Below are 242,641 nucleotides of genomic sequence, written 5' to 3' on the forward strand. Positions count from 1 at the left end.
AAGAACCAAGATGCCCTTCAACGGACAAATGGATAAGGAAGATGTGGTCCATATACACTATGGAGTATTATGCCTCCATCAGAAAGGATGAATACCCAACTTTTGTAGCAACATGGATGGGACTGGAAGAGATTATGCTGAGTGAAATAAGTCAAGCAGAGAGAGTCAAGTATCATATGGTTTCACTTATTTGTGGAGCATAACAAATAACATGGAGGACATAGGGAGATGGAGAGAAGAATGGAGTTGGGGGAAATTGGAGGGGGAGATGAACCATGAGAGACTGTGGACTCTGAAAAACAATCTGAGGGTTCTGGAGGGACAGGAGGTGGGAGGTTGGGTGAGCCTAGTGATGGGCATTATGGAGGGCACATATTGCATGGAGCACTGGGTGTGGTGCATAAACAATAAATTCTGGAACACTGAAAAGAAATTTAAAAAGTAATAAAAATAAAAAAAATAAAATATACTTCTTAGCTTGTTTTTAAAGGAGAAAAAAAATAAAAGTGAATGGGTTAAGTTTGGTATATCTGTATAGGGGAATATTATTCAGACATAAAAAGAAATGAGCTATCATGCTGTGAAAAACATGTAGGAGTATTGAAGACATATTTCCAAGTAAAAAAGCCATCTGAAAAGGCTACATACTATTTTGTTTCCAACTGTGTGATATTCTGGAAAAGGCAAAACTATAGAGACAGTATAAAGATCAGTGGTTGTCAGGTTTTTGGAGGGAGCAGTGAGGGATGAATAAAAGAAAGATTGGGGATTTTTAGGACAGTGAAACTATTCTGTGTGATACTGTAATGATAGACAAATGACACTATGTATTTCTCAAATCTCATAGAGCATTATAATACAAAGCATGAAGCTTAATGTTTGAAAATCTGTGAAATCATTTATGAAGTCAGGACAATACCAGGAGGGAACACAGATAATGAAAGGAGAATCTTAGTGTATTACAAAATTATGAAACTTCAGCGAAGGAGGTAAGGGGAATAGGAGGTAGAAATGAATGAAATTTGTAAGACTAAAAGCAAAGGAACTGCTCATAAGCACTGTGCTCTGGTTGATGAAGTTGGTTTCTATGGGAGTATGGGTTAAGAATTCTGATACTGCTGTACATGTACCCTGGAACTGACCAATTCTGTAAATGGATGGTGGAAGGTGAGAGCCAGGTTTCTTGCTGTTGGAGTGGGAATTTACAAATACGTAGAATTAAAAGGAGGCTAGAATGATGAATGCGGTAATAGATTAGAGTTGGAGACATTAGTAAGAACTCATATTTAGCTTAATATAGATAAAGATGCTACATATAGACATATTCATACATACATATATATGCATCTGTTAGTATACAAACATATTTCTTTGTCTTGTCAACTGAAAGGGCCTTAAAGGAATGACACCCTTGTGACAAGAAACACAGCTAGCATTGAGATCTTGTTTTCTAGTACCATTTCCTAATGAAAAGAATTTAATACTGTTCCAGGGCAGGTATAACCAAGATGAACCTGAAGCATCTTGTAATGCCACAAAGTAGGGAAGTGCTCTACACACACACACACACACACACACACACACAATGGGGGTATTTCAAAGGGGTGTAGGAGCCAATCGAGAGCTCCATTGGAAAATTTGAGCTGGAAAATTTGAGTAAATAAAGTAGTATTGGATTATAACCCAGTGTATGATATAAGTGTGGTAAATTGATAAAAATAAATAATTCAATAAATAACTTCCTATTCCTTAAGTGTGGGCTGCTCATAGTATAACTCCTTCCTAAAAGTATGGAAGTTGGGGTATGGAGAGCATGACTTTGCAGTGGAGAAACCTGATAAACACTACTTCAGCCAAGTGATCAAGGTCACAATGAATATTCATCAATCATAAGGATAGTACATATTCTTGATATAATGTGGTGAAAATGGTATTACCTCTGTGACCTGCCTCTCCCAAGTCCATAACCCCAGTGTAGTCATTAAAAAATCATCAAATTCCAATAGAGGGACACCCTATAATATACCTAGGAAGTGCTCTTCAAAACTGTAAGGTCATCAGAAACAAGAGAAGTGTGAGAAACTATCAGAGCTGACAGGAACCTAAAGAGAATGACAAATAAGTGTAATCTGGGATCCTGAAAAGAAAGACAATTAGATAAAAGCCATTTCTAAATCAATTATGGATTTCAATTAATAATGCCTCAATATTGGTTCCTTTATTGTAATGAATGTACCATATGATTGTAAAATGTTAGTATTAGGACCAACTGGGTGCAGAGGGGTATATGAGAACTCTGTACTATCTTGTCAATTTTTCTATAAATAGAAAACTTTTAAAAAATAAGGTCTAAAAATATTAAAAACATGACACAAGAACTTTGGAGATATAGCAAAGCTTGTCCCCAGAAAATAATTATAGCTACAAATGTTATCTGAAATATGGTCTCCCTATATGGGGAGGCAAAAATTATTATCACCAGTGATGGGAAAGCAAGACTGAGAAGTCTGTACAAACAAACCTTGTTGAATCTTATTTTTCTAGTTGCTTCTTCACAATTAGCTATCCTAGCTAAAGCCACTTTGCCTTGTCATGTTTCCATAATTTGCTACTCTTTGTCCAACTTAGCATTGTAAGTACTTGGCTTAAGCGGTTTCTTTTGGTCTTCACTTTTCTTGTGAAGGCTTCAATGCACATGTAAAAATAATTAAAATGTGTATGTTTTTCCCCTATTAACCTGTCTTAAGTCAGTTTAATTCTTAGAACCAGCTGGAGACTGTAAGAGGGTAGAAGAGAAATTTTTCCTCTTCAGAATACAGTTTTCATAATTTTACTACCTATGTATGTACCAGGAACTTACAATTGGGCTAGTTTTATATATTTAAAAATTTATGCAGTTATTAAGGAGGACACATATTGCATGGAGCACTGGGTATGGTGCATAGACAATGAATCTTGGAACACTAAAAAAAATAAAATAAAATTACAATATTAAAAAAATTTATGTTTTCATACTGTGCCTGGCCTTTTGAATTTTTAATTAAAAATCATGTTTGGTATTTATTCTTTTCACATAGATGTAGTAGTTATTCATTTGCTTTCATTCTGGACTGCCAGGGTCTGTCTAGGGAGTATCTGCTCAGATCATTTGGTATTTAACTGACCCCTTCCCCCAAATCTCTTATACCTTCTCCATCGCCCTTTCTTTTGTTAAAGTAGGCTTGAATTTTTGCTTTTTTTCCCCTTTTCTGAAACCCATGCACCTTTATTGAGACCCAGAACATGTTGCTCTGTCTATACTAAAACGGGCATTCACCTGTGAAAAAACTGTGGTAGTTGCAGACACCTGCCACATTCTAAACACTGAATAATGTCCTAAGGTTTTTCTCCTCAAAATTTGGTCAGCTGAACAGCAGCTTCTGTATTAGCTGGGAGGTTATCAGAGATTCAAAACCAAGTACCCCACTCCAGATTTACTGAATTAGATTCTGTTTTCCCTTTTCCCTCTTGGAACTTGAAGATTTAATTTTCTTTTTACTACCTTTGGTATTTATGTTAAAAAACATACTAACTAATGTTTCTGGATGTTATAGCAGGTTAGTTCAGTGTGACATAATCCTGCAAATTAAGAATCTATTCAGTTACAAATAAGTTTTCCTTTTCTGCATCTTTATGATAATGCACTATAAGTCTTAAATTACCACTGAATTTGACAAATTAGAACATACAGGGCCTGAGTTGCTTAAAAAGGAGTCAAGAGATGGTTTGGTATATCTCATGAAAAGAGTGATTGTTTGATATACTTTGTTATAATTAAATTAGGCTAAGGTGACAGTTATGTAGATGGAACAAAGGAAATGAATGAAATAGTTTTGCAATGTAAGGATAAGCTCATAGTCTCTCTACTCTCATTCTGTATTTGCACATTTTAACACTGGTTGTATTAAAGGTGAAAGAATGACTTTCAACTCTAGGTTAGAACCTTAGCATAAAACTCTTCTTGCAATATGATTTGATATAATATGATCTTAAAAGGAGTGTTTCTTGTTCTTACATCACCTGAATAAGAGTTCTTAACATTTCCATAGAAAACACGTGTTTTAATGAATCTCCAAGGTCCTCATCACTGCTGCAGCCCAAGGAATGTCTGTCTTGTGGGATATATTTCAAATTTGTCCCGAGGAATGTTTAGTTCCCTTATAATTTTGAGGAGTCTGAATATAAGAATTGGAACCCATTTTAGTAATGGTTGGGTTTTAAATTATCCCAAGTATAAAACCCATATTAGGGATTTCCCAAATATTTTTCTTGACCTCTGCTCTTTTTCTCTTTACCCTCTCTCTGATTGAGTTGATATAATGTCATGGCTTTAACCTTTACAGAAATAATTCTCCAAATCTTTTTTTTTTCATATTCTGGTCTTTTGTCTTGAACTTTATTTAGCCTTCGTTAGGCTGTATACTTCTACTTGGATGTCCAGTTGGCAACTCAAGACCACCATGTTCAAAACTGAATGTATACACTTACAAGTATTTGTACTCTTCTTGAGTTCTCTGTGTTTATAGTAACACCATAGTTTATCCAAACACCTATGCGAGTATCTTTGGGAATTTCTTGTCTATTTCTATCCCCTTTGTGGGAAGACCTGAACACATAGTTAGTATAATGGACAAAAACCAGACAATGTCTACCTGGACCTTAAGCTAAATGTGAAATTGGGTCCACAGGGACACTCTTCACCACTTTTCCACAGAAATGTGTTGAGAAAGTTTTTACAACTCAGAGCTATGGCTTCCAGAAGGGTTGTAAATCAGTCTGTACTGATGAGCTAGTTTCTGCTGAAGTAGCTACGTTAGGGGACACTGTACTCGGTCTTGGCCAGGGGGGCTCTAGAGTTTTGTGGTGGGGGAATTCTTCCACACAGGAAGTTGATGAAATCTCTACCAATAGTTCTGAGATTTTTAACCCAAGCCAATGCATCCCTATTGCATAGCTGAGAGCCAATCTGAATTCCAATGTCAAAATTTCACTGATGGGTCTCCATGCTTCTTTGTAGAGACTGGTGATGGCGGTGGCTGTGTTGGAAGGGGACCCAGAGAGAAAGTCCTGGCTGCTGACACATTCAGTCTTTGTAGAGCTGGGCCATGGTGGTGACTGAGTTTCTGAAGATGTGTTACAGCTTCTGCTGCTTGTGCTCTGGCAGCGTGGTGGCAGCCACCTCCTCCTGCATTTTGGCTCCTACTTGGAGAACCAGTGCTTGGGCCTCTGCTCCTCGTTCAGGGCCTCACCTTCCTTCTTGTGCTCCTCCATCCCCTGTGACCTCTGGCGGCTTAGACAATACAGCTGCGGCCATATGCTCCTCATGTGGGGCCCCCTCCACAGGAGTGCTGTCATTGAGCAACCTGGTCATGACTCCTTGTAGCCACCCAGGCCTCCAGCACACCACAGCCCCACACATCTGGGGATGATCCCCACCCCAGGGCTTCCCCACCTCATGGGCCCTGCTAAAGGTCACCTTGGACCTATGGACCTTCACCACCCTCACCTCCCCAGCGGAGCCATCTACCACACCCGCCATGGTGCTCCTGACCACCAGGCCCACCTGGAAGACTCAAGGTATTGTTTCTTTTTTATTACACTTTTTTGTCTTTGGTTTTTAGAAATTTGACTATTTTGTGTTTTGGTGTGGATTTCTTTGGGTGGAATCCTGTTTTAATCTGTACATTTGTGTCTTTTGCCAAATTTGGGAAATTTTGAAACTTCCCGCAAATTAAACACTCTTTTAGCACAGTTTCTCTTATCTTTCCAGGACTGTGGTGACATGAATATTGGAATTTTTTTTGTTACAGTGCTAGAGGCCTCTTAGACTCTCTTCAGTTTTTTCCCAGTTACTTTTTTGTATGCTCTTCAGATTGTGTAATCTTTCTTGTTCTACCTTCTAGTTCATTGATTCTGGTCCATTTTGTTGTTGAGTCTATTCATAAAGTTACTAATTGAAGCTAAAATTTCCCTTTTGTTCTTCTTTGTTTCTCTTATTTCTTTGCTGACATTTTCTGTTTCTTAGCTGAGACTTTGCATTTTTTAATTTGTTTCAAGTGTGTTCATAATGTTTATTGAAACATCTTTATCATGACTTTCAGGTAAGTCTCACATCTCTGACCTCTCAATGTTGGCATCTGTAGTTGTCTTTTTTCATTTAGTATATAGTCTTCTTGGTTCTTGGTATGACAAATGACTTTTGATTGAAACCTGCCCATTTTCATATTATATTATGAGACTCTGGATCTTATTTTAATCTTCCTTTTAGTCTGTGTTTTTTTGTTTTGTTTCATTTTGTTTTGTTTTCCCCTAACACTGCCCCAGTGGGGGAAGGGAGGGATTATCTTATTACTGCAGGTTGAATTAGAAATTTATGTTCCCCTCTCAGCCTTTGTTGACATTCAAAGGAGGAAACCCCTCAATACTACTGAATGGAAATGGGAATTCTGGCTCCCCACATATTCTTCATGGATGTTGTGGTGAGGGTGGTCTCACTGATGCTGGGTAATTAGAATTCCTGACTTTCCACTAGGCCTCCTCTGACTGCTTCCATGCATGCACACACGTGTGTGTGTGTGTGTGTGTGTGTGTGTGTGTGTGTGTGTTTTGTTGATACAATTTAACATAACCTCATGAGGGTAGACAGGTTCCCACTCCATCTTTGCCACCATGAGTGTAAGTGGAGCTAGTTATTTTCTTTTTTAATTATTATTTTAATTTTTTAGGTTGTCCCTATCCTGGTCTTTTGTCTAGAGAGAGGTAGCTTTTGTCTGGTTTTTATCAATTTGTCAATTTAATTTTTAAAAATATATGTGCTTATTGAAACTTTCTGTTGCTGGCTTCTCCAAATTTGGGATGTAGGATGCAAAAAGTAATCCAGGGAACTGACCGTGAGTCCTCAGTTCTGTTACAAGTGTATCTCTTCCTCTCTACCTTTAAGAAATGTCTTATGTTGTTTTATATATGTAATGTCCAGGGTTTTTATTTGTGATAAGAGGAAGAATAAGAGAAAATATACCATCTCCACCCTCCCAGGAGCAAGAGTCCCATTTGGTTCTTTTCAAATCTTCTGCCTGTTAAAAATATTTTATTTTATAATTTGTTTTAAGAATATTTGTCATTGCTTATTGAAACAGTTTTATGTTTACTACATTAAAATTCTTGTCAAATAATTCTAACATCTGGATTATATATAGAGAGAAAAATATAGAGTGAGAGAATTTTTTCACTAATGAAATTTTTCTGTTCCTGGATCCTAGTAGGATTCCGCAATGCATTTAATTGTTATTTCTCCTTAGTCTTTCCTGATCTCTATTTTCTCAGTCTTTGCCTTTTTTTAAATGACTATAATGATTTTGAAGAGTATAGGTAGATATGTTGAATAATGCCCTTATTTGGGTTTGTACGCTGCTTTTTGATTATTAGATTGGGTTGTACATTTTGGAAAGGATAACAGAGTGAGGCGCCTGTCATGGTCTGTTGGATATCAATATGACTTATCACTGGTGATGTTAACTTTTGTCAATTGCTTAAGGTGGTGTCTGTCAGGGAGAAAAATACACTGTTTTCTGCCTTTCCATACTCAGTCCTTGGGAATCAAGTCATTAAGTCTAGGGGAGAGGAATTAAGCTCTATGTCCTTGAGAGGAGTTATTCTTGAAATTCTTCTCAAAGAACATTTGTTCTTTCTCTCCCATAATAATATAAATCCATGGATATTGAATTTATTTTTTGGGCATCATACTTAGTCAAAAAGCTAAACTCAGGGGTCCATCGACAGATGACTGGATAAAGAAGATGCAATACACATACATACAATGGAATATTACTCAACCATCAGAAAGAATGAAATCTTCCATTTGCAACAACATGGATGGAACTAGAGGGTATTAGGCTCAGTCAGTCAGAGAAAGACAAACACCATATGATTTCACTCATGTGTGGAATTAAAAAAAACAAAACAGATGAACATAGGGGATGGGAAGGAAAAATAAAATAAGAGGGAGGCAAACCATGAGAAAGAGTGAACTCTAGGAAACAAACAAGGTTGCTGGAGAGGAGGGGAGTGAAGGGATGGGGTAACTGGGTGATGGGCCTTAAGGAGGGCACATGATGTAATGAGAACTGGGTGTTGTATGCAACTGATGAATCACTAAATTCTACCCATGAAACTAATAATATACTATATGTTAACTAAATTAAATTTAAATAAAGAATTTTTAAAAACCACAAATATTCACCAAAGCAAAAAAAAAAGCTAAATTCAGAGGTTACATATTATATGATTTCATTTCTTGTTCTCTAAAGGCATCAACTGTAGAGATGGAGAACAGGTTGGTGGTTGCTGGAAGATAGATGCTGGGGAGAGGGATTGGTGTGACTCTAAAGGGGTAGAATAAAGTGATGGAACTTCTGTATCCTAATTGTGATGGTCATTACATGAATCTATACAAGGGATCAGATTGAGTTGATCTACGCGCAGTCACACACACACACCAGAAACGCTCAGTACATGTAAAACCACTGAAAACTGAATAGTCTGCAGTCCTAAAGTCTAGTTATTGTACTGAAGTCAGTTTCCTGGTTTTGCTTTTATACTACAGTTGTTGAAGATGTCACTGTGATAGGAATCTGGATGGATTTCAAGGGAATCCGTATATTATTTTTACAATTACCTGTGAATCTATACTCATTTAAGAAAAATTTAGATGCCTTCTCACAAGCACAAGTAGAAATTAATATATATGCTGAAATTCTAAGGTAATATTTTCTTGAAATGGAAGCCTACTAATACTTATTTTTCTTATAGATTTACTTTTTAAATGTTGAAAGCAAAGACATATTGAGTCAGAACAGTTTCATGGGATAATGGATTCTTAGTCTATCAAATAACTTCTCATTAAACAATTATCTGCAAACACAATTAAAAGTATCCTTTCACTATATGCCTATAAAATATGCATAAACAATGATTATTTGAAGGTTCTCAAAATATTAAAAAGAGTATAATAAATAAACTTTACTGTTCAGTTCACAAATTCTGGCTAACACAAATATGTTACCTAGAAAGATAATTAGTGACATTTTTTAGATTCTATTTATCTGCATCTTTATAAGGGACAGCGGAGGGTCCTTTCTTGTAAAACCTGGGTAATATATAATCCCTGATGGGAAATTAACATTTACTGTCACAATTAGGGTGTAAACTCAGACATCAATTTCTTCCCTGTAGAATATATCATGATAGGAAGATCTTAGGGGAGACCTATACCTAGATTTCTAATGAGGTCCAAAAGAATTAAAAGCCTTATGCAAAAGCCTTGTTCTCTATGACATGGTACGTCTGATGTCAGCTGTGTGGTTTCCCTTCGAACTCTTAGTAAATTTACAACCAGAAGTTTGATCAACTCCTCAGACTGACTCCTGGAACATTCAGTCTGGGAGATCTATACTATTGCTCTTTTGCCTATAAATGAAGAAGATCCTGTGACTGTATCTGCTCAGTTTTGATATTATAAAAGCCAGTTCCTACAGGACAGTGGAGGTGAAACTCACAAAGACTCCGCAGTGAGTTCTCACAATGGAAGAAAAGTGAGTTATGCAAGTTTCTATTTTTCTCTCACTCTGTTGCTGAAAAATGGTGAAAAGTATTTATTTTTAATAAAAAGAAAGTCACATATGCAACTCTGACCTTACTGCCTGCATTATTCTCAGCACACCCTTCTTGTGTTGGGATCATCCTCAGTTTGGTAGCAGGAGACGTACAGCAGCTCCAAGTGACATGGTCAGAAAATAGGCACATTGGAGGAAGAAAAGTTTTGTTTTTTTTCCCTAAAAATATTTTTTTGCTGAAATATACTATACATATGGAAAAGTTTACATGTCATAATCAGTATACAGCTTGATATAGTTCCACAAATGTTACTAATTTAATCAACATTCAAATTATGTTTCATGCCCTCCTACAAAACAAAGGAAACTCATCTACTTTGCTTTGTTCATTATCTTTCCAGGTAGGATGGAACAAAGGAGGTGAATGTGTAGAAGCACCCAGTGTCTAGTTAACTACAAATCTTAGGCTACCAAGGGTCTCCTCAATAAGTGTTATCAGTAATTGACTTCATGGATTCTTGTAGTAAAGGATTTGGAAACCCTCTGAGACACTTCCTTCTAGGAAGCAAAACATCTGGATGGTTGCTACCCTAGCAGATTTTTCTCTTTTTTTGATAGTCATCACAGGGGAACTGATGTATCTGGTAGGGTAATGGAAACATGAGTAGGAATTAAGAAGTGAAGGATAGGATGAGTGGGAAGCAGAGATGGGGACAGCTCCCCACTACCAAAGCTCACCAACAGGTAGCCTTTATCCTCGGCTGCTCCATCCCTGTATCTTCTAGTAAAGATGGGAGCAGTTGTTTGTCACATGCTGCTCATGCAACAAGACAGAGTGGTTTTAATGTTTAAGGGTGTGTGTGCCAGTCCACTCTGACCCTTTGGAGTGAAGGAGGACTTATTTGCTGGTCTGAGTCTTCTTCTCATAATTAAGAATGTGTAAGGAGAGGGAGAGAGCTGGGGTTTCTATTAATGGGACTTTCTTCTGTCCTCACAGATTTCCAAAGAGGACAATATTGGTTAGAAATGACTCCTCAGTGACTGAATTTCTTCTTGCTGGATTAACAGACCGCCCAGAGCTCCAGCAACCCCTCTTTTTCCTGTTTCTGATGATCTACATTGTCACCGTGGTGGGCAACCTCGGCTTGATCATTCTCATCGGTCTCAACTCTCACCTCCACACCCCCATGTACTACTTCCTCTTCAACCTATCCTGCATTGATCTCTGTTACTCTTCTGTTTTCACCCCCAAGATGCTGATGAACTTTGTATCAAGGGAGAACATCATCTCCTATGTCGGGTGCATGACGCAGCTGTTTTTCTTTCTCTTTTTTGTCATCTCGGAATGCTACATGTTGACCTCAATGGCCTATGACCGCTATGTGGCCATCTGTCATCCATTGCTATATAGGGTCACCATGTCCCATCAGGTCTGTTGCTTGCTAACTGTTGCTGCATACATGATGGGATTTGCTGGAGCCTCTGCCCACACGGGCTGCATGCTTAGACTGACCTTCTGCCATGTCAATATCATCAACCACTACCTGTGTGACATTCTTCCTCTTCTCCAACTCTCTTGCACCAGCACCTATGTCAATGAGGTGGTAGTTCTGATAGTCGTGGGAATTAATATCACAGTACCCAGTTTTACCATCCTGATTTCTTATGTCTTTATCCTCACTAGCATTCTTCATATCAGATCTGCTCAAGGCCGATCAAAAGCCTTCAGTACCTGTAGCTCTCACATCATTGCTCTTTCTCTTTTTTTTGGGTCAGCGGCATTCATGTATCTTAAATATTCTTCTCCTGGATCTATGGACCTGGGAAAAATTTCTTCAGTTTTCTACACTAATGTGGTACCCATGCTCAATCCTCTGATCTACAGTTTGAGGAACAAGGATATCAAGGTTACACTGCAGAATGCCCTGATTAAAATATGGAGAAAAAACATGCTGTAATTACAAGGTATAATGTAAAGGAATTTGATTTTTAAAAATTTTTGTTAGTATTTTTCAGGAAGAGGTTTTGATTATTATGAATATTTCTGCAGATTGTGTTATCTGTGTTTTAATAGATTCATCTTATCATTTCCCTTATGTCATTTCCCTATGTTACCTCATTTTTTGCTTCCATATTCCTGTACCTGATAATAGTTTACTAAATAACTAATAACATCTTTATAAAAAGAACAAATATACAGATTCTTTTTTTTTTTTCCATACAGTTTCTGTCTCTGGGCTATTCCTAACCTGGACAAGTATGATAAAATTCCTAAGTACCAGAAAGTTGAAATTACAGCTTGCTCACCTAAATCCAGAAGTGTGAATTTAGAAACATTCTTTTTCTTTTCCATATTGTCGTTGCTATAGGCAACAGGCTTCAATGAGATGTGTTGATTACAAACATGTATATAGCTTAAAGTATAATCAAATCCTTTCGGTCTTTTCATTTTGTTCTATTTTCTTACTAACTTTTCTTTTTATTATTCTGTTCTTTCTTGTTTCCTTTGAAAATGGTCAAATATGTATTACATAGCACCTGTGTTTGGGAACCTCAGTCAGCCCAGTTCATTTAGTACTGAAGTGAATACATATGACTCCACCTTTTTTTTTTTTTGCCAAAAATAGTATTAACATAGTATGACTACAGAAATAATACATATGTATCTCAGGATCCAAATATAGGGGATGACTGGTATATCAGATATTTTGAAAAAGAGCCTAAAGTTCTCACTGAAGTCTGTTATTTATCACTTAAAAGAAAACAAGGCATATTGGGAGAAACATGTTAGACATTATTTTACCTTTTTAATGATGTTTATAATGAAAAAAGGGTATATACTAATGATAATAAACTATTCCTAGCAACATTTTGTGAGCTTACTTAAATCTGTGTCTTAGTCCATTTGGACTGTTATAACAAAATACTACAGAATTGGTGGCTAATCAACAATGAAAATTTATTTCTCACAGTTCTGGAGGCTGTAAGTCCAAGATCAGGATGCCAGTACGAATGGCTGAGGGCACTCTTTTAAGTCACACACCTCTCATTATATCCTCACATAGGATTTTTTTTTTATTTTTTATTTTATTTTATTTTTATTTTATTTTTTTATTTTTTAAAGATTTTATTTATTTATTTGACAGACAGAAATCACAAGTAGGCAGAGAGGCAGGCAGAGAGAGAGGAGGAAGTGGGCTCCCTGCTGAGCAGAGAGCCCAATGCGGGGCTCGATTCCAGGACCTTGACATCATGACCTGAGCTGAAGGCAGAGGCTTTAACCCACTGAGCCACCCAGGCACCCCTGGAGTTGTTTTTATAAGGCACAAATCACCCTCATGAGAACTCCACTGTCATGACCTAAGCATCTTCAAAAGGCCCCACATCCTGATATGTTTGCAGGTTAGGATTTCAACATTTGAAATTTTTCAGTATTATCTTCTTGGTGAGCACTTTGTCTCGCCAAGAAGATAATAAGGATTTAAAGTAGATACTGTTTCCTATAATTTTCCTGTTTCTCAATGTTTTTCTCATTTGTATATTTAGAATGTCAGATATATTGGGAGGACAAGAAATACTTGTTGAATTGGATTACCATGTTTGAATAACAACAATAATGTTTATTGCTAAATCAATAAATTATATTAATAAATATATAATAATATGTTAATTAATAAAATTAATATAATATAATAACAATAATAAATCAGAAAGAACTTCGGAGTATAATTTGTTTGTGGGAGTGGACTGTGGCAGTCATAGGGAGGTGCTACTCAACTCTTCAAGAGAACCAGCTGTGGGAAGCATTGTTGACTGATAGTCTATAGCTTATACTCCTTTGGATTCACTGTTGTGTCCATGCTCACTCTGAGATGTCCCCAGCCAATGGCTTAGTGTGATGGGTCATAGAGGAGATGGCCAATAGCTGTGTAACATAGGTGTCTTCTGATAGGCATTCTTTGCTTAGGTACTTCCAGTCATCCTAACAGAGACATTCTGGAAATGCACTGTAGTCTGAGATTTTCCTACCATGTCTTTCCTTCTCTCTCTTCTTTCTTAGGTGTCAGAGTTGCAAACCAGTTTGAAGACCTTTATCACTGACTCCCTCTCCCTCCCATTTTATCCTTCACAGCTGTTTGTCACAACAAATACTTTGGAGGTCTAATTATTTCTTGGCATCTGCTCCTTGGGGACCTCTAGATGACACAGAAGGTTTACACTAACTGATTTTAACACTTAAATTTAGGCTTTGATAATGAAGACAGATCGGTTTTGTTATAAAGATAGATAAATAAGTCATGGTACAGCACAGGAGGTTCAGAAAGAGATCCTTACTTATACAGTCAATTGATTAGGCAATTTGACCAGGCAACAGAGTAAATCCATAGGGATAGGAAAATATTTTAAGCAATTGATTCTGGAAATTCTGTTCTTGAGAAAAAAATTAAGTGATCTCTACCTCACACCATATACAATGATTGATTTTAAATGGATCAGACTATACATGTAAAATTTAAACATAAATCTTCTAGAAGAAAACATAAGAAAGTATGTTGGTGTAGACATAGATTTCTTAGACATATTCTAGAAAGCACTAAACTCAAAAGAAAAAAAAAACAAAGACAAAATAAACTTCATTAATATTAGAGCATCGGTTTACCAAAAAAATTCATAGGCAAGCCACAGATTTGAAGAATATTTGCAATACCTGTATCTGAGTCTCTGATAAAGGTGTCGTAACCATTACATATAACAAGTTAAAAATTAAAAGATACCTCAATAATAAAAGACCATTTTGTAAATGGGCAAATGATTTGAAAGCTCAAAAGTCCCAAAAAAAGCACACGAATGACCAATAAACACATGGAAAGGTGTTTAACTTTCTGCACTTCCTTAGATGCATAGTCAGTAGCTGGACAACACTCCCTGGAGAGTTGTACTGTCCTCCATTGCTTCATTGCATGGTCTCTGCCCCTTGAGAGGCTCAAGCACTTATTGGGCCTCCTCATTGGTCTCCCTCCATGTTGGACCCAGCACTGGGGGATCCTCTACTTCAGACATCCAAACACTTTTAAACCCTGCATTTCCCCAAGCACGAATCCTATAGTGCTTCTCCTCTGAGATTCTAGAACTTGATCATGCTTCCTCTTTCCATGCGTTCTACCAGTTATGAGTGTGGTAGCTATTTTATGTAGTTTAATAATCTTTATATTTTTCAATATTTTTGTCTTTCCACCTTGCAATATCTGAATAAATCAATTACTTGTTTTAAATATACTCCATAAGAAGCACATATTATACTATTTGTTTTTCTGACTGTCCCTTGCCTGTTACGGGTAGCACATTTTATGTGATTTTGATGGATTGGTTTGCTCACTTTAGGAGACATTATCTTGCCTATCAGCACATTAGTCACTGAAATCATTTGACTTCTCTTTTCTACCATAACTTTTTTTTTTTTTTAACTTTTCTTTTCTCCCTAGAGTTACTGAGTTGGTAAGACTAAATATAGGGATTTTGATGGTTCTCTTTTTGTTACACGGGGAGAACCCACCTGAGATTAAAACTGATTAGAACCAAGCAGAACAAAAAGAGGAAAGAGAGACATACACGTGAATGACTTAGTCCTATACAGCTATACAGGGAACCATGTACATCCTCAGCTTAGCAGCTTTACACACTTTTGTGGTATAGGCTGGCTTATCTAGACAGATTCAGCTTGAATTTATGTCACTTAATTTAAAGGATTCTTAATGTACCCTCTACAAAATATTCCACATATACCACACAATTCTGCATAGTGTAATGGTAAAAGAAATCAGTTCTGCATTCATAGACACTTAAATATAATATAAATATAAATGTTGCTCTGGCACTTGCTGTCTTGACCATGGAGCAATCAATTAACCCCCCCTGTCTGATTTAGAGGGTGGGCATGAGGGGGACATGAGGGAAAGTGAATAGAGAATCTAGGACTGTGACCAGCTAACAATAACTAAGAGGGGTACAAATCTCAGTTTCCTTGTCTATCACTCTAGTTATATTGAGAAATCATTGGGTCAAGACCTGTACCTCATTTTGTGTGTGTTCACTCTGTCTTACAGTCTAGATGCTCAAAAATTGTTCATTAAATGTAATGAGTCAGGAAAATCTCTAAAGAGAGTCTATTTATGGAGTTTTAGCCCTCCTACTTTGGGTAGAATAGGACTCTCAGGACCTGGGACATTACATTCCAGACTCCAGGTTCCTGTGGACTTAGTATGCTTCTAGATTTCATGTTAGAATTACAGTGGAGGACTCTGGTTAAAGACGGAAGACTAAGATAAGCAACTTGTTTCTATTTCTTCTTGAAACTCACTAACATGACAAAAGAGGGATTAAAAATGGCACTAACTCATCTACTTTACTCTTATAACAATATAACAGTAGGAATTAGGAATAGAGAGCAAGAAGAGACTGTGCATGTTTGTACAGTGATGGTACAGAGTAGAAAAAGTTACAAATTCCACCTTAGTAGGAGTCCTGGTTAGAAAACTATTAGAGTAATCTAAATTGGAGATGAAGAGAGAATATAGAAGCTGTGTAAGAGGGAAAGCCAAATCTTTCAAGGAGTTGGATTCTCTGGGAATTGGAGACTGGATGAAGATGGCCAGTGAGAGGAAGTTGTTTAAGTTTAGGTTGTAGATTAGTTGCCTGGATGATGTCAACAATGTGCCGACTTTAGTTTTGAACACTTTGAGCCAAAGGCACGTAAGATAGAACTTTTTGAGAGGCATTTATGGAAGTCCACCTGCATGTAGCTATGGATCTACATATGGATCTGCATTTCTCAAAAGGAGTAATTTTACCACCCAAGGGATGCATACCAGTGTCTGGAGAACATTTTGATTGTCACATGTGGTGGTGGGGGATACTACTGGAATCTAATGGGTAGAGGCCAGGGATGCTTTCTTCTTAGGATACACAGGACAGCACCACAATAAAGAATTATCTAGTCCAAAATGTCAATAGTTCCAAGGTTGAAAAATCTTGATATAATGAATATGGATTGGAAATAGGGGAGGTGTACCAACACTTAGGCTCTTTTTATGTGCCAGGTATGTTTCTGATACTTTATATGGTTTAACTCCTTTAATCCCCACAACAACCCTGTGAGATTTCTCCTTTAAAACTCATTTTATATTTGTACATAGGTATTGAATAGATATGAAAATATACATACACGGGCCAGAGAAGTTATATCACTGTCTTCAGTCTCACAATTAAGGATTTTCAAGTCCAGGTTTGACTTGAGGGCCCACTCTCTCTCTCTCTCTTTTTAAGTTTTTATTTATTTATTTACTGTTATTTTTTTCTTTTCAAATTTTTATTTAAACTTTATTGATTTCAGAAGTAGAATTCAGTGATTCATCACATGCATACAACACCCTGAGCTCATCATATCAAAGTGCCCTTCTTAATACCCATCACCCATCAAGCCGAGCTCCAACACTCCCACTATTTTTTTTTAAGATTTTATTTATTTATTTGAGAGAGAGAGAGAGTGAGAGAGAGTATGAAAGGGGAGAAGGTCAGAGGGACATGCAGACTCCCCGCTGAGCAGGGAGCCCAATATGGGACTCGAGCCCAAGACTCCAGGATCATGACCTGAGCCGTAGGCAGTCGCTTAACCAACTGAGCCATCCAGGCATCTGTAACACTCCCACTCTTTAACCACTTTGCTAAAACATCCCTTTATAGACGTGAAATCCACAAGCATGGACAATGCTAAAGCTATGATTTAATGTTTTACAAACGCAATCCCAGAGACTTCAGGAAAGTACTAGAAATGGCAAGTGACTGTGCCCCAGACTTTCCTCTTAGAACTGTGCATAGAATACAGGGGGTGAGGAAGGAAGTGACAAAGGGAGGCACTCATTCCTCTGCACTGGGGATTAGGAATTCCTATTGTGAAATTATAAACTGAGCAAAACATTGAGTCTCAAAGGATCCAGTGGTGGGCCTGTGACACAGGATATGAATATGGGTTCAATAATTTCTACCCTCAGTGGACTCATTTAACTTGGAAGGAAATAATGAGGGAGAGAATAATTTTCTGTGCTACTAATCAATTTTCTCAGAACTACAGGTCATGGAATAGATTCCCATTGGAGTCAACTGATTGTTTTGGAGCTCATATAAGGTTCTTTTCCTCCTTACAAGTGAAGAGGACTTCTGGACAAATTCTCAAGTAGAGATCATGGCCTGTTCTCCAGAATACCACTTTTAGCATGTCAAAGACTAAGGGCTGTGCTGATGTACATTATCTCCTCTCTTGACAGAAACTTTGACACCCCAGGACTGTAGAGTAGAAGTGGCTTTAAGGTCTAACAGAGTGAGGCCTCCATGAAAGGAAAATGAGGGTAACACCACCAATTTATTAATTTATTATTCTTGTCATCTGTAATCTTGAATGGAAACTGGGGAGAAGGGAGGAAATGACATGCAGAGACATTGGGGGCCTTGAGATCAGTATTCTTTCTGCACAAACTACATGAGTGGGAGTAAAGGAGAAAATGAGGAATCATTAGGAATAATCAGAAGAAGTCTTGCTTCTTAGATTCCTTGCATGACAACCCTGTGCTTGTAAACCAGCAGATCCATCTCTCCCTCTGGAGACAAAGAGTGATGGTCCATTGTTAATGGTACCTTCTACCTCTATTCCTGCAGATCATACCTGTGAAGTGAATGGCTGTGGAAAATGACTCCTCTGTGACTGAGTTTATCCTTATGGGATTAACAGAACGACCTGAACTCCAGCTACCTCTGTTTTTTCTGTTTTTGGTGAACTCTGTGGTCACTGTGGTGGGCAATTTGAGCTTAATTAATTTAATTTACTTGAATTCTCACCTTCATACCCCCATGTACTTTTTCCTCTTCAATCTGTCCTTTATTGATCTCTGTTATTCCTTTGTCTTCACCCCCAAAATGCTGATAAGCTTTATTTCAGAGAAGAACATCATCTCCTTTACAGAATGCATGACTCAGCTATTTTTCTTCCGCTTTTTTGTCAACTCTGAGTGCTATGTGTTGACAGCCATGGCCTATGATCGCTTTGTGGCCATCTGTAAACCCCTGCTGTACACAGTTACCATGTCTCCTCAGGTCTGTTCTCTGCTGATATCTGGTTCATATGTGATGGGGTTTGCTGGTGCCATGGTCCACATGGGGTGCATGGTTAGGCTGATCTTTTGTGATTCTAATATCATCAACCATTACATGTGTGACATCTTCCCCCTCCTCCAGCTCTCCTGCAGCAACACCTATGCCAGTGAGCTTGTGATTTCTGTTATTGTGGGCACAGTTGTCATTATATTTAGTCTCATTATCTGTATTTCTTATATTTTGATTCTTTCCAATATCATTCACATCTCTGCATCTCAGAGTTTGTCCAAAGCCTTTAGCACCTGTGGCTCCTACCTAGTAACTGTTGGTCTGTTCTATGGATTTGGGTTGCTCACTTATGTCAAACCACCGTCCACTGGGTCTGTGGGCCAAGGGAAATTTTTCTCAGTGTTTTACACAAATGTGGTGCCTATGCTCAACCCTTTCATTTATAGTCTCAGGAACAAAGATATCAAACTTGCTCTGAGGAAAACCCTGAAGAGATTTTCAGACTGAGAAGAACCATCTATCCCTCCTTTGTTGTGTCTTTTTCTCCACTTTCTGCTCTTCCTTATCCTCTTCTTCCTATTCTTTTTCCTTTTCCTTACCTTTCTAAAGTCTTTCTGGCAGGATTTTTACTTTAATTTCTTTCTTCTCTTCTTACTTGGTTTAACATGTGGACCTATTCTTGGACATGAGGGTCATCCTCCATTCCAAGATGAATCCAAACTGATCTTTATTCCCCATATGAGTTGAAGACATTAGGATAACCTCCCCTATCTAAGGATAATACTACCTATTATTTTTTCTCTTGTCTCTCTCATCCAAGGTAAGACATCGAGTAGCATGCTGTCTTACCAGTTCATTTCTTTCTTTCTTTCTTTCTTTCTTTCTTTCTTTCTTTCTTTCTCCTTTCTTTCTTTCTTTCTTTCTTTCTTTCTTTCTTTCTTTCTTTCTTTCTTTTTCTTTCTTTCTTTCTTTCTTTCTTTTTCGCTTTCTCTGAAACAATTACACAGCGCACTTTCCTGTTTTGAGGGTTTTATTACTTATAATTGTATTAAAACAGAGAAGGTATGACAAAAATTGTGGACACAGTATGGTGGTAAAAAAAAAACTGCAGAAAATTTTAGGGTTCTTTTAATAATGGTTCTTGTTCTTGATTTTTAGTTCCATATAGGTAAAAGAAGTGAATACTCTGTTAAACCTAGCTTCTTTCTTTTATTCTTGAGAATGCTTGGGAATGAATGAGACACACTATTTTGCTCACCTTTTTCAATCCCCACTAATAATGAATACCACTCAGTAGTGGTGAACTGATATTTTGTCATAAGTAGAATTGAAATTGCTACCACTTGTCTATGTATCCATGGATTGTGATTGTGATTAAAAAATCACACAAAAATATTCTTGACTACAGAACAGAGTGTCATGAGCAATGTCAAGATTCTTTGTTTGCCTGTGTTAACAGGGATTCCCTTTTGCAAAGGAAGATCTGTACCTGCTTTCAAAAGACAAACAAAAATATATGGAAAAACCTTGTCCTGTTGGGGTTTATTCTTTCACTATATAATTTGACTCCTCCCTTTGGTCAAATAAAATCTGTAGCCCATACATATACCACATTCTTTACAAATTATATTAAAAGATAAGTCTCTTTAACTTGTTCTTTGGAGGAGGAAATAATTATGCAACTTGCTCAAGATCACCCAGCCAATGATGCAGAGCCCAACATTTTAATTCATGTTCATCTCACAAAGAAATGGAAGAGATGAAAGGAGAATTGTGAATGAATAAGAGAATTTCTGGAGAGTTTTACCAGAACAAGTTTGAAAATGGTAATTTCCTGGGAATAATATCTTTAGCCAAGATGCCTGTCCAAAAGAGATTATCTACCGGCTTTGATGCCCAACTAGAAAAATGCACCTGTCCCTGGAAAAGTTTGATTTTAAAGTAGGGGTAAGCAGGGTGAGTTACCAAGAGATGTTTCCTCACAATCTTTTTTTTTTTTTTTTTTTTTGGTGATCATTTCCTGGAATAGTAAGGCTGAGGAGTTTGGGAAATGTCACACTCTTCAGAATATTATGTACACTTTAACAAGCTTTTTAGATATTATGCTCTCAGTTGGAAAAAAGCAATGAAAAAGAGTTCTTTATAATTAATACAATGGTAAACAGAACTCTACAAAATTTTATTTTGTGTGTTACACAGAGAATAAACTGTCTATATCATCCATTACTACTTTTAATTGATAAAAGGATATTTCAAGGCAAGTTTTTCAGAATGGACCAGCTGTATCTACTAACTTTATCACATTGCTGTATCTTATATTTTTTTAAATTAACATATAATGTATTATTTGCTTCAGGGGTACAAGTCTGTGAATCATAAGTCTTACACAATTCACAGCGCTCACTCACCATAGCACATACCCTCTCCAATGTCCATAGCTCAGCCACCCTATCCCTCTCCCTGACCCCCCAACAACCCTCAGTTTGTTTCTTGAGATTAAGAGTCTCTTATGGCTTGTCTCCCTCCCTGGCCCCAACTTGTTTCATTTTTCCCCCACAACCCCCTGCCCTGCCTTTAAATTCCTCATATCAGAGAGATCATATGATAATTGTCTTTTTTGATTGTATCTTACATTTTTAAAATTTATTTATTTATTTATTTATTTTTATTTATTTATTTTTTAATTTTTTATTTATTTTCAGCGTAACAGTATTCATTGTTTTTTCACCACACCCAGTGCTCCATGCAATCTGTGCCCTCCCTAATACCCACCACCTGGTTCCCCCAACCTCCCACCCCCCGCCCCTTCAAAACCCTCAGGTTGTTTTTCAGAGTCCGTAGTCTCTCATGGTTCACCTCCCCTTCCAATTTCCCTCAACTCCCTTCTCCTCTCCATCTACCCTTGTCCTCTATATTATTTGTTATGCTCCACAAATAAGTGAAACCATATGATACTTGACTCTCTCTGTTTGACTTATTTCACTCAGCATAATCCCTTCCAGTCCTGTCCATGTTGCTACAAAAGTTGGGTATTCATCCTTTCTGATGGAGGCATAATACTCCATAGTGTATATGGACCACATCTTCCTTATCCATTCATCCATTGAAGGGCATCTTGGTTCTTTCCACAGTTTGGTGACCGTGGCCATGGCTGCTATAAACATTGGGGTACAGATGGCCCTAGTTTTCACTACATCTGTATCTTTGGGGTAAATACCCAGTAGTGCAATTGCAGGGCCTTAGGGAAGCTCTATTTTTAATTTCCTGAGGAATCTCCACACTGTTCTCCAAAGTGGCTGCACCAACTTGCATTCCCACCAACAGTGTAAGAGAGTTTCCCTTTCTCCACATCCTCTCCAACACATGTTGTTTCCTGTCTTGCTAATTTTGGCCATTCTAACTGGTGTGAGGTGGTATCTCAATGTGGTTTTAATTTGAATCTCCCTGATGGCTAGTGATGATGAACATTTTTTCATGTGTCTTATAGCCATTTGTATGTCTTCATTGGAGAAGTGTCTGTTCATATCTTCTGCCCATTTTTTAATATGATTATCTGTTTTGTGTGTGTTGAGTTTGAGGAGTTCTTTATAGGTCCTGGATACCAACCTTTTGTCTGTACTGTCATTTGCAAATATCTTCTCCCATTCCGTGGGTTGCCTCTTTGTTTTGTTGACTGTTTCTTTTGCTGTGCAGAAGCTTTTGATCTTGATGAAGCCCAAAAGTTCATTTTTGCTTTTGTTTCCTTCACCTTTGGAGACATATCTTGAAAGAAGTTGCTGTGGCTGATATCAAAGTGGTTACTGCCTATGTTCTCCTCGAGGATTCTGATGGATTCCTGTCTCACGTTGAGCTCTTTTATCCATTTCGAGTTTATCTTTGTGTACGGTGTAAGAGAATGGTCAAGTTTCATTCTTCTACATATAGCTGTCCAGTTTCCCCAACTAACACCAAGGAAGTAGAGACAATCATCAGAAGTTATTATCAGGGGAGACAAGATGGCGGGGAAGTAGGAGGAGGCGCCTTTTCAACCTGTACCCTAAAGTGAGCTGATTACCTACCAAAGAACTCCGATCACCCATGAAATCAGCCTGAGATCAGAATTATACACGTCTGGATCTCTACGGGGGCCAGAAGATGCCAGTGGGCAGGTAAAGTGGAGTGGGAACGTCGGACTGATATCGGAAGATAAACAAAAGGGGGAGGGAGCCACCAGAGGCGACCGATTGGAAAATAATACCCCAATACGAGAGTGCCCTGCATCTGGGGACCAGCATTAACTTGGAGTCTTGTTGAAAGCACTCAAAAGAGCAAAGGATCGCGCGGGGAAATTGTGGGAATTGGGGCGGCTAGGGACAGGGGCTTAAGTCCCCAGACCCAGGACAGCCTCCCCTGGCGCTGCGCCAGAGAGTGTGGCGGAGAAACCTGGTCTTTGTCCCTGAGCCGCCAGTGCGCCCAAGAACGGGTGGAGTCCGGCTCCCGTGAAGGGCTGGGAGCCACACCAGACGGCAGAACGCGTGTGTGCCTCACCCTCCCCTGAGAGAGGTGCATGAACGCCCAGCCTGGTGTTCTCGGACCCACGCGGTGATAGAGCTGATAGAGCCAATAGAGCTGGAGACGCCGCGCCCCAAACCCTCCCCTGGGAGAGGTGCGCGCAAGCCTGGCGCTCTTAGCCCCAGCCAGCGGGAAAATCTCAGTGTGCGATCGCTGCTTGGAACCTCTTTGGCGGTCTGGAGCTGCCCAGACAGCCACAGCTGCCTCAGTTTTGCGTACAAGCAGGAGATCCTGCGTCCCCAGGGACTGCGACTCAGAACCTGCTCTGCTAGCGGCCCAGCGGCTGCAGCACCTGCAGGGGAGCAGACTGAGGCTTCTCTCTGAGAGGGAGGTTGGGGTGCAGTTTTCTTTCCTCTAAACCTCCAAAAACCATCAAAAACTGTCAAGGCGAGAGAAAAGAAGTGAACAAACATAAAAACCTCCAGAGAACAAAAACCTGAAAAAACTGTTTTTCTCAGAGCCCACCCCCTTGAGGGAGTCGAGAGGACTTAACTCAGGGAACATCATTGACTGAAAACCCACGTGGCAGCCCCCTCCCCCAGAAAACAAATCAGGAAAGGAAAAAAAAAAAAAAGACTACAAGAGAACAACCACCACTACTTCATAGACACAACTTTTATTTTTAATTCTTTCCCACTATTCTGGTTCATTTTTTTTTCTTTTTTTATATAGATAATTTTTTAACCTATTTACCATCACAGTGAGATGTCCAGTACATCAAATTCCATAATAAACTTCTAACCTGAATTTTTTGATACATACACATGTGTTTTTCTTTTGCTTTTCTATTTTTTTAATTTTTTAAAAAATTTTTAGTTTAGTTTAGTCCAGTTTATTCCTTTTTTATTTTTATTTTCTAATACTCATATAGAGTTAAACTTCAAGGTAACCCCCTTTCTCCAAGCAATGCTACCCCTATAGGTGAACCAATTTTTAATCCCCCTTTTTCTTAGGAAAGTTGAGTCCTTTAACAAAGATATCAAGATACATCCAGGAAGAATCAAAATAACCTTCCTCGCCCACACCGAGAATCTATAACCATGCTCCCATCTTTTTCTTCTGCCAGTGTCTCTGTGTATTTATGTTTGTCCTGATAGTATATAAATCTTATACTTGGGGTTCTTCTTGACAAGGCTCCTCCTTTTTTTGCTGATATATATATATATATTTTCTCTCCTCATATACTTTTATCAGTCTTTTTGTTTGTCTGTTTTTGTTTGTATACGTCATAAATCTTACCCTGGGGCCCATTTGGGCTGAACCTTCTCTTTTATCTTCCCTTTTTTTCCTGTCCCTCTCTCTCCCTCTTTTTTCTTTTTCTTTTCTTTTTTCTCTCGTTTGGGTGGGGAATCCTGAGTGCTCAGAAGCGTTCCAGGGTGCACCTTGAGTGCACCACGGTCGATACATCCAGCTACATCTGTCCAGTCATCTCTCACCAAAATGACTAGGAGGAGGAATCCCCAACAGAAGAAAAATACAGAGGATGGGCCTTCTGCAACAGAGCTAACGGCTATCACCATAGACAATATGTCAGAAAGAGAATTCAGGCTAACAATTATCCAGGCAATAGCTAGGTTGGAGAAAGCCATGGATGACCAAATGGAATTGATCAGGGCAGAATTGAAAGCGACCAGGGAGGATGTTCATAATGTTAGGGCAGAGCTGAAGGCCACCAGGGATGAGGTTCACAACGCTCTCAATGAGTTCCAATCTAATCTAAATTCTCTAAAAGCTAGGGTAACTGAGACAGAAGATAGAATTAGTGATCTGGAGGACAAACAGATAGAGAGAAAGGATCAGGAGGAAGCCTGGAACAAACAGCTTAGAAGCCACGAAAACAGAATCAGGGAAATAAATGATGCCATGAAACGTTCCAACGTCAGAATTATTGGAATCCCTGATGGGGAGGAGAAAGAAAGAAGTCTAGAAGATATAGTGGAACAAGTTCTTCATGAAAATTTCCCCAATCTTGCGAATGGAACAAGTGTTCATGTACTAGAAGTAGAAAGGTCCCCCCCCAAGATTATAAATTCAAAAAAAACATCCAGGCACCTCATAGTAAAATTGAGAAATCATAATTGTAGATACAATCTCTTGAAAGCCGCTAGGACAAAGAAGCTACTTACATACAGAGGAAAGCCCATCAGAATAACGTCAGACCTGTCCACAGAGACCTGGCAAGCCAGAAAGGGCTGGCAAGATATATTCAGGGCACTAAATGAGAAGAACATGCAGCCAAGAATACTTTATCCAGCAAGACTGACATTCAAAATGGATGGAGAGATAAAGAGTTTCCAAGACCGGCAAGGCTTGAAAGACTATGCAACCACCAAGCCGACACTGCAGGAAATATTAAGGGGGGTTCTATAAAAGAGGAAAAATCCTAAGAATAGCATTGAACAGAAATATAGAGACAATCGACAGAAAGAAAGACTTCAAAGATAACACAATGTCAATAAATACGTTCTCTCAATAATCACTCTCAATGTGAATGGCCTAAATGCACCCATAAAATGACACAGGGTTGCAGATTGGATAAAACGACAGGACCCATCCATATGTTGTCTACAAGAGACCCATTTTGAACCTAAAGATACACCCAGACTGAAAGTGATGGGATGGAGAAGCATCTTTCACGCAATGGGCCTCAAAAGAAGGCCGGGGTAGTGATTCTCATATCAGATAAATTAGATTTTAAACTAAAGACAGTAGTCAGAGATACAGAAGGACACTACATCATTCTTAAAGGGACTATCCACCAAGATGATCTAACAATTGTAAATATCTATGCCCCCAATATGGGAGCAGCCAATTACATAAGAAAACTATTAATCAAGATAAAGAGTCATATTGATATGAATACATTAATAGTAGGAGATCTTAACACACCTCTCTCAGAAATAGACAGATCATCGAAGCAGAAAATCAATAAAGAAATAAGAGCATTGAATGACACATTGGACCAGATGGACCTCATAGATATATACAGAACATTCCACCCTAAAACAACAGAATACTCATTCTTCTCAAGTGCACATGGAACCTTCTCCAGAATAGACCACATACTGGGTCACAAATCAGGGCTCAACCGATACCAAAAGACTGAGATTATTCCCTGCATATTCTCAGATCACAATGCTTTGAAACTGGAGCTCAATCACAAGGAAAAGTTCAGAAGGAACTCAAATACCTGGAAGCTAAAGACCACCTTGCTTAAGAATGCTTGGATCAACCAGGAGATCAAAGAAGAACTTAAACAATTTATTGAAACCAATGAGAATGAAGACACTTCACTCCAAAACCTATGGGATATAGCAAAGGCGGTCCTAAGGGGGAAATTCATAGCCATCCAAGCCTCCCTCAAAAAAATTGAAAAATCCAGAATACACCAGCTGTCTCTACACCTTAAAGAACTAGAGAATCAACAACAAATCAAACCAACTCCACATGTAAGAAGGGAAATAATCAAGATTAGAGCAGAGATCAACGAGGTAGAAACCAGAGATACAGTAGAACGTATCAACGAAACTAGAAGCTGTTTTTTTGAAAGAATCAATAAGATCGATAAACCATTGGCCACACTAATCCAAAAGAAAAGAGAGAAAGCCCAAATTAATAAAATTATGAATGAAAAGGGAGAGATCACAACTAACACCAAGGAAGTAGAAACAATCATCAGAAGCTATTATCAACAGTTATATGCCAATAAGCTAAGCAACCTAGATGAAATGGATGCATTTCTGGAAAACTAAAAACTCCCAAAATTGAACCAGGAAGAAATTGACAACCTGAATAGACCGATATCTAGTAACGAGATTGAAGCAGTGATCAAAACCTCCCAAAAAACAAGAGCCCAGGACCTGATGGATTCCCTGGGGAATTCTACCAAACTTTCAAAGAAGAAATAATACCTATTCTCCTGAAGCTATTTCAAAAAATTGAAGCAGAAGGAAAACTTCCAGACTCTTTTTATGAAGCCAGCATTACCCTGATTCCCAAACCAGGCAAAGACCCTACCAAAAAGGAGAATTTCAGACCAATATCACTGATGAATACGGATGCTAAGATTCTCAACAAGATCCTAGCAAACAGGATCCAACAGCACATTAAAAAGATTATCCACCATGACCAGGTGGGATTCATCCCTGGGTTACAAGGATGGTTCAACATTCGCAAATCAATCCATGTGATAGAACAAATCAATAAGAGAAGAGAGAAGAACCACATGATCCTCTCAATTGATGCAGAAAAAGCTTTTGACAAAATCCAGCATCCGTTCCTGATTAAAACGCTTCGAAGTATAGGGATAGAGGGAACATTCCTGAACTTCATCAAATCTATCTATGAAAAACCCACAGCAAATATCATCCTCAATGGGAAAAAGCTTGCAGCCTTCCCATTGAGATCAGGAACACGACAAGGATGCCCACTCTCAGCACTCTTGTTCAACATGGTATTAGAAGTCCTAGCAACAGCAATCAGACAACAAAGAGAAATAAAAGGTATCCAAATTGGCAAGGAAGAAGTCAAACTCTCTCTCTTCGCAGATGACATGATTCTTTATATGGAAAACCCGAAAGACTCCACCCCCAAACTACTAGAACTCATACAGCAATTCAGTAATGTAGCAGGATACAAAGTCAATGTCCAGAAATCAGTGGCTTTCTTATACACTAACAATGAAAATACAGAAAGGCAAATTAGAGAATCGATTCCATTTACTATAGCACCAAAAACCGTAAGATACCTCGGAATAAACCTAACCAAAGAGGTTAAAGATCTGTACTCGAGGAACTACAGAACACTCCTAAAAGAAATTGAAGAAGACACAAAAAGATGGAAGACCATTCCATGCTCTTGGATCAGAAGAATAAACATCGTTAAAATGTCTATACTGCCCAGAGCAATCTATACTTTTAATGCCATTCCGATCAAAATTCCACCAGTATTTTTCAAAGAGCTGGAGCAAATAATCCTAAAATTTGTATGGAAGCAGAAGAGACCCCGAATTGCTAAGGAAATGTTGAAAAACAAAAATAAAACTGGTGGCATCACGTTACCTGATTTCAAGCTTTACTACAAAGCTGTGATCACCAAGACAGCATGGTACTGGCATAAAAACAGACACATGGACCAGTGGAACAGAGTAGAGAGCCCAGATATGGACCCTCAACTCTATGGTCAAATAATCTTTGACAAAACAGGAAAAAATATCCAGTGGAAAAAAGACAGTCTCTTCAATAAATGGTTCTGGGAAAACTGGACAGCCATATGTAGAAGAATGAAACTCGACCATTCTCTTACACCGTACACAAAGATAAACTCGAAATGGATAAAAGACCTCAACGTGAGACAGGAATCCATCAGAATCCTCGAGGAGAACATAGGGAGTAACCTCTTCGATATCAGCCACAGCAACTTCTTTCAAGATATGTCTCCAAAGGCAAAGGAAACAAAGGCAAAGATGAACTTTTGGGACTTCATCAAGATCAAAAGCTTCTGCATAACAAAAGAAACAGTCATCAAAACAAAGAGGCAACCCACGGAATGGGAGAAGATATTTGCAAATGACAGTACAGATAAAGGTTGATATCCAGGACCTATAAAGAACTCCTCAAACTCAACACACACAAAACAGATAATCATATTAAAAAATGGGCAGAAGATATGAACAGACACTTCTCCAATGAAGACATACAAATGGCTACCAGACACATGAAAAAATGTTCCTCATCACTAGCCATCAGGGAGATTCAAATCAAAACCACATTGAGATACCACCTTACACCAGTTAGAATGGCCAAAATTAGCAAGACAGGAATCAACGTGTGTTGGAGAGGATGTGGAGAAAGGGGAACCCTATTACATTGTTGGTGGGAATGCAAACTGGTGCAGCCACTTTGGAGAACAGTGTGGAGATTCCTCAGGAAATTAAAAATAGAGCTTCCCTATGACCCTGCAATTGCTCTGCTGGGTATTTACCCCAAAGATACAGATGTAGTGAAAACTAGGGCCATCTGTACCCCAATGTTTATAGCAGCAATGGCCACGGTCGCCAAACTGTGGAAAGAACCAAGATGCCCTTCAACGGATGAATGGATAAGGAAGATGTGGTCCATATACACTATGGAGTATTATGCCTCCATCAGAAAGGACAAATACCCAACTTTTGTAGCAACATGGACGGGACTGGAAGAGATTATGCTGAGTGAAATAAGTCAAACAGAGAAAGTAAAGTATCATATGGTTTCACTTATTTGTGGAGCATAACAAATAATATAGAGGACAAGGGTAGATGGAGAGGAGAAGGGAGTTGAGGGAAATTGGAAGGGGAGGTGAACTATGAGAGACTATGGACTCTGAAAAACAACCTGAGGGTTTTGAAGGGGCGGGGTGTTAGGGTGGGGGAACCAGGTGGTGGGCATTAGGGAGGGCACAGATTGCATGGAGCACTGGGTGTGGTGAAAAAACAATGAATACTGTTATGCTGAAAATAAATAAAAAATTTAATTTAAAAAAAAAAGGAGTTATTATCAACAGTTATATGCCAAGAAGCTAAGCAACCTAGATGAAATGGATGCATTTCTGGAAAACTATAAACTTCCAAAATTGAACCAGGAAGAAATTGACAACCTGAATAGACCGATATCTAGTAACAAGATTGAAGCAGTGATCAAAAGCCTCCCAAAAAACAGGAGCCCAGGACCTGACGGATTCCCTGGGGAATTTTACCAAACTTTCAAAGAAGAAATAACACCAATTCTCTTGAAGCTGTTTCAAAAAATTGAAGCAGAAGGAAAACTTCCAGACTCTTTTTATGAAGCCAGCATTACCCTGATTCCCAAACAGGCAAAGACCCTACCAAAAAGGAGAATTTCAGACCAATATCACTGATGAATACGGATGCTAAGATTCTCAACAAGATCCTAGCAAACAGGATCCAACAGCACATTAAAAAGATTATCCACCATGACCAGGTGGGATTCATCCCTGGGTTACAAGGATGGTTCAACATTCGCAAATCAATCCATGTGATAGAACAAATCAATAAGAGAAGAGAGAAGAACCACATGATCCTCTCAATTGATGCAGAAAAGCTTTTGACAAAATCCAGCATCCGTTCCTGATTAAAACGCTTCGAAGTATAGGGATAGAGGGAACATTCCTGAACTTCATAACATCTATCTATGAAAGACTCGCAGCAAATATCATCCTCAATGGGAAAAAGCTTGCAGCCTTCCCATTGAGATCAGGAACACGACAAGGATGCCCACTCTCAGCACTCTTGTTCAACATAGTATTAGAAGTCCTAGCAACAGCAATCAGACAACAAAGAGAAATAAAAGGTATCCAAATTGGCAAGGAAGAAGTCAAACTCTCTCTCTTCGCAGATGACATGATTCTTTATATGGAAAACCCGAAAGACTCCACCCCCAAACTACTAGAACTCATACAGCAATTCAGTAATGTAGCAGGATACAAAGTCAATATACAGAAATCAGTGACTTTCTTATATACTAACAATGAAAATACAGAAAGGGAAATTAGAGAATCGATTCCATTTACTATAGCACCAAGAACCATAAGATACCTCAGAATAAACATAACCAAAGAGGTTAAGGATCTGTACTCAAGGAACTACAGAACACTCATGAAAGAAATTGAAGAAGACACAAAAAGATGGAAGACCATTCCATGCTCTTGGATCGGAAGAATAAACATCATTAAAATGTCTATACTGCCCAGAGCAATCTATACTTTTAGTGCCATTCCAATCAAAATTCCACCAGTATTTTTCAAAGAGCTGGAGCAAATAATCCTAAAATTTGTATGGAATCAGAAGAGACCCCGAATTGCTAAGGAAATGTTGAAAAAGAAAAATAAAACTGGCGGCATCACGTTACCTGATTTCAAGCTTTACTACAAAGCTGTGATCACCAAGATAGCATGGTACTGGCATAAAAACAGACACATGGACCAGTGGAACAGAGAAGAGAGCCCAGATATGGACCCTCAACTCTATGGTCAAATAATCTTCGACAAAACAGGAAAAAATATCCAGTGGAAAAAAGACAGTCTCTTCAATAAATGGTGCTGGGAAAACTGGACAGCCATATGTAGAAGAATGAAACTCGACCATTCTCTTACACCGTACACAAAGATAAACTCGAAATGGATAAAAGACCTCAACGTGAGACAGGAATCCATCAGAATCCTCGAGGAGAACATAGGCAGTAACCACTTTGATATCAGCCACAGCAACTTCTTTCAAGATATGTCTCCAAAGGTGAAGGAAACAAAAGCAAAAATGAACTTTTGGGCTTCATCAAGATCAAAAGCTTCTGCACAGCAAAAGAAACAGTCAACAAAACAAAGAGGCAACCCACGGAATGGGAGAAGATATTTGCAAATGACAGTACAGACAAAAGGTTGATATCCAGGATCTATAAAGAACTCCTCAAACTCAACACACACAAAACAGACAATCATATTAAAAAATGGGCTGAAGATATGAACAGACACTTCTCCAATGAAGACATACAAATGGCTATAAGACACATGAAAAAATGTTCATCATCACTAGCCATCAGGGAGATTCAAATCAAAACCACATTGAGATACCACCTCACACCAGTTAGAATGGCCAAAATTAGCAAGACAGGAAACAATGTGTGTTGGAGAGGATGTGGAGAAAGGGAAACCCTCTTACACTGTTGGTGGGAATGCAAGTTGGTGCAGCCACTTTGGAGAACAGTGTGGAGATTCCTCAGGAAATTAAAAATAGAGCTTCCCTAAGGCCCTGCAATTGCACTACTGGGTATTTACCCCAAAGATACAGATGTAGTGAAAACTAGGGCCATCTGTACCCCAATGTTTATAGCAGCAATGGCCACGGTCACCAAACTGTGGAAAGAACCAAGATGCCCTTCAATGGATGAATGGATAAGGAAGATGTGGTCCATATACACTATGGAGTATTATGCCTCCATCAGAAAGGACGAATACCCAACTTTTGTAGCAACATGGACAGGACTGGAAGGGATTATGCTGAGTGAAATAAGTCAAACAGAGAGAGTCAAGTATCATATGGTTTCACTTATTTGTGGAGCATAACAAATAATATAGAGGACAAGGGTAGATGGAGAGGAGAAGGGAGTTGAGGGAAATTGGAAGGGGAGGTGAACCATGAGAGACTACGGACTCTGAAAAACAACCTGAGGGTTTTGAAGGGGCGGGGGGTGGGAAGTTGGGGGAACCAGGTGGTGGGTATTAGGGAGGGCACAGATTGCATGGAGCACTGGGTGTGGTGAAAAAACAATGAATACTGTTACGCTGAAAATAAATAAAAAATTTAATTTAAGAAAATGTCAAAACTTAGGGGCGCCTGGGTGGCTTAGTGGGTTAAAGCCTCTGCCTTCGGCTCAGGTCATGATCCCAGGGTCCTAGGATCGAGCCCCGCATTGGGCTCTCTGCTCACCAGGAAGCCTGCTTCCTCCCCTCTCTCTCTGCCTGCCTCTCTGCCTACTTGTGATCTCTGTCTGTCAAATAAATAAATAAAATCTTTTAAAAAATATGTCAAAACTCAATGAACTTGTGGATATTATAACCATTTCTGTTGAAATAAGAAAGATTATAAGGGAGTACTATGAACAGTTATCTGCCAACAAATTGGATAACATAGAGAAATGCATAAATTCCTGGAAATTCAAAGCCTACCATGACTAAATCATGAAGAAATAGAAAATCTGAATAGACTTATGACTAGTAAGGACATTGAATCAATAACTAAAAATATCCCAGTAAAGAAAAGGCCTTGACCTCATTACTTCACTGGTCAATTCTACCAAACATTTAAGGAATGATTAACATCAGTTTTTCTCAAGCTTTTTCATAAATATATAAGTATGGAACAGTTCCTAACTCAGTCTTTGAAGCTATGATTACCCCAATACCAAAGGCAAACAGAGACACTACAAGAATTGACATCTATAGACCAATTCCGTTAATGAATATTAATGCAAATATCCTCAACAAAATGCTAGCATATGAAATACAGCAGCATGTTTAATGGATTATAAAAAGAGATTATTTCTGGAATGCAAGGGTAGCTCAACATATGAAACTGATCGAAATAACATACCACATAAATAAAATAAAGGAAACACACACACACACACACACACACACACACAGAATCATGCCAATTGATTAAGAAAAAGAGTTGGACCCAATTCAACATCCTTTCATGATAAAAATTTCAACAGGATAAGACTAGAAGGAAACTATCTCAACAGAATAAAAGCTGTGCTTGAAATCTGGGAGCTCTTTCTCTAAGTTCAGGGTCAGGGGAAGAACACTCACTCTCACAGCCTCTATTCAACACAGCACTAGAATTTCTAGTCAGGACATTAGGCAAGAATTAGAAATAAATAAATTTCTAACTTGGAAAGGAAGAAGAAAAAACACCTCTCTTCTCAAGGGTTAGGATCTTATATGTAGAATATTCTAAAGAGTCAACAAAAATTAGGACCACAAAGGAACTTAGGAAAGTAGCAGGATACAAAGTCAACACAGAAAGATCAGACGCCTTTATATACACTAAAAATGAACAATCCCTAAGGGAAATTAAGAAAAAACAGTTCCATTTATAGCAGCATCAAATAGAATCAAATACTTAACCAAGGAGATAAAAGACTTGTAAAATGAAAGTGAAAAAACATTGCTGAAAGAAAATACAGTACACATAAATAAATGGAAGCATACTCTATGATCATGGATTGGATGACTTAACTATTGTTAAGATATTGATACTACCCAGAGTGATCTACAGATTCAATACAATCCAAATCAAAATTCCAATAATTTCTTTTTTTGCAGAAATAGAAAAACCTATCCTAAAATTCATATGGAAAGTCAAGGACCCTGAACAGTCAAAACAATCTTAAAAAGGAGTAAAACAGGAAGACTCATATTTCCTGGTTGCAAAACTTATAAAAGCTGCATTAATCAAAGGAGTGTGGTATTGCAGAAAGATAAACAGAGAGACCAATGGAAAACATGAGAAAACCACAATTAATTCTTGCATAAAATGGAAGATTTTTTTGGATATGACACCATAACAAAGGCAACAGAAGGAAAGATACAGATAAGTGGAATTATGTCAAATAAAAATCTTCTTCAGAGCAAAAGAAAAAATCAGCAAAATGAAAGGACAACGTATGGAATGGAAGAAATACTTGTAAACCATATATCTGCTAAAAAGTTATATCCAAAATAAGCAAGGAAAACCTAAAACTCAGTAATAATAATAACACCACAAAAGAAATGACTCTATGAAAAAGTGGGCAAAGGACCAGAATGCACATTTCTCCAAAGAAAGCACCTATGCGGCCAACAAGTATGTGAAAAGATGCTCAATATCATGAATCACCAGGGAAATGCAGATGCAAACCACAGGGAGATACCACCACATGTCTGATAGAATGGCTATTATCAAAAAGGTAATAGATAACAGGCATTGGTGAGTTTGCAGAAAAAAGAAATCCTTGCGCAGTGTTGGTCAAACTGTACAAGTTTCCTTTGTGTAAGAAGAATTAGTTCTGGAGATCTAATGTACACCAATGTCACTACAGTTAACAATACTTTATTGCATGCTTTAAATTTGCTAAGAGAGCAGATCTGAAATGTTCACACTATAAAATAAAGGGTGATCTTGGTGAAGGGTAATAAGGAGGACCAGGATTGCACGGAGCACTGGGTGTTACACGCAAACAATGAATCATGGAACCCTACATCAAAAACTAATGATGTGGGCACCTGAGTGGCTCAGTCGTAAAGCATCTGCCTTCGGCTCAGGTCATGATCCCAGAGTCCTGGGATTGAGGCCCACATCGGGCTCCCTGCTCTGCAGGAGGCCTGCTTCTCCCTCTCCCACTCTTCCTGCTTGTGTTCCCTCCCTCTCTGTGTCTCTTTCTGTCAAATAAATAAATAAGTAATCCTTAAAAACAAAACAAAAATAATGATATACTGTATGGTGACTAACAACACAATAAGAAAAAAGAAAAAAATAAAGGTAACTATGTAAGGTGATAGATACTTTAACTTGATTGTGATGATTATTTGACAACGTTTACAAATATAAAAATCAAGTCATGTATCTTAAATACATAAAATCTGTGGTGCCTGGATGGCTCCGTCAGTTAAGCAGCTGCCTTCAGCTCAAGTCATGATCTCAGGCTTCTGAGATCAAGCCCTGTGTCTGGCTCTGTGCTCAGTGGGGAGTCTGCTTCTCTCTCTCCTTCTACTGCTCCCCTGCTTGTGCTTTCTTTCTCACATATTCTCTCTGTCAAATAAATATATATATATATATGAAGCAGGCTTCCTGCCTAGCAGGGAGCCTGATGCGGGGCTTGATCCCAGAACCCTGGGATCATGCCCTGAGCCAAAGGCAGATGCTTGATGACTGAGCCATACGCACACACTATTATTTTAAAATTACACCCTGTAAAGATGGAAAAGAAAAAAAAGAACTTTGACTCAATTTCTTTTTTAGTTATACTGAGATTGAATCAAGATTTACTTTCATGACAAAATTTCAGTTGCCCCAGATAATGGAGATTGATTGAAACTTCTTGAACTAGGGAATGACAGATTTGAGCTTTCAGAGCTCATTCTAGCAGCAGTTTAGATGGTAAAAAAAGAGGGCATTTGTGGAAACGCTAGAAAATAATTAGGAGCCACTACAGTTCAGAAGTAGAGTTAAAACCTAAAAACTGCCTCAATTTGTGTGGTGGTTGAGGAAAGGGGTGGAGGTCATTGTGGTGGTAGACTCTATTGCTTAGCATGTGGGATATGTGGAAATATTCTGAAGGTTTGCAACCAGAGAACCACATCATTTTCGAAAATATTTATGGACTTCCTAATATGTACATTATGTACACTTAAGAAATAAATTGGATAAAAATCATGCTTATTTTTAAAGAACTTACAATTTATTGGAGCACACAAAAATTAAAGGGGAAAATGTCCAGTGAATGGGGTGGTAGAGAATCTCTTGGAATTTATGAGAACCTGTATAAAGATAGCTAACATTAGTTGACTGTTTATCATGGGACAGACACTGTTCTAGCCATTTTACTTACCATCATCATAACAATCAAATGAAAGTGGTACTATTTTTACCATTCCTATTTTACAATGATAAATCAGAGAAAAAAAGAAATTAAGTAATTTGCCTGGGGTTTTATAAGTAATAGTGAAGGTAGGATTCATACACACACTCTCTAACTCTGTAGCTCCTATTATTGTGTGTGTGTGTGTGTGTGTGTGTGTGCGCGTGTGTGTGTGTGTGTATGATGAGAAGAAATAGATGATCTCTTACGGAAATATTACTTAAAACACAGGAGAATGGTCAGGTACACATTTCCAATAGATGCTTAGGAGTAAAAACTTCAGAAGGAATATATGACATGGCACATTGTTTTAGAGATATCTCAGGAAAGAGACAATTGATATGAGATGCTCCCTTTTGAAAAAGGAGGTTCCTTCAGATAAAGTAATAAAGAATCCTGGAGGCAGAACCCTGGCAGAAAATTTTCCATTTAGTATATGCAAAGAAAGAGGGAAATAAACAATATAGTAGAATTCCTTTCAGAGATGAAGATGACAGGGAGATGGGAGTTCATTTTTGGCTCCACCTTGGGAGATGGACAGTCCCTAGAGAGATGGAAAACTTTGAGTAAATTTGGAGTCCCTAAAGAACTAAAGACAGATGCATGGTCTAGGGTGTAAATACAATCCTCTTATTTCCTTTTCCACAGTGAATCTAATCCCAAGGGGAAGAGACTGAGCAAGCTTCTGCTCTGTTTATAAGCAGGTGCATTGTATCATTAAACTCACATTCAGTCATCTGTATTTTATCAAGTGGCAAATGAGATAAAGACTAATTTCCTCTGCTTCTTGAGAGAACTCAAAGTCATAATCAGAAATTACGACCTGCAGTTTAGAAAGGTTTCTGGGGCATACCTGAAATTAAGAGCATGTTAACATCCTTTTAGAACAAAGGGACCAAAGCCTCAGAACCAGAAATTGCCCTTCCAGGACTTCAGGGGTGAAGACAATGATAAGGGAGTACTTAGATATTGTAGCCTAAGGAGGGTGAGTTCTTGAATTTCATTTATGAATGTCCCTCTTGTTGTGAGATAGAAATCTAGAGATCAAAGTTATGCAGCTTTCTTTTTCATTTTGTACAGTTCTGAGATTCAGGTGAAGAAGAATCTGTTCAAGGGGAGATGTGGGGATGTTCAGAGAGTTAGGGGGTGCAGGGGTACAATATCTTTGTCAGTAGGTTCCCTCTCCATGGATGGAACTCTCAATCTTCTGGATTTATGGCTTTTATTCTGGGACATGGAACCTGTCCTAGACTAGTTCCTTAATTTTGGATGGGAAACAATGTTCTTAGTCCCTACCCCCCAAGTCTAATGTGCATTGGAAAACAGTAGCAGGTTAGAGGATCTTTGCCTGCATTTTTAGTTGATGGGAGGCTAAAGCGAAGGAAGAGCTGGTGAGTCTAGAGAAGGACAATTGTGCCTTGATCTATCCTGTGTCTCCCTTCTCCTTTCATTTTTCCAGTGGTCATGTTTGTCTATGGTAGGACTAGACTTCCCTTTCTAGGCTTGATTGTGTAGTATTGGTTCTGTTTAGCTTATAAACCTCTAATAAAGGGGAGAGTTAGTATTTCCCAGTATCATGATACAGGTAAAGTCAGATTTTCTGGGTCCAGATTTGGTGAGTCTCAGATATTCCCAGTATATATTCCCTTTTGTAGGTCAAAATACTGTGGGAAGAGCTGGCTTTTTTTCTTTAATGGAATCCTGTTTCTCTATACTCACAGATCCCCTTGGAGAAGAATGGCTCCTACAAACTCGTCTTTTGTGACTGAATTCATCCTGGTGGGGCTAACAGACCTACCATATCTCAAGCTCCCCCTCTTCTGCTTGTTTCTACTCATGTATATGGTTACTGTGTTGGGAAATTTGGGCTTGATAACTCTAATCCTGCTGAATTCACACCTGCACACACCCATGTACTTTTTCCTCTTCAATTTGTCCTTCACAGACCTCTGTTATTCTTCTGTGTTTACACCCAAAATGCTGATTAACTTTACATCAAGGAGGAATATTATCTCCTACAGGGGATGCATGACCCAGCTTTACTTTTTCTGCTTTTTTGCTATTTCTGAATGTTACGTGCTGACATCAATGGCCTATGATCGCTATGTGGCCATCTGTAACCCACTCTTATATAATGTTGCTATGTCCCCCAAAGTGTGTTCCATCCTTATTCTTGGTTCATATTTGATGGCATTTTCGGGTGCCACGGCTCACATAGGATGCATGCTGAGACTGACCTTCTGTGATGAAAACACCATCAACCATTATTTTTGTGACATCCTCCCTCTGCTCCAGCTCTCCTGCACCAGCACCTATGCCAATGAGCTGGTGGTTTTCATTGTGGTGGGCATAGATATCATTGTGCCCAGTGTCACCATCTTTGTCTCTTATGGTTTCATCCTATCCAGCATCATGTGCATCAGCTCCACTGAGGGCAGGTCCAAAGCCTTCAGCACCTGCAGCTCCCACATAATTGCTGTTTCTCTCTATTTTGGATCTGGTGCATTTGTGTATCTTAAACCATCTTCTGTTGGGTCGATGGGTGAGGGAAAAATCTCTTCTGTCTTTTATACCAATGTGGTTCCCTTGATGAACCCCTTCATTTATAGCTTGAGGAACAAAGACGTTAAACTTGCTCTGAGAAAAACCAAGAGTAGGAGAATGTTTTGATCAGAATCTCTGTCTGTGGGTATAGTTATAGGATTGGTATATTTGATTTATTTTGTCAGAATAGTTTAGGTAGGCGTGTTCATATCCTGTATCTTTGTTACCATCGTGATGGAAATTTGATTTTTCTGTCAGTTTGTTTCCAATATTTTTTGGTGGGTACAGTGACAAGGTAGGGCTCCCCAATTCCCTTCTCTACTTCAGAGGTTCTGGGATGGAAACTGTGTAGAGGTGTGGGAATTCTCAGTGTGTTAGGGCATGTACTCCCCACCAGCTGGGAGCCTCTTTCTTCTTGTTCTGTCTAGGGCTATTGGTCCAGTAGACTCTTATTCTTTGAGAGCCATATAGCCCATAAAGTTCACCAACATGTTTCTATAGCCAAATTCATTACCATACTAGAATATGAACTTGACTAAGTGGTCATTGAGGACAACCCCAGCCCCAGCATCAAAGGTGGAAGATTGGGTTTCATTTTTAAAGTTGCAGGTGACTACCTGATCCTCAGTGAAACCCAGGAAGCTCTTGAGGGGGTCCTCTGATGCCTGCTTCACTGGCTTCTTGATGTCATAGTAGTTAACAGGTTTCTCCAGGCGGCAGCTCAGATCCACAACTGACACTCTGTGGGTGGGGACATGGAAGGCCATGCCAGTGAGCTTCTGTATTCAGCTCAGGGATGAAGACACTGATCTTCTTGGCACCAGCTTCATGTAAGGCACAGTCTTCTGCATTGGACTCCACAGCATACTCAGCAACAGTATCAACCCATTTGATGTAGGTGGGATCTTGGTGCTGGAAGCTGAAGGTGGGCTTTGCATTGATGACAAGTTACCTGTTATTTGCCTTGACTGTGCCTTTGAGTTTGCCATGGATGGAATCATACCGGAACATGTGGGTCATGTAGTTGAAGTCAATGAAGGTGTCCTTGACAACAACAGCATTCACTTTGTCACAGTTAAAAGCAGCCCTGGTGCCCAGGTGCCCAATACCACCAAATATACTTACTCCAACCTTTACCATCTTGTCTTTGGGTTGGTGCTGTCACTGCACCAGAAGATGTGGCTGTGTGTCAGACAGGGAGGAGCAGAGAGCCCAGTTTGTTTCCAATTTTTGGATAGAAGATCTTCCTTCCTCATCATTTTCACAGTGTCTTCTCCTTTTTACCTCTTTAACCACTTACAAATAACATTAATGAATAAATTTATCTCTGTTTTTTACATTGTCATTATGGAATTTGTTTTTTCCTCTTGGAAAGAATAAACAGTTCTGTAAATGATCATGTAAAGGAACAGTATGGTGATCTTGTACCTACGGAGGGTTTCTTATACCGTGCTATTGGATTCAGAATCAGGTGTCTGTACTCCTGTCTATATACTTCTCTGGCCTATAATGTGTCTCCTTGAAATGTCATTGTTTCACAGATACAGCAGGTTCCAGAACATCCATAAAATATAATCTACTTTCTAGCTAAATGTTACATGTTAAGCACCTTTTGGCAGAGGTTTCATATTTACCATAGGACACATGAGTGATTCTCATATATCTATTTATTGCATAGACATGATACTGAAGCTGAGAAAAGTTAATGAATTACATCATACAGCTTATTAAGGAAACATCTAGATAAAGTGTAGCCTCCTGATTTTAAGTCTACTGCTCTTTCAAATATACTTTTTGTCTACTTCATTTTATTATTTTTATTTTTAGCTTATTTCAATAATCCTAGAATATGAGAACATTTTTTATTTTGAAAGTTGACTGTGCTTTGTTGGCTTACACATGACTATCCCTCAGGATAATGGTTGCTTTAGGAAAATAGTGTGATAGTTCTTTTTCTTGTCCAAGAGAAGTCCTATTAGGCTAGTTGAGAGATGATTGACTGAAACAAGGAGCTTTTTGCAAATTAATTAAAAATATTTTGGAATGTTTTCAAGTACTAGTAATTCAGAGACAAGGGCATGGGAGAGAAAGGAACCCAGCAAGAAACATTAGGCCAGGACCCAAAAACCACATGGACAATAAACAAGAAATCTGTCTGTAGGAAAGGACTATGGGGTTTAAAACCACCTTTCATCTGACTTTGTCTCCTGCTCTCCAGAGTACTGCAGTTCTCCCCAACCCCGCCCTGTGTCCATACAGCTGTGATAAAATTTACAATGCACAATGATCCTACATTAGGGAGTGAAGGCCAAAACGCCAGATTGGTCTCCACATTTATAAGGAACCAGGAACCCAGAGGACAGGAGCTTAAATAGTGTTTGGTATTCAAAATTCAAGTCAAGATGAAGGGATTTAGAAAGCAAATGATGGAGAAAAGACATCTCTTTTTGTGACTCTTCCTTTCTAGAAGGCTCTAGAAATATTATGGAGACCACAGGATTTCTCTGGGTAGGATAAAAGCACAAGTCATTTGCTATTTAAACCAGGTGATGGGTATTAAGGAGGGCCCGTGTTGTGATGAGCACTGGGTGTTATATGCAAACAATGAACCATTGCACACTGAATCAAAATTTAATGATGTACTATATGGTGGTTACATGAATACAATAAAAAAAAATAAACAGGTAAAGTAGCAGGGCTGGAGGACCTGGAAACAACTAAATCACTCCTGTTTTTTGACTGACTTCCATGTGCCACTCCTCTATGGATTTTAAGTTATAAAACCCCTGAAATAGTAGCTGGGAGAGCAATGACAATGTGAAAGAAACATTTGGTGGATGAGCCAAATTGTGACAGTTTCCTTTCTTCAGTAGGATGTTGGATTATTTTTCTTCTGACAAAACACAAAAAGATGACTACTCTTAAAGTCCTTAATCCTAAATTATATTCCTGAAACCAATATTAAACTATTTGTTAACTAACTAGAATATAAATAAAAGCTTGAAACGAAGAAAAAAAGTTTAATCCTTAATTATGACTTAAATATTTAGTTTTTTACATTTTTAAATTTTCTTACTTTTAAATTTTCTTTTATTTTTTCAGTGTTCCAAGATTCACTAAATATTCCTAAGATAACTTTAATAATACTTACTATTTTACCACTTTTCTGATTTCCACTCAAGATTTAGCTATTGTGAAATTTAGCATAACTGGTTTGTTGTCTTGCTTGTGTTTTAGATGCTTGACTTATGTATTAATTATTTTAAAAATTGATTTTTAATTGAAGTATAGTTGACATACAATATTCTATTAGTTTCACATGTACAACATAGTGATCTGACATTTATATACACAACCAAATGCTCACCATGAAAAATGTAGTTATGATCTGTCATCACAGAGTTACTGACTTATTCTTTTAAATGACCTGCCACATCACATCCCCAGACCTCCATATCAACATGCGTGATTTTCATTTGACAAGTTCTATTTATACAAAATAGTTGACTTTTGTTGTAATTTTTAATTTTGTTTTTCTTTTACTTAGTGTCTGTTTTTTTTTAAACTTAATTTTATCTTTTCAGTGTTCCAAGATTCATTGTTTATGCACCACACCCAGTGCTCCATGTAATACATGCCCTCCTTAACACCCACCCCCAGGCTCTGTTTGGATGAAATTGTATTCCTTATTGAAAAAGGTGTGTCATTATGTAAATAATGTTTGTGCTATTCAGGGACCCTTATAGACATCTCAAAGGTACATCCAATTTGTTATTTATTTTATCACTAATTAAGGTTCCTAAAAGTATATGCTAACCCTGGTCACTAATCTTTCATTTGAGAAGCCTTAAAATTCAAATGCAATCTGCTTCAATTTCAGAAAAAAACATTCAGAAATGATAATTTTTTTATTGCAGAAAGAATAAGCTTTTGAATTTAATTTAAGCACTGTATATGTTTGGGACTTTTTTCAAAAGGAGGATAACCAAGTCAGGTGTGTTATACACATAACATAGAATATCCCCTATGGTTTTTGCTTTTTTGTGTTATGTGAATGGCCATAAAAGAAGTTAGGAGAGGAAGTATGAATCTATTGAAATTGTCCCAGCTAGGAGTCAAGCAGGGAAATCATGGGATTGGTCTGTACCTGTCCTAGGATAGAGCTGTCTCTGAATCAGTGTGAAAGCTTGGACTTTCTGGTCAATAATTATTTAAAAAAAAAAAATCCTCCTACTTCAGGACCGGAAGCAAAGGTGATTACATTCTGAATTTGTTTCATGTAAACTTTCTGTAAGTGAGCTGCTGGTGTTACTCAGACCGTAAGGGCCTATTTAGCCAGAGTGGCCCCACCTCGGTTGAACAGCCATTTTGTTGTTTATGCAGTAAAACTTATATTGACCCTGCCTCCTCCCCCCCAGGGGAACTTAGTTAAAAACGATTCCGGGAAACCAGTCCTGGTAACAAAACCCAAATACAAAGGTGGGTCAGGTCAGGTAGAGATAACAGAGCCCGGATGCAGGGCTGAGTCGGGCCAGGTGGAGACATCCAATCAGTGGGGTGGGCATCCTGTCTCCCTAGCTACCAAGGAGTATGGGCCCCGACTTTTGGGCGCCAATTCTGACCAAGGTGATAGGCTAGTTCAAATAGCTACTATGGGGTAAATTGTAGTTCAATTGGCCACCTATGTGGGACCTAGCATGACTGTGCAGCTTTCTCTGGGTGTTAAAATTTCATTGGCCTCCTGTGTGTGGCCAGGTGCAACCACATGGGCTTTGCTCTATAAAAGTTAGTCTGTAAGGCAGGGAGGGGTCGCCTCTTTGCAAGAGACGTCCCTGGCCAGTCAGTTTGATCCTCGATGCTTGGTGTGAAATAAAGCTTTGCTTGAGTTTCTCTTTGTATCAGTCTCGCTCCTTTGACCATGGACCCAACAAGACCAGGTTTGGAATGCGCATGATTAGGGTTCACTGAGGAGGTTCGGGTGTCATGAAAAGCAGAAGTACAAGAAGTTCTGAGTTCCATGTCCTTTTAATTGCTGAACCCCTAAATTTATTGAGCCTCCTTCTCCACTTCTCCTGACACTGCCTTCTTCAACACACACACACACACACACACACACACACACACACACACAATCTTTAAGTCTTTTATTTTATGAGATTACTGCCCAACATTGATTGCATGATATGGAACCCACTCCTGAGAAGAGGAGCTGACCAGGATGTACTTACTGAATTGAAGAAAAGAAGTGGTTATTGTTTTAATCATTTGCTTTCTCAGTGTAACACACATACACATGCACAGACATATGTACACACACACACATACAGCGTTTTGCACCTCTGAGTACCTAGCAATGTGCAGCATTGGGGTATATGTCACAAATATAAATAAGACATAGTAGGAGAATGATATAAATGTAGGTTTTCATAATACAACAGAGTAGATAGATTCTAATATCAATTCTGTATGATCAAAATTACTTTTTAAAATTGATTTTGTGAATTGATATACATGTTGGGAGACACACATGGTATTTTTCCCTGAGTCTGGCATGAGTTGGTTTTTCTTTGTGCACTGGGGACATGTCATTGTGTTATCAGCTGACCACCAGGTGAAGTAGTCGGTTTATCTGCAGGGCTCAGTTGTATAAAACATGTACCTTTAAACATGAAAATCATATCCAGTGTGAAGTTTTACTTTCTGAGGGAAAGACTCTTGTCTTTCTCAGGAAGTAGAATGGCTGGGGGCATCAAAAAGGCTGGGGAGCCTCTGTCTCTGATATAAAGTTAAATTAGCCCACTCAAATATTAATATAGAGATGTGCAAGGTGTTACAATTGCTCTTAATGTGTTTTAGTTTTTCTGCTCTGTCACATCTGTCAGTTCTTATATTTCAAGGGAAAATAAAGTGAGATAAAGAGGAGAGAGAAGCTTAGTTTCATTTCATTGTTGATGAAACTGATGCTCAGATGTGTTCATGGTTTGTCACAGATTACAGCTTGTAACTGGTAAAGCTGAGGCTAGGACTTGGTGTTTTGATTCTTCATATACCATCTTATTATTTTTACTATTATTATTAATGTACTATATTTTTAAATATCCGTGAAACATGAAAATGGTTTCAGTGAATAAAAAGTCTCAGAACACAAATGAAAGCAACATGCTAATCTAAGCAAATTGTTGAGAGAGTATCTTTCCCACTTTATATTCGGAAGCTCTATGGCCTAATTTAGAATGTGTGAGTATATTCTTATTTTATATTGGCCTCCACAATATGTGGAAACACATCAGGGTAGACTATAATGATCATTTCCACATTATCCTCATCCTTCTTCTGGCTGGACATGGAGCAACATGGGGACCCACTTAAGATATGAAGCTGTGAACAAAAGCTGGGGCATGATTGATTGTGGTGAAGAATTGGAGGACTAGGGGCACACAGAGGGCTCTGGGACCCGGAATACTCTGTTTATAGGTCCGCAGGTTCATTGTAAGTTGTTCAGCTTATAATAATGGTTGAAGTGTATATTTTGTAGACTTTGATGTATGTATGTATGCTAACTATCATGGTAAATTATGGCTGAAAAACTTGGATTCTACCTGGATTTAAATTAAATATTAAAGTAATCAATAAGCCAAGACTCAGAAGAAAGGCTCAGGTGAAGGAACAGCCTTCCAAGTACAGAATAGAATGACTCACACAGAAGAAACCGGATCTAGAGTAGTGTGGAATAATGTAAACCAGTTTGGGGCAGAGACAGTGCTTTTACTACACTCAGTGAAGACCTTCCACCAGCTTCTGCAGGGGGAGCCAAGTCCGTAGAGAACCCCATTGTATAGGTCCGTTATAGGCTGTATGTCATTAGTTTTAGGTTAATGCAAAGAGGAGATGGTTCTCCTACATATTATGTAATTTCACTTTCTTAAGCCCTTCTATATTCTTGATAAAATCTTAAAGAACTTCTTTAGGCATAATTTTAACAATGGTGTGATAATTATACTTTGAGAATATAGAAAAGATGGACATATTTAGGCATAGAGAAAGTACTGCTTCAATCGCCAGAGTTAGTATAAAGCATAATGACTGAAACAGACCCAGATACCAAACGCATAATTCAAGTTGACAGGTAACTCGGCAGTTAGTAAATTTGTGTTGAGTCCAGAATATTGGGTTACAGGGTTTTATATCTCACCTGCCTAGATAAGCACTGTTCCTGGAAATTGCTATAGACTGAGTCTGAAGGTGGAAGTCAGGTCAGCCCAGTTAAGTAAACTGGAGAGTGGATAAGCAGTTGACCCTGGGTGTCTCTCTCTGTGTGTGTGTCTACTCATTATGCAGTTATTCTGGGTTTTATCTTTGTATAAATTGGTCACAGTGTTGAGAAGTTGACATGATTTGGAAATGTCCCCCCCCCCTTTTTTTTAATAGGTTTTCTGGTTCTTTCTAACTCTCTTCTCCTACTGGGGTTGCTGAAATGCAGATATTGATTCACTTGGTAGCATCCCATAAGTCTTTGAGGATTTCTTCAGTATTTTTTGTCTTTTTCATCTTGCCCTTCTGTCAGAATAACTTACAGTGATTTTTTTTACATTTTATAAACATATACAATTTTTATTTAATAAGTATACATCGATTAAGCTTGAGGAAAACCAAACATTTTAAGAAGATTGTATAAGATAATGTATCTGGTACCTAGGAATAAATCTAACCAAAGAGGTAAAGAATCTATACTCAGAAAACTATAAAGTACTCATGAAAGAAATTGAGGAAGACACAAAGAAATGGAAAAATATTCCATGCTCATGGATTGGAAGAACAAATATTGTGAAAATGTCTATTTTACCTAAAGCAATCTACACATTTAATGCAATCCCTATCAAAATCCCATCCATTTTTTTTAAAGAAATAGAACAAATAATCCTAAAATTTATATGGAACCAGAAAAGACCTCGAATAGCCAAAGGAATATTGAAAAAGAAAGCCAAAGTCGGTGGTATCACAATTCCAGACTTCAAGCTCTATTACAAAGCTGTCATCATCAAGACAGTATGGTACTGGCACAAAAACAGACATATAGACCAATGGAACAGAATAGAGAGCCCAGAAATAGACCCTCAACTCTATGGTCAACTAATCTTCGACAAAGCAGGAAAGAATATCCAATGGAAAAAAGACAGCCTCTTCAACAAATGGTGCTGGGAAAATTGGACAGCCACATGCAGAAAAATGAAATTGGACTATTTCCTTACACCACACACGAAAATAGACTCAAAGTGGATGAAGGACCTCAATGTGCGAAAGGAATCTATCAAAATCCTTGAGGACAATGCAGACAGCAACCTCTTTGACCTCCACCGCAGCAACTTCTTCCTAGGAACATCGCCAAAGGCAACAGAAGCAAGGGCAAAAATGAACTATTGGGATTTCATCAAGATCAAAAGCTTTTGCACAGCAAAGGAAACAGTTAACAAAACCAAAAGACAACTGACAGAATGGGAGAAGATATTTGCAAACGACATATCAGATAAAGGGCTCGTATCCAAAATCTATAAAGAGCTTATCAAACTCAATACCCAAAGAACAAATAATCCAGTCAAGAAATGGGCAGAGGACATGAACAGACATTTCTGCAAGGAAGACATCCAGATGGCCAACAGACACATGAAAAAATGCTCCACATCACTCGGCATCAGGGAAATACAAATCAAAACCACAATGAGATACCACCTCACACCAGTCAGAATGGCGAAAATTAACAAGTCAAGAAATGACAGATGCTGGCGAGGATGCGGAGAGAGGGGAACCCTCCTACACTGTTGGTGGGAATGCAAGCTGGTGCAACCACTCTGGAAAACAGTGTGGAGGTTCCTCAAAAAACTGAAAATAGAGCTACCCTACGACCCAGCAATTGCACTCCTGGGTATATATCCTAAAGATACAAACGTGGTGCTCCGAAGGGGCACGTGCACCCGAATGTTTATAGCAGCAATGTCCACAATAGCCAAACTGTGGAAAGCGCCTAGATGTCCATCAACAGATGAATGGATAAAGAAGATGTGGTATATATACACAATGGAATACTATGCAGCCATCAAAAGACATGAAATCTTGCCATTTGCGACGACGTGGATGGAACTAGAGGGTATCATGTTTAGCGAAATAAGTCAATCGGAGAAATATAACTATCATATGATCTCTTTGATATGAGGAAGTGGAGATGCAAGGTGGGGAGGTTTGGGGGGAGGTAGGAAAAGAAAAAATGAAAAGATGGGATTGGGAGGGAGACAAACCATAAAAGACTCAATCTCAAGAAACAGACTGAGGGTTGCGGGGGGGAAGGGGGATGGGAGAGGGTGGTGGGGAAATGGACATTGGGGAGGGTATGTGCTATGATGAGTGCTGTGAAATGTGTAAACCAGACGATTCACAGACCTGTACCCCTGGGGATAAAAATACATTATATGTTTATTAAAATAAAAAAAATTAAATCATTAAAAAAAAAAAAATAAAAAATAAAAAAAAAAAAAAAAAAAAGATAATGTATCTGGGTTACTTAAAACATGCTTCGTGTAAGTCATCACTGAACCATAGCTGTGGCACTTTCTCTCTTTATTATCATCATCCAGAACTTCAAGAAAGGTATCATCAAACTATTTTCTCCTATACACCTGGTATTCCTAGATTCATTATCAGTAATAGTTCCCAAATTAGCTGTGTACTATTTCCATCTGACTTTCACAAATTATCCAGATTTTTTTTAAACTTTATTTTTTCAGTGTTCCAAGATTCATTATTTATGCATCACACCCAGTACTCCATGCAATATGTGCCCTCCATAATACCCACCACCAGGCTCATCCAACCACCCAACCCCTCCCCTCCAAAACCCTCAGATTGTTTCTCAGAGTCCACAGTCTCTCATTGCCCTCTCCTCTCCCGATTTCCCCCCAAATCCCTTCTCCTCTCCTTGTCCCAGTGTCCTCCATGTTATTCCTTATGCTCCACAAGTAAGTGAAACCATATGATAATTGACTCTCTATGCTTGACTTACTTCACTCAGCATAATCTCTTCCAGTCCCATCCATGTTGATACAAAAGTTGGGTATTCATCCTTTCTGATGGAGGCATAATACTCCATTGCCTATATGGACCATATCTTCTTTATACAGTGATCTTTAATAAAATTCATGATCCTGTCTTTTGTTCAATCTCCTTTGCTCTTGGGCTCCTCTGCTGAATTTTTTAGTTCAGATATTGTATTCCTCAGCTCCATGATTTCTGTTTAATGCTTTTAAGTTTTCTGTCTCTGTGTTGAAATTTTCTCTTGGTTTGTGTATTGTTCTCTGACTCCAGTGAGCATCTTAGGACAGTCATTTTAATTCTCTGTCAGGTAAATCAGATATTTTCATACCATCAGTGTCAGTTTGTGGAGATTGCTCTTATTCCTTTTTGGAAAGTATTTCAACTTGTCTTCATTTTCATTGATTCTCTACACTGGTGTCTGCACATTAGACAAAACACTCATCTGTCCTGACATTCATGGACTAGAGAAGGTACCATCAACAAGCCTGGCCAGAGACTTTGGAGGCCTCTCAATTTTGAGCAGTCTAACCTTACTCTTTCTTTGTTATTAGTAGCAGTGCCCCCAACTTCACCCCATGCTCCCCCTCCACCCCTGTCTTCATCCATTGTGTGCTGGATTGTGTCTGTGTTCTAAAACAAGCAGGACTGAAACCAATTCCTCAGGCAGCTCACAGATAAGTTGTATTGCTTGCTGGATACATAGTGCACATTTTTTTCCTCACCAGAGAGAAGCTGCAAAAAAGAGCTTTTCAATCACTTCCTCTATGCTGAGCCAGGGGAAGGAGTTCTGGTGGCTTCCAGCCCATACCACCATCTCTTTTCTCTCTCCCCAGCAGCTGAAGTATGCTGTGTCCTATATCTCCTCTACTTTCTCACACAGACTATCTAGAAGTCAGTCTTCTAGGCACATGTATTAAAAGTTGGGGCATTGGAAATATGTTGCAATAATTTCCCTCCCCAGGAAGAAGCCAGGAACTGGCTTCAAATTGTTCCAATTTAAAGGTGCTTTGCAAGTATAACTGTTAAAAAAAAATGGATATCTAAAATTTCCCTAAAATGTTAAGGAATATGTCTAGATTCTTTGTTTAACTGGGAACAGGACTATTTAACCACTGTCTGGATTTCTTAGAACGGGAATATACGTATGTGAAACATTTTTGAATCACGGTGTCCATGGAGAGTAGGAAGTTCTAGAACATCCTTTTCTGCCGTGTTGCTGACCTGGAAATGGGAATTGATTTTTGGCTTCTCTTGGGGGATGTCTGATCCCTCCAGTGGACTGTAACCTTGAGTAAAAGGAACTAGAGACCCATTGTAGTCCTCTGTGAAAATACAATCCCCTCAAGACCCTATTACCCCAGAAACCATTGCCTGCGTAAGAAACTGAGCAAGCTTCTGCCCTGTTTATAACTGAGGACATTATGTCATTGCCCTCACCTTAAGTCTTCTGTAATTTACCAAGTGCAAAATGATCATAATAAAGACTGTTTATTTTGGTCTGCTGCTTAAGAGAACTCACAATCAGAAATTATTGTCTGTGGTTCAGAAGGATTTCCAGGGCTCATCAGAAATTAAGTGTGGACTGTGTCCTCATAGAATTGAAGGGAGCAAGCCACAGAGATTAAATCTGCCCTTTCAGGACCACAGGGGTAATACTGGTAAGGAAGGACCAAGGTGTTCTTGCCTAAGGAGGGTGAGTTTCTGAATTCCATTTATGCTCATGTCTTTTGTTTTATTTTTTAAAAGATTTTATTTATTTATTTGAGTGAAGCAGTGTTTGAGAGAGCAGGAGCAGAGGGAGGGGGAGAAACAGACTCCTTGCTGAGCAGGGAGCTGGTCGTGGGGTTTCTTTCCAGAACCCTGGAATCATGACCTGAGCTGAAGGCAGAGGCTCAACTGACTGAGCCACCCAGGTGCCCCTATTCATGTCTTTCTTTTATGATGGAAGCCCAGGGATCAAAATGTCATTCTTTCCAGTTCTTTGCAGTCCTCAGACTCACATGAAATTGGTAGAAGGTCCTGTTTAGGGGAGAGTGATGGAGAAAGGAAGGTTTAGAAACATTATTAGGTTTCAAGGATGGAATTTATTGGCCAGTTCCATTGATGGAACTCTCACTCTTCTACATTCATTGTTTTTACTCTGTACGTGGGGCAGGAACTTGAACTCTCCTAGACTCTGGTCCTTTATTTTTGGATTCAAACAGTGTTGTTCATTCCCACCACATGAAGTCCAATCCCCCTGAAAGCCAGCACCCGTTTGGTGGGGTTGCTGCCTCCATTCGACTGGTTAGGGGAGGGGTTATGTGTTCAAAGAAGTGAAATGAGAGAAGGCAGTTCCCTTCTGGTCCAATCTTCTCCCTAATCTTTGGTTTTGACAGCAGTCCTGTTGGCATATGGAAGCATTGGCCTTCATTTTATAGGCCAAGTTTTAATGCTCTTTGTTTAACAGCTTATAGAGCCTCTAATAAGAAAATGTCCATGTCACTAGATTCATGATAATGACAAAGCAGATTCTGTGGGTCCAGTTTGGGGTAGTCTCAAATATTCCCAGTACAAACCCAACTTCTGTTGAGAGGAGATATGGTGGGAAATGTTGAATTGTTCTCTGTGCAACTTTTTTCTCCTGTGTTCACAGATCCCTTTAGAGAAGAATGCCTCCTGAAAATGCTTCCTTTGTGACTGAATTCATTCTGATGGGGCTAACAGACTTACCAGATCTCCAGCTCCCCCTGTTCTTCCTGTTTCTACTCATGTATGTGGTCACTGTGTTGGGAAATTTGGGCTTGGTAACTCTCATCCTGCTGAACTCACACCTGCACACTCCCATGTACTTTTTCCTCTTCAATTTGTCCTTCATAGACCTCTGTTATTCTTCTGTGTTTACACCCAAAATGTTGATTAACTTCACATCAGAGAGGAATATTATCTCCTACAGGGGTTGCATGACCCAGCTTTTCTTTTTCTGTGGTTTTGGTATTTCTGAATGTTACATGCTGACATCAATGGCGTATGATCGCTATGTGGCCATCTGTAACCCACTCTTGTATAATGTTGCCATGTCCCCTAAAGTGTGTTTCAGCCTTATGCTTGGTTCATATCTGATGGCATTTTCTGGTGCCATGGCTAACACAGGATGTGTGCTGAGACTGAATTTCTGTGATGCAGCCATTATTAACCATTATTTGTGTGACATGCTCCCTTTGCTCCAACTCTCATGCACCAGGACTTATATCAGTGAGCTGGTGGTTTTTATTTCAGTGGGCATTGATATCATTGTGCCCAGTGTCACCATCTTTGTCTCTTATGGTTGCATCCTGTCCAGCATCCTGCGCATCAGCTCTACTGAGGGCAGGTCCAAAGCCTTCAGCACCTGCAGTTCCCACATATTTGCTGTTTCTCTCTATTTTGGATCTGGTGCATTTGTGTATCTTAAACCATCTTCTGTTGGGTCGATGGGTGAGGGAAAAATCTCTTCTGTCTTTTATACCAATGTGGTTCCCTTGATGAACCCCTTCATTTATAGCTTGAGGAACAAAGACGTTAAACTTGCTCTGAGTAAAACCAAGAGTAGGAGAATGTTTTGATCAGAATCTCTGTCTGTGGGTATAGTTATAGGATTGGTATATTTGATTTATTTTGTCAGAATAGTTTAGGTAGGCGTGTTCATATCCTGTATCTTTGTTACCATCATGATGGAAATTTGATTTTTCTGTCAGTTTGTTTCCAATATTTTTTGGTGGGTACAGTGACAAGGTAGGGCTCCCCAATTCCCTTCTCTACTTCAGAGGTTCTGGGATGGAAACTGTGTAGAGGTGTGGGAATTCTCAGTGTGTTAGGGCATGTACTCCCCACCAGCTGGGAGCCTCTTTCTTCTTGTTCTTTCTAGGGCTACTGGTCCAGTAGACTCTTATTCCTTGAGAGCCATATAGCCCATAAAGTTCACCAACATGTTTCTATAGCCAAATTCATTACCATACTAGAATATGAACTTGACTAAGTGGTCATTGAGGACAACCCCAGCCCCAGCATCAAAGGTGGAAGATTGGGTTTCATTTTTAAAGTTGCAGGTGACTACTTGATCCTCAGTGAAGCACAGGATGCCCTTGAGGGGGTCCTCTGATGCCTGCTTCACTGGATTCTTGATGTTATAGTACTAGGCAGCTTTCTTCAGGCGGCAGCTCAGATCCACAACTGACACTTTGTGGGTGGGGACATGGAAGGCCATGCCAGTGCACTTCCTATTCAGCTCAGGGATGACCTTGCCTACAACCTTGGTGGCATCAGTATAGAAGCAGGAATGATGTTCTGGGAAGCCCCTCAGCCATCATGCCACAGTTTTCCAGCTGGGCCTAGCATGGTTCTTGGTGGAAGTTATGGCATGGACCATGGTCATGAGTCCCTCCATGATGCCAACGTTGTCATGGATGACCTTGGCCGGAGAGGCCAACCAGCTGGTTCTGCAGGAGGCATTGCTGACAATCTTGAGAAAGTTTTCATACTTCTCATTGTTCACACCCATCCCAAACTTCAGGGCATCAGTAGAATGGGCAGAGATGCTGATCTTCTTGGCCCCAGCTTCAAGTAAGGCACAGCCTTCTGCATTGGACTCCACAGCATACTCAGCAGCAGCATCACCCTGTTTCAGTTGGTGGGATCTCAGTCCTGGAAGAGGTAGGTGGGCTTTGCATTGATGAGAAGTTACCTGTTATTTGCCTTGACTGTGCCTTTGAGTTTGCCATGGATGGATTCATACGGGAACATGTAGGTCATGTATTTGAGGTCAATGAAGTTGTCCTTGACGGCAACAGCATCCACTTTATTACAGTTAAAAACAGCCCTGGTGCCCAGGTGCCCAATACCACCAAATATACTTACTCCAACCTTTACCATCTTGTCTTTGGGATGGTGCTGTCACTGCACCAGAAGATGTGGCTATGTGTCTGACAGGGAGGAGCATGGAGCCCAGTTTGTTTCCAATTTCTTTTTTTTAAATTTAATTTTATTTATCCATTTGAGAGAGAGAGATAGTGAGAGAGAGCATGAGAGGGGAGAAGGTCAGAGGGAGAAGTAGGTGCCCCGTGGAGCTGGCAGTCCGATGCGGGACTCAATCCCTGGAATCCAAGATCATGACCTGAGCCGAAGGCAGTTGCTTAACCAGCTGAGCCACCCAGGTGTTCCTGTTTCCAATTTCTTGATAGAAGATCTTCCTTCCTCATCATTTTCACAGTGTCTTCTCCTTTTTACCTCTTTAACCACTTACAAATAACATTAATGAATAAATTTATCTCTGTTTTTTACATTGTCATTATGGAATTTTTTTCTCCTGGAAAGGATAAACAGTTCTGTAAATGATCATGTAAAGGAACAGTATGGTGATCTTGTACCCATGGGGGTTTCTTATACTGTGCTATTGGAATCAGAATCAGATATCTGTACTCCTGTCTATATACCTCCCTGGCCTTCAGTGTGTCTCCTTGAAATGTCATTGTTTCACAGATACAGCAGGTTCCAGAACATCCATAAAACATAATCCACTTTCCAGTTAAATGCTACATGTTAAGCACCTTTTGGCAGAAGTTTCATATTTACCATAGGACACATGAGTGATCCTCAATATGTATTTCTTGCGTAGACATGATACTGAAGCTGAGAAAAGTTAATGAATTACATCATACAGCTTACTAAGGAAATGTCTAGATAAAGTGTAGCCTCCTGATTTTAAGTCTACTGCTCTTTTAAATACACTTTTTGTCTACTTCATTTTATTATTTTTATTTTTAGCTTATTTCAATAATCCTAGAATATGAGAACATTTTTTATTTTGAAAGTTGACTGTGCTTTGTTGGCTTACACATGACTATCCCTCAGGATAATGGTTGCTTTAGGAAAATAGTGTGATAGTTCTTTTTCTTGTCCAAGAGAAGTCCTATTAGGCTAGTTGAGAGATGATTGACTGAAACAGGGAGCTTTTTGCAAATTAACTAAAAAATATTTTAGAGTGTTTTCAAGTACTAGTAATTCAGAGACAAGGGCATGGGAGAGAAAGGAACCCAGCAGCAGACATTAGGCCAGGACCCAAAAACCACATGGACAATAAAAAAATCTCTCTGTAGGAAAAGACTATGAGGTTTAAAACCATCTTTCATCTGACTTTGTCTTCTGCTCTCCAGAGTACTGCAGTTCTCCCCATGCCCACCCCGTGTCTATATAGCTGTGATAAAACTTACAATGCACAATGATCCTACATTAGGGAGTGAAGGCCAAAACGCCAGATTGGTCTCCACATTTATGAGGAAGCAGGAACACAGAGACAGGAGCTTAAATAGTGTTTGGTATTCAAAATTCAAGTCAAGATGAAGGGACTTAGAAAGCAAATGATGGAGAAAAGACATCTCTTTTTGTGACTCTTCCTTTCTAGAAGGCTCTAGAAATATTATGGAGACCACAGGATTTCTCTGGGTAGGATAAAAGCACAAGTCATTTGCTATTTAAACCAGGTGATGGGTATTAAGGAGGGCCCGTGTTGTGATGAGCACTGGGTGTTATATGCAAACAATGAACCATTGCACACTGCATCAAAATCCAATTATGTACTATATTGTGGTTACTGTTATACCCAAGTTTTCACATCTGAGAGACCACCAAGGAGCCAACACCGATGTAGTCACATGAGGGTTTATTTGACAAACTTAAGCTTGGGCCCAAGTATACCCAACATAGCGGAGTAGGGACTTGGACCCCAAACCAAATTACAGTCAGAGTTTTTAAAGGCAGAGTAGGGGTGGTCTCAGCGGTGGGTGAGGACAAAGGGATTATTCAGAAGGGCTATCAGGGTAAAGAAGACTGTCCGGATATTGGAGGCCTGGTTATTATCAAGCCAAGGTCGTTTTTCCCTCTAATGAGGCACTAACATGAAGACAGTTGGGAGTTTCCTGGTGGAATGTCACATTCCTGCTATCAAGTGTCCTTGTTAGTGAGATTTAGCACTGGGACATTTGTAAACCGAGGGAGACTCCTGTCTTGCAGGATTGTGATTTCTGCAAGTTAACTATTTGTTCACACATACTACCGAGGGGAGGGGAGCAGGTGGAGAGGGGGTGCAAGGTGCCAGCTTTTGCTTTGTCAAGATGGCTGTACTTATGTCAGGGCTAGACTCGAGGTGGGTACAGCCTTGTTTTTCTTGGCCTCCACATTTCCCCCTCTCAGAGGAACCTAAGGAAGGACCCAATCATGGGTCCAGGCTGGTCTCAGCAACAAGTTGCAGTGGTTGGTATTGCTGTCTGTGTACCATGAGTTGAATTGCACCGACTCTGTCTTTGACAAGAGTAACTAATCTATTGATAATGCAGGGCCCAAAGGTAATGAGGAGAAGGGGAATAATGAGGGTTACTTATTACTCCCTGCACTGGTTTAAGAAGAGGGCATAGTATAAGTAACATTAGGGGGGTACGTGAGAGTGGCGCAATCTCAGCTTTAGGGGATTGTCCAGCTGGCTCTTCCATTCTGGAACAAAGTCTTTGAGAACGGTGTGTGGGTCAGCTCGCCGGACGTGGGTGTAGTGGACCCAGGGTGTAATCCCATTGACCTTGAGAGCGGTGGGAGTGGTCAGGATCACGATGTAGGGTCCCTTCCAGTGAGGCTCCAAGTTTTCCACTTGGCGACAGTGCCTCCAAACCAAGTCCCCGGGTTGGTAAGGATGTGGTTCCAGCTCCATCTCTGTCTCAGTGTGAGCAGTTAGGATCCCTGCGTGGGCTAGACAGACTGTAATGCCAGCGGTGACTGGAGTACAGACTGATCATAGTTAAGGAGGAGGACCTGATACCCCATCACTCTGGTGTTTGTCATCCACCGGTCTGGTGGAGTCTGGAGAAGGGCCTGGATAGCGTGAGTGGTGGTCAAGATGAGATTTTGACCCAAAGTCAGTTTACTTGCATCCTTGACCAGGAAGGCCGTGGCAGTAATTATGTGGAGGCAGGGGGGAACCCAGCTACTGGATCTAGTTTCTTGCTAAGATAGGCTACTGGCCTTTGCCAAGGCCTCAGAGTCTGAGTCAAAACTCCTTTAGCCACCCCTGCCTTTTTATCCACATACAAGTGGAAGGGCTTGGTAACATCTGGGATGGCCAATGCTGGGGTGCTCAGTAAGGCTGTTTATAATTCCTGAAATGCTCCTTATATCTGGTGCTGACTGGCAAAAGCAAGACCGTTTAAACAAGCCATCATGCAACTTCTCTGACGTTTACCTCAAGTTGTCTAGCTTAGGTAAACAAACACTTAAAGACAATCAAACCTAGAATTTAACATCTATAAAGGTGTGTTATTGAAATATAATTTTTGTCTCTAGAATAACTCTCATTTCCAGAGATAGCCAAATCAGGACTAATTTATTTGAAAAACAAGTCCAGTTTTAACAAACTTGGCCTAATTGTTTATATAAGCTCAGCAAGAACAGTGAGTGTGATCATATAGGTCTTTTAGAATCTGCTTTGCTGGAACTTATAAGGAACCTCTAGGTTGAACTTTTAGTAGCCTCTCTGGGCAAGAAGCCAAGCCACATACTTGCCATCAAACATGCCTGCAATACCTGTCAGATTTGGGTGAATTACTCTTCCTGAGGTGCCCAAAGTATCCTGAGGTTCCTGAACCTGCCAGGAAGTGACATTCTTTACTGACCTGGTGAGGTTGCTGGGAACTCTGTAAGCAAGGTATCAGGCCAACAGTTCCAAAGGGCTTTACCGCTCCAAGTTTTATAAAGTCAACCTTAGTTCCTTTAAGCTGTCTGGTCATATCTGAGTCTTTTCAAATATGACATTCCACTCAAAGCCTTGGTAAAATAACCAGTGTTTCCAATGGTGTCCTGTTACAAGGAGAACAGATTCTTATTGAACTTATGCAAATGACTGATTGCGAAGGAAGAAAGAATACTTGCTGAGACCTTTTGGTTTCAGAGGATTCAGATAGAGAGAAAAGTTGAATGCCTTGATTTGTTTACAAATGAGTACTTTAACATCTCTGTAAGTTACAGATAACTTAAGAAAAAGTTTCCCTAGTCTGGGAGAGCAAACATTACAGAACCAGTAATGTTTTAAAATAAGACAAAACATTAAGGGACACAACATTACAATCTTTCAGTTTTTCTAGTCCCATGTTACTAATTCTCGTTTACTCCAAATGCAGCTTTTACTTCTGTAAATTCTTACCCATTTCAGTTCCAGGATTTTAACATATCAAAGACATATTTGTCCTGAAAGTCTCCCATATGAATTTTCTTTAAGGTGCAATTAATCTTACAAGAGAATTAAAACAATTACAAATGACAAAAACTCAGAATAGATATGGTTAAATTACCAGGTGATGACCCTATCAAAACATTAAAACTATAGGAAACGTATAGAACCTCTAGAGTAGTTACAGCATTTACCCAAATGTAACCCAAGGTTTATCATTGGTTTAGCAGTACTTACTGAATAACTTAGTATACCAAGGAAAAGCCTTATGAGTCAAAGAGATCTCATTTACAATTTAAATCTTGTCGACAATTGCTAAAACCTTAGAAAGTTTTAAAACACATGCCTAAATATAATTAGGGATATTAAACACCTGATAAAACAAAACAGAGAATCTGGGTTTTCTGGGCAGGCAAAGAGAAAACCATAACAGATCAATTAACCTAAGAAAACTTTGCCCTTTTAAACAGAGAGAGAACCAGCTCTTTTAAATACCAGTGCCTTTCTTTTTTTTTTTTTTTTTTTTTTTTTTTTATTCTTAAGCATGCAGTCTTAAGATAGTGGGTTTACTGGGTTTCCCTCCCATTGTGAATGATGTCGCAGACAAAGGGAGTGGGTTCTTTCAGATGCTGTCCTGCTCGTGTCCCTTGTGGGAACTTAGGAGCGTCTTAGCTAAGATCTGTCCATATAAGCCCCGGACCAGGCTACTCCGTGGAGTAGATGACCATTATGCCATATGACGCCCCGTGAGACTCAGGGTGCAGCCTACTCAGACTCTGTAGCCGAAGCGGTGGAGCCATACAGACAGATTCACACAGTCAGGCACTCTTCAGATTCAAACAGGTTGGACAACCCCATTCTGGGTATCCCTGGCTAATGGGAGGTGATCAGTCTCCCCTCCCACTCTTTATGAATGGGTCTGGCTCAGACAGTGGCCCCAGGGCTTTCCTGGTTCAACGGGTGAATTGAGGAAAATCCGAGGTGACCGAGGAAACCCAAGCAGCACATGGAGAGATGGGAGAACACAGCTTCATTAATGCCAGCGGGCTTAGTGGGATCGTTCCCAAAAACTGAGTACCCGACAGGGTTAAGAGTGAGTTTCTATGGTTATAGGCAATGGGGGATGGTAATGGGGTGTTTTTGCAGTCTCTCAAGCCCGGCCGCTTTCCCAATCTCTCAAGACCAAATGGCCCTTTCACTTGGAAGTATAATCTATGTGGAGGTATATCAGGAGAATGCTGAATCACCTTGGGGGCTGTTTTTCTTTTTTTCTTATTCAAACAGGATCAGGGATCTGGTCTTTTTCTCCTTTTTTTTTTCCTTAGTCCATCCTGACCATACCTAAAATTCCTTTTCTGAAGATTTCTCTTCACAAACCTTCTACAACTTTCCTTTGCATTTAGGTTTTGTCCCAAGCCATTTTCTTCCAAACAACTATTTTATTTAGGACAAAATTACCTTCTTTTACCTTCAGCAAAATGTATTCCCATTCCTTATATCTTTCTTACATATCTCCTACTTTCCTACATACAGAGTTCCTTCCTTTATTTCCATCAGTCTTACAGTTAGCGGAATTTTGTATTTTAGAAACACCTTAACCTCTACTCAGTTATTAACCAATTGTGAATGGTTATAACAGAATTCTTTAGATTCCAATTTATGAATCAGTTAAGCACAAAAACATGTTTACCAACAGATCTAAATATTCTTATTTTCTTTGTTGTAAGAAGTCAAAAGCACAAACCTATGTTCAATACTCAATGTTTTAGCACTTTATTCTATCTGGAAAAGACCTAGATGTCCAACAAATTTAATTTTATTTGTTATCCAAGCAAAACTTTAAACTTTCAGGTTACCAAAGACTTTGAAAGCTATCTCAGCAATTACCCATTAAAAACTTTGAGTCAGACAATTAACCATCAGTTTGGTCATCTCTTTGCTAACAGATTTTAACAAATAACACGAGCTTATTTGACCTTCAGTAAACTTTGATTGAAGTTTCATGTTTACTGCTAATAACTTAAAGGGCATGTATATCTTAATTGAACCAACAAACTTAACTTAGTTCAAATACTGATTTACATTCCATCTGGGCCCACTCCACTTGGAATGTTTACCTGAGACATGGGTAGGAAGGTCTGGAGTGGGGGGTGTTAGGTCCAGGGGGTGCTCTTCTTGCTCCTTGACAGTGAACAGAGAAGGAGCCATGGTGCAGGAAGCACCGAGGATGGTCTAGAGGCCAGTCATGCAGGCCACATGCATGTTGGTGCAGAATACGAGAAGGGGGAGATAGAAGAAACAAAGTGCTGCCAGGAGACAGAGAAAGGATTCCCGGTTTTAGAGCTCATCAACTCCAATAGAGGAGCAGATGCCATGTTTTCCCACCAGCAAGGGGGGAGGAATTAAGCAATCCATGTTGGGCCAGAGAAGACAGGAATTTCCCCGAAATAAAGGGAGTTTTGGTAGCTGCTTGGGAATATTTCTTACAGTCTCTGTCTCGAGTTAGACTAACCCCAGTTGGCTCCAGTTATAGCCATTAACATGGGAAATGAGTGAGGGAGAAGCCCCTACATCTATTAGGAGGAACAAAGAGATGAAAGTCAGAGTCCCCTTACTCTCTGCTTGCCCTATTTCTTCAAACACAACAAACAACAGGACAGGCAACAAAAAGACAAGACAAAGACAACCACAGACCCAGCAGCCCTCCCGGGGCCATCCAACATTAAAGGATGGCCATTCAGACATGCAGAAAGTCCAAAACTTTCCCTTGGGTATGTCTGTGCTCAGGTTATGAGCTCTTTCCCTAACGTCTGAGAAGTGGTCAATCATCAGAGACAGAGGGGTCATCTGTGTCGGTCCCATCACGTCCTCAGTCCACAACAAGACAAATACACTTACAACAATGAACAAGAACACACTCACAAAGACAAACGATCTGGCGTGGCCTCGAAGACAATTGGAAGGAAGTTAAGCCCCGACCACAACAGCAGCCAAGCCCCAGACAGGGCCCGACTGCAACAACAGTTGAGCCTCCAGGCAGGGCCTGACTGCAGCAGCAGCCGAGCCTCCAGGCAGGAGCAAAGGGACGTCTCCCAAGAACCCCCAGTCGACGGCCTGCCACGTGTCCACTTGAGCCAATGTGGACTCCCGTACTCAGATTTGGAATTCCTACAGGTAAAAATGCAGATTGGAGCTCCCTGAAGGTATGTGTGCAAATATAAAAAAAAAAAAAAAATGAGTGCACTCACCAGCCAGCTTAAGACCCTCTGGGTTGGGGACCTAAGAGTCTCCCAGATCTCGCTGGGGCCTCCAAATGTTATGCCCAAGTTTTCACATCTGAGAGACCACCAAAGAGCCAACACCGATGTAGTCACATGAGGGTTTATTTGACAAGCTTAAGCTTGGGCCCAAGTATACCCGACATAGCGGAGTAGGGACTTGGACCCCAAACCAAATTACAGTCAGAGTTTTTAAAGGCAGAGTAGGGGTGGACTCGGCGGTGGGTGAGGACATAGGGGATATTCAGAAGGGCTATCAGGGTAAAGAAGACTGTCAGGATATTGGAGGCCTGGTTATTATCAAGCCAAGGTCGTTTTTTCTTCTAATGAGGCACTAACATGAAGACAGTTGGGAGTTTCCTGTCACATTCCTGCTATCAAGTGTCCTTGTTAGTGAGATTTAGCACTGGGACATTTGTAAACCGAGGGAGACTCCTGTCTTGCAGGATTGTGATTTCTGCAAGGTAACAATTTGTTCACACATACTACCGAGGGGAGGGGAGCGGGTGGAGAGGGGGTGCAAGGTGCCAGCTTTTGCTTTGTCAAGATGGCTGTACTTATGTCAGGGCTAGACTCGAGGTGGGTACAGCCTTGTTTTTCTTGGCTTCCACCGTTACATGAATACAATTAAAAAAAAAATAAACAGGTAAACTAGCAGGGCTGGAGGACCTGGAAACAGCTAAATCACTCCTGTTTTTTGACTTCTGTGTGCGACTCCTCTACAGATTTTAAATTACAAAAACCCTGAAATAGCAGCTGGGAGAGCAATGACAACATGAAAGAAACATTTGGTGGATAAGCCAAATTGCGACAGTTTCCTTTCTTCAGTGGGATGTTGGATTATTTTTCTTTTGACAAAACGCAAAAAGATGACTACTCTAAAAGTCCTTAATCCTAAATTATATTCCTGAAACCAATATTAAACTATTTGTTAACTAACTAGAATATAAGTAAAAGCTTGAAACAAAGAAAAAAGTTTAATCCTTAATTATGATTTAAATATTTCCTTTTTTACTTTTTATTTTATTATTTAAAAATTTTCTTTTTTCAGTGATCCAAGATTCATTAAATATGTCTAAGATAACTTTAATAATACTTAGTATTTTACCACTTTTCTGATTTCCACTCAAGATTTAGCTATTGTGAAATTTAGCATAACTGGTTTGTTGTCTTGTTTGTGTTTTAGATGCTCGACTTTATTTATTTTAAAAATTAATTTTAATTGAAGTATAGTTGACATACAATATTCTTTTTTAAAAAAATTTTTAAATTGTTTTATAAACATATAATATATTATTAGCCCCAGGGGTACAGGTCTGTGAATCGCCAGGTTTACAAACTTCACAGCACTCACCATAGCACATACCCTCCCCAATGTCCATAAACCCACCACCTTCTCCCGACCCCCCGACCCCCATTAACCCTCAGTTTGTTTTGTGAGATTAAGAGTCTCTCATGGGGGCGCCTGGGTGGCTTAGTTGGTTAAGCGATTGCCTTCAGCTCAGGTCACGATCCTAGAGTCCTGGGATCGAGTCCCACATCAGGCTCCTTGCTTGACAGGGAGTCTGCTTCTCCCACTGACCTCTCTCCTCTCATGCTCTCTCTCTCTCTCTCTCTCATTCTTTCTCTCTCAAAAATAAATAAATAAAATCTTAAAAAAAAAAAAAGAGTCTCTCATGGTTTATCTCCCTCCCTATCCCATCTTGTTTCATTTATTCTTTACCTACCCCCCAAACCTCCCACGTTGCATCTCCACTTTCTCATATATTCTATTAGTTTCACATGTACAACATAGTGATCTGACATTTATATACACAACAAAATGCTCACCATGAAAAATGTAGTTACGATCTGTCATCACAGAGTTTTTGACTTATTCTTTTAAATGACCTGCCACATCATATCCCCAGACCTCCATATCAACATGCGTGATTTTCAGTTGTATTTATACAAAATAATTGACTTTTGTTGTAATTTTTAATTTTGTTTTCTTTTACTTAGTGTCTGTTTTTTTAAACTTAATTTTATCTTTTCAGTGTTCCAAGATTCATTATTTATGCACCACACCCAGTGCTCCATGTAGTACATGTCCTCCTTAACACCCACCCCCAGGCTCTGTTTGGATGAAATTGTATTCCTTATTGAAAAAGGTGTGTCAGTATGTAAAAAATGTTTGTGCTATTCAGGGACCCTTATAAACATCTCAAAGGTACATGCACTTTGTTATTTATTTTATCACTATTTAAGGTACCTAAAAGTATATGTTAACCCTGGTCACTAATCTTTCATTTGAGAAGCCTTAAAATTCAAGTTCAATCTGCTTCAATTTCAGAAAAAACTTCCAGAAATGATATATTTTTTTTATTGCAGAAAGAATAAGCTTTTGAACTTAATTCCATGTTTTCACGTTATTTGGGGAAAAGTTCATTAAAATGGTTACAAAGTTATAAAGACAGTTTATAAAGGTAAGATTTATAAAGTTTTCAAAAAAGTAACTCAACTGACAGCTTTCTGGTTAGTAATTTAAGCACTGTATATGTTTGGGACTTTTTTCAAAAGGAGAACCAAGTCAGGTGTGTAATACACGCAACATAGAATACCCACTATGGTTTTTGCTTTTTTTGTATTATGTGAATGGCCATAAAAGAAGTTAGGAGAGGAAGTATGAATCTATTGAAATTGTCCCAGCTAGGAGTCAAGCAGGGAAATCATGGGATTCGTCTGTACCTGTCCTAGGACAGAGCTGTCTCTGAATCAGTGTGAAAGCTTGGACTTTCTGGTCAATTAAAAAAAAAAAAAAAGATCCTCCTACTTCAGGACCGGAAGCAAAGGTGATTACATTCTGAATTTGTTTCATGTAAACTCCTTTTCATTGCTGAACTCCTAAATTTTTTGAACCTCATTCTCCACTCCTCCGTCTGACACTGCCTCCTTCAACACACACACACACACACACACACACACACACACACACACAATCTTTAAGTGTTTTATTTTATGAGATTACTGCCCAAAATTGATTGCATGATATGGAACCCACTCCTGAGAAGAGGAGCTGACCAGGATGTACTTACTGAATTGAGGAAGGGAAGTGGTTATTGCTTTAATCATTTGCTTGTTCAGTGTAACACACATACACATGCACACACATATGTACACACATACACACACACACACACACACACACACAGCATTTTGCATCTCTGAGTACCTAGCAATGTGCAGCTTTGGGGTGTATGTCACAAATATAAATAAGGCATAGTAAGAGAATGATATAAATGTAGGTTTTCATAATACAACAGAGTAGATAGATTCTAATTTCAACTCTATATGATGAAAATTACTTCTGAAATTGATTTTGTTGGATTGGTGTCCATGTTGGGAGGCACACATGCTATATTCCCCTGAGTCTGGCATAAGTTGGTTTTTCTTTTTGCATTGGGGGCATGTCATTGTGTTGTCAGCTGATCACCAGGTGAAGTAGTCGGTTTATCTGCAAGGCTTAGTTATATAAAATATGTATATTTATTTTTTTAAGATTATTTATTTACTTATTTGAATAGAGATCACAAGTAGGCAGAGAGGCAGGCAGAGAGAGAGGGGGAAGCAGGCTCCCCACTGAGCAGAGAGCCTGATGTGGGGCTTGATCCCAGGACTCTGGGATCATGACCTGAGCCAAAGGCAGGGGCTTTAGCCCACTGAGCCACTGAGGTGCCCCTAAAATATGTACCTTTAAACATGAAAATCATATCCAGTGTGAAGTTTTACTTTCTGAGGGAAAGACTCTCATCTTCCTCAGTGAGTAGAATGTGGGGGCATCAAAGGGGCTAGGGAGCCTCTGTCTCTGACATAAAGTTAAATTAGCCCACTCAAATATTAATATAGAGATGTGCAGGGTGTTACAATTGCTCTTAATGTGTTTTAGTTATTCTGCTCTGTCACGTCTGTCAGTTCTTATATTTCAAGGGAAAATAAAGTGAGATAAAGAGGAGAGAGAAGCTTAGTTTCATTTCCTTATTGATGAAACTGATGCTCAGATGTTTTCATGGTTTGTCACAGATTACAGCTTGTAACTGGTGGAGCTGAGGCTAGGACTTGGTGTTTTGATTCTACATATAACAGCTTACTATTTTTATTATTATTGTTAATGTACTATATTTTTAAATATCCGTGAAACATGAAGATGGTTTCCATGATTAAAAAGTCTCAGAACACAAATGAAAGCAACATGCTAATCTAAGCAAATTGTCGAGAGAGTATCTTTCCCACTTCATATTTGGAAGCTCTGTTGCCTAATTTAGAATGTGTGAGTATATTCTTATTTTATATTGGCCTTCACAATATGTGGAAACACATCAGGGTAGACTATAATGATCATTTCCATGTTCTCTTCATCCTCCTTCTGGCTGGACATGGAACACCATGAGGGCCCACTTAAGAGATGAAGCTGTGAACAAAAGCTGGGGCATGATTGTATCAGTATTGTGGTGGAGAATGGGAGGACTAGGGGCACACAGAGGGCTCTGGGACCCGGAATACTCTGTTTATAGGTCTGCAGGTTCATTGTAAGCTGTTCAGTTTATAATAATGGTCGAAGTGTATATTTTGTAGAATTTGATGTACATATGTATGCTAACTATCATGATAAATTTGGCTGAAAAACTTGGATTCTACCTGGATTTAAATTAAATATTTAAGGAATCAATAATCCAAGACTCAGAAGAAAGGCTCAGGTGAAGGGAACAGCCTTCCAAGTACAGAATAGAATGGCTCACACAGAAGAAACCAGAACTAGAGTAGTGTGGAGTAATGTAAACCAGCCTAGGGAAGAGACAGTGCTCTTACTACACTCAATAAAGAACTTTCACCAGGTTCTGCAGGAGGAAATAAGTCCATAGAGAACCCCATTGTATAGGTCTGTTATAGGTTGTATGTCATTATTTTTAGGTTAAGGTAAAGAGGAGATGGTTCTCCTACATATTATGTAATTTCATTTTCTTAACCCTTTCTATATTCTTGATAAAGTCTTAAAGAACTTCTTTAGGCATACTTTTTTTTTAAATTTCTTTTCAGTGTAACAGTATTCATTTTTTTTTTCAGTGTAACAGTATTCATTGTTTTTGCACCACACCCAGTGCTCCATGCAATACGTGCCCTCCCCAATACCCACCACCTGATTCCCCCAACCTCCCAACCCCCACCCCTTCAAAACCCTCAGGTTGTTTTTCAGTGTCCATAGTCTCTCATGGTTCACCTCCCCTTCCAATTTCTCTCAACTCCCTTCTCCTCTCCATCTCCCCATGTCCACCATGTTATTTGTTGTGCTCCACAAATAAGTGAAACCATATGATACTTGACTCTCTCTGACTTATTTCACTCAGCATAATCTCTTCCAGTCCCGTCCATGTTGCTACAAAAGTTGGGTATTCATCCTTTCTGATGGAGGCATAATACTCCATAGTGTATATGGACCACATCTTCCTTATCCATTCGTCCGTTGAAGGGCATCTTGGTTCTTTCCACAGTTTGGCGACCGTGGCCATGACTGCTATGAACATTGGGGTACAGATGGCCCTTCTTTTCACTACATCTGTATCTTTGGGGTAAATACCCAGTAATGCAATTGCAGGGTCATAGGGAAGCTCTCTTTTTAATTTCTTGAGGAATCTCCACACTGTTCTCCAAAGTGGCTGCACCAACTTGCATTCCCACCAACAGTGTAAGAGGGTTCCCCTTTCTCCACATCCTCTCCAGCACATGTTGTTTCCTGTTTTGCTAATTTTGGCCATTCTAACTTGTGTAAGGTGGTATCTCGATGTGGTTTTAATTTTAATCTCCCTAATGGCTAGTGATGAGGAACATTTTTTCATGTGTCTGATAGCCATTTGTATGTCTTCATTGGAGAAGTGTCTGTTCATATCTTCTGCCCATGTTTTGATATGATTATCAGTTTTGTGTGTGTTGAGTTTGAGAAGTTCTTTATAGATCCTGGATATCAACCTTTTGTCTGTACTGTCATTTGCAAATATCTTCTCCCATTCCGTGGGTTGCCTCTTTGTTTTGTTGACTGTTTCCTTCGCTGTGCAGAAGCTTTTGATCTTGATGAAGTCCCAAAAGTTCATTTTCGCTTTTGTTTCCTCCGCCTTTGGAGACATATCTTGAAAGAGGTTGCTGTGGCTGATATCAAAGTGGTTACTGCCTATGTTCTCCTCGAGGATTCTGATGGATTCCTGTCTCATGTTGAGGTCTTTTATCCACTTTGAGTTTATCTTTGTATACGGTGTAAGAGAATGGTCAAGTTTCCTTCTTCTACATGTAGCTGTCCAATTTTCCCAGCACCATTTATTGAAGAGACTGTCTTTTTTCCACTGGATGTTTTTTCCTGTTTTGTCGAAGATTATTTGACCATAGAGTTGAGGGTCCATATCTGGACTCTCTAATCTGTTCCACTGGTCGATGTTTCTGTTTTTATCTCAGTACCATGCTGTCTTGGTGATCACAGCTTTGTAGTAAAGCTTGAAATCAGGTAACATGATGCCGCCAGTTTTACTTTTGTTTTTCAACATTTCCTTAGCAATTCGGGGTCTCTTCTGATTCCATACAAATTTTAGTATTATTTGCTCTAGCTCTTTGAAAAATACTGGTGGAATTTTGATCAGAATGGCATTAAAGGTATAGATTGCTCTAGGCAGTATAGACATTTTGACAATGTTTATTCTTCTGATCCAAGAGCATGGAATGGTCTTCCATCTTTTTGTGTCTTCAGTTTCTTTCATGAGTGTTCTGTAGTTCCTCAAGTACAGATCCTTAACCTCTTTGGTTAGGTTTATTCTGAGGTATCTTATGGTTCTTGGTGCTATAGTAAATGGAATTGATTCTCTAATTTCCCTTTTTGTATTTTCATTGTTAGTGTATAGGAAAGCCACTGATTTCTGTATATTGACTTTGTATCCTGCCATGTTACTGAATTACTGTATGAGTTCTAGTAGTTTGGGGGTGGAGTCTTTTGGTTTTCCATATAAAGAATGTCATCTGCGAAGAAAGAGAGTTTAACTTCTTCATTGCCAATTGGGATACCTTTTATTTCTCTTTGTAGTCTGATTGCTGTTGCTAGGACTTCTAATACTATGTTGAACAAGAGTGGTGAGAGTGGGCATCCTTGTCGTGTTCCTGATCTCAACGGGAAGGCTGCAAGCTTTTTCCCACTGAGGATGATATTTGCTGTGGGTCTTTCGTAGATAGATTTGATGAAGTTCAGGAACGTTCCCTCTATCCCTATACTTTGAAGCGTTTTAATCAGGAACGGATGCTGGATTTTGTCAAATGCTTTTTCTGCATCAATTGAGAAGACCATGTGGCCTTCTCTCTTCTCTTATTGATTTGTTCTATCACATTGATTGATTTGCAAATGTTGAACCATCCTTGTAACCCAGGGATGAATCCCACCTGGTCATGGTGGATAATCTTTTTAATGTGCTGTTGGATCCTGTTTGCTAGGATCTTGTTGAGAATTTTAGCATCAATATTCATCAGGGATATTGGTCTGAAATTCTCCTTTTTGGTGGGGTCTTTGCCTGGATTGGGAATCAGGGTAATGCTGGCTTCATAAAAAGAGTCTGGAAGTTTTCCTTCCGCTTCAATTTTTTGAAACAGCTTCAAGAGAATTGGTGTTATTTCTTCTTTGAAAGTTTGGTAGAATTCTCCAGGGAATCTGTCAGGTCCTGGGCTCTTGTTTTTTGGGAGGTTTTTGATCACTGCTTCAATCTCATTACTAGATATCGGTCTATTCAGGTTGTCAATTTCTTCCTGGTTCAATTTTGGGAGTTTATAGTTTTCCAGGAATGCATCCATTTCATCTAGGTTGCTTAGCTTATTGGCATATAACTGTTGATAATAACTTCTGATGATTGTTTCTACTTCCTTGGTGTTAGTTGTGATCTCTCCCTTTTCATTCATAATTTTATTAATTTGGGCTTTCTCTCTTTTCTTTTGGATTAGTGTGGCCAAATTGTTTATCAATCTTATTGATTCTTTCAAAAAACCAGCTTCTAGTTTCATTGATACGTTCTACTGTATCTCTAGTTTCTACCTCATTGATCTCTGCTCTAATCCCTCCTTTTGTGTGGAGTTGGTTTGATTTGTTGTTGATTCTCTAGTTCTTTAAGGTGTAGAGACAGCTGGTGTATTCTGGATTTTTCAACTTTTTTTGAGGGAGGCTTGGATGGCTATATATTTCCCCCTTGGGACTGCCTTTGCTGTATCCCATAGGTTTTGGATCAAGGTGTCTTCATTCTCATTGGTTTCCATGAATTGTTTAAGTTCTTCTTTGATCTCCTGGTTGATCCAAGCATTCTTAAGCAAGGTGGTCTTTAGCTTCCAGGTGTTTGAGTTCCTTCTGAACTTTTCCCTGTGATTGAGCTCCAGTTTCAAAGCATTGTGATCTGAGAATATACAGGGAATAATCTCAGTCTTTTGGTATTGGTTTTTATTGACATCGTCTTACCTTTGAAGTCTTTCTTTCTGTAGATTGTCTCTATATTTCTGTTCAATGCTATTCTTAGGATTTTTCCTCTTTTATAGAACCCCCCTTAATATTTCCTGGAGTGTCAGCTTGGTGGTCGCTACTCTTTTAAGCATTGCCGGTCTTGGAAACTCTTTATCTCTCCATCTATTTTGAATGTCAGTCTTGCTGGATAAAGTGTTCTTTGCATGTTCTTCTCATTTAGTACCCTGAATATGTCTTGCCAGCCCTTTCTGGCTTTCCAGGTTTCTGTGGACAGATCTGACGTTATTCTGATGGGCTTTCCTCTGTATGTAAGGAGCCTCTTTGTCCTAGCGGCTTTCAAGAGATTGTATCTACAATTATGATTTCTCAATTTTACTATAATATGCCTTGATTTTTTTTGGAACCTATAATCTTGAGGGGAGACCGTTCTGCCTCTAGTACATGAACGCTCGTTCCATTCGCGAGATTGGGAAAATTTTCATGAAGAATTTGTTCCACTATATCTTCTAGAATTCTTTCTTTCTCCTCCCCTTCAGGGATTCCAATAATTCTGACGTTGGAACGTTTCATGGCATCATTTATTTCCCTGATTCTGTTTTCGTGGCTTCTAAGCTGTTTGTTCCAGGCTTCCTCCTGATCCTTTCTCTCTATCTGTTTGTCCTCCAGATCACTAATTCTATCTTCTGTCTCAGTTACCCTAGCTTTTAGAGAATTTAGATTATATTGGAACTCATTGAGAGCATTGTGAACATCATCCCTGGTGGCTTTCAGTTCTGCCCTAACATTGTGAACATCATCCCTGGTGGCTTTCAGTTCTGCCCTAACATTGTGAACATCATCCCTGATGGCTTTCAGTTCTTCCCTAATCAACTCCGTTTGGTCATCCATGGCTTTCTCCAACCTAGCTGTTGCCTGGATAATTGTTAACCTGAATTCTCTTTCTGACATATTGTCTATGTTGATAGCCATTAGCTATGTTGGAGAAGGCCCATCCTCTGTATTTTTCTTCTGTTGGGCATTCCTCCTCCTAGTCATTTTGGTGAGAGATGGCTGAACGGATGTAGCTGGATATACCTACCATGGTGCAGTCAAGGTGCATCCTGGAATGCTTCTGAGCAATCAGGATTCCTCACCCAAATGAGAGAAAAGAAAATAAAAAGAAAAAGAGAGAGAGAGACAGGAAAAAAGGGGAAGATGAAAGAGAAGACTCAGCCCAAATGGGCCCCAAGTAAGATTTATGAAGTATACAAACCAAACCAGACAAACAAAAAGACTGATAAAGGCATATGACAAGAGAAATATATATATATATATATATATATATAATAAAAGCAAAAAAAAAAAAAAAAGAAGAACCCGTCAAAAAGAACCCCAAGTATAAGATTTATATACTATCAGGATAAATACAACTACTCAGAAACACTGGAGGAAGAAAAAGATAGGAGAGTGGTTATACATTCTCAGTGTGGGCGAGGAAGGTTATTTTGGTTCTTCCTGAATGTATCTTGATATCTTTGTTAAAAGACTCAACTTTCCTAAGATAAAGGGGGATTAAAAATTGGTTTACCTATAGGGGTAGCATTGGTTGGGGAAAGGGGATTACCTTGACGTTTAACTTTATATGAGTATTAAAAAATAAAAATTAAAAAAAGAATAAACTAAAGTAAACTAAAATTGAAAAAAAATTTAAAAATAGAAAAGCAAAAGAAAAACACAGGTATATGTATCAAAAAGTTCAGGTTAAAAGGTTATTATGGAATTTGATGTACTGGACATCTCACTGTGAGGGTAAGTAGGTTAAAAAACTATCTGTAAGGGGCACCTGGGTGGCTCGGTGGGTTAAAGCCTCTGCCTTTGGCTCAGGTCATGATCTCAGGGTCCTGGGATCGAGCCCCACATCGGGCTCTCTGCTCAGCGGGGAGCCTGCTTCCTCCTCTCTCTCTCTGCCTTCCTCTCTGCCTACTTGTGATCTCTGTCTGTCAAATAAATAAAAAAATCTAAAAAATAATGTTAAAAAAAAAACTATCTGTAAAAAAAAAAAAAAAAAAAAAAAAAAAAGAGCCAGAATAGTGAGAACGAATCAGAAACAAAAGTATCTATGGGGGCGCCTGGGTGGCTCAGTGGGTTAAGCTGCTGCCTTCGGCTCAGGTCATGATCTCAGGGTCCTGGGATCGAGCCCCACATCGGGCTCTCTGCTCAGCAGGGAGCCTGCTTCCTCCTCTCTCTCTGCCTGCCTCTCTGTCTACTTGTGATCTCTCTCTGTCAAATAAATAAATAAAATCTTTAAAAAAAAAAAAAAAAAGTATCTATGAAGTAGTGGTGGTTGTTCTCTTGTTGTCTTTTTTTTTTTCCTTTTTTTTTTTTTCTTGGTTGGTTTTCTGGGGGAGGGGCCTTCCGTGTGGGTTTTCAGACAGTGTTCCCTGAGTTAAGTCCTCCTGCCCCCCTCAAGGGGGTGGGCTCTGAGGAAACAGGTTTTTCAACCTTTTGTTCTCTGGAGGTTTTTATGTTTGTTCCTTTCTTTTCTCTCGCCTTGACAGCTTTTGATGGTTTTTGGAGATTTAGAGGAAAGCAAACTGCACCCCGACCTCCCTCTCAGAGAGAAGCCTCAGTCTGTTCCCCTCTGGGTCTCCAGAGCACATTAAGTTCCCCCTCGGCCACTGGCAGAGCAGGTTCTGAGTCGCGGTCCCTGGGGACACAGGAACCCCTGCTTGTACCCAAAACCAGCGGCAGCTGTCTGGGCAGCTCCAGACTGCCAGAGAGGCTCCAAGCAGTGATTGCACGCTGAGATTTTCCCACTGGCCTGGGCTGGGAGTGCCTGCTCTTTCCGGGTCTGAGAGCACCTCCCTGGTGCCTGCGTGCACCTCTCTCAGGGGAGGGTATGGGGCGCACACGTCTCAGGCTCTGATAGTATGGCGCATATCTGCTGATATCTGCTGGCTGGTGAGGGTCCCAGTCCCTCACGGACCCCACGCGTTCTCAGGCATGCTGGCAGCTCAGGGACCAAGACCTGGTTTCTCTGCCACACTCTCTCTGGCTTAGCGCCAGGGGTGGCTGTCCTGGGTCCGGGGACTTAAGCCCCTGTCCCTAACCGCCCTGATTTCCCCCTGCGATCCTTTGCTCTTTTTGAGTGCTTTCAACCAGACTCCAAGTTAATGATGGTCCCCAGATGCAGGGCACTCTCGTATTGGGGTATTACTTTCCAATCGGTCGCCTCTGGTGTCTCCCTCCCCCTTTTGTTTCTCTTCTGATATCAGTCTGACATTCCCACTCCGTTTTACCTGCCCACTGGCGTCTTCTGCCCCCGTAGAGATCCAGATGTGTATAATTCTGATCTCAGGCTGATTTCATGGGTGAGCGGAGTTCTTTAGTAGGTAATCAGCTCACTTTAGGGTACAGGTTGAAACAGCGCCTCCTCCTACTTCCCCGCCATCTCGTCTACCCTCCCTAGGCATACTTTTGACAATGGTGTGATGATTATAATTTGAGAATGTAGAAAAGATGGACATATTAAGGCAGAGAAAAAGTACTGCTTCAATCGCCAGTTAGTATAAAGCATAATGATTAAAACAGACCCAGATACCAAACGCATAATTCAAGTTGAGAGGTGACTCAGCAGTCAGTAAATTTGCGTTGAGTCCAGAATATTGGGTTAGAGGGTTTTATATCTCACCTGCCTAGATAAGCATTGTTCCTTGAAACTGGTGTAGACCAGAGTCTGAAGGTGAAAGTCATGTTGGCTCATTTAACTAAACTGGAGAGTGGATAACCAGTTGACCCTGGGTGTGTGCATGTGTGTGCGTGTGTGTGTATGTGTGTACTCATTCTGCAATTATTCTGGGTTTTAACTTTGTATAAATTGGTCACAGTGTTGAAAGTTGATGTGATTTGGAAATTTTTCAGCCTTTTGCTCTTTGAGTAGGTTTTCTGGTTCTTTCTAACTCTCTTCTCCTGCTGGGGTTGCTGAAATGCAGATATTGATTCACTTGGTAGTATCCAATAAGTCTTTCAGGATTTCTTCAGTATTTTTTGTTCTTTTTCATTTTGCCCTTCTGTCAGAATAATTTACAGTGATTTTTTTTACATTTTATAAACATACAATTTTTATTTAATAAGTATACATCGATTAAACTTGAGGATAACCAAGAATTTGAGAAGATTGTATGAGATAATGTATCTGGGTTACTTAAAACATGCTTCGTGTAAGTCATCACTGAACCATAGCTGTGGCACTTTCTCTCTTTATTATCATCATCCAGAACTTCAAGAAAGGTATCATCAAACTATTTTCACCAATACACCTGGTATTCTTAGATTCATCATCAGTATAGTTCCCAAATTAGCTCTGTACTATTTCCATCTGATTTTCACAAATTATCCAGATTTTTTTAACTTTATCTTTTCAGTGTTCCAAGATTCATTATTTATGTATCACACCCAGTGCCCCATGCAATACGTGCCCTCCTTAATACCCACCACCAGGCTCATCCAACCCCCCAACCCCTCCCCTCCAAAACCCTCAGTTTCTTTCTCAGAGTCCACAGTCTCTCATTGTTCTTCTCCTCCCCCTATTTCCCCCAACTCCCGTCTCCTTTCTTTGTCCCAGTGTGCTCCGTGTTATTCCTTATGCTCCACAAGTAAGTGAAACCATATGATAATTGACTCTCTCTGCTTGACTTACTTCACTCAGCATAATCTCTTCCAGTCCCGTCCATGTTGATACAAAAGTTGGGTATTCATCCTTTCTGATGGAGGCATAATACTCCATTGCATATATGGACCATATCTTCATTCTACAGAGATGTTTAATCAAATTCCCGATCCTTTCTTTTGTTCAATCTCCTTTGCTCTTGAGCCCCTCTGCTGAATTTTTTAGTTCAGATATTGTATTCCTCAGCTCCATGGTTTCTGTTTAATACTTTTATGTTTTCTGTCTCTGTGTTGAAATTTTCTCTTGGTTTGTGTATTGTTCTCTGACTCCAGTGAGCATCTTAGGACAGTCATTTTAATTCTCTGTCAGGTAAATCAGATATTTTCATTTCGTTAATGTCAGTTTGTGGAGGTTGCTCTTATTCCTTTTTGGAAAGTTTTCAACTTGTCTTCATTTTCATTGATTCTCTACATTGGTGTCTGCACATTAGACAAAACACCCATCTGTCCTGACACTCATGGACTGGACTTGGACTAGAGAAGGTACCACCAACAAGCCTGGCCAGAGATTTTGGAGACCTCTCAATCTTGAGCAGTCTAACCCTCTTTCTTTGGTATTAGTTGCAGTGCCCCCCCACTTCTCCCCATGATCCCCCTCCACCCCTGTCTTCATCCATTGTGTGCTGGACTGTGTCTGTGTTCTAAAACAAGCAGGACTGAAACCAATTCCTCAGGCAGCTCACAGGTAAGTTGTATTGCTTGCTGGATGCATAGTGCACATTTTTTTTTCCTCACCAGAAAGAAGCTGCAAAAAAGAGCTTTTCAATCACTTCCTCTATGCTGAGCCAGGGAAGGAGCTCTGGTGGCTTCCAGCCCACACCACCATCTCTTTGTCTCTCTCCCTGGGCAACTGAAGTTTGCTGTGTCCTATATCCCCTCTGCTTTCTTTCTTTCTTTTTTTTTTTTTTTAAGATTTCATTTATTTACTTGACAGACAGAGATCACAAGTAGGCAGAGAGGCAGGCAGAGAGAGAGGAGAAAGCAGGCTCCCTGCTGAGCAGAGAGCCTGATGCGGGGCTTGATCCCAGGACCCTGGGATCATGACCCGAGCCGAAGGCAGAGGCTTAACCCACTGAGCCACCCAGGCACCCCTCCCCTCTGCTTTCTGAGAGAGACTATCTAGAAACCAGTCTTCTAGGCACATGTTTTAAAAGTTGGGGCATTGGACAGATGGTGCAATTCTTTCCCTCCCCAGGGAGAAGCCAGGAACTGGCTTCAAATTGTTCCACTTTGAAGGTGCTGTGCAAGCATCACTTTTATAAAAGAAAGGATATCTAGAATTTCCCTAAAATGTTAGGGAATGTGTCTAGATTAGTTGTTTAACTAGATTAGTTGTTTAATTAGATTAGTCCTGGCAACAGGACTATTTAACCACTGTCTGGATTTCTTAGAACAGGAATATATGTATGTGAAACATTTTTGAATCAGGGTGTTCATGGAGAGTAGGAAGTTCTTCTGCCATCTTGCTGACCTGGAAATGGGAATTTATTTTGGCTCCTCTCGGGGGATGTCTGATCCCTCCAGTGGACTGTAACCTTGAGTAAAATTGTGAGCTCCAAAGGAACTAGAGACCCATTGTGGTCCTCTGTGAAAATATAATCCCCTCAAGACCCTATTACCCCAGAAACCATTCCCTGTGGAAGAGACTGAACAAGCTTCTGCCCTGTTTATAACTGAGGACATTATATCATTGCCTCACCTTAAGTCTTCTGTGATTTACCAAGTGCAAAATGATCATAATAAAGGCTGTTTATTTTGGTCTGCTGCTTAAGAGAACTCATAATCAGAAATTATTGTCTGTGGTTCAGAAGGATTTCCAGGGCTCATCAGAAATTAAGTGTGGCCTGTGTCCTCATAGAATCGAAGGGAGCAAAGCTACAGAGATTGCCCTTTCAGGACCACAGGGGTAATACTGGTAAGGAAGGACCAAGGTGTTCTTGCCTAAGGAGTGTTAGTTTCTGAATTCCATTTATGCTCATGTCTTTCATTTTATTTTTTAAAAGATTTTATTTATTTATTTATTTGAGAGAAGCAGTTTGTGAGAGAGCAGGAGCAGAGGGAGAGGGAGAAGCAAACTCCTTGCTGAGCAGGGAGCTGGTCGTGGGGTTTCTTTCCAGAACCCTGGAATCATGACCTGAGCTGAAGGCAGAGGCTCAACTGACTGAGCCACCCAGGTGCCCCTATTCATGTCTTTCTTTTATGATGGAAGCCCAGGGATCAAAATGTCATTCTTTCCAGTTCTTTGCAGTCCTCAGACTCACATGAAATTGGTAGAAGGTCTTGTTTAGGGGAGAGTGATGGAGAAAGGAAGGTTTAGAAACATTATTAGGTTTCAAGGATGGAATTTATTGGCCAGTTCCATTGATGGAACTCTCACTCTTCTACATTCATTGTTTTTACTCTGTACGTGGGGCAGGAACTTGAACTCTCCTAGACTCTGGTCCTTTATTTTTGGATTCAAACAGTGTTGTTCATTCCCACCACATGAAGTCCAATCCCCCTGAAAGCCAGCACCCGTTTGGTGGGGTTGCTGCCTCCATTCGACTGGTTAGGGGAGGGGTTATGTGTTCAAAGAAGTGAAATGAGAGAAGGCAGTTCCCTTCTGGTCCAATCTTCTCCCTAATCTTTGGTTTTGACAGCAGTCCTGTTGGCATATGGAAGCATTGGCCTTCATTTTATAGGCCAAGTTTTAATGCTCTTTGTTTAACAGCTTATAGAGCCTCTAATAAGAAAATGTCCATGTCACTAGATTCATGATAATGACAAAGCAGATTCTGTGGGTCCAGTTTGGGGTAGTCTCAAATATTCCCAGTACAAACCCAACTTCTGTTGAGAGGAGATATGGTGGGAAATGTTGAATTGTTCTCTGTGCAACTTTTTTCTCCTGTGTTCACAGATCCCTTTAGAGAAGAATGCCTCCTGAAAATGCTTCCTTTGTGACTGAATTCATTCTGATGGGGCTAACAGACTTACCAGATCTCCAGCTCCCCCTGTTCTTCCTGTTTCTACTCATGTATGTGGTCACTGTGTTGGGAAATTTGGGCTTGGTAACTCTCATCCTGCTGAACTCACACCTGCACACTCCCATGTACTTTTTCCTCTTCAATTTGTCCTTCATAGACCTCTGTTATTCTTCTGTGTTTACACCCAAAATGCTGAGTAACTTCACATCAAAGAAGAATATTATCTCCTACAGGGGTTGCATGACCCAGCTTTACTTTTTCTGTGGTTTTGGTATTTCTGAAGCTTATGTGCTGACATCAATGGCATATGATCGCTATGTGGCCATCTGTAACCCACTTTTATATAATGTTGCCATGTCCCCTAAAGTGTGCTCCTTCCTTATGCTTGGTTCATACTTGGTGTCATTTTTGGATGCCACGGCTCACACAGGATGTATGCTGAGACTGACCTTCTGTGACGCAAACACCATCAACCATTATTTGTGTGACATCCTCCCTCTACTCCAGCTCTCCTGCACCAGCACCTATGTGAATGAGCTGGTGGTTTTCATTGTGGTGGGTATGAATATCATCGTGCCCAGTGTCACCATCTTTGTCTCTTATGGTTTCATCCTGTCCAGCATCCTGCGCATCAGTTCCACTGAGGGCAGGTCCAAAGCCTTCAGCACGTGCAGTTCCCACATAATTGCTGTTTCTCTCTTCTTTGGATCAGGTGCATTTATGTATCTTAAGCCATCTTCTGCTGGGTCTATGGATGAGGGGAAAATCTCCTCTGTCTTTTATACAAATGCAGTTCCCATGATGAACCCTTTCATTTACAGCTTGAGAAACAAGGACATTAAACTTGCTGTGAGAAAAACTCTGAGTAGAAGAGTGAATTAATCAGAAACAGTGTCTATCTGTGAGTTAGTTTTGCCCGATGGGATTCTGTGTTTAAAATAAAATTCCTTTCGTGGCAATCTTCCTAGCATTTTCTCCTAATATGGTCAAGGAAGTTCGAGTCTCACAATTTATTTTTAAAGTAGGTCTTCCTCTTTTCCTCACCAATACTATAGTATCTTCTCTACCTTTTTGTTTGTTTAGTAATAGCATTAAGTAATAAACGTGTTGTCTTTTCTCTCCACCCATTTTTATTATCAACTTGTTTTTTCCTCTGGAACATGAAATGCTCTTTAAAGTATTAAATTAGAAGGGTGACATTTTATTATTGTGGGTGTTTTTTATCTGCCGCTTGGTATTAGAATATGTATCAGAAGGATGACATTTTATTGTTGTGGATGTTTTTGTCTGCTGCTTGATATTAAAATATGTATCAAGGTAATAGTATATGTATATGGGTGGTCCGTTAAGCATCTGCCTTTAGCTCAGGTCATGATCTTGGGGTCCTGGGATTGAGTCCCACATTGGGCTCCCTGCCTAGCAACCCCTTCTTTTGCTCTCTCATCCTCTCTCTCTTTCTCTCAAACAAATAAATAAAATTTAAAAAAAGAATACATATCAGATTATCTGTTTCTAATCCCATTTTTCCATCCTCCAATTGGTGAGAGTATGTCTCCTTTCAATGCCAGGAGTTGAAGAGTCCATAATGATAATCAAGATTAATCCATTTTGCATATGTAGACATCACATATGAAGAGTCTTTTTTTGCAGATTTTTCTCTTTCACCCCTTTACAGTCAAACCAACATATAACTGATCATCAAAATATATTTATTGTATTGCTGGGAAAGTGAAGCTCAGAGTAGTAAATTTACCTAATGTCACACAGGTTTTTTTTTTTTTTAATTTTATTTATTTATTTGACAGACAGAGACCACAAGTAGGCAGAGAGGCAGAGAGAGAGAGGGGAAGCAGGCTCCCTGCTGAGCAGAGAGCCTGATGCGGGGCTCGATCCCAGGACCCTGAGATCATGACCTGAGCCAAAGGCAGAGGCTTAACCCACTGAGACACCCAGGCGCCCCGTCACACAGGTTTTTAAAGTAAGAGTTTAGTCTAAATTCTTAGCCTTCTGATTTTATTTCTACTACTCTTTGTAGTCTATTTTGCTTTATTTTATTTTATTTTTTTTGCTTCAAGTTTTTACTTAAATTCCAGCTAGTTAACATATGGTGTATTATTAGTTTCAGGGATATCACTTATATCCAACACCCAGTGCTCATCACAGCCAGTTCCCTCCTTAATCTCCATCTCCCATTTAACTTATCTCCCTGCCCACTTCCCCTCCAGCACCCTGTTTGTAGTCTTTAGTCCAGAATCTGTTTCACGGCTTGCCCTCTTTTTCCCCCCCATAGTCATTTGTTTTGTTTCTTAAGTTTCACATATAAGTAAAATCATATGGTATTTGCTTTATTCTGACTGACTTATGTCACTTAGCATAATACTCTCTAGCTTCATGCACATCTTTGTAAATGGCAATATTTCATTCTTTTTTATGCATATATATATGTATATACATGTATATACATATATACATATATACATGTATATACATATATACATATGTATATATTCTTTTTTATGGCATATATACATGTATATACATATATACATATGTATATATTCTTTTTTATGGCATATATATGCCATAAAAAAGAATGAAATATATATATATGTATATACATATATATATATATACACATGTGTATATATCTCACATCTTCTTTATCATTTCATCATTCAGTGGCTATCTGGGCTCTTTTCATAATCTGGCTCTTATTGAAAATGCTGCTGTAAATCGGAGTGCATGTATACCTCAAATCAATATTTTTGTATCCTTTGGGTAAATACCTACTAATGCAATTGCTGGATCATAGGTTAGTTCTATTTTTATCCCTTTGGGGAACCTCCATACTGTTTTCCACAGTGGCTGCACCAGTTTGCATTCCCACCAACAGTGTAAGAGGGTTCCCTCTATCCTCATCCTCATCAACATCTGTTGTTTCCTGTGTGGTTGATTTTATCTATTCTGACAGGTGTGAGATGATATCTCATTGCAGTTATGATTTGTATTTCCGTAATGATGTGTGATGTTCAGCATCTTTTCATGTGTCTGTTGGCCAACTGTGTGTCATGTTTGAAAAAATACCTATTCATGTCTTCTGCCCATTTTTTAACTGGGTTATTTGTTTGGGTATTGAGTTTGATAAGTTCTTGATATATTTTGGATACTAACTCTTTATCAGATAAGGTCATTTGCAAATATCTTCTCAAGCTTCAGAATGGTTGCCTCTAATTTGTTGATTGTTTCCTTCATTGTGCAGAAGCTTTTTATGTCGATGAAGTCCTAAAAGTTCATTTTTGCTTTTATATCCCTTGCCTCTGGAGACATGTATAGTAATGTCAAAGAGGTTACTACCTGAGTCCTTCTCTAGGATTTTGATGGTTTCCTGTCTTACATGTAGATCTTACATCCATTTTAAATTTATTTTTTGGTACGGTACAAGAAAGTGATCCAGTTTCATTCTTTTACATGTTGCTGTCTTGTTTTCCAAATACCATTTGTTGAAGAGACTGTCTTTTTTCCATATGATATTCTTTCCTACTTTGTCAAAGATTAGTTGGCCATATTGTTGTAGGTCCATATCTGGGTTTTCTATTCTGTCCCATTGATCTATGTGTCTGTTTTTGTACCACAACGGTACTGCCTTGACCACTACAGCTTTGTAATGTATCTTGAAGTACAGACTTGTGACGCCTTGCACTGTACTTTCCATTTTCAAGATTGCTTTTTCTATCCAGGGTCTTTGTGGTTCCATACAAATTTTAGGATTGTTTGTTCTAGCTCAGTGTAAGATGCTGGTGGTATTTTGAGAGAGATTGCATTAGAAGTGTAGTTTGCTTTGGGTCATACATTTAACATATTTGTTCTTCCAATCCACAAGCATGGAATGTTTTTCCATTTGTTTTTGTCATCTTGTATTTCTTTCATCAGTGTTTCATAGTTTTCAGCATGCAGATCTTTTTACCTCTTTGGTGTGGTTTATTCCTAGGTATCTATGGTTTATGGTGCAATTGTAAATGGGATTGATTCCTTGATTTCGCTTTCTGCTGCTTCATTATTGGCAGATAGAAATGCAACAGATTTCTCTATATTGATTTTGTATCCTTCATCTTTAACTGAATTTTTGTGTCAGTTCCTGCAAATTTTTGGTGGATTCTTTGGGTTTTCTATGTGGCGTACTATGTTGTCTACAAATAGTGAAAGTTTGACTTCTTCCTTCTAGATTTTGGTGCCTTTTATTTCTTTTTGTTGTCTGATTGCTGAGGCTAGGACCTTTAGTTCTGTGTTAAATATTAATGGTGAGAATAGGGATCCCTGTCCTTTCCTGACTGTAAAGGAAATTCTCTGTTTTCCCCCCATTGAGGATGGTATTATTTGTGGAGTTTCATAGACGGCTTTTAATCTTTTGAGGTATGTTCTCTCTACCCTAATTGGTTGTGGGTTGGTTTTTTTTTTAAAGATTTTATTTATTTATTTCACAGAGAGAGAGAGAGAGAGAGAGATCACAAGTAGGCAGAGAGGCAGGCAGAGAGAGGGGGGGAAGCACACTCCCTGCTAAACAGAGATCCTGATGCGGGGCTCGATGGTAGGACTCTGAGATCATGACCTGAGCCGAAGGCAGAGGCTTAACCCACTGAGCCACCCAGGTGCCCCTGGTTGAGGGTTTTTATAAGGAATGGATTTTGTACTCTGTCAAGTGCTTTTTCTGCCTTTATTAAGAGGATTATATGGTTCTTATCCTTTCTTTTATAAATGTGGTGTATCATGCTGGTTGTTTTGCAAATATTGAACTACCCCTGCAGCCCAGGAATACATCTCACTTGATTATGATGAATGATTCTTTTAATGTACTGTTAGATTCTATTTGCTAATATTTTTTGAGAATTTTTGCATCCATGTTCATCAGGGATATTGGCCTGGAGTTCTCTTTTTTAGTGGGTTGTTGTCTGGTTTTGGATTCAGGGCAATGCTAACCTCATAGAGGAGTTTGTAAGTTTTCCTTGCATTTGTATTTTTTTGAATAGTTTGTGAAAAATAGGTATTAACTTTTCTTTAATGTTTGGTAGAATTTCCCTTCGTAGCCACCTGGGCCTGAACTTTTGTTTTTTAGGAGATTTTTTATTATTAATTCAATTTCTCTGTTGGCTATTCATCTGTTCTTGTTTTCTATTTCATCGTGTTTCAGTATTCATAGCTTTTATATTTCTAGGAATTTATCCATTTCTTCCAGATTGCCCAATTTGTTGGCATATAATTTTTAATAATATTCTCTTGCAATTCTTTGTTCTCTAGTGTTGTTTCGATTGCACCTGTATAATTCATGACTTTATTTGTTTTGGTCCTTTCTCTCTCTCTCTTTTTTTTTAATAAATCTAGCTAAGGGGTTATCAATTTTATTTATTTTTTCAAAGTACCAACTCCTCGTTTCATCGATCTGTTCTATTTTTATTGTTGTTGTTTGCTTATTCGTTTCCATATCATTTATTTATGCTCTAGCCTTTATTATTTCTCTCCTCCTACTGGCATTAGGCTTCTTTTATTGTTCTGTGTCTAACTCCTTTAATTGTAAGGTTAGGTTTCATATTTGAGACTTTTATTGCTTTTTGAGGTAGACCTGCATTGCTATATACTTCCCTCTTATGACTACTTTCACTGCCTCCCAAAGGTTTTGGACCATTGTGTTTTCATTTTCATTTGTTTCCATAGTTTTTTAATTTCTTCTTTAATTTTCTGTTTGATTCATTCATTCATTCTTCAGTAGTATGCTGTTCAACCTCCATGTATTTGTGGTCTTTCCAATATTTTTCTTGTGGTTGACTTCAAGTTTCATAGTGTTGTAATCACAGAATATGCATGCTATATTCTCGGTCTTTTTGTATTTGCTGAGGCCCAATTTGTGACTCAGTATGTGGCCTATTCTGGAGAATGTCCCATGCGCCCTTCAAAGGAATGTGTATTCTGCTGCTTTAGGATGAAATATTCTGAATATATCAATTAAGTCCATCCGGTCTAATGTGTCCTTCAAAGCCCTTGTTTCCTTTTATATTTTCTGCTTAGATGATCTGTCCATTAGTGTAAGGGTAGTGCTAAAGTCCCCTATTATTGTGTTATTATCAATGAGTTCCTTTATGTTTGTTATTAATTGTTTGATATATTTGGGTGCTCAGATATTGGGGCATAAATCTTTACAATTGTAAGATCATTGTTGGATAGTTCCCTTTCTTATGATTTAATCCTCTTCTTCATCCTGTGTTATAGTCTTTGGTTTAAAATCTAGTTTGTCCTTTATAGATCTTGGATATCAGCCCTTTATTTGTAGTGTCATTTGCAAATATCTTTTCCCATTCCATGAGTTGCCTCTTTGTTTTGTTGACTGTTTCCTTTGCTGTGTAGAAGCTTTTTATCTTGATGAAGTTCCAAAACTTCTCAAACTCAAAACCCAAAAAACAAACAATCAAGTCAAAAAATGGGCAGAAGACATGAACAGACACTTCTCCAAAGAAGACATACAAGTGGCTAACAGACACATGAAAAAATGTTCATCATTATTAGCCAACAGGGCAATTCAAATCGAAACTGCACTGAGATTCCACCTTACACTACTTAGAATGGCAAAAACTGACAAGGCAAGAAACAATGAATTTTGGAGAGGTTGTGGAGAAAGGGGAACCTTCTTATACCGTTGCTGGAAATGCAAGTTGATACAGTCACTTTGGGAAAACAATGTGGAGGTTCCTGAAAAAGTTAAATATAGAGCTACCCTGTGTCCCAGCAATTGCACTACTGAGCATTTACTCCAAACATACAGACGTAATGAAAAGAAGGGTCACATGAACCCCAATGTTCATAGCAGCAATGTCCACAATAGCCAAACTGTGAAAAGAGCCAAGATGTCCTTCAACAGATGAGTGGATAAAGATGTGGTCCATATATACAATGCAATATTACTCAGCCATCAGAAAGGATGAATACCCACCATTTACATCAACATGGATGGGACTGGAGGAGATTATACTAAGTGAAATAAGTCAGTGAGAGACAGTCAATTATCATATGGTTTCACCTATTTGTGGAACATAAGGAATAGCATGGAGGACATTAGGAGAAGGAAGGGAAACATGAAGGGGGGGGGAATCAGAGGAGGAGAAGAACCATGAGACTATATATGGACTCCAGGAAACAAACTGAGAGTTTTACAGGGGAGAGGTGTTGTGGGATGGGTTAGCCTCGTGATGGGTATTAAGGAGGGCATGTATTGAACAGAGCACTGGGTGTTATATACAAACAATGAATCATGGAACACTACATCAAAAACTAATGATGCACTGTATGTTGACTAACATCACACAATAAAAAAAATAAAATTTAGTTTGTCTGATTAATCATTGCTACTTGGCTTTTTTTTTGATGTCCATATTCATGGAAATATCTCTTTATTCCCTTATGTTATGCGTGTGGGTGTTTTTAGGTCTAAAATGAGACTCTAAAATGAAGTAGCAAATAGATGGGTCTTGTTTTTATATCCATGACACCTACGTCTTTTGATTGGAACATTTAGTCCATTTACATTCTGAGTAATTATTGATAGATATGAATTTAGTGCCCTTTTATTACTTGTTTTTTCATTGTTTCTGGAGATATCGTCTGTTCCTTTCCAATTTTTCTCACCTTTGTTCTTTCTTTCCAACTCAAAGATTCCTCTTTAACGTTTCTTGCATTGCTGGTTTAGATCATGAACTCCTTTAGTTTTGTTTGTCTGGGAAACCCTTTATCTCTTCTATTCTGAATGATAGCCCTGCTGGGTATAGAATTTTTGGCTGCTTTTCTTTTTTTTCCCTCATTCAGCACGTGGAATAAACCTTGCTATTTTCTTCTTGTTGTCATGTTTCTGTGGTGACATACACTGCTAAACTCATTGGTCTTCCCTTCCCTTCTTCTTTTGTCTTGCTGCTTTTAGGATTTTTTTCTTTATTACTATATTTTGTAACTTTAGTTACAGTATATTTTGGTTTTGGCCTCCTTTTGTTGATTTTTCTCTCTCTCTTTTTTAAAATTTCATTTCAGTGTTCCAGAATTCATTGTTTATGCACCACACCCAGTGCTCCATGCAATACATGCCCTCCATAATACCCACCACCAGGCTCACCCCCCCCACCCCTCCAAACCCTCAGATTGTTTTTCACAGTCCACAGTCTCTCATGGTTTGTCTCCCCCTCCAACTCACTTCTCCTCTCCATCTCCCCATGTCCTCTGTGTTATTCCTTCTGCTTCACAAATAAGCAAAACCATATGATAATTGACTCTCTCTGCTTGACTTATTTCACTCAGCATAATCTCTTCCAGTCCTGTCCATGTTGATACAAAAGTTGGGTTTTCATCCTTTCTGATGGAGGCATAATACTCCATAGTATATATGGACCATATCTTCTTTATCCATTTGTCTGTTGAAGGGTATCTTGGTTCTTTCCACAGTTTGGTGACTGTGGCCATTGCTGCTATGAACATTGGGGTACAGATGGTTCTTATTTTCACTACATCAGTATCTTTGGGGTAAATACCCAATAGTGCAATTGCAGGGAATTGGAAAGCTCTATTTTTAATTTCTTAAGGAATCTCCATTCTGTTTTCCTTTTGTTGATTTTGATGAGAATTCTCTGTGCCTCCTGAATTTAGATACATATTTCTTTCCCAGATGGGATGTTTCCAGATCTAATTTCCTCAAATAAACCTTCTGCCCCCTTTACCCTCTTTACCCCTTTACCCTTTTTCTTCTTCTGGTACTTCTATGACATGAATGTTATTATGCTGTATGGATTCACTAAGTCTGCATTCATGATCCATTATTTTCTTTCCCTCTTCTTTTCAGCTTCATTATTTTCCATAATTTCTCTTCCATATAACTTTTTGGTTCCTCTGACTCATCCATCCTTGTGCTCATTGCATTCAGTCAGTTTTGAATCTCTGTTATTGTATTTTCATTTCAGTCTGACTAGTTTTTAGATCTTTATCTTTGGAATAAGGGATTCCCTGGTGTCTTCTATGGTTTTCTCAAACAAAGCTAGTGTACTCATAATTGTTGTTTTAAATTCTGGATCAGGCATATTACTTATATCTGTTTTGATTAGATCTCTGGCCGTGACCTTTATTTGTCCTTTCTTTTGGGATGAATTCCCCCATCTTGGCAGTTTGACTAGGTCTCTGTCTTCTCTGTGTTAGGAAAGCCTGTTATGTTTCCTATTCCTGAGAATGATTGGTTTATGAAGAGAATGTTATCTACTATTCAGGGCCTGGCATTCAGGAAGTGTCTCTGTTGTATGTTTTGTGCACTCTGCTGCTGTGTTTTGGCTGTTCTTTCCTTCAGGTCAGTCCTTTGCAGAGTTTCTCCTTCCCTGTAGTGGGGAGTTTTTGAACCTTTGCTAGTGTATGGTGAGTTTTGACTAGAATTGCCTGTGTTTTTGCTTGATGGGATATTGAAGTGAAGGAAGAGAGGATGCGTCTAGAGAAGGTCAATTTTGTTTTGGTCCATCTTGCTCCTCCCTTCTCCTTTCGTTTTTCCAGCAGTCATGTTTGTATATGGTAGGACTGGACTTCCCTTTCTAGGCTAAATTTTGTAGTATTTGCTCTGTTTAACTTATACACCTCTAATAAAGGGAAGAGTTAGTGTTTCTCAGTATCATGAGAGAGGTAAAGGCAGATTTTTCTGGGTTCAGATTTGGTTAGTCTCAGCCCTCAAATATTCCTCTTTTATAGGTCGAAATGCTGTGGGAAGAGCTGGCTTTTTCTCTAATGTAATCCTGTTTTCCTATACCTACAGATCCCCTTGGAGAAGAATTGTTCCTACAAACTCGTCTTTTGTGACTGAATTCATCCTGGTGGGGCTAACAGACCTACCATATCTGCAGCTCCCCCCTGTTCTGCTACATTCTACTCATGTATATGGTTACTGTGTTGGGAAATTTGGGCGTGATAATTCTAATCAGGCTGAACTGACACCTGCACACACCCATGTACTTTTTCCTCTTCAATTTGTCCTTCAAAGACAAATTCTTTTATCCTTCTGTGTTTACACCCAAAATGCTGACAAACTTCACATCAAAGAATATTATCTCCTACAGGGGATGCATGACCCAGTTTTACTCTTTCTTTCTTTCTTCTTTCTTTCTTTCTTTCTTTCTTTCTTCCTTCCTTCCTTCCTTCCTTCCTTCCTTCCTTTTTCTATTTCTGAAGCTTAAGTACTGACATCAATGGTCTATGATCGCTATGTGGCCATCTGTACCCATTTTGTACAATGTTACCATGTCCCCCAAAGTGTGCTTCATCCTTATGCTTGGTTCATACTTGGTATCATTTTTGGATGCCATTGGTCACACAGGATACATGCTGAGACTGACCTTCTGTGATGCAAACACCATCAACCATTATTAGTGTGACATGCTCTCTCTGCTCCAGCTCTCCTGCACAAGCACTTATGTCAATGAGCTGGTGGCTTTCATTGTGGTGGGTATGAATATCATTGTGCCCATCTTTGTCTCTTAAGGCTTCATCCTGTCCAGCATCCTGTGCATCAGTTCCACTGAGGGCAGGTCCAAAGCCTTCAGCATGTGCAGTTCCCACATAATTGCTGTTTCTCTGTTCTTTGGATCAGGTGCATTTATGTATCTTAAACCATCTTCTGCTGGGTCTATGGATGAGGGAAAAACCTCTGTCTTTTTCACCAAAACAGTTCCTTGACGAACCCTTTCATTTACAGCTGGAGAAACAAAGATGTTAAAGTTGCTCTGAGAAAAACCCAGAGTAGGAGAGTGTTTTGATCGGAGTAGTTTTAGGACTGCTATATTCTGTTTCTTTCATCAGAATAGTTTTAGATGGGAGTGTTCATGTCCTATATCTTTCTTACCATAGTGAAGGAAATTTGAGTCATTTGTCAGTTTGTTTTCAGTTTTTTTTTTTTTAACTTGGTAAAATATACTTTACTGATGTTGTATGACAAGTTAGGGCTCTCCAAGCCCCTTCTTTATAGGGGTAAAGGATGGAAACTATATAGAGCTAGGGTATTCTCAGCATGTATGTGGATGTGTTGGGACAAGGACTCCCCAGCAGCTGAGGGCCCTGCTCTTCCTCTTGTTATCTCTGGGACTGGTCATCCATGGGGCTCTTACTCCTTGGAGGCCATGTGGCCCAAAAAATCCACCACCAGCCCAATTCATGTCATACCAGAAAATGAGCTTCACACGGTGATCATTGAATGTAGTGCCAGGGTCAACATGGAAAGTGGAAGAGTGAGCATCACTGTTAAAGCCCCAGGAGACAACCTGGTCCTCAGTGGAGCCCAGGATGTCTTTGAAGGGGCCCTCCCATGCCTGCTTCATCACCTTCTTGATGTCATCATATTAGGCAGCTTTCTCTCGATGGCAGATCAGATCCACAACTGACAATTTAGGGGTGGAAACATGGAAGGCCATGCAGAAAGTTTCCTATTCAGCTCCGAGATGACCTTGCCCAAAGCGTTGCAGTACCAGTAAAAGGAGGGATGATGTGGGAAGCCCCTTGGCCATCACACCACAGCTTCACAGAAATGGTTATGCACAGTTTCTTTTTTTTTATTTTAATAAACATATAATGTATTTTTATCCCCAGGGGTACAGGTCTGTGAATCGCTAGGTTTACACATTTCACAGCACTCATCATAGCACATACCCTCCCCAATGTCCATATCCCCACCACCCTCTCCCGTCCCCCCTCCCCCAGCAACCCTCAGTCTGTTTTTTGAGATTGAGTTTTTTTATGGTTTGTCTCCCTCCCAATCCCATCTTTTCATTTTTTCTTTTCCTAGCTCCTCCCAACCCCCCCACATTGCATCTCCACTTCCTCATATCAAAGAGATCATATGATAGTTGTCTTTCTCCGATTGACTTATTTCGCTAAGCATAATACCCTCTAGTTCCATTCACATCGTCGCAAATGGCAAGATTTCATTTCTTTTGATGGCTTATGCACAGTTTCTTGATGGCAGGATGGCAGGGACTATGGTCATGAGTCCCTCCACAATGCCATTGTCATGGATGACCTTGGCCAGAGAGGCCAAGGAGTTGGTGGTATAGGAGGCATTGTTGACAATCTTGAAGGAATTGTCATACTTCTCACGGTTTGCACCCATCACAAACATGGGGGCATCAGCAGAAGGGGCAGAGATAATGACGCTCTTAAACCCACTTTCACTTAAGCTCCAGTATTCTCCATGGTGGCAAAGGCCCCAGTGGACTGCACAGCATACTTAGCATCAGCATCACCCCATTTGGTGTTGGTGAGCTCTCACTCCTGGAAAATCAAAATGGGCTTTGCTTTGATGCCAGGATTCCTATTCTCAATCATGACTGTACCTTTGAGTTGCCATGGGTGGAATCATGCTGGAACGTGTAGATTATGTACTTGAGGTCAAATGAAGGGATCTTTAATGATGACAGCATCCACTTAGTCGAGTTAAAAGCAGCCCTGGTGACCAGGTGCCCAATGTGGCCAAATCCACTTATTCTAACCTTCATCATTGAGTTTGGGGATAGTACTGTCACTGCACCGGAAGATGTGACTGTGTGTCAGACAGGGAGGAGGAAAGTCCAATTTTTTTTTATTAAATTTTTTATTTATTTTCAGCATAACAGTATTCATTGTTTTTTCACCACACCCAGTGCTCCATGCAATCTGTGCCCTCCCTAATAACCACCACCTGGTTCCCCCAACCTCCCACCCCTGCCCCTTCAAAACCCTCAGGTTGTTTTTCAGAGTCCATAGTCTCTCATGGTTCACCTCCCCTTCCAATTTCCCTCAACTCCCTTCTCCTCTCCATCTACCCTTGTCCTCTATATTATTTGTTATGCTCCACAAATAAGTGAAACCATATGATACTTGACTCTCTCTGTTTGACTTATTTCACTCAGCATAATCAGAAAGGACAGGACTGGAAAGTCCAATTTTTTAATGATAGATCTTCCTTCCTCATAATTTTCATGACGCCTTCTCCTTTTTACCACTTTAACCATTGAGAAATGAGATTAATCAATAAATTTATCTTTGTTTTTCACATTGTCATTGTGGAATTGGTTTTTTTCTCTTGGAAAGGATAAAGAGTTCTGTAAATTATCATGTAAAGTAACAGTATGGTGATCTTGTACCTATGGGGGGTTTCTTATACTGTGCTATTGGATTCAGGAATCTGATAATCTGTACTCCTGTCTGTACACTTCCTTTGCCTATGTGTCTTCTTGAAATGTCACTGTTTCACAGATATGGCAGGTTTCAGAACATCCATAATCCACTTTCCAGATAAATGCTACATGTTAAGTGTCTCTTGACAATGTTTCATATTTACCATAGGACACACAAGTGATTCTCAATATACATTTATTGCATAGACATGATACTGAAACTGAGAAAAATGAATGAATTATGTCATACAGCTTATTAAGGAAACATCTAGATAAAGTGTAGCTTCCTGATTTTAAGTCTACTGCTCTTTCAAATATACTTTTTGTATACTTCATTTTATTATTTTTATTTTTAGTTTATTTCAATAATCCTAAAATATGAGAACATTTTTTTATTTTGAAAGTTGACTGTGCTTTGTTGGCTTACACATGAATATCCCTCAGGGTAATGGTTGTTTTAGGAAAATAGTGTGATAGTTCTTTTTCTTTTAAATAGTAGTCCTATTAGGCTAGAATGTTGAGAGATGATTGATTGAAACAGGGAGCTTTTTGCAAATTAATTTTAAAAAATATTTTAGAATGTCTGAATCTAGTAATTCAGAGACAAGGACCTGGGAGAGAAAGGAACCCAGCACCAAACATTAGGCCAGGACCCCAAAACCACATGGACAATAAACAAGAAATCTCTCTATAGGAAAGGACTATGAGGTTTAAAACCATCTTTCATCTGACTTTGTCTCCTGTTCTTTAGAGTACTGCAGTTCCACACTGCCCCCCATGTCCATACAACTGTGATGAAACTTAAAATGCACAATGATCCTACATTAGGGAATAAAGGCCAAAAGGCCAGATTGGTCTCCACATTTATGAGGAACCAGGAACACAGAGGATAGGAGCTTAAATAGTGTTTGGTATCAAAATTCAAGTCAAGATGAAGGGATTTAGAAAGCAAATGATGGAGAAAAGACATCTCTTTTTGTGACTCTTTCTTTCTAGAAGGCTCTAGAAATATCATGGAGACCGCAGGATTTCTCTGGGTAGGATAAAAGCACAAGTCATTTGATGTTTACACCAGGTGATGGGTATTAAGGAGGGCCCATGTTGTGATGAGCACTGGGTGTTATATGCAAATAATGAACCATTGAACACTGCATCAAAATCTAATGATGTACTATATGATGGCTAACTGAACATCATAAAAAACACAGGTAAAGTAGCAAGGCTGGAGGACCTGGGAACAGCTACATCACTCCTGTGTTTGTTGGCTCCCATGTGCTGATTTCATATGGGTTTTAAGTTACAAAAACCATGAAATAGCAGCTGAGAGAGCAATGACAAGTTGAAAGAAACATTTGGTGGGTAAACCAAATTGTGACAATTCTTTTTTGGAATAGGATGTTGGATTTTTTTTTTTTTTTAGGAAAAAATTACTGGCTACTTTAAAAACCCCTAATCCTAAATTTTGCATCTGAAACCAATATTATACCATGTGTTAACCAACTAGAATTTAAATAAAAACTTGAAACCAATTTTAAAAACCCTTAATCCTTAATCAAGTTATGATTTAAATATTTCTAAGGAAACTTCAAAAATAGTTAATATTCTACCAGTTTTCAAATTTTCACTCAAGATTTAGGTATTATGACTGTTGGGAATGAAAGTTGGTGCAGTCACTTTGGAGAACAGTGTGGAGATTCCTTAAGAAATTAAAAATAGAGCTTCCCTATGACCCTGCAATTGCACTACGGGGTATTTACCCCAAAGATACAGATGTAGTGAAAAAAAGGGCCATCTGTACCTCAATGTTCATAGCAGCAATAGCCAGGGTCACCAAACTGTGGAAAGAACCAAGATGCCCTTCAACGGACAAATGGATAAGGAAGATGTGGTCCATATACACTATGGAGTATTATGCCTCCATCAGAAAGGATGAATACCCAACTTTTGTAGCAACATGGATGGGACTGGAAGAGATTATGCTGAGTGAAATAAGTCAAGCAGAGAGAGTCAAGTATCATATGGTTTCACTTATTTGTGGAGCATAACAAATAACACAGAGGACGTAGGGAGATGGAGAGGAGAAGGAAGTTGAGGGAAATTGGAAGGGGAGATGAACCATGAGAGACTATGGACTCTGAAAAACAATCTGAGGGTTTTGAAGGGGCAGGAGGTGGGAAGTTTGGGGAGCCAGGTTGTGGGTATTAGGGAGGGCACGTATTACATGGAGCACTGGGTGTGGTGCATAAACAATGAATTCTGTTACACTGAAAAGAAATTAAATTTTAAAAAAAAGATTTAGGTATTGTGAAATTTAAAGCAGCTGGCTTGTTGGTTTATTTGCATTTTTTGTTTTTTGTTTTTTTTTTTGTTTTTTGTTTTTTGTTTGTTTGTTGAAGGTTGAAAAGGTTTATTTCAGAGAATTGGCACCCAAGGGCTGCCACAATTGTTGGCATTCCAGGACACAAGAAACATTTGGCAAGAAACAAAAAAACACGCTTAAACATGACTTAGTTCTAATCTCAAGATTCCAGGCATCAAATAGTTGTTCAGCATCACTAAAACCTTGACTTAATGGCTTATTTATTTATTTTTAAAAATAATTTGTTCATTTTTTCTTGGAAGCCAATGTGTTCACAAAGAAGAATTAATTCATTTTAATTGAAGTATAGTTAACATAAATATATTAATTTCATGCATATGACATTGCAAGCTCCATATATACTATGAAATATTCACCGGGATACATGTAGTTACCATATGTCACCATGTGGTCACTGACTTTTGGTTTTAAATGACCTCTCACACTGTATAGTGTTCTATAGTTTTCAGTGTACTGATCTTGTACCTCTTTGGAAGTTTTTTCCAACTATCTCAGGCTTTGGTGCAATTTTTAGTGGGATTGATACCTTGATTTCTCTTTCTGCTGCTTCATTATTGGTGTACAGAAATACAACAAATTTCTCTACATTGATTTTTATATCTGCTATTTTAACTGAATTGTGTATCAGTGCTACGAATTTTTTGGTGGAGCCTTTTGGGTTTTCTATGTAGAGTATCATGTCATGTGCACATAGTGAAATTTGACTTCTTCCTTACAGGTTTTAGATGCCTTTTATTTCTTTTTGTTGTCTGATTGGTGAGGCTATGACTTGCAGTAGTATGTTAAATATGGTGAGAGTGAATATCCCTGTGTTGTCCTGACCATAGAGGAAGAGCTTTCAATTTCCCCCCCCATTGAGGATTATATTAGCTGTGGATTTTTCATATATGGCCTTTATTATGTTGAGGTAAGTTAACTCTACCTCTACTTTCTTGAGGGGTTTTATCATGAATGTTTATTATATTTTGTTAAATGCTTTTTCTGCATCAGTTGAAAGGATCTTATCCTTTCTTTTATTAATGCAGTATATCATGGTCATTGATTTGGAAATATTGAACCACCCTTACAACCCAGGAGTAAACCATACTTGATTATGGTGAATGTTTTTGTTGTTGTTGTTGTTAATGATTGTTTTAAAGTACTATTTCAATTAGGGGTGCCAGGGTGGCTCAGTTGGTTAAACATCTGTCTCCTGATTTCTGATCTGGTCATGATCTCAGGGTCATGAGATCAAGACCTGAGTCAGGCTCTATGCCAGACTGATAGTCTGATAGAAATTCTTCCTCTTCCTCTGCCCCTCCCAGCACTTGAGTTCCTTCTTTCTCTTTCTCTCTCGAATAAGTAAATAAATGTTTAAAATGTTGTAGGATTAGATTTGCTAGCATTTTGTTGAGAATTTTTACATCCATGTTTATCAGATATATTGGTCCATAGTTCTCTTTTTTAGTGGAGACTTTGTCTGGTTTTCATATCAGGGCAATGCTGGCCTCATAGAATGAATTTGGAAGTTTTCCTTCCATTTCTATATTTTTGAATAGCTTGAGAAGTATAGGTATTAACTCTTCTTTAAATGTTTGGCAGAATTCCTCTGGACTTTATTTTTTTGGGAAATTTTTGATTACTGATTGAATTTCCATGCTGGCTATCAGTCTATTGGAGTTTTCTATTTTTTCCTGTCTCAGTTTTGGTAGTTTATATGTTTCTAGAAATTATATCTTTTTCTAGGTTGTCCAAGTTGTTGACATATAGTTTTTCATAATGTTCTCTTACAATAGTTTGTGTTTCTGTGGTGTTGTTATTTCTCCTAAGATTTTATTTACTCACTTCCCTTCTTTTTTTTTCTTTTTCATTATGTTCTGTTAGCCAGTATATAGTACATCATAAGTTTTTGATGTAGTGTTCAATGATTCATTAATTGTATAAAGCACCCAGTGCTCATCACAACATGTGCCCTCCTTAAAGCCATCACCTGTTTACCCCACCCTCACCCCCCTTCCCTCTGTAACCCTCAGTTTGTTTCTCAGAGTCAAGGATCTGTAATGGTTTGTCTTCCTCTCTGATTTCTTCCATTCAGTTTTCCCTCTCTTCCCCTATGGTCCTCCACTGTATTCCTATGTTCCACAAATAAGTGAAACCATATGATAATAGTCTTTCTCTGCCTAACTTATTTAACTTATCATAATGCCCTCCAGTTTCATTCATGTCGATGCAAATGGTGGGTTTTCATCCTTTCTGATGGCTGAGTAATATTCCATTGTATATGTGGACCACATCTTCTTTATCCATTCATCTATTGAAGGGCATCTCAGCTCCTTCTTCAGTTAGGGTAGTGTGGAAATTGCTGCTATGAACATTGGGGTGCATGTGCCCCTTCTTTTCATTACATCTGGCAAGGGGTTTTAAATTTTATTAATTTTTTCAAAGAGTCAGCTCTTGGTTTCATTGATCTGTTCTGTTGTTTTATGGTTTCTTTTTTTAAAATTTATTTATTTTTTATTTATTTACTTATTTATCATTTAAGTTCAATTAGCCAAACGTATAGTACATAATTAATTTCTGATATTTGTAGTTTCTATATTGTTTATTTCTATCTAATCCTTATTATATCTCTTCTGCTAGCTTTTGGCTTCATTTGTTGTTTTTTTCTAGCTCCTTTAGGTTAAGGTTTCATTGTTTATTTGAGATTTTTCTTGCTTCTTGATGTAGGCCTGTACTGCTATAAATTTCCCTTTTATGACCACTTTTGCTACATCCCAAAGGTTTTGGACAATTGCGTTTTCATTTTCATTTGTTCTCATATATTTTTTAATTCATTTTGATTTCCAGATTGACCCATTTGTCTTTAAGTAGCTTGCTTTTTAACCTCCACGTATTTGTGGTCTTTCTGAATTTTTTCTTTTGGTTGATTTCATGTTTCATAACATTGTGGTCAGAAAATATGCATGGCGTGAAGTCAATCTTTTTGTGCTTGTTGAGGCCTGATTTGTGACCTAGTATGTGATCTGTTCTGGAGAATGTCCCAGGTGCACTTGAAAAGAATGTGTATTCTGCCACTTTAGGGTGAAATATTCTGAATATATCAGCTAAATTAATCTAGTCCAGATTGTTCTTCAAAGCCATTGTTTCCTTGTTGATTTTTCCCTCAAATGATCTGTCCATTGATGTAAGTGGGGTGTTAAAGTCCCCTACTATTATTGTATTATTATCAATGAGTTCCTTTATGTTTGATATATGTGGATGTTCAGATGTTCGGGCATAAATCTGTACAATTGTAAGATCAGTGTTGGATAGACCCCTTTATTATGGTATAGTGCCCTTCTTCATCCTGTGTTATAGTCTTTGGTTTAAAATCTAGTTTGTCTGATAAAAGTATTGTTCTGTGGGTTTCTTTGAGATCCATTTGCATGGTAAATATTTTCTATCCTCTCACTTTCAATCTGTAGGTGTCTTAGGTCTAAAATGAGTCTCTACAATGAGGCAGCATATAGATGGGTCTTATTTTTTTAATCCATGGTGACACCTTATTATATGCTTTGATTAGAACATTTAGTCCATTTACTTTCAGAGTTATTATTGATAGATATGAACTTAGTGCTATTTTATTACTTGCTTGTTATCATTTCTGGAGATTTTCTCTGTTCCTTTCTAGTCTTTGTCACTTTTGGTCTTTCTTTCCCAGTCAGTGTTCCCTGTAATATTTCTTGCAGTCCTGGTTTAGTGGTCATGAACTCCTTAGGTTTTGTTTGTCTGGGAAACTCTTTACTCTCCTTCAAATTTGAATGATAGCCTTTCTGTACAGACTCTTCTTGCCTGCAGTTTTTCCCACTCAGCGTGGAGAATATATCATGCTACTCCCTTCTGGCTTTCCAAGTTTCTCTTGAGAGATCTGCAGCTATCCTTATGTGTGTTCCTTTGTAAGTTAGGGGCTTCTTTTGTGTTGATGCTTTCAGAATTTCAGTTCAGTAAACTAGAGCATGGATAAGTAGTTGAACCTTGGTCTTTGTATGTATGTACTCATTATCCAGTTTTTATGGGTTTTATCTTTGTGTAAACTGGTCACAGTATTGGGAAGTTGCCATGATTTGGTAATTTTTCAGCCTTTTTTTTCTTTGAATATGTTTTCTGATTCTTCCTCTCTTCTTCTGCTGGGGTTGCTGAAATGCATATATTGATCCACTTGGTAGCATCCAATAAGTCCCTCAGGGTTTCTTCAGTATTTTTTGTTCTTTTTCATTTTGCCCTTCTGACTGAAAAATTTACAGTGATCTTTAATTAAACTCATGATCCTCTCTTTTGTTCTATCTCATTTGCTCTTGAACCCCTCTGCTGAATTTTTTAGTTCAGATATGTATTCTTCAGCTCCATGATTGCTGTTTAGTAGTTTTAAATTTTCTGTCCCTCTATGAAAATTTTCTCTTGGTTTGTGTATTGTTCTCTGACTCCAGTGAGCATCTTATGACAGTCATTTTAATTCTCTGTCAGGTAAATCACATATTTTCATTTCATCAATATCAGTTTGGAGATTTCTCTTATTGCTTTTTAGATGTATTTCAACTTGCATCCATTTTCATTGGCTTTCTGCACTGGTGTCTGCACATTAGACAAAACACCCATCTGTCCTAACATTCATGGACTGACCTGGGATTAGACAAGGTACCACCAACAAGCCTGGTCAGAGACTTTGGAGGCCTCTCAATTTGGTGCCATCTAAACCTCTTTCTTTGTTCTTAGTTGCAGGACCCCCTGCATTCCTAGGCCCCCTGTATCCATACTGTGCTGTGTCAGGTCTGTGTTCTAAAACAAGCAACACTGAAGTCATTTCCTCAGGGAGCTCCGAGATAAGTTGTGTTACTAGACACATAGTGCACATTTTATTCTCACAAAGGAGAAGCTGTAAGAAAGGGTTTTCATTTGCTTGTTCTATACTGAGGCAGGGGAAGGAACTCTGGTGATTTCCAGCCCAAACCACCATCTTTTTTTGTCTCTTTCCATGGGCAACTAAAGTATGCTGTCTTGTATCCCCTCTGCTTTCTGACACAGACTATCTAGAATCCAGTCTTCTGGATACACCTAGTAAATGTTGGAGCATTGGATACATGATGCAATTCTTTCCTTCCCCAGGGAGAATACAGGAACTGGGAGTTTTGTCCCAATTTGAAGGTTATGTGCAAGGAAAATTGTTACAACAAGAGGATATCTAGAATTTTCCTGGCCGTTCCAATGTGACTAGATTGATGCTTTAACTGGGAACAGGACTACCTGAACCACTGTTCAGATTTCTTATATAAAGAACATGTACATGAAGTGTTTCTGAATCAGTGTGTTCATGGAGGATTAGAGGGACTAGGGCTATCTCTTCTGCCATCTTGCTGAGAAAGAAATTGGAATTTATTTTGGGTCCTCTTGGGGGATGTCCAATGCCTACACTGGAGGGAAAACTTGAGTAAAATTTTGAATCTCTAAAGAATTAGAGACACCTTGTTGTCCTTTGTGTAAATACGTCCTCCCCTCAATACCCTATTATAACAGAAACCATTCCCTGTGGGAAGAGACCCAGTAAGCTTCTGACCTGTTTATAATTGAGTACATTATACCAATTCACTCACCTGAAGTCTTCTGCCAAATGATAATACTAAAGGCTGTTTATTTTGGTCTGCTGCTTAAGAGGACTCATAATCAGAAATTATTATGTGTAGTTCAGAAGGATTTCCAGGACACATCAGAAATTAAGTGTGGGCTGCTTGCTCACAGACTCAAACGAAGCAAAAGTTTGGAGATTAAATTGCCCTTTCAGGGTCACAGGGGTAATACTAGCAAGGAAAGGCCAAGGTGTACTTGCCTTCAGAGGGTGAGTTTCTGAATTCTATTTATACTCATGTATTCCTTTTGTGATTGAAGTCCAGAGATTTACGATATGCCAATTTCTTTCTAGTATTTGCAGTTCTCAGACACATGTGAAATTGGTAGAAGCACCTGTTTAGGAAAGGGTGGTGGTGCAGGTAAGTTTCAGAGACATTATTAGGTTTCAAGGGTACAATTTATTAGTAGTTCCATGCTCAGAATTCTCACTCTTGTACATTTTTAGTTTTTATTCTGTGACATGGGGTAGGAACTTAAACTCTCCTAGACTCTGGTCCTTTATATTTGGATAAGAAACACATTCTTCATTCCCACCACATCACATCCAAACCCCATTAGAGGCCAGGACCATGTTGGTGGGGTTGCTGACTCCATCTTACTGGTTAGGGGAGGGGTCATGTGGTCAAAGAAATGAAATGAGAGAAGGTGATTCTCTTCTGGTCCAATCTTCTCCCTTAACCTTTGGTTTTTCACAGCAGTCTTTTTGGCATATGGAAGCACTGGCCTTCATAGTGTAGGCCAGGTTTTGAATGTCTTTGCTTCTACAGTTTATAAAGACTCTAATAAAGGAATGTCTATGTCACTAGATTCACGATAATGACAAAACAGATTCTGTGGGTCCAGTTTGGGGTAGTCTCAAATATTCCCAGTACTAACCCTACTCCTGTGAGAGGACATATGGTGGGAAATGTTGAATTGTTATCTGTGTAACTTTTTCTCCTATGTTCACAGATCCCCTTAGAGAAAAATGCCTCCTGAAAATGCTTCCTTTGTGACTGAATTCATTCTGATGGGGCTAACAGACTTACCAGATCTCCAGCTCCCCCTGTTCTGCCTGTTTCTAATCATGTATGTGATCACTGTGTTGGGAAATTTATGCTTGATAACTCTAATCCTGTTGAATTCACACCTGCACACACCCATGTACTTTTTCCTTTTCAATTTGTCCTTCATAGACCTCTGTTATTCTTCTGTGTTTACACCCAAAATGCTGGTTAACTTCACATCAAAGAAGAATATTATCTCCTACAGGGGTTGCATGACCCAACTTTACTTTTTCTGTGGTTTTGGTATTTCTGAAGCTTATGTGCTGACATCAATGGCCTATGATCGCTATGTGGCCATCTGTAACCCACTCTTATATAACGTTGCCATGTCCCCCAAAGTGTGCTCTCTCCTTATGCTTGGTTCATACTTGGTATCATTTTCGGGTGCCATGGCTCACACAGGATGCATGCTGAGACTGACCTTCTGTGATGCAAACACCATCAACCATTATTTGTGTGACATTCTCCCTCTACTCCAGCTCTCCTGCACCAGCACCTATGTCAATGAGCTGGTGGTTTTCATTGTGGAAGGCATCAACGTGATTGTGCCCACTGTCACCATCTTTGTGTCTTACGGTTTTATCCTGTCCAGCATCCTGCACATCAGCTCCACTGAGGGCAGGTCCAAAGCCTTCAGCACGTGTAGCTCCCACATAATTGCTGTTTCTCTCTTCTTTGGATCAGGTGCATTTATGTATCTTAAACCATCTTCTGCTGCGTCTATGGATGAGGGAAAAATCTCTTCTGTCTTTTATACCAATGTGGTTCCCATGATGAATCCTTTCATTTACAGCTTGAGAAACAAAGACATTAAACGTGCTGTGAAGAAAACTCTGAATCAGATACAGTTTTGACCAGAAACATTGCCTGTCCATGTAGTTCATTACACATGGGGGATTCTGTATGTTTAAATAAAGTAATTCTAGTGGGAGCCTTCCTGACCTTTTTTACCAATATGGTAAAAGAAGTTTGAGTCTCACAATTTATTTTTAGTCTTTATGAAGTAGGTCTTTTTTACCCCACCAATACCACAATATCTTCTCCATGTTTTTGTTCTGTTCACTAACAGCACTAAGTAAGAAACATGTTGTCTCTCTTTCCTATTTTCACTTTGAACTTGTTTTTTCCTCTGGAACATGATGAATTATTTTTAAAGTATTGAAATAAGTAACACTACTATGTGAAATTGTATTATTGGGGGTGTTCTTATCTGCCACTTGGTATTAGAATATGTGTCAGATACTTTGTACTCCCATTTTCCATCCTCCAATTGGGAAGAATATATCCACTTTAAATGCTAGTTGTTGAAGATTCCATAAGGACAATCAAATTTAATCCATTTTGCATATGCACATATCAGGTAACAAGAGTTTTGTTGGCAGATTTTTCTTTTTACCTTTGTAGAGTCAAACCAACACATAACTGATCAGAAAAAAATATTTTTATTGTATGGCTGGGTAAGTGAAGCTCAGAGTAGTTCGATTTACCTAAAGCCATACAGCTTTATAAAGTAAGAATTTAGACTAAATGATTAGCCTCTAAATTCATGTCTTCTACTCTTGGTGGTTTATTTTGCTCTTCTTTATTATTTTTTTTCTTTTAGTTTCAAGTTTTTATTTAAATTCCAGTTAGTTAACATATGGTGTTTTGTTAGTTTCAGGTGTAGAATTTCAGGATTATCACATGCATTGAACACCCAGTGCTCATCACAAGCAGTTCCCTCCTTAATCAACATCTCCCATTTAAACTATTTCCCTGCCTACCTGTCCTCTAGCAACCTGTTTGTTGTATTTAGTCAAGAATCTGTTTTGCCTCTCTTCCCTCCACCACATTCATTTGTTTTGTTTTTCAAATTTCATGTATAAGTGAAATCATATGATATTTGTCTTTCTCTCATTGCCGTATGTCACTTAGCATAATACTCTCTAGCTCCATGCATGTCTTGGCAAATGTGAAGATTTCATTCTTTTTATGGCTAATATTCATATACATGTGTGTGTGTGTGTGTGTATGTGTGTATATGTATATGTATGTGTGTGTATATATATATATATATATATATATATATATATATATATTCCTCTCTATCGTCATTCTCACCAACATCTGTTGTTTCCTCTGTCATTGATTTTATCCATTCTGACAGGTGTGAGGTAATAGCTCATTATAGTTTTGATTTGTATTCCCCGATGATGAGTGATGTTGAACATCCTTTCCTGTGTCTGCTAGTCATCTGTATGTCTTCTTTGGAAAAATGGATACTGTTTTACTGAACTTTATAGAACACAAGTCAAGGAATTTAATTGGCTAAAGAAACCCAATTTTGACAATTTCTTTTCTGGTATAGGATACTGGATTATTTTTATTTTGAGAAAAAACAAAAAGGTGTTTACTTCAAAAATCTTTAGTCCTTAATCAGGTGACAATTTAAATATTTCTAACTTTAATAATATTTACTACCTTATCTGTTTTCTAATTACCACTCAAGATTTAGGTATTGTTAAATTTAACTAACTGCTGTGTTGGCTTGTTTTTGTTTTAGATGCTTGATATTACTAAAACCTTGACTATGATTTAATATTTATGTTTAAAAACAATTTATTTTTATTTGAAGTGTAATTGATATTTAATATTCTGTTAGTTTCATGCATAGAACATAGTGATCTGACATTTATACACACTATCAAATGCTTTCCATGATAAATTTAGTTGCCATCTGTTACCATGCAGTTGCTGACTTATAGTTTCAAATGACATCTCACAGCACATCCCCTGGCCTCCATATCAACATGCTTGATTTTCCTTTAACAAGTTCCATTTATATAGAATAGTTGGTTTGGGTTGTAGTTTTTGTTTGTTTATTTTACTTGCTGTCTGTTTTTTTTTTATTACATTATGTTAGTCACCATACAGTACATCATTAAGTTTTGATGTAGTGTTCCAAGATTCATTGTTTGCATATAATACCCAGTGCTCCATGCAATATGTGCCCTCCTTAATACCCATTACTTGGCTCACCCATCCCCACCAAAACCCTCAGTTTTTTTCCCCAGAGTCCATAGTCTGTCATGGTTCTTCTCCCCCTCCGATTCTTCCCTTTCATTTTTCCCCTCCTTCTCCTAATGTCCTCCATGCTATTTCTTATGTTCCACAAATAAGTGAAACCATATAATAATTATCTTTCTCTGTTTGGCTTGTGTTATTTAGCATAATCTCCTTCAGTCCCATCCACGTTGATGCAAATGGTGGTATTCATCCTTTCTGATGGCTGAGTAATATTCCACCGTATATGTGGACCACATCTTCTTTATCCATTCATCTGTTGAAGAGCATCTCAGCTCTTTCCACAGTTTGGGTATTGTGGAGATTGCTGCTATGAACATTGGGGTTGCTGTCTGTTTTGATGAAATTGTTTTGCTTATTGAAAAAAGTGTGTCAATAAGTAAACGATATATGCTGATATTTAGGAACCACTATAGACATTGCAAAGATGTGTCCATTTTTTTATATATTTTATCACTACTTGCACTACCTAATAGTATATGTTAACCCTGGTCACTAATCTTTCATTTGAGAAGCCTCAAAATATGGATTCAATCTTCTTAATTTCCAAAAAAAGAATTTTAGAAACGATTATTTTTTATTGCAGAAAGGATAATCTACCTTTTGCACTAAATTCCATTTTTCAGATTATTTGGAGGAAAAGTTCATTAAAACTGTTATAAAAGTTATAAAGGCAGTTTATTAAAGTTAAGATTTGCCAAGTTTTTGTAAAAGCAACTTAGCTGGGGCACCTGGGTGGCTCAGTGGGTTAAGCCTCTGACTTCAGCTCAGGTTATAATCCCAGGCTCCTGGGATCGAGCCTCACATCAGGCTCTCTGCTCAGCAGGGAGCCTGCTTTTCCTTCTCCCTGCCACTTCCCTCATTTGTGCTCTCTGTGTTCCTCTGCCAAATAAATAAAAAATCTTTAAAAAATAGGCAACTTAGCTGACAGCTTTCTGATGAGTAGTTTAAGCACTATGCATGTGTTGGGACTTCTTTTAAAAAAAAGGAGAACCAAGTCAGGTGGTTTACAAGCACGGCGTAGTTATCCCTTATGGTTTTTGCTTTTTTTGTGCTATGTGAATGGCCAAAAAGAAGTTTTTAGAAGTAAGAGTCTATTGAAATTGTCACAGCTAGAAGTCAAGCAGGGAAGTCATGGGATTTGTCTGTACCTATGTCCTAGAACAGAGCTGTCTGAATCAGTAAGAAAGCTTAGACTTTCTAGGAAATAACAGAAAATGATTCTCCTACTTCAGGACCAGAAGCAAAGTTGAATTACATTCTGAATTTGTTTTGTGTAAACTTTGTGTAAGTGAGCTAATAGTGTTGCTCAGACGAGGTTTGGAATGAGCACGATCAGGTTCACTAAGGTTCAGGAGTCATGAAAAGCAGAAATACAAGGGGTTCTGAGTTCCATGTCCTTTTAATTGCTGAACCCCTAAATTTATTGAACCTCATTCTCCACTTCTCCTGACACTGCCTCCTTAAACTCTCACACACACACGCGCGCACCCCTACACACAGTTTTCAAGTTATATTGTATGAGATATTTTATGAGATCACTGCCTAACATTGATTGGACTATATGCAACCCACTTTCAGGTAGATGGTTCCAGCTCCAGAGGAAGGGCCAAGCAGGAAGTACTTGCTGAATCTAGGAAAAGGAAATAGTTATTGCTTTAATCAGTTGCTTGTTTGTGGAAACACACATGCACACACATACATACTAACACACACATGCACATTCACTTTCATGCACACACACATTTTGTACCTCTGAGTACCTAGCAATGTGTGACATTGAGGTATATGTCACAAATATAAATAAGGCAGAAGAAGGGAAAGATATAAAAGTAGATTTTCTTAACACAACAGTAGATTCTAAGATAACCCTTATGTAGTAAAAATTTCTTCTTAAAAGTGATTTTGTTGTATTGATGTCCATGCTGGGGGACAGACATGGTAGTTTTCTCTGAGTCTGGCATACTTGGCTTTTGTCTCATGCACTGGGACATTACACTGTCTTATCAGCTGACCAGCAGGTGAAGAAGTCAGTTTATCTGCAGGGCTTAGTTGTATAAAAGATGTAGATTTGAACATGAAAATCATACTCAGTGTGAAGTTTTACTTTCTGAGGGAGAGACTCTCATCTTTCTCCCTGAGGAAGCAATCCCTGAGGATTGCTGGTGGCATCAAAGGAAGGGGCTGTTGAAAGTCTCTCTCTGCCAAGAAGTTAAAATAACCCATTCAAATATTAATGTTGAGATGTACAGGGTGTTGCAGTTGCTCTTAATGTGTTTTAGATTTTCTGCTCTGTCACATCTGTCACTTTATGTATTTCAAGGGGAAATGATGTGAGATAAAGAGGAGAGGGAAGCTTAGTTTTCATTTCATAGATGATGAAACTGATGCTCAGATGTGTTCATGGTTTGTCTCAAATTGCAACTTGTGAGTGGTAGAGCTGAGACTAGGACTTGGGTTTGATTCTAAATATATCAGCTTATTATTGTTATTAATGTACTATACTGTTAAATATCCGTGAATCATGAAAATGTTTTCAGTGAATTGAAAAGTCCAAGAATACAAATAAAAGCAACGTGCTAAACTAAGCAAAATGTGAGGAAAATATCATTCCCACTTTATATTTGGAAGCTCTATTGCCTAATTTAGAATGTGTGGATAAATTCTTATTTTATACTGGCCTTCGCAATATATGGAAACACATAAAGATAGACTATAATAATCACTTCCACATTCTCTTCATCCTTCTTCTGGCTGGACATGGAACAACATGAGGGCCCACTTAAGTGACGAAGCTGTGAACAAAAGCTGGAGCCTAATTGTGTCAGTATCGTGGTAGAGAATGGGAGGACTAGGGGCACACAGAGGGCTCTGGGACACAGAATAATCTGTTCTTAGGTCTGCATGGTCATTGTAAGCTGTTCAGTTATAATAATGGTCGAAGTGTATTTTATAGGTTTTGATATATGTATGTATGCTAACTTTCACAATAAATTGTGGTTGAAAACCTTGGATTCTACCTGGATTTAAGTTAAATATTAATGTAATCAAAAAGCCAGGACTGAGAATAAAGGATCGGGGAAGGGAACAACCTTCCAACTACAGAATGGCTCACACAGAAGAAACCAGGGGAAGTAATGCATTGAGTAACATGAAATAGTCTTAGGAATTTCTACTAGGTTCTGTGGAAGGAGCAACGTCCATAGTGAACCCCATTGTATAGGTCTGTAGTAGGTTATCAGTCAGTATGTTTAGGTTAATGTAAAGAGGAGCTAGTTCTCATAACATATATGTAATTTCATTTTCTTAACCCTTTTACATTCATGATAGTCTTCCTCTCCACATTTTGCTGTAAATTACTCTTAGTTAAAATACAGTGTAATATTAGTTTCAGGTGTAAAATTTAATGATTTATCCCTTACATACGATACCCTGTGCTCATCACGGTAAGTGCCCCCCTTAATCCCCATCACCTACTTAATCCATCCCATCCCCACCCCACTGACCTCCCCTCTGGTCACCATCAGTTTGTCCTCTGTAGTTAGAATCTGTCTCTTGGTTTGAATCTCTCTCTCTCTTTCTCTCTCTTCCCCCCCCCCCTTATGTTCATTTATTTCAATTCTTAAATTCTACACGTGAGTGAAATCATCTGGCATTTGTCTTTGAATGACTTATTTCACTTAGCACAATAGTCTGTAGCTCCATCCATGTCATTGCAAATGGCAAGATTTCATTTTTTTTTTTTTTTTTTTTTGGACACAGAGAGGCCACAAGTAGGCAGAAAGGCAGGCAGAGAGAGAGGGGAAACAGGCTCTCTTCTGAGCAGAGAGTCTGATGCAGGGCTCGATCCCAGGACCCTGAGATCATGACCTGAGCTGAAGGCAGAGGCTTAACCCACTGAGCCACCCAGGCGCCCCAAGATCTCATTCTTTTTGATGACTAATATTCTATTGTATATCCATACCACACTTCTTTATCATTTCATCATTCAATGGATATTTGGGCTCTTTCCATAATTTCTCTATTGTTGATAATGCTGCTATAAACATTGGGGTGTATGCATCTCTTTGATTCAGTATTTTTGTACCCTTTGAGTAAATACCTAGTAGTGCAATTGCTGAATTGTAGGGTTGTTCTATTTTATCTTTCTGAAGTACTTCCATACTGTTTTCAAGAGTGGCTGTACCAGTTCACATGCCCACCAACAGTGTAAGAGGTTTCCCCTCTATCTTCATCCTTGCCAACATCTATTGGTTCCTGTGTTGTTAATTTTAGCAGTTGTGATTTGTGTGAGGTGATATCTCATAGTTTTTATTTGTATTACCCTGATGATGAGTGATGTTGTTTATGTGTGTGTTGTTCATTGTACGTTTTTTTGAGAAATGTCTGTTCATGTCTTCTGCTGATTTTTTAAGTGTATTATTTCATTTTTGGCTGTTGAGTTTAAAAGTTCTTTATATATTCTGGATACTAACCTTTTATCAAATATGTAATTTACAGATACCTTCTTTTTTAAAAATTATGTTAGTCACCATACAGTACATCATTAGTTTTTGATGTAGTACTCCATGATTCATTGTTTGCATATAACACCCAGTGCTCCAGGCAATATGTGCCCTCCTTAATACCCATCACTGGGCTAAGCCACCCCCTACCCCCCATCCCCTCTAAAATCCTCAGATTATTTCCCAGAGTCCACAGTCTCCCATGGTTGTCTCCCCTATCATCCCTCCACCTTCATGTTTCCCTTCCTTCTCATGTCTTCTCTCATTCTGAAGATTGCCTTTTAGTTTTGTTGATTGTTTCCTTTGCTTTGCAGAAGTATTTTATTTTGATGAAGTCAGCAATAGTTTATTTTTGCTTTTGATTCCTTTGCCTCAGGACACATATCTAGTAAGACTTTGCTACAGCCAATGTCAAGGAGGTTACTGCCCCTGTTCTCCCGTAGGATTTTGTTGGTTTCCTGTCACATGTTTAGATCTTTCATCCAATTTGAATTTATTTTTGTGTATGGTTTAAGCAAGTGGTTCAGTTTCATTCTACTGCATATCACTGTCCAGTGTTCTCAAACCATTTTTTGAAGAGACTGTCTTTTTCCTTTGGATATTCTACTTGCTTTGTCAAAGATGAGTTGACTGTATAATTTGGTTCTATTTCTGGGTTTTCTGTTCTGTTCCATTGGTCTATGTGTCTGTTTTGTTTTGTTTTGTTTTTTTTTGTTTTGTTTTGTTTTTAAGATCATATATTGAGTAAGCGATCTTGAGTTTATTTTCTTTTTAAAATCTAAATTAGCCAACATACAGTACATCATTACTTTCAGATGTAGTATTCAGTGATTCATCAGTTGTGTATAACACCCCATGCTCATCACCTCATGTGTCCTCCTTAATGCCATCACCTCATGTGTCCACCTTAATGCCATCACTCAGACATGGTTCCTGTATCACATGAAGGTCTTTCATCCATTTTGAGTTTATCTTTGTGTGCACTGTAAGACCCTGAATCATGAGGGGAATGTTGAAAAAGAAAGCCAAAGTGGGGGCATACAATGCCTGACTTCAAGCTATATTACAAAGCTGTGATCATCCAGACAGCATGGTACTGCACAAAAACAGACACATAGATCAATGGAACAGAATAGAGAGCCCAGAAATGGATCCTCAACTCTATGGCCAACTAATCTTTGACAAATCAGGAAAATATATCCAATGGAAAAAAGTCTCTTCGATAAATGGTGCTGGGAAAATTGAATAACTATATAAAGAAGAATGAAACGACTGTTTTCTCACACCATACACAAAGATGAACTCTAAATGGATGAAAGAACTCAGTGTGAGACAGGAATCCATCAAAATCCTGGAGGAGAACATAGGCAGTAACCTCTTCGACATCAGCCATGGCAACTTCTTTCAAGACATGACTCCAAAGGCAAGGGAAACAAAAGCAAAAATGAACTTTTGGGACCTCATCAAGATAAAAAGCTTCTGCACAGCAAAGGGAACAGTCAACAAAACTAAGACACAACCCATGGAATGGAAGAAGATATTTGCAAATGAATTATTGATAAAGGGCTTGTATCCAAGATCTGTAAATAACTTCCCAAACTCAACACACAAAAAATAAATAAGCAAGTCAAAAAATGAGCAGGAAACATGAAAAGACACTTCTCCTAAGAAGACAGACAAATGGCTAACAGACATGTGAAAAAATGTTCAACATCATTAGTAAGTTTTATTTTTCTATAAATAGGTCACATTATTGGGAAGTTGCCATGATTTGGGAATTTTTATGCCTTCATTTTCTTTGAATATGTTTTCTGATTCTTTCTTACTCTCCCGTGGGGGTTTCTGAAATGCATACATTGATCCACTTGGTAGCATCCAATAAGTCCCTCAGGCTTTCTTCACTATTTTTTGTTTGTTTTTCATTTTGCCCTTCTGAATGAATAATTTACATTAACCTTTAATCAAATTCAATGATCCTTTCTTTTGTTTGATCTCATTTGTTTTTATATCTTTGGTAAATTTTTCAGTTCAGATATTGTATTCTTCAGCTCCATGATTTATGTTTAAAGCATTAGCTTTGTAAAAAAGAATTTATTTATTTGTTTGTTTATTTATTTAAAAGAGAGAGAGAGAGAGGGAGAGAACAAGAGATAGGACACAAATGGTGGGGAGGGATAGAGGGAGAATAATATTCCCTGCTTAGCAGGGAGCCTGACAGGGGATTGGATCCCAGGACCCTGAGATCAGGACCTGAGCTGAAGGCAGATTCATAACCACTGAACCACCCATGCACCCTGTTTAATACTTTTAAGTTTTCTGTCTCTGTGTTGAAATTTCCTTTGGTTTGTATATTGTTTTCTGACTCCAGTGAGCATCTTAGGACAGTTATTTTAATTCCCTGTCAGGTGAATCACATATTTTCATTTCATTAGTGTCAGTTTAGAGATTTCTCTTACTGCCTTTTGAATGTATTTCAACCTGTCCTCATTTTCATTGACTCTATACATTGGTGTCTGCACATTAGACATAACACCCATCTGTCCTAACATTCATGCACTGGCCTTGGACTGGAGAAGGTACTAACAACATCTTTCTTTGTTCTTAGTTGCAGGATGCCCTGCATTCCTATGCCTCTTGCGTCCATACTGTGCTGTGTTGGGTCTGTGTTCTCAAACAAGCAGCACTGAAGTCACTTCCTCAGGGAGCTCAGTGAGAAGTTGTGTTACTAGACACATAGTGCACGTTTTTAAAAAATTTACTTATTTGTCAGAGAGAGAGGGGGAACACGAGAAGGCAGAACACAAGAGTGGCAGGCAGAGGCAGAGAGAGAAACAGGCTTCCTTGCTGAGTAAGAAGCCTGGTGCAGGACGCTGGGATCATGACCTAAGCCAAAGGCAGCAGCTTAACCCACTGAGCCACCCAGGCATCACCATAGTGCACATTTTATTCTCACCAGGGAGAAGCTGTAAGAAAGGGTTTTCATTTGCTTGTTCTATACTGAGGTAGGGGAAGGAACTCTGGTGACTTCCAGCCCAAACCACCATCTTTTTTGTCTCTTTCCATGGGCAGCTAAAGTCTGCTGTGTCTTGTATCCCCTCTGCTTTCTGACACAGACTATCTAGAATTTAATCTTCTGGACACACCTAATAAACACTGGTGCATTGGATACAAGATGTACTTCTTTTCCTCCCCAGGAGATGCCAGAAACTGAAGGGTTTTTTCTGAATTTGAAGGTACTGTGCAGGGAAAAGTGTTACAACAACAGGATAGCTAGAATTTTCCTGGCATATCCCATATTACTAGATTCATGCTTTAACTGGGAACATGACTACCTTAACTAGTATCTGGATTTCTTGCAAAGGGAATCTGTACAGGAAACATTTCTGATCACTGTGTTCATGAAGGGTCGCAGGGTCTAGATCTTCCTCTTCTGCCATATTGCTGAATGGGAAATGAGAATTTATTTTTGGCTCCTCTTTGAGAGATGTCTAATCCCTACAGTGGAGGGAAACCTTGAGTCAAATTTTGAGTCCCTAAGGAACTAGAGACCCATTGTGGTCCTTTGTGTAAATACAATCCCCTCAAGACCCTATTACCCCAGAAACCATTCCCTGCGGAAGAGACTGAGCAAACTTCTGCCCTGTTTATAACTGAGGACATTATATCATTGCCTTCACCTTAAGTCTTCTGTGATTTACCAAGGGCCAAAATGAAAATAATAAAGACTGTTTATTTTTGTATGCTGCTTAAAAGGACTCATAATCAGAAATTAATATCTTTGATTCAGGAGGATTTCCAGGGCTCATCAGAAATTAAGTGTGGGCTGTGTCCTCATAGAATCAAACGGAGCAAAGCTAAGGAGACTAAATCTACCCTTTCAGGACCACAGAGGTAATACTGGTAAAGAAGGACCAAGGTATTCCTGCCAAAGGAGGGTGAGTTTCTGAATTCCAGTTATATTCATGTCTTCCTTTTGTGATGGAAGTCCAGGGATTTAAGATATGCCAATTTCTTTCTAGTATTTGCAGTTCTCAGACTAATGTGAAATTGGTAGAAGCACCTGTTTCAGAGAGGGTGGTGATGCAGGGAAGGTTCAGAGACATTATTAGGTTTCAAGGGTACAATTTATTGGTAGTTCCATGCACAGAATTCTCACTCTTGTACATTTATACTCTTTACTTTGTGACATGGGGCAGGAACTTAAACTCTCCTAGACTCTGGTCCTTTATTTTTGGATAAAAACATTCTAACATTCCCACCACACCACAATTGGTGGGGTTGCTGCCTCCAATTTTACTGGTGAGGGGAGGGGTCACATGGTCAAAGAAATGAAATGAGAGAAGGTGATTATCTCCCAGTCCAATCTCCTCCCTTAACTTTTGTTTTTCACAGCAATCCTGTTGGCATATGGAAGCACTGGCCTTCATACTGTAGGCCAAGTTTTGTATCTCTTTGCTTTCACAGCTTATTAAGTCTCTATTGAGGGAATGTCCCAAGTAACTAGATTTATGGTAATAGTTAAGCATTTTCTGTGGGTCCATGTTGTGCTAGTCTCAGACATTTCCAGTACAAATCCAACTCCTGTAAGGGGAGATTATGGTGGGAAATGTTGGATTGTTCTCTGTAACTTTTTCCTCCTGTGTTCACAGATTCCCTTGGAGAAGAATGACTCCTGTAAATGCTTCCTTTGTGACTGAATTCATTCTTGTGGGGCTAACAGACCTACCAGATCTCCAGCTCCCCCTGTTCTGCCTGTTTCTAGTCACCTACGTGGTCACTGTGTTGGGAAATTTGGGTTTGGTGACTCTAATCAAGCTGAATTCACACCTGCACACCCCCATGTACTTTTTCCTCTTCAATTTGTCCTTCATAGACCTCTGTTATTCTTCTGTGTTTACACCCAAAATGCTGATTAACTTCACATCAAAGAAGAATATTATCTCCTACAGGGGATGCATGACCCAACTTTACTTTTTCTGTTTTTTTGGTGCCTCTGAAGCTTATGTGCTGACATCAATGGCCCATGATCGCTATGTGGCCATCTGTAACCCACTCTTATATAACGTTGCCATGTCCCCTAAAGTATGTTCCAGTCTTATGCTTGGTTCATACTTGAAGGCATTTTTGGATGCCATGGCTCACACAGGATGCATGCTGAGACTGACCTTCTGTGATGCAAACACCATCAACCATTATTTGTGTGACATTCTCCCTCTGCTCCAGCTCTCCTGCACCAGCACCTATGTCAATGAACTGGTGGTTTTCATTGTGTTGAGCATCAATGTGATTGTGCCCAGTGTCACCATTTTTGTCTCTTATGGTTTCATCCTGTCCAGCATCCTGCGTATCAGCTCCACTGAGGGCAGGTCCAAAGCCTTCAGCACGTGCAGCTCCCACATAATTGCTGTTTCTTTCTTCTTTGGATCAGGTGCATTTATGTATCTTAAACCATCTTCTGCTGGGTCTATGGATGAGGGGAAAATCTCCTCTGTCTTTTATACCATTGCAGTTCCAATGATGAACCCTTTCATTTACAGCTTGAGAAACAAGGACATTAAACTTGCTGTGAGAAAAGCTGTACGTAGGACAGTGTTTTGATCAGAAACAGCATCTATCTGTGTAATTTGTCACACATGGGGATTCTGTGTATTTAAATAAAATACTCTTAGTGGAAATCTTCTAAGCATTTTTTTCTAATGATGAGATAAAGGGCATTTGAGTCTCACAATTTATTTTTAGTCTTTATATATTAGGTTTTCTTCTTTTCCTCACCAGTACCACAATATCTTCTCCACTTTTTTGTTCTGTTTAGTAATAGCATTGAGTAAGAAACATATTGTTTCTTTTTCTCCCCATTTTGATGTTCAACATGTTTTTTTCCTCTGGAACATGATGCATACTCTTTACAGTATTGAATTAGGTAATAGAAGGGTGACATTGTATTACTGGTCATGTTCTTATCTGCCAATTGGTAATAGGATATATATTATCTACTCTGCTCGTAGTCTTATTTTCTATCTTCCAGTTGAGAGGAATATATCTTCTTTAAATGCCAGAGGTTGATGATTCTATAATGACAATCAAGATTAATCAATTTTTCATTTTTAGATATCATGTACCAAGAGTCTTTTTGCAGACTTTTCTGTTTTACTTTTGTACAGTCAAACCAATACAAAATTGTTCAAAAAAATATTTTTATTATATGGATGGGAAAGTGAAGCTCAGTGTAAATAGATTTACCTAATGTCACACAGCTTTGTGAAGAAAATATTTAGACTAAATGGCTAGCCTTCTGATTTATGTCTACTACTCTTTGTAGTCTATTTTGCTCTACTTTTTCTTACTTTTTTTTAGTTTCAAGTTTTTTATTTAAATTACAGTTAGTTAACATATAGTGTAATATTAGTTTCTGGTATAGAATTTCATGATTTATCCCTTACATAAAACACCCAGGGCTCCTCACATCCAGTTCCCTCCTTAATCCCCAATGCTTACTTACCCATTACATACCCACCTCTTCTCCAGTAACCTTCAGATTGTTCTTTGTAGTCAAGAATTTGTTTAATGATTTGCCTCTCTCTTTCCCCACCCCCCCATTTTCTTTTTTAAAAATTCTACATATGATGGAAATCACATCATGTTTGTCCTTCTTTGACTGATTGACTTATTTTGCTTAGCATAATAATCTCTATCTCCATCCAGGTCATTGCAGATGGCAAGATTTTATTCTTTTTTATGTCTGAGTAATATTCCATTCTACATCTCTATCACATCTTTATCCATATATCAAATATATATCATATATTTCCATAATTTGTCTATATTGATAATGGTGCTATAAACATTGGGGTGTATGTATCCCTTTGAATCAGTATTTTTGTATCCTTTGGGTAAATACCTACTAGTGCAATTGTTGGATTATATGTAGTCTTTTTTTAGCCTTTTGAGGAACAGCCATACTGTTTTCCAGAGTGGCTGCACAAGGCTGCATTCCCACCAACAGTTTAAGAGTGTCCCTTTTCCTCCTCATCCTGCCCAACATCTGCTGTTTCCTGTGTGATTGATTTTATCCATTCTGATAGATGTGAGGGGATAGCTCATTGTAGTTTTGATTTGTGCTTCCCTGACGATGAGTGATATTAGCATCTTTTCATGTGTCTATTGGCCATCTGTATGCCTTCTTCAGAAAAATGTCTTTTCATGTCTTCTGCCCATTTTTTAAAAATTGGGTAATGTTTTATGTGTTTAACTTTGGTAAGTTCTTTATATATTTTGTGTATTAACCCTACCAGTTACGTTACTTGAAAATATCATCTCCCATTATGAAGGTTGCTTTTAGTTTTGTTGATTGTTTCCTTCTCTGTGCAGAAACATTTTATCTCATTTTATCTTGATGAAGTCCCAATAGTTCATTTTTGCTTTTCTTTCCCTTGCCTCAGGAGACATATCTAGTAAGAAGTTGCTACAGCGGATGTCAAAAATATTACTATCTGTGTGTTCTCCTCTAAGATTTTGATGGTTTCCTGCCTCTCATTTAGATCTTTCATCCATTTTGAGTTTATTTTTGTATATTGTGTAAGCAGGTAGTCCTCTTTCATTCTTTTGCATATAACTGTCCAGTTTTCCCAATATCATTTGATGAAGAGACTATCTTTTTTCCCATGGATAGTCTTTTCTGTTTTGTTAGTGTTTAATTGACTATATGGTTGTGAGTCCATTTTTGGGTTTTCTATTTATTATATTGGTCTATATGTCTAGTTTCGTGCCATACTGTCTTGATCATTACAACTTTGTAATATAACTTGAAGAATGGAATTGCGATGCCTCCAGCTTTGCTTTTCTTTTTTAAGATTGGTTTGGCTAATCAGGACTTTTTTTTGGTTCCATACAGATTTTTAGGATAGTATTTTCTAGCTCCGTGTAAATTGCTGGTGGTAATTTGAGAGGTATTGCATTTAATGTTTAGATTTCTTTGGGTATTATAGACATTTTAACATATTTGTTCTTCTAACCCATGAGCATGGAATACCTTTCCATTTCTTTAGGTCATCTTTAATTTCTTTTTTCAGTGTTTTATAGCTTTCAGAGTGCAGATATTTTACCCTTTTGGCTGGATTTTTCATAATCATCTTGAGGTTTATGGTGCAATTGTAAATGGGATTGATTCGTTGTTTTCTCTTTATGCTGCTTCATTATTGGTATATAAAAATGCAACAGATTTTTCTACATTGATTGTGTTTCCTGTTACTTTAACTGAGTTCCTGTATCAGTTCTAGCAATTTTTTGGTACAGTCTTTGGGTTTTCTATGTAGAGTCCTATGTCATCTGCAAATAGTGAAAGTTTGACTTCTTCCATATAGATTTGGATGCCTTTTATTTCTCTTTGTTGTCTGATTGCTGAGGTGCCCTTTGAGGTTGATATTAACTGTGGGTTTTTCATATATGGCCTTTCTGATATTGGGGTATGTTCCCTCTGAGCCTGTTTCCTTGAGGGTTTTGATCATGGATGCATGTCAAATGCATTTTCTGCAACTGTTGAGATGATCATATGGTTTTTATCCTTTTATTAATGTGGTGTGTCATATTCACTGATTTTCAAATATTAAACTACCCCTGCAGCCCAGGAATACATCCCACTTGATTGTGGTGATGATTCTTTTCATGTATTGCTGGATTCAAATTGATAGTATTTTGTTGAGAATTTTTGCATCCATGTTCATCAGGGATATTGGTCTGTAGTTCTCTTTTTTAGTGTAGACTTTGTCTCTTTTTCCTATCGGCGTAATGCTGGCCTCATAGAATGAATTTAGAAATTTTCCTTCAATGTCTATATTTTGGAATAGTTTGGGAAGTATAGGTATTAACTCTTCTTCAAACGTTTGGCAGAATTCCTCTGGACTTTTTGTTTTTTGGGAAATTTTTGATTATTGACTGAATTTCTTTGCTTGCTGTCAGTCTATTCAAGTTTTCTATTTTTTCCTGTCTCAGTTTTGGTAGTTTATACCTTTCTAGGAATATATGTCTTTCTTCTAGGTTGTCCAAGTTATTGGCATATAGTTTTTCATAATGTTCTCTTATAATAGTTTATATTTCTGTGGTGTTATTTGTTATTTTTTCTTTCTTTTAGGATTTTATTTATTTGGTTCCTTTTTCTTTTCTTTTAGACAAATCTGGCTAGTGGTTTTACAATTTTGTTAATTTTTTTTTTTTTAAACCAGCTCTTGGTTTCATTGATCTGTTCTATTGTTTTGTAGTTTCTTTTTTTTTCCTATTTATTTATTTATTTATTATTTAAATTAAATTAGCCAATGTATAATACATCATTAGTTTTTGCTATTTGTAGTTTCCATATCGTTTGTTTCTGTCTAATCTTTATTATATCTCTTCTGCTAGCTTTTATCTTTACTTGTTCTTCTTTTTCTAGCTTCTTTAGGTATAAGGTTTGGTTGTTTATTTAAGATTTTTCTTGCTTCTTGATGTAGGCCTGTATTGATATACACTTCCTTCTTCTGACCTTTTTTTTTAAAGATTTTATTTATTTATTTGACAGAGATTGCAAGTAGGCAGAGAACCAGGCAGAGAGAGAGGAGGAAGCAGGCTCCCCACTGAGCAGAGAGCCCGATGTGGGGCTCGATCCCACAACCCGGATCATGACCTGAGCTGAAGGCAGAAGCTTTAACCCACTGAGCCACCCAGGCGCCCCTCTTCTGACCACTTTTGCTGCATCCCAAAGGTTTTGGACTGTCATGTTTTCATTTTCATTTGTTTCTATAATTTTTTTATTCATTTTTTATTTCCAGGCTGACCCATTCATTGTTTAGTAGCATATTTTTTAACCTCCATGTATTTGTGGTCTTTCCAAATTTTTTTTTGTGGTTGACTTCATGTTTCATATAATTGTGGTCAGAAAATATGCATGGTGTGATCTCAGCCCTTTTGTACTTGTGGGCACCTGATTTGTGACCTAGTGTGTGATCTAGTCTGGAGAAAGTCCCATGTGCACTTGTAAAGAATGTGTATTCTGTGTTAGGGTGAAATATTCTGAATATATCAGCTAAGTCCCTCTGGTCCAGAGTGTTTTTCAAAGCTATTATTTTCTAATTGATTTTCTGCTTAGATGATCTGTCCATTGATGTAAGTGGGGTGTTACAGTTCCCTATCATTTATTATTATCATTGAGTTTCCTTATGTTTGTTATTAATTAATTGATATACTTGGGTGCTCCAATGTTGGGGCATAAACCTTTATAATTATAAGGTCATTGTTTGATAGATCCCTTAATTATGGTATAGTGCACTTCTTCATCTCATGTTATAATCTTTTGGTTTAAAATCTAGTTTGTCTGATAAAAGTATTGTTCTTAATATTTTCTTTCTTTATCTGACAGACAGAGATCACAAGTGAGCAGAGAGGCAGGCAGAGAGAGGGGGGGAAGCAGGGTCCCCACTGAGCAGAGAGCCTGATGTGGAGCTCTATCCTGGACCCCGAGACCACGATCTGAGCCAAAGACAAAGGTCTCTACCCACTGAGCCAGCCAGGCGACCCTTCTGGCTTTCTTTTGACCTCCCTTTGCATGGCAAATATTTCTTCATTCCCTCACTTTCAATCTGCAGGTGTCTTAGGTCTAAGATGAGTCTCTACAATGAGGCAGCATACAGATGGGTCTCAATTTTTTAATCCATTATGACACCTTATTATGTGCTTTGATTAGAGCATTTAGTCCATTTACATTCAGAGTTATTATTGATAGATATGAACTTAGTGCTATTTTATTACTTGTTTGTCATCATTTCTGGAGATTTTCTCTGTTCCTTTCTAGTCCTTGTCACTTTTGGTCTTTCTTTCCCAGTCAGAGTCCCCTGTAATATTTCTTGCAGTCCTGGTTTAGTGGTCATGAACTCCTTAGGTTTTGTTTGGGAAACTCTTTACTCTCCTTCTATTCTGAATGATAGCCTTCCTGTACAGACTCTTCTTGCCTGCAGTTTTTCCCATTCAGCATGGAGAATATATCATGCCAATCCCTTCTGGCTTCCCGAGTTTCTCTTGAGAGATCCGAGGCTATCCTTATGTGTGTTCCTTTGTAAGTTAGGGGCTTCTTTTGTGTTGCTGCTTTCAGAATTTATTTCGATAAAGTCTTTAAGATTTTATTTATTTATCTGACAGAGAGATCACAAGTAAGCAGAGAGGCAGTCGGGAGTGAGGGGGAAGCAGACTTTCTGCTGAGCATAAAGCCCAATGCGGGGCTTGATCCCAGGACTCTGAGACCATGAGCTGAGCTGAAGGCAGAAGCTTAACCCTCTGAGCCACCCAGGCACCCCGATAAAGTCTTGTCTTAGACAACTTCTTTAGGCATTATTTTTTGACAACTGTATGATGATTATAATTTGGGAATACTGAAAAATGGGTATATTTAGGCATAGAGACAAGACTACTTCAATCACCAGAGGTATTATAAAGTATAATGATTGATTCAGAACCAGATATCACAATCATAATTCAAATTTTGAGGCGATTCAGCAGTCAGTAAATTTGTGTTGAGTCCCCAAATATAGATTTAGAGCATCTCACATATCATCTGCCTAGATAAACATGAAAATTAGTATATACCTGAGTAAAGGTAGAAGTCAGGTTAGCTCAGTTAAGTAAACTGGAGAGTGGATAAGTAGTTGATCCTTGATACATATATATCTTAGATATATGCATTATGCAATTCTTCTGGGTTTTACCTCTATAAATAGGTCACAGTATTGGGAAGTTTCTATGATTTGGGAATTTTTTCAGCCCTTTTTCCCCTCAATTATGCTTTCTGGTTCTTTCTCACTCTCCTACTGGGGTTTCTGAAATGCATATATTTTTTTCTGAAATGCATATATAGATCCACTTGGTAGCATCCTATAAGTCCCTCAGGCTTTCTCCACTATTTTTCATTCTTTTTTTTTTTTCTCATTTTGCCCTGCTGACTGAATAATTTTCAGTGACCTTTAATCAAATTCAATGATCCTTTCTTTTGTTGATATCATTTGCTCTTGAACCTGTGTGCTGGTTTTTTTTTTTTTTTTATTTCAGATATTGTATACTTGAGCACCATGATTTCTGTTTAATACTTTTAAGTTTTCTGGCTCTATGTTGAAATTTTCTCTTGGTTTTTGTATTGTTCTCTGACTCCAGTGAAAATCTTTACGACCAGTTATTTTGAATTCTCTGTCAGATAAATCACATATTAGAACCAGTTTGTGGAGATTTCCCTTATTCCTTTTTGGGAAGTATTTCAACTTGCCTTCATTTTCATTGATTCTCTATATTGGTGTCTACACATTAGACAAAACACACATCTATCCTAACATTCATGGACTGGCCTTAGATTGGAGAAGGTACCACCAATAAGCCTGGTTAGAGACTTTGGAGGCCTCCCAATTTTGTGTAGTCTAAACCCCTTTGTTTTTAGCTGCACCCCTTCTCTCCCCATCCCCATGCCCCCATGCATCCATTGTGTGCCTGGTTCCGTCTATGTTCTAAAACAAGCAAAACTGAAGCAATTCCTCAGACAGCTCACAGATAAGTTATATTATTGGACACATAGTGCACAGATTTCCCTCAGCAGAGAGAAGCTGTAAGGAAGGGCTTCTAAATTACTTGCTCTATGCTGAGGCAGGGGAAGGAGCTCTGGTGACTTCCAGTCTATACCACCAACTTTTTTGTCTTTCTCCATGGGAAGGTAAAGCATACTGGGTCCTGTACATGCTGTGTTTGCTTTCTGACACAGACTATCTAGAAGCCAGTCTTCTGGACACACCTAATAAAAGTTGGGGCATTAGACATATGGTGCAATTCTTTCCCTCCTCAGGGAGAAACCAGGAACTGGAGGGTTTTATCCCAATTTGGAAGTGCTGTGCAAGGGAAAGTGTTACAAGAGGATTTCCCTAAAAGTTCCAATGTGATAGATACATTCTTTTACAGGGAAGAGAATTACCTTAGCTATTACCTGGATTTCTTATAAAGGGAATATGTACCTGAAACATTTCTGAATCACTGTGTTCGTGAAGGGTAGGAAGCTTCTAGAGCTTCCTCTTCTGCCATGTTACCTACCTGGAAATGGGAACTTATTTTTGGCTCCTCTTTGGGAGATGTTTAATCCCTACAGTGGAGGGAAACCTCGGGTAAAATTTTGAGTCCCTAAGGAATTAGAGCGACATTTTGGTCCTTTGTGTAAATACATCCCCTCAATACCCTATTACCCCAGAAACCATTCCCTGTGGAAGAGACTGAGAAGCTTCTGTCCTGTTTATAACTGAGGACATTATATCATTACCCTCACCTTAAGTCTTCTGTGATTTACCAAGTGGCAAAAATGATAATAATAAAGGCTGTTTATTTTTACCTGCCACTTAAAAGGACTCATAATCAGAAATTGTTGTCTGTGGTTCAGAAGGATTTCTAAAATAAGCATGGACTGTGTCCTCATAGAGTCAAAGGAAGAAAAGCCACAGAGACTAAATCTGCCCTTTTAGGACCATAGGGGTAATACTGGTAAGGAAGGACCAAGGTGTTTTTGCCTAAGGAGGTAAGTTTCTGAATTCCAGTTATATTCATGTCTTCCTTTTGTGATGGAAGCCCAGAGATCTAAGATACACCAAGTTCTATTTGTTTGTTTGTTTGTTCATTTATTTATGTTATGTTATGTTACCATACAGTACATCATTAGTTTTTGATGTAGTGTTTCAAGATTTCTTTCCAGTTTTTGCAGTCCTCAGACTCAGATGAAATTGGTAGAAGAACCTGTTTAGGGGAGGGTGGCGGTGCAGGGAAGGTTCGGAGACATTATTAGGTTTCAAGGATGCAATTTACTGGTCAGTTTCATTGACGGTTTTACTTTGTGATGTGGGGCAGGAATTTAAACTTTTCTAGACTCTGAATCTTTAGTTCAAAATAAGAAACAAAATTCTTCATTCCCACCGTACCACACCCAAACCCCATTAGAGGCTAGCACCGGGTTGGTGGGGTTGCCGCCTCCATTTTACTGCTTTGGGGAGGGGTCACATGGTCAAGGAAATGAAATGAGAGAAAGTGATTCTCTCCTAGTCCAATCGTCTCCCTTAGCCTTTGGTTTTCACAGCAGTCCTGTTGGCATATGGAAGTGCTGGCCTTCATAGTATAGGCCAGGTTTTGAATGTCTTTGCTTATGCAGCTTATCAAGACTCTAATAAAGGAGTGTCCATGTCACTAGATTCATGATGATGACAAAGCAGATTCTGTGGGTGCAGGTTGGGCTAGTCTCAGACATTCCCAGGACAAACCCAACTTCTGTGAGAGGAGATATAGTGGGAAATGTTGAATTATTTTCTTTGTAACATTTTTTCTCCTGTGTTCACAGATACCTTTGAGAAGAATGGCTTCTGGAAATGCTTCCTTTGTAACTGAATTCATTCTGGTGGGGCTAACAGACCTACCAGATCTCCAGCTCCCTCTGTTCTGCCTGTTTCTAGTCACCTACATGGTCACCGTGTTGGGAAATTTGGGTTTGGTGACTCTAATCAAGCTGAATTCACATCTGCACACCCCCATGTACTTTTTCCTCTTCAATTTATCCTTCATAGACCTCTGTTATTCTTCTGTGTTTACACCCAAAATGATGATTAACTTCACATCAAAGAAGAATATTATCTCCTACAGGGGATGCATGACCCAGCTTTACTTTTTATGTTTTTTTGCTATTTCTGAAGCTTATGTGCTGACATCAATGGCCTATGATCGCTATGTGGCCATCTGTAACCCACTCTTATATAATGCTGCCATGTCCCCCAAAGCGTGTTCCATCCTTGTGCTTGGTTCATATTTGATGGCATTTTTGGATGCCACGGCTCACACAGGATGCATGCTGAGACTGACCTTCTGTGATGCAAACACCATCAATCATTATTTGTGTGATATCTTCCCTCTGCTCCAGCTCTCCTGCACCAGCACCTATGTCAATGAGCTGGTGGTTTTCATTTTAGAGGGTATCAATATCATTGTGCCCAGTGTCACCATCTTTGTCTCGTATGGTTTCATTCTGTCCAGCATCCTGCGCATCAGCTCCAATGAGGGCAGGTCCAAAGCCTTCAGCACGTGCAGTTCCCACATAATTGCTGTTTCTCTCTTCTTTGGATCAGGTGCGTTTATGTATCTTCAGCCATCTTCTGCTGGGTCTATGGATGAGGGGAAAATCTCCTCTGTCTTTTATACCAATGTGGTTCCCTTGATGAACCCTTTCATTTACAGCTTGAGAAACAAAGACATTAAATGTGCTGTGAGAAAAACTTTCGGTAAGAGACAGTTTTGATCAACAGTGTCTGTCTTTGTAGTTTGTAACACATGAGGAGATTCTGTGTGCTTAATTAAAATACTTTTAGTGGCAGTCTTCTCAGCATTTTTTCCTAATATGTTAAAGGATATTTGAGTCTCACAATTTATTTTTATTCTTTATATAATAGGTCTTTTTGTTTTCCTCACCAATAGCAGAATATCTTCTTCACCTTTTTGTTCTATTTTTTTATTGTGTTATGTTAGCCACCATACAGTACATCATCAGTTTTTGATGTAGCATTCCAAGTTTCATTGTTTGCATATAACACCCAGTGCTCCTTGCAATACGTGCCCTCTTTAATGCCCACAACAAGGCTCCCCCATTCCCCAACCTCCCTCCCCGCTAAAACCCTCAGTTTGTTTCTCAGAGTCCATAGCCTTTCGTGGTTCATCTCCCCCTTCGATTCTCACCCCCCCATTATTCATTTCCTTCTCCTAATTTAATAGTAGCATTATGTAATAAACATGTTTTTTCCTTTTTCCCATTTTCATTTTGAAATTATTTTTTCTTCTACAACATGATGAATGGTCATCATTTTGGCAGACTTTTCTCTTTTACGTTTGTACAGTCAAACCACCACGTAACTGATCACTAAAAAAATATTTTTATTGTATGGCTGGGTAAGTGAAACTCAGAGTAGTTAGATTTACCTAAAGTCACACAGCTTTATAAAGAGTTTAGTCTAAATTCTCAGCCTTCTGATATCACATCTACTACTGTTTGTAGTCTGTTTTGCTCTAATTTATTTATTTATTTATTTATTTATTTATTTTTAGTTTCAAGTTTTTATGTAGATTCCTGGTAATTAACATGCAGTGCTCATCACAGCCAATTCCCTCCTTAATCTCCATCTCTCCTTTAACCTATCCTCCTCCCCACCTCCCCTGCAGCATCCTGTTTGTTGTCTTTTGTCAAGAATATGTTTTATATTGCATGGAGCCCTGGGTGTAGTGCATAAACAATGAATCTTGGAACACTGGAAAAATAAAATAAATAAATTTTAGATTTAAGAAAAAGGAATCTGTATTATGGTTTGCCTCTCTTTTTTCCTCCCACATTCATTTGTTTTGTTTTTTAAATTCCATACGTGTGTGAAATCATATGGTATTTATCTTTCTCTGATTGACTTATGTCACTTAGCATAGTACTCTCTAGCTCTGTGCACATCTTTGCTAATGGGATGATTTCATTCTTTTTTATAGCTAACATTCCATTATATGTATACATGTATATATGTATATAGATACATATACTACATCTTCTTTTATCATTTCATCATTCAGTGGATATCTTGGCTCTTTCCATAATTTGGCAGTTGTTGATAATGCTGCTGTAAATATCGGTGTGCATGTATACCTTGAATCAGTATTTTTTTTTATTTCTTTTCAGTGTAACAGAATTCATTGTTTATGCACCACACCTAGTGCTCCATGCAATATGTGCCCTCTGTTATACCCACCACCTGGCTCCCCCAACCTCAGAGTCCATAGTCTCTCATGGTTCACCTCCCCTTCCAATTTCCCTCAACTCCCTTCTCCTCTCCATCTACCCATGTCCTCCATGTTATTTGTTATGCTCCACAAATAAGTGAAACCATATGATAATTGACTCTCTCTGCTTGACTTATTTCACTCAACATAATCTCTTCCAGTCCCGTTCATATTGCTATAAAAGTTGAGTATTCATCCTTTCTAATGGAGGCATAATACTCCATAGTGTATATGGACCACATCTTTCTTATCCATTCATCCGTTGAAGGGCATCTTGGTTCTTTCCACAGTTTGGCGATAGTGGCCATTGCTGCTATGAACATTGGGGATGGCCCTTCTTTTCACTACATCTGTATCTTTGGGGTAAATACCCAGTAGTGCAACTGCAGGGTCATAGGGAAGCTCTCTTTTTAATTTCTTGAGGAATCTCCACACTGTTCTCCAAACTGGCTGCACCAACTTGCATTCCCACCAACAGTGTAAGAGGGTTCCCCTTTCTCCATATCCTCTCCAACACATGTTGTTTCCTGTCTTGCTAATTTTGGCCATTCTAACTGGTGTAAGGTGGTATCTCAATGTGGTTTTAATTAGAATCTCCCTGATGACTAGTGATGATGAACATTTTTTTCATATGTCTCAGTATTTTTGTGTCCTAGGTAAATATCTAGTAGTGCAATTGCTGGGTAATAGGTTAGTTCTACTTTTATTCTTTTGGGGAACCTCCATACTGTTTTCCACAGTGGCTGCGCCAGTTTACATTCTCACCAACAGTGTCAGAAGGTTTTTCTCTATCCTCATCCTCACCAACATCTGTTGTTTCCTGTGTTGTTGATTTTGTCCATTCTGACAGGTGTGAGGTGATAGCTCATTGTAGTTTTGATGTGTATTTCCCTGATGGTGAGTGATGTTGAGCATCTTTTCATGTGTCTGTTAGTCATCTGTATTTCTTCTTCGGAAAAATGGATGCTGTTTAACTGAACTTTATAGAACACCAGTCAAGTTATTGAATTGGCTAACAAAACCCAATTGTGACAATTTCTTTTTTGGTATAGGATGTTGGATTATTTTTATTTTGAGGAAACACAAACAGATGACTACTTCAAAATCCTTAGTTCTTAATCAGGTGATAATTTAAATATTTCTAAGATAACTTTAATAATATTTATTATTTTACCTGTTTTCTAATTTCCACTCAAGATTTAGGTATTGTTAAATTTAGCGTAACTGGTGTGTTGGCTTGTTTTTGTTTTAGATATTTGGTATCCCTAAAACCTTGACTATAGTTTATTTATTCATTTTTAAAAAATAATTTTTTAAATTGAAGTATAGTTGACATACAATATTCTGTTAGTTTCATGCATAAAACACAGTGACCTGACGTTTGTATACATTCTCAAATCCTTACCATGAAGTGTAGTTTCCATCTGTCACCATACAGTCACTGACTTATGGTTTTAAATGAGAGACATTAAGGAAGGCTTGTGATCTGATGAGCACTGGGTATTATATGCAACTAGTGAATCGTTGAACACTACATCAAAAATTAATGATGTACTATATGTTGGCTAACTGAACTCAGTTTAAAAAAATGACCTCTGACACCACATCCCCTAATCTCTATATCGACATGCTTTATTTTCATTTAACAAGTTCCATTTCTATAAAATAGTTGGTTTTGGTTGTAGTTTTTGTTTGTTTGTTTCCTTTTACTTACTGTCTCTTTTGATGAAATTGTTTTGCCTATTGAAACACGTGTCAATATGTAAATCTTCTATATTGATATTCAAGAACTGTTACAGACATTGCAAGGATGCATTCATTTTGTTCATATTTTGTCACTATTTGAGGTACCTAAAAGTATATGTTAACACTGGTCACTAATCTTTTAAGAAGCCTCAAAATTCAAATGCAGTCTGCTTCAATTTCAGAAAGACTTTCAGAAATGGCAATTTTTTATTTCAGAAAGGATAAACTACCTTTTGAACTAAATTCCACTTTTCAAATTATTTGGGGGGAATGTTTATTAAAATTATTATAAAAGTGAGAAACACACTTTGTTAAAGTTAAGATTTGCAAATATTTTGTAAAAGCAACTTAGGTGACAGCTTTCTGATTAGTAGTTTAAACATTATGCACATATAGGGACTTTTGTTAAAAAGGTAGAGAACCAAGTCAGGTGGGTCATACACACAACATAGAATATCCCTTATGGTTTTTGCTTTTTTGAGCTGTGTGAATGGCCATAAAGAAGGTATGAGAGGAAGTATGAGTCTATTGAAATTGTCACAGCTAGGAGTCAAGCAGGGAAGTCCTGGGATTTGTCTGTACCTATGTTCTAGGACAGAACAGTCTCTGAATCAGTGTGAAAGCTTGGCTTTCTAAGCAATAACAAAAAATGATCCTCCTACTTCAGAACTGGAAGCAAAGTTGATTACATTCTGAATTTGTTTCATGTAAACTTTCTATACATGAGCTGCTGGTGTTGCTCAGACCAGGCTTGGAATAGGCACGATCCGGTTCACTGTTGTTCAGGTGTCATGAAAAGCAGAAGTCCACAGAGTTTTGAGTTCCACGTCCTTTTAATTGCTGAGCCCCTAAATTTATTGAACCTCATTCTCTTCTCCTCCTGACACTGCCTCCTTAAACACACACACACACCTACACACACACACACACACACGCACACCTACACATAATGTTCTAGTTATATTTTACGAGACATTGATTGTATGATACCACTTTCAGGTAGATGGTTCGTGGTTCCAGCTCCTGAGAGGAAGGGGGCTGAGCAGGAAGTACTCGTGAATCTAGGAGAAGGAAATAGTTATCGCTTTTATCGTTTGCTTGGAAACACACATACACACATGCGCGCACATATATACTGAGACACACAAATGCACATTCACTTGCACACATACATACACACACACACACACACACACACAGTGTTTTGTACCTCTGAGTACCTAGCAACGTGTGGCATTGGGATGTATGTCACAAATATAAATAAGACATAGGAAGGGAAAGATATCAGTGCAGATCTTCTTAATGCAACAGAGTAGATAGATTCTAAAATCAGTCTTATGTGGTCAAAATTTCTTCTTAAAATTGATTTTGTTGAACTGATGTCCATGCTGGGAGACAGATACGGTATTTTTCCCTGAGTCTGGCATACCTGGCTTTTGTCTCATGCACTGGAACATTCCACTGTCTTATCAGCTGACCAGCAGGTGAAGGAGTTGGTTTATCTGCAGGGCTTAGTTGTACAAAACATGTACATTTAAACATGAAAATCATACTCAGTGTGAAGTTTTACTTTCTGAGGGAGAGACTCTCATCTTCTTCACTGAGTAGGATGGCTGGTGGTATCAAAGGAAGGGGCTGTTGTAAATCTCTGACATGAAGTTATACTAACCCATTCAATATTAATATACTATACTTTTAAGTATCTGTGAATCATGAAAATGGCTTCAGTGACTAAAAAGTCAGAATACAAATAAAAGCGACATGCTAAACTAAGCAAAATTGTGAGGAAAGTATCTTTCCCACTTTACATTTGGTAGCTCTGTTGTCTAATTTAGAATGTGTGAGTATATTCTTATTTTATACTGGCCTTCGCAATATATGGAAACACATGAGGATAGACTATAATAATCATTCCCACGTTCTCTTCATCCTTCTTCAGGCTGGACATGGAACACCATGAGGGCCCACTTAAGTGATGAAGCTGTGAGCAAAAGCCGGAGCCTGATTGCGTCAGCATCGTGGTGGAGAATGGGAGGACTAGGGGCACACAGAGGGCTCTGGGACCCGGAATACTCTGTTCTTAGGTCTGCATGGTCATTGTAAGCTGTTCAGTTATAATAATGGTTGAAGTGTATACTTTGTAGACTTCAATATATGTAATGTATGCTAACTTTCACAATAAGCTAAGGATTTATTTACTTGGATCCTACCTGGATTTCAATGAAATATTAATGTAATCAAAAAGCCAAGACTCAGAATAAAGGGTCAGGTAAAGGGAACAGTCTTCCGGGTACAGAATGGCTCCCACAGAAGAAGCCAGCAGAAGTAATGTATGGAGTAATCTGAACCAGTTTGGGGCTGAGATAGTGCCTTTACTACTCAATGCAGAATTTCCACCAGTGTCTATAGGAGGAGCACGTTTATAGTGAACCCCATTGTATAGGTCTGTAGTAGGTTATAAGTCGTATACTTAGGTTAATGTAAAGAGGTGATAGTTCTCATAACATACCAGATACTTTCATTTTCTTAACCCTTTTAGGTTCTTGATAAAGTCTTTTTTTTCTCTCCACATTTGCATTTAAGTTCCAGTTAGTTAAAATACAGTGTACTATTAGTTTCAGGTATAGAATTTAATAATTTATCACTTACAGGGCGCCTGGGTGGCTCAGTGGGCTAAGGCCTCTGCCTTCCGCTCCGGTCATGGTCTCAGGGTCCTGGGATCGACCCCCACATTGGGCTCTCTGCTCAGCGGGGAGCCTGCTTCCCCTCTCTATCTCTCTCTGCCTGCCTCTCTGCCTACTTGTGATCTGTCTGTCAAATAAATAAATACAGTCTTTAAAAAATAACTTATCACTTACATACAACACCCAATATTTATCACAGCATGTGCCCTCCTTAATCCCCATCACCTATTTAATCCATCCCCCGCTCACTTCCCCATCAGTTTGTCCTCTAGCCAGAACCTCTCCTGCTTTGCCTCTCTTTTCTCCCCCTTATCTTCATTTATTTCATTTCTTATATTCCACACATGAGTGAAATCATACAGTATTTGTTTTTCTCTGACTGACTTATTTCACTTAGCATACTAGTTTCTAGTTCCATCAATGCCATTGCAAATAGCAAGATTTCACTCTTTTTTAAGTCTTTAAGTTTCATTCTTTTTTAAGTTCTTCTTTTAGTCCATTTTATAAATTCATTTTATCCATTATCAGTCAATGGACATTTGGGCTCTTTCCATAATTTGTCTATTCTTAATAATGTTGCTGTAAACATTGGGGTGTGTGTATCCCTCTGATCCAGTCTTTTGTAGGCATTGGGTAAATACCTTGTGCAATTGCTGGATCCTACTTCTATTTTTGTTTTATTTTCACTTTCTGAGGCACTTCCATCCTGTTTTCCAGAGTGGCTGCACCAGTTTGCATTCCCACAAACAGTGTAAGAGTTCCCCTTTCTCATCCTTACCAACAGGTCGTTTCCTGTGTTGTTAATTTTAGCCATTGTGACTTATCTGAGGTGATATCTCATTGTAGTTTTGATTTGTATTTCCCTGGTGATTCCCTGATGTATTTCAGCATCTTTTCATGTGTGTTTTGGCCATTGCTTTTTTCTTTTCTTTTCTTTTTTTTTTTTTTGGAGAAATGTCTATTCATGTCTTCTGTTGATTTTTTTTTTAACTGCATTATTTGTTTTTTGGGTGTTAAGTTTTATAAGCTCTCTATATATTCTGAATACTAACCTTTTATCAGATATGTCATTTTCAATATCTTCTCCCATTCTGAAGGTTGCCTTTTAGTTTCTTGATTGTCTCTTCACTGTGTAGAAGTGTTTTATTTTGATGAAGTCCCAATAGTTTATTTTTTACTTTTGTTTTCTTGCCTCAGGAGACGTATCTACTAAGAGCTTTTTATAACCAATGTCGAAGAGGTTACTGCCTTTGTTCTCCTCTAGGATTTTGTTGGTTTCTTATCACACATTTAGATCTTTTATCCAATTTGAATATATTTTTGTGTATGGTGTAAGCAAGTGGTCCAGTTTCATTCTACTGCATGTCACTGTCCAGTTTTCCCAACAACTTTTGTTGAAGAGACTGTCTTCTTTCCACTGGAGATTCTACTTTACTTGTCAAAGATTAGTTGACCATATAGTTGATAGTCCATTTCTGGGTTTTCTATTGGGTTCCACTGATCTGTGTGCCTGTTTTTGTGCCTGTACCTACTGTCTTGATCACTACAGATTTGTAATGCAACTTGAAGTCCAGAATTGTGATGCTTCTAGCTTTGGATTTCTTTCTCAAGATTTCTTTGGCTATTCAGCATGTTTTGTGGTTCCATACAGATTTTAGGTTTGTTTGTTCTAATCTGTGAATACTGTTGTTGGAAATTTGATAGAGATTGTATTAGTTGTATTAGTTGTATAGATTGTATAGATTGATTTGGGTAGTATAGACATTTTAACAATATTTGTTCTTCCAATACAATAGCATGCAATGTCTTTCCATTTCTTTATGTTGTTTTGAATTGCTTTTGTAAGTGTTCTATAGTTTTCTTTTACCTCTTTGGTTAGGTTTATTCCTAGGTATCTTACAGTGTTTGGTGCTATTTTAAGTGGGATCAATTCTTTGATTTCTTTTTCTGTTGCTTCATTATTGGTGTATAGAAATGTAATAGATTTCTCTACATTGATTTTGTATCCTGAAACTTTACCTGAAATTTCTATCCATTCTTGCAATTTGCTGTTGGAGTCTTTTGGGTTTTCTATATAAAGTGTCATGTCATGTGCAAATAGTGAATGTTTAACTTCCTCCTTGCAAATTTGGATGCTTTTTATTTCCTTTGTTGTCCAATTACTGAGGCTTGGACTTCCAGTACTATGTTAAATATTAATGGTGAGAGTGGCCATTGCTCCCTTGTTGATATCCAGGATCTATAAAGAACTTCTCAAACTCAACACGCACAAAACTGATAATCATATCAAAAAATGGGCAGAAGATATGAACAGACACTTCTCCAATGAAGATATACAAATGGCTATCAGACACTTGAAAAAATATTCATCATTACTAGCCATCAGGGAGATCCAAATTAAAACCACATTGAGATACCACCTCACACCAGTTAGAATGGCCAAGATTAGCAAGACAGAAAACAACATGTGTTGTAGAGGATGTGGAGAAAGGGGAACCCTCTTACACTGTTGGTGGGAATGCAAGTTGGTGCAGCCACTTTGGAGAACAGTGTGGAGATTCCTCAAGAAATTAAAAATAGAGCTTCCTTATGATCCTGCAATTGTTTGTTTTCCTTTACTTACTTTCTGTTTTGATGAAATTGTTTTCCTTATCAAAAAAAGTGTGTTGAGGGGCGCCTGGGTGGCTCAGTGGGTTAAAGCCTCTGCCTTCGGCTCGGGTCATGATCTCAGGGTCCTGGGATCGAGCCCCGCATCGGGCTCTCTGCTCAGTGGGGAGCCTGCTTCCTCCTCTCTCTCTGCCTGCCTCTCTGCCTACCTGTGATCTCTCTCTCTGTCAAATAAATAAATAAAATATTAAAAGAAAAAAAAAAAAGTGTGTTGATACATAAATGATGCCTGCTCTTCAGGAATCATTATAGACATTGCAAAGGTACATCCACTTTTTTATATTTTCTATCACTCTTTGAGGTAGCTAAACATATGTGTTAATCCTGGTCATTAACCTTTCATTTGAGAAACCTCAAAATACAAATGCAATCTCCTTCAATTTCAGAAGACTTTCAGAAATTAATTTTATTGCAGAAAGAATAAACTACCTTTCACACTAAATTCCATTTTTTCAGGTTATTTGAGGAAAAGCTCATTAAAAATTGTTATAAAAGTTATAAACAGTTTACCAATGTTAAGTGTCATAAAGTTTTTGTAAAAAGCAACTTAGCTGATAGCTTTCTGGTTGGTAGGTTAAGCCCTATGCATGTATTGGGACTTTTTTCTAAAAGGTAGAGAACGAAGTCAGGTGTGTTACACACACATCATAGAGTATCCCTTATGGGTTTTTTTTGTGTGTGTTATGTGAATGGCTATAAAAGAAGTTATGAGAGGAAGTATGAGTCTACTGAAATTGTCACAGTGAGGAGTCAATCAGGGAAGTCATGGGATTTGTCTGTACCTATGTCCTAGGACAGAACAGTCTCTGAATCAGTGTGAAAGCTTGGACTTTCTGGGGTATAACAAAAAATGATGCTTCTACTTCAGAACTGGAAGCAAAGTTGATTACATTCTGAATTTGTTTCATGTAAACTTTCTATACATGAGCTGCTGGTGTTGCTCAGACCAGGCTTGGAATAGGCATGATCAGGATCACTGTGGTTCTGGTGTCATGAAAAGCAGAAGTACGAGAGGTTCTGAATTCCATGTCTTTTTAATTGCTAAACCCCTAAATGTATTGAACCTTGTTTTCCACTCCTCCTGACACTGCCTCCTTAAACACACACATACACACTCATGCATATACATAGTATTCAAGTCATATTTTATGAGATCATTGCTATTGCATGGTATGGAACCCATGTTCAGGCAGATGGTTCTTGGTTCCAGCTCCTGAGAGGAAGGGGGCTGAGCAGGGAACACTTGTGAATCTAGGAGAAGGAAATGGTTATTGCTTCTATGATTTGCTTGGAAACACATATACACATGCATGCACATATGTACTAACACACACATGCACATTCACTTGCAGGCGCACACACACACACACACACACACACACAGTGTTTTGTATCTCTGAGTAACTAGCAATGTGTTACATTGGAGTATATGTCGCAAATATAAATAAGGCATAGGAAGGGAAAGATATAAAAGTAGATTTTCTTAATGCAATAGATATAAAAGATATAAAAGTAAATTTTCTTAATGCAATAATGCAATAGATAGATTCTAAGGTAAACCTTATGTAGTCAAAATTTCTTCTTAAAATTGATTTTGTTGAATTAATGTCCATGCTTTAGGACAGATGTGGTATTTTTCCCTGAGTCTGGCATACTTGGCTTTTGTCTCATTCCACTGTCTTATCAGCTGACCAGCAGGTGAAGAAGTCGGTTTATCTGCAGGGCTTAGTTGAATAAAAGATGAATAAAAGATGTAGATTTAACCATGAAAATCATACTCAGTGTGAAGTTTTACTTTCTGAGGGAGAGACTCTCATCTTCCTCAGGGAGTAGGATTGCTGGTGGCATCCTACTGTTGGGGCTGTTGAAAGTCTCTCTCTGCCAGGAAGTTAAAATAACCCACTCAAATATTAATATCGAGATGTGCAGGGTGTCACAATTGCTCTTAATGTGTTTTAGTTTTTCTGTTTTGTCACATCTGTCAGTTTATGTATTTCAAGGGGAAATGGTGTGAGATAAAGAGGAGAGGGAGCTTAGTTTTCATTTCATAGATGATGAAACTGATGCTCAGATGTGTTCATGGTTTGTTTCAAATTACAACTTGTGAGTGGTAGAGCTGAGACTAGGACTTGGGTTTGATTCTAAATATATCAGCTTATTATTGTTATTAATGTACTCTACTGTTAAGTATCTGTGAATCATGAAAATGGTTTCAGGGAATAAAAAGTCTGAGAATACAAATAAAAGCATCATGCTAAACTAAGCAAAATGTGAGGAAAGTATCTTTCCCACTATATATTTGGAAGCTCTGTTGCCTAATTTAGAATGTGTGAGTATATTCTTATTTTATACTGGCCTTCGCAATATATGGAAACACATAAAGATAGACTATAATAATCATTTCCACATTCTCTTCATCCTTTTTCTGGCTGGACATGGAACACCATGAAGGCCCACTTAAGTGATGAAGGTGTGAGCAAAAGCCGGAGCCTGATTGCGTCAGCATTGTGGTGGAGAATGGGAGGACTAGGGGCACACAGAGGGCTCTGAGACCTGGAATACTCTGTTCTTAGGTCTGTATGGTCATTGTAAGCTGTTCAGTTATAATAGTGGTTGAAGTATATTTTGTAGGCTTTGATATATGTGTATATGCTAACGTTCACAATAAATTTTGGTTGAAAACCTTGGATCCTACCTGGATTTAAGTTAAATATTAATGTAATCAAAAAGCCAAGACTCAGAATAAAGACTCAGGTAAAGGGAACAGCCTTCCATGTACAGAATGGCTCACACAGAAGCAGCCAGCAGCAGACACAATCCTTTTACCACACTCACTGAGGAATTTCCACCAGTGTTTGTGGGAGGAGCAACATCCCTGCAAACCCCATTGTATAGGTCTGTAGTAGGTTATTTGTATATGTTTAGGTTAATATAAAGGGAAGATAGTTCTCATAACATATTATATAATATCATTTCCTAACCCTTCTGTGTTCTCGATAAAGTCTTTTCTTTTTTTTCCTCCACATTAAAAAAAAAATCCAGTTAGTTAACACACAATGTAATATTAATTTCAGGTGTAGAATTTAATGATTTATCACTTCCATAGAACACCCAGTGCCCATCACAATGTCCTCCTTAATCCCCATCACCTATTTAATCCATCTCCCAGGCAGCTCCTCTCTAGTAACCATCAGTTTGTTCCCTGTAGTTAAGAATCTGTCTCTTGGTTTCCTCTCTCTTTTTTTCCCCTCATGTTCATTTGCCTTGTTTCTTAAATTCCACATATGAGTGAAATCATATGGTGTTTGATTTTTCTCTGAATGACATATTTCACTTAGCATAATAGTCTCTGGGTCCTTCTAAGACATTGCAAATGGCAAGATTTCATTCTGTGTGTGTGTGTGTGTGTGTGTGTGTGTGTGGGGCTGAGGAATATTCCATTGTATATCTATACCACATTTCTTGATCATTTCATCATCCTAGGGATATTTGGGCTCTTTCCATAATTTGGATATTGTTGATAATGCTGCTATAAATATTGGGGTTTATGTATCCCTTTGAATCAGAATTTTTTGTATCCTATAGGCAAATACCTAGCAGTGCAATTGCTGAATCCTAGGGCTGTTCTATTTTCAACTTTCTGAGGCACTTCCATACTGTTTTCCAGAGTGGCTGCACCAGTTGGCATTCCCATCAGTGATGTGAGAGGGTTCCCCTCTATCCTCTCACCTTTGCCAACATCGTTGTTTCCTGTGTTGTTAATTTTAGCCACTGTGGCTTGTGTGAGGTGATACCCATTATAGCTTTGATTTGCATTTCCCTAATGATTAGTGATGTACATTTTTTCATTTTTCTGTTGGCCATCTGTATTTTTTTTTTTTTGAGAAATGTCTATTCATGTCTTCTGTTGATCTTTTAACTGTATTATTTGTTTTTTGAGTGTTGAGATTTATAAATTCTTTATACATTCTGGATTCTAACCTTTTATCGAACATGTCATTTGCAAATATCTCCTTTCATTCTGAAGGTTGCCTTTTAGTTTTGTTGATTGTTTCCTTTGCTGTGCAGAAGCGTTTTATTTTGATGATGTTGCAATATTTTTTTACCTTTTTTAAATTATGCTCAGATAGCCAACATAAAGTACATCATTAGCTTTTTTAAAATTTTTATTTATTTTTAATTTCTTTTCAGTGTCCCAGAATTCATTGTTTATGCACCACACCCAGTGCTCCATGCAATACATGCCTTCCATTATACCACCACTAGGCTCATCCAACCTCCCACCCCCTGCTCCTCCAAAACCTGTTTCTCAGACTCCACAGTCTCTCATGATTTGTCTCCCCCTCCAATTTCCCCCAACACACTTCTCTCCATCTCTCCATGTCCTCTGTGTTATTCCTTATGCTCCACAAATAAGTGAAACCATATGATAATTGACTCTCTCTGCTTGACTTATTTCACTCAGCATAATCTCCTCCAGTCCCGTCCATGTCGCTACAAAAGTTGGGTATTCATCCTTTCTGATGGAGGCATAATACTCCATAGTGTATATGGACCACATCTTCCTTATCCATTCGTCCGTTGAAGGGCATCTTGGTTCTTTCCACAGTTTGGTAACTGTGGCCATTGCTGTTATGAACATTGGGGTACAGATGGCCTTTTTTTTTTCACTACATCTGTATCTTTGGGTTAAATACCCAGTAGTGCAATTGAAAGGTCATGGGGAAGGTCTATTTTTAATTTCTTAAGGAATCTCCACACTGTTTTCCAAAGTGGCTGCATGAACTTGCATTTCCACCAACAGTGTAAGAGGGTTCCACTTTCTCCACATCCTCTCCAACACGTGTTGTTTCCTGTCTTGCTAATTTTGGCCATTCTAACTGATGTAAGGTGGTACTCAATGTGGTTTCAATTTGAATCCCCTTTGATTTGATGGCTAGTGATGATGAGCATTTTTTCATGTGTCTATTAGCCATTTGTATGGCTTCTTTGGAGAAGTGTCTGTTCATGTCTTCTGCCCATTTTTTGACATGATTATCTGTTTTGTGTGTGTTGAGTTTGAGGAGCTCCTTATAGATCTTGGATATCAGCCCTTTGTACTGTCATTTGTGAATATCTTCTTCCATTGTTTCCCTTCTCTTAGGAGACATATCTAGTAAGAGATTGCAACAGCTGATGTCAGGGAGATTACTGCCTGTGTTCTCCTCTAGCATTTTGTGGGTTTCCTGTCTCACATTTAGGTCTTTAGTCCAACTGGAATTTATTATTGTGTATGGTGTGAGCCATGGTCCTGTTTCATTCCACTGCATGTTACATGTCATAACCCAGTTTTTCCAACACCATTTGTTGAAGGAACTCTCTTTTTTTCCCATTGGACATTCTTTCCTGCTTGTCAAAGATTAATTGACCATACAGTTGTGGGTCCATTTCTTGGTTTTCTTTTCAGTTCTATTGATCTATATGCGTATTTTTGAGCCAATACTATCCTGTCTTAATCATTGCAGCTTTGTTATATAACTTGAAGTACAGAATTGTGATGCCTCCAGCTTTTGTTTTCTTTTTCAAGATTGCTTTGGCTATTTGAGGTATTTTGTGGTTCCATACAGACTTTAGGATTGTTTTTACTAATTCTGTGAAAAATGCTGTTGGAATTTTGATAGGAATTGCATTTGATGTGTAGATTGCTTTGGGTAGTATAGACATTTTAGCAATATTTGTTCTTCTAATCCATGAGTATGGAATGTCTCTCCATTTCTTTGTGTTGTTTTGAATTTCTTTAATAAGGGTTTAACTGAATTTGTGTATCGGTTCTAGCAATTTTCTGGTGGATTCTTTTGGGTTTCCTATATAAAGTATCATGTCGTGTGTAAACAGCGAATATTTGACTTTTTCCTTGCAGATTTGGATGCTTTTTATTTCTTTTTGTTGTCTGATGGCTATGTTAAATAACAGTGGTGAGAGTGGTCATCCCTGTCTTTTCCTGACTACAAAGGAAAAGCTCTGTCTTTTCCCCACTGAGGATGGTACTACCTGTGGGTTTTTCATATATGGCTTTTACTAGGTTGAGAAATGTTCCCTCTACCTTTAAATGGTTGAGGGTTTTGTTTTGTTTTGTTTTGTTTAAATCATGAAGGGTTGTTGTACTCTGTCAAATGCTTTCTTGCCTCTATTGAGAGGATTATATTGTTCTTATTCTTTCTTTCATTAATGTAGAATATAATGTTTATTGATTTGTGAATATTGAACCACCTTGCAGACCAGGAATAAATTGCACTTGATTGTCATGAATGATTCTTTTAATGTGATGTTGAATTCAGGTTGCTAGTATTTTACTGAGAATTTTTGCATTCATGTTCATTAGGGGTATTGGCCTGTAGTTCTCTTTTTTGGGGGGACTTTGCTTTTGGTATCAATGTAATTCAGCCTCATAACAGATGTACCATATCTCCAGCTCCCCCTGTTCTGCCTGCTTCTAGTCATGTATGTGATCACCGTGTTGGGAAATTTGGGTTTTGTAACACTAATCCTGCTGAATTCACACTTGCACACCCCCATGTACTTTTTCCTCTTAAATTTGTCCTTTACAGACCTTTGTTATTCTTCTGTATTTACACCCAAAATGATGATTAACTTCACATCAAAGAAGAATATTATCTCCTACAGGGGATGTATGACCCAGCTTATGATCGTTATGTGGCCATCTGTAACCCACTCTTATATAATGTTGCCATGTCCCCTAAAGTGTGTTCCATCCTTACGCTTGGTTCGTATTTGATGGCATTTTCTGGTGCCATGGCTCACACAGGATGCATGCTGAGACTGACCTTCTGTGATGCAAACACCATCAACCAATATTTTTTGTGACATTCTCCCTCTGTTCCAGCTCTCCTGCACCAGCATCTATGTCAATGAGCTGGTGGTTTTCACTGTGGCAGGTATCAATGTGATTGTGCCCACTGTCACCATCTTTGTGTCTTACGGTTTTATCCTGTCCAGCATCCTGCGCATCAGCTCCACTGAGGGAAGGTCCAAAGCCTTCAGCACGTGCAGCTCCCACATAATTGCTGTTTCTCTATTCTTTGGATCCAGTGCGTTTATGTATCTTCAGCCATCTTCTGCTGGGTCTATGGATGAAGGCAAAATCTCCTCTGTCTTTTATACAAATGCAGTTCCCATGATGAACCCTTTCATTTACAGCTTGAGAAACAGAGACATTAAGCTTGCTGTGAGAAAAACTCTGAGTAGGACACCATTTTGATCAGAAACATTATCTATCTCTGTAGTTAGTTATATACAGGGAGATTCTGTGTGTTTAAATAAAATACATTTAGTTGCAACCTTCTTAGCCTATTTTTTCCTTAACATGGTAATGGAAGGTTGAGTCTTATAATATATTTTTAGTTTTTATAAAGTGGTCTTCTTTTTTTTTTTTTTCTCACCAAGACTACAATTACTTCACATCTTTGTTCTGTTTAGTAATAACATTAAGTAAGAAACATGTTGTCTTTTTCCCCATTTTCATTTTTTTGATATTTGCTCTCTTTCCTATTTTACTTATGTTGTTTTATGAAAATGTCTTGAACATTAAGAACCTATTGAGTTCTTTCTGTTTTCTACATATGCTTTTTTTTTACATTTTTAAAATATTTTTTTATTTTTTAATAAACATATAATGTATTATTAGCTCCACGGGTTCAGGTCTGTGAATCGTCAGGTTTACACACTTCACAGCACTCACCATAGCACATACCTTCTCCAATGTCTATAACCCCACCACCCTCTCCTTCTCCCCCTCCCCCCAGCAACCCTCAGTTTGTTTTGTCACATTAAGAGTCTCTTATGGTTTATCTCCCTCCATATCCCATCTTGTTTCATTTATTCTTTTCCTACCCCCCAAGCTCCCCACGTTACAACTCCACTTCCTCATATCAAGGAGATCATATGATAGTCGTCTTTCTCTGATTGACTTATTTCGCTAAGCATAATACCCTCTAGTTCCATCCATGTCATTGCAAATGGCAAGATTTCATTTCTTTTGATGGCTGCATAGTATTCCATTGTATATATATATACCACCTCTTCTTTATCCATTCATCTGTTGATGGACATCTAGGTTCTTTCCATAGTTTAGCTATTATGGACATTGCTGCTATAAGCATTCTGTTGCATGTGCCCCTTCGGATCACTGCGTTTGTATCTTTAGGGTATATACCCAGTAGTGCAATTGCTGGGTCATAGGGTAGCTCTATTTTCAACTTTTTGAGGAACCTCCATGCTGTTTTCCAGAGTGGTTGCACCAGCTTGCATTCCAACCAACAGTGTAGGAGGGTTCCCCCTTCTCTGCATCTTCGCCAGCATCTGTCATTTCCTGACTTGTTGATTTTAGCGATTCTGACTGGTGTGAGGTGGTATCCCATTGTGGTTTTGATTTGTATTCCCCATTATCATTTGAGCTTTTTTCCCCCCTTCAAACATGAATGGTAGTCCTCAAAGCATTGAATTAGCTACCAGTAATATGACATTGCATTATTGAGGGTGTTCTTATTGCCACTTGGTATTAGAAGCTTGTGTCAGATACTCTGTCTGTACTCCCATTTTCTATCCTCCAATTTGCAAGAATATGTCTCCTTTAAATGCCAGAGATTGAAGATTCCATAAAGACAATCAAGGTTCATCCATTTTGCCTATGTAGATGTTATGGATCACGTGTCTTTCAGTAGATTTTTATTTTTGACCTTTATACAACCATACCAACACATAACTGATCATCAAAATATATTTGTTGCATGGATGGGAAAGTGAAGCTTGGTGTAGTTAGGTTTATCTAAAGTCACACAGCTACATTAAGTAAGATTTACCTAAATTCTTTGCCTTCCCATTTCATGTCCACTACTCTTTGTAGTCTGTTTTGCTCTACTTTATTCGTTTGTTTGTTTGTTTCAAATTTTTATTTAAGTTCCACTTAGTTAACATGCAGTGTCATGTCAGTTTTAAGCATAGAATGTCATGATTATCAGTTACATACAACACCTGTTGCTCATCACAACCAGTTCCCTCCTTAATTGCCATCACTCATTTAACCCATCCCCCCTGCCACCTCCCCTCCAGCAACCCTCAGTTTGTTCTCTATAGTTAAGATTCTGTTTTTTGGTTTGTCTCTCTTTTTCCCCTATTCATTTCTTTGTTTTTTAAATTTCACATAGGCATGAAATTATATGGTATTTGTCTTTCTTTGACTGACTTATTTAACTTAGCATAATAGTCTCTAGCTCCATTCAGGTCATTGCACATGGTAAGATCTCATTCTTTCTCATGCCTGAGTAATATTTCATTGTACACATATGCCACTTCTTCTTTGTCTGTTAATCAGTCAATGGACATTTTGGCTCTTTCTATAATTTGGGTATTGTTGATAATGCTTCTGTAAATATCAGAGTGCATGTACCCCTTTGAATCAGTATTTTTGTATCCTTTGCGTAAATACCTAGGTGAATTTGGTGGATCCACCTAGATGATGGGTCACAAGTTAGTACTATTTTTAATTTTCTGAGGAACTTCCATACTATTTTCCAGAGTAGCTGCACCAGTTTGCATTCACACTAATAGTATAAGAGGGTTTCCCTTTCTCCACATCCTTGCCAACAACCTGTTATTTCCTATGTTGTTAGTTTTAGCCCTGATAGGTGTAAGGTGTTATGTCTCACTGTAGTTTTCATTTCTATTTCCCTGATGATCATGATGTTGAGCATCTTTTCATTTGTCTGTTGGACATCTATATGTTTTTGGAGAAATGTCTATTCATCTCTTCTGTCCATATTTAACTGGGCTATTTGTTTTTTGGATGTTGAATTTGATAAGTTCTTTATATATTTTGGATACTGATCCTTTATTAGACATGTCATTTGCAAATATATTTTCCCATTCAGAAGTTGCCTTTTAGTTTTGTTGATTTTTTACTTTTCTGTGAAGAAGCTTTTTATCTTGATGAAGTTGCAGTAGTTTATTTTTGCTTTTGTATCTCTTGCCTTAGAGATGTATCTAGTAAGAAGTTGCTATGGCTAATGTTAAAGAGGTTTCTACCTGTGTTCTTCTCTAGGATTCTGGTGGTTTCCTATCTCAGATTTAGATCGTTCATCCATTTTGAATTTATGTTTGTGTATCACGTAAGCAATGGGCCTGTCTCATTGTTTTTGCATGTTGCTGTTCAGTTTTCCCAACACTTTTTTTGAAGAGACAGGTTTTTTTATCCATTTGATACTCTGTCCTGCTTTGTTAAAGATTAGTTGACCATATAGTTGAGGGTCCATTTCTGGATTTTCTCTTCTGTTCCATTGATCTATGTGTCTGTTTTTGTGCCACAACCATACTGTCTTTATCACTACAGCTTTGTAATATCACTTGAATTATGGAATTGTGATGTGTCCAGCATTGGTTTTCTTTTTCAAAATTGCTTTGGATATTTGTGGTCTTTTGTAGGTCCCTACAGATTTTAGGATTGTTTGCTCTAGCCCTGTGAAAATGCTTTGAAATTTTGATTGGGATTGCATTAAATGTATACATTGCTTTGGTTAGTATGGGCATTTTAACAATATTTGCTCTTTTAATCCATGAGCATGGAATATTTTTCCTTTTGCTTATATGAAATACCCACAGATATTATCCTCAATTGGGAAAAACTGGGAGCTTTTCTGCTTTGGTCAGGAGTAAGACAGAGATATCCACTCTCACCACTGTTATTTAACACTGTAGTGGAAGTCCTAGTCTTTCAGCAATCACACAACAATAAGACATAAAAGGCATCCATATCAGCCAGGAGAAGTCAAATTTTCACTATTTGCAGATACATATACTTTAGGTAGAAAACCTAAAAGACTCCACCAAAAACTGGCTAGAACTGATATACAAGTTCAGTAAAGTCACAAGATCAAAGTCAATGTACAGAAATCTGTTGCATTTCTGTGCACTAATAATTAAACAGCACAAAGGGAAATCAAGGTATTGAACACATTTACAATTGCACCAAAAACCATTAAGATATCTAGGTATAAACCTAACCAAAGAGGTAAATGATCTTTACTCTGAGAACTTTAAAACACTTATGAAAGAAATTCAAGATGACACAAAGAAATCTTTTGATGTGATCTTTTATTCTTTATTTTAATAATATCTTGCTTAGAGGAAATATTTTTAATTCTGATAATTCCAATTTATGTTTTAGTTTATGACTGTTTTTTTTTTATCATGCCTTAGGAATATTTTCCTAACCCTAGGTCACAAACCATTTTTCTTTTTTCTCTTGTGAAAGTCTTAAAGTTTTATGTTTTACATTTATAAATTATGTTTTTTTATCTATCTTTATGTGTGAAGTTATTTGTAGATTTTTTTGTAGATCCCTGTTTTCAGGTTCAGAAAGTTCCTTTTTACCTATGTATTTTATATAAGAGTAAACTCACATTATAATTTATCAAACATTTTTCTGTATTTATTAAGTTCATCAAATAGTTTTCCTAATTACCCTTTTGATATGATGAATTACTCTGATTGATATTCAGTGATTAAGCCAGGCTTGTATTCCCATGGTTAAACATTAGTTTTCATGATCAATTTTACTTTTATATATTTGGATTCAATGTGCTAAAAAATTATATCTATAGTTATGAACAGCATTGGTCTCCAGTTTTCTTGTGATGATTTGGTTTTGGTATCATTGTATTGCATGTTGTGTAGAATGAATTGTCATGTTTATCCCTTTTAATTTTTACAAGAGATTGTTTAGAGTGGTATTATTGCCTCTGGAAATGTTTGGAAGGATTTAACAATGAAATTATCTGAATAGACCTAGTGCTTTTTTCGTGGGAAAGTTTTTAACTGAAATTTCAAGTTCTTTAATAGATAGAAAGTACTTGTAGTTACCTACTTCTTAAGTAAGCTTTGGAAGTTTGTGTTTCAGCAAACATCCATTTAATTGGTTGTCACTTTATTAGCATAAAATTTGTTCATAATATTTCCTTAGTTTCCTTTTAAGTCTTTAGTATCTGTGGTAACAACCTCCTATATTTCTGTGGTATCAGTAATGTGTGCCTTTCTCTTTTTTGCTTATTCAGTCTGGCTTGAAGATCAACACCTTAACTGATCTCAAAAACAGAGGTTTTAAATTAACTTTATACATTGTCCTTTGTTTGCTATTTTATTGCTTTTTGCCCTTACACTTATCATTTTAATCTCTCTGCATATTTGGGGTTTATTTTTTTAAAAAGATTTATTTATCACTTTGAGAGAGAGGGAGAGCAAGTGCATGGGAGGAGAGGCAGAGGGCAAAAATCTTCAAGCAGATTCCCCACCAACCATGAGATCATGATCTGAGCCAAAACCAAGAGTCTGTTGCTAACTGATTGAGCTACCCCGGTGCCCCTGGGGTTTATTTTTATTTATTTATTTTTGTGTGTGTGTGGTTTCATGAGACAGGTATAAACCTTTGGCTTGAAATATCTCGTCTTGTCCACTGCAGCTACTTAGGTACCTAAGTTGCATGTAAACACTGTATTTAAGTATATTACATATGTTTTGATAAGTTTTGTTTTTATTTTTATTCACTTTAAAATGTTTTCTGGTTATTTTTGTTTCTTTTTTTTTTGAGTTTGGTATTATTTTTCTGGTAACAGCTGTATTGATATGACTCACACATTTAGACTAAATGGTTTACATTTTACTCACAGGGTTTTGCAAGCATTGCCACAGTATATTTCAGGATCTTTTCACCATTCCCAGAGGAAGTCCCAACATAATCAACCACCAATCTAGTTTCTGACTGTATGGGTTTGAATGCCCTGAATATTTTATGCAAATGGAGTAAGATAATATGTGGTCTTTTGTGACTGGCTTTTCTTCCTTGGCTTAATCTTTTCAAAGTTCCTCCATGTTATAAATTGTAAAGGCACTTGGTTTCTTTTTTTCTAAGTACACACCATTAAATGGATACACTGCATTTTGTGGTGTAAATTTTGTTGAATTCCAGTTTATCTTTTTCTTTTGTCATTTGTGCTGTCGGTGTCATATTTAAGAAGTCATTGCCAAACCCAAGGTGACAACGTCTTGCTGAGATATGCCCTTCTTAAGTTTTATAGTACTATTTCTTACATTTATATCTATGATTTACTTGGAGTTAGTTCTGTGTCTTGTGTGAGATAGGGATCCAATTTCATTTCTTTAAATGTGAACATCCACTTGTTCTAGCATTTGTGGAAGAGATTATTGGTTCCCTGTAGAACATCTTGGCAACCATGTTGAAAATCAAGTGACCATCAATATGAGAGTTATTTTTGCATTCTCTTCATTGCAATATATGTGTCATATATATGCACTTGTCATGAATTTAAATGCAGTCACTTATCTCTATACTCTAGTTCATTGTTGTTCTTTCACATGTCACTTTTATGAGTTCTTTATTACATTTGCATTTAAGTCTTTTTATTCCACTTGGTTAGCAGTTAAAAACAAAGGGGTTGTTGTCCTGTTAAGATGTGAACTCTGAGAAACAAACTGAGGGTTTTGGAGGGGAGGGGGGCTGGGGTGTTGGGAGAGCTTGGTGGTGGGAATTAAGGAGGGCACGTATTGCATGGAGCACTGGGTGTGATGCATAAACAATGAATCTTGGGACACTGAAAAAATAAAAAAATAAAATGAAATGGAAAAAAAAAGATGTTTTCGAGCTACTTTGTTGAAGAATTTTGATAACTCAGAGCCATAAGATTGTAGGTGGGAAGGAACAAGGAATAGCCTTAAAATTCTTTCTCTCCTTAAACTTACTAGCCTTTGAACAATTTCCTCTTTTAGCCTTTACCATTCCTCTAAAGAATTCAAATTCTATCTATAATAGTGCTGTGTTCATTAGATGTCCAGAACTTATTCATCTTCTAATGGGAAGAATGTGCTCTCAGAAGAGCATCATCCCAGTTTCCACTCTCCTCAGCCCCTGGTAACCACCTTTCTACTCTCCATTTCTTTGAGTCTGGCTTTTTTAGATTCCACATACAAGAGATATCATACAGTTTTTATCTTTCACTACCTGACTTATTTCACTTAGGAAATCCTCTAGGACCATCTATGGTGTTGTAAATGGCAGAATTTCATTCTTTCTCATGGCTGAGTAATATTCCATTGTATATGTATACCACATACTTGAAATTTACTAAGAGAGTAGGTCTTAAAAATTCTCACCACAGAAAAGAAATGTTAGTTATGTAACTTGTTGGAGGTATTAGCTAATACTGCAGTGATAATCATATACCAATATTTGTTTATCAAATAAACATGTACACTTAAAGCTACACAGTGCTACATGTCAATTATATCTAAATAAATCTGGAAGAAAAATAACTCAAATGCTCCTCATATTGACGTAAGGGTAAGTGAAAGGAGAATGCAAAATAATTACCAAATTTTTCTTCCAGAATATTAAAATGTATAGAGTTTTTTTTGCATTTTTAAAAGTGAGACTTATTTATATATATTTATATTATCTATATATAATATATTATATATATGAGTGAAGGATTTTTTGTTTAGATTTTATGAGTGAAGGATCTTAATTTGATTTTTTTTAAGATTTTATTTATTTATTTGACAGAGATCATGAGTAGGCAAAGAGGCAGGCAGAGAGAGAGGGGGAAACAGGTTCCCTGCTGAGCAGAGAGCACGATGCGGGGCTCCATCCCAGGACCTTGGGATCATGACCTGAGCCGAAAGCAGAGGCCTTAACCCACTGAGCCACCCAGGCTCCCCCTTCATTTGATTTTTAAAAATATTTGTTCACATGTAGAATGTAAAATTTAAGAAACAAAATGAATGAACATGGGGGAAGAAAGAGAAGAAAACGAAGAAACACTCCTTTTTTTTTTTTTTAAAGAAATAGTCTCTTAAGTGTAGAAAACAAACTCATGGTTGCTAGAGGGGAGGTGGGTGGAGAAATAGATTAAATAGGTAATGCGGATTAAGAGGGGCACTTGCTGTGATGACCACCTGGTGTTGTATGTAAGTGATAAATCATTAAATTCTACACCTGGAACTAATATTATACTGTATTTTAACCTACTGGAAATTCAGTTTAAAACTTGCAAAGAAAAAAGAAAATAAATATTCCTAATGCCTTCTTGGGATATTCCTTACAGTAATTTTTTTTTCTTTTAAATTGATTCAAATGTTGTCTAAGACTAAAGTCCCCATCAGAGGGAGCTGTTTACTTAGAATATCACTGAAACATTAATTTCCAATTGATAGGGACCTCCTTGGACCACTCTATACCTTACTTCATGTAAAACAGATTAGTATTTAATTGTTACAGTTTTGATACAGAAGAAAATTCTTATTTTTAGGACAGTTGTAATTGTAAGAAGGCCTTCCCCTGAAGACCCAAGGGTTCCTTCTCTCTTTTACTATGAGTTATATTCTACATCGTATGGAAAATTTATGAACTAGAAATTCTCAGAGGCAACACATTTTTTCCTAGAAGTACTATTGATAGGACAGTTGATACCCAAAGTAGGGTAAACAAACCTCAGATTACTACCCTTCTTCTTGAATGTGACATATACTGTGACATCGTGGGATTTGCTAGGACACATTTCTGAGTTCTATTGTCCAGAAATGCAATTGCTCATTTGCTTTACACCCAGGATTTTTATACTTTTGATCTGTTCAGAAACTTCATATTATGACAAGATTTGAGTACAGGAAAGAGTAGCTCTTAATCACAGCCACTCATTTTTGAGCAGGGGATGGGAATTAAATGCACTGGTCGCACAAGTCATGGATTGGCAGATCCTTTTTCTGCTTCTTCATTTTTACTCAGGTTGCAAGAGAGAAATAAAATTAAGCTCTTAATCTTTACTTCCATTTGCAGTTTATAGTTATGCTTTCTTTAAGATGGGGAGCTTTGGTTTTCTTAAGGATACCCTAGTGCCACTTTTTAAGTATCACATGCAGAAGTGGAGTTTCCTAGCAGAACTTTTTTTTTTTTTTTTTTTTTTTTTTTTTTAAAGATTTATTTATTTGTCAGAGAGAGTGAGCACAGGCAGAGAGGCAGGCAGAGGCAGAGGGAGAAGCAGGCTCCCTGCTGAGCAAGGAGCCCGATGTGGGACTCGATCCCAGGACCCTGGGATCATGACCTGAGCCGAAGGCAGCCGCTTAACCAACTGAGCCACCCAGGCGTCCCTCCTAGCAGAACTTTTAACCTCATTTCATATAATTAATCTACTCTTTACCTTGGATCCTTTCCCAAATTTTCCATTTTGAATTTCCATCGCTTTTTGTAACCTAATTTTGTGAGTGTAGAAGTTTCAAAATCATATACGGTATGTTGGAAATATCCTAAACAGATATAGATAGATCTTAGATATAGATATAGATCTTAGATCATAGATAGAGCATGAAGAAAGACTTTATAGTGAAGTCTGCTATGGACTGAATGTGGCTTTCTCAAATTCCTATGTTGAAACTTAATCCTTAGTGTGATGGTATTAGGAAATGAGAACTCTGGCAGTTGATTAGGTCGTGAGAGTGGGGCCTTCATGAATGGGATCAGTGCCCTTATAAAAGAGATATCAGAGGGGCGCCTGGGTGTCTCAGTGGGTTAAAGCCTCTGCCTTCTGCTCAGGCCATGATCTCAGGGTCTTGGGATCAAGGCCCGCATTGGGCTCTCTGCTCAGTGGGGAGCCTGCTTCCCCCTCCCCCTCTCTCTGCCTGCCTCTTTGCGGACTTGTGATCTCTGTCAAATAAATAAATAAAATATTTTTTAAAAAGGGAGAGAGAGATATCAGTGTTCCCTTTTTCCCTTTGGTCATGTGAGGACAGAGCAAGAAGACAAACAGTCTATGAAGCAGAAAAGGAGATCTCACCAGAGATGAAAAATTCCTGGTGCCTTGATCTTGGATTTCCCAGACTCCAGAACTGTGAGAAATAAATTTCTCTTGTTTATAAGCCCCCAATCCATGCATTCGTTATAGCAGCCCAAAGAGACTAACACGTGCCTAAGTGGTCTTTTCTTTCTCCCTTTAGAGTTGACATTAAGAAGGGCACTTGATGTAATGAGCACCGGGCGTTATATGCAACTGATGAATCGCTAAATTCTACCCCTGAAACTAATAATACACTGTATGTTAACAAGTTAATTTAAATAAAACATTAAAATAAAAATCTGTAATTGTGGTAGGTACAAGTCATTGTTTTATGTTTGGAGCCATGTCTTATTTTAAGTAGTTTTCACATTTGGAGAAATTCAGAGACTATTGCTTTTTTAACAACTAACAGAATCCCCTCTGTATAAGTAAAGAATGATGCTTCTGCCCTTCTTTGCTACTAAATATAAGTGTGTGTGTAAATATATGTTTATTTGTTTTCAGATGAATAAGAATTCAGAATTCACCAGGGATTCTAGCTTCTAATTTTCTTTCCTTGTAGTGTTTTTGTCTGGATTTGGTATCAGAGTAATGCTGGCCTCATAGAATGGATTTGAAAGTCTACCCCATTCTTTAGTTTTATGGGACTTGAGAAGGACTGGTGTTAATTCTTTTTCTTCTTCTTTTTTTTTTTTTAATTTTTATTTCTTTTCAGTGTAACAGTATTCATTATTTTTTTCACCACACCCAGTGCTCCATGCAATCCATGCCCTCCCTAATACCCACCACCTGGTTCCCCCAACCTCCCATCCCCCGCCCCTTCAAATAGTTGGTAGAATTTATGCTTGAAGCTTAGATTTTCCTTGTTGAGAGGTTTTAGATTATTGATTTAATCATGATACCCCTTACAGTTCTGTTCAGAATTTCTTTGTATTCATGATTTATTTTAGCAGGTGGTATGTTTCTAGGAATCTATTCATTTCATCTAGATTCTCTAGTTGGTGTATAAATGTTCATATAATCTTATTATCCTTTACTTCTTATTTCTGTGACATCAGTTTTATTGTCTCCTCTTTCATTTCTAATTTTACTTATTGGGATCTTCTCTCTTTGTTCTTATTTAGACTTGCTAAGGGCTTGCCAATTTTATCTTATAAAACAGCTCTTATTTTCAGTGATTTTACTATTATTTTCTATTTTCTATTTAATGTATTTCTGCTTTATTCGTTCTTTTCTTTCTAGTTCCTTCAGGTATAAAGGTAGTTTGTTGATTCAAGTGTCTCTTCTTTTTTAATATAGGTGTTTATCATAATAGATTTCCTTGGTGTTTATCATAATAGATTTCCTTCTTGGTGTACATGTGTAAGCCTAGCACACACCCTCACATATTTTCCTACTTGGTTGTATACTCACATACATCATTGGGGCTGTAGTTTTGATTTAAAGAAATATTTCTGACATTTTGCTTTTGTCACTTAAATAGGCTTTATTGAATGCTTACATGTGTTTTGTGTCTATTAATATTTTTAGTTATAGCTACTTTTAATACTTTTGTCTTTTAACTTTCATATCAAAATTTCAAGAAATTTACCCACAACTTTTATAATGCAATATTCTGTACGGTTATATGTGTTTACCTTTATCAATTTATTTTAGACTTTCTTAAGGTAACGTGATGTTATTTAGTGTCCTTTCTTTTCAACATTTCTTATAAAGCAGGTTCAGTGAACTTCTCCAGCTTTTTGTTCATGCGAGAAAAAAATGTTCTCTCTTCTCCTTTTGGTATTTATAGTATTCTTGGTAGACCCCCACTTTTTTTTTTCTTTCAGTACCTTGAATAGATCATCCCGCTCTCTTCTGACCTGCAAGATTTCTGTTGAAATCCGTTGAATTCTGCTGAAAAATCCACTGATGTTCTTATAGGGGTTTCATTGTATGGGATCAATTGCATGTTTCTTGCTTCTTGAAAGTTCTCTTTGTCTTTGACTTTTCAGTAATTTGATTATAATGTGTCTTGGTGTGGATTTCTTTGAAGTCTTTTTTCTTTTCTTTTCTTTTTTTTGGCCGGGGGATCATTTTTGCTTCCTGGATCTGAATGTTCATTTCCTTGCACAGATTTGGGGATTTTGAAGCCATTTTTCCTTTGAGAAATCTTTCAGGTCATTTCCCAGCTCTTTTTTGGGGAATCCCTATAATGCATATATTGGTCCATCTGATATTGTCCAATAATTCTCTTATTTTCTTTACTATTTTTCATTCTTCCTTTTGCTACTTTGATGAGTAATTTCAAATGACTTTTTAAAAAATTCTATGATCCTTTCTTTGGAGTGATCTACTCCTCTGTTTTAACCCTCCAGTAATTTTTCCAGTTTGGTTATTCTGTTCTTCAGCCACATGATTTCTGCTTGGTATTCTTTAGAGGTTTCTGTCTCTTGTTTGATATTCTCAGTTTTGTCTATGTATTGTTCTCTGACTGCAGTGAACCTTATAGCAGCTATTTTGAATTCTATGTCAGGTAAATGTTATATTTCTTTCATTAGGGACAGTTTGTGGAGATTTATCTTGTCTGTTTGGGGAAATATTGAGACTCCCTGGGCTTGTGTCTGGACATTAGACAAAATGTCTAACTGTCCTAATCTTCATGGACTAGCCTTGCATTAGAGAAGACCCACACAGTAGCCTAACCAGATGGTGGGAGCCTCTTACTTTTCTTGTCATTCCATCCGACTTTCCTTTGTTCTTTTTGCTTCATTTCTTCTGGCGTATGTCAGGTCCCATCAGCACCCTAAAACAAAACAAGCAAGACTGAAGCCAATTCCTCAGGCAGCTCTGTAATAAGCTGGGTCATTAGATACATGCTTGGAGGAAAAGAGTTTTCTACTGCTAGCTGTGTGCTGAGTCAGTGGGATGCGTGTGTGGTGGGTAGGTAGCTATTGTGATTTCCAACTCCAACTGCAGTCTCTGTTCTCTCTCACCTTGTGCAGCTAAACTATGCCATGTTTCATGTCCCCTCACCTTTCTGAGACATACAGTACAAAAGCTAGTCTTATGGGTAGCTCCTAAACAACTTGAGGCTTTGGATGTGTGGTACATCTCTTTCCTTTTCCAGGGAGTAGCTAGGAACTGGGGGATTTTTGTCCCAATCACATGTGCTATGCAAACATAGGTATTATTACAAGAGGTTATCTTGAATTTTCCTAACATCTTCAATATGTCTGGTTTCATGCATGCACTGGGTGCCTGACTGTCTTAGCCAGTTTCTAGATTTCTTATAAAGGGAATCGGTATACAAATTGTTTTTGAATTAGTGTGTCATGTAGAAAAGTAGAGATTAAGGCTTCCTCTTCCACCATTTTGCAGAGTGGGAAATGGGTCTTGGCTATTCCTTGAGGGGAGGTATGATCCCTACAGGAAAGGGAAAAGTTGATCAAATATTTGAATCCCTAAGGAACTGAAGACAGATTATGGTTCAGGGTATTTACAGAATCCCCACAGTTTTTGATTACACTTAGAAATTTTCCTTGGGGAAGACACTGAGCACAATTCTGCCTTGTTTACAACCAAGTACATTATATAATCACACTCACATTAAATCTTCTGTGACTTATTGGCAAAAATGACAATAGTAAAGACTGTTTTTGTCTACTGTTTGAGGGAACTCAAAGTCATAATCAGAAATTATGATCTACAGTTCTAAAAGATTTTCTAGCATATATCAGCAATCAAGTGTTGACTGCATTTTCTTTGAGTTAAAAGAACCAAATCTCACAGTCTGAAATTGTCCTTCCATGACAATGGGAGTAATAACAATGATAAGGAAGCACCAAAGTTTTCTGGCTTAAGGTGGGTGAACTTCTAAATTTCATTTATATTCATGTCCTTCTTTTTTGAGATGGAAGTCTGAGGATCAAAGGTATGTCACTTTCCCCATTTTTGCAGTCCTGAGTCTCAAGTGAAATTGAGAAAAATCTGTCAGGGGCTGGGAGTGTTTAGAGATATTGTAGGTGGTGGTCAAAGAATGCATTCTGTCGGTCATTAAGTTCCTCTCCATGGGAAAACTCTTGCTACTCCAGATTTGTGACTGATTCTGTGACACGGAGCAGTAACTTCCTGTAGACTGGTCCCTCAGTTTTGGATTAGAAGCAATCTACTTGGTTTCCACCACACCAAGTCCAATCTGCATTAGAGGGCGGCTCCAGGTCTCAGCTTCCAGTTTTAATGCTGAAGAGAGGGCTCAAGTGAATGAAAGTGATTGAGGAGAGAAAGATAGTTCTGTCCTGGTGCAAACTTCTCCCTTATCTCCCCACCCCCCCAACAACAGTTACGTTTACATTTGGCAGTATTTCCCTTTAATCTATAGGCTAAGTTTTGACGTTCTTTGTTATTTAGCTTACAGAGCCCAATAAGGGGCAGTCTGAGTCACTCAGTATTATGATAATGGAAAAGGAGTTTGTGCGTCCAGATTGGGCTAATGTTTTATCTTCCTTGTGCATACACCACACCTGGGAGAAGAGATATGGTGGAAAAATCTGGGTTTTTCTCTTTCTAACTTTTTCCTTCTGTGCTCACAGATCCCCTTAGAGAAGAATGGCTCCTGGAAATGCTTCCTTTGTGACTGAATTCATTCTGGCAGGGCTCACAGACCTTCCAGATCTCCAGCTCCCCCTCTTCTGTCTCTTTCTAGTCATGTACATGGTCACTGTGTTGGGAAATTTGGGCTTGATAATTCTAATAGGGCTCAGTTCACACCTGCACACCCCCATGTACTTTTTCCTCTTCAATTTGTCCTTCATAGACCTCTGTTATTCTTCTGTGTTTACACCCAAAATGCTGATTAACTTCACATCAAAGGAGAATATTATCTCCTACAGGGGATGCATGACTCAGCTTTACTTTTTCTGTTTTTTTGCTATTTCTGAATGTTATGTGCTGACATCAATGGCCTATGATCGCTATGTGGCCATCTGCAATCCACTCTTATATAATGTTGCCATGTCCCCTAAAGTGTGTTCCATCCTTATGCTTGGTTCATATTTGATGGCATTTTTGGGTGCCATGGCTCACACAGGATGCATGCTGAGACTGACCTTCTGTGATGCAAACACCGTCAACCATTATTTTTGTGACATCCTCCCTCTGCTCCAGCTCTCCTGTACAAACACCTATGTGAATGAGCTGGTTGTCTTGATTGTGGCAGGCATCAATGTGATTGTGCCCAGTGTCACCATCTTTGTCTCCTATGGCTTCATCCTATCCAGCATCCTGCGCATCAGCTCCACTGAGGGCAGATCCAAAGCCTTCAGCACATGCAGCTCCCACATAATTGCTGTTTCTCTCTTCTTTGGCTCCTGTGCTTTTATGTATCTTAAACCATCTTCTGCTAGTTCTATGGATGAGGGGAAAATCTCTTCTATCTTTTACACCAATACAGTTCCCTTGATGAACCCCTTCATTTACAGCTTGAGAAACAAAGATGTTAAACTTGCCCTTAGGAAAATTCTGAGTAGGAGACAGTTTTAATAAGAAAGAATGTCTCTCTGCAGTTAGTTACACAGAAGGGAGGTTTTTTGTTTTTGTTTTGGGGTTGTTGTTTTTTTTTTTTTCCTAGCAGGGAGCTTTTATGTGTTTAATGAAAATATTTTTGGGGGTAGCCTTGGCCTTTTTTTTTTTTATCTGAACATGGTAAAAGAGATTTGAGTCTTCTCTCTGTAATTTACTTCCAGTCTTTATATCTAGGTCTTTTTTCTTTTCTTTTCTTTTCTTTTTTCATCATTGGCACAATGCCTTCAGTTTTTTCCTATTTATCAACAGGAATGTATTATCTGAGTTTAAAATTTTTTCATTTTGAACTTCTTTTTTCCACTGGAAAAAGATGAATAGTCTCTAAATTATTGAATTGAGCAAGAACAGAGTTGACACTGTAACATTGGGCTTGTTCTTGTCTGCCACTTGCTATTAGAAGTACAAATCAGATCATGTGATAGTAATTGTATACTCCTGTTTCTTTGCTCTGATTGGCAAGAATATATCTGCTTTTTTAAAAATTTGTTTACTTTAGAGGGAGCAGGGAAGAGGGAGAGGGGGAGAGAATTCCAAGAAGACTCTGTGCTGAGCATGGAGACCAATATCAGGACTCAGATCAAGACCCTGAGATCACAGTCTGAGCTGAAACCAAGAGTTGGACACTTAACCACCTGTGCCACCTAGGTGCCCCAAGAATATATCATTTTTTAAGTGGCAGAAATAGAAGGTTTAATAAAGACTATTATTTTTGGTCTATTTTGCATCTGTAATCATTTTGCAGGAGGCTTCTTTTGGCAAAGAGTTGGTTTTATTTTTAGACAGTCAAAGTAGCATGTAGCTGATCAACAAAATGTATTTACTGTATGGATGGGAAAGTGAAGATCAGAATAGTTAATGATTCACCCAAAGTCACACAGCTGCACAAAGACAAGGTCTAAAGTATCCTCTTAGTCTTCTAATTTCAACTCTGCTGCTCTTTATGATATCCTTTGCTTCTACTCTATTATTTTGTTTCGATAAACAAGGACTATGAGAAAACATTTCTAGTTTGAAGGTTGTTTTTATATTGTTCCAGGATGACACATGAATTTCTTCATGCTGGGTATTACATTTTTATTTTTTGTTTAGGAAAACAGGTTCTTCCTTCTTTTTTGTACTGAGATACATGAGATTTATTTATTTATTTATTTATTTATATTTTTAATTTAAACTCAATTAGCCAACATATAGTACATCATTAGTTTATGATGTAGTATACAGTAATTTATCAGTTGCATATTATACCCAGTCCTCATACAATCACATGCCTTCCTTAATGATTCATGAGAATTAAAACAGGAGTTTTCTCCTTATTCAGAATATATGACTTTATTCAAACAGATAAGCAGTAGTAAACATTCAGCAGCTATGCAATGAAAAAATTGAAAACATGGCTTTTGTATTTGATTTTACTTAAACACCACTAAATTTAACAATGTTCATTTTTTTTTGTTAATAAACTGAGTTTCCATATCTAGGTCATTGATTCATTTCACTCTTTTCCTCTAATTAATTTTGACTTAGACGTGTTGTCAAAATATTAATTGAGAACTCTAAGACTTGATCTGTATCTACATTTAGAATTTTTTTTTTAAATTAATTTTCTGAGGTACAATAGGTTACAAATACTTCATCAAAATGAATGGAAAATTGAACAGGGAATTAAAAGAAAATAAATATTGAAGAGCCAGCTTCCCTTAGTAGGAAATGAAGAGGCAGATGTGTTGTGTTCCTCCAGGAACCCAACAGGTTTTATGACCATAAATTTACTCTCATCTTAAAATAAAAATATTTAAATTAAATACGTCTTAAGCAGACTCTTCAAATAGAATATTTTAGAGTCAGTCAAGATAAACTTTCATTTTAAGAGATTTACTCATAGTAGCTACATCCCAGCTACCTGGCATGTAAGAAGAAGCAATCCAAAGAGGAGAAAACTCCTATGTGAAGGAATGTGTTAAATATTGAGAATGCAAAGGTAAATTGTGGACATGGGTCCTAATTCATTGAGAAGGTGATGTTTAAAGTGAGTATTTAGAAAAAATCTTTTTTTGTCTCTGACAGAGACAGAGAGTATGCAGGAGTACTAGTGGGGGAGAGAAAGGGGCAGAAGGAGAGAGAGAAGCAGACTCCCCACTGAGCAGAGAGCTTGTCCTGGGGCTCAATCCCAGGACCCTGAGAACTTGACCTGAGCCAAATACAGATGCTTAATGGACTGGGCCACCGAGGTGCTGCCCTTGGAAAGGTATCTTTTTAAAGAAATTTACTGTCCAGTGCAAAATTCCTAAGGTGATACTTCTGACATGTTTGAGAATAGAGAAAGGACTACTGTATTAAATAGAAGGAATAATAGAGAGAGTTGAAGGAGCTGAGGACAGACATGTAACAAGGGGCAAGATCATGGTGGAAATTGTTGGTAATTGTGAAAGTTAGACTTTTACTAAGTGAAATGGAGTACTAGATTAAAACATAATACATAATATATACATACACATAAAGCATATATACAGTATAGACATAATACCCTGTATATCACAACTATGACACTACTACCTTGATTTGATAAATTATTGTCTCTAATTTGCATTAACACAAAACCCTCCTAATTAAATGCCTACTTCATCCAATGCCTCCTACAGTTTATCTCCGAAAAGCAGCCAGTACAATTCCCCCCCGCCAAAAGATACCTTAGGCAAATCAATCCTTTATCATGAGTTATGTTCTAGGCTGTTTAGAGAATCCATGATCTAACAAATATCAGAGGCAAAAGGTGTTTTCCTCTAAGTGGGTCATTGGTAAGATAGTTATACCGAAATACCTTAAACCCCCCATTACTGCACTTCTCTTACAAAAATATGTATCATGACACTGTAGAATTTGCTAGGGCACATTTCTGAGTCCTGTTTTTCAGAAATGTAGTTGTTCATTGCCTTTACTTACAGGATTTCCATTGTTTTGATCTGTCTTTAATACATCATAACTCCTACTTGAAGCTTTCTCATTTAATCAGAACTTCTGCAAGTGGGAGCCAGGTTTGGTACAAGGATGCCCCTTAAGGGAGCCCAGTTTCTCCTTTTTAGTATAATAAGCAGTTGTGGAGGTTTTGTTTTTGTTTTTGTTTTTTAAAGATTTTATTTGTCTCAGAGAGAGATTGAGCACAAGCAGGGGATGTGGCAGGCAGAGGGAGAAGCAAGCTCCCTGCTGAGGAAGGAACCTGATGCAGGACTCAATCCCAGGACGCTGAGCCAAACACAGATGCTTAACTGAGCCACCCAGTGGCTCCATGTTGAAAAACTTCTTAGCAAGAATTTAAACCTCAACTTATATAATCAATAATTTTCTGTTTACCTTAGATCCTTTTCCAAAATTCTACATAATGAAATTTCGCTTTTCTTACCTAATTTGATTAGTCTAGAAGTTTCAAATATTATACAATATATTGGGAAGATTCTAAATAAGAGATAGAAAAACTAAGAAGATACTTCAAAGAAGCCTAAAATTAAAATTTCAAAGGTAGAGGGAGGAGTCAAGATGGCAGAGAAGTAGCAGGTTGAGATGACATCAGGTAGCAGGATATCAGCTAGATAGCTTATCAAACCATTCTGAACACCTACAAATCCAACAGGAGATCAAAGAGAAGAAGAGCAGAAATTCTAGAAACAGAAAATCGACCACTTTCTGAAAGGTAGGACTGGCAGAGAAGTGAATCCAAAGCGACAGGAAGATGGACCGCGGGGGGAGGGGCCAGATCCCAGCAAGTGGAGGAGCAACAGAGCACAAAATCAGAACTTTTAAAAGTCTGCTCCATTGAGGGATGTCGCTCCAGAGGCTAGGCCGGGGTGAAGCCCATGCAGGGACAGCATGGCCTCAGGTCCTGTGGTGTCACAGAAGGATTGGGGGTGTCTGTGTGTAGCAGAGCTCACAGGTATTAGAGCAGGGAAGCTGGCTACAGAGATGGAGCCAAGGAGTGAGCTCTCAACTCGGGGTTACCTTGAACCATGATCTGTGGCACAGGGCATTGCTGTATGAGCGGGGACCCTACAAGATCTAGGGAGACCCCCCTGGAAGAGTTCAGGGATCTGTGGGATCTGTGGGGTTCAGAGATTCCAGGCGGGGCTGTGTGCCAGAGACAGAGATGTTTGTTCACAGGCTGGATAAGCTTGGAGCGTCGCTGGAGGCCAGGGAGACGGGAGTGATTGAGCGCTTTTCTCTTAGGGCGCACTGAGGAGTGGGGCCCCAAGCTCTCGGCTCCTCCAAGCCAGAGATTGGGAGGCCACCATTTTCATTTCTGTCCTCCAGAACTCTATGGAAAGGTCCCAAAAGCGAACAAAGGTCCCCAAAGCGAACCCGAGCCAATTACTTAGCCTGGACCCTGGTAAGTGTGGTGCCATTCCGCCTTGGGCAAAGACACTTGAGAATCACTACAACAGGCCCCTCCCCCAGAAGATCAACAAGAAATCCAGCCAAGACCAAGTTCACTTAGCAAGGAGAACAGTGGAATTCCAGAGGAGGAGAAAGCAAAGCATGGAATTCATGGCTTTCTCCCCGTGGTTCTTTAGTCTTGCAAAGTTAATTAATTTTTTTTAATTTTTTTCTCTGCTAATTTTTTTTTAACTTTTACCCTTTCCCTTTTTAACGTTTTTTAACTACTTTATCTTAACAATATCTTTCATTAAAAAAATATTTTTTGAACCTTCATTATTATAGTTATATTTTATCCTTCATTGTATCTAACTTTTTTTTTTTGTATACATACAGGGTTTTTTTCTTCTAAAAAAATTTGGGGTACAACTTCTAATAGATCAAAATACACCCTAAATCTAGCACAGGGCTTTGTTCTAGTCTCCAGCCTGAGCAAATTCTCTCCACTTTCTTTTTCTTTATTCTCCCAACCAACTTATGTTATCAACTCCTTTTTTTGAAATTAAAAAAATTTTTTTTTCATCTTTATAGTCATATTCCATCCCTTCATTGTGTTTACCCTTATATATGTTTTTCATTCTTTAAAATTTTGGAAAGTAGTTTCTTCTAAGATACCAAAATACTCCCCAAATTAAGTGGGTGACCCTGTTCTAGTCAGCAGTCTAATATATATATATTTTTTTCTTTTTTATATTTTTTCCTTATTTGTTTTCTCTTTTTTAAAATTTTTTTCTAAACTACTTTTTACCCCCTTTCTCCCTCCCACGATTTGAAGTCTCTTCTGAATTGGTTAAAGCACATTTTCCTTGGGTCTTTGCCCTCCCCCCTTTTAGTATTTTATTTGCTCCTTCATATATTATTATCTGGATAAAATAACAAGGCAGAAACACTCACCACAAAAAAAAAAAAAAAAAAAAAGAACAAGAGGCAGTACTGAAGGCTGGGGATGTAATCAATACAGACATTGGTCATATGTCAGATCTAGAGTTCAGAATGATGATTCTCAAGGTGCTAGCCAGGCTTGAAAAAGGCATGGAAGATATTAGAGAAACACTGTCTGGAGAAATAAAAATCCTTTCTGGAGAAATAAAAGAACTAAAATCTAACTAAGTTGAATTCAAAAAAGCTATTAATGAGGTGCGATCAAAAATGGAGGCTCTTACTGCTAGGATAAATGAGGCAGAAGAGAGAATTAGACATATAGAAGACCAAATGACAGAGAATAAAGAAGCTGAGCAAAAGAGAGACAAACAAATACTGGACCACAAGGGGAGAATTCGAGAAAAAGTGATACTGTAAGATGAAACAACATTAGAATAATTGGGATTCCAGAAGAAGAAGAAAGAGAGAGGGGAGCCGAAGGTATATTGGAAAGAATTATTGTAGAGAGTTTCCCTAATATGGCAAGGGAACAAGCATCAAAATCCAGGAGGTGCAGAGAACCCCCCTCAAAATCAATAAGAATAGGTCCACACCCCATCATCTAATAGTAAAATTTACAAGTCTTAGCAACAAAGAGAAAATCCTGAAAGCAGCCTGGGACAAGAAGTCTGTAACATGCAATGGTAAAAATGTTAGATTGGCAGCAAACTTATCCACAGAGACCTGGCAGGCCAGAAAGAACTGGCATTATATATTCAGAGCATAAACAAGAAAAACATGCAGCCAAGAATACTACATCCAGCTAGGCTATCGTTGAAAATAGAAGGAAAGATAAAAAGCTTCCAGGACAAACAAAAACTGAAAGAATTTGCAAACACCAAACCAGCTCTACAGGAAATATTGAAAGAGGTCCTCTAAGCAAAGAGAGAGCCTGAAAGTAGTAGATCAGAAAGAAACAGAGACAATATACAGTAACAGCCACCTTACAGGCAATATAATGGCACTAAATTCATATCTCTCAATAGTTACCCTGAATGTAAATGGGCTAAATTCCCCAATCAAAAGACACAGGGTATCAGAATGGATAAAAACACAAAACCCATCATTAGACCCAAAGACACCTCCAGATTTAAAGTGAGGGGGTGGAAAAAATTTTCCATGCTAATGGACATCAAAAGAAAGCTTGGGTGGCAATGCTTATATCAGATCAATTAGATTTTAAGCCAAATACTAGAATAAGAGATGAGGAAGGACACTATATAGTACTCAAAGTGTCTGTCCCACAAGAAGATCTAAAAATTTTAAATATCTATGCCCCTAACATGGGAGGAGCCAAGTATATAAACCAATTAATAACAAAATCAAAGAAACACATCAACAATAATACAGTAATAATAGGGGACTTTAACACTCCCCTCACTGACATGAACAGATCATCCAAGCACTCAATCACAAGAGGAAATTTGGAAAGAACCCAAATACATGGAGACTAAAGAGCATCCCTTTAAAGAATAAATAAATAAATATATTTCTCAAAAATAAATAAATTAATTAATTAATTACCAAAAAGAATGAATGGTTCAACCAGGAAACTAAGAAGAATTGAAAAAATTCATGGAAACAAATGATAATGAAAACACAATGGTTCAAAATCTGTGAGACACAGCAGAGGCAGTCCTGAGAGGAAAATATACAGCAGTACAAGCCTTTTTCAAGAAACAAGAAAGGTCTCAAATACACAACCTAACCCTACACCTAAAGGAGCTGGAGAAAGAACAACAAACGAAACCTAAACCCAGCAGAAGAGAAATAATAAAGATCAGAGCAGAAATCAATGAAATAGAAACAAACAAAAAAAAGAACAAATCAATGAAACTAGGAGCTGGTTCTTTGAAATAATTAATAAGATTGATAAAGCCAATGAATACTGTTACACTGAAAAGAAATTTTTAAAAAATAAAATAAATAAAATTAAAAAAAAGATTGATAAAGTCCTAGCCAGACTTATCAAAAAAGAAAAAAGACCCAAATTAATAAAATCATGAATGAAAGAAAAGAGATCACAACCAACACCAAAGAAATACAATTATAAGAACATAATATGAGCAACTTTTATGCCAACAAATTTGACAGTCTGGAAGAAATGGATGCATTCCTAGAGACATATAAACTACCACAACTGAACCAGGGAGAAATAGAAAACCTGAACAGACCCATAACCAGTACAGATACTGAAACAGTCATCGAAAGTCTCCAAATAAACAAGAACCCAGGGCCAGACGGCTTCCCAGGGGAATTCTACCAAACATTTAAAGAAGAATTAATTCCTATTCTCCCGAAACTGTTCCAAAAAATAGAAATGGAAAGAAAACTTCCAAATTCATTTTATGAGGCCAGCATCACCTTGATCCCAAAACCAGACAAGGATCCCATCAAAAAAGAGAATTACAGACCAATATCCTTGATGAACACAGATGTGAAAATTCTCACCAAAATACTAGCCAATAGGATCTAACAGTATATTATAAGGATTATTCACCACGACCAAGTGGGATTTATTCCAGGGCTGCAAGTTTGGTTCAATATCCACAAATCCATCAATGTGATACAATACATTAATAAAAGAAAGAACAAGGGCCATATGATACTCTCAATAGATGTTGAAAAAGCATTTGACAAAGTACAGCATCCCTTCCTGATCAAAACTCTTCAAAGTGTAGGGATAGAGGGCACATACCTCAATATCATCAAAGCCATCTATGAAAAACCTACCACAAATATCATTCTCAATGGAGAAAAACTGAGAGCTTTGCTAAGGTTAGAAAGACGGCAGGGATATCCATTATCACCACTGCTATTCAACACAGTATTAGAAGTCCTAGCCTCAGCAATCAGACAAAAAAATAAATAAATAAATTAAAGGCATCCAAATTGGCAAAGAAGAAGTCAAACTACCACTCTTTGCAGATAATATGATACTATATGTGGAAAACCCAAAAGACTCCACTCCAAATCTGCTAGAACTTGTACAGGAATTCAGTAAAGTGTCAGGATATATAATCAATGCACAGAAATCAGTTGCATTTCTATACACCAACAACAAGACAGAAGAAAGAGAAATTAAGGAGTCAATCCCATTTACAATTGCACCCAAAACCATAAGATACCTAGGAATAAACCTAACCAAAGAGGCAAAGAATCTGTACTCAGAAAACTATAAAGTACTCATGAAAGAAATTGAGGAAGACACAAAGAAATGGAAAAATGTTCCATGCTCCTGGATTGGAAGAACAAATATTGTGAAAATGTCTATGCTATCTAAAGCAATCTACACATTTAATGCAATCCCTATCAAAATCCCATCCATTTTTTTCAAAGAAATGGAACAAATAATCCTAAAATTTATATGGAATCAGAAAAGACCTCGAATAGCCCAAGGAATATTGAAAAAGAAAGCCAAAGTTGGTGGCATCAAAATTCCAGACTTCAAGCTCTATTACAAAACTGTCATCATCAAGATAGTATGGTACTGGCACAAAAACAGACACATAGATCAATGGAACAGAATAGAGAGCCCAGAAATAGACCCTCAACTCTATGGTCAACTAATCTTTGACAAAGCAGGAAAGAATGTCCAAAAGAAAAAAGACAGCCTCTTCAACAAATGGTGTTGGAAAAATTGGACAGTCACATGCTGTGTGAAAAATGAAACTGGACCATTTCCTTACACCACACATGAAAATAGACTCAAAATGGATGAAGGACCTCAATGTGAGAAATGAATCCATCAAAATCCTTGAGGAGAACACAGGCAGTAACCTCTTCAACCTCAGCCGCAGCAACTTCTTCCTAGGAATATCACCAAAGGCAAGGGAAGCAAAGACAAAAATGAACTATTGGGACTTCATCAAGATCAAAAGCTTTTGCACATGGGGCGCCCGGGTGGCTCAGTGGGTTGAGCCTCTGCCTTCAGCTCGGGTCATGATCTCCTGTCTTGGAATCGAGCCCTGCATCGGGCTCTCTGTTCATCAGGGAGCCTACTTCCCCCTCTCTCTCTGCCTGCCTCTTTGACTACTTGTGATCTCTCTGTCAAATAAATAAATAAATAAATCTTTAAAAAAAAAAAAAAAAGCATTTGCACAGCAAAGGAAACAGTTAACAAAATCAAAAGACAACTGACAGAATGGGAGAAGATATTTGCAAATGCCATATCAGATAAAGGGATAGTATCGAACATGTATAAAGAGCTTAGCAAACTCAACACCCAAAGAACAAATAATCCAATCAAGAACTGGGCAGAGGACATGAACAGACATTTCTGCAAAGAAGACATCCAACAGATACATGAAAAAGTGCTCCACATCACTCCACACCAGGGAAATACAAATCAAAATCACAATGAGATACCACCTCACACCAGTCAGAATGGCTAAAATTAACAAGTCGGGTAATGACAGATGCTGGCGAGGATGTGGAGAAAGGGGAACCCTCCTACACTGTTGGTGGGAATGCAAGCTGGTGCAACCACTCTGGAAAACAGCATGCAGTTTCCTCAAAAAGTTGAAAATAGAGCTACCCTACGACCCAGCAATTGCACAACTGGATATTTACCCTAAAGATACAAACGTAGTGATCTGAAGGAGCATGTGCACCCGAATGTTTATAGCAGCAATGTCCACAATAGCCAAACTATGGAAAGAACCTAGATGTCCATCAACAGATGAATGGATAAAGAAGAGGTGGGGTGTGTGTATAGATATAGATATAGATATAGATATAGATATCTATATATATCTATATACAGTGTATATACATATGTATATACACTGTATATGTATATACACTATATATATCTATATATCTATATATATCTATATACAGTGTATATATATACACTATATATATCTATATATCTATATACAGTGTATATACGTATGTATATACACACACGTATATATCTATATCTATATATACACACATACATATAATGGAATACATATAATGGAATACTATGCAGCCATCAAAAGAAATGAAATCTTGCCATTTGTGATGATGCGGATGGAACTAGAGGGTATTATGGTTAGTGGAGTAAGTCAATTGGAGAAAGACAGCTATCATATGATCTCCCCAATATGAGTAAGTGTAGATACAATGTGGGGTGTTTGGGGAGTAGGAAAAAAATAAATGAAATGAGATGGGATCAGGAGGGAGAAAAACCATAAGAGACTCTTAATCTCACAGAACAAACTGAGGGTTGCGGGGGGTGGGGGGGTGGGAAGGGGGTAGGGAGAGGGTGGTGGGGTTATGGACATTGGGGAGGATATGTGCTATGGTGAGTGCTGTGAAGTGTGTTAAGACGGATGATTCACAGACCTGTACCCCTGGGGCTAATAATACAGTATATGTTTATAAAAAAAATAAAAAAATATTAAAGATTTAAAAAATTTTTCAAAAAGTATAATCTTAATTTCGATCCATCAGATACTTAGTGCCTGGCAATCTGTCCCATCTCTCTTTTAGGAGTTGCCATGAAAAAGAAGTTATACACACACACACACACACACACACACACACACGGTGGCGTGAGTTATTGTTTTCTGCTTGGAGACACTCTTTATTTTACACAGTTTGAAACATTCAGTGTCTGATGCTTTTTTAGTAATAGAACCCTCACATATTAGAGAATGTTGTTCTTCCTCCTCTCCTCACCACATACATATAAGTAGAGTATGTGTAAATATATACTTATAGGTGTTTATTTATCTGCGCACAAACACAAATGCACACAAGCATACTTATAACATGATTTGACTATCTTGAGGAAATTGGGTTGATTTAGAGCTTAAAACAGTGAATTTACTTTAAAAATAACAATTATATTCTGTATTTATTTATTTTTTTTAAAGATTTTATTTATTTACTTGATGGACAGAGATCACAAGCAGGCAGAGAGGCAGGCAGAGAGAGAGGGGTAAGCAGGCTCCCTGCCAAGCAGAGAGCCTGATGCGGGGCTTGATCCCAGGACCCCGAGATCATGACCTGAGCCAAAGGCAGAGGCCTTAACCCACTGAGCCACCCAGGAGCCCCTATGTTCTGTATTTAAACTGAAAAACACAATCCCTGTTCTAAATACCTTTTACCAACTCTTCATAGGTGGCAGATTGTGTTGATGCTCTATCCAATAGATATTAATCCTCCAAATATTCTAACAACAGAAACTTCCTTTTCTTTGATAGAGGCTGGAAATGGGAGATTCTCATTTTTGTCAGTTTTCCTTGCAGCTGTGTTGGCCATGTGGCATAGCCATATGACTGCAAAGCCATTAAGGACATAATCTATTGGCATCTGGAGATGATTTACTTCATACTGCAAGGAGATATGTGAAAGAATTCTTTTGTCTTGTTCCTTGCTTTCTTTTTTGGATATATTGGTGTTTAGATGTCATTCTTGGAGCTATGGCGACTGTTCCGTGACCATGAGATACCAAGCCTTAGAAGGAAGGCCAGCAAATGAGCATGGGGAAATGGAAGAGACTGAATTCTTGATGAGAATGATTAGTTGCTGAACGAAACCTAGGATAATCTAGTTTTAAGCTAGGTGAGAGAAACAAGCTCCTGTTTAAAATGGGTTTTTAATTGAGCATTCTGTAACTTGAAGCTAGAAACTTTCTAACTAGTAACACAGGTTGAAGGTTACCTTCCCAGGATATTAAATAAAAAATATGTTACTTAAATAAGTGACCATTGTCATGAAATTCTTATTCCCTTTTGGAAAACAAACACTGAGGAGAGAAACTGTAATTTATCATGAGGAGATAGTAAGTTTGTGCAGATTTAAACTTAAATTTTAACTATTATCTTTGGTTCCCCTGGACTATGATCTTTGTTCACTGTACCCTATGGTCTTAGAAATATAAACATTCTCCAATATTTTTTCTTTTATTTGTGAGAATGCCAGAAGTTTGTATAACACCTAATGTGTGCAAAATACTTAATCCAAATAGTTCTTTCAAGTCTTCCTACTAACTAGAACTCTGACTCAGCTTCTTCTTTAATTTTATCCAAGAATTAATCATAATTTTGAGACTTACACTTTTATTACAAAATATTGATTGCCGAATGGGTAATGGAAAACCACTGAAAGTTCTTAAACTAAGGAGGGACAGAGTTTTGCTTTCAAAGCTTATTCTAGCAGCAGTGCACACGGCTGAATAAGAGGGACTGTGTGGGAAAATGCTAGAATGGTAAGAGGTGCTACAGTTTAGCAGTACAGTTCAGTTAAACTCAAAGAGCCTGTGTGGTGGCTGAGGGACAAGGATAGAGGTCACTATGGTCATAGACACTGTTCCTTGGAACGTGAGAAATGTGGAATGTTTTCTGAAGATTTGCATCCAAATAACATGATTTTCAGAAATATTTATTGAATTTCTTCTATATGCTCTGCACTGATCTTAACCCCGGGAGCAAAGTACTAAGCAAGACGGAGGAGATGTTTGTCCTTATAGAACTTACAGCTTTTAGGGGAACATAGAAATTAAGGGGGAAAAAAAGTCTGATGAGTATTATGATGTATTCATGAGGATATAAATAATGACCCCTGACATTTATTGACTATCATTATATGCCAGGCACTGTTCTAATAACATTATTAAAAAGAGAGAGAGATATAAAGAGAGAGAAAGAGACAAATCAAGATACAGACTCTTAACTATAGAGAACAAACTGATGGTTCCCACAGGGGAAGTGGGTAGGGGGATGAGTGAACTAGGTGATAGGAATGAAGGACTGCACCTGGCGTTTGAGCACTGAGTATTGTATGGAAGTGCTGAATTACTATATTGTCCACCTGAAACTAATATTACACTGTACTTTAGCTAGGTGGAATTTAAATAAAACCTTTAAAAACATAAAATAAAGATTTAATTATCACAACAACCCAGTGAAAGAGATGCTATTTTTGTCATCCTTATTATACAAAAATGAACCAGAGAAACAGAAATTAACTAACTTGCCCAACGTATTATTGGAAGTAAGAGTGGAAGTAGGAAGATAGGCTTCATACACAAAACCTCTACCTCCATTGCCCCTACTCTTTTCTATGATGAAAAGAAATTGATAACCCCAGTTACTGAAGTGTTGCATAAAATGATAGTAAGCGGATCAGATAGAAATTTCTAGTAGGTGATTAAAAATATAAATATGAGAAGGAACATACAGAATTGAAAATTATTTTAGAAATATTCCAGGAAAGAGAATAACTGAGTTATTGCAATCTTTGAAAAAATTGAGATTAAGAAATAAGGAATCCTGGAGACAGAACCCTTGCAGAAAAAAAGCCCATTTAGGATATGTGAACAAAGAAGGGATGAAACAACACTATAGATTTCCCTTCAGAGATGAAGGTAAGAGGAAGAAGGGACTTTACTTTGAATCTAGGGATGTATAATCCCTAGAGTGAAATGAAGATGAGTGAATTATTGAGTCCCTAAGTAACTAAAAACATGTCATGGCCCAGGGTACACAATCTCTTTATTTGTTTACACATAAAATCTGTTCCTTGAGGGAAAGACTGGACAAGCTTCTACCCTGTTTATAACCAAGTGTGTTATATCCTTCAACACATTTTAAATCTATGTCCAATCAAGAAGTAAATGTGATAATAATAAAGGCTTTATTTTTCTCTGCTTCTCAAGAGGACTCAAAGGCATAATCAGAAAGTACGATCAGAAGGATTTCAAGGGTATATCTGAATTTGAGTCAGGCTGAATCCTCTTAGAATCAAAGCCTCTGAGCCTGAAATTGCCTTTCCAGGACCACAGGGGTAAATACCAAGGATAAGAGAACTCTGAGGCTTTCTGACCTAAGGAGGCTGAGTGAGTATCTGAATTCCATTTATAATAACACATTCCTGCTTTTGAGATGGAAGTGCAGAGGTCTGAGCTATGCCACTTTCTTTCCCATTTTGTGCAGCATTGACATTCAAGTGAAGCTGGCAAGAGAATGTGTTTGAGGGAGTTAAAAGAATGTTCAGAAATTAGGAGCACAGGGGATGCAGTATCTCCATCAGTAAGTTCCCTCTTTCTGGATGGAACTCTCACTCTTCCAGATTTATAGCTTTTACTCTGTGACATGGGAAAGTAACTCAACCTCCCCTAGACCCTGGTCCCTCATTTAGGTAACAAAGAGTATTCCTAATTCTTACTCCATCAAGTGTATTTGCATTTGAGGCCAGTGCGGGGTTACTAAGGATTCTGCCTCTAATTTTCCTGGTAAGGAGAGGGTCAAGTGAATGAAGAAATGGTGAGAAGGATGATTCTGTTCTGGTCCCAGCTTCTCCCTTCTCCCTTGATTTTTGCAGGAGTCATGTTTCCAGAGACCAAGTTCAAAGAACTTGCCTCTCTAGGTTAAATTTGTGATGTGCTTTGCTAAATTTAGCTTATAAAGGCTTTAATAAAGGGAGAATTAATTAGTGTCCCTCAGGATCATAATAGTGGTAAAGGCAGATTCTATGTGTCTAGGTTGGTGCCAGTCTCAGGCACTTCCAGTGTATACACTCTCCCTAGTACAAGATCTTGCAAGGAGAGCTGAGTTGTTTCCTTATGTAACCCTATTTTTCTGTGCTCACAGATCCCCTTAGAGAAGAATGGCTCCTGGAAATGCTTCCTTTGTGACTGAATTCATTCTGGTGGGGCTCACAGACCTTCCAGATCTCCAGCTCCCCCTCTTCTGTCTCTTTCTAGTCATGTACATGGTCACTATGTTGGGAAATTTGTGCTTGATAATTCTAATAGGGCTCAATTCACACCTGCACACCCCCATGTACTTTTTCCTCTTAAATTTGTCCTTCACAGACCTGTGTTATTCTTCTGTGTTTACACCTAAAATGCTGATTAACTTCACATCAAAGAAGAATATTATCTCCTACAGGGGATGCATGACCCAGCTTTACCTTTTCTGTTTTTTTGCTATTTCTGAATGTTACGTGCTGACATCAATGGCCTATGATCGCTATGTGGCCATCTGCAATCCACTCTTATATAATGTTGCCATGTCCCCCAAAGTATGCTCCAGCCTTATGCTTGGTTCATATTTGATGGCATTTTCAGGTGCCACGGCTCACACTGGATGCATGCTGAGACTGACCTTCTGTGATGCAAACACCATCAACCATTATTTTTGTGACATCCTCCCTCTGCTCCAGCTCTCCTGCACCAGCACCTATGTCAATGAGCTGGTGGTTTTCATTGTGGTTGGCATCAATGTGATTGTGCCCATTGTCACCATCTTTTTCTCTTATGGTTTCATCCTGTCCAGCATCCTGCGCATAAGCTCCACTGAGGGCAGGTCCAAAGCCTTCAGCACATGCAGCTCCCACATAATTGCTGTTTCTCTCTTCTTTGGATCTGCTGCATTTATGTATCTTAAACCATCATCTGCTTGGTCTATGGATGAGGGGAAAATCTCTTCTGTCTTTTATACCAATGTGGTTCCCTTGATGAACCCTTTCATTTACAGCTTGAGAAACAAAGACATTAAATGTGCTGTGAGAAAAACTTTCAGTAAGAGACAGTTTTGATCAACAGTGTCTGTCTTTGTAGTTTGTTACACATGGCGGGGTGGATTCTCTGTGCTTAAATAAAATACTTTTAGTGGCAGTCTTCTCAGCATTTTTTCTTAATATGTTAAAGGATATTTGAGTCTCACAATTTATTTTTATTCTTTATATAATAGGTCTTTTTGTTTTCCTCACCAATAGCAGAATATCTTCTTCACCTTTTTGTTCTGTTTATTTATTTTTTTTAAGATTTTATTTATTTATGACAGACAGAGATCACAAGTAGGCAGAGATGCAGGCAGAGAGAGAGGAGGTGATGCAGGCTCCCTGCCGACCAGAGAGCCCAGTGCAGGGCTTGATCCCAGGACCCTGGGATCATGACCTGAGCCGAAGGCAGAGGCTTTAACCCACTGAGCCACCCAGGCGCCCCTTCTGTTTATTTTTTTATTGTGTTATGTTAGCCACCATACAGTACATCATCAGTTTTTGATGTAGCATTCCAAGATTCATTGTTTGCGTATAACACCCAGTGCTCCTTGCAATACATGCCCTCTTTAATGCCCACAGCAAGGCTCCCCCATTCCCCAACCCCTCTCCCCTCTAAAACCCTCAGTTTGTTTCTCAGAGTCCATAGTCTCTCATGGTTCATCTCCCCCTTCGATACCCCCCCACTATTCATTTCCTTCTCCTAATTTAATAGTAGCATTACATAATAAATATGTTGTTTTCTTTTTCCCATTTTCATTTTGAAATTATTTTTTCCTCTGCAACATGATGAATGGTCATCATTTTGGCAGACTTTTCTCTTTTACGTTTGTACAGTCAAACCACCACGTAACTGATCACTAAAAAAATATTTTTATTGTATGGCTGGGTAAGTGAAACTCAGAGTAGTTAGATTTACCTAAAGTCACGCAGCTTTATAAAGAGTTTAGTCTAAATTCTCAGCCTTCTGATATCACATCTACTACTGTTTGTAGTCTGTTTTGCTCTAATTTATTTATTTATTTATTTATTTATTTTTAGTTTCAAGTTTTTATGTAGATTCTTGGTAATTAACATGCAGTGTCATATTATTTTCAGATATATAATTTCATGATTTATTGCATACATCCAACACCCAGTGCTCATCACAGCCAGTTCCCTCCTTAATCTCCATCTCTTGTTTAACCTATCCTCCTGCCCACCTCCCCTCCAGCATCCTGTTTATTGTCTTTTGTCAAGAATCTGTTTTATATTGCATGGAGCACGGGGCGTAGTGCATAAACAATGAATCTTGGAACACTGAAAAAATAAAATAAAATAAATAAATTTTAGAATTAAAAAAAAAAGAATCTGTTTTATGGTTTACCTCTCTTTTTTCCTCCCACATTCATTTGTTTTGTTTTTTAAATTCCATATATGTGTGAAATCATATGGTATTTGTCTTTCTCTGACTGACTTATGTCACTTAGCATAGTATTCTCTAGCTCCATGCACATCTTTGCTAATGGGATGATTTCGTTCTTTTTTATAGCTAACATTCCATTATATGTATACATGTATATATGTATATAGATACATATACTACATCTTCTTTTATCATTTCATCATTCAGTGGATATCTTGGCTCTTTCCATAATTTGGCTGCTGTTGATAATGCTGCTGTACACATCAGTGCGCATGTATACCTTGAATCAGTATTTTTGTGTCCTAGGTAAATATCTAGTAGTGCAATTGCTGGATAATGGGTTAGTTCTACTTTTATCTTTTTGGGGAAACTCCATACTGTTTTCCACAGTGGCTGCACCAGTTTGCATTCTCACCAACAGTGTCAGAAGGTTTTCTCTATCTCATCCTCACCAACATCTGTTGTTTCCTGTGTTGTTGATTTTGTCCATTCTGACAGGTGTGAGGTGATAGCTTATTGTAGTTTTGATTTGTATTTCCCTGATGGTGAGTGATGTTGAGCATCTTTTCCTGTGTCTGTTAGTCATCTGTATGTCTTCTTTGGAAAAATGGATGCTACTTAACTGAACTTTATAGAACACCAGTCAAGTTATTGAATTGGCTAACGAAACCCAATTGCGACAATTTCTTTTCTGGCATAGGATGTTGGATTATTTTTATTTTGAGGAAACACAAACAGATGACTACTTCAAAAATCCTCAGTCCTGGGGTGCCTGGGTGGCTCAGTGGGTTAAAGCCTCTGCCTTCGGCTCAGGTCATGGTCCCAGGGTCCTGGGATCGATCCCCACATCGGGCTCTCTGCTTAGCGGGGAGCCTGCTTCCCCCCCTTCTCTGTCTGCCTCTCTGCCTACTTGTGATCTCTGTCAAATAAATAAATAAAATCTTTAAAAAAAAATCATCAGTCCTTAATCAGGTGATAATTTAAATATTTCTAAGATAACTTTAATAATATTTATTATTTTACCTGTTTTCTAATTTCCACTCAAGATTTAGGTATTGTTAAATTTAGCATAACTGGTGTGTTGGCTTATTTATGTTTTAGATGTTTGGTATCCCTAAAACCTTGACTATGGTTTATTTATTCATTTTTAAAAAATAATTTTTGGGACGCCTGGGTGGCTCAGTTGGTTAAGCCGCTGCCTTCGGCTCAGGTCATGATCCCAGGGTCCTGGGATCGAGTCCCGCATTGGGTTCCTTGCTCGGCAGGGAGCCTGCTTCTCTCGCTGCCTCTGCCTGCCTCTCTGCCTGCTTGTGTGTACTCTCTCTCTCTCTCTCTGGCAAATAAATAAAAATCTTAAAAAATAATAATAATAATTTTTAAATTGAAGTATACTTGACATACAATATTCTGTTAGTTTCATGCATAAAACATAGTGATCTGACATTTATATACATTCTCAAATCCTTACCATGAAGTGTAGTTGCCATCTGTCACCATACAGTCACTGACTTACGGTTTTAAATGAGAGACATTAAGGAAGGCTTGTGATCTGATGAGCACTGAGTATTATATGCAACTAGTGAATCGTTGAACACTACATCAAAAACAAATGATGTACTATATGTTGGCTAACTGAACTCAATTAAAAAAAAATGACCTCTGACACCACATCCCCTAGTCTCTATATCGACATGCTTTATTTTCATTTAACAAGTTCCATTTCTATAAAATAGTTGGTTTTGGTTGTAGTTTTTGTTTGTTTGTTTCCTTTTACTTACTGTCTCTTTTGATGAAATTGTTTTGCCTATTGAAACATGTGTGTCAATATGTAAATGTTCTATATTGATATTCAGGAACTGTTACAGACATTGCAAAGATACATCCATTTTGTTCATATTTTATCACTATTTGAGGTACCTAAAAGTATATGTTAACACTGGTCACTAATCTTCTTTTAAGAAGCCTCAAAATTCAAATGCAGTCTGCTTCAATTTCAAAAAGACTTTCAGAAATGGCAATTTTTTATTTCAGAAAGAATAAACTACCTTTGAACTAAATTCTACTTTTCAAATTATTTTGGGGGAAGTTCATTAAAATTGTTATAAAAGTGATAAACACAGTTTATTAAAGTTAAGATTTGCAAAGATTTTGTAAAAGCAACTTAGGTGACAGCTTTCTGATTAGTAGTTTAAACACTATGCACGTATAGGGATTTTTTTAAAAAGCCAGAGAACCAAGTCAGGTGGGTCACACACACAACATAGAATATCCCTTATGGTTTTTGCTTTTTTGAGTTATGTGAATGGCCATAAAAGAAGGTATGAGAGGAAGTATGAGTCTATTGAAATTGTCTCAGCTAGGAGTCAAGCAGGGAAGTCATGGGATTTATGTGTACCTATGTTCTAGGTCAGAGCAGTCTCTGAATCAGTGTGAAAGCTTGGCTTTCTAAGCAATAACAAAAAATGATCCTCCTACTTCAGAACTGGAAGCAAAGTTGATTACATTCTGAATTTGTTTCATGTAAACTTTCTATACCTGAGCTGCTGGTGTTGCTCAGACCAGGCTTGGAATAGGCACGATCAGGTTCACTGTTGTTCAGGTGTCATGAAAAGCAGAAGTCCACGGAGTTTTGAGTTCCATGTCCTTTTAATTGCTGAGCCCCTAAACTTATTGAACCTCATTCTCTTCTCCTCCTGACACTGCCTCCTTAAACACACACACACACCTACACACACACACACACACACACACACACACACCTACACATAATGTTCTAGTTATATTTTACGAGACATTGATTGTATGATATGGAACCCACTTTCAGGTAGATGGTTCCTGGTTCCAGCTCCTGAGAGGAAGGGGGCTGAGCAGGAAGTACTCGTGAATCTAGAAAAAGGAAATAGTTATCGCTTTTATCATTTGCTTGGAAACACACATACACACATGCATGCACATATATAATGAGACACACACACGCACATTCACTTGCAGACACACACACACACACACACACATACACACACACACACACACACACAGAGTGTTTCGTACCTCCGAGTACCTAGCAACGTGTGGCATTGGGGTGTATGTCACAAATATAAGTAAGGCATAGGAAGGGAAAGATATCAATGCAGATCTTCTTAATGCAACAGAGTAGATAGATTCTAAAATCAGTCTTATGTGGTCAAAATTTCTTCTTAAAATTGATTTTGTTGAACTGATGTCCATGCTGGGAGACAGATACGGTATTTTTCCCTGAGTCTGGCATACCTGGCTTTTGTCTCATGCACTGGAACATTCCACTGCCTTACCAGGTGACCAGCAGGTGAAGGAGTTGGTTTATCTGCAGGGCTTAGTTGTACAAAACATGTACATTTAAACATGAAAATCATACTCAGTGTGAAGTTTTACTTTCTGAGGGAGAGACTCTCATCTTCTTCACTGAGTAGGATGGCTGGTGGTATCAAAGGAAGGGGCTGTTGTAAATCTCTGACATGAAGTTACACTAACCCATTCAATATTAATATACTATACTTTTAAATATCTGTGAATCATGAAAATGGCTTCAGTGACTAAAAAGTCAGAATACAAATAAAAGCGACATGCTAAACTAAGCAAAATTGTGAGGAAAGTATCTTTCCCACTTTACATTTGGAAGCTCTGTTGTCTAATTTAGAATGTGTGAGTATATTCTTATTTTATACTGGCCTTCGCAATATATGGAAACACATGAGGATAGACTATAATAATCATTCCCACGTTCTCTTCATCCTTCTTCAGGCTGGACATGGAACACCATGAGGGCCCACTTCAGTGATGAAGCTGTGAACAAAAGCTGGAGCCTGATTGTGTCAGTATCGTGGTAGAGAATGGGAGGACTAGGGGCACACAGAGGGCTCTGGGACACGGAATACTCTGTTCTTAGGTCTGCATGGTCATTGTAAGCTGTTCAGTTATAATAATGGTTGAAGTGTACACTTTGTAGACTTTGATATATGGAATGTATGCTAACTTTCACAATAAACTAAGGATTTATTTACTTGGATCCTACCTGGATTTCAATGAAATATTAATGTAATAAAAAAGCCAAGACTCAGAATAAAGGGTCAGGTAAAGGGAACAGTCTTCCGGGTACAGAATGGCTCACACAGAAGAAGCCAGCAGAAGTAATGTATGGAGTAATCTGAACCAGTTTGGGGCTGAGATAGTGCTTTTACCACTCAATGCAGAATTTCCACCAGTGTCTGTGGGAGGAGCACATTTATAGTGAACCCCATTGTATAAGTCTGTAGTAGGTTATAGGTCGTATATTTAGGTTAATGTAAAGAGGAGATAGTTCTCATAACATATTAGATAATTTCATTTTCTTAACCCTTTTAGATTCTTGATAAAGTCTTTTTTTTTTTTTCTCTCCACATTTGCATTTAGGTTCCAGTTAGTTAAAATACAGTGTACTATTAGTTTCAGGTATAGAATTTAATGATTTATCACTTACCGGGCGCCTCGTGGCTCAGTGAGTTAACGCCTCTGCTTTCGGCTCAGGTCACGATCCCAGGATCCTCGGATTGAGCCCCGCATCGGGCTCTCTGCTCAGCGGGGAGCCTGCTCCCCTCTCTCTCTGCCTGCCTCTCTGCCTACTTGTGATCTGTCTGTCAAATAAATAAATAAAATCTTTAAAAAATAATTTATCACTTACATACAACACCCGATATTTATCACAGCATGCGTCCTCCTTAATCCCCATCACCTATTTAATCCATCCCCTGCTCACTTCCTCATCAGTTTGTCCTCTAGTCAGAATCTCTCCTGCTTTGCCTCTCTTTTCTCCCCCTTATCTTCATTTATGTCATTTCTTATATTCCACACATGAGTGAAATCATATGGTATTTGTTTTTCTCTGACAGACTTATTTTACTTAGCATACTAGTTTCTAGTTCCATCAATGCCATTGCAAATAGCAAGATTTCATTCTTTTTTAAGTCTAAGTTCTTTTTTAAGTCTTTAAGTTTCATTCTTTTTTTTTTTTAATTTCTTTTCAGCATAACAGAATTCATTGTTTTTGCACCACCCCCAGTGCTCCATGCAATACATGCCCTCCTTAATACCCACCACATGGCTCCCCCAACCTCTCACCCCCCGCCCCTTCAAAACCCTCAGGTTGTTTTTCAGAGTCCATAGTCTCTCATGGTTCACCTTCCCTTCCAATTTCCCTCAACTCCCATCTCCTCTCCATCTCCCTATGTCCTCCATGTTATTTGTTATGCTCCACAAATAAGTGAAACCATATGATACTTGACTCTCTCCGCTTGACTTATTTCGCTCAGCATAATCTATTCCAGTCCCATCCATGTTGCTACAAAAGTTGGGTATTCATTGTTTTTTAAGTTCTTTTTTTAGTCCATTGTATAAATACATCTTTATCCATTATCAGTCAATGGACATTTGGGCTCTTTCTATAATTTGTCTATTCTTAATAATGTTGCTGTAAACATTGGGGTGTGTGTATCCCTCTGATCCAGTCTTTTGTAGGCATTGGGTAAATATCTTGTGCAATTGCTAGATCCTACTTCCATTTTTGTTCTATTTTCACTTTCTGAGGCACTTCCATCCTGTTTTCCAGAGTGGCTGCACCAGTTTGCATTCCCACAAACAAGTGTAAGAGTTCCCCTTTCTCATCCTTGCCAACAGGTCGTTTCCTGTGTTGTTAATTTTAGCCATTGTGACTTATCTGAGATGATATCTCATTGTAGTTTTGATTTGTATTTCCCTGATGATGAGTGATGTTCAGCATCTTTTCATGTGTGTTTTGGCCATTGCTTTTCTTTTCTTTTTTTTTTCTTTTTTTGAGAAATGTCTATTCATGTCTTCTGTCGATTTTTTTAAACTGCATTATTTGTTTTTTGGGTGTTAAGTTTTATAAGTGCTTTATATATTCCAAATACTAACCTTTTATCAGATATGTTATTTTCAAATATCTTCTCCCATTCTGAAGGTTGCCTTTTAGTTTTTTTGATTGTTTCGTTCACTGTGTAGAAGTGTTTTATTTTGATGAAGTCCCAATAGTTTATTTTTTGCTTTTGTTTTCTTGCCTCAGGAGACATATCTACTAAGAGCTTATTATAACCAATGTCGAAGAGGTTACTGCCTGTGTTGTCCTCTAGGATTTTATTGGTTTCTTATCACACATTTAGATCTCTTATCCAATTTGAATTTATTTTTGTGTATGGTGTAAGCAAGTGGTCCAGTTTCACTCTACTGCATGTCACTGTCCAGTTTTCCCAACACCATTTTTTGAAGAGACTGTCTTCTTTCCATTGGATATTCTACTTTATTTGTCAAAGATTAGTTGACCGTATAGTTGAGAGTCCATTTCTGGGTTTTCTATTAGGTTCCATTGATCTGTGTGTGCCTGTTTTTGTGCCTGTACCATACTGTCTTGATCACTACAGTTTTGTAATGCAACTTGAAGTCCAGAATTGTGATGCTTCTAGCTTTGGTTTTCTTTTTCAAAATTGCTTTGGCTATTCAGCATGTTTTGTGGTTCCATAGAGATTTTAGGTTTGTTTGTTCTAATCTGTGAAAACTGTTGTTGGAATTTTGATAGAGATTGTATTAGTTGTATTAGTTGTATAGATTGTATAGATTGGTTTGGGTAGTATAGACATTTTAACATTATTTGTTCTTCCAATACAACAGCATGGAATGTCATTCCATTTTTTTATGTTGTTTTTAATTGCTTTCATAAGTGTTCTATAGTTTTCTTTTACCTCTTTGTTTAGGTTTATTCCTAGATATCTTACTGTGTTTGGTGCTATTGTAAGTGGGATCAGTTCCTTGATTTCTGTTTCTGTTGCTTCATTATTGATGTATAGAAATGCAATAGATTTCTCTACATTGATTTTGTATCCTGCAACTTTACCTGAATTTTCTATCCGTTCTTGCAATTTGCTGTTGGAGTCTTTTGGGTTTTCTATATAAAGTGTCATGTCACGTGCAAATAATAAATGTTTGACTTCTTCCTTGCAAATTTGGATGCCTTTTATTTCCTTTGTTGTCCAATAACTGAGGCTAGGACTTCCAGTACTATGTTAAATATTAATGGTGAGAGTGGTCATTGCTCCCTTGTTACTGACTGTAAGGAAAAACTCTGTTTTTCCCCCATTGAGGATGATATTACCTGTGGGGTTTTCATATATGGCTTTTACTATGTTGAGGAATGTTTCCTTTACCACTAATTGGTTGAGGGTTTGAGGGTTTTTATCATGAATGGATGTTGTACTCTGTGAAATGCTTTTTCTGCCTCTTTGAGATCATATGGCTTTTATCCTTTAATTTATTAATGTGGTATATCCCATTGATTGATTTGTGAATATTGAGCCACCTTGCATCCCAGGAGTAAATCACACTTTATTATGGTGAATGATTCTTTTAATGTAGTGTTGGGTTCAATTTGCTACTATTTTATTGAGATTTTTTCATCTGCGTTCATCAGGAATATTGGCCTGTAGTTCTTTATTTTATTTTATTTTTTTTTAAGATTTTATTTATTTATTTGACACAGAGAGAGAGAGATCACAAGTAGGCAGAGAGGCAGGCAGAGAGAGAGGGGGAAGCAGGCTCCCTGCTGAGCAGAGTGCCTGATGTGGGGCTCAATCCCAGGACCCTGAGATCATGACCTGAGCCGAAGGCAGAGGCTTAACCCACTGAGCCACCCAGGCGCCCCTAGTTCTTTATTTTAGTGGAGTCTTTGTGGTTTTGGTATCAGGGTAATGCTGACCTCATAGAATAAATTTAGAAATTTTTCTTCCATTTTTATTTTGGAATAGCTTGAGAAAAATAGGTATTAACTCTTCTTTATTCTTTCTCTTTCTTTTTTTCTTTCTTTCTTTCTTCCTTTTTTTCTTCTTCTTTTTCCTTTCTTCTTTCAGTTCAATCACCCAAGTTATAGTGCATGATTAGTTTTTGATATAATGTTCAATGATTCATCAGTTGAGTACAACACCCAGTGCTCATCACAACACATGCTCTCTTTAATGCCCATCACCCATATTCCCTATCCCCTTTCCCGAACCATTGGTTTGTTTCCTGGAGTCAGAAGTCTCATATGGTTTCTCTCCCTCTGTGATTTCTTCCCATACATGTAGTTCCCTCCCTTCCCCTATGGTCCTCTGCACTATTCCGTCAGTTCCACATATGAGTGAAACTATGTGATAATTGTGTTTCTCTGGTTGACTTATTTCACTTAGCATAATATCCTTCAATTCCATTCATGTCGATGTAAATGATAGTATTCTTTAAATATTTGGTAGTATTCCCCTGTGAGGCTTTCTGCCCTGGACTTTGTTGGGAGGTATTCGATTATGGATTCAATTTCTTTGCTGGTTATTTGTCTGTTCATGTTCTCTATTGCTTTCTGTTTCAGAGTTGTTATTTTATATGTGTTTAAGACTTTATCCCCTTATTCCAGGATATCCAGTTTGTTGGCATATAGTTTTCATATAGTTCTCTTATAACTGTGTGTATTTCTGTGGTGTTGGCTGTTATTTCTCTCTCTCATTTGTGATTCTATTTACTTGGGCCCTTTTTCTTTTCTTTTTTGATAAGTTTGGGTAGGCGTTTATCAATTTTGTTGATTCAACAACGACTTCCTGGTTCCCTTGATTTGTTCTATTATTTTGTTAGTTTCTATATCATTTATTTCTATCTAATTTTTATTATTTCCCTTCTTCTTCTTGATTTAGGCTGCACTTGTTGCTCTTTTTCTGGCTCCTTTAAGTGTAAGTTTATGTTGTTTATTTAGATTTTTCTTGCTTCTTAAGGTAGGCCTGTATTGCTATAGATTTCCCTCTTCTGACTTCCTTTGCTGAATCCCAAAGGTTTCAGACCACTATGTTTTCATTTTCATTGTTTCATGCTTTTTATTTTAATTTCTTCTTTAATTTAATGGTTGATTCATTCATTCTTTGTAGCATGTTGTTTAATCTCTATATATTTGTGGTCTTCCCAAATTTTTTCTTATGAATGATTTCAAGGTTTACCGTGTTGTGATTAGAAAATACGCATGGTGAAAAAAAAATGCGTGGTATGATCTCAATCTTTCTGTACTTGTTGAGGCCCGATTTGTGACCTGTATGTGATCTATTCTGGAGAATGACCCACATGCACTTGAAAGGAATGTATATTTTGATCTTTAGAATGAAATGTTCAGAATATACCAGTTAAGTCCATCTGGTCTAGTGTGTCATTGAAAGCAATTGTTTCCTTGTTGATTTTCTGCTTAGATGATGTGTCTACTGATGTAAGTTGGATGTTAAAGTCACCTACTATTTTCAATGAGTTCCCTTATGTTTGTTATTAATTGTTTGATATATTTTGGTGCTCCCATGTGGGGGGTATAAATATTTACAGTTGTTAGAACTTCTTGTTGGATAGTCCTCCTAATTATTATATCGTACCCATCTTCATCTCATGTTACAGTCCTTGGTTTAAAATCTAGTTTGTCTGAAAAAAGTATTGCTTCTCTGGCTTACTTTTTTTAAAATTTATTTATTTATTTTAATAAACAAATAATGTATTTTTATCCCCAGGGGTACAGGTCTGTGAATCACCAGGTTTACACATTTCACAGCACTCATCATAGCACATACCCTCCCCAATGTCCATATCCCCACCACCCTCTCCCATCCCCCCTCCCCCCAGCAACCTTCAGTCTGTTTTTTGAGATTGAGTCTTTTATGGTTTGTCTCCCTCCCAATCCCATCTTCTTTCATTTTTTCTTTTCCTACCCCCCCAACCCCCCCACATTGCATCTCCACTTCCTCATATCAAAGAGATCATATGATAGTTGTCTTTCTCCAATTGACTTATTTCGCTAAGCATAATACCCTCTAGTTCCATCCACGTCATCGCAAATGGCAAGATTTCATTTCTTTTGATGGCTGCATAGTATTCCATTGTATATATATACCACATCTTCTTTATCCATTCATCTGTTGATGGACATCTAGGTTCTTTCCATAGTTTGGCTATTGTGGACATTGCTGCTATAAACATTCAGGTGCACGTGCCCCTTCGGATCACTACATTTGTATCTTTAGGGTAAATACCCAGTAGTGCAACTGCTGGGTCATAGGGTAGCTCTATTTTCAACTTTTTGAGGAACCTCCATGCTGTTTTCCAGAGTAGTTGCACCAGCTTGCATTTCCACCAACAGTGTAGGAGGGTTCCCCTTTCTCCGCATCCTCGCCAGCATCTGTCATTTCCTGACTTGTTAATTTTAGCCATTCTGACTGGTGTGAAGTGGTATCTCGTTGTGGTTTTGATTTGTATTTCCCTGATGCTGAGTGATGTGAAGCATTTTTTCATGTGTCTGTTGGCCATCTGGATATCTTCTTTGCAGAAATGTCTGTTCGTGACCTCTGCCCATTTCTTGATTGGGTTATTTGTTCTTTGGGTGTTGAGTTTGCTAAGCTCTTTATAGATTTTGGATACTAGCCCTTTATTGGATACGTCATTTGCAATATAATTTTTTTGTTTGTTTGATAAAATCTTTTCTTAAAGAACTTCTTTAAGCATTATTTTGACAGCTGTGTGATGATGTTAACTTGGGAATATTGAAAAATGGATATATTTAGGCATAGAGAAAAGACTGCTTCAATCACCAGAGGTATCATAGAACATAATGATTGAATCAGAACCAGATATCACAGTCATAATTAAGTTTTGAGATGATTCAGCAATCAGTAAATTTGTGTTGAGTTCCAGGATATAGGGTTAGAGCCTTTTATATCTCACCTGCATATGTAAGCATCATTCCTGGAAATTGGTATAGACTGGGGTCTGAAGGTGGAAGTGCGGTTGGCTCAGTTAACAAAAATTGAGAGTGGATAAGTAGTTGACTATATATATATATATATATATATATATATATATATATAAATACACACACACACACACACACATTGCAGGTTTTTTGTGAGATCTTTTCTCCTATAAATAGGTCACAGTATTGGAAAGTTGCCATGATTTGTGAATTTTTCAGCCTTTTTTTGTTTGTTTGTCTGAATATGCTTTCTGGTTTTTTCTGTCTCCTAGTGGGGTTTCTTAAATGCATATATTGATCGACTTGGTAGTATTCAATAAGTCCCTCAGACTGTCTTCATTATTTTGCCCTCTGACTGAATACTTTTCAGTGACCTTTGATCAAATTCAGTGATCTTTTCATTGTTTGATCTCATTTGCTCTTGAACCCATGCTGAATTTTTTCATTTCAGATGTTGTATTCCTCAGCCTCATGATTTCTGTTTAATACTTTTTTTAAGAATCTGTTTATTTATTTATTTGAAAGAAAGAGAGAACATAAGTGGTGGGGAGGGACAGAGGGAGAATCAGACTCTCTGCTGAGTGGGGAGCCAGATGCAGGGTAGATCCCAGGACCTTGACATCACAGCCTGAGCTGAAGGCAGACACTTAACCAACTGAGCCACTCATGTGCCCTGTTTAATAGCCTTTTAAGTTTTCTAACACTGTGTTGAAATTTTCCTATGGTTTGTTTATTGTTTTCTGACTCCAGTAAGCATCTTTATGGCAGTTATTTTGAATTCTCAGTCAGGTAAATCACATATTTTCAATTTATTCATGTCAGTTTGTGGAAATTTCTCTTGTTCCTTTTTGAAAAGTATTTCAACTTGTCTCCATTTTCATTGACTCTCTGCACTGGTGTCTGCACATTAGACAAATCAGCCATTTGTCCTAGTATTCATGGTCTTGCCTTGGACTCAAGAATGTTCTTAGTTGCCCCCCACCGCACCCAGGCATTCATTGTATTTGAAGTTGCATCTGTTTTCTAAAACAAGTGACACTGAAGCTATTTCCTCAGGGAATTCACAGATAAGTTGTGTTATTATATGTGTGGTGCACATTTTCCCCTCACCTTAGTGAAGCTGTAGAAAAAGGGTTTTCAATGGCTTGCTCTATCCTGAGCCTGGGTGAGGAACTGTGGTGACTTCCAGCCCAAACCACCATCTTTTTTGTCTGTCTCTCTGACAGCTGGAGTATGCTGTGTCTTATTTCCTCTCTGTTTTCTGGGGCACCTGGGTGGCTCAGTGGGTTAAAGCCTCTGCCTTCGGCTCAGGTCACGATCTCAGGGTCATGAGATGGAGCCCCGCATGGGGCTCTCTGCTCAGCAGGGAGCCTGCTTCCTCCTCTCTCTGCCTGCCTCTCTGCCTACTTGTGATCTCTGTCAAATAAATAAATAAAATCCTAGAAAAAAAAAGAGCTATTTCCTCTCTGTTTTCTGACATGGCACATCTAATAAAAGTTGGGGCATTGGACACATGGTGTACTTCTTTCCTCTCCAGGAGAAGCCAAACACTGGGAGGGCGGGGGGAGCATCCCAGTTTGAAGGTGCTGGGCAAGGAAAAGTGTTACAACAACAGGATATCTAGGATATCCCTGGCTGTTCCAATATGACTACATCCATGCTTTAACTGGGAGCAGGATTACCTTAACTAGTATCTGGATTTTTACAAAGGGAATCTGTACAGGAAACATTTCAGAATCACTGTTCATGTGGGTCACAGGGTCTAGATCTTCCTCTTCTGCCATGTTGCTGAATGGGAAATAAGAATTTATTTTTGGTTCCCCTTTGGGAGATGTCTAATCCCTACAGTGGAGGGAAACCTTGAGTAAAATTTTGAGTCCCTAAGGAAATAGAGACACGTTGTGATCCATTGTGTAAATACAATCCCCTCAAGCTCTATTACATATTATATCAGAAACCATTTCCTGCATAAGAGACTGAGCAAGCTTCTACCCTGTTTATAATTGAGGACATTATATCATTGCCCTCACCTTAAGTCTTCTGTGTTTACCAACTGGCAAAAGTGATAGTAATAAACGCTGTTTATTTTTGTCTGCTGCTTGAGAGGACTCATAGTCAGAAACTGTTATCTGTAGTTCAGAAGGATTTCCAGGGCTTATCATAAATTACATTTGGGTTATATCCTCATCAAATCAAAGGGAGCAAAGCTAAGGAGACTAAGTCTGTCCTTTCAGGACCACAGGGGTAATACTGATAAGGAAGCACTAAAGTATTCTTGCTGAAGGGGGGTGATTTTCTGAATTCCATTTATAGTCATGTCTTCTTTTTGTGATGAAAGTCCAGGGATCTAAGATATGCCACTCTCTTTCCAGTTTTGCAGTACCCAGACTCATGTGAAATGGATAGAAGGAACTGTTTGAAGGGAGGGTATGGTGAGGGAAGGTTCAGAGACATTAGATTTCAAGATGCAATTTATTGATCAATTCTATGGATGGAACTCTCATTCTTTATATTTATAGTTTTTACTCTATGACATGGAACAGGAACTTAAAACTCCCCTAGACTCTGGTCTTTTATTTTTGGGTTAGAACAATGTTCTTCATTCCCACCACACCAAGTCTAATTCCCATTAGAGGCCAACACTGGGTTAGTGGGGTTGCTGCCTCCATGTTACTGGTTAGGGGAAGGCTCATGTGGCCAAAGAAATGAAATGAGAGAAGGTGATTACTCCTGGTCCAATTTTCTCACTTAACCTTTGGTTTCCACAGCGGTCCTGTTGGCATATGGAAGTGTTGGCCTTCATACTTTAGGCCAAGTTTTGAATGTCTTTGCTTATAAAGCTTATAAAGACTCTAATGAGGGAATATCCAAGTAACTAGATTTATGATAATAGTTAATCATTTTTATGGTCCAATGTGGGATAGTTTCAGATATTCCCAGTGTGAACCCAATTTCTGTGAGAGGATATATGGTAGGAAATGTTGAGTTGTTCTCTGTGTAACTTCCTCCTGTGTGCACAGATTCCCTTGGAGAAGAATGCCTCCTGCAAATGCTTCCTTTGTGACTGAATTTATTCTGGCAGGGCTCACAGACCTTCCAGGTCTCCAGCTCCCCCTGTTCTGCCTGTTTTAGTCATCTACATGGTCACTGTTTGTAGTCTTTTTTGCTCTCCTCTTATTTTTTTCTCAGTTTCAAGTTTTTATTTAAATTTCAGTTAGTGAACATATGGTGTAATACTATGTCAGGTGTAGAATTTCATGATTTATCACTTTCATTCAATACCATTGGTTATCACAACCAGTTCCCTCCTTAATCTCCAGTACTCATTTACCCATCACCTGCCCACCTCTCCTCCAGCAATTTTCAGTTCATTCTCTGTAGTCGAGAATCTGTTATATGGATGGTTTGGCTCTCTCTCCCCACCCCCATATTCCTTTGTTGTTGTTTTTTTAATTCCACATGTGAATGAAATCATATATTATTTGTCCTTCTTTGACTGACGTTTTTCACTTAACATAATAATCTTTATCTCCATCCAGTTCATTGCAAATGGCAAGATTTCATTCTTTTTATGGCAGAGTAATATTCCATTATATATAATCACATCTTTATCCATTTAACAGTCAATGGACTTTGGGCTCTTTCTATAATTTTTCTCTATTAATAATGTTGCTATAAACATTGAGGTGTATGCATCCCTCTGAGTCAATATTTTTATATCCTTTGGGTAAATACCTAGTAGTGCAATTGCTGGATTGTACATAGTCTTTTCTAAATTCTTGAGGAACTTCCATACTGTTTTCCAGAATGGTTGCACAAGTTTGCATTCCCACCAACAGTGTAAGAGTGTACCTTTTTCTCTTCAACCTGGCCAATATCTGCTGTTTCCTGTGTGATTGATTTTATCCATTCTGACAAATGTGAGGTAATAGCTCATTGTAGTTTTGATTTGTATTTCCCTGATGATGGGTGATATTAACATCTTTTCATGTGTCTGCTGTCCATCTGTATGTCTTCTTTAGAAAAATGTCTTTTCATGTCTTTTGCCCATTTTTTCTTACTGAGTTTGTTTTATGGGTTTGAGTTGGTAAGTTCTTTATATATTTTGTATACTAACCCTATCAGTTATGTTATTTGAAAATATTTTCTCCCATTATGAAAGTTTCCTTTTAGTTTTGTTGATTGTTTCCTTCACTGTACAGATGCTCTTTATCTTAATTAATTCCTAAGAGGAGACGTATCTAGGAAGAAGTTGCTACAGCTGATGTCAGTGAGATTACTACTTGTCTTCTCCTCTAGGATTTTGCTGGTTTTCTGTCTCTCATTTAGATCTTTCATCCGTTTTGAATTTTGTGTGTGTGTGTGTGTTTTGTGTAAGCAAGTGGTCCTGTTTCATTCTTTTGCATGTAGCTCTCCAGTTTTCCCAACACCACTTTGTGAAGAGACTGTCTTTTTTTCCATGGATATTCTTTCCTGCTTTGTCAATAATTAGTTGACCATATGATTGTGGGTCCATTTTTGGGTTTTCCGTTTTATGCCATTGACCTATGTGTCTGTTTTTTGTGTCATACCATATCGTCTTGATGATTACAACTTTGTAATATAACTTGAAGTGTGGAATCGTGATGCTTCCAGCTTTGTTTTTCTTTTTCAAGATTGATTTGGCTAATCAGTATGTTTTTTGGTTCCATCTGTATAGGATTGTTTGTTCTAGCTCTGTGTAAAATGCTGGTCGTAATTTGAGAATGATTGCATTCAGTGTATAGATTGCTTTGGGTATTACAGATGTTTTAACATATTTTTTCTTCCAATCCATGAGCATGGAATGTCTTTACATTTCTTTTTTTTTTTATGATCATGTTCAATAGCACATCATTAGTTTTTGATGTAGTGTTTAATGATTCATCCATTGCATATAACACCCAGTGCTTATCACAACACGTGTTCTCTTTAATACCCATCACCTGGCTACCCCATCCCCTTAACCCTCCCCCACCTTGACCATATGATGGTGGGAATGCAAGCTCTCTTTCCATTTCTTTAGGTCATCTTTAATTTATTCCATCAGTGTTTTATGGTTTTCAGAGTGCAGATAGTTTACCTCTTCGTTTAAATTTTTCCTAGGTTTCTTATGGCTTATGGTGCAATTCTAAATGGAATTGCTTCCTTGATTTCTCTTTATGCTGCTTCATTATTTGTGAATAAAAATGAAACAGATTTTTCTACATTGATGTTAGTATCCTGTCACTTAACTGAATTCCTGTATCAGTTCTAGCAATTTTTTATGTGTGTGGATTCTTCAGGTTTTCTGTGTAGAGTTCTATGTCATCTGCAAATAGTGAAAGTTTGACTTCTCCCTTGCAGGTTTGGATGCATTTTATTTATTTATTTATTTTTGCTGTCTGATTGCTGAGGTTCCCTTTGATGATATTAACTGTGGTTTTTCATATTTGGCCTTTATGATATTGGGGTATGTGCCCTTAATCCCTTCTTTCTTGAGGGTTTTGATCATGGATACATGTTATACTTTGTCAAACGCATTTCCTACAACTATTGAGATGATCGTATGGTTCTTATCCTTTCTTTTATTAATGTGTTGTGTCATGTCCATTGATATGCAAATACAGAATTACTCCTGAAGACCAGAAACATGTCCCACTTGATTGTGGTGATGATTCTTTTCATGTACCGCTGGATTCTATTTGGTAATATTTTGTTGAGAATTTTTGCATCCACATTCATCAGGAATATTGGCCTATAGTTCTCATTTTAGTGGTTTTGGAATCAGGATAGTGCTGGCCTCTTACAATGAGTTTGTAAGTTTTCTTTGCATTTGTATTGTCTGGAATAGTTTGTGAAGAATATGTATTAATTCTTTAAATATTAGGTAGAATTTTCCTGTATCCTGGACTTTTGCTTATGGGGAGATTTTTGATTATTGACTCAGTTCCCCTTGTAACTTAGAGACTTCTAGGTCTTGCTACCTTTAGGAATTTTTCTTTATCTCTAGATTTTGCAAATTTTATGAAATCTCATGGTGTTCCTGTGCTTTTGTTGATTTTCATGAGATTTGTCTGTGCCTCCTGGATTTAGATGTTTGTTTCCTTCCCCAGATTAGGGATGTTTTCAGCTATAATTTGCTCAAATAAACATTCTGCCCCCTTTACCATGTCTTCTTCTTTGGGTATCCCTGTGAAATGAATGTTATTACACTGTATGAATTCACTGAGTTCCCTAAGTTTATATCTGTGATCCAATATTTTTCTTTCCCTCCTCTTTTCAGCTTCATTATTTTCCATAATTTTATCCTTTGTATAACTTATTGGTTCCTCTGATTCATCCACCTTGTGGTCATTGCATACAGTAGGTTTTGAATCTCTGTTATTGTATATTCATTTCAACCTGACAAGTTTTTAGGTCTTTTATCTCTGCAATAAGGAACTCCTTGGTGTCCTCTATGCTTTTCAGAAGTCCAGCTCATGTCCTCCTGATTGCTGTTTTAAATTCTGGATCAGGCATATTAGTTCTACCTGTTTTGATTTGATCTCTGGACATGACCTTTATTTGTTCTTTCTTCTTGAATGCATACCTCCAGCATGGCTTTTGTCTAGGTCTCTGTCTTCTTCTATGTGATAACAAAGCCTGTTACATTTCATGGTCCTGAGAACAGTGGGTTTATGAAGAAGAGGTGGCTTACTGTGCAGGGCCTGGCACTTCAAAAAGTGTCCCTGATGTGTGCTGTGTGCACTCTGCTGCTCTGTTCTGGTTGGCTTTTCTCTAAGGTCAGTCCTCTGCTGAGTTTCTCCTTGCCTGTAGCAGGGAGTGTTTGGACCTTGGCCAGAGTGTGGTGAGTTTTAACTAGGTGTGCTCTGTTCTGCTTGTTAAAAGAGAGCTGAAGGTTTTCAAATTCAATGGTCAATAGACTTGGCGTGTGTAAGGGGTTTGTGATAGTCTTCTGGGGGAGGGGCCCAGTGTTTTGGTTCTCAGGCATACTTGGAGAAAAGGAGTAACAGAGAACACAGGGGGCTGGGGCTTGGTGTAAGCAGGTTAGACAGCTAGTGTTAGTGTTGTGCTATTTGCTAAAGCTGGTTTATGCTAGGGACAGGGAAAGGAAATGGCACCAGCCAGCTCCTTTGTCCCCAGAGATGTCTCCATGCTTGCTTCACTCAAGGAAGCACTTTCAGAAAGCACATAACCTCTCAGTGCCTCACAGGTGATTTTGACATTGCCATTTTCACCATGTCTGCCTCTGGGCTGTTTGCCTGCCAGGAGCAACACAGCACACTTTGAGCTCTATTCCACTGAAGTCATGCTGACTTTTAAAACTCGAGGGTTTAGGGATGTGGTCGGGGCAGGGATCTCTGCTGGTCTTCTTTGGGAGGGTTTCACCATGCTGGGTTGGTACGTGTTTGACCAGAAAAAGCAATCGTGCCCGAGTGCAGTGCCATGGGATTTGGAGCAAAAATGCTAGGTAACAAGTATTCAGGTTAGCTGTCCTCAGCAGACAGTTCTGTGTCTATGCCAAGGGGCAGGGGAGGGAGGTGGTGCCCACTGGTTCTTTTGTCACCAGAAAGGCATCTCTGTGAACATGGACTCACAGATGTGCTCCAAGAAGGGGGAACAGTCTCTCCCACTGTGCCTTAAGGGATCCCCAGATCCTACTATCAGCTTCTGGGTTACTTGCCTGCTTTCTCTCCGAGAGTATGGCAGTACTCAGGACTCTATTCTGGCCAAGCCTGCCAACTTTTAAATCTCCAGTTTTGAGCCCCACTCTTGTTTTCCCAGCCATTGGCTTTGGGGGAAGTGTTCTCTTTGCGTATTTCACCTGGGTGCGCCACTCTTAGTTGCTTTTTTCTGCCCCCAGTGCTTCCTCCTCTGCACAGCACCCATGATCAGTTTTTCCCCTAAACCAATTCTCCAAACTTCCTACCTTCCTCAGTGTGGGTTCTTGTCCCCCTCTAGTTGTGAAGTTTGTCCTGTCAGTACTCAGGTCAATTCTGTGAGTATTCAGAATGATTTGATAGTTATCTAGGTGTGCGCAGGGATGAGACCAGCATAGGGTCCTCCTATTATTCTGCCTCTTAACTCCTACTACCATATCTCCCATTCGCAATAGTAGAACAGCCAGATATAAGATAAGGAAAGAAATATAGGATTTGAATAACATAATTAACTAAATAGATTTACCAGATATATAAAACATCCACCTAACGAAAGCAGAATTCCCCCAAATGCGCATGAGATATTTTCCAAAATAGACCGTATGTTAAGCTATAAATTGAACTTCCCCAGATTTGAAAAGAAAAATACCATAGAAGGTATTGCCTCTGACCACAATGGAGTAAAGTTGGAAATCAATAACAGAAGGAAAATGGAATAATACACAAATTTGTGGATTTTAAACAATGCTGTCTTAAGGAAACCAATGAATCAGAAGAAAACACAAGGCAATTTGGGGGCTATTTAAATATGATTGAAAACAAAGCCACAACTTAACAAAACTCATGGGATATTGCAAACTCAGGGACTGGGGAGAGTTTGTCTCTATGCAAGCTTCCATTAGAAAACAAGAAACATCTCAAATTAATGACCTTAGTTATTTTACAACTTAAGGAAGTAGGAAAATAAGAAGAAAGCTAACAGAAAACCAGCAGGAGAAAGGAAATAAAGACTAAAGCAGAGATAAATTAGAGAATAGAAAAACTAAGGAGAAAATGCTAGGATCATGTATGTAGAACATCCTAAAACTTCCACACACACACACAAAAATTGGAACCACAAAGGAACCTAGGAAAGTAACAGGATACAAAGTCGAGATACAGAAATTAGTAGTCTTTATATACACTACCAATGAACAATCCTTAAAGGAAGCTAAGAAAACAGTTCCATTTATAGAAGCATTGAATAGAATGAAATACTTAACCAAGAAGATAAAGGCTTTAAAATGAAAATGAAAATATATTGCTGATAAAAAACACAAAAGGCATAAATAAAGGGAAACATGCTTTATGTTCAGGGATCAGAAGATTTGTTATCATTAAGATGTTAATACTACACAAAGTGATCTACAGATTCAACACAGTCCAAATCAAAATTCCAATGACTTCTTTTTTTGTGGGATACAAAAAAAAAAAAAAAATCCTAAAATTGATATGGAGACTCAAGGGGAAACAGCCAAAACAATCTTGAAAAAGAGTAAAACAGGAAGACTCATTCATACTTCCTGGTTACAAAACTTACTAGAAAGCTATTGTAACCAAGAGAGTGTGGTGGTGTCATAAAGGTAAACAGAAAGGCCAATGGGAACATGAGAAACCCAGATATGTTTTTGCATAAAATCGAGGATTGTCTTGGCTATGACACCAAAAACAAGGGCAACAAGCACCAAAGATAGTAAGTGGGATAACATCAGATAAAATCTTCTTTAGGCGTTCTTGGGTGTTCAGTCAGTTAAGCATCTGCCTTACCCTCAGGTCATGATGTCAGTTTCCTGGGATTGAGCCCTATCACTGTTCTTCTGTGTGCGCACGCTCTCTCTCTCACTCTGTGTCTTAAATACATGAATTTTTTTTAAGCTTCTTTTGAAGAAAGGAAACAATCAGCAAGGTGAAAAAGCAACTTACAGAATTGGCAGAAGTGTTGGTAAGCCATATATCTGGTAAAAGTTTATTTCCAAAATATGTAAGAAGCACTTGAGCTCAGTAGTAACAACATTAAAAAACAAATAACTCTATTAAAAATGGGCAAAGGACCTGAATACACATTTCTCAAAGAAAACGTGGAAGTGCTCAACATGTGTATGAAAAGATTCTCAATATCACTGATTATTAGGGAAATGCAAATGCAAACCCCAATGATATATCCTCCTGCCATGTCCGTTAAAATGGCAATTATCAAAAAGACAATAGGTAAGCACTGGTGAATTTGTAGAGAAAAAGGGAGATGTTCTACAGAGTTGGTCAAGGTGTATAAGGTTTCCTTTATTCAAGATGAGTAAGTTCTGGAGATCCAGTGTACACCCATGTCACTATAGTTAACAACACTTTATTTCATACTTTCAAATTTACTAAGAGGGTCGATTATATATGTTATCACTATAAAAACAAAGAAAAATAACTATATAAGGTGTAGATATTTTGATTCATTTGTTTATGGCAATTATTTCACAATCTTTATACTTATAAAACCAAGTCATGTATCTTAAATTTATGAAATTATTATTTTTAAATTTTACCCTATAAGGATGTGGAAGAAAGAAAAAAAAAGAACTTTTACTCAATTTCTTCTTTAGTTTTACTGAGGCTGAATCACAGTTTTAAGATATAGTTTTATGACAAACTTTCAATTGCCCAAGTTAGGTAGAGAATGATTGAAAGTTCTTGAAGTAGGGAATGGCAGATCTGTGCTCTCAAAGTTCATTGTAGCATTAATGTAGATGGTTAAATAAGAGAGTGTATGTGAAAATGCTAGAAAATCATTAGGAGCCACTACAGTTCAATAGTAGAGTTAAGTTAAAACCTAAAAACTGCCTTAATTTGTGTGGTGGCTGAGAGACAGGAATGGAGGTCATTGTGGTTGTAGACTCTATTGCTTAGCATAGAATATGTGGAAATATTCTGAAGGTTTGCAACCAGAGAAGATCATTTTTAGAAATATTTGAGTTCTTACTATGTATGCTGTACTGTAGTTTACAAATAAGACAAAAATGATGTTTATTCTAGTGGAAGTTATGATTTACTGGTGAGCACAGGAATTAAAGGGAAAATGTTTAATGAGTGTGATGATGGAGGATCTCTTGGAATTTATGAGAAGCTATATAAGAACAGCTGGTATTAATTGACTATTTACTGTGGCACAGGCACTGTTTTAGCCATTTTCCTTACACTTTATCATTTAATCATCATAACAACTTAATGAAAAGGTTTCCTTTCTTTTTTTTTTTTTAACCATGCCATTTTACAAAGACACAAGAGAAAGGAGATTAAGTAATTTGTCCATCATATTATTAGTAAGACTAGAGGTAGGATTTGTACACACACTCACTAACTGCACAGCCCCATTTATTTTGTGTGTGTGTGTGATATAAAAGGAATAGATGACATCACTTACTGAAATGTTACAAAAGTCCCAGCAGAATAGTCAGGTACAAATTTCCAGTAGGTATTTAGAAGTAAAAACTTTAGGGATGCCTAATGTATCTGTCGCTTATGTCTGACTTGAGGGTCAGGGTCATGACCTCAGGGTCATGACCTCAGGGTCCTGGGATTGAGCCCTCTGTTGTGCTCCTTGCTCAATGAGGAGTCTGCTTCTCTCTCTTTCACTCCTTCTGCTCACGTGCTCTCTCTCTGTCTCTCTCTCAAATAATAACTAAAATCTTAAAAAAAAAAAAAAAGAACTAAAAGAAATAAAGAACTAAAAAGAAATATATGACATTGCAAATTGGAGATATCCCAGGAAAGAGACAATTGATGTGAGATGCTCTCTCTGGAAAAATTTCAGTTAAAGAAATAAAGAATCCTAGAGGCAGAACCCTGGCAGAAAATTTTCCATTTAGGATATGGGCAGAAAGAGGGAAATAAACAGTATAATAGATTGCCCTTCAGAGATGAAGATGACACAGACATGGAAGTTCATTTTCGGCGCCATCTTGGGAGATGGACATTCCCTAGAGTGATGAAAAACTTTGAGTAAATTTGGAGTCCCGAAGGAACTAAAGACAGATGTGTGGTCTAGAGTGTAAATACAATCCTCTTCTTTTGCTTTTCCACATAGAATATAATCCCAAGGGGAAGAGACTGAGCAAGCAAGCTTCTACTCTGTTTATAAGCAGATGCATTATATCATTAAACTCACATTCATTCATCTGTATTTTATCAAGTGGCAAATGAAATAAAGACTATTTTCTTCTGCTTCTTGAGAGAACTAAAAAGTCATAATCAGAAATTGTGACCTGTAGTTTGGAAAGGTTTCTGGGGCATACCTGAAATTAAGTGTATATAACATCCTTTTAGAACAAAGGGACCAAAGCCTCAGAACCAGAAATTGCCCTTCCAGGACATCAGGGGTAAAGACAATGATAAGGAAGTACTGAGATATTGTGATCTAAGGAGGATGAGTTCTTGAATTTCATTTATGAATGTTCCTCTTGTTGTGAGATAGAAATCCAGAGATCAATATTATGTAATGTTCTTTTTAGTTTTTTCAGTTCTGAGATTCAAGTGAGGAGGAATTTGATCAAGGGGAAATCAGGGGATGTTAAGAGAGATAAGGGGTGCAGGGGTACAATATCTCTGTCAGTAAGTTCCCTCTCTGTGGGTGGAACTCTCACTCTTCTGGATTTATGGCTTTTATTCTGTGACCTGGGGCAGTAATGTAATCTGTCCTAGACTCTGGTCCCTTAGTTTTGCATTAGAAACAGTGTACTCAGTTCCTCCAACACCAAGTCTAATGTGCCTTAGAGACCAATACCAGGTTAGAGGATCTTTGCATCCAATTTTACTTGAGAGTAGGTTGAAGTGAAGGAAAAAATGGTGAATCCAGAGCAGGACAGTTGTGCTCTGGTCCACCCTTCTTTCAAAGAAGAAATAACACCTATTCTCCTGAAGCTGTTTCGAGAAATTGAAGCAGAAGGAAAACTTCCAGACTCTTTTTATGAAGCCAGCATTACCCTGATTCCCAAACCAGGAAAGGACCACACCAAAAAGGAGAATTTCAGACCAATATCACTGATGAATATGGATGCTAATATTCTCAACAAGATCCTAGCAAACAGGACCCAACAGCACATTAAAAAGATTATCCACCATGACCAGGTGGGATTCATCCTTGGGTTACAAGGATGGTTCAACATTCACAAATCAATCAATGTGATAGAACAAATCAATAAGAGAAGAGAGAAGAACCACATGGTCCTCTCAATTGATGCAGAAAAAGCATTTGACAAAATCCAGCATCCGTTCTTGATTAAAACGCTTCAAAGTATAGGGATAGAGGGAACATTCCTGAACTTCATCAAATCTATCTATGAAAGACCCACAGCAAATATCATCCTCAATGGGAAAAAGCTTGCAGCCTTCCCATTGAGATCAGGAACACGACAAGGATGCCCACTCTCACCACTCTTGTTCAACATAATATTAGAAGTCCTAGCAACAGCAATCAGACAACAAAGAGAAATAAAAGGTATCCAAACTGGCAATGAAGAAGTCAAACTCTCTCTCTTCGGAGATGACATGATTCTTTATATGGAAAACCCAAAAGACTCCACCCTCAAAATACTAGAACTCATACAGCATTTCAGTAACGTGGCAGGATACAAAGTCAATGTACAGAAATCAGTGGCTTTCTTATACACTAACAAGGAAAATACAGAAAGGGAAATTAGAGAATCGATTCCATTTACTATAGCACCAAGAACCATAAGATACCTGCGAATAAACCTAACCAAAGAGGTAAAGGATTTGTACTCGAGGAACTACAGAACACTCATGAAAGAAATTGAAGAAGACACAAAAGGATGGAAGACCATTCCATGCTCTTTAATCCGAAGAATAAACATTGTTAAAATGTCTATACTGCCTAGAGCAATCTATACTTTTAATGCCATTCCGATCAAAATTCCACTGGTATTTTTCAAAGAGCTGGAGAAAATAATCCTAAAATTTGTATGGAATCAGAAGAGACCCTGAATTGCTAAGGAAATGTTGAAGAACAAAAATAAAACTGGCAGCATCACGTTACCTGATTTCAAGCTTTACTACAAAGCTGTGATCACCAAGAGAGCATGGTACTGGCATAAAAACAGACACATAGACCAGTGGAAGAGTAGAGAGCCCAGATATGGACCCTCAACTCTATGGACAAATAATCTTCGACAAAGCAGGAAAAAATATACAGTGGAAAAAAGACAGTCTCTTCAATAAATGGTGCTGGGAAAATTGGACAGCTATATGTAGAAGAATGAAACTCGACCATTCTCTTACACTGTACACAAAGATAAACTCAAAATGGATAAAAGACCTCAACGTGAGACAGGAATCCATCAGAATCCTAGAGGAGAACATAGGCAGTAACCTCTTTGATATCAGCCACAGCAACTTCTTTCAAGAGATGCCCCCAAAGGCAAAGGAAACAAAAGCGAAAATAAACTTTTGGGACTTCATCAAGATCAAAAGCTTCTGCACAGCAAAGGAAACAGTCAACAAACAAAGAGGCAACCCACAGAATGGGAGAAGATATTGCAAATGACAGTACAGACAAAAGGTTGATATCCAGGATCTATAAAGAACTTCTCAAACTCAACACACACAAAACAGATAATCATGTCAAAAAATGGGCAGAAGATATGAACAGACACTTCTCCAGTGAAGACATACAAATGGCTATCAGACACATGAAAAAATGTTCATCATCACTAGCCATCATGGAGATTCAAATCAAAACCACATTGAGATACCACCTCACACCAGTTAGAATGGCCAAAATTAGCAAGACAGCAAACAACGTGTGTTGGAGAGGATGTGGAGAAAGGGGAACCCTCTTACACTGTTGGTGGGAATGCAATTTGGTGCAGCCACTTTGGAGAACTGTGTGGAGATTCCTCAGGAAATTAAAAGTAGAACTTCCCTATGACCCTGCAATTGCATTACTGGGTATTTACCCCAAAGATACAGATGTAGTGAAAAGAAGGGCCATCTGTACCCCAATGTTTGTTTGTTTTTTTTAAGATTTTATTTATTTGACATACAGATCACAAGCAGGCAGAGAGGCAGGCAGAGAGAGAGAGGAGGAAGCAGGCTCTCTGCTGAGCAGAGAGCCCAATGTGGGGCTCAATCCCAGGACCCTGAGATCATGACCTGAGCCGAAGGCAGAGGCTTTAACCCACTGAGCCACCCAGGCGCCCCTGTACCCCAATGTTTATAGCAACCATGGCCACGGTCACCAAACTGTGGAAAGAACCAAGATGCCCTTCAATGGATGAATGGATAAGGAAGATGTGGTCCATATACACTATGGAGTATTATGCCTCCATCAGAAAGGACGAATACCCAACTTTTGTAGCAACATGGACGGGACTGGAAGAGATTATGCTGAGTGAAATAAGTCAAGCAGAGAGAGCCAATTATCATATGGTTTCACTTATTTGTGGAGAATAACAAATAACATGGAGGACATGGGGAGATGGAGAGGAGAAGGGGGTTGAGGGAAATTGGAAGGGAAGTTGAACCATGAGAGACTATGGACTCTGAAAAACAACCTGAGGGTTTTGAAGGGGCAGGGGTGGGAGGTTGGGGGAGCCAGGTGGTGGGTATTAAGGAGGGCATGGATTGCATGGAGCACTGGGTGTGGTGCAAAAACAATGAATACTGTTACGCTGAAAAGAAATTAAAAAAAAAACCACACACACACACACACACACAAGATTTAGTATCTTAACCATTTTCAAGTTTACAGTTCAGTGGTATTAAATGCATTCATATTGTTGTGCAGTCATCATCATGGTCATCATCATCTATCTCCAAAATACTTTTCGTCTTGCAAAACTAAAACTCTAGATCCATTAAATCATAACTCCCCAGGAACTCCTCCCCCAACCCCCTAACAACCATCATTCTGTTTTCTGAAACTATGAATTCTCCTTCTCCTCCTCCTCCTTCTTCTTCTGTGTTTTGGTTTATTCTTTTTTTTTTTTCCCAGATTCTATATATAAGTGAGTTCATATAGTATCTGTCTTTCCATATCTGGTTTATTTTACTTAGGGAAATGTCCTCCAGGCTTACCATATTGTCACAAATAGCATAATTTCCTTTTTTTTTTTAAAGACTGAATGATATTCTACTTTACACATATAATATTAACATATAATTACAATTCATACAGCAATGGAATATATACAGTAAGTTTTCATATATACATATACACTTTATACACAGATTTTTTTTCTTCCTTATCATTTTCACAATGTCTTCTCCTCTTTACCACTTTAACTGTTTAAGAATATCATTAGCTAATAATTTATTTGTTTTTTTACATTGTCATTGTGGATTTCATTTTATTTCTTCTGGAAATATGTAAATGTTTCTACAAATGATCACATGAAGTAACAGGAGGGTGATATTGTACCACTGGGGGGTTTCTAACCTGATGACTATACTGTGACACTGGGATCATGAGTCACATTATCTGTACTCCTGTCTACACCTTCCACTTGCCTATAATGTGCCTCCTTGAAATGCCAATGTTTCACAGATACATCAGGTTCCATAATATCTATAAAATATAATCCACTTTCTAGCCATAAACACTACACATTAAGCACCTTTGGCAGAGATATCATATTTCCCATAGGACACATAATAGAGCATCAATGTTTATTTATTGCATAGACATGATACAGAAACTGAGAAAGGTTAATGAATTAAATCATATAGCTTATTAAGGAAGAACCTAGATAAACTGTTAGCCTTCTGGTTTCAGTCTACTGCTCTTTCAAATATTCTTTTTATTTCCTTCATTTTATTGTTTTTATTTCACTAATCCTGAAATAGGAGATAACTTTTTTATTTTGAGCATCGACTGTGCTTTGTTGGCTTATATGTGAATATCCCTCAGGGTAATGGTTGTGTTAGGAAAATAGTTTGAAAGTTCCTTTTCTTGTGAAAGAGAAGTCCTATTAAGTTAGGATGGTTGAGAGAAGATTAGTGCAACAGGGAGCTTTTTTTTTCCTCTATTTTTTAAAACATTTTTTAAATTAATTTTTAAATTTTTTTTATAAACATATAGAGCTACCCTATGACCAGCGATTGCAGTACTGGGTATATACCCTAAAGATACAAACGTGGTGCTCCAAAGGGGCATGTGCACCCGAATGTTTATAGCAGCATGTCCACAATAGCCAAGCTAAGGAAAGAACCTAGATGTCCATCAACAGATGAATGGATAAAGAACAGGGAGCTTTTCCTGGAAATTAATTTAAAAAATTATTCTAGAATGTTTGCAAGTACTAGTAATTCAGAGACAAGGGCATGGGAGAAAAAGGAACCCAGCAACAAACATTAGACCAAGATCCAAAAACCACATGGATAATAAACAAGAAATCTCTCTGTAGGAAAGGACTATGAGGTTTAAAACCACATTTCATCTGATTTTGTCTCCTGCTCTTCAGAGTACTGTAATTCCGCTCCCCCCCACCCCACACACATACACTGTCCATACAGCTGCGATAAAACACAATGGACAATGATCCTGCATTAATAGTGTTTTGGGACCACTTTTATGAGGAACCAAGAGTAGAGAGGACAGTAATTTCAGGAGATTAAATAGTGTGGTATTCAAAACTTGAGCCAGGATGAAGGAATTTAGAAAGCAAATGGTAGGAAAAAGGCAGCCCTTTCTGTGATCTTTTCTGGAAGGCTCCTGATGTAGTGTGGAGATCACAGGATTTCTCTGAGTAGGATAAAAGTGCAAGTCATTTGATATTTAAATGGGTAAACTAACAGGGCTGGAATACCTGGAAACAGCTAAATCACACTCCTGTTTTTTCGGCTTCCATGTGCTACTCCCATATGGATGTTAAGGTACAAAAACCCTGAAATTGCAGCTGGGAGAACAATGACAACTTGAAAGAAACATTTGATGAAAAAACCAGATTGTAATTATCTCTTTTCTGGAATAGGATGTTAGATTACTTTTCTTTTGAGAAAACACAGAAAGATGACTACTTTAAAAATTTTAATCCTAAAGTGTATACTGAATCCAATATTACGCTCTATGTTAACTAACTAGAATTTAAATAAAAACTTGAAACAAACAGAAAAACCCTTAATCCTTAATCAACTGATAATTTAAATATTTCTAAGATAACTTAATAGTATTTATTATTTTACCACTTTCCTCATTTCCACTCAAGATTCAGGTATTGTGAAATTTACCATCACTGATTTGTTTTCTTGTTTCTGCTTTAATGATTAGCATCACTAAACCCTTGAGTACGGCTTATTTATTTATTGTTGTAATTTATCTTCACTGAAGTATAGTTGACATACAGTGCTCTATTAGCTTCATGTGTACAACATAGTGATCTGACATTTATGTACACTACCAAGTGCTCACTGTGATAAATGTAGTTACAATCTGTCATCATAGATTTACTAATGGTTTTAAAATGACCTCTCACACCACATTCCCTGATCTCCATATCAACATGCTTGCATTTTAATTTAACAAGTTCCATTTATACAAAATAGTTGATTTTGATTGTATTTTTGTTTTTCTTTTACTTACTTTCTGTTTTGATGAAATTGTTTTCCTTATCAAAAAAAGTGTGTGGATACATAAATGATGCCTGCTCTTCAGGAATCATTATAGACATTGCAAAGTTACATCCACTTTTTTTTTAATTTTTAATTTTTTTATAAAAATATAATGTATTATTGGCCCCAGGGGTACAGGTATGTGAATCGCCAGATTTACACACTTTACAGCACTCACCATAGCACATACCCTCCCCAATGTCCATAACCCCACCAACCTCTCCCCACCCTCCTCCTCCCAGCAACCCTCAGTTTGTTTTGTGAGATTAAGAGTCTCTTATGGTTTGTCCCCCTCCCTTCCTACCCCCAATACCCCCCATGTTGCATCTCCACTTCCTCATATCAGGGAGATCATATGATAGTTGTCTTTCTCTGATTGACTTATTTCGCTAAGCATAATACCCTCTAGTTCCATCCACGTCGTTGCAAATGGCAAGATTTCATTTCTTTTGATGGCTGCATAGTATTCCACTGTATATATATACCACCTCTTCTTTATCCATTCATCTGTTGATGGACATCTAGGTTCTTTCCATAGTTTAGCTATTGTGGACATTGCTGCTATAAACATTCGGGTGCCCGTGCCCCTTCGGATCACTACGTTGGTACATCCACTTTTTTATATTTTATATCACTCTTTGAGGTAGCTAAACATATGTGGTCATCCTGGTCATTAACCTTTCACTTGAGAAACCTCAAAATACAAATGCAATCTGCTTCAATTTCAGAAGACTTTCAGAAATTAGTTTTTATTACAGAAAGAATAAACTACCTTTCAAGCTAAATTCCATTTTTTTTCAAGTTATTTGAGGAAAAGCTCATTAAAAATTGTTATAAAAGTTATAAACAGTTTACCAAAGTTAAGATTTGTAAAGTTTTTGTAAAAAGCAACTTAGCTGATAGCTCTCTGGTTGGTAGTGTAAGCCCTATGCATGTATTGGGACTTTTTTTAAAAGGTAGAGAATGAAGTCAGGTATGTTACACACACAACATAGAGTATCCCTTATAGTTTTTCTTTTTTGTGTGTTATTTGAATGGTAATAAAAGAAGTTATGAGAGGAAGTTTGAGTCTATTGAAATTGTCTCAGCTAGGAGTTAAACAAGGATGTCATGGGATTTTCCTGTACCTATGTCCTAGGACAGAGCTGTCTCTGAATCAGTGTGAAAGCTTGGACTTTCTGAGCAATAACAAAAAATAATCCTCCTACTTCAGAACTGGAAGCAAAGTTGATTACATTTTGAATCTGTTTCATGTAAACTTTCTATACATGAGCTGCTGGTGTTGCTCAGACCAGGCTTGGAGTGGGCATGATCAGGTTCACTGTGGTTCAGGTGTCATGAAAAGCAGAAGTACAAGAGGTTCTGAATTCCATGTTTTTTTTTAAATTTCTAAATCCCTAACTGTATTGAACCTCACTTTCCACTCCTCCTGACACTGCCTCCTTAAACACACTCACACACACATGCCCATACATAGTGTTCAAGTCACATTTTATGAGATCATTGCCATTGCATGGTATGGAACCCATGTTCAGGTAGGTGGTTCCAGGTTCCACCTCCTGAGAGGAAGGGGCCTGAGCAGGAAGCATTTGTGAATCTGGGAGAAGGAAATGGTTATTGCTTCTATCACTTGCTTGGAAACACATATACACATGCATGCACATATGTACTAACACACACATGCACATTCAATTGCAGGCTCACACACACACAGTGTTTTGTACCTCTGAGTACCTAGCAATGTGTTGCATTGGAGTATATGTCACAAATATAAATAAGGCATAGGAAGGGAAAGATATAAAAGTAGATTTTCTTAATGCAACAGAGTAGATAGATTCTAAGGTAAACCTTATGTAGTCAAAATTTCTTCTTAAAATTGATTTTGTTGAATTGATGTCCATGCTGGGGGACAGATGTGGTATTTTTCCCTGAGTCTGGCATACTTGGCTTTTGTCTCATGCACTGGAACATTCCACTGTCTTATCAGCTGACCAGCAGGTGAAGAATTCGGTATATCTGCAGGGCTTAGTCGTATAAAAGATGTACATTTAAACATGAAAATCATACTCTGTGTGAAGTTTTACTTTCTGAGGGAGAGACTCTCATCTTCCTCAGGGAGTAGGATTGCTGGTGGCATCACAGGAAGGGGCTGTTGAATGTCTCTCTCTGACAGAAGTTAAAATGAACCAAGACAGTCTATGGACTCTGAAAAACAATCTAAGGGTTCTGAAGGGGCAGGGGGTGCGAGGTTTGGAGAGCCTGTTGGTGGGTATTATGGAGGACATGTATTGCATGGAGCACTGGGTGTGGTGCATAAACAATGAATTCTGTTATACTGAAAAGAAATTAAATAAAAAAACCCATTCATATATTAATATCAAGATGTGCAGGGTGTCACAATTGCTCTTAATATGTTTTAGTTTTTCTGCTTTGTCACATCTGTCAGTTTATGTATTTCAAGGGGAAATGGTGTGCGATAAAGAGGAGAGGGAGTTTAGTTTTCATTTCATAGATAATGAAACTGATGCTCAGATGTGTTCATGGTTTGTCTCAAATTACAACTTGTGAGTGGTAGAGCTGAGACTAGGACTTGGGTTTGATTCTAAATACATCAGCGTATTATTGTTATTAATGTACTATACTGTTAAATATCTGTGAATCATGAAAATGGTTTCAGGGAATAAAAAGTCTGAGAATACAAACAAAAGCGACATGCTAAACTAAGCAAAATGTGAGGAAAGTATCTTTCCCACTTTACATTTGGAAGCTCTATTGCCTAATTTAAAACGTGTGAATATATTCTTATTTTATACTGGCCGTCACAATATATGGAAACGCATAAGGATAGACTATAATAATCACTTCCACATTCTCTTCATCCTTCTTCAGGCTGGACATGGAAACACCATGAGGGCCCACTTAAGTGATGAAGCTGTGAACAAAAGCTGGGGCATGATTGTGTCAGTATCGTGGTAGAGAATGGGAGGACTAGGGGCACACAGAGGGCTCTGGGACCTGGAATACTCTGTTCTTAGGTCTGCATGGTCATTGTAAGCTGTTCAGTTATAATAATGGTTGAAGTGTATTTTGTAGGCTTTGATATATGTATGTATGCTAACTTTCACAATAAATTTTGGTTGAAAACCTAGGATTCTACCTGGATTTAAGTTAAATATTAATGTAATCAAAAAGCCAAGACTCAGAATAAAGACTCAGGTAAAGGGAACAGTCTTCCATGTACAGAATGGCTCACACAGAAGAAGCCAGCAGCAGACACAATGCTTTTACCACACTCACTGAGGAATTTCCACCAGTGTTTGTGGGAGGAGCAACGTCCCTGCGAACCCCATTGTATAGGTCTGTAGTAGGTTATTTGTATATGTTTAGGTTAATATAAAGGGAAGATAGTTCTCATAACATATTATATAATATCATTTCCTAATCCTTCTATGTTCTCAATAAATTCTTTTCTTTTTTTCCTCCACATTAAAAAAAAAATCCGGTTAGTTAACACACAATGTAATATTAATTTCAGGTGTAGAATTTAATGATTTATCACTTCCATAGAACACCCTGTGCTCATCACAAGTGCCCTCCTTAATCCCCATCACCTATTTAATCCATCTCCCAGTCAGCTCCCCTCTGGCAACCATCAGTTTGTTCCCCATAGTTAAGAATCTCTCTCTTGGTTTCCTCTCTCTTTTTTTTTTCCCCTCATGTTCATTTGTCTTGTTTCTTAAATTCCACACATGAGTGAAATCATATGGTGTTGATTTTTCTCTGACTGACATATTTCACTTAGCATAATAGTCTCTGGGTCCTTCCAAGACATTGCAAATGGCAAGATTTCATTCATTCTCCTCCTCCTCCTCCTCCTCCTCCTCCTCCTCCTCCTTCTTCTTCTTCTTCTTTTTCTTCTTCTTCTTCTTCTTCTTCTTCTTCTTCTTCTTCTTCTTCTTCTTCTTCTTCTTTTCTTTTTTTTCTTTTTTTTTTTGTAGCTGAGGAATATTCCATTGTATATCTACACCACATTTCTTGATCATTTCATCATCCAAGGGATATTTGCGCTCTTTCCATAATTTGGATATTATTGATAATGCTGCTATAAATATTGGGGTTCATGTATCCCTTTGTTTTTTTATTTTTTTATTTTAATAAACATATAATGTATTTTTATCCCCAGGGGTCATGTATCCCTTTGAATCATATTTTTGTATCCTGTAGGCAAATACCTAGCAGTGCAATTGCTGAATCCTAAGGCTGTTCTATTTTCAACTTTCTGAGGCACTTCCATACTGTTTTCCAGTTGGCATTCCCATCAGTGGCATAAGAGGGTTCCCCTATATCCTCATCTTTGCCAACATCGTTGTTTCCTGTGTTGTTAATTTTAGCCACGGTCGTTTGTGTGAGGTGATATCCATTATAGCTTGATTTGAATTTCCCAAATGATTAGTGATGTACATTTTTTCATTTTTCTGTCAGCCATCTGTATTTTTTTTTTTTTTGGAGAATTGTCTATTCGTGTCTTCTGTTGATTTTTAACTGGATTATTTGTTTTTTGAGTGTTGAGATTTTTAAATTCTTTATACATTCTGGATTCTAACCTTTTATCGAAATGTCATTTGCAAATATCTTCTTTCATTCTGAAGGTTGCCTTTTAGTTTTGTTGATTGTTTCCTTTGCTGTGCAGAAGCGTTTTATTTTGATGATGTTGCAATAGTGGGTTTTTTTTGCCTTTTTTATTTATGTTCAGATAGCCAACATAAAGTACATCATTAGTATTTTTTTAATTTTTATTTATTTTTCATTTCTTTTCAGTGTTCCAGAATTCATTGTTTATGCAGCACACCCAGTGCTCTATGCAATACATGCCCTCCTTTATACCACCACCAGGCTCACCCAGCCTCCCACCCCCGGCCCCTCGAAAACCCTAAGTTTGTTTCTCAGAGTCCGCAGTCTCTCATGGTTTGTCTCTCCCTCCAATTTCCCCCAGCTCACTTCTCCTCTCCATCTCCCCATGTCCTCTGTGTTATTCCTTATGCTCCACAAATAAGTGAAACCATATAATTGACTCTCTCTGCTTGACTTATTTCACTCAGCATAATTTCTTCCAGTCCCATCCGTGTCGGTACAAAAGTTGGGTATTCATCCTTTCTGATGGAGGCATAATACTCCATTGTATATATGGACCATATCTTCCTTATCCATTGGTCCATTGAAGGGCATCTTGGTTCTTTCCACAGTTTGGCAATTGTGGTCATTGCTGTTATGAACACTGGGGTACAGATGGCCCTTCTTTTCACTACATCTGTATCTTTGGGTTAAATACCCAGTAGTCCAATTGCAGGGTCAAAGGAAAGGTCTATTTTTAATTTATTAAGGAATGTCCACACTGTTTTCTAAGTGGCTGCACAAACTTGCATTTCCACCAACAGTGTAAGAAGGTTCCCCTTTCTCCACATCCTCTCCAACACATGTTAGCTAATGTCTTGTTAATTTTGGCCATTTTAACTGGTGTAAGGTGGTATCTCAATGTGGTTTTGATTTGAATCTCCTTTGTTTTGATGGCTAGTGATGATGAACATTTTTTCATGTGTCTATTAGTGTCATTTTTATGGCTTTTTTGGAGAAGTGTCTGTTCATGTCTTCTGCCCATTTTTTGACATGATTATCTGTTTTGTGTGTGTTGAGTTTGAGAAGATCTTTATAGATCTTGGGTATCAGCCCTTTGTACTGTCATTTGTGAATATCTTCTCCCATTGTTTCCCTTCTCTTAGGAGACATATCTAGTAAGAGATTGCAACAGCTGATGTCAAGGAGATTATTGCTTGTGTTCTCCTCTAGCACTTTGTGGGTTTCCTATCTCACATTTAGGTCTTTCATCCAACTGGAATTTATTATTGTGTATGGTGTGAGCCAGGGTCCTATTTCATTCCACTGCATGTTACATGTCACAACCCAGTTTTTCCAACACCATTTGTTAAAAGTATTGTCTTTTTTTCCCATTCGACATTCTTTCCTGCTTTGTCAAAGATTAGTTGACCATATAGTTGTGGGTCCATTTCTGGGTTTTCTGTTCCCTTCTATTGATCTATGTGCGTATTTTTTTTAACCAATACTACCCTGTCTTGATCATTACAGCTTTGTTATATAACTTGAAGTACAGAATTGAGATGCCTCCAGGTTTTGTTTTCTTTTTCAAGATTGCTTTGGCTATTTGAGGTATTTTGTGGTTCCATACAGACTTTAGGGTTGTTATTACTAATTCTGTGAAAAATCCTGTTAGAATTTTGATAGGAATTGCATTTGATGTGTAGATTGCTTTGGGTAGTATAGACATTTTAGCAATATTTGTTCTTCTAATCCATGAGTATGGAATGTGTCTCCATTTCTTTGTGTTGTTTTGAATTTCTTTAATAAGGGTTTAACTGAATTTGTGTATCAGTTCTAGCAATTTTCTGGTGGATTCTTTTGGGTTTCCTATATAAAGTATCATGTCATGTGCAAACAGTGAATATTTGACTTTTTCCTTACAGATTTGGATGCCTTTTATTTCTTTTTATTTTCCGATGGCTAACTATGTTAAGTAACAGTGGTGAGAGTGGTCATCCCTGTCTTTTCCTGACTACAAAGGAAAAGCTCTGTCTTTTCCCCACTGAGGATGGTACTACCTGTGGGTTTTTCATATATGGCTTTTACTAGGTTGAGGAATGTTCTCTCTACATTTAATTGGTTGAGGGTTTTATCATGAATGGTCATTGTACTCTGTCAAATGCTTTCTTACCTCTATTAAGAGGATTAAATAATCATTTTCCTTTGTTTCATTAATGTGGTATATCGTGTTTATTGATTTGTGAATATTGAACCACCTTGCAGATCAGGAATAAATTGCACTTGATTGTCATGAATGATTCTTTTAGTGTGATGTTGAATTCAAGTTGCTAGTATTTTATTGAGAATTTTTGCATTCATGTTCATCAGGCGTATCGGCCTGTAGTTCTCTTTTTTGGGGGGTCTTTGCTTTTGGTATCAAGATAATGCAAGCCTCATAAAATGAATTTGGAAGTCTTCCTTCCATTTTTATTTCTGTGGAATGGGTTGAAAAGAACAGGTATTCACTCTTTTTTAAATGTTTGATTGAATTTTCCTGTGAGGGTATCTGCTCCTGAACTTTTGTTTGTTGGGAAGTTTGTTTGTTTGTTTGGAGTATTTGTTATAGATTCAATTTCTTTGCTGGTTATCAGTCTGCTCATGTTTCCTGTTTCTTCCTGTTTCAGATGTGATAGTTTATATATGTCTAAGAATCTATCCCTTTCTCCAAGTTGTCTAATTTTTGGCTTGTAGTTTTTTTTTGTTTTGTTTTGTTTTGTTTTTTTTAATCAAAGTTCTTGGCTTGAGATATCTTTTTATTTATTTATTTATTTGACAGACAGAGATCACAAGTAGGCAGAAAGGCAGGCAGAGAGAGAGGGGAGAGCAGGCTCCCCACCAAGCAGTGAGCCCAATGTGGGGCTCAATCCCAGGATCCTGGGATCATGACCTGAGCTGAAGGCAGAGGCTTTAACCCACTGAGCCACCCAGGAGCCCCTGGCATGTAGTTTTTCATATGTTTTCTAATAATCATTTGTGTTTCTGTGGTGTTTTGTTGTCATTTCTCTTATCTCATTTGTGATTCTATTTATTTGGATCCTTTCCTTTTTCTTTTTGATAAGTCTGGGTAGGGGGTTATCAATTTTATTATTTTTTTTTTCAGTGAACCACCTCCTGGTTTCATTGATCTGTTTTTTTTTTAAGTTTCTATATCATTTATTCCCATCTAATCTTTATTATTTCCCTTCTGCTGGCTTTAGGCTTCACTTGTTCTTTTTCTAAATCCTTTAAGCGTAAGGTTAGGTTGTTTATTTGAGATTTTTCTTGCTTCTTAAGGTAGGCCTGTCTTGCTATAAACTTTCATCTTATGACACCTTTTGCTGCATCGCAAATGTTTTGGACCGGTGTGTTTTCATTTTCATTGTTTCATGTTTTTGCTTTTTGTTTTTTAATTTCATCTTTAAATTCCTGGTTGATCCACTGATTCTTTAGTAACATGTTCTTTAACCTCCAGGTATTTGTGGTCTTTCCAATATCTTTTTTGTGGTTCACTTCAAGTTTCATAGCGTTGTGATTGGAAAATATGGATGGTATAATCTCAATATTTTTGTAGTTGCTGAGGACTTTTTGTGACCTAGTATGTGACCTGCTCTGAAGAATGTCCCATGTGCACTTGAAAAGAATGTTTATTCTGTTCCTTTAGATGAAATGTTCTAATATATCTGTTATGTACCTCTGGTCCAGTTTGTCATCCAAACTCATTGTTTCCTTGTTGATGTAGGTAGGACATTGAAGTCACCTACTATTCTTGTATGATTATCAATAAGTTCCCTTATGTTTGTTATTAATTGTTTGATATATTTGGGTGCTCCCACATTGGGGGCATAATCGTTTATAATTGTTAGATCTTGTTGGACATTCCCCTTTATTACAATATAGTGCCCTTCTTCATCTTGTGTTACAGCCTTTGGTTTAAAATCTAGTTTGTCTGATATAAGAATTGCTACTCCAGCTTTCTTTTGACATCCTGGCATGGAAATATTTCTCCTTTCCCTCACTTTAAATCTATAGGCATCTTTAGGTCTAAAATGAGTCTCTTCTAGGCAGCATATAGATGGGTTGTTTTGTTTTTTTATTTATCCATTCTAATACCCTATGTCTTTTTATTGGAGCCTTCATTCCATTTACATTATACATAATTATTGATAAATATAAATTTAGTGTTTTATCACTTGTTTTGTGTTGTTTCTGGAGATATTCTCTTTTCCTTTCTAGTCTTTGTCGCTTTTGGTCTTAATTTCCCATTCAAAAGTCCCCTTTAATATTTCCTGTAGGGCTGATATTTAGTGGTCACAAATTCCTTTAGTTTTTTGGGAAACTCTTTATCTCTCTTTCTATTCTGAATGATAGTCTTGCTCGATAGCATCTTCTTGCCTGAATTTTTTCCCTTTCTGCACATCATATATATCATGCCACTTTCTACCAGCTTGTCAAGATTCTCTTGACAGATCTGCTGCTAATCTGATTTGTCTTCCCTTATACTTTAGGGACTCTTTTTGTCTTGCTGCTTTTACAATTTTTTTTTTTGTTTGTTTGACAAAAATATTTTCTTAAAGAACTTCTTTAGGCATAATTTTTGCATAATCATCAGAGCTATCATAAAGCATAATGATTAAATAGAAACCAAATATCACAATCATAATTCAATTTTAAAGGTGATTCAGGGGGCACCTGGGTGGCTCAGTGGGCTAAGCCTCTGCCTTTGGCTTGGGTCATGATCCCAGGGTCCTGGAATCAAGCCCCACATTGGGCTCTCTGCTTAGCAAGGAGCTGCTTCCTCCTCTCTCTCTCTGCCTGCCTCTTTGCCTACTTGTGATCTCTGTCTGTCAAATAAATAAACAAAATCTTCAAAAAAAAAATAAAGATGATTCTGCAGTCAGTAAATTTGTGTTGAGTCACAGAATATTGGTTGAGAATCTTTTATATCTCACCTGCTTAGATAAGCATCCTTCCTGGAAATTGGTATAGACCTGAATCTGAAGGTGGAAGTCAGGTTAGTTCAGTTAAGTAAAGTGGAGAGTGGGTTAGTAATTGAACCTTGGTCTTTGTAAATATATACACATTATTGCAATTTTTGTTGGTTTTATCTTTCTATAAATAAGTCACAGTATTGGGAAGTTGCCATAATTTGTGAATTTTTCAGCCTTTTTTTCTTTGAATATGCTTTCTGGTTCATTCTCACTCTCCAACTGAGGTTTCCAAAATACATCTATTGATCCACTGGGTTGGATCCAATAAGTCCCTCAAGCTTTCTTAACTATTTTTTGTTGTTGTTGTTTTTTTTTCATTTTGACCTAGCTGAATAATTTTCAGTGACCTTTCATCAAATTCGTTGTTTCTCTCTTTTGTTTGATCATGTTTGCTCTTGAACCCCTGCTGAGTTTTTCAATTCATTTATTGTATTTTTCAGCTCCATGATTTCTGTTTAATACTTTTGAGCTTCCTGTCTCCGTGTTGACATTTTTCTCTTGGTTTGTGAATTGTTCTTTGACTCCAGTGAGCATCTTTGTGACAGTTGCTTTGAATTCTCTGTCACGTAAATCACATATTTTCTTTTCATTAGTGTCAGTTTGTGGAAATTTCTCTTATTCCTTTTTGGAAAGTGTTTCAACTTGTCTTCATTTTTATTGACTCTACATTGGTGTCTACACATTAGACAAAATACCCATGTGCCCTAATATTGATAGTCTTGCCTTGGACTCAAGAAAGTACCAACAATATGTCTGATCAGAGACTCTGGAGGCTTCCCAAGTATGTACAGGCTAATCCTTTTTCTTTGTTCTTAGTTGCCCCCCACCCCCACCCCAGGCATCCACGGTATGCAGAGTTGCATCTGTGTTCTAAAATAAGCAAGACTGAAGCCAATTCCTCAGGCAGCTCACAGATAAGTTTTGTTATTAGATGTGTGGTGCACATTTTTCCCTCACCCTAGAGAAGCTGTAGAAAAGGGGTTTTCAATTGCTTCCTCTATACTGATCCTGGGTGAGGAACTCTGGTGACTTCTAGTGCAAACCACCATCATTTTTTGTCTCTTTCATGGGCAGGTAAAGAATGCCCTATCTGTATCCCCTCTGCTTTCTGACATATATATTATCTAGAAGCCAGTCTTCTGGACACACCTAATAAAAATTGGGGCATTAGACACATGGTGTACTTCTTTTCCTCCCCAGGAGAAGCCAAACACTGGGGTGGGGGGGGGTTGTCCCAATTTGAAGGTGCTGTGCAAGGAAAAGTGTTACAACAACAGGATATCTAGGATATCCTTGGCAGTTCCAGTGTGACTAGATTCATGCTTTAACTTGGAGGAGGACTACCGTAACCAGTATCTAGATTTCTTACAAAGGGAATATGTACAGGAAATATTTCTGAATCACTGTGTTCATGGAAGGTCACAGGGTCTACAGCTTCCTCTTTTGCCATGTTGCTTAATGGGAAATGAGAATTTATTTTTGGTTCCTCTTTGGGAGATCACTACAGTGGAGGGAAGCTTTGAGTAAAATTTTGGATCCCTGAGTAATTAGAGACCTGTTGTGTCCTTTGTGTAAATGCAATCCCCTTGAGACCTTATTACACCAGAAATCATTCCCTGTGGAAGAGACTGAGCAAGCTCCTGCCCTGTTTATAACTAGGACATTATATCATTGCCCTCACCTTAAGTCTTCTGTGATTTACCAAGTGGCAAAAATGATAATAATAAAGGCTGTTTATTTTTGTCTGTTGCCTGAGAGGACTCATAATCAGAAATTGTTATCTGTGGTTCAGAAGGATTTCCAGGGCTCAGAAATTAGGTATGGGGTCTGTCCTCATAGAATCAAAGTGAGCAAAGCCACAGAGATTACATCTGCCCTTTCAGGACCACAGGGGTCATACTGGTAAGGAAGGACCAAGGTGTTCTTGCCTAAGGAGGGTGAGTTTCTGAATTACATTTATATTCATGTCTTCCTTTTGTGATGGAAGCCCAGGGATCTATGATATGCCACTTTCTTTCCAGTCTTTGCAGTCCTCAGACTCATGTGATTTTGATAGAAGGATCTGTTGGAGGGGAGGGTAGTCATGTTGTGAAGTGAAGGTTCAGAGATATCATTAGGTTTCAAGGATGCAATTTATTGGTCAGTTCCATGGATGGAACTATCACTCTTGTACATTAATGGTTTTTACTCAGTGACATGGGGCAGGAGCTTAAACTCTCCTAGACTCTGATTCTTCAGTTTTGGATTAGAAAAAATGTTCTTCAGTCCCACCACACCAAGTCTAATCCCCATTTACCCCAAAGATACAGATGTAGTGAAAAGAAGGGCCATCTGTACCCCAATGTTTATAGCAGCAATGGCCACGGTCGCCAAACTGTGGAAAGAACCAAGATGCCCTTCAACGGATGAATGGATAAGGAAGATGTGGTCCATATACACTATGGAGTATTATGCCTCCATCAGAAAGGACGAATACCCAACTTTTGTAGCAACATGGACAGGACTGGAAGAGATTATGCTGAGTGAAATAAGTCAAACAGAGAAAGTCAAGTATCATATGGTTTCACTTATTGGTGGAGCATAACAAATAATATAGAGGACAAGGGTAGATGGAGAGGAGAAGGGAGTTGAGGGAAATTGGAAGGGGAGGTGAACCATGAGAGACTATGGACTCTGAAAAACAACCTGAGGGTTTAGAAGGGGTGGGGTGGGAGGGTGGGGGAACCAGGTGGTGGGTATTAGGGAGGGCACAGATTGCATGGAGCACTGGGTGTGGTGAAAAAACAATGAATACTGTTACGCTGAAAATAAATAAAAAATTTAATTTAAAAAAAAAAAAAAAAAAAGAAGCCAGCACCAGGCTTTTGAGGTTGCTGCCTCCAGTTACTGGTTAGGGAAGGGACAATGTGGTCAAAGAAATAAATGAGAGAAGGTGATTCTCTCCTGTTGCAATCTTCTCCTTTAACCTTTGGTTTCGTAGCAGTCCTGTTGGCATATGGAAGCAGTGGCTTTCAATTTGTAGGCCAGGTTTTGATGCTCTTTGCTTATACAGCTTAAAAGAACTTTAATGAGGGAATGTCCAGGTGACTTGATTCATGATAGTGATAAAGCAGGTTCTGTGGGTCCTTGTTGGGCTAGTCTCAAATATTCCCAGTACAAACCCAACTCCTGTGAGAGGTGATGTGGTGGGAAAAATTGAATTGTTCTTTCTAACATTTTTCCCTATGTTCACAGATCCCCTTAGAGAAGAATGGCTCCTGGAAATACTTCCTTTGTGACAGAATTCTTTCTGATGGGGCTAACAGACTTACCAGATCTCCAGCTTCCCCTGTTCTGCCTGTTTCTAGTCATGTATGTGATCACTGTGTTGGGAAATTTGTGTTTGATAACGCTAATCCTGCTGAATTCACACCTGCACAACCCCATGTACTTTTTCCTCTTCAATTTGTCCTTCATAGACCTCTGCTATTCTTCTGTGTTTACACCTAAAATGCTGATTAACTTCACATCAAAGGAGAATATTCTCTCCTACCTTGGATGCATGACCCAACTTTTCTTTTTGTGTGGTTTTGGTATTTCTGAATGTTATGTGCTGACATCAATGGCCTATGATCGCTATGTGGCCATATGTAATCCACTCTTATATAATGTTGTCATGTCCCCCAAAGTATGTTGCATCCTTATGCTTGGTTCATATTTGATGGCATTTTCGGGTGCCATGGCTCACACAGGATGCATGCTGAGACTGACATTCTGTGATGCAAACACCATCAACCATTATTTGTGTGACATCCTCCCTCTGCTCCAGCTCTCCTGCAGCAGCACCTATGTGAATGAGCTGGTGGTTTTCATTGTGGCAGGTATCAATGTGATTGTACCCACTTTCACCATCTTTGTCTCTTATGGTTTCATCCTGTCCAGCATCCTGCACATGAGCTCCAGTGAGGGCAGGTCTAAAGCCTTCATCACGTGCAGCTCCCACATAATTGCTATTTCTCTCTTCTTTGGATCTGCTGCATTTATGTATCTTAAACCATCTTCTGCTGGGTCTATGGATGAGGGAAAAATATCCTCTGTCTTTTATACGAATGTGGTTCCCATGATGAACCCTTTCATTTACAGCTTGAGAAACAGAGACATTAAGCTTGCTGTGAGAAAAACTCTGAGTAGGACACCATTTTGATCAGAAACATTGTCTGTCTCTGTGGTTAGTTATATACAGGAGATTCTGTGTGTTTAAATAAAATACATTTAGTTCCAACCTTCTTAGCCTGATTTTTCCTTAACATGGTAAAGGAACGTTGAGTCTTATAATATATTTTTAGTCTTTGTAAAGTGGTCTTTTTTTCCTCACCAATTCCACAATTACTTCTCCACATCTTTGTTCTGTTTAGTAATAACTTTAAGTAAGAAACATGTTGTCTCTTTTTCCCCATTGTCATTTTGAGCTTTTATTTCTCCTTGGAACATGAATAGTAGTCTTCATCAAAGCATTGAATTAGCTACCAGTAGCATGACAGTTCATTATTGGGGGTGTTCTTATTGCCACTTGGTATTAGAAGCACGTGTCAGATACTCTGTTTGTGCTCCATTTTCTATCCTCCAATTTGCAAGAATTTGTCTCCTTTAAATGCTAGAGATTGAAGATTCCATAAGGATAATCAAGGTTCATCTATTTTGCCTATGTAGACATTATGGATCATGTAGACCTTTATACAGCCAAACCAACACATAATTGATCATCAAAATATATTTGTTGTGTGGATGGGAAAGTGAAGCTTGATGTAGTTAGGTTTATCTAAAGTCACACAGCTACATAAAGTAAGATTTACCTAAATTCTTAGCCTTCCCATTTCATGTCTACTACTCTTTGTAGTCTCTTTTGCTCTACTTTATTCGTTTGTTTGTTTCAAATTTTTATTTAAATTCTACTTAATTAACATGCAGTGTCATGTCAGTTTTAAGCATAGAATATCATGATTATCCGTTACATACAACACCCATCGCTCATCACAAACAGTTCCCTCCTTAATTGCCATCACCCATTTAACCCGCCCCTGCCACCTCCCCTCCAGCAACCCTCAGTTTGTTCTCTATAGTTAAGATTCTGTTTTATGGTTTGTCTCTCTCTTTCCCCTATTCATTTATTTGTTTCTTAAATTTCACATAGGCATGAAATTATATGGTAATTGTCTTTCTCTGAATGACTTATTTAACTTAGCATAATAGTCTCTAGCTCCATTCACGTCATTGCAAATGGTAAGATCTCATTCTTTCTCATGCCTGAGTAATATTTCATTGTACACATATACCACTTCTTCTTTGTCCATTCATCAGTCAATGGACAATTTGGCTCTTTCTATAACTGGGGTATTGTTGATAATGCTTCTGTAAATATCAGAGTGCATGTACCCCTTTGAGTCAGTATTTTTGTATCCTTTGGGTAAATACCTAGGTGAATTTGGTGGATCCACCTAGATGATGGGTCACAAGTTAGTGCTATTTTTATTTCTCTGAGGAACGTCTATACTATTTTCCAGAGTAGCTGCACCAGTTTGCATTCCCACTAATAGTATAAGAGGGTTCCCCTTTCTTCACATCCTTGCCAACAACCGTTATTTCCTATGTTGTTAGTTTTAGCCCTGATAGGTGTAAGGTGTTATATCTCATTGTAGTTTTCATTTCTATTTCCCTGGTGGTCATGATGTTGAGCATCTTTTCATATGTCTGTTAGACATCTATATGTTTTTGGAGAAAATGTCTATTCATCTCTTCTGCCCATTTTTAACTGGGCTATTTGTTTTTTGGATGTTGACTTTGATAAGTTCTTTATATATTTTGGATACTGATCCTTTATTAGACATGTCATTTGCACATATTTTCTCCCATTCAGAAGTTGCCTTTTAGTTTTGTTGATTTTTTATTTTTCTGTGAAGAAGCTTTTTATCTTGATGAAGTTGCAGTAGTTTATTTTTGTTTTTGCATCTCTTGCCTTAGGGATGTATCTAATAAGAAGTTGCTATGGCAAATGTTAAAGAGGTTTCTACCTGTGTTCTTCTCTAGGATTCTGGTGGTTTCCTATCTCAGATTTAGAAATTTCATCCATTTTGAATTTATTTTTGTGTATCATGTAAGCAAATGGCCCTGTTTCATTGTTTTTGCATGTTGCTGTTCAGTTTTCCCAACTTTTTTCGAAGAGACAGGTTTTTTTTCCCATTTGATACTCTGTCCTGCTTTGTTAAAGATTAGTTGACCATATAGTTGAGGGTCCATTTCTGGATTTTCTCTTCTGTTCCATTGATCTATGTGTCTATTTTTGTGCCACAACCATACTGTCTTTATCACTACAGCTTTGTAATATCATTCGAATTATGGAATTGTGATATGTCCAGCATTGGTTTTCTTTTTCAAAATTGCTTTGGCTATTTGTGGTCTTTTGTAGGTCCCTACAGATTTTAGGATTGTTTGCTCTAGCCCTGTGAAAATGCTTTGAAATTTTGATTGGGATTGCATTAAATGTATACATTGCTTTGGTTAGTATGGGCATTTTAACAATATTTGCTCTTTTAATCCATGAGCATGGAATATTTTTCCTTTTGCTTATATGAAATACCCACAGATATTATCCTCAATTGGGAAAAACTGGGAGCATTTCCGCTTTGGTCAGGAATAAGACAGGGATATCCACTCTCACCACTGTTATTCAATACTGTAGTGGAAGTCCTAGTCTTTCAGCAATCAGACAAGAAGAAGAGATAAAAGGCATCCATATCAACCAGGAGAAGTGAAGTTTTCACTATTTGCAGATGCATATACTCTAGGTAGAAAACCTAAAAGACTCCACCAAAAACTGGCTAGAACTGATATACAAATTCAGTAAAGCCACAAGATCAAAGTCAATGTACAGAAATCTGTTGCATTTCTGTATATCAATAATTAAACAGCACAAAGAGAAATCAAGGTATTGATCACATTTACAATTGCACCAAAAACCATTAAAATATCTAGGTATAAACCTAACCAAAGAGGTAAATTATCTTTACTCTGAAAACTTTAAAACACTTATGAAAGAAATTGAAGATGACACAAAGAAATCTTTTGATATGATCTTTTATTTTATTATTTTAATAATATCTTGCTTAGAGGAAATATTTTTAATTTTGATAATGTCCAATTTTAGTTCTATTTTATGACTGTTTCTTTTTTTTTTTTTTATCATGCCTTAGGAATATTTTCCTAACCCTAGGTCACAAACCATTTTTTCTTTTTTCTCTTGTGGAAGTCTTAAAGTTTTATGTTATACATTTATAAATTATTTTTTTTTTATCTATCTTTATGTGTGAAGTTATTTGTAGATTTTTTTGTAGATGCCTGTTTTCAGGTTCAGAAAGTTTCCTTTTACCTATGTATTTTATATAAAAGAGTAAGCTCACATTATAATTTATCAAACATTTTTTCTGTATTTATTAAGATCATCATATAGTTTTCCTAATTACTCTTTTGATACAGTGAGTTTCTCTGATTGATATTCAGCGATTAAGCCAGACTTGTATTCCCATGGTTAAACATTAGTTTTCAAGATCTATTTTATTTTTATATATTTGGATTCAATGTGCTAAAATATTATATCTATAGTTATGAACAGCATTGGTCTCCAGTTTTCTTGTAATGATTTGGTTTTGGTATCATTGTATTGCATGTTGTGTAGAATGAATTGTCATGTTTATCCCTTTTAATTTTTACAAGAGATTGTGTAGAATTGTATTGTTTCTTCTGGAAATGTTTGGAAGGATTTAACAATGAAATTATCTGAATAGACCTAGTGCTTTTTTCATGGGAAAGTTTTTAACTGAAATTTCAAGTTCTTTAATAGAAAGTCCTTGTACTTACCCACTTCTTAAGTAAGCTTTGGAAGCTTGTGTTTCAGCAAACATCCATTTAATTGGTTGTCACTTTATCAGCATAAATTTATTCATAATATTCCCTTACTTTCCTTTTAAGTCCTTAGGATCTGTGGTAACAACCTCTTATATTTCTGTGGTATCAGTAATGTGCGCCTTTCTCTTTTTTGCTTATTCAGTCTGGCTAGAAAATCAGCACCTTAATTAATCTCAAAAACAGAGGTTTTAAATTAACTTTATACATTGTCCTTTGTTTGCTATTTTATTGCTTTTTGCTCTTACACTTATCATTTTAATCTCTCTGCATATTTGGGGTTTATTTTTTTTTAAAGATTTATTTATTACTTTGAGAGAGAGGGAGAGCAAGTGCATGGGAGGAGAGGCAGAGGGCAAAAATCTTCAAGCAGATTCCCCACCAGCCATGAAATCATGGTCTGAGCCAAAACCAAGAGTCTGTTGCTAACTGACTGAGCTACCCCAGTGCCCCTGGCGTTTATTTTTATTTATTTGTTTGTGTGTGTGTGGTTTCATGAGATGGAGGTATAAACCTTTGGCTTGAAATACCTCTTCTTGTCCACTGCAGGTACTTAGGTACCTAAATTGTATGTGAACACTATATTTAAATATATGACATATGTTTTGATAAGTTTTGTTTTTATTTTTATTCACTTTAAAATGTTTTCTGGTTATTTTTGTTTCATCTTTTTTTTTTAGAGTTTATTTTTAGAGTTTATTTTTCTGATAAGAGCTGTATTGATATGACACACATTTAAATTAAATGGTGTACATTTTACTCACAGGGTTGTGCAAGCATTGCCACAGTATATTTCAGGATCTTTTCACCATTCCCAGAGGAAGTCCCAACCTAATCAACCACCAATCTAGTTTCTGACTATATGGGTTTGAATGCCCTGGATATTTTATGCAAATGGAGTAAGATAATATGTGGTCTTTTGTGACTGGCTTTTCTTCCTTGGCTTAATCTTTTCAAAGTTCCTCTATGTTATAAATTGTAAAGGCACTTGGTTTCTTTTTTCTAAGTACACACCATTAAATGGATACATTGCATTTTGTGGTGTAAATTTTGTTGAATTCCAGTTTATCTTTTTCTTTTGTCATTTGTGCTGTCGGTGTCATATTTAAGAAGTCATTGCCAAACCCAAGGTGACAATGTCTTGCTGAGATATGTCCTTCTTAAGTTTTATAGTACTATTTCTTACATTTATATCTATGATTTACTTGGAGTTAGTTCTGTGTCTTGTGTGAGATAGGGATCCAATTTCATTTCTTTAAATGTGAACATCCACTTGTTCTAGCATTTGTGGAAGAGATTATTGGTTCCCTGTAGAACATCTTGGCAACCATGTTGAAAATCAAGTGACCATCAATATGAGGTTATTTTTGCATTCTCTTCATTGCAATATATGTGTCATATATATGCACTTGTCATGAATTTAAATGCAGTCACTTATCTCTATACTCTAGTTCATTGTTGTTCTTTCACATGTCACTTTTATGAGTTCTTTATTACATTTGCATTTAAGTCTTTTTATTCCACTTGGTTAGCAATTAAAAACAAAGGGGTGGTTGTCCTGTTAAGATGTGAACTCTGAGAAACAAACTGAGGGTTTTGGAAGGGAGGGGGCTGGGGTGTTGGGAGAGCCTGGTGGTGGGAATTAAGGAGGGCACGTATTGCATGGAGCACTGGGTGTGATGCATAAACAATGGATCTTGGAACACTAAAAAAATAAAAAAATAAAATGAAATGGAAAAAAAAAGATGTTTTCGAGCTACTTTGTTGAAGAATTTTGATAACTCAGAGCCAGAAGATTGTAGGTGGGAAGGAACAACGAATAACCTTAAAATTCTTTCTCTCCTTGAACTTACTAGCCTTTGAACAATTTCCTCTTTTAGCCTTTACCACTCCTCTAAAGAATTCAAATGCTATCTATAATAGTGCTGTGTTCATTAGATGTCCAGAACTTATTCGTCTTCTAATGGGAAGAATGTGCTCTCAGAAGAGCATTATCCCAGTTTCCACTCTCCTCAGCCCCTGGTAACCACCTTTTTACTCTCCATTTCTTTGAGTCTGGCTTTTTTAGATTCCACATACAAGAGATATCATACAGTTTTTATCTTTCTCTACCTGATTTATTTCACTTAGGAAATCCTCTAGGACCATCTACGGTGTTGTAAATGGCAGAATTTCATTCTTTCTCATGGCTGAGTAATATTCCATTGTATATGTATACCATACACTTGAAATTTACTAAGAGAGTAGGTCTTAAAAATTCTCACCACAGAAAAGAAATGTTAGTTATGTAACTTGATGGAATTATTAGCTAATACTGTTGTGATAATCATATGCCAATATTTGTTTATCAAATAAACATGTACACTTAAAGCTACACAGTGCTACATGTCAATTATATCTAAATAAATCTGGAAGAAAAATAACTCAAATGCTCCTCATATTGACATAAGGGTAAGTGAAAGGAGAATGCAAAATAATTACCAAATTTTTCTTCCAGCATATTAAAATGTATAGAGTTTTTTTTGCATTTTTAAAAGTGAGACTTATTTATATATATTTATATTATCTATATATAATATATTATATATATATATATATATATATATACGAGTGAAGGATTTTTTGTTTAGATTTTATGAGTGAAGGATCTTAATTTGCCTTTTAAAAATATTCATTCACATGTAGAATGTAAAATTTAAGAAACAAAATGAATGAACATGGGGGAAGAAAGAGAAGAAAACCAAGAAACACTCTTTTTTTTTTTTTTTAAAGACATAGTCTCTTAAGTGTAGAAAACAAACTGATCATTGCTAGAGGGGAGGTGGGTGAAGAAATGGATTAAATAGGTAATGTGGATTAAGAGGGACACTTGCTGTGATGAACACCTGGTGTTTGTTGTATGTAAGCGATAAATCATTAAATTCTACAATATTACACTGTATTTTAACCTACTGGAAATTGAATTAAAAATTTGCAAAGAAAAAAGAAAATAAATATTCCTAATGCCTTCTTGGGATATTCCTTACAGTAATTTTTTTTTTCTTTTTAATTGATTCAAATGTTGTCTAAGACTAAAGTCCCCATCAGAGGGAGCTGTTTACTTAGAGTATCACTGAAACATTAATTTCCAATTGATAGGGACCTCCTTGGACCACTCTATACCTTACTTCATGTAAAACAGATTAGTATTTAATTGTTACAGTTTTGATACAGAAGAAAATTCTTATTTTTAGGACAGTTGTAATTGTAAGAAGGCCTTCCCCTGAAGACCCAAGGGTTCCTTCTCTCTTTTACTATGAGTTATATTCTACATCGTATGGAAAATTTATGAACTAGAAATTCTCAGAGGCAACACATTTTTTCCTAGAAGTACAATTGATAGGACAGTTGATACCCAAAGTAGGGTAAACAAACCTCAGATTACTACCCTTCTCCTTGAATGTGACATGTACTGTGACATCGTGGGATTTGCTAGGACACATTTCTGAGTTCTATTGTCCAGAAATGCAATTGCTCATTTGCTTTACACCCAGGATTTTTATACTTTTGATCTGTTCAGAAACTTCATATTATGACAAGATTTGAGTACAGGAAAGAGTAGCTCTTAATCACAGCCACTCATTTTTGAGCAGGGGATGGGAATTAAATGCACTGGTCGCACAAGTCATGGATTGGCAGATCCTTTTTCTGCCTCTTCATTTTTACTCAGGTTGCAAGAGAGAAATAAAATTAAGCTCTTAATCTTTACTTCCATTTGCAGTTTATAGTTATGCTTTCTTTAAGATGGGGAGCTTTGGTTTTCTTAAGGATACCCTAGTGCCTCTTTTTAAGTATCACATGCAGAAGTGGAGTTTCCTAGAAGAACTTTTAACCTCATTTCATATAATTAATCTACTCTTTACCTTGGATCCTTTCCCAAATTTTCCATTTTGAATTTCCATCGCTTTTTGTAACCTAATTTTGTGAGTGTAGAAGTTTCAAAATCATATATGGCATGTTGGAAATATCCTAAACACAGATCTTAGATATAGATCTTAGATCATAGATAGAGCATGAAGAAAGACTTTTAAAGTAAAGTCTGCTATAGATCGAATGTGGCTTTCTCAAATTCCTATGTTGAAACTTAATCCTTAGTGTGATGGTATTAGGAAATGAGAACTCTGGCAGTTGATTAGGTCGTGAGAGTGGGGCCTTCATGAATGGGATCAGTGCCCTTATAAAAGAGATATCAGAGGGGCGCCTGGGTGTCTCAGTGGGTTAAAGCCTCTGCCTTCTGCTCAGGCCATGATCTCAGGGTCTTGCGATCAAGGCCCGCATTGGGCTCTCTGCTCAGTGAGGAGCCTGCTTCCCCCTCCCCCTCTCTCTGCCTGCTTCTTTGCGGACTTGTGATCTCTGTCAAATAAATAAATAAAATATTTTTTAAAAAGGGAGAGAGAGATATCAGTGTTCCCTTTTTTCCTTTGGTCATGTGAGGACAGAGCAAGAGGACAAACAGTCTATGAAGCAGAAAAAGAGATCTCACCAGAGATGAAAAATTCCTGGTGCCTTGATCTTGGATTTCCCAGACTCCAGAACTGTGAGAAATAAATTTCTCTTGTTTATAAGCCCCCAATCCATGCATTTGTTATAGCAGCCCAAAGAGAATAACACGTGCCTAAGTGGTCTTTTCTAACTTTCTCCCTTTAGAGTTGACATCAAGAAGGGCACTTGATGTAATGAGCACTGGGCATTATACGCAACTGATGAATCGCTAAATTCTACCCCTGAAACTAAGAGTACACTGTATGTTAACAAATTAATTTAAATAAAACATTAAAATAAAAATCTGTAATTGTGGTAGGTACAAGTCATTGTTTTATGTTTGGAGCCATGTCTTATTTTATGTAGTTTTCACATTTGGAGAAATTCAGAGACTATTGCTTTTTTACTACTAACAGAATCCCCTCTGTATGTCAAGAATGATGCTTCTGCCCTTCTCTGCTACTAAATATAAATGTGTGTGTAAATATATGCTTATGTGTTCTTCGGATGAATAAGAATTCAGAATTCATCAGGGATACTAGCATCTAAATTTCTGGAATTCAGAATTCATCAGGGATACTAGCTTCTAATTTTCTTTCCTTGTACTATTTTTGTCTGGATTTCATATCAGGGTAATGGGGGCCTCATAGAATGGATTTGAAAGTCTACCCCATTCTTTAGTTTTAGGGACTTGAGAAGGAATGGTGTTAATTCTTCTTTAAATAGTTGGTAGAATTTATGCTTGAAGCTTAGATTTTCCTTGTTGAGAGGTTTTAGAGTATTGATTTAATCATGATACCCCTTACAGTTCTGTTCAGAATTTCTATGTGTTCATGATTTATTTTAGCAGGTGGTATATTTCTAGGAATCTATTCATCTCATCTAGATTCTCTAGTTGGTGTATAAATGTTCATATAATCTTATTATCCTTTACTTCTTATTTCTGTGACATCAGTTTTTTTGTCTTCTTTTTCATTTCTAATTTTACTTATTGAGATCTTCTCTCTTTGTTCTTATTTAGACTTGCTAAGGGCTTGCCAATTTTATCTTATAAAGCAGCTCTTATTTTCAGTGATTTTACTATTATTTTCTATTTTCTATTTGATGTATTTCTGCTTTATTTGTTCTTTTCTTTCTAGTTCCTTCACGTATAAAGGTAGTTTGTTGACTCAAATGTCTCTTCTTTTTTAATATATGTGTTTATCATAATAGATTTCCTTCTTGGTGTACATGTGTAAGCCTAGCACACACCCTCACATATTTTCCTACTTGGTCATATACTCACATACATTATTGGGGCTGTAGTTTTGATTAAAGAAATATTTCTGACATTTTGCTTTCTTCACTTTAAAAGGCTTTATTGAATGCATACATGTGTTTTGTGTCTATTAACATTTTTAGTTATAGCTACTTTTATCACCCACAGCAACTTCTTTCAAGATATGTCTCCAAAAGCAAAGGAAACAAAAGCAAAAATGAACTTTTGGGACTTCATCAAGATCAAAAGCTTCTGCACAGCAAAGGAAACAGTCAACAAAACAAAGAGGCAGCCCAGGGAATGGGAGAAGATATTTGCAAATGCCAGTACAGATAAAAGGTTGATATCCAGGATCTATAAAGAACTCCTCAAACTCAACACACACAAAACAGATAATCATATCAAAAAATGGGCAGAAGATATGAACAGACTCTTCTCCAATGAAGACATAAAAATGGCAACCAGAAACATTAAAAATGTTCATCATCACTAGCCATCAGGGAGATTCAAATCAAAACCACATTGAGATACCACCTTACACCAGTTAGAATGGCCAAAATTAGCAAGACAGGAAACAACGCGTGTTGGAGAGGATATGGAAAAGGGGGGTCCACTGATGTTCTTATAGGGGTTTCATTGTATGGGATAAATTGCATGTTTCTTGCTCCTTGAACGTTCTCTTTGTCTTTGACTTTTCAGTAATTTGATTATAATGTGTCTTGGTGTGGATTTCTTTGAAGTCTTTTTTCTTTTCTTTTCCTTTCCTGTCTTTTTTTTTTTTTTTTCGGGGGTGGGGGTGGGGATCATTTTTGCTTCCTGGATCTGGATGTTCATTTTCTTCCACAGATTTGGGGATTTTGAAGCCATTTTTCCTTTGATGCATCTTTCAGGTCATTTCCCAGCTCTTTTTTGGGGAATCCCTATAATGCATATATTGGTCCATCTGATATTGTCCAATAATTCTCTTATTTTCTTTACTATTTTTCATTCTTCCTTTTGCTACCTTGATGAGTAATTTCAAATGATTTTTAAAAAAAATTCTATGATCCTTTCTTTGGAGTGATCTACTCCTCTGTTTTAACCCTCCAGTAATTTTTCCAGTTTGGTTATTCTGTTCTTCAGCCACATGATTTCTGCTTGGTATTCTTTAGAGGTTTCTGTCTCTTGTTTGATATTCTCAGTTTTGTCTATGTATTGTTCTCTGACTGCAGTGAACCTTATTATAGCAGCTATTTTGAATTCTATGTCAGGTAAATGTTATATTTCTTTCATTAGGGACAGTTTGTGGAGATTTATATTGTCTGTTTGGGGAAATATTGAGACTCCCTGGGCTTGTGTCTGGACATTAGACAAAATGTCTAACTGTCCTAATCTTCATGGACTAGCCTTGCATTAGAGAAGACCCACACAGTAGCCTAACCAGATGGTGGGAGCCTCTTACTTTTCTTGTCATTCCATCCGACTTTCCTTTGTTCTTTTTGCTTCATTTCTTCTGGCGTATGTCAGGTCCCATCAGCACCCTAAAACAAAACAAGCAAGACTGAAGCCAATTCCTCAGGCAGCTCTGTAATAAGCTGGGTCATTAGATACATGCTTGGAGGAAAAGAGTTTTCTACTGCTAGCTGTGTGCTGAGTCAGTGGGATGCGTGTGTGGTGGGTAGGTAGCTATTGTGATTTCCAACCCCAACTGCAGTCTCTGTTCTCTCTCACCTTGTGCAGCTAAACTATGCCATGTTCCATGTCCCCTCACCTTTCTGAGACATACAGTACAAAAGTTAGTCTTATGGGTAGCTCCTAAACAACTTGAGGCTTTGGATGTGTGGTACACCTCTTTCCTTTTCCAGGGAGTAGCTAGGAACTGGGGGATTTTTGTCCCAATCACATGTGCTATGCAAACATAGGTATTATTACAAGAGGCTATCTTGAATTTTCCTAACATCTTCAATATGTCTGGTTTCATGCATGCACTGGGTGCCTGACTGTCTTAGCCAGTTTCTAGATTTCTTATAAAGGGAATCAGTATACAAATTGTTTTTGAATTAGTGTGTCATGTAGAAAAATAGAGATTAAGGCTTCCTCTTCCACCATTTTGCAGAGTGGGAAATGGGTCTTGGCTATTCCTTGAGGGGAGGTATGATCCCTACAGGGAAGGGAAAAATTGATCAAATTGTTGAATCCCTAAGGAACTGAAGACAGATTATGGTTCAGGGTGTTTATAGAATCCCCACAGTTTCTGATCACCCTTATTAATTTTCCTTGGGGAAGACACTGAGCACAGTTCTGCCTTGTTTACAACCAAGTACATTATATAATCACACTCACATTAAATCTTGTGTGACTTACCAAGTGGCAAAAATGAAAATAGTAAAGACTGTTTTTGTCTACTGTTTGAGGGAACTCAAAGTCATAATCAGAAATTATGATCTACAGTTCTAAAAGATTTTCTAGCGTATATCAGCAATCAAGTGTTGGCTGCATTTTCTTTGAGTTAGAGGAACCAAATCTCACAGTCTGAAATTGTCCTTCCATGACAATGGGAGTAATAACAATGATAAGGAAGCACCAAAGTTTTCTGGCTTAAGGTGGGTGAACTTCTAAATTTCATTTTTATTCATGTCCTTCTTTTTTGAGATGGAAGTCTGAGGATCAAATATATGTCACTTTTCCCAGTTTTGCAGTCCTGAGTCTCAAGTGAAATTGAGAAAAATCTGTCAGGAGCTGGGAGTGTTTAGAGATATTGTAGGTGGTGATCAAAGAATGCGTTCTATAGGTCATTAAGTTCCTCTCCATGGGAAAACTTGCTACTCCAGATTTGTGACTTTGATTCTGTGACATGGAGCAGTAACTTCCTGTAGACTGGTCCCTCAGTTTTGGACTAGAAGCAATCTACTTGGTTTCCACCACACCAAGTCCAATCTGCATTAGAAGGCAGCTCCAGGTCCCAGCTTCCAGTTTTAATGCTGAAGAGAGGGCTCAAGTGAATGAAAATGATTGAGGAGAGAAAGATAGTTCTGTCCTGGTGCAAACTTCTCCTTATCATTTTATTTTTCTTTTCCCAACAGTTACGTTTACATTTGGCAGTATTTCCCTTTACTCTATAGGCTAAGTTTTGAAGTTCTTTGTTACTTAGCTTACAGAGCCCAATAATGGGCAGTCTGAGTCACTCAGTCTCATGATAATGGTAAAAGAGTTTGTGGGTCCAGGTTGGGCTAGTCTTTTATCTTTCCTGTGCATACACCACACTTGGGAGAGGAAATATGGTGGAAAAAATCTGGGTTTTTCTCTTTCTAACTTTTTCCTTCTGTGCTCACAGATCCCCTTAGAGAAGAATGGCTCCTGGAAATGCTTCCTTTGTGACTGAATTCATTCTGGTGGGGCTCACAGACCTTCCAGATCTCCAGCTCCCCCTCTTCTGTCTGTTTCTAGTCATGTATGTGGTCACTGTGTTGGGAAATTTGGGCTTGATAATTCTAATAGGGCTCAATTCACACCTGCACACCCCCATGTACTTTTTCCTCTTCAATTTGTCCTTCACAGACCTGTGTTATTCCTCTGTGTTTACACCCAAAATGCTGATTAACTTCACATCAAAGGAGAATATTATCTCCTACAGGGGATGCATGACTCAGCTTTACTTTTTCTGTTTTTTTGCTATTTCTGAAGCTTATGTGCTGACATCAATGGCGTATGATCGCTATGTGGCCATCTGTAATCCACTCTTATATAATGTTGCCATGTCCCCTAAAGTGTGTTCCATCCTTATGCTTGGTTCATATTTGATGGCATTTTCGGGTGCCATGGCTCACACAGGGTGCATGCTGAGACTGACTTTCTGTGATGCAAACACCATCAACCATTATTTGTGTGACATCCTCCCTCTGCTCCAGCTCTCCTGCAGCAGCACCTATGTCAATGAGCTGGTGGTTTTCATTGTGTTGAGCATCAATGTGATTGTACCCACTGTTACCATTTTTATCTCTTATGGTTTCATCCTGTCCAGCATCCTGCGCATAAGCTCCACTGAGGGCAGGTCCAAAGCCTTCAGCACGTGCAGTTCCCACATAATTGCTGTTTCTCTCTTCTTTGGCTCCTGTGCTTTTATGTATCTTAAACCATCTTCTGCTGGGTCTATGAATGAGGGGAAAATCTCTTCTATCTTTTACACTAACACAGTTCCCTTGATGAACCCTTTCATTTACAGTTTGAGAAACAAAGATGTTAAACTTGCCCTTAGGAAAATTCTGAGTAGGAGACAGTTTTAATAGGAAAGAATGTCTCTCTGCAGTTAGTTACACAGCAGGAGGTTTTTTGTTTGGTTGGTTGGTTCTTGGTTTTTGGTTTTGTTTTTTTGTTTTTGTTTTTGTTTTTGTTTTTTTCCAGCAGGGAGCTTTTATGTGTTTCAAGAAAATATTTTCAGGGGTAGCCTTCTTCGCCTATGTTTTTCTGAACGTGGTCAAAGAGATTTGAGTCTTCTGTCTGTAATTTACTAGATCTTTTTTCTTTTTTTTTTCCTTCATTTGCACAATGCCTTCACTTTTTTCCTGTTTATCAACAGGAATGTATTATCTGAGTTTAATTTTTTTTTTTCATTTTAAACTTCTTTTCCCACTGGAAAAAGATGAATAGTCTCTATTGAATTGAGCAACAACACAGTTGACACTGGAGCATTGGGCTTGTTCTTATCTGCCACTTGCTATTTGAAGCACAAATCAGATAGTGTGATAGTATGTGTATACTCCTGTTTCTTTGCTCTGATTGGCAAGAATATATCTGCTTTTTTAAAAAAATTATTTACTTTAGAGGGAGCAGGGAAGAGAGAGAGGAGGAGAGAATTCCAAGCAGACTCTGTGCTGAGCATGGAGACCAATCTCATGAGTCAGATCAGGACCCTGAGATCACAATCTGAGCTGAAACCAAGAGTTGGACACTTAACCACCTGTGCCACCTAGGTGCCCCAAGAATATATCATTTTTTAAGTGGCAGAAATAGAAGTTTTAATAAAGACTATTATTTTTAGTCTATTTTGCATCTGTAATCATTTTGCAGGAGGCTTCTTTTGGCAAAGAGTTGGTTTTATTTTTAGACAGTCAAAGTAGCACATGGCTGATCAACAAAAGTATTCACTTTATGGATGGGAAAGTGAAGATCAGAATAGTTAATGATTCACCCAAAGTCACACAGCTGCACAAAGACAAGGTCTAGTGTATCCTCTTAGTCTTCTGATTTCAAGTCTACTGCTCTTTATGATATGATTTGCTTCTACTTTATTATTTTGTTTCAATAAACAAGGACTATGAGAAAACATTTCTAGTTTGAAGGTTGTTTCTACATTGTTCCAGGATGACCCATGAATTTCTCTCATGCTGGGTATTACATTTTTATTTTTTGTTTAGGGAAACAAACAGGTTGTTCTTCTTTTTTAGTACTGAGATACATGAGATTTATTTATTTATTTATTTATTATTTATATTTTTAATTTAAACTCAATTAGCCAACATATAGTACATATAGTTTCAGATGTAGTGTTCAATAATTTATCAGTTGCATGTTATACCCAGTCCTCATACAATCACATGCCTTCCTTAATGAGTCATGAGATTTAAAATAGGAGTTTTCTCCTTATTCAGAACATATGACTTTATTCAAAGATATAAGCAGTAGTAAACATTTAGCAGCTATGCAATGAAAAATTTAAAAACATGGCTTTTGTACTTGATTGTACTTAAACACCACTAAATTTAACAATATTCATTTTTTTGTTAAGAAACTGAGTTTCCATATCTAGGTCATTGCTTCATTTCACTCTTTTCCTCTAATTAATTTTGACTTAGACATGTTGTCAAAATATTAATTGAGAACTCTAAGGCTTGATCTGTATCTACATTTAGAATTCTTTTTTTTAATTAATTTCCTGAGGTACAATAGGTTACAAATTCTTCATCAAAATGAGTGGAAAATTGAACAGGGAATTAAAAGAAAATAAATATTGAAGAGCCAGCTTCCCTTAGTAGGAAATGAAGAAGCAGATGTGTTGTGTTCCTCCAGGAACCCAACTGGTTTTATGACCATAAATTTACTCTCATTTTAAAATAAAAATGTTTAAATAGCTCTTAAGCAGACTCTTCAAATAGAATATTTTAGAGTCAGTCAAATTAAATTTGCATTTTAAGAGATTTATTCATAGTAGCCACATCCCAGCTACCTGGCATGTAAGAAGAAGCAATCCAAAGAGGCGAAAACTCCTATGTGAAGGAATGTGTTAAATATTGAGAATGAAGGGGCACCTGGGTGGCTCAGTGGGTTGAGCCTCTGTCTTTGGCTTGGGTCCCGGTCTCAGGGTCCTGATATCGAGCCTCGCATCTGCCTCTCCGCTTGGCAAGGAGCCTGCTTCCCCCCGCCCTCCTCTGCCTGCCTCTCTGCCTACTTGTGATCTCCTATCAACTAAATAAATAAAATCCTTAAAAAAAATATTGAGAATGCAAAGGTAAATTGGAAATGGGTCCTAACTCATTGAGAAGGTGATGTTTAAAGTGAGTATTTAGAAAATATCTTTTTTGTCTCTGACAGAGACAGAGAGTATACAGGAGTACTAGTGTGGGAGGGGAAAGGCAGAAGGGAGAGAGAAGCAGACTCCCCACCGAGCAGGGGGACCTGTCCTGGGGCTCAATCCCAGGACCCTAAGATCTTGATCTGAGCCAAATGCAGATGCTTAACGGACTGGGCCACCGAGGTACTGCCCTTGGAAAGGTATCTTTTTAAGGAAGTTTACTGTCCAGTGCAAAATTTCCTAAGGTGATACTTCTGGCATGTTTGAGAATAGAGAAAGGACTTCTGTATTAAATAGAAGGAATAATAGAGAGAGTTGAAGGAGCTGAGGACAGACATGTAACGAGGGGCAAGATCATGGTGGAAATTGTTGGTAATTGTGAAAGTTAGACTTTTACTAAGTGAAATGGAGTACTGGATTAAAACATAATACATAATATATTACATACACATAAAGCATATATACAGTATAGACATAATACCCCGTATATCACAACTATGACACTACCACCTTGATTTGAGAAACTATTGTCTCTGACTTGCATTAACACAAGACCCTCCTAATTAAATGCCTGCTTCATCCAATGCCTCCTACAGTTTATCTCCTAAAAGCAGCCAGTACAATTTTTTCCCCCAAAAGATACCTTAGGCACATCAAGAAACCCAGTGTTCTTTCCTTCCTTTATCACGAGTTATATTCTTTTTTTTTTTTCAAAGATTTTATTTATTTGACAGAGATCACAAGTAGGCAGAGAGGCAGGTGGGGGTGGGGGTTGTGGGGAAGCAGGATCCCTGCTGAGTAGAGAGCCCAATGCTGTGGGGCTCAATCCCAGGACCCTGGAACCATGACCTGAGCCGAAGGCAGAAGCTTTAACCCACTGAGCCACCCAGGCGCCCCTTGCATTTCTTTCTTTCTTTCTTTCTTTTTTTATTTCTTTTCAGTGTAACAGAATTCATTGTTTATGCACCACACCCAGTGCTCCATGCAATACGTGCCCTCCTTAATACCCACCACCTGGCTCCCCCAACCTCCCACCCCTGCCCCTTCAAAACCCTCAGATTGTTTTTCAGAGTCCATAGTCTCTCATGGTTCATCTCCCCCTCTAATTTCCCTCAACTTCCTTCTCCTCTCCATCTCCCTATATATTCTAGGCTGTTTAGAGAATCCATGATCTAACAAATATCAGAGGTAAAAGGTGTTTTCCTCTAAGTGGGTCATGGGTAAGACAGCCATACCCAAATAAATTAAACTCCCCATTACTGCACTTCTCTTACAAAAACTTGTATCATAACACTGTAGGATTTGCTAGGGCACATTTCTGAGTCCTGTTTTTCAGAGAGTTATTCATTGCCTTTACTTACAGGATTTCCCTTCTTTTGATCTGTTTTTAATACATCATAACTTCTACTTGAAGCTTTCTTATTTATAATCAGACCTTCTTCAAGTGGGAGCCAGGGTTGGTACAAGGATGCCCCTGAAGGGAGCCCAGTGTCTCCTTTTTAGTATAATAAGCAGTTATGGAGTTTTCTTGGTTTTGTTTTTTAAAGATTTTATTTGTCAGAGAGAGAGCACAAGCAGGGGGGTGGCAGGCAGAGGGCAAAGCAAGGCCCTCGCTGAGCAAGGAACCTGATGCAGGACTCAATCTCAGGACGCTGAGCCAAAGACAGACGCTTAATTGACTGAGCCACCCAGTGGCTCTGTGTTGCAGAATTTCTTAGCAAGAATTTAAACCTCAATTTATATAATTAATAATTTTCTGTTTACCTTAGATCCCTTTCCAATATTTTGCATAATGAAATTTCCCTTCTCTTACCTAATTTGGTTAGTCTAGCAGTTTCAAATATTATACAATATATTGGGAAGATTCTAAATAAGAGATAGAAAACTAAGAAGACACTTCAAGGAAACCTAAAATTAAAATTTCAAAAGGTATAATCTTAATTACGATCCATCAGATACTTAGTGCCTGGCAATCTGTTCCATCTCTCTTTTAGGAGTTGACGTGAAAAAGAAGTTACACACACACACACACACACACACACACACACAACGGTAGCGTGAGTTATTGTTTTCTGCTTGGAGACACTCTTTATTTCATGCAGTTTGAAACATTCAGTATCTGATGTTTTTTTACTAATAGGACCCTTGCATGTTACAGAATGATGTTCCTCCTCTCTTCACCACATACATATAAGTAGTGAATGTATAAATATATACTTATATGAGTTTATTTATCTGCACACAAACAGAACTACACACAAATACATTTACAACATGATTTGACTATCTTGAAGCAATTGGGTTGATTTAAAGCTTAAAACAGTGAATTTACTTTAAAAAATAACAATTATATTCTATATTTAAACTGAAAAACACAATCCTGGCCCCTGGGTGGCTCAGTGAGTTAAAGCCTCTGCCTTTGGCTCGGGTCATGATCCCAGTGTCCTGGGATAGAGCCCTGCATTGGGCTCTCCACTCAGCGGGGAGCCTGCTTCTCCCTATCTCTCTGCCTGCCTCTCTGCCTACTTGTGATTTCTGTCGGTGAAATAAATAAGTAAAATCTAAAACAAACAAACAAACAAACACACAATCCCTGTTCTAAATACCTTTTACCAACTCTTCGTAGGTGGCAGATTGTGTTGATGCTCTATCCAATAGGTATTACTCCTCCAAATATTCTATTGACAGAAACTTCCTTCTCTTTGATAGAGACTGAAAACGGGAGATTCTCATTTTTGTCAGTTTTCCTTGCAGCTGTGTTGGCCATGTGGCATAGCCATATGACTGCAAAGCCATTAAGGACTTAATCTATTGGCATCTGGAGATGATTTACTTCATACTACAAGGAGATATGTGAAAGAATTCTTCTGCCTTGTTCCTTGATTTCTTCTTTGGATATACTGGTGTTTAGATGTCATTCTTGGAGCTATGGCGACTGTTCCGTGACCATGAGATACCAAGCCTGAGAAGGAAGGCCAGCAAATGAGCATGGGGAAATGGAAGAGACTGAATTCTTTTTTTTTTTTTTTTTAATTTTTTATTTATTTTCAGCGTAACAGTATTCATTGTTTTTTCACCACACCCAGTGCTCCATGCAATCTGTGCCCTCCCTAATACCCACCACCTGGTTCCCCCACCCTCCCACCCCGCCCCTTCAAAACCCTCAGGTTGTTTTTCAGAGTCCATAGTCTCTCATGGTTCACCTCCCCTTCCAATTTCCCTCAACTCCCTTCTCCTCTCCATCTACCCTTGTCCTCTATATTATTTGTTATGCTCCACCAATAAGTGAAACCATATGATACTTGACTTTCTCTGTTTGACTTATTTCACTCAGCATAATCTCTTCCAGTCCTGTCCATGTTGCTACAAAAGTTGGGTATTCGTCCTTTCTGATGGAGGCATAATACTCCATAGTGTATATGGACCACATCTTCCTTATCCATTCATCCGTTGAAGGGCATCTTGGTTCTTTCCACAGTTTGGCGACCGTGGCCATTGCTGCTATAAACATTGGGGTACAGATGGCCCTTCTTTTCACTACATCTGTATCTTTGGGGTAAATACCCAGCAGTGCAATTGCAGGGTCATAGGGAAGATCTATTTTTAATTTCCTGAGGAATCTCCACACTGTTCTCCAAAGTGGCTGCACCAGTTTGCATTCCCACCAACAGTGTAAGAGGGTTCCCCTTTCTCCACATCCTCTCCAACACACGTTGTTTCCTGTCTTGCTAATTTTGGCCATTCTAACTGGTGTAAGGTGGTATCGCAATGTGGTTTTGATTTGAATCTCCCTGATGGCTAGTGATGAGGAACATTTTTTCATGTGTCTGGTAGCCATTTGTATGTCTTCCTTGGAGAAGTGTCTGTTCATATCTTCTGCCCATTTTTTAATATGATTATCTGTTTTGTGTGTGTTGAGTTTGAGGAGTTCTTTATAGATCCTGGATATCAACCTTTTATCTGTACTGTCATTTGCAAATATCTTCTCCCATTCCGTGGGTTGCCTCTTTGTTTTGATGACTGTTTCTTTTGCTGTGCAGAAGCTTTTTATCTTGATGAAGTCCCAGAAGTTCATCTTTGCCTTTGTTTCCTTCGCCTTTGGAGACATATCTTGAAAGAAGTTGCTGTGGCTGATATCAAAGAGGTTACTGCCTATGTTCTCCTCTAGGATTCTGATGGATTCCTGTCTCACGTTGAGGTCTTTTATCCATTTCGAGTTTATCTTTGTGTACGGTGTAAGAGAATGGTCAAGTTTCATTCTTCTACATATAGCTGTCCAGTTTTCCCAGCACCATTTATTGAAGAGACTGTCTTTTTTCCACTGGATATTTTTTCCTGTTTTGTCAAAGATTATTTGACCATAGAGTTGAGGGTCCATATCTGGGCTCTCTACTCTGTTCCACTGGTCCATGTGTCTGTTTTTATGCCAGTACCATGCTGTCTTGGTGATCACAGCTTTGTAGTAAAGCTTGAAATCAGGTAACGTGATGCCACCAGTTTTATTTTTGTTTTTCAACATTTCCTTAGCAATTCGGGGTCTCTTCTGATTCCATACAAATTTTAGTATTATTTGCTCCAGCTCTTTGAAAAATACTGGTGGAATTTTGATTGGAATGGCATTAAAAGTATAGATTGCTCTGGGCAGTATAGACATTTTGACGATGTTTATTCTTCCCATCCAAGAGCATGGAATGCTCTTCCATCTTTTTGTGTCTTCTTCAATTTCTTTTAGGAGTGTTCTGTAGTTCCTCGAGTACAGATCTTTAACCTCTTTGGTTAGGTTTATTCTGAGGTATCTTATGGTTTTTGGTGCTATAGTAAATGGAATCGATTCTCTAATTTGCCTTTCTGTATTTTCATTGTTAGTGTATAAGAAAGCCACTGATTTCTGGACATTGACTTTGTATCCTGCTACATTACTGAATTGCTGTATGAGTTCTAGTAGTTTGGAGGTGGAGTCTTTCGGGTTTTCCATATAAAGAATCATGTCATCTGCGAAGAGAGAGAGTTTGACTTCTTCCTTGCCAATCTGGATACCTTTTATTTCTCTTTGTTGTCTGATTGCTGTTGCTAGGACTTCTAATACTATGTTGAACAAGAGTGGTGAGAGTGGGCATCCTTGTCGTGTTCCTGATCTCAATGGGAAGGCTGCAAGCTTTTTCCCATTGAGGATGATATTTGCTGTGGGTTTTTCATAGATAGATTTGATGAAGTTCAGGAATGTTCCCTCTATCCCTATACTTTGAAGCGTTTTAATCAGGAATGGATGCTGGATTTTGTCAAAAGCTTTTTCTGCATCAATGGAGAGGATCATGTGGTTCTTCTCTCTTCTCTTATTGATTTGTTCTATCACATTGATTGATTTGCGAATGTTGAACCATCCTTGTAACCCAGGGATGAATCCTACCTGGTCATGGTGGATAATCTTTTTAATGTGCTGTTGGATCCTGTTTGCTAGGATCTTGTTGAGAATCTTAGCATCCATATTCATCAGTGATATCGGTCTGAAATTCTCCTTTTTGGTAGGGTCTTTGCCTGGTTTGGGGATCAGGGTAATGCTGGCTTCATAAAAAGAGTCTGGAAGTTTTCCTTCTGCTTCAATTTTTTGAAACAGCTTCAGGAGAATAGGTATTATTTCTTCTTTGAAAGTTTGATAGAATTCCCCAGGGAATCCGTCAGGTCCTGGGCTCTTGTTTTTTGGGAGGTTTTTGATCACTGCTTCAATCTCGTTACTAGATATCGGTCTATTCAGGTTGTCAATTTCTTCCTGGTTCAATTTTGGGAGTTTATAGTTTTCCAGGAATGCATCCATTTCATCTAGGTTGCTTAGCTTATTGGTATATAACTGTTGGTAATAGCTTTGATGATTGTTTCTACTTCCTTGGTGTTAGTTGTGATCTCTCCCTTTTCATTCTTAATTTTATTAATTTGGGCTTTCTCTCTTTTCTTTTGGATTAGTGTGGCCAATGGTTTATCGATCTTATTGATTCTTTCAAAAAACCAGCTTCTAGTTTCGTTGATACGTTCTACTGTATCTCTGGTTTCTACCTCGTTGATCTCTGCTCTAATCTTGATTATTTCCCTTCTTACGTGTGGAGTTGGTTTGATTTGTTGTTGATTCTCCAGTTCTTTAAGGTGTAGAGACAGCTGGTGTATTCTGGATTTTTCAATTTTTTTGAGGGAGGCTTGGATGGCTATGAATTTCCCCCTTAGGACCGCCTTTGCTGTATCCCATAGGTTTTGGAGTGAAGTGTCTTCGTTCTCATTGGTTTCCATAAATTGTTTAAGTTCTTCTTTGATCTCCTGGTTGATCCAAGCATTCTTAAGCAAGGTGGTCTTTAGCTTCCAGGTATTTGAGTTCCTTCTGAACTTTTCCTTGTGATTGAGCTCCAGTTTCAAAGCATTGTGATCTGAGAATATGCAGGGAATAATCTCAGTCTTTTGGTATCGGTTGAGCCCTGATTTGTGACCCAGTATGTGGTCTATTCTGGAGAAGGTTCCATGTGCACTTGAGAAGAATGAGTATTCTGTTGTTTTAGGGTGGAATGTTCTGTATATATCTATGAGGTCCATCTGGTCCAATGTATCATTCAATGCTCTTATTTCTTTATTGATTTTCTGCTTCGATGATCTGTCTATTTCTGAGAGAGGCGTGTTAAGATCTCCTACTATTAATGTATTCATATCAATATGACTCTTTATCTTGATTAATAGTTTTCTTATGTAATTGGCTGCTCCCATATTGGGGGCATAGATATTTACAATTGTTAGATCATCTTGGTGGATAGTCCCTTTAAGAATGATGTAGTGTCCTTCTGTATCCCTGACTACCGTCTTTAGTTTAAAATCTAATTTATCTGATATGAGAATCGCTACCCCGGCCTTCTTTTGAGGCCCATTGGCGTGAAAGATGCTTCTCCATCCCTTCACTTTCAGTCTGGGTGTATCTTTAGGTTCAAAATGGGTCTCTTGTAGACAACATATGGATGGGTCCTGTCGTTTTATCCAATCTGCAACCCTGTGTCGTTTTATGGGTGCATTTAGGCCATTCACATTGAGAGTGATTATTGAGAGATACGTTTTTATTGACATTGTGTTATCTTTGAAGTCTTTCTTTCTGTCGATTGTCTCTATATTTCTGTTCAATGCTATTCTTAGGATTTTTCCTCTTTTATAGAACCCCCCTTAATATTTCCTGCAGTGTCGGCTTGGTGGTTGCATAGTCTTTCAAGCCTTGCCGGTCTTGGAAACTCTTTATCTCTCCATCCATTTTTAATGTCAGTCTTGCTGGATAAAGTATTCTTGGTTGCATGTTCTTCTCATTTAGTGCCCTGAATATATCTTGCCAGCCCTTTCTGGCTTGCCAGGTCTCTGTGGACAGGTCTGACGTTATTCTGATGGGCTTTCCTCTGTATGTAAGGAGCTTCTTTGTCCTAGCGGCTTTCAAGAGATTGTATCTACAATTATGATTCCTCAATTTTACTATGAGGTGCCTGGATGTTTTTTTTTGAATTTATAATCTTGGGGGGGGACCTTTCTACTTCTAGTACATGAACACTTGTTCCATTCGCAAGATTGGGAAAATTTTCATGAAAAACTTGTTCCACTATATCTTCTAGACTTCTTTCTTTCTCCTCCCCTTCAGGGATTCCAATAATTCTGACGTTGGAACGTTTCATGGCATCATTTATTTCCCTGATTCTGTTTTCGTGGCTTCTAAGCTGTTTGTTCCAGGCTTCCTCCTGATCCTTTCTCTCTATTTGTTTGTCCTCCAGATCACTAATTCTATCTTCTGTCTCAGTTACCCTAGCTTTTAGAGAATTTAGATTAGATTGGAACTCATTGAGAGCGTTGTGAACCTCATCCCTGGTGGCCTTCAGCTCTGCCCTAACATTATGAACCTCCTCTCTGGTCGCTTTCAATTCTGCCCTAATCAATTCTGTTTGGTCATCCATGGCTTTCTCCAACCTAGCTATTGCCTGGATAATTGTTAGCCTGAATTCTCTTTCTGACATATTGTCTATGGTGATAGCCGTTAGCTCTGTTGCAGAAGGCCCATCCTCTGTATTTTTCTTCTGTTGGGGATTCCTCCTCCTAGTCATTTTGGTGAGAGATGACTGGACAGATGTAGCTGGATGTATTGACCGTGGTGCAGTCAAGGTGCACCCTGGAACGCTTCTGAGCACTCAGGATTCCCCACCCAAATGAGAGAAAAAAGAAAAGAAAAAGAAAAAAGAGGGAGAGAGAGAGACAGGAAAAAAAGGGAAGATAAAAGTGAAGATTCAGCCCAAATGGGCCCCAGGGTAAGGTTTATGACGTATACAAACAAAAACAGACAAACAAAAAGACTGATAAAAGTATATGACGAGAGAAAATATATATATACATAAGCAAAAAAAAGGAGGAGCCTCGTCAAGAAGAACCCCAAGTATAAGATTTATATACTATCCGGACAAACATAAATACACAGAGACACTGGCAGAAGAAAAAGATGGGAGCATGGTTATAGATTCTCGGTGTGGGCGAGGAAGGTTATTTTGATTCTTCCTGGATGTATCTTGATATCTTTGTTAAAGGACTCAACTTTCCTAAGAAAAAGGGGGATTAAAAATTGGTTCACCTATAGGGGTAGCATTGCTTGGAGAAAGGGGATTACCTTGAAGTTTAACTCTATATGAATATTAGAAAATAAAAATAAAAAAGGAATAAACTGGACTAAACTAAATTAAAAATTTTTTTAAAAATTAAGAAAATAGAAAAGCAAAAGAAAAACACATGTGTATGTATCAAAAAATTCAGGTTAGAAGTTTATCATGGAATTTGATGTACTGGACATCTCACTGTGATGGTAAATAGGTTAAAAAATTATCTATATAAAAAAAGAAAAAAAATGAACCAGAATAGTGGGAAAGAATTAAAAATAAAAGTTGTATCTATGAAGTAGTGGTGGTTGTTCTCTTGTAGTCTTTTTTTTTTTTTTTTTCCTGATTTGTTTTCTGGGGGAGGGGGCTGCCACGTGGGTTTTCAGTCAATGATGTTCCCTGAGTTAAGTCCTCCCGACCCCCTCAAGGGGGTGGGCTCTGAGAAAAACGTTTTTTTTCAGGTTTTTGTTCTCTGGAGGTTTTTATGTTTGTTCACTTCTTTTCTCTCGCCTTGACAGCTTTTGATGGTTTTTGGAGGTTTAGAGGAAAGAAAACTGCACCCCAACCTCCCTCTCAGAGAGAAGCCTCAGTCTGCTCCCCTGCAGGTGCTGCAGCCGCTGGGCCGCTGGCAGAGCAGGTTCTGAGTCGCGGTCCCTGGGGACGCAGGATCTCCTGCTTGTACGCAAAACCAAGGCAGCTGTGGCTGTCTGGGCAGCTCCAGACCGCCAGAGAGGTTCCAAGCAGCAATCGCACACTGAGATTTTCCCGCTGGCTGGGGCTAAGAGCTCAGGTCTTGCGCGCACCTCTCCCAGGGGATGGTTTGGGGCGCGGCGCCTCCAGCTCTATCGGCTCTATCGCCGCGTGGGTCTATCGCCGCGTGGGTCCCAGAACACCAGGCTGGGCATGCACCTCTCTCAGGGGAGGTTGAGGCACGCGCGCATCTCCAGTAAGGTGCGCGTTCTGCCGTCTGGTGTGGCTCCCAGCCCCTCACGGGAGCCGGACTCCACCCGTTCTTGGGCGCACTGGCGGCTCCGGGACAAAGACCAGGTTTCTCCGCCGCACTCTCCGGCTCAGCGCCAGGGGATGCTGCCCTGGGTCTGGGGACTTAAGCCCCTATCCCTATCCGCCCCGATTCCCACAATTTCCCCGCTCGAGTCTTTGCTCTTTTGAGTGCTTTCAACAAGACTCCAAGTTAATGCTGGTCCCCAGATGCCGGGCACTCTCGTATTGGGGTATTATTTTCCAGTCGGTCGCCTCTGGTGGCTCCCTCCCCCTTTTGTTTATCTTCCGATATCAGTCCGACGTTCCCACTCCACTTTACCTGCCCACTGGCGTCTTCTGGCCCCCGTAAAGATCCAGACGTGTATAATTCTGATCTCAGGTTGATTTCATGGGTGATCGGAGTTCTTTGGTAGGTAATCAGCTCACTTTAGGGTGCAGGTTGAAAAGGCGCCTCCTCCTACTTCCCCGCCATCTTGTCTCCGAGACTGAATTCTTGATGAGAATGATTAGTTGATGAACGAAACCTAGGATAATCTAGTTTTAAGCTAGGTGAGAGAAACAAGCTCCTGTTTAAAATGGGTTTTTAATTGAGCATTCTGTAACTTGAAGCTGGAAACTTTCTAACTAGTAACACAGGTTGAAGGTTACCTTCCCAGGATATTAAATAAAAAATATGTTACTTAAATAAATGACCATTGTCATGAAATTCTTATTCCCTTTTGGAAAACACTGAGGAGAGAAACTGTAATTTATCATGAGGAGATAGTAAGTTTGTGCAGATTTAAACTTAAATTTTAACTATTATCTTTGGTTCTCCTGGGCTATGGTCTTTGTTCACTATACCCTATGGTCTTAGAAATATAAACATTCTCCAATATTTTCTTCTTTTATTTGTGAAAATGCCAGAAGTTTGTATAACACCTAATGTGTGCAAAATACTTAATCAAAATAGTTCTTTCAAGTCTTCCTACTATGTAGAACTCTGACTCAGTTTCTTCTTTAATTTTATCCAAGAATTAATCATAACTTTGAGACTTACACTTTTATTCCAAAATATTGATTGCCGAATGGGTAATGGAAAACCACTGAAAGTTCTTAAACTAAGGAGGGACAGAGTTTTGCTTTCAAAGCTTATTCTAGTAGCAGTGCACACGGCTGAATAAGAGGGACTATGTGGGAAAATGCTAGAATGGTAAGAGGTGCTACAGTTTAGCAGTACAGTTCAGTTAAACTCAGCCTGTGTGGTGGCTGAGGGACAAGGATAGAAGTCACTATGGTCATAGGCATTGTTGCTTGAAAGGTGAGAAATGTGGAATGTTTTCTGAAGATTTGCATCCAAAAAACAACATGACTTTCGGAAATATTTATTGAATTTCTTCTATATGCTCTGCACTGATCTTAACCACAGGAGAAAAGAACTAAGCAAGACAGAGGAGATGTTTGTCCTTATAGAACTTACAGTTTATAGGGGAACATGGGAATTAAGGGGGAAAAAAAGTCTGATGAGTATTATGATGTATTCATAAGGGTATAAATAATGACATTATTTGACTATCATTATATGCCAGGCACTGTTCTAATGATATTATTAAAGAGAGAGAGAGAGAGATAAAGATAGAGAAAGAGACAAATCAAGAAACAGACTCTTAACTATAGAGAACAAACTGATGGTTCCTAGAGGGGAGGTGGGTGGGGGATGGGTGCATTAGGTGATAGGGATGAAGGAGTCACCTGGCATGTTGAACACCAGGTGGTGTATGGAAGTGTTGAATTCTTATATTGTAAACCTGAAACTAATATTACACTGTACTTTAGCTAGGTGGAATTTAAATAAAAACTTTAAAAACATTAAACAAAGATTTAATTAACACAACAACCCAGTAAAAGAGATGCTATTTTTGTCATCCTTATTATACAAAAATGAACCAGAGAAACAGAAGTTAACTAACTTGTCCAAGGTATTATTGGGAGTAAGAGTGGAAGTAGGAAGATGGGCTTCATACACATAACCTCTACCTCCATTGCCCCTACTCTTTTCTATGATGAAAAGAAATTGATAACCCCAGTTACTGAAGTGTTGCATAAAAGGCTAGTAAGCGGGTCAGGTAGAAATTTCCAGTAGGTGATTGAAAGTATAAACGTGAGAAGGAACATACAGAATTGCAAATTATTTTAGAGATATTCCAGGGGAGAGAACACTGAGTTATTGCAATCTTTAAAAAATTTGAGACTAAGAAATAAGGAGTCCTTATTTCTTAGAGGCAGAACCCTTGCAGAAAAAAAGCCCATTTAGGATACGTGCACAAAGAAGGGATGAAACAACACTGTAGATTTCCCTTCAGAGATGAAGGCAAGGGGAAGAAGGGACTTTACTTGAATCTAGGGATGTATAATCCCTAGAGTGAAATGAAGATGAGTGAACTATTGAGTCCCTAAGGAACTAAAGACATGTCATGGCCCAGGGTACACAATCTCTTTATTTGTTTACACATAAAATCTGTTCCTTGAGGGAAAGACTGGGCAAGCTTCTACCCTGTTTATAACCAAGTGCGTTATATCCTTCAACGTTTTTAAATCTATGTCCAATCAAGAAGTAAATGTGGTAATAATAAAGGCTTTATTTTTCTCTGCTTCTCAAGAGGACTCAAAGGCATAATCAGAAAGTATGATCAGAAGGATTTC

At 38.1% G+C, this 242,641-nt stretch overlaps 10 protein-coding genes and 2 pseudogenes across 13 annotated transcripts; all 12 read left to right on the plus strand.

Moving 5' to 3' along the window:
- Positions 1-5,576: 5,576 nt before the first annotated feature.
- On the plus strand, positions 5,577-11,608 carry LOC308350941 (olfactory receptor 8B3-like; the record flags this gene model as incomplete). The annotated part of the gene is made up of 3 exons (XM_080816383.1): positions 5,577-5,616; positions 8,642-8,798; positions 10,648-11,608. The coding sequence occupies 3 exons, from the start codon at positions 5,577-5,579 to the stop codon at positions 11,606-11,608; spliced, it is 1,158 nt and encodes a 385-aa protein (XP_080672509.1).
- A 6,769-nt stretch (positions 11,609-18,377) lies between these two features.
- LOC308350370 (olfactory receptor 8B3-like) lies at positions 18,378-228,030 on the plus strand (the record flags this gene model as incomplete). 2 transcript variants are annotated; one of them, XM_080815553.1, is made up of 2 exons in its annotated part: positions 18,378-18,473; positions 227,194-228,030. In XM_080815553.1, 2 exons carry the CDS (start codon positions 18,378-18,380, stop codon positions 228,028-228,030), a joined length of 933 nt encoding a protein of 310 aa, XP_080671679.1. The 2 variants fall into 2 exon arrangements, with proteins under 2 accessions (XP_080671679.1, XP_080671678.1); XM_080815552.1 differs by lacking the exon at positions 227,194-228,030 and adding an exon at positions 38,360-39,196.
- LOC308350360 (olfactory receptor 8B8-like) lies at positions 51,805-52,737 on the plus strand (the record flags this gene model as incomplete). Its single annotated transcript, XM_080815542.1, has 1 exon — positions 51,805-52,737. One exon carries the CDS (start codon positions 51,805-51,807, stop codon positions 52,735-52,737), a length of 933 nt encoding a protein of 310 aa, XP_080671668.1.
- Positions 77,783-78,715, plus strand: LOC308350359 (olfactory receptor 8B3-like; the record flags this gene model as incomplete). Its single annotated transcript, XM_080815541.1, has 1 exon — positions 77,783-78,715. One exon carries the CDS (start codon positions 77,783-77,785, stop codon positions 78,713-78,715), a length of 933 nt encoding a protein of 310 aa, XP_080671667.1.
- LOC308351901 (olfactory receptor 8B8-like) lies at positions 85,066-88,644 on the plus strand (annotated as a pseudogene). Its single transcript has 2 exons — positions 85,066-85,069; positions 87,584-88,644. The product of its transcript is annotated as an olfactory receptor 8B8-like (transcript).
- Positions 100,023-100,955, plus strand: LOC308350357 (olfactory receptor 8B8-like; the record flags this gene model as incomplete). Its single annotated transcript, XM_080815539.1, has 1 exon — positions 100,023-100,955. One exon carries the CDS (start codon positions 100,023-100,025, stop codon positions 100,953-100,955), a length of 933 nt encoding a protein of 310 aa, XP_080671665.1.
- Positions 112,335-113,267, plus strand: LOC308351902 (olfactory receptor 8B3-like; the record flags this gene model as incomplete). Its single annotated transcript, XM_080817855.1, has 1 exon — positions 112,335-113,267. The coding sequence occupies one exon, from the start codon at positions 112,335-112,337 to the stop codon at positions 113,265-113,267; it is 933 nt and encodes a 310-aa protein (XP_080673981.1).
- On the plus strand, positions 122,043-122,988 carry LOC308350372 (olfactory receptor 8B3-like; the record flags this gene model as incomplete). The annotated part of the gene is made up of 1 exon (XM_080815555.1): positions 122,043-122,988. The coding sequence occupies exon 1, from the start codon at positions 122,056-122,058 to the stop codon at positions 122,986-122,988; it is 933 nt and encodes a 310-aa protein (XP_080671681.1). The 5' UTR covers positions 122,043-122,055.
- LOC308351903 (olfactory receptor 8B8-like) lies at positions 138,078-138,857 on the plus strand (annotated as a pseudogene). The gene has a single exon. The product of its transcript is annotated as an olfactory receptor 8B8-like (transcript).
- LOC308350354 (olfactory receptor 8B3-like) lies at positions 153,079-154,011 on the plus strand (the record flags this gene model as incomplete). The annotated part of the gene is made up of 1 exon (XM_080815536.1): positions 153,079-154,011. The coding sequence occupies one exon, from the start codon at positions 153,079-153,081 to the stop codon at positions 154,009-154,011; it is 933 nt and encodes a 310-aa protein (XP_080671662.1).
- LOC308350356 (olfactory receptor 8B3-like) lies at positions 169,000-169,932 on the plus strand (the record flags this gene model as incomplete). Its single annotated transcript, XM_080815538.1, has 1 exon — positions 169,000-169,932. One exon carries the CDS (start codon positions 169,000-169,002, stop codon positions 169,930-169,932), a length of 933 nt encoding a protein of 310 aa, XP_080671664.1.
- LOC308350358 (olfactory receptor 8B3-like) lies at positions 213,305-214,237 on the plus strand (the record flags this gene model as incomplete). The annotated part of the gene is made up of 1 exon (XM_080815540.1): positions 213,305-214,237. One exon carries the CDS (start codon positions 213,305-213,307, stop codon positions 214,235-214,237), a length of 933 nt encoding a protein of 310 aa, XP_080671666.1.
- Positions 228,031-242,641: the final 14,611 nt, after the last annotated feature.

The sequence above is a fragment of the Martes martes genome (genome assembly GCF_963455335.1).
Source record: "Martes martes genome assembly, chromosome: 10".
NCBI lineage: Eukaryota > Metazoa > Chordata > Mammalia > Carnivora > Mustelidae > Martes > Martes martes.